This window comes from Mesoplodon bidens (assembly GCF_964165515.1).
Source record: "Mesoplodon bidens genome assembly, chromosome: 13".
NCBI lineage: Eukaryota > Metazoa > Chordata > Mammalia > Artiodactyla > Ziphiidae > Mesoplodon > Mesoplodon bidens.
The window spans coordinates 44,257,768-44,546,125 of NC_138169.1; the positions used below are offsets into that span (position 1 = coordinate 44,257,768).

The window sequence follows — 288,358 nt, forward strand, 5'->3', positions numbered from 1 at the left end:
AGTTCCCTGTTGCGGAGCACAGGCTCCGGACACGCAGGCTCAGCGGCCATGGCTCACGGGCCCAGCCGCTCCGCGGCATGTGGGATCTTCCCGGACCGGGGCACGAACCTGTGTCCCCTGCATCGGCAGGTGGACTCTCAACCACTGCGCCACCAGGGAAGCTCTGAACCTGAGTTTGATAACAGAACTATAGTGCTGTACCACCAGGCTGGGATTCACTCAATAATTGTATGATGCTTTCTGATCTTAGAACTATTACATTGTGGGGGAAAAAATGATAAGTCTATTAGAAGTGATGAAGTAGGTAATTACTGTAAGCATTAAATGAGCCAATATGCCGAGTGAATAAATCAGTATCTCTGCACATAAAAAGAACTCAGTATGGTTAATTTTTTTCCATGTAGTTGAGTGTGTATGTGTTTTGGGGGTATATGTGAGCAACAGGTTTAGTTCAATAGAGTCTATGAGGCCATATTTTCTCCAAACACAAGAGTCAACTTCAATTTATAAGTTCATAGGGGGACTGGGAAGATAAGGCATTGATTCAGTTTGACTTACTCTGAAGGCCGTAGAGATCCTAGTGCAGTAATATGAACTAAGTAAGTACAGAAGGTGAAAAAACCCTGGGGCAAAGGAAGAAGTTTCTTTCAGCCTGTGGTTGTTGATGCCTTTATTTATACTAATGATCAAAAGGGATTTAAACAGGAAGGTAAAAAATAATCTCATGAAACAAGAATAACATTATTAAAATACAGTCTCAAGTAACCCTCCAAATACAGAAGCCATTTAAAATTAAAATAAACTAAATTAGAAAATATTTTCATACAAACCAGTCATATTTCTCTTCTGACTTGGATGTTACCACAGTAAATGTTTTTACCACACACAATCAAAAACCCTATTAGAAAAAAGCAGCAAACTCTAAAATTGTACTATGCAAACTGTATTTCCCACAAAGTAGAAACTGAAAAAATAAACTGTCGCTGATATATGTGTATTAACATACAAGATAAAGGTACCATTGTAAAACTTGAAGCTTCTTACTCAAAGTACATTAGTTGCAGAAAAAGATCAAAAAACAAATTACTGTAGCAGCTGAATGGTATCCATGCAGTAATTAAGTTCATCATGCATTTCTGAACAAATAAATACTTTTAAGAATTATCCTTGAGGTCAAAATGTTGAAACTTTAAAAATTGAATAAATGAATCCAATATATTAAATATATATATTGATTTAGAGTAATAGAATACCTGAAAAATATCAGCCCACCATCATGTTTCTGATTCATAAAAGCATTTCTAGTCAAGAGACCCACTCCACCCCAGCCCATTCTCCATCTATGAGTAGGCACTTAAAATAATCAGTATCACAGTCCTTACATGGACATATATTTTGTTAAAACAAAAGAATAAATATATTCTCACACTTTCAAGTTGCACCTATATTCAGCACAACCATTTGTTGTAAGAGAAATTAAGGGAATCTGAATTACTTTAAATCTATAGATAATCTCCCACAAACTTATTTTAGCTGCTAATTTCCACCCACTGAACTCTTAATTAGACTGGCTAACAAACAGAGAAAAATGGTGATATATGAACTTTCATTACCAACCTTATAGAAATGCTCACAATCAATCAAAAAGTAGTATCTATAGTAAGACTGAATTTGCTGCCTCAAGAAAAAGAGTTTTGTTGCTTTCCTCCTCCAAATGCCTTCTTTTAAAAAAAATATTTATTTATTTTTGGCTGCATCGGGTCTTAGCTGCGACAGGTGGGATCTTTCATTGTGGCGTGCAGGCTTCTCTCTAGTTGTGGCACTGGGCTTCAGAGTGCATGGGCTCTGTAGTTGTGGCGCGAGGGCTTAGTTGCCCCGAGGCATGTGGGCTCTTAGTTCCCCGACCAGGTATCGAACCCGTGTCCCCCGTATTGGAAGGCTGATTCTTAACCACTGGACCACCAGGGAAGTCCCCCAAATGCCTTCTTAAAGGGGGTTAATCAACTGATATTTTCCAAGAAGAAGGGTTTTTGTTTGTTGTTGAACACACGGTAGTAATACACCTGTCAGGTATTTTATATTTGTATCGTCTCACTAGCATCTCCTATGAGTTAAAAAAAGTGACAGTTCAGGGTAGTATGGCTTTCTTCAGGTCTTCCAGTTTTTCCTTTGAATACGAAAATGATACATTTTCCTCTCCCAATGAGGAAAAAATATGTAAATGAACAACTGTAAAGCTGCAAGGTAAAAATGAGAGTGGAAAGAGACCTATTTTTTTCATGCCTTTACTGTTTTCATACCATAAGGGTCAATCAGTTCACATGCCATTGGTCTGGAGATACCATGAAAAGCAGCGTGAACTCTTAGTGGGAGGGTCACCTCATATGCCCAGTTCACTGAGGTCACCTCTGAAAATACATGATTGGAGGTTACTGGTTGCAGAGATGGTGAATTATAAAAACCAAATCAAGACCAAATTGTAAAAACCATTATCAAGACTGATGTTTTGACCCATCCTCTTTTATAGTGCCTGTTTGGAAATGGCAGTAAAACAAATTTAAATTTGTATGTTGGTTGCAAGGATATAAAAGGCAAAATTATTCAAAAATCCTTAACAATAAAGAGATGGACCAAGCTATATCAGGCAAATGCTAAAACAAAACCAATAGAAAAAGAAAGACAGGTATGGCTACATGAAGGACAGACAAAATGGAATTTAGGGCCAAAAGCACCAGAAGTTGTCAAGCAAGATGTTTCCCACTGATAAAAGCTAAAAACCAAACTAGAGGATAGAACAGTTTTAAGCACACATCAATATAGCCTGATATACAGAAATCCAAAATGCTACAGAAACTGATAAGTCAAAAGTAAGTAAAATACTAAATACTTGAAGAATAAAAGAAACAGGTTTAGAAAAATGTGTACCCTGTAATCAAGTGAATAAATATTCTATATGAATAAATCAAAAAGCTAGCTATTTGAACAGAAAAATAGACACTTTAAACTCTGCTGAAGGAAAAAGGAAAAAAAAGTAAAAGACAGAAAAAAAAGGATACATAACCTCAGATATGAAACAGATTTTTAAAATCCTATATGGAACTTTCTATCAATAAATTTTTAGAATGTTAGATAGACACTTTTTCAGGAAGATGTAAATTGTGAAAATTGGTCAGAAAGAAGCATGTCTAATACACCAGTTTTTACTGGGAAAAGCCTATCCCCACAATGGTAAAACAGTAGAATTCTAACAAATTTTTATGAATAGATAATCCCAGTTTATATAAATTATCTCAGAGCACAGAAAAAATGGCAGTCTTCCTAATTCTTTATTGAGGCCAGAATAAATCTAGGATTAATATTGAGCAAGAATAGTGGAAAAACATAAAAGTACAAAAAATTACATGTAATTTAAAAGTCCTAAGTAAAATGGCAGCAAATCAAATACGTCAGTCTGTTAAAAGAATAACATTATGACCAAGTAGGGTTTATTTCAAAAAAGTTTGATTCAATATTAGAAAACCTAATGGCATATTTCACTATATTAATGGATTAATATTTTAGTATCTCTGTGGATGAAGGAAATGCATTTTATAAAATTCAACACGTACACATAAAATCTCAAAGTAAGCTAGCTATACCATGAAATATACCTATACCTATAGTAAATGTTATACATAATGATGAAATATACAAAACTGTCCTATAGATAGAAACAATAAAAGCTATGATTGACATTACTACTAACTCTACAGGAAATAAACTTAGTATTGATTTTGGAATAAGGAAAAAACCTCATTGTATGCAATAATGATTATCTATCAGAAAAATCCAAGAGAATCACTAAAAAGCTATTAGAAATAACATAAGAGTAAAATGACAGAAACAAGAAAAATAAATAAAAGTGGATAAATTTCCAATACAGCAGTAAAAGAATCATTTGAAAAAAATGCTGCAAAAGTAGATTGCACTAATGAAGCAAAAATTATAAAACAGTGTAATAAAATGAGATGTTTAATAAAACTCTATATATAATTGGAAAAGCGAGAGAGATTGTAGTATTGGATGGGAGAATAGATGAAGCTATTAACTCTTCACAGCTCTATAAAATTTCCAAGAAAATTTGTTATGGAACTTGACAAAAAGTTTCTAAAATTAATGCACAAAAGAAAGATTAAGAATATAGAAAATTTTGATTAGAAGAAAGAACTGTGTAGACTGGCTTGTCAAATGATATTCTAGTATAAAGATCTAGTAATGTGCAGGGATTAAGTAAATGATCAGAATAAATGGTCTAGAAATAATCATACACTTCTATGGGAATTGTGTATATGATAAAGGTGGGTTATAATTGGGTTAACAAATGGTGTTTGGAAAACAGACCATGTTATCTAGAAAGTTATTTATTTATTTATTTATTTATTTATGGCTGCATTGGGTCTTCATTAATGCACTCAGGCTTTCTCTAGTTGCGGTGAGCAGGGGCTACTCTTGGTTGTGGTGCGCGGGCTTCTCATTACGGTGGCTTCGCTTGTTGCGGAGTCCGGGCTCTAGAGCGCAGGCTCAGTAGTTGTGGCACACGGGCTTAGTTGCTCTGCAGCGTGTGGGATCTTCCCGGACCAGGGCTCGAACCCATGTCCCCTGCATTGGCAGGTGGATTCTTAACCACTATGCCACCAGGGAAGCCCCTAGAGAGGATTTTAAAAGTTAGATTTCTACCTCATACAAAATAATTATCAGGTAAATTAAAGAGCTAAATAAGTGCAAAACCACAAAAAACAGAAAACAACATAGGATAATAATTTTATAATTTGGAAGTGAGAAGACCCTCTCAAAAATCTACGGTTGAAAATACTGACAGAGTAAACCACATAAATCAAGTGTTTGTCAGTAAAACACCATAGACGAATTTACAAGACTAGCAAAAGACCGGGAAAAAAATGCAGGTAACAAGTTCTTACTAATCAATTGGAAAAAGCCAAGTAATTCAATAGGGAAATAAAAATAGGCAATTCAGAGAAACACAAATGGCTAATAAATGTAAGAAAAAAATCACCAACCCATCTCATTGGTAATCAGGAAAGTCATAATTAGCATGAGTTTATCTTATGTTGTGTATCATATTGGCAAAATTTTAAACACGTGTAATGTCCCAGATTGTTGAAGATGAGGATCTGTATTTTATATACAGTGTTGTCGGGAGTGTCAATTGGTATAGTGTTTATTAGGGCAATTTGGTCATGTCTCATTAAAATTTTAAATGCAGACATTTTTGTCATGGAAAATAACCCACTTCACAGAGCTTCTAGCACTTTGTATGCAAGTTTTTTATTGGCAATGTTGCAGAAGTGATCTAAATCACTAGAAATGACCTAGAAAAACATGTTTCTTGATGGGGTCCATAAACCACGTTCATAAATATAGTCTTCAAGGTTTTATTACATTACACGGTTACAGTCATTTTACAGAGTATTTTGAAACTAGCACTGTGGCCTGACTCAAAGGCTACCTTCCAAAGAAAAAAGAAAAAGGCCTTGGCTAGATTGTCTTACATTTTGTGGTTACTATTTTGAGCAGCATAAAATCCTTTTGCCAAAGAAGGAAGTTGCTGGCTTTTAGAAAGCCTCATCATCTTTTAGCTAAAAGGCACTTTGAAGTAACATTAAAACACTTATAATTTTAGCCATATTTAATTAACTACTGTTCACATTCTTTAGCAATTTCACCTCCAAGCATCTAACATACAAAGAGACAGGCAGAAGGATGTTAACTGATTGCAGCATTGTTTGTAGTAGTGAAAAAGTTGGAAACACCCAATTACTTAGAACAGGGGTCCCCAACCCTTGGGCCGAGGAGTGGTACTGGTCCATGGCCTGTTAGGAACCGGGCCACACAGCAGGAGGTGAGCGGCGGGTGAGCAAGTGACTCTTCCTCTGTATTTACAGCTGATTCCCATCGCTCGCATTACCACCTGAGTTCCACCGGCATTAGATTCTCCTAGGAGCGCGAACCCTAGTGTGAACTGCACATGCGAGGAATCTAGGCTGTGCGCTCCTTATGAGAATCTAATGCCTGATGATCTGAGGTGGAGCTGAGGCAGTGATGCTAGGGCTGGGGAGCGGCTGCAAATACAGATTATCATTAGCAGAGAGGTTTGACTGCACAGAGACCTTAATAAGTCAATTGCTTGCAGGCTCATCAAAAGCCTATCAGTGAGTGGCAAGTGAAAACCAGCTCAGGGCTCCCACTGATTCTGCATTATGGTGAGTTGTATAATGATTTCATTATATATTACAATGTAATAATAATAGAAATAAAGTGCACAATAAATGTAATGTGCTTGAATCATCCCCAAACCATCCTCCACCCCATTCGTGGAAAAACGGTCTCCCATGAAACTGGTCCCTGGTGCCAAAAAGGTTGGGGACCGCTGACTTGGGAAAATGTTAAACTCTATGTGCAATATTAAGGTATACTATATGTAGCAATTAAAAAGAATGAAGTAGATATGTACACTAATATGGAAAAATTTCCAAGATTCATTCCTAGTGAAAAAGACAAATTACAGAAAATACATAATGTACAATCCCACTTTCATGAAAACAAAACAAAATAAAATCTTTATGGAAATGTATGTGTAAAAATGCTTTTTTGGAAAAGACTAGAAATTACATATTAAATAGCTAAACAGATGTTCCTCCTGTATCAGGGCAGGGGGCTTCTACTTTGTTTCCTGTTTTTTTTTTAATTTGAAAAAGTATTTTCACAAAGGAAATATAATCATGAATTACTCCTGCAAAAAAAGCGAACTTTTGAAAAATACTATTTACATTTACTGATTGTGTATATACAAAATGCTTATTAGTGCTTAAAATTTATATATATATATGTGTGTGTGTGTATACATATATATATATACACAAGCATACCTCAGAGATATTGAGGGTTCAGTTATAGACCACTACAATAAAGTGAATATTGCTATAGAGTCACACAAATTTTTTCTGGTTTCCTGGTGCATATAAAAGTTATGTTTAGGGCTTCCCTGGTGGTGCAGTGGTTGAGAATCTGCCTGCCAATGCAGGGGACACGGGTTCGAGCCCTGGTCTGGGAAAATCCCACATGCCGCGGAGCAACTAGGCCCGTGAGCCACAACTGCTGAGCCTGCGCGTCTGGAGCCTGTGCTCCGCAACAAGAGAGGCCGCGATAGTGAGAGGCCCGCGCACCGCGGTGAAGAGTGGCCCCCACTTGCCACAACTAGAGAAAGCCCTCGCACACAAACGAAGACCCAACACAGCAAAAATAAATAAATAAAAAATTTTTAAAAAATCTTTAAAAAAAAAGTTACGTTTATACCATACTGTAGTCTACTAAGTAGGCATCAGCATTATGTCTAAAAACATGCACCTACCTTAATTAAAAAATACTTTATTGGTAAAAAAAATGCTAACCATCATCTGAGGCTTCAGTGAGCAATAATCTTTTTTGTTGGTGGAGGGTTTATAATATTGCAAGAATTACCAAAATGTGACACAGAAACAAGCAGTTACACAAATGCTGTTGTAAAAATGGCATGATAGATGTGCTCCACGCAGGGTTGCCACAAACCTTCATTTTGTAAAAAATGCAGTTCTGTGAAGAGCAATAAAGCAAAGGGCAATAGAACAATGTATGCCTGTGTTAAGAGATAGTCTGTGACTGAACATCGACCATAAGAAAGTAATTGGGGGACTTCCCTTGTGGCACAGTGGTTAAGAATCCACCTGCCAATGCAGGCGACACGAGTTTGATCCCTGGTCTGGGAAGATGCCACATGCCGTTGAGCAACTAAGCCTGTGCGCCACAACTACTGAAGCCCGCACGCCTAGAGCCCATGCTCTGCAACAAGAGAAGCCTCTGCAATGACAAGCCTGCTTACTGCAACGAAGAGTAGTCCCCGCTCACTGCAACTAGAGAAAGTCCAAGAGCATTAAGGAAGATCCAACACAGCCAAAAATAAATAAAATTTTAAAAAAGAAAGTAATTATATTTGTTTACCTGAGTGCTGCGAAGTTTAAATGTTGCAACATTTGAATTTAAGAAGATAGTTCAGTTTTCATTTGGATGTACATCAGCACAGAGGCACAGTCTAAACTCCATTTAAAAAAAGAGACTATTCCAATTAGCAAATTTAGTAAGTTTCATTATGAAAATTCCCAGAGGCAAAGTCTGGCATTTAATGATTAGAAAAGTAACAAGAAAATATTGCTTACAGAGTGAACCAATAGAAAAGTAAATTTCACTAATATAAAGTTATCTTTAAATTAAGCAAAAAACCACATGGAGTTAATTAGAGGAGGTATATTGTGTAAGTTTTTTTCAAAGTGTACAACATAAGCATATGTAGTGAGAGAACGATCATGAGGGATACAGGAAAATAGAGTGAGAATTTTTTCAAGTCTCTTAAAATCCATTTATGAGTCATAGTATGACACTGAACAGCTTTACAAAACTGAGGAAGGTGGTTTCGCCTTTCTGTCCTCTGTGACTACATCAGGCTACTACTGTACTATATGTTTGAAATTTGTTAAGAGAGTAGATCTAAGTGTTCTCACCACACATACACAAAAAGGGTAACTATGTGAGGTGATATTCATTAAATAACATGATTGTGGAAATCATTTCACAATGTATATGTATATCAAGTCATCACATTGTACACTTCAAATATACAAAATTTTGTCAGTTATACCTCTTTAATAAAGCTGGGGGGAAAAAAAGGTCCAGTCAGTGAACAGAAGTCAAACCAAAGTGTATTTCACTAGATACATCAAACAATGGCTTCAACAGATTGCCTGGGAATTCCTGGCATCCACTGCAGTTTCCAGGGCCAGCTCTATCCCTTTTTAGTGAGCTTTTCTTTAAATCGGTGCTCTAGTGGGAAAGGCCCGTTGGAGTCAGTTGTAACCGCAAGCACGAGCAGAAGGGCATGAAGGATGTTAAGAATGACACAACGTTCACTGAACTTAAGGATGCGATTTGTATACCACCTTCAGTGTGGTCTATTCTTGTGTGACTCGATGTTTTTCTTCTACGATGAGAAGATCCACAGTGGTTCTCTCTGCTGCCCACTGGACACGGCTGCCACGCTAATAAGGGTTTCAGTGGTGAACAGTGCAAGAACTAATACACGCTTTTGTACTACGGTTCTCAACGCAACTCCAGGACCTGGATCTTTGCAACATTCAAAGCAGCTCAAGTAGAAAAGAAAAAGTTCAAACCAGTCACCAGATCCAAAATTAGCATTTTATTCAGAACGCTGGGGTCAGAGGTGTATCATTTATATTCTGGTACACAATACAGAGGCAAAGCTGTTGTCATAAGTCTCTCCAGTTTAAAAGCTTTTTTTTTCATTTTTTTTTTAAAAAACACACACTTTAGTAGTGCCACCAGTGTCAGGCCACCCCTTTCATTTCTTATGTTTCCTTTTTTTTTTTTTTGGTACAAATTATGTAAAACATTTGTGCTAAGAACTTTTCTCCCTCCCCAAACAAAAATGAAAATAAAAAATAAAAAAAATTAAAAAATTAAAAATTGAGTATTCTAACTACAGCTCAACAACTGAATCAAATGTCACTGTTTTGTAAATACTTTATCCATAACGAAAGATATAAACATGCAAAAAACCTGAATCCAGTCCAAATAATACATACACGTGTTCTGAAGTTTCTGCACTTCTCCATAGACTATGCCAATAAAACATTATGTACACATACCATTTTTACAGTGAAGTGGAAAAAATACAGTAAATAAAAAAGTGTACATGGATTAAGACCAAAATGTGTCTAACATTCTAGTTTATGAAAAAATTCAATTTTGCTACAAATTGGTGATATGAAAACTCCCTTTATTTGCAACCAGCTGCATAAGTTTTAAGATTTTAGTGGAAAAAAAAAACAAACTAAAGTCTAAATCTAGAAGTAATGTACATTTTCCAATCTCATGGTCTCATCCCCCAAGATAATAAAATTGCTCCATGAGTGGTTTTGTCTCTTTAATTCCGTATTTTTAATAAAAGCAAATGCATTGTAACAAAAGCGTGTCGAAGCGTATCATGGTTTAACTTACTGCTCCCACCACAAAATATTTTGTCTTTTACTTATCGTTTCAGAAATCAGTACCATTAAAGCCTTAAACATAAAACTAATTCCAATCTGAAAAAGGTACAAAAAGGCACATAAAATCCCAGTGCTTCTGTACTGTAAAATTCAAGTGTAACTGAGCTCAGTGTCTTTCCAAACGGTATTGGATCACTGATATTCCCTCTGAGCCCAAACTGGTTTACAGCCTCTGCCAAAGCCTCCAGCAAGCACTGTGCTAGTAGACTACAAAGTTCAAGCCTAGCTTCTGAATGCTTTTTGGGAATATCAGTTGAAATTGTTTGTACTTGTCCAAAAGCGAAGTTCACCCTGAAGTTCAGTCATCACCTCCACCGTACATGTCGGCGAGTTTCTTGAAGCGGGGCCCCCAGTCGTTCAGGTAGTCATAGTCCTGGTCGCCTCCACTACTGGAGGAGTTAAGGGAGCTCAAGGACCCGGCTGTGGAACCACTGCCTTCATAGTCAAACACTAAGAGGGAGTCATATGGCGGAGCTGTGGGATCGTTGTCAGCAGCTTTAAGGCCCTGCAGTTTGGAAGACAAGAAAAGGATGAAGAGAGGGTTACAATTAGCAAATCCACAAGCAGACGCTAGTGGTCCCGTGGCATCAAACACTTGTTTTTAAGTTTCCACCTGCAGACCACCGCATGTGCAACCCAGAGAGACTGGGGTTATCACCATGTTCGAAAGTTAGACAAAAACTAACTGTTGCCTTTCCTCTGCAAAGAAAGAACCCTAAGGAGTCTAGCTCAGTGAGGCTGAAACATACCATGGGACAGGGTTCATTGGAGAATGCGTTTGACAGGTGACAGAAATGAATGGCCAACTGCCTGAAGCTGTGAGGGGAAGATCTTAAATGAAGTCTGGTAATGCATTCCTGTAACAGTACATCGGTCAAGACCAGTTTTGAATAATTACTGGAAGAGTAAGTTACATGAAATAATACAGAAGGCTATGAAATCATGTGGTATGTGGACCCTAATCTATGTAGGGTCAGTCAGAGGATTCTGACAACAAACTGGCTTAAAAGGAATTATAGGCAAGGCAAAAAGAGAGGGACATAGAAATGAGTGCCATATGATCCTTGCCCTCTCTGTAAGCTTACAGTCTAGCGTAACAGACATTATTGTAGGGTGAAATAAATGATAAATAAGTACCAAAACTATGAAGTCTAGACAAAAATCATCAGAATGCTGAAAACAAACTTCGACCGGCAATGAGAGCTACGCGTCCAAGGAGGAAGTGGCATTCTATCTGACATAAATTTGGAAGGATGTCAAAGGAAGAAGAAGACGGGCCAGATGTGATTACAATACAAGGAAAGTTATTCACTAAATCATTTATGTTCTCAACAGAACATAAAATGTGAACTTAATTGATAAATTGTGATCAGGTATTATTTTTTAAGAACGGAGTGACTTCTAGCTCCCACAGGCTTTAGAAACGTCATGATCCAATATCAATACATAGTATAAACATTGGGGAAGAGGATCCTGCCAATGTAAAATAATAGTATATACATGGCTCTTAAAAAGAACTGGAAAAATAAGAATCAATGAAATGCTTATCAATACACTTAACTCCTGCAAAAAGATGCTTTCTTTATACATAACTCATGTATCTGAAACTATTGTAATTCATAATTATGCTCTACAAAACTTTAAAGATTTAATGCTATGTCTTTTTTTTTTTTTTTTTTTTTGCAGTACGCGGGCCTCTCACCGTTGCGGCCTCTCCCCTGCAGAGCACAGGCTCCGGACGCGCAGGCTCAGCGGGCATGGCTCACGGGCCCAGCCGCTCCGCGGCACGCGGGATCCTCCCGGACCGGGGCACGAACCCGTGTCCCCCGCATCGGCAGGCAGACTCCCAACCACTGCGCCACCAGGGAAGCCCAATGCTATGTCTTTTTGCCACATACTATTTTTTTATACTAAAAATACTAAGTATTTTTTCTCTAATTTTTTCCCACTTCCATTCTAGTAAGTCCAAGATATACCAATGTTAGTCTCCAAACAATCATTCTCTTTTCCCACAACTCTTAGATGTAGACATAGAGAATGGACTTGAGGACACAGTGGGGGAGGGGGAAGCTGGGACGAAGTGAGTAGCACGGACATATACACACGACCGAATGCAAAACAGATAGTGGGAAGCGGCTGCATAACACAGGGAGATCAGCTCGGTGCTTTGCGATGACCGAGAGGGGTGGGATAGGGAGGGTGGGAGGGAGGCTCATGAGGGAGGGAATATAGGGACATATGTATGCATATGGCTGATTCACTTTGGTGTACAACAGAAACTAACACAGTATTGTGAAGCAATTATACTCCAGTAAAGATCTATTAAAAAAAAAAATGCCGGTGGGCTTATGGTGGCTTCACTCAACCAACACGTGATGAACTGTCCATCTTTAGATCAGTCCTTCCAATCCACATGTGTTTTATGAGTACATATATGTTTTTTTTATCAGTAGAAAGGAGGAGGAAGAGGGAAAAGAGCATGAAAATTAAGGTCAGAGTCAGCACACGTAGTGGTTAAGAGCTCAGACTCTGGGGCGACGCTTCGGCTCCGCACAGCACTAGCTGTGGGACCTGGGCTAAGTTCTACCAGCTTCATTTCCTCATCTGCAACTGTAATCACAGTAATACGATCATTACGGAGACCAAATAAAATAAAGGGACCCAAGGGCTCACCACAGTGTCTGGCACTTGTTAGAGCTCAAGGAATATTAGTGAATTTTTTTTTTTAACTTTTAAGGTTAGAGAAAAAAAAATTCTTGCTTTGGAATTTGAAAAAAAAAAGAAAAATAGATGTGAAGACATAGCATTTTACAAACAAAATGGCAGCTGCTTGACTTCAATCAAAAACCAGAAAGAAAAGTACACCCTACTGCTTCCCCATCCCAAAGTCTGTCTCACCAGCAATCCTAACCTTTAATTAAACACCATTGTTCCTCTTCTCAGGTAGACTATTTACAACCCAGACATGCCTGTGTAAAGTAAAATAAAACAAGTTTTCCTTGAACTACTTCAGTATATAAAACACAAATAATTTTAGATAGGAGTTTCTTGATCATATTTACAGAATAAGCTACAGGGCAATTCTGTTAAGATGGAGAACTGCAAACTCCCAATTTCTCAAAATTCCTAATTCCTTTTTGTGGTAGATTGTGTTACTGTCCTCAATGATTCACCATCCTCTCCCTGTGGGTGGATCACACGCCCGCAGCACCACAAGTGCCACTCCGGAGCCAGCTGACTTCCCTAACCCACTGTCAGGCTTGGCTCCCCGACTGGTGTTGGCCAATGAATGGAAGCAGCTGCGTGGAGGAGACTCAAAGAGTCTAACATGCTTCCACCAGTCCCCTCGCCTTTCCCCCTCTGCCAGGAGAAGAGCCTGCTCCAGAGGAAAGTTTTCCTTCTGCTTGGATCCTGAAATACAGAAGATATGTGAATCATGGCATCAGCACCAAACTGGAAATACGGAAAGGTGAAGACTAAGATGAACTTGAAAGGGTCAATGGCAGGGCATCATGTGTGCCTGGATTCCCTGGAGATGAAAGCCATGGCCTGTGTTTCCTGTGACTTAAAATAAATGCTAGAAGCTCCCTCGTCTTCACCGGTGTGTTAAAGGGCCCAAGACTCTTCATCAAATGTCTACGCCACCTAATTAATTTCCTTAAAACAATTAAAACACTGGTGATAATCCAGTTCCATACTCACCACCGAGGTTCTCAAAAATATTTCTTAAAAAATTTTTTTATCTCCTGCCCTGACTTTCTGGTCATTCTGATAGTTGTTGAATCTCTGTTTTACTTCTTTTTTAAAAAAGGGTTAAGGCTATAAAACCCCTGAGAGGTCACTGTGCTAGCCAGAACATCAAACACTGCCTCAGGTTTTCATGATTACAAAAGAGCAAAAACCCAGTGAATTTTTCAAGAATTCTTAGGCAAGAGACATCATTCTAGGCTGAAGGTTAAGAACTTTAAGTCCCCTCCACTTGGAGAGCACTGATTTTTATCCGAGAATAAAATATGACTGTTCCGGCTGAGGCATTATATAAATTCCGGGTACTATTTTGGTAATTCTAAAAAGATCATAGTCAAGTCCTGAGAAACTGATGGTGACAGGCCGGCAACCAGGGTGAACGTACCGATAAATTTGGGAGTGGGAGGCGGGGCACAGGAGCTCTGGTCCTCCCTTATGGGATTCCTTTATTTGCACGTGTGGACACCACTTCACATGATGTGTGACACACTGTTGCCAAATTTACAGACTAACTGCATGTGTTTCTCTCTCCCTACCTGGGTTTGACTAAATCTAGAAGAGGATGTGCTTGTTTCACCTTTCCTGGAGAGGCAGAGCTTGAACTCTGGATAAATCTGAACTAGTCTCCATAGTGAACTGCCTCTGTCAAATCAAAGAGCTGTGGCTCTGGCTGAATTCTTGCTGAGCTTATATTTATAGACTTCTGATCCCATGCTTTAGGGATGGAGACATGCTTTTATAGGGACTATAAAAAACCCACATTCTTGGGTGAGAAACACATGAAGGATGTAAGAGGAAAGAGGTCCTATCGATCCCTTACATTCAGTCCTCTATTGTCTCAAATCCACTGCCTTAGTTCAGGCCATCATTATATACTGCCTGGACCACAGCAAAGGCCCGACTGGTCTCTCTGTCCCCAGGACTATTCCTGCTTTTTTTGGGGGGGGGGCAGTGTGCAGCTTGTGGGATCTTAGTTCCCAGACTAGGGATAGAACCCAGGCCCTTGGTAGTGAAAGCGCAGAGCCTTAATCACTGGACTGCCAGGGAATTCCCTATTCCTGCTTCTTACTTACAAACTACTATTGGTTCCTTTCTCAGAAGTTATTTGATTATTTGATGTCACATCCTCCCCACCCCAAGTAAAACTTTCTGATTGCTACTCCCTACAGCAGTGTTTCCAAAATAAGGGAGGAGTCCCCCTAGGTGTATGCAAGGTGATTTTTAATTGGTGCACAGGCACTTTAAAACAATTATTTTTATTAAAAAATAAGTTACAATTGATTAAAAGTTTAATAAGTACATCATAGATGAAGTTTGCAGACATGGAAAAAACTAGGTGTTACTCAAATGCCTGATGCCTGATGTTAGGGTAAGCTATAGGATGAAGTCAAAACCCTCTGAGGAGCATTCAGTGAACCTAATCTGTTCACCCACCTTTTCTGTTGCAACTCTTCTCAATTCCAGCAACCATAACCGAATTATTCAATAAATTATCCACCAAAATCTCCAAAAACCTAAAAAAGTCATGTTCTTAGTGTACCTCCATGTTATTTATGCATTCATTTCCTGCTAGCTGAAATGGGATTCCTTTTGTTTAAAATGTCTCATCTCATTTTTTCATTTAATTTCCATCCATCCATCCATCCATCCATCCACTGTTTAAAGCCCATTAAAAAGGTCACTTCTGGGCTTTCCTGGTGGCGCAGTGGTTGAGAGTCCACCTGCCGATGCAGGGGACACGGGTTCGTGCCCCGGTCTGGGAAGATCCCACGTGCCGCGGAGCGGCTGGGCCCGTGAGCCATGGCCGCTGAGCCTGCGCGTCCGGAGCCTGTGCTCCGCAACGGGAGAGGCCACAACAGTGAGAGGCCCGCGTACCGCAAAAAAAAAAATCACTTCTGCTGCCTGGAATTTTTCCCCTAACCATGACCGAGAGTAATTCCTGTGGTCTCTCTGGTCCTCTTTACTTTTATTGCCATGTTTTGGTTACACTAGATTGTGACATCCCTTTCTGCTGAGGTGGTGGTGTATTCATTTCATATCTGCTGTCCAAAACACTGCTTGACATCCAGTAAGTATTCTAGATGGTAGCTTTGTACTGTTGTCCTGGGCTTAATTTTTTCTCCTCAGCACCTCGTTCATGTTTATATCTATACCTTTCAGAAGAAGCTAGGATTTAGGTTTAAAATATCTGCGGACATAAAAGTATACCATGACATGGAATTCTGTGACTTATCAACACCAACATTACTATGTCTCCTTCTGGGAAATTCATTTTACTGAAAGCATTCTTTTTTTTTTTGGAAAGGAGAGGTTTCTGTTTTATTTACAGTTATAGGGCAGTAGAAAGTTTTTACTGCTGAATAGTAACTTGTAATGATAATATAATACTAATAATAATTAAGAGATTTCATTACGCAACAGTCACTATACCAAGCACTTTACGTCGATTTTATTATTCATTTCTCACTGCAATCTTAATAGAAGGGTCTATTATCATCCCCATTTTATGAATAAGAAAACTAGAAATCCAAGTGGTTACATCCAAGGACCTTGACCTTGTACAAGGTAACAGAGCTGTTAAATGAGGCACCTGGATTTGAACTAAAACACCTAACTCTTGTAGGAGGGGACAAAGATATTTTTAAAAGAATATGTTAAATTTAATTAATAGGAGAAAAAAGGCAAAAATTTTAAACTTCAGGAGTTTTAAACAAAGTATTCCAGGAGCACCTTCCATACGTTTTTTAATAATATTAATCAAAAGTCGGTCCTTTAATAGAAATATGTCCTTGGTTTTTAGATTCCTGAGATAAAGACATATACAGAATTAGTATCATTATCGGAGGTATGCTAATATCTACTGTCAGGCTGAGATTAAATGACATTGTTTCAACTTTTCGCCATCTGAAGGTCTTGTTTAAAAACCTCAAAATAGAATGAAATTCTGTGTTTAAAATTCAAAAATGTGTGATTTGTTTTACCCTACCTACCATCTGGAAATGTTATCATTTTTGAGATTTATTATTTAAATAAACAAACTAGAAAAATTTCTCATGCGTTTACCTATTCCTTACACCTATAAACACACTCCACTTATAATCACCATATATTCTTCTTCCTTTGGAACATTCGGTACTATGCTAAACCAAATAAAACCTGGAGATAAAGAAATCTGTTTGTATTTTAAATGTATTTATAACATGTGCTTGAGGTCTTTCTAGGTGACTTCAACCACTTTTAAAACTTTACCTGTATTTATTTTTATCTGTCCAAGTATAGAAAGATACTGTACAAGTCTTTTTTTTTTTTTGTGGTATGTGGGCCTCTCACTGTTGTGGCCTCTCCCATTGTGGAGCACAGGCTCTGGACGCGCAGGCTCAGTGGCCATGGCTCACGGGCCTAGCTGCTCCGTGGCGTGTGGGATCTTCCCGGACCAGGGCACGAACCCGTGTCCCCTGCATCAGCAGGCGGACTCTCAACCACTGCGCCACCAGGGAAGCCCTGTACAAGTCTTAATGTATGTCTTAGGTGGAAGAATCTACACAGTGAGTCTGAATGTAATCTCTGATTTAGGCCTTTGAACAGTTTGATCTCTTTGGACTTTTCCACAGACCTGACCATCACATCCCTTGACCCTCTTTTCAGTTGTTTTCTGACACCTTAAACACCTTAGACTTTCTTTTTCCTGTGTCCAAAAGTAGGGCATTTCTAGGTATAGATTTTGGGTTCCCCTTTCTACTCCATATTCCTCTGCCTTACAATCACATTCAATTTCAAGGATTCAGTAGCCATTTGGGGAATCATTTCCAAATGTGATCCTTTTGTCCATTCGTGTACTCACCAAACCAGTGTGCCCCACAATGATTCCTCAGGGATACACCTCTTCCCCTGGACCACAGGAGGGCCCTGAGGGGAGGTAGAAGGGATGCTTGGGATAGGAGTCATGGAGGGATGCGAGTTCTAGGTACATTGGGATGTCGCAGGATGGCGCCCACCCATACTCTGTGTCCCTGACCCTTCTTGGTCTGGTAAAGACTTAACTAATATCTAGAAAAAGGGCAAAGGACACTCCAGGCAGGAAAAACACTGTGGGAACTGGTGCTGGCATGGAATCACAAGCCGAGAAGAAATTACAAGTAGAGATCTCTGTTGCTGGCCTGTAGGATGCAGGTAGGGGAGGGGCCTGAGATGAAGCCAGACCACCTAATAAGAACCAGATCTAATGGGTGTCCTGTGCCTGGCAAAGTAAGAGTTCAGATACTGGAATGTTTGCCTCTTACAGCGATCATGCTAGCAGCAGCGCAGGGAACTCACACAGAGAATCTATGTCTAATGTCTTATCTACGTATCACTGGCACAGGATGTACACACCATAGATATTCGGTAGTTATCTGGTAAATGAATAATCCTTAACCAAGCTCAAGATGATTTCCAAATGAGCCATTTCTAACAAATGCAGACAATTTTCAAATTATGCATGGGTTGTATTCTGGAAGTTAATCTGCAAGTCAGTTGTTCAGAACAAACTTCATATATGTATTCACGCATGCTTGCTACGACCTCCAGCCACTTTATAGACTGTGTACCTGGGCGCTGTTTTAGGAAAAGGCGATTCCAAATGGAAATTCCTACTGTGTACCTTTTCCTACTGTGGCATTAGAAGGGTTGGGTAACTGAACCATACTAACTAGATACTCTCCTCTCTCTACTGAAGAAAATCCAGTCATGTTAAAAAAAAAAAAAATGAGTGAACACACCAGACACAAACACAAGGTACACACAAAACACACAACTTGGAACAGCCAATATCCTCATTTCCTGAATGTAATCAGCACCAGTGAGAGTGAAAGCCTCCAGACATGGGTCCCAGTGAATCCCAGCCAAATGCAGATGGGTGGTGCTCATGGCTGCATGCCCTACACACCTGCCACAGTCCTTGAATTCCTTGAAACAACAGAATCTAAGAGTTACACAACATAGTATATGCTTAGGTTACACAAAGAAGAACGGGAAATAGCCCCCATTTCAGAGAGAATGGACGCACTCATAAGGAAGAAATAAATACTAACAGTGACACCCCATGGTGAGGGCTACTACCCAGGGAGAGTCTTGTAAACTTCCCAGGGGTATCAAAGGGGCTTCACAGAGAAGGGGTGCTTGAGTTGAATCTGAAGGCTAAATGAGTGTCTCACTGAAGGTCAAGAAGGAAGGGCTTTGCAAAAGTTATAGTTAAATCTGTGATGCTTTTGAGGAACTACAAATAGTTCAGGGGGCTGCAGCACAGAAAGGGAATGTGGAGGGAAGAGAGGGCAGGAATCAGATTACAAACAGCCTTAGAAATGACCCTTAGTGCTCGAATTTTATCACGAGAAAAGCAGAGTGTCCTGGATGGGATGGAAGCCCACAGAACAGTGACACTTCAGGGACTGGCAGAAACATTCAGGTAAGTATTTGCTGAATTACACCAAAGCCAGAATTCTTGCTTGAAAAAAGTCCAGTGCCTACACCTACAGTCAAAGGTTCACTATATCTTGAAACCTGACAACCACAGGAATAAAATAAACAATTTCTTGTAATGATGAAAGCTAAATTAGAAGTAAAATCATCAGGCACTCTTACATATTCAAAAATATCTAGTTATATATATATATATATAATATATATATATATATAATATATATTTATTTTATATAATATATATATTATATTTATATCATATATATTCCTGCTAATTCCCAGGCCTATATGTATATAAGTAATCTGGAAAAGTCGGGGCATATTTTTGTACATAAAGGAGTTACCAGCATTCTGTTTTTGCCTTCTATCAGCTTTTAAATCGTGTCTACTACAAATTAACCTATTACCAATTTAACAGAAGTGAACAGATAAGTTCAAAAAGTAGCATGTATTTTAGGAATAGATAGTAATGAATATTGTAAAGACAGATGAGCTAATTTTGTTTCAAAACTTTTCCTACAAACTAGAAGAGCATCTAAAAATCTAAGGTAGATTGATTATGTAGATGTAATATACAACTATTTCAAGGAAGCCCAGGAAATGAGTCTTATCTGCACGGGACTGAAGGCAATACATACAACAGATGCTTTCCACTTTGTAAGGCACTGAGACCAATTCTAGGAGATTCTGAGTGGGAGGATCTGGCCAGAGAACACGGGCCCTGACATATATGTGCGATCAATATCAATATGTATCATTCTCTTATACTAACAATAAAAATTCAAAAGAAGAATTGCAGTAAAACTGTAGACATGATCAAAAGAAGCTGTATAAATCATCTGACTTCAAAACTTAAGGATTAAGTGTAGCAGAACTCTTGGTCAGTAATGAAATAAGAGAATGCTGTAATAATTTTGACAGTGGAAATCATATCTGTTATATTCAACAGAGAATTAGCTGCCTCTTGCAGAAGCTCTTAAAACTCCTCAACTAGACAAGTATTTAAATCACTTACATAATATTTAATTTAGCTGCTCTTCCTGCTAATCTCATTTGATGGATCTCTCGTTGTTGGGTAGGCACTGAATTCTCACCATTTGTGGCATTCAAAGGGTACAGTGTGAGGAAAATAAAAGTGAACTCTTATTACATGTATCAGTGCTAATAAGTGAAATTAGAATTCACTATAATTCGTTAGCCTATTTATTACTTGTAATCTAGGGAAAAAATCCTTTGGAGAGAGTGTGACTAATACTGATAATATATACGGATGTCATTTACAAATGCAGAATATTAGTTGATCCGTCTCTTTTGGGCTGACCAAAGCCATCTCATCTGTTCTGTTACTGAAGCCACATTTCCTTTTGCATAAAGATAAAGTTAGGAAAAAGAATTGTGTTTTAATGAACTACATAGCTGTATTCCCAGCAAGCTGTGGTCTCCACAGTACTAACTGTTAGCATAAAATAAACACCCTTATAAAAAAAGTGAGTCTCTCTTTGCACCTCATTAATAAAGTCACCGATGTCCCCAGGGTGCGGGGCTGCAGATCGAACTGGGTACTGGGGCTCAGCGTGGATGGGTCTCTCATCCAACCGTCGGATTCCGACCGGCTTGATGGCATCCGGCTCCACGGTATCAGGCTGCTGGAGCTGGCTCAAATCATAGTCCTGCAAGAGACAAAACCAACACCCCATGGGAGATGGGCATTAAGATGGAAAGTTACAACCTCTGTTTTTAAACTCATACCCAGAATGCGTAGAAATGAATGAAATTTAACATAATGGAAAAGTTGCCACTAGGAGCTTTTCATGTTATGATTAAATATTTCTTTCACGCAGCTCTTTCTTCTGTGTTTTTCATTTCGACAGTCTGTGCGCCATCTGCTTTCCTATGTTCCTCATCAGTTTCCAATGGGAAACAGCAGTGAGATGAGGTCCCACTACAAAGTGACTAAAAAACCGACTAGAAAATATAGTCGTACCATAGAAGTAAAAGTACTAGCTTAATGTTGATGGGGTTCAGGACAGGCTACCCCAAACTATGGCATCGTGGCATATTAAATATCTGAAGCTCAAGCACTCTTTTTAAAAATGGCAGAAACAGGAACGTCACTGACTCTTCCCACCTCACCCTTCTTCCCTGAAACAGGTCATAACGTTCCCATGTGAAAAGCCCCCTCCTGAACCAGGAGGAGGAAAGTCCTCTTCATCATCAGAGACTAGGATTTGGGACCTAGAACTCTGCACAAACAAACCTTTCTTTAATGATAAAAGAATTACATGTTTATGATATAAAACTCAGAAAATAAAAAAAATTATGAAGAAAGCAATCTCATCTGTAATTCTGCAATGCAGCAGTCATATTTGGGTGTATTTTATTACTATAATGAAATGTTATTTTTAAAAAAATTTTTTTATTGGAGTATAGTTGATTTATAATGTTGTGTTAGTTTCCAAGTGAATCAGTTATACATATACCTATATCCACTCTTTTCTAGATTCTTTTCCCATATAGGCCATTACAGAGTATTGAGTAGAGTTCCTTGTTCTATACAGTAGGTCCTTATTAGCTATCTATTTTATTATATACAGTAGTGTGTATATGTCAATCCCAATCTCCCAATTTATCCCTCCCCCCCTTACCCCTGATAGCCATAAGTTTGTTTTCTACATCTGTAACTCTATTTCTGTTTTGTAGATAAGTTCATTTGTACCCTTTTTTTAGATTCCACATATAAATGATATCATATGATATTTGTCTTTCTCTGTCTGACTTACTTCACTCAATATGGTAATCTCTCGGTCCATCCATGTTGCTGCAAATGGCATTATTTCTTTTTTTCTTTCTTTCTTTTTTATGGCAAACCTTCTTAAACTAACCCTTAACTTCCTAGTTACTTCACCATTTACTACTCTTAGCCCAAACCCTTTGTCTTGTCAATTCTTTACAAATTTACTGTTTCTTTGTCTAAAGGGTATAAACTCTTCATGCTCTGGTCACTTCTTCAGGTCTTCATTCTGTCTCTTTTTTTTTTTTTTTTTTTTTTTTGCAGTACGCGGGCCTCTCACTGTTGTGGCCTCTCCAGTTGCGGAGCACAGGCTCCGGACGCGCAGGCTCAGTGGCCATGCTGCTCCGCGGCATGTGGGATCTTCCCGGACCGGGGCATGAACCCGCGTCCCCTGCATCGGCAGGCGGACTCTCAACCACTGCGCCACCAGGGAAGCCCAGGTCTTCATTCTCTTGTGAAGGCCCCCATGTACAGGTAAAAGTTCCATCAAATGTGTGTGCTCTTCTCTTGTTAATCTGCCTTTGTTGGTTTAATTTTCAGACCCAGCCAGGGACCTGAGGGTCGAGAAAACTTTTTCCTCCCCTACAATGTTATATTGCTTTCATACTAAAAAAAATTGTTGCAAGCGTATTTTCCTTTACTTAGAGGAAGGTATTAGTTCATCAAGGTTTCAAAACCACTTCACTCCTCCCTCCCTTCAGTGGTCTAGAGCAGGGGTCCCCAACCCCCAGGGCACAGACCAGGCTGCACAGCAGGAGGTGGGTGGCGGGTGAGAGAGTGAAGCTTCATCTGTATTTACAGCCACTCCCCATCGCTCGCATTACCACCTGAGCTCCGCCTCCTGTCAGCGTTATGGTGAGTTGTATAATCATTTCATTATATATTACAATGTAATAATAATAGAAATAAAGTGCACAATGAATATAATGCACTTGAATCATCCCCAAACCATCACCCCACCCCACCCCACCCCGGTCCGTGGAAAAATTGTCTTCCACAAAACCGGTCCCTGGTGCCAAAAAGGTTGGGGACCGCTGGTCTAGAGTCTGCAAACTATTGTTGGTGGGTCCAGTCTGATCTGTGGCCTGTTTTTCTTGAAGAATAGCTTTTACATTTTTAAAGGATTATTTAAAACAATGGTAACAATAAAGAAGACAAAGAATATTCTACGGAGACTATATGTGGCCCCCAAAGCCTTGCTATCTAGCCCTTTAAAGAAAAAGTTTTCCAACCTCTGGCCCAGAGGTAAGAAGCCAGGGAGTGTGGATTCTCTTCTGGTGCAGTCCTGTGGGAATGTCTTGGAAATACAGCCTGTCCACTTTGAGGGGCAGAGAAGAACTCGGGAAGAAGGATGCTCTGGGCATTGGTTGGACCTTCAGAACTATTTTCAGCTTTAGCACCAGCCAGCTGGACAGGAAAGTCCAAAGACACTAACTATAATGTGGAAATGCATCAACATTTTCGGTTTGGGCAAATACTTGATAGTTTTCAAACCTCTAAATTCTGGTGATATAAAACGTCACATCCCCAGCTTAACTGAAATTCTCTAATTCACTGTTGATATTTACAGAAAGTACAGATTTTCTGGTACTCTTTAGTTCAGGCTTCATCTCTGTCTGCAACCAGCTCAAAACTGTTTACAGTTATCTCTGTAGTGGTTTTGATTCATTCGACGCTTGAATATTTACTATGTTCTGAAAATGCTCGAGATCCTTTACATATGTTTCCTCACTTAATGGTCTGAACAACACTGTGTGATGTTAAGTTTTATTATCCTCATTTAAGAATTGAGGAAACTGAGTCTCAAATCACCCAAGTCATCTGTCGATGGCTCCAGATCTACTGAGACACAGAGACAGGCTCTGACTTCAGATGGATTAGACTCTAAAGCCTAGCTCCTGGCACAGGCCATCTGGGAGGGCGAGTCAAGTCCCAGCTACAAGGTTGGATGGATGAGAGAAAAGGGACAGGAATGTGAAGAATGATTAAAACAACAAAGGAGTCACTGACATTCAACCCACTATGTACCAGGAGCTATACCAGCCTCCTGTAAGTGTCCTCTCACTGATATTTTCTCCTTTCTTCTTTCTGAAGAATGCTTTATTACCATAATTTTAGATGAAGAAACAGACTCGGAAAGGTTGAGTAACTTGTCCAAGGTCACACAGCTGGTATTCGATTGACATGAGAATCAAAACCAGGTGTGTCTGACTTCCAACTGTCAATCTAAAACTGAGCTCTGTTCGTTGAGACGCCTTAGTTGTTCTGACAACCCTCCCCTAAACAACTCTTAACCAAGGGCTTCAACTAAGCTAACGAGCGAAGGCACTCAGGAAAAGCTCCTCCTCTGAGGGATGGACAAGGTGATACGGGAGGGGAGGCAGGCACACAGAGTAGGACAGGCCAGAGTGGGATGTACGGCTGGTACATCGCCAAGTATAAAACGCTCAGAGAGGGAAAGAGCGCGTTAGGTTCCAACCTTGAATGACACGTGGGTTTGGGAGAAAGGACCATTCTGGGGGAATCAACAGCATGAGCAAAGGCATGGGGATGCTGTGTCCTTTCGTGAGGGCAGAGTATTTCACAGCACCCATACAAAACTTGAGCGAAAACACCGTGATCTTGCACACATGGGCTCCATTTAAAATTTTACAGGACGTGTGAGTTATTTATAGACTATCTTACAGCAGAGGCACATAATGGTATGACAGACGGGAGAGCCTTTGAAATGTTAAACAAAATAAAGAAGAGGGATTCATTTAGAGAATTCTGAATGCTTACACACGAAGAAGCATCGTTTTCCAGGCGATGTTTAATTACGTAACTACCAAGCTTAATAGAGGGGCTTAACCATGAGTAAGCGTGTCTTCTGACAATGATGGAAGCTTTTTGTAGAAAGGGGAAAGCAGACTAAGTACAGGGATGATGACAGTTAATAAATATTTTTACACTGAGGGTGAAAAATGGTCTATCAGAGGTCTCAATCACATGAAATTAAGTAATTGAATCTTATGCTTGAGGACTGTCTTTAACCTGGTGACACATTCCTTGACCGGCCTCAGTATATCACGACAACTCCATATAAGAATACAGAGTGATTTCTTTGGCGTAACTGGAGCCACGAGAGGCAGTGGGATGTTTCTTACGTGGAAAGGACTTGTCCACCCTGATTTCTTATACAGCTCCCACTCTATCCAAAGGTTACAAGCAGAAATGCATTATGTTTGGTTGACAGTGTTGAAAAAATTTTCTAATAAGTTGTCAACACAGACCTTGGGATATTTTACCTGAAAATAGGAAGATGTGGTGCAAAACCAGGCTTAACTTCTGACACAGCAATCTGTTACAGCTGAGAGCATCTATCTCCTTTGGACAAGGACAGTCTGTCCACCTGGCCTGCTTCACTTATTAGTGTATACATGCATCAGCATATACATTTACAGATTCTTACCTTTCTTTCGATAGCCCTTTCCTACTATCTTAAGAACCAGAGCCGGAAATCTAAAGATGTCTGTGGTCAATATGTCAGGCCCATAGAAAGTGCTCACTAAAAATGTGTTGAAGAAAATTCTCAGGGATGATATTATGCCAGATGTGCACAAGAGCAAGAAATGTGCTTTTGGATCGCATGACACACCATGGCAGTAATTCACAATGGGGAGGAAGGGAAAAAGACCCCGGGTCCCATTGCTGAGACTCTTTGCCATGGTGAGTACGTTCCCCTCCATGATGCAAACGTGTCCTGTTCCTCAGATACACTGACATCTAAAAAAGAGGCACAAAACCACTGATTTACAGGAAACTAGAATTTGGGTTAAAGCACGTGGCTTAACTTTTCTCTGTGATGGTTTCCCTTGTCTATTGCAAATACGGGATATGAAAATCTGATGGTGGTATGAAGTGGGCAGAAGTGTCTTCAGATCACAGAGACGGGTTTTTCTGTCCACATCCATCTGTGCTCTATGGCAGAGTCCTGACCCGAGGATCCAATTTTAAGCCTTTTGATAAGGGGTCATTCTATGTGAAATTATACATCCTAAATTATATATCTTTATAATCCCATGATGCTTTACTTAAACACACAAATTACAGCATGTAGGATAAGAATTCTAAAGAGAATTACAGAGACTGAAAACATTCTCAGGGTCACTGGGTTCATGGCCTTACTTCTGAAGATTAGAAAGAACCCCAGAAGAAATCTTATTTGGTTCCTAAAACTCTCTAGAGAAAAAGTGGATCTAAAAATTCTCTTAACGATTGTCAACCTTACTTTGTCAACATTAACTTCCCAGAGAAATCCAGCTTTCAAACGAAGGCCATGGAAAATCTTATTTTAACTAACGTTTGGAATATGTGTTATTTGGCAGTGATCATGAGAAGCAGGCACAGAATTAGGGTTTTTAAATATTAACATTGCAAGTAACTGAAAACACTTCTTTTTGGGTCTATGATTTAAAATGTCTTAAAGGTGACACAATTTTGGGAGAGTTAGTAAGAGTTAGTCAGCAGCTTTAACTCTGGTTCTGCCTTTTCTTATTAAATTCCCCGACTTGCAATGATTTATAATTGGTTCAGAAAATGATACCACGAATCGACCTGAAGGCATTTGGTTACGTTTAAATAAAATAAAATGCTGCTTCAGTATAAAGTGAAATTCTAGATTCCCAGGCAAAAATTTCCGAAAGCTCTGTGGCTGGTAGAATCTACAGAATCGTGCAATTATGTCTGTTTTTTATTTATTTTTATTTATGTATTTTTGCGGTACGCGGGTCTCTCACTGTTGCGGCCTCTCCCATTGCGGGGCACAGGCTCCGGACGCGCAGGCTCAGCGGCCATGGCTCACGGGCCCAGCCGCTCCGCGGCATGTGGGATCTTCCCAGACCAGGGCACGAACCTGTGTCCCCTGCATCAGCAGGCAGACTCTCAACCACTGCGCCACCAGGGAAGCCCTAATTACGTCTGTTTTAGAGAGCGATGAAAATATTCATTTACCGTATCATGAGTATCTAAAGAGAGCTTACTGGGTGCCTGATGCCATTTTTAGCTCTGAGGGTGTGAAAGAAGGAAACCAACCTTTACCTGGTGCCCATAATCTGTCAGGAGGTACCTTAGGTGCCTCCTTATGTGATATCTCAGACGCTCCAAGCAAAATCCTGCCAAGAGAGTGTTGTTCTATCCCACTGATTCCCGTAACTCGGAGAGGTTAATGATTTGCCCAAGATCATGGACTCAGTTAAACAGTGTGGAAGGAGCAAACAGAGACCACCAGGCAAGCAAAATAACAACTAAAAAAAGCTGCATCTTCATATATAGAGATCAGACCTGTGGTTGTCAAGGGCGGGGCGGGGTGAGGGAGGGAAGGACTGGGAGTTTGGGATTAGCAGATGCAAACTTACATATAAGACGGAAAAACAACAAGGTCCCACTATATAGCACAGGGAACTACATTCAATATCCTGTGATAAACCATCATGGAAAAGAATATGGAAAACAATATATATTTGTATACCTGAGTCACTTTGCTGTACAGGAGAAATTAAACACAACACTGTAAATCAACTATACTTAAAAAAAAAAAAGGCTGTACCTTGTTGCCTGGGCCAGTGAAGAAAGGGACAGAATTTGCTGAAGGGGGGAAAATGAGGGGCTTTAGGAGCCAGAAGGGAAGTTCAAGGTGGTTATGCTAACTAGGCACTGGAATCCAGGACTCCGGTCTGTGCACAGCTGGTTAAAGCCTCACTGCCTTTTAGTCAGAAGGGAGTCTTCACTTGGGTCCAACAACAGTCTGTCACGTGAGGGAGGGGGAGGGCTCTCAAAGTTCCTGGTCCTTTCTCAGCCTCCACCAGTGAGAACCAGGGATGGAACACAAGAGCAAGTTTGGCTGGTTGGTGCAAGTGGAAAATGTTCCTTTTATAGTAGCAAAGGCAAGTAACTTTCAAATTCCCATATAGATAAGGTAAATATTTTTAATGTTTCAAGACTGAGTGAGAGAAATAAAAATACTAACATGAAAGTAAGTGGACAAAATTCTCAAGGGGAAAAAAAAAGGTACCCGATACTTTTTTCTTTTTCTTGCCTGTGGCACAGGTAAGAAACCCTTCAGTCAGACACAAAAAGGAATGGAAGATGGAAAAGGAAAACATTTTTACCTCACCCTATATAGCTCCTGGCATTAAAATAATTGAATAAAATAGCGACGAGGTGTCAACACATTACTACACAGCTGCTGATGGGTAAGTTGAATACACTTGCAAGCTTTATGTAAATTACATTACAACCGGATTTTCTTCCCCAGTGAGGTATAGTTATGATGGTAACTATTTACACAGGGGAACTGATGTAGAAAACGAGGTTGATTCTAGGGATTACAAAAGCCCCCAAAACAAAAGATTTGCTAACAGCTTTTCTGGTTTAAATCATAAGCCTAATAGAAATAAAATAACTTGGAGACTTAATATATAGATGAAGGTCCCCCATTCTCTGTTTTCATCCACGTTTTCATCTCACTGGAGAGCCGCTTTACCACTCCCCACAGTGGGAGGGAGGTGAGTCTCGATTAAACACATTCACTGCTTCTGCTTCCGTGGTTTACCGTTCATGCTGCCCCGTCACAGCTTCTTTTAAAATTGTTTTCGAGAATGAGCACATTCTTTGGTGCAAAATTGTGGTTCTGCTTCAGAAACTGGCACTGTTGAAATTTTATCACAACTTATTTCCCATTGTAAAATTATGGCACGTTCTTTTGGAAACAAATGCAGCAAATACAGTGCAATTCAATTTGATTCAACAAAGACTTTCTGAAGAGTCTCTTGGGCCACAGACTTGGTTACTGACCTCATAGAGCTTTTAGTCTAGTGTCTTTTAAAAGGACACATTTAGGGCTTCCCTGGTGGCGCAGTGGTTGAGAGTCTGCCTGCTGATGTAGGGGACATGGGTTCGTTCCCCGGTCCGGGAGGATCCCATATGCCGTGGAGTGGCTAGGCCCGTGAGCCATGGCCGCTGAGCCTGCGCGTCCGGAGCCTGTGCTCCGCAACGGGAGAGGCCACAACAGTGAGAGGCCCATGTACCGCAAAAAAAAAAAAAAAGAAAAAAAAAAGGACACATTTAAAGCTAATATAAATTTAACATAATAGATAAAACTATTACAAAAATATGGAAAATGAAGGTGTAAGGAGCTGTGAAAGAGGTGCTGCTGAAAGAAATAAGGATATGGATACACAAATCATTTCTAGCAGAGTAACAGGGGCTTCAGAAAATGATGCTCCTCTCAAAATGTGAGATTTATTTTTTATCCTAATGTTTGTAATTTCCCATTCTTTCTATGTAATTCAGTTACAGCCCTATAAACATGGACATGTTTTCTTAACCCTTTCAAGCACCGTCTTGGGAGACAAAAAGTATAGCTTTCCGAATGCATCTTCAGTAATACATTCTCACCCCAAGCCCCAACTTCTCCTTACGTAAAACAAAAATGTCACCACTCTGAAAAGGTCAAAGTCATTCTATCTTAGCGTGACCTATTTTTCTATCTTGGAGGAAATCTAAAGATAGGTAATAAAGTAATGGCAGTATTTGGTTGGGAATATGGTGACGGCATCAAAATCCTTCACTCATTTATGTCACGTTGTTTTGGAATTTCCTAAAGAGATATAGTCTTTGTTTTAAGATAAATCTACAAATGAAATCAATACAGAAAAGGGAGTATAGTGTTGTGATTTTAAAAAATGGATTCTGAAATCAGAGCATCTGGATTCAAATCCTGGCTCTACCCTATCTATCTGGGTGACCTTGGGCAGATTACATAAATTTCCTGTGCTAACCTTCAGAGTATTCAACCTTGGGACAAAAGAGTGAATGAAGACTTCATTAATGGAAAGAAGTCTATAGCAGGGATCAACTTTTCCTGTAAGACCTAATAGTAAATATTTCAGGCTTTTTGGGCCATCGAGTCTCCGTCAAAATACCTCAACTCTGCTGCTGCTGTGTAATAGTAGCTATAGGCAATACGTAAGCTGTGGACATGGCGCAAGGCCACACAAAATGGAATTTTTATAAAGTTCCAATACAACTTTATGAAAATAGGCAACTGGTAGATTTGGCCAACTGGCAGAAGTCTGGCATATACCACTTAGTATCTTAGCTTTTTTTTTACATCCTGGTAACACATACTTGGCATACAAATCTTTATCTCTGTATTGCTGGGTAACTTTCCATTCCTCTAAAACTAAATGTAATAAACTTAAAATCAGTCAGGAAGAATAAACATTAAGATGAATTACATAAAATATTGTGTTAATTTACGTGAAGTGATCAGGATAGTAAATAAAAAAGTCACGTGCAAATCAACTGCACATTAAAAATACTGAATGCCCAGTAGGTAATGGGTACCAACCAGTTCAGACCATATGTTGTCTGTAGCCTACCAGTGAGTCACCTGGCCATGAGGGTTTTTGAAAACAGCATGAAAAAAGGGATGGCAGTGTGCTAACCCAAATTCCTGGTGAAATTTTCCTCTTGTGAAATCAGTGTCACTCTTTCAATAGCTAATATATACTGGAGTTTGCAGGTGGGTATAAATGCATGAATAACTTGGGAACATATTTAAAACAGTGTGCTTTGGCCAACAATGAAAATGTTGAAAGTGGTCTCCACAGCTATGTCCAGAGTCAGCCATCTGTTAGCTTGTTTATAAAGCAGAATGATTTTGTAAAGCAGTTATTTCGAAGAATCAAATATACCAGTTTCATTCTCTGCTTGAGTCAGAGGGTCAGGCTTGGTTGCCCACACTGGGGCTGGTTCCTGAGATTGGTGAGTAATCTTTAAAGACCGTCTTGGCTCAAGCAGAGATCCCTGGTCTCAGGGAAGTGGCTGGTTTGGTCTCCAGGTGCTTTCTTGTACCTGTGCCTCATCCTTCTGTCTAGGTATCCAGCGTGGACTTTAGATTTTAGTACCTGTTGCCCAGATTGTATCTCAGGTCTTTTAATAACTTGGCTCCTCAAATTGCTTTTCCAGATTCTACATTTGTCAGTGTCAAAATGTGCTCAATTTTGCAAGCCATGCTTAATGAATTAATTGGGTCTTACCCTTTGCCTGTTCTAAAGCCAGATTACCAGTGGTCATCTAATAAGCTGAGGGTAAGTGCCCAGCCTCACTGTTTCTACCAAGTAACACCTGCCTGCCATAGACAAGCAAGAGTAAATAAAACGTCTTTCATGTGACCTCCATCCCGGCGCATAAGAGCTGGGCCTCTCAAGTCACATGGACCTGGGTTTGAAAACTGGACTAATGGCAATATCTACTGCATAGGGTTGTTGGGATTATAAAAGATTATAAAAGACACGTGAACTGAGAGCAGAGCCCAGTGCCTGACATAGGATAAGTATGTAATGAAACACTGGCATTTATGAATCTGATCATCATTTCCTGAAGCCATCATAGATTTCAAAAAATGAAAGTGAAGTTATCAGGCGGTAATGGTTCAATTAACCCTGTAGAAAGACTTGCAAACTAAGAGATTCTGGAAGAGGGCCCAATGTACAAACATTCTATGAGTGCCTGCGAGGTGTCAATTGTCCTAGATACTGGAATAAAAAAATGAATGTGACAAGTTCCTGCTCTCAGGGCCTCTAAGGTCAGGACCAGGGCTGCACACAAGATCTCAAAATAGAGGCAGACACGGGATATGCTGCGGGAGCACGCAGCAGAGACACTCGATTCAGCCTGCGACCCTGAGAGATGTATTGAGATGGAATCTTGGGGGCTGAATAGAGTTAGGTAGGGCAAGACTGTGGACTAAGCCATAGAAGTGTGAAATAGCGTGGGCTTCCCTGGTGGCGCAGTGGTTGAGAGTCTGCCTGCCAGTGCAGGGGACGCGGTTTCGAGCCCTGGTCTGGGAGGATCCCACATGCCGCGGAGCAACTGGGCCCGTGAGCCACAATTGCTGAGCCTGCACATCTGGAGCCTGTGCTCCGCAACAACAGAGGCCGCGATGGTGAGAGGCTTGCGCACCATGATGAGGAGTGGCCCCCGCTTGCCACAACTAGAGAAAGCCCTCGCACAGAAACGAAGACCCAACACAGTCATAAATAAATACATTTAAAAAAAAAGTGTGAAATAGCATGAGACAGGTTAGATGTATAGGAAGTTCAATTCTACTGCAGTTTAAAATGCAAGGGGGAGGATCAATGAGAGGTAAAACTGAGTCATCAACCCGCAGAGTCCCCCTTTCTCAAAGCCAAACCCTGAGTCACAGGAACTGTGGGTTCTTTCCCCATCTCAGGCACTTCAACTCTGTTAAATGTGCTTTCTGTGTCACAGAGATGCTGGGGATCTGATCTACTGAAATACTGAGACTAATTTCTAGAGATCACATAAGACATAATTTCATTGGAAAAAAAAAAAAAAGCCAGTTGACACTCGTACAGCAATCACGTCTGGATCTTTTGGGTTTTGGAATCCCTGCCCACTAAAAAGAGCTCCTGGCATGACTCCCTTTATCCTTAAATATGTGATTCCTTTCACGTGCAAGTGCTGGGCCTCCATCAAGAAGACTTTAGTATCCCCGGGGCGCAGGGGCAGTGCTCCCCAGGTGGGGGACACCTGCTCTTCCTGGATTTGGGTGAGCCTGACACACAGTGTCCCATTTTCCTGCTGGACCTCCTGTGTCTCCTCTGTGTCCAGGGACCCACTTCTTTCTGACACATCTGGATGGGTCAGATCGATGCTCTTTTTTTTTTTGCGGTGCGCGGGCCTCTCACTGTTGTGGCCTCTCCCGTTGCGGAGCACAGGCTCCGGACGTGCAGACCCAGCGGCCATGGCTCACGGGCCCAGCCGCTCCGTGGCATGTGGGATCTTCCTGGACCGGGGCACGAACCCGCGTCCCCTGCATTGGCAGGCGGACTCTCAACCACTGCGCCACCAGGGAAGCCCCAGATTGATGCTCTTGATCTAGCTGTGGGTAGTTACTGTGAGAAAGCATGTTCTCACAGAACCTCAGGAAGATTCTCTAAACTCAGGTACCTAACCAGGGTGGCTAGAGTCTTCCAGCTGGTCACCAAACCCATTTATTCTTCTCAAGGCAGGAGTGGAAGTGATGTGTCTCTTTTCCAGGCCTGGCCCAGGAAAATCTCCCACAAATCATCCTTCCTGCCCTTCTGTCACCCAGTGACACATGTATGTATGGCTATGACACATGTATGAAGACCTTGGAAGCCACATGTGGAAGATGGGGGAGTCACTGGCGCTCTTAGTGACCGCGTGGAATGGCACAAACTTTCTCTCTCCATTCCAAACTCCCATGACTCGAAACCCAATTACGGCCAAGTAAGCAAGAAATAAACTTCAATGAGGCTTAGGTCACTGAAATCTTAGAGCTTGTTATAGCAGCTAGCCTATTTTAACTAAGAGATCTGCCTAAATATATTTGTGGCTAATTCCCTTTCTTTCTTTCTCTTTTTAAAAAACCAGTACTACGGGAAACTATCCTATGGTTTCAAAGCACTGTAGTTCCTCCTTCCCATAGGAATTTGTTTTTGTTCATCCAAAGCATAATAATTATTATATAATTGAATCAGAGTCTGCAAAAAGGGGTATCTACAAAGGATAGGCTGATAACATAAATCCATAAAGCTGGCCTGGTATGGAAAAAAGGAAACCAACAATTACTGGAACGCACTTGCTGCTTCAAGAAGTCTCTGTTTAGTTTCCAACAATCACTGCCATGTCAGAATGCAGGCCATCTTTCCATTTCTTGAGAGGACAGGAGACTTTCAACTGATCCAGAATCCAGCTTTCTGACATGGCCCCAAACCATCAGGGCTGGTAGCAGGTACCTACTCAGAGAGCTCAGAACCATCTCTAGTGCAAAAGAAACTAGCCCAGAGCATGTCTCTTAAGACTTCAGAAACCAAATTTGGGCATTCCCAGAGTCCCCATCGGCCTGGAATGTGAAGCCTGCTGAGCCCAAGAGGTGCTGGGCCTTGGGGCAAGAGACTGAGAGCAAACAGCTTATTAGCCAATTGTGAGGCTATGCTCAACAGCAGCAGTAGGTATGGGAATTCAGAGTGGTACCCAGTGGATAACAAGGGCTGAGAATCCAAGAGTGACCCAGAGAAAACCAATGTGGCGTCATCACGCAGCTCTTCACACTTTTGGTCAGGATCAGCTCTGACCAGCGTCAGCGTTAATCTCAAATGAGTTGACTCTGCTTGTGCAGATGCCAAGCCTGCTCCCTTACTGCTAACCTTGTTCCCCTGAACCACCAGCTGTGGTCCTAAGGCTCCCAGCGTCCACTGACTCTCACTGGAGAAACTTCGGAACGTGCATAGCAGCACCTTCTTTCATAGACCCAGAGCCCCCAAACAGCCCAAGGCCTCGGGAACGGAAAATCTTCCCAAGTTAAAATTTAAGAGCAGAGAAAACTACTCTAGATCCTGGAGCCTACTTCAAGGAGGGGACAGCCTTCTTCTGATAAATTCAGATGACATTCTGAAAGGCACTGTTTTCACTGCCAGGCTGAGCTTGAGCTTTGCCAAGGAAGGTACCATCTTCTTTGGGCTCAGGCCTACTGGGATTTAATCCCCACCTTCACTACTTTCTAACAGTGGGGACCTTCTTTGCTGGACTGGGGGAGGGTCAAATGAAATTATGGATATAAAGCACTTAGTACAGGTATTCAGTACAGTGCCTAATACATAGGTTACCACACACACCCCACCCCACAACAATAGCTTCTGCTGTTATTATGGAGAATGAAGCTGTATAATGTCAAGAGATTTAGGCAGAGGTTGTTTAAAGACAGCACTAGTGAGTATTATAAACATAATATACATTCAGTATATGTCTGTTTAATGTAACAGTAATCGTAATTAAGTCTAAGCTTTAAAGAGCAGGAAGCTAACAGTTTCTGTTTCCCATCCTGGGGCTAAAAGGGGACGGTTCCAGGAGAAGTGAACTACCAGGTGGTTACACTGTACATTCACCCGTATTTTATTAGTGATGCTAATATGGAAGGAACCAGATACAAAGATCCTGAAAAGGGATACAGTGTCTGCAACCAGCTCCACTGACCAAAAGGGCACTGAAGGACATCTACTAATGAGGATAATTAAACGTGACTTGATAACCACCCAAAGACCCCCTGATCACGGCAGCGAAGCAGATAAAGAAGGGACCTCACCCTCTGAAAAGAGACTGGGCATTATACTGAGTCTGTCCAACTGCCAACAGCACTGTGAGGAAATAATGGTTGTGTTCAGAACACATCTAATGCCAGTTTCAAAGACGGGCCCAACCTAGTCACGTGACAATGGAAACCAGAGCAGAATATCCACACACACCAAGAAAAGTCTACTGTACACAAGACAAGAGAAAAGATATGGAGGTGTTTTTTTTGGTTTGTTTGTTTTGTTTTTCTTTTCTTAGGCTCTATATTTTTAGCTATTTTGTTAAAGAAACTAGCAACCTGTGTTTTGGCACAGAACTTAAACAGAGATGCTAATCAACAGCAGGGAAGATAAAGGCTCCCTTGTAAAGGACTGTTTTGCTTTGTTTTCTTTCTAATCAGTGAGCTCCTGAAGGATACTTCCTCTGGGCAGGAAGAATAAGAATTCTGGCTAAGCCAGCTTTAGGCTAGGCATCATAGCCTCCTGGCGACAGCTGCTGCAGACCTGCCTTTGCCTGTAGCCACAAGCCTCCACCGAGATCTACCCATCTTTGAAAGCTGATGATTCTGAAAGACTGTCTGGCGGAGACGTCCAGCAGACCACAGCCTGATCATGACAAGCTGTCTGCTTCCTATGGCACAGTCTCCAACCACATCTGGAGGTAACACCCATGCTCTGTAAAATACCAGCTACGTGTAATAAAAATCGACCAAAACTTGTCTAGAATGTAACATGGCACCAATTCCATTTCCGAGGCTCACTCTTGTAAAAACATAATGTCTTCTAAAAAAAAAACAATAAAAAATATGAGCCAAAGTCTGTTGCCAAAAAGGCTTAATGCATGCTTCAAAGAAATAGAATTTCTAACAGGGAGCCACATGTGAATTATGGACAGTAGTATACAGTGTACTTCACAAAACTGAACTTCTCAGGAACCGGCTATGATTTTAAGATTAAAAAGCAACGGTATCTTGTTTAGAACATGGAGAAGCATTTGGCATAAATTCACTTAGAAAGTAAGAGTATTAAATAAAGTGTTCTTTTTCTTAAGGAAAAAAAAGTAAATGATAAAATCCATCCAAAACTTTAAAATAGAAATCTTGATGAATTCTATTGGAGAAAATATCCTAACAGATAGGGAGATATATTAGAAAGCTCTAGTAATGAAAACAGCATGGTATTGGCCTAAGAATAGACAAATAGGACAACTAGTACAGCACAGAGCACCTGGAAGCCATGCCACAGGTCCACGCATATATAACCACCTGCTTTATGACAAACGAACCCCTTCAATGCAGTGGAGATGGGTTATCTTTTTAGTAAACAGTGCTGGATAGCCAGCTAGGAAGAAAACAAAAAAGACCCCTGATCTATATCTTTTTTTTTTTATTGGAGTATAATTGCTTTATAATGCTGTGTTAGTTTCTGCTGTACAATGAAGTGAAACAGCTATATGTATATCTATACCCCCTCCCTCTTGGACCTCCCTCCACCCCCATCCTACCCAACTAGGTCGTCACAGAGCACCGAGCTGAGCTCCCTGTGCTATACAGCAGGTTCCCACTAGCTAGCTATTTCACACATGGTAGTGTATTTATGTCAAACCTAATCTCCCAATTTGTCCCACCCCCCCTTCCCCCTCTGTGTCCATACGTCCGTTCTCTACGTATGCTTCTCTATTCCTGCCCTGCAAATAGGTTCATCTGTACCATTTTTCTAGATTCCACAAATATGCGTTAATATACAATACTTGTTTTTCTCCTTCTGGCTTACTTATACTACATGAATAATCCATTACAGATGGATCACAGACTTAATATAATAGGTAAAACCATAAAGCTTCAAGAAGGCAAGATTTTTTGGGGGGGGGCATTCATTAACTCAGGGAGACAAAGTTTTCTTAAATAGGTATAAATGTACTAACCATAATGGAAAAAACTGATAAATTAGACTTCATTAAAATTAAAAACTTCTTTTCATCATAAGGTACCACTAAGAGAATAAAAAAGCAAGCTACAGAATAGAAGGTATTTATAATACATTTATCCAACAAAGAACTGATATCCATAGTATATAAGGCCCTCCTACAAATCAATAAGAAAAAGACAATCAACCCAATAGAAAAGTAAACAAATAAGCTGAACAGACACTTCACAGAGAAGATATCAAAATGGCAAGTAAGTCAGTAGGAACATCCCAATTAAATCATAATGAGGCATATACTACCAGAGTGGCTAAAATTTTGAAAGACTGAAAAAACCCAAGGGCTAGTGAGGATGTAGGGCAATTGGAAGTCTCATATGCCGCTGTGGCCGGGGGAGTGTGAACTGGTACAATCGGAAAACTGGCAGGATTGTACTGAGGGCTGCGCATATATGCATATTCTAGGACCTAAAAATTCAATCCCTGAGCATATACCAGCAGAAATGCGCCAAAACACAGGCATAAGAACATTCATAGCAGTTTTATTCATAATAACTCAGCTGGATCAACTCAAATGCCAAGTGTAGTAGGATGGATAAATAAAATGTGGTCAATTCTCACAACACAACAGTATTTGGCAATGACAAGAAATGAACTACTTCTAAATGTAGCATGGATGAATCTTCCAGATAAAATATTGAGTAAAGGAAGCCAGGCAGGAAAAGTACCTACTGTATGACATCCATTTTTATAATAAAATCGAAAACCAGGTAATGCCCATCTATGGTGATAGAAATAAAAAATACTAGTTACTTTTGACACAGGGCATACTGCCTGACAGGGGGGTACACAGTAAGTTTCTGGGGGTAATGGAAACACGCTTTGTTGACATGAGTGATGATTACACTCTTAAACAGGGAGGAAGCCTTCTGCTTCTGGTTGGGATAGAGAAAAGCATGAGATTATCATTTACACTCTAATGCTAAGAACAAGCCAGCTATGTTACTAAATCACAGATTTCTGAGAACATAAGATAGCTAAAAACATAATGAGATCTAACTGAATGAAAATAAAGAAACCAGCAAGCCCTTTCTAGGAGAAAGAAGACCCATAACTGTTCTTATTTGGAGGAAGAGTGAGAAGAGTCATTCAATGGTAAAAGGACAGATCACCCTAACTCTGAAGGAAACTTTAGAGGCCATGAGTGGATATAGGCTTGATGGAGTCACATCCTTGGGGAGCCTGTACCTACCACCAGCTCCTTCCCATAGGCCTTTACCTAGTGTACAAAGTGGGGGTCCACCAAAGGGTGGGTGCAGGGCCACAGATCTGTCATACTAAGGAGGGAGTTTAGATTTGATAATTTCCAAAGAGCAGATGGGGTGTGCATCCAGAGACCGGACACTCATGAGGAGGCTGCCGCAGGTCAGTGATGTTTCTGACCTAAGTGAAGGCAGTGTCCTGGATGATGGTGAAAGTGAATGGATTTCATGAACCACTTTAGCGGCAGAGGAGACAGAACCTTCGGTGTAGGCTTCCTATACTGCATATTTTATTCCGCTATTATGAGGTAAAAGTTAGAGTGAATAAAAAACCCGTCATCTAATTTTGTCACAATTTTCTATAATGAGAACTGCAAATGGGAATTGTAACAGGATCAGAGAATGGGTGGAGGCTCTTGATCTAGACTAAACTGCCATCAAAGAACCAAGAGGCAACAGAAAGACGCCACAGGAAGACCAGCACTATTTCAATAAAGAAATGAGCCACTGAGGTCAATCCAGAGCAAGTTCCAGAAGAGTCTTTGGACTATCAAGAAAGTGGGTAGGAAGCGACACATTCGTGCCCAAGAGTTGATCTGGGAGCAGAGAAAATTTCCTGGGTCAGGTAAAGAAGAGGTTGAAGATTGATGATAACAATTTTAATAAATCTTGCAATAGGTAAGTTTTACCATTTGATCTCAAGCATCAATCTAAGTGGACACAGTCAGTAATGGAAGTAAGTCTTTCCTAAAATAACTACAACAATAAAATTTCATTAAATAATTTCTTAAAGGAATTGGAAGGGAGGAGAAAAAGCCAGATCAGTTGACATCAAGTACCCTGGTCCAGACCCTCGGATGCTGTGAAATATCTTGGTTCTTGATTCTACGCAGCATCCGGTCATGACTGGTATCCTTCTAGTTGTTACTATTTTTACCGAAGCTTCACTGAGTTGGGTTTAGGTTTATGCCTAGAAAATTATGCATATGACATGAAAAATAAAATGCTGAAAGAAGAAGATTTATGAGATAATGTGATCAGTATAACGTTTGCTCTTCTTGAACATAGCTCAGGAAAGTGAAAGGACAGATTAATGAGGGATTAAGCCAAACATAAATTTTAATATCCAAAGACATTATTTATAAGCAAGAAACCCTGGGGTATATTTATAGAGCCACTTTAATTAGTCAGTATTCAAAACAGCTTTACACATGAGTCAAGTTTTCAACAGATTTAAAATACACATCTCTTCTAAATGAGAGAATTGAGGTATTGTAAACCAAGCATGGAATCAGGATTCGGAAGATGCGGGCTTGAGTTCTGACTCTGCCAGTTACAGACTTGGAGAGCAAATCACAAAACCTGTTCAAATGGAAAATGGAAAACTCTGATGGACTGCCACAAAGATGAAACACAACAATGGGTGTGAATGTGCTTTGTAAAACAAAGAGCGATATATTATTTCCTCAAAGGAGTAAAGAAGAGAAAGAGAACATATGTTCAGAAATTTGCTTGAATTAATTTTTCAAGTTAACAGTCCTATCACTAATGTCTACGTATATACTCTGCAGACAGAGTATTTTCAATTTACTGATAATGATCCAAGACCCAAGGATTCTGGGTTCTTTACCTGACTACTACCCCCAACACTTGCATTAGTATATGGAAGGGAGAGCTATCCAATGTATCTAAGAAATACCTCTCACAGTGATTGCTCATGGATTATACTCATACCTTCCAGATAATTTCTAAAGGAACTATATATTGATAACTATATAGTTAGTTTAGGCTGTATCATCAGACAGAGCTGGATTCAAATCCTACCTCTATCACTTCCTAGTTGTGTGAATTTATAGACTCCAACAATCCCTAGGATCTGTTTGCTAACACAAAAGTGGAGGTAGTCACAATACAGTACACAGCTTTCAAAGATTTAAGAGGTAACAGCATTTAATGTACTTAGCAGAATGCCTGGTATGTAGTACAGACCTTGAAAGTGTTAGTTATAATGATATCTAAAATGTTGCTTCCCAGCAGATAAAATCCTTCATTTTCGACCTACTGGTCATTCCCATCCTTGAACAGGGATGCAGTTCCTTATGTACACACAGAAGCTCATGTTATTCTATAACCAGTCAGGAGCTCAACATTTATTAAGCAACTACTATAAGCCAGGCACCATGACAGACATCACGGGTACAGAGGTGAACTAGATACTGTCTCCATCTGCAAATATTTCTCAAGAATGTAAGACTCTTGGGAATTCCCTAGCGGTCCAGTGGTTAGGACTCTGCACTCTCCCTGCCAGGGCCCGGGTTCAGTCCTTGGTTGGGGAACTAAGATCCCACAAGCCGTATGCGGAGTGGCCAAAAAGAAACAAAAGTAAGACTCTTGAGGGCAAATCTTTGTTGGCTCTGCCCACCTCTGTTTCCCCAGTGATTAAAATGGTGCCTGGATTATTGAATGTGCTTGGTAAATGTTTATGAAATGAATAGCCTGTGCTTTTTCTGCCATACTGATAAAAATCCAAATTCCAACATAGAAACTACTTTTACTTTTATTTTGGATATGCAATGAAGAAAAACTGTAAAGAAAAACATTTTTTTTTTTTTTTTGCGGTACGCGGGCCTCCCACTGCCGTGGCCTCTCCCGTTGCGGAGCACAGGCTCCAGACGTGCAGGCTCAGCGGCCATGGCTCACGGGCCCAGCCGCTCCGCGGCATGTGGGGTCCTCCCGGACCGGGGCACGAACCCGCATCCCCTGCATCGGTAGGCAGACTCCCAACCACTGCGCCACCGGGGAAGCCCCAAGAAAAACATTTTTATCAGTATGGATATAATTCGTATTAGGTGTAAATCCTGGGGTCCTTGAATCAATGTTAATGATCTTCTCACAAAATAAATACAATGACATTTGGCACTTTGGAAAAAAAAATCAATAAGCAGCACAGGTTGGAAAGAATTCACCAAGTGTTTGATAATGTGATAAAGGAAAAGAAACTTGATCCCATTCTTTTACTCTATGTATTAATATTTTCCCCATCAGTTTAAGTTTAAGATGATAGAATTTCACTGAGAGATTTAAAGATTTAAAACATGGCTCACCTGGTCTTCTTCTCCTCCACCTTCTTCATCATATTTTAAAATATTATCTCTTACATCGTCTTCTGGATCAATTAAAAGTTGCTTGGCCTGGCGTTCCTTATCCCGACGTTTCATCCATACCACGAACATCAGAACGAGGACTAGGCGGAAAGAGAGTAAAGACATACAGTATTGTAATTTTAAAAACTTGACCTGTCTAATCACAGTCTTCAACATTAAAAATTTATACTTATATGGCTGGAAAACTTGTAATGCATCTTCTACTCTGTTACCTATTTCTGGCCTCACATGACCAGAGACAAGACAAAGCAGAGGCCCTGAGCGTTAGGTTTAGAGTGTGAGGACCTGGGTTCTGCAAACTGGTGCCCTGTGAACTCACTGAGTGGACGTCTGTCCTCAGTTTTACCATCTACAAGTGGGGACAAAAACTATTTCTGTCTTTTACTTTGTCTTGCCAGAGGATAAGATACACTTAATATAATGGCTTGTAAATTTTAGAACAGCAAACAACAGTAAGTGAAATAGTCACTCATTATTTAATTGCTGTTTCATTCCAGTTGATCCGTCATCATTCTACTCCCCAAATCAGAGAGAAGGGCACTTGTCAAGGACAGGACGTGCTTGCCAAGATGCCTTTGGTAGTACACTAGACCTGGATCAGTGACTTGATCTTGAGGATTTTTGACTCCCAAGGGCCTGGGTCTTACTACTGCACTATTGTGCTTTTCCCTTTCCTATTCAACTGCATGTTTCAGGTAAGAAGGCCAGGGGATTAGTTTGAGCACTGAAATAACATTAGGCGTTCATGCTTTACATTTCTGTGCCAGGATTAGAATCATAAATTTTCCAGTGCGTTGATGTTAAAATCAGCATTGATTCATTTTCCTTCAAAATGGCTTGAGTCACTTCTTCATGCCACAATCCATCAGCTCTAAGTCTTTCTTGATAAGGTTGGTGTATATGCCCCATGTTAGTTGAAACTGAAACATATCCTTAAGTGTACATCTAGTGCACATTCCTTCTAAAATCTGGGGCTATCAGTTTACATCCTGAAGCAAAAGATTTAATGACTCTATTTGAGCACATTTTTATTATTGGCCATAAAAGTAAATATCCTCCTTTTAAAGCCAGATACATGATCTCATTTGCCATTGTTCCAGGGCTAAATCTAGCAAGTGGATTATTAGTATAGCATGTAGGTTTCAAATTATAGTCAAAGTAGTCTCCACATAGGAAGTAAAAAATGCTTAGCCTTCTACAGTAATTGCTTAGAAAAAAAAGGGACAGGATTCTAAATTACTAGAACACTTGCAAATGGAGAAAACATAAAAGAAATGGCCAACATTTTCAAGAAAGTGATTGGTGCATAGCCTGATCGCACAGTAAACTAAGTCCTGCTGCTATTCAACAATACAACACAGGGTCCAGGCAATTTATTCTTTTAACCTGCATGCTTACAAGTGGTTCCGAAAGTAATTTCCAGTGGTTAATTCCCTGCATTCCACTGAACCAAAGACTGCAAAGTATTTTAAAAAGAAGCAATTCCTTAATCTAGACTTGCTGTAAAGACAGTTTATTGAGCTGTGCAATCATTTCTATTATCCAATGTGCTGTATGAAGTACAATCTCTCACTATTTTATGCAGCCCGTCGAAAACAAATACCTTGATCCTTGCATGACTGGAGCAGGTTGCTGACTGCACTTTACATGAAGGAAAGCAAAGGAAAGCAATATACTTATTTTCCTAAATCACCAACTACGTGCCATGAATTCAGACTCGAATCCTAAGAGAAGGGCTCCAACTGAGCACTGTCTAATATTTTTCTATGAAAAGAGTTTGCTACAGCTCCCCAGGCAATCAGCATCAGAAAACTGCAACAGGGCACGAAAGAGGTGGGCTGGCTGGGTTTGCTGCAAACATGTAAGTGCTTGCAAGGATGCTCAGGGCTTCTCTCATTCTGAAGTGGGCGTGGCTGCAAGAAAATGCTCAGAGGTGGAAGAGAGTTGTTAGATTACGATGAAAGGCGACAATAAAAAGTTACTTTGCTAAACATCCTAGAAGCAACAAGAATTACACCTAAGAGATGAGGAAAGTACTCACTGAGCAGAATGATGATGCAAAGCAGGATTGCAATGATGGCGCCCGTGCCCAGCCCTGCTCCCACAATTCTATCCACATCTGTGCAGTCCCCGTTGGAGTCACACTGGCAAACCTTCACGCGAAGGATGGAAATGTTTGACTTGGGAGGATTACCCGAATCTGTGATTATGATTGGAACTTCATATATCCCGGCTTCAAGAAATTTGATCTTTAAATTGAGCTGAGCAAAATCACCTATACAAAAAAGGGAAAAATACAGTCTGATAGTTCATACATTATACGATTCAAAAACACATGGCATTTTCCAGAACGTATTACTCCTGAATGGTACATATAAAGCAGTTTTCAACTATCGTGCACTGTAAAGTTTTTTTTTTTTTTTTTGTCTTTAAGGGCTCCTAATATCTTATTTAAACTTTAGCTTTTAAAATACATTTAAGGGGAAGATAATAAAGCACTTAAAATTAACTTTTCATGCCAGGTCAAAGCCTCTCAACTGCACATATATTCAAATAATGAACCTGTTCTCACCATTAAGCCGAGTGATGGTCCAATTTCTCTTAATAGTCACTGGAGACAAAGGAAGATCAAAAGCAAATGGTCCAGCGTTTGGATCAATGTCATAGTCGAGTGCTGTGATGTTAATTGAATTGGGGTCCGGAGTTTCGCAAGTCTCTGCCTCTTGAGGTAGCACTTGAGGGGCATTGTCATTAATATCAAGTAAATAGATCTGCAGTGTTCCCGTTCCACTCATAGGAGGGATTCCTTAAAAGGGAGAAAAAAACCACAAACCGATGCTGAACAATTCTTTCCCTTGAGACTCACTTACGGTGAAACTAAGTTTCCAGCCTTCTTGCCCCTATCACTGCGTAACCTTGGAAGAATGTAGTTGCCACAGCATCTCTCGGCAGACTGTTTTTGGTACAAGGCCACTTCATGCCTCTTTTTCAGGATGACCCTGTGCTGCCCCCGCTGGGGCTGCGGGCGCTGAGGGGGCGGTAACAAGGCGCATGCGCACGCCCCTGGCGGGGCCAAGGGTGATCCGGCGCCCTCGCCGTCCTTACCCTGGGCCCTGTGCACATCGCGCTCCTATAGGCACCGGGGGATGTAAGAGAAGCAGAACCCTGGGCTCATGGTCTCCTGGGCCCTACTCTTTGAGGGAGAACCAAGCCGTGTGCACAAAAGTACCCGAGAATGCTTTTCAAGCTCAGACACTGCTCTGAAATATCGAAACAGTCTACAGAGAAGTGATATGGACCCACAGACCTCATCCTGGGGAGGAGCCCATGGAGAAGAGACATGGTATTTACTGATCAACCAACTACCTCCTTGAGAAAGTATTAGGTTGCTCCCTAGACGTTATTTCATTGTCATCCTACGAAGTAGGTTTAAACAGATAGGCACCGAAGTTTCTGTAAACTGGTCACGGTCGCACCCTCTTAGAAGTGGTAGGGTTGCTAGTAAAGACTGGTCTGCATGACCCCAAATCCATTCTCATTCCACTATAAAATGCGGTCTCTGTACTTATCACTTGTGAAAATTTAGACTGGTGATTTGGACTCTGCTGTGTTATAAATATTTAGAAATAAATCTATAACAAATATATAAAATGTAATGAAAACATTATTATATAAACATAATATTAAATATATAAGACAATTACATTTAATTATATAATTTATCTATATTATATAAATCTAATATAATAGAAATATAGGAATTTTCTAAATAAGGCTGAATATTGAAACCCAGAGGTTTAAGTGACCTGCCCAAGGTCATGAAACTAGGAAGGTGCACACATACACTCCTCAGGAGGGGACCAGGAGAAATCTCCACGGACCTCTCTAAGGAGTACGGGTGGCTCTGAGAGCAGGGAGTTTAAGGTGGAGCGGTAGGATGGCTGTTCACCAGATTCTAATAGCACAAGAACCACTATGATTCTTTGTAGTTTGAGTTAGTTTCACATTTATTATCACATTTAATATTATTTGACTGCCATAACAACTTCATAGAATAGCAAGCAGCAAAAACAACAATCAATAATGAAACAAAGGCACAGAGATTATAACAGCTTGTCCAATTATTAAGGAGCAGAACTGGGGCTCTAAATCCAGTTTTGTGATTTAAAGTCAAGTGCATTTGCAAAGCATCACAGCTACACAGATTTAACTGCTCACTTCTCTCTTGTATCAAACACCCTTTCAAGTAGAAAACAATCCACCTTGGTGAATGAAAAAATCTGGTTGTAACTCACAACCAACATATATACATATAATTTTATAGCTCTTTAAATCTCAACATAATGGTGCAAGATATATTACTTTAAGTTTCACTGTGGAGAAAGCTACCACTTACATACGGCGAGACAATATACAACAGACACGAATGCTGTGCTTTGATGTGAAATGGCAGAAGGGGTTCCTGCCAAGTTTCAATTCTAAATATTTGAACAGTAGGTCTCATATTAGAAAGGATAAGAAATATTGCTTTGGCCCTGTCACCTTGTAGATTTCTGACAGATAATGATCTCATTGAATCTTATTATATAGGATTTGGAAAGGTTCTTTGAAACTGTTCTTATCAAAAATGTTGATATGCGACGTTTTTCAAACTGCGTATCTCGGCCACCAAATAGAAAAGCCTACTATTTTTATTAGATGCTAACGTTCATAGTCAAACATTAAAATGATTTTAAAAGATGGTCATGATTCAGTTTTAAAACTATTAACACATATAGAAATGTTTTTTTGAGTGTTTAGTTTGTGCCAGGCACTGTTTTAAAACCTTTACATGGACAAGCCTTGTTATCTTCCCCTGTACACTATGAGTTATATACTGCTACCATGATCCCTATTTAACAGAAGAAGGAAATGGACAGATTTAAAACCTTGTTGCCAGTCCTGCAGTTAGAAAATGATAGAACTGGAGTCTGGACCCTGGGGGTCAGGTGGAACTTCAAAGCTTCACTCTTAAAGCATGTCATATTGAGAGCTGAAACAAGTCTGACTCCAGTTTAACGTGAGTCATTTTCATCTTACATATCTAAAAAAAAGTGCTCTATTAATATCAGCCATTTAGAATCCAGCAGAGACCCAGAAATAAAAAAGATGCTAAACTATATGTTTATGTTTTTCAAAACCAACACACTAAGCTCAAGTACTCAATTATTTCAATTTAGGCATGAAATTTAGAGTTTCCTAGCCTATGGCAGACTAGAGGTAGAGAATTAGCAAGAGGAAAAATGCTAGATACAGACAAACTGATGGCAACAAACACATTGACTAGAAGAAATATAAAAAGACCATCTCAAAAACCACTGTGTCTGGGCCACTGAGGCATCAAGGTGCAGCAGGGCAGAAAAACCACAAAGGCTTGTGATCACAATACTAGGCGACCATGGAGGGTATAAGGACATTGGGAACATTCATTACAGAAGACAGGGAATGTATCACAGAAAGCCCAGTGGAAATGGAAAATAGAAATTGGGGCCTTAGAAGAATGAAGGTCAGTTTTCTAGACAATTGGGTTTTGTAGAAAACTTCATTTCCTGATGATGCATTTGTGATAAGGCTCTATGCTCTTAACAACATCCAGGATAATACAGTGACTATATTTAATTACGTACCATTGTCAGAAGCAAGGAAAGTAGCGTTATATATATTATTTTTCACATTGGGAGATTCTCTGTCCAAAACAGCAATTGTAGTTATCTGCCCATTCACAGGATCTATTTTTAGCCAGTTGGCAGGATCAGATAATTTTGTGTATCTACAAAATGAAAGCACAATACATTTAATATTTTTGACATGACACTTAAAAAATAAAGCCTATTTTTCAGGTTTGGTCCCAGATGAAACCAGTGCGTTAACTTGCATTTTTGTAGATGATGGTTGGACATGCAGCCGTAACGCGGGAAAGAATTTCTGTGGCAGTGGTTTGGGGAGGTACATGAAGGCTGTGTGCTGCGTGGGCAGGCACGCAGGAAACACTGCATAGGTGTCCCAGGGGAAAGACCAGGAGCCCAGTCTCCCTACTGCAGGTTGGGGTTAAGGGGGATTTGACAGATCTGATTTTAAGCTGTTATCTAGTTCATAGGATAGCAACGGTGCAGAAAAAAATGGCTCAAATATATCTTCTAAGTGAGCAGGAGCCCTAATGTATAGGGCTTAAGAGAAATTTTAATAGAAGTTGAATTTTCTATCACAGAACACTCCTAAAACGTTTACCATCTTATCATGGTGGAGATGTGGTCACAGTGGGGAGGACCCCTCCCCCCCCAAATTCCCATTCCTCGTAGGATCTCCCCACCTGGGCCAAGCCTCAGAATTACACCCTTCAAGGCAAGTCCCATGGTCTGAGCAGATTTATCTGTATCAGCTTAACCTCCTTTTTTATTTGGCGTGGGGATAAGCTTTTCAAGCTTGGGAAACCAATAGACAAATTGGAAAACATATCCTATGTTTTGAAAGGTAAAAATTTGCAGGAGTCCAGTATACCTATTCACTAGCTATTTCTCTATCTTGATTCCAATGTATAGAGAAATGAAGAAGATATGCAGTTATTTATCTGTTAGCAAGAGTTCTAAAAGAAGTTAAATAAAATATCAGCTAATTTTAAAAATTACCATCACCAGTGATGGATAATAGTCATGTGGAGTATGCTCTGCCAACCATCTACTCCCTCAGTAGGAAGGATAAGTTAGACTTTGCGGAGGCTGAAAATCTTTACAGATATGTTTTGTAAGTCCTATAACCACTGTACAGGTGAGGGATGAAAATAATTAGCTCTTATATCTTGGTGTTGGCATGAGTTTTCTTTTCTTCCTGATGTGTGGGGAAGAGATAAATGTTATAAGCTTCTGAGACTCCCCTGTTTACTCACAGGAGAAACTTTATGTGATGGTTGGCATAAAAGCACAGGCTAAATTATTACTAAAGATTTAAAAAAAGGAAAGAGGACAGAAGAAAAGAGGCTGAAAACTTATTTCTTTAAATAATACATGAGTAGATCCATCTTATATTTCTGATATAATATACTCATGGATCCACTGAAGAAACTTCATCAAATAATTAAAAATAATCTTGTAGGCTTCCCTGGTGGCGCAGTGGTTGAGAGTCCGCCTGCCGATCAGGGGACACAGATTCGTGCCCCAATCCAGGAAGATCCCACATGCCTTGGAGCGGCTGGGCCCGTGAGCCATGGCCGCTGAGCCTGCGCGTCCGGAGCCTGTGCTCCGCAACGGGAGAGGCCACAACAGTGAGAGGCCCGCGTACCGCAAAAAAAAAAAAAAAAAAAAAAAAAAATCTTGTAATAAGGAGTTTGGGTGCTAGTGAAAATTTCTCACTCAAATGGTGAATAGATTTTGTGCACAGCATAGAACAGAACGTAAATTACAAAATTGCATTTGATACCTAATATTTTGCTGCATATATCGATCTGGGTCCTGAGCAGTGAACGTTGTTAACATGGTACCGGCGTGAAGACCTTCTTCTTGGCGAATGATCTTAGGATTTGGGGCAAAATAAGGGTTTTCATTCACATCAATAACTGTGACAGACACAGTTGCAGTTGACTGAGGTGGGTGCTGAATACCCTTGGCTAATGGCACTTGATTTTCTGCAGCGACAGTAAGGACATACATCCTATTTGTTTCAAAGTCGATTGGCTGGAAAAATAAAAAAAATTTTTTTAAAGGAGAAACCATATTTTTGCAGGAAATAAGAATATTTGCATTCTGCAGTTTATCCTTCTAGCAACTCCATTTCTAAAACATTAATTTTTCATTCACTACAACATAGGTTCCTCTCAAATTTCTGGAAAATATGCATTAGCATGGCCATTGACTGAAACATTTATTGCAATTTAACCTACTTATATAAGATATTTATATATCTTGGGCATTTCAAAGATTTATGTTCACAAAATAATGCTTATTACTATTGCATGCTGTATTTATTTAGCTACATCTAACAACTTAGTTATTCTTAAGAACAGCACTGTTGACCCAAAATAAAAAATACTAAATAATCTGGAATCAAGTGAGAACATGATGGTGTAGATTGTACTCTCAAACATTGGTACAAAGACCACTCCTCATCCAGGAAAGCTTTTACCAGGCTGTGATGAAGTGGACAAAACAAAAACTAGAAAATGTGATTTTTTTCCTCTTAAAGCTAAACTTACTCTATTTAAAAGTATCATTCATAATTTGAAGTATACATTTTAGAGTACACATACATATACACCTTAAACAGTAGTGTATAGGTAGAAGGACTTTTATTTTTTCCTTTGTTAGCAAACTAAAAACTTAATTTTTTCTGGCTGTTTTCCAGAATAATTTTGGGGATTTTACTGGTCTGTACAAATCCCAAATCCAAGAATGCCACTCTAGATAAAGGCAATGAGCAAATAATCTTAATGTAAATATTAACTTCCAGAGTTCCACTGAATCCCATTGTCAATAGAAAAGTTACCAGGAGTCAAGGGACCAGACTGGACTTCCCTCTTAATTTCCCTGATCATCTTCTAGCTGAGGTGCAGATAAGCATTACTGTGCATAACAGTATGAAAAAAAGAGCTTGGAGAGCTCTCATGCCATCCTGGAGGGTCTAAGAAGGACCAAGGGCAGCAGCTATGAGAAAGCCACAATATTAGCACAGACCACACCGGTTTCTTCACCTAGACCACCTCCTCAACTCTTCAGAGTTTCTTCTTCTCACTCTACAATCCCCAGTTCAACTTCCCTTTCTGAATTATTTTCAACAAGATGGCAAAGAAGCCAGGAAAGAAGACAATTCTTTTGAGTAAGCGCATTAGCTCCATGAAACATACCTGACAACACTTACTTATGCCAAGACCTTTAATGGGTATTAAGCTTATTTATCCCACAGAACAACATTGAGACTTAGGTACCAGGTATCTCCTCGCTGTCTGTGTAAGAACCTGAGGTTTAAAAAACCTGCCATGTTGTCTCCACTACAAAGGGCAGAGCTGGGGTTCGAACACAGAGGGGTGGTGCTGTCACTCACTATGCTGTGTTCAGAGAACTTCCCACTCCCACCTCAAGGGGGAGATTACCATTCTACTCACGCACATATAACATTCTTGGCAATGGAGCCCTTGGTACACCTTTCCCTATAAGACCAACATTCAGGTTCCCTTACGAATCAAGAATGTTGGGATGCGAGGCAAAGTAGCAACTCTCTTCCCTGGGTGGCTAAAAAGAGATGATCGCTTCAAAGAGCTCTTCCATCCGTTAGTACCATCTATTTGTTCCCCTTGAAGTTAACATCCCTTTTTCTTCCGGCGCTCAGCTTTGTTTTATTTATTTTTTTGACAATTAAGGATCAGAAGAACCAATTTCTTAAAGTCTTGAAAATAGCACTTAAAAACAGCAATGTAGGGACTTCCCTGGTGACACAGTGGTTGACCTCCGCCTGCCAATGCAGGGGATGCAGGCTCGAGCCCTGGTCCGGAAAGATCCCACGTGCCGCAGAGCAACTAAGCCCGTGCGCCACAACTACTGAGCCTGTGCTCTAGAGCCTGTGAGCCACAACTGCTGGGGCCAGTGCGCCTGGGGCCTGTGCTCCACGATGGGGGAGGCCACCGTAATGAGAAGCCCGCGCTCCATGGCAACTGGAGAAAGCCTACGTGCAGCAACAAAGACCCAACACAGCCAAAATTAAATAAAAAATTTAAAAAATTTAAAAAACAAAAAAACAGCAATGTAAATTCAAAACCTTTTAAGAGCGTAGGCCCTCTCCTTGCCTACATTCACCCTGTATTATGTCTGTGATATTTTCTGGTTTGTTCCCTGAGCCAATACTCTAATAGCAACCTGTAGACATAAGAATAGTACGTGTGGGGCATCCTTCTTAACAGCTATCAATCGGCCATCAAAAATCCATGATGTGACATATCATGAACACATCCATGGCACTGACAGAACTGTTGAGGGCTGTCCTGTCTTCACTGTTAAAACTCCCCGATGACTGAAAAACAACCATATTCCAGGGATAAAGTGAGACTATCTATGTTGGCCTCGGCATAAGTGAAAAATAACAAAGGTGACTCCTACAAATACATTAACCCAGATTCAGAGATGTCCAAAAGAAAAAAGTCCTGAGATTCAATAACAAACTAAGGGGTAGGTGGCATATATGGGTTGCTGCAGAGTGGCCATCAGAGAGACCATCGCACTTACTTTTACTACGGTGACTAAGCCATCGTTACTGTTGGGGTCGGTTTGAATGGCAAAGCGCCCGGCGGGGTCCCCACCGCTGATTCTGTAGATGGCGTTCCAGGCTGGCGTGTGGGGCTGATCCTTGTCCGTCACAGTTAGATTAGCAACTGTGATATCTACCCTGTTTTCAGGGACTTCGCCATAGAACTATAAGAAAAGACAAAGCTCAGTCAGAGAAGCGACAGGCACCGCTGAAGGACAGTGTGTCTTGATGACCACACTGCCCTGATTTTACCACCCCATTAAATCTTTATTATCCACACTAAACGAGGAGATTGGTCATGCAGGTAATCACAGCATTTATGTTTGACTTTAAAAATACTATAGCTTTTTTCAGCCCTCAAATTTTTTTTTTTAATTATGTTACAGTTTCATTAATATTAAAATTAGTGTCCTTCTGTGAGTATCTGGGTGATTAATGGTGGGGGGCAGTGGGCAGGAGGAAAGGACTTGTCTGAAGGAAATCATTTTACTCAAGAGATCACAATTATATGCTGACAAAGTAGCATCTATCAGTCACGTGGTTCGTGCACCTGAAGATATTTATAAATATTTTGTTATAACAGTATAAAGTCTTTTTAGGGCATTTCTTCCAGGCAGCATGTTTTAACAATTTTATCAGTGGACTTGGAGAGAACGAAAAAACAAATTACTTCGGTGCCTTATTTAAAACCCTGGTGTAAGTGACAGGAAACTTAGGAGCCAGTAGCCATTCTACCAAGAGAAGAATGAAGCAAGTTCTAGCTCTGTTTAACGCATTTATTATTCATGACAAAACTTCTCAGTAATGGACCACAGGCCTAGACTTCTGTGAGTGACAGTCTGTACTTACTGTCATGGCAGTAAACTCTGGAGGATTGTCATTGACATCTGTCACCGTGATGACAGCCGTGGCTGTGTTTGAAAGGCCATATGTGGGATTGCCTTCCATGTCTGTAGCTTGAATTATTAATGTATACTGTTGCACTTTCTAAAAAGACATAAAGATAACAACTTAAATGAAACGAATTCCTCAAGAAGACGTAACAGTTGTTCTGTAAATGGCTTTGATTACACACGGAAAGCACAGCATTTTTCACTCTGATTAACAGGACTCAAAATTTCCCAAGTGGAGTTTACTTTAACTTGTGAAGCACAGGTCTGGTCCTTGTCTAGAGAGATTTAACTATACGTTTTCGCCTCTACTGGTGGAAAGGAAAACATGGCAGATGTGTGAAATTCACTGCGAAGCTGAAACTTCCATCTGGTCTCAACCTTTCTTTTTCTTCTGAACTTCACAGCATTGTCATCAAGCATTCAAGTCATGTGGTTTGTATTTACTTTCTCATACGTTAATTTCTACTCCGTTTAGGATACTGAAAACAATAAAGAAACTTGAGAGAGAAGAAAGCATATATAATTCATAAAGTATATATGCTTTCCTTTTATGTATCCTTACAGATGTTCTTTCTATTATAACAAGGTTGATACAGTAATTTTCTCCTAATTTCCATTAGTGTATATTATTTACAACTATAGAGGAGAGAGACGTTAAATGAAGTCAAAACCAGAATAAAGGGTTTATGTCTATATCCTTCATTTTGTAACACAGTAGATATTTAATAGTTGCATACTCAGTGGACTGCTATTTGGGCATAACACTCATTGGGTCCACAGACCTATAATGAATACGGATACATTTCATATAGATGGTTAATATCAAATAGGCATCAGTGCTTTCAAATTCCAGACTGAAGTTTTTAAAGGGGAGCCATATGCAGCTGTAATGTATCTAAGAGAAAAATCTTGAGATTGTCTGAAATGTCTACAGCACTAGTTGATGAAGTTCTGTATTAGGAAAACCTAAACAAAACAAATACCTGAAATCATTAGAAATCTCTGTGGAAATTGGCACAGATAAGAAATATAGATCATTGAAAAATGTTAAAACATCCTGAACAACAAAACTCACTTCTTCATACAAAGATAAACAATCACTGCAAAGAGTAGTTTTCTCTAATTCTAAATATAGCCAACATTATGAATGGCTACTCTTGAGGGATTTCTGGAGCTTAGAGAGACAGACACAAATTGTAGCTTTTGCTTTAGTTGTTAGTGGGAAAGGCAAGGCAAAGAAAGGGGTAGGAGGGAAAGTCAAACCTCACACATTCAATTTTTAGTGTCTGTCCACCAAGATGCCAATCTCTAGCAGTTATTTCAGTTCCTTTTCCTTTGTCTTCAAAAAAAAAAACACCCAATTTTTTGATTGGAAAAAAAAAAGAAACAAAGGAATAGTGTTGGTTGAGCCATTTTAATTTTTCTTAACCTATAACCCCTCACCATAATGCTTACATAGGCTAAAATATTTCTCAATGATTTCCATTCCCAATCAAGAGTGTCATTTCAGCTTAATGCTCTCACAGTTAACAAGAGAATTTTGTAGGGCATTCAATTCAGCCTCCCAGCTGAAAATCATAAAAAATAAAAATTTGTTATGACTTTGAAATGCCATTTTTGTTGGCTGCTATTTGCAGAAACAGATGAACATTATCGAAAAAGAAAAAAATGGAATTTTTTACAGAAGATAAAAAATGTACATAGGTATTATCTGGAGATATGGTTCTTTGTTAATGTCTACTTTACAGTGATCTTTAGAATTATATAAGCATAATATGTACAATTTTCCACTGAGCTGAAAGATTGGGATCAGTAGCTAATACTTGAAATTTCCTGTTGCTTCAAGCTAGTCTTCAGATATCTAAGTTACAAAAGAACATTGTTATTTCTAAAATGCAGTGTTTCCTCGAGTAAAGAAAAATACCAACTTGGTAAATAATATAATCTCCAATTTTAAGTGCCTGATTGGTACAATGCTTTTACATTTAGTAAGGAAGTCATCACGGTCTGTGTTTTAGACAACCAAACTATTTAGAGCTTCCTGCCTAATTTAGTCACTTGGCATCTGGTTCTGAATGACATTTAGATTTCATAAGAATTTGACTCCCACCCTCATAGTTTCGCATCTGATCAAGGGGACTTTGCTTAAAAACATTTCCTTGCTCTCTGTTCTAGAAAGGACAGAGTCTCAACCCCTCTGCTTGCTGTCAATCCTTCCATGTCTGTGACTCACCTTTCCCACCAAAGCTCTCACCTTCCATTCACTGACCCCACACCTTGAGCTGTTTGTATTTACCTTCAAATGCCTATCGCATCCCTGCCCACTGCATTTGGCATTTTCCTCTGCCTGAATCAGTGGTTCTTAACTGGAGCGATTTGGCCCTACATCTCCCCCAGGGGATATTTGTCAATAACCTGAGACATTTCTGGTTGTCACAACTGGGCAGTGCTACTGACGTCTAATGGGTAGAGACCACAGATGCTACTAAACACCTATGATGCACAGGACAGGCTCCCACAACAGAGACTTATCCTGTCCAAAATGTCAACAGAGCCGAGGTTGAGAAACCCTGGCCCAGAATACCCTTCCCCCTTTATCTGAGCCTAGCAAACGCGAAGCTTAAAGTCACCTCAGAGGTGACTTCTGAAAGTCCTTGAGGAAGAGCTGTTTACCTACTCAGAACACACCTCTATCACTGTTTCTAGTTTCTGAGACTGTTATCAGTCCATCTTTCTGTCCTCCCTGGCTACATACACGCATACCCACACCCCTCCCCAGGGTCATTGCTTTGCAGATGTTTATGTCCCTGGCATACAGCGTAATGCCTGACACAGCATAAGCAAGGGACAAATGCTTTTGAATCTGTAGCTGGTGGATGAATGTACAGGAAACCTTGGGCCTTGCATTATAGTATAAAAATCATTTCAGGTTTGGGAAAAACCATCTCCTTATTTACATGGCTAGCTATCATTTATTCATTAAAACATACATACTGGGAGCATAAACTAGCTCACTGTTTCCCAAACCGCTAAACTGATTCATATACCATCTTCCCAATTCTGCTATATCCTCATATTTCTACACCATGAGTCACTTACTATTTATCCTGACGTGAACTCCCTTTTAAAAAACAATTTATTGTAAAAGTACTATAAATGGAAAACTAGCATCACTTGCCATAAATATAACTCTAAAACTAAACACAATACAATGCTTGTGCTCTGGCAGTCTCTACTTGATGGAGTAGCATCTAAAAGACTTGTGGTCTCTGGTTTTCCCTAGAGGCTTCCCTACGTGTATCAGTTAAAATCATTATACTTGTGTGCCACACTTTTGAAACTAGAGCACTGAACTGGAGTGCTCTAAGTGAACGAAGAGGTGAGAACATTCAGTCATCCATTTGGCACACATTTAATGAATGTCTACTAGATGCCAGGCAGTGTAGTGTTTACCTGGACAAAATAATGAACAAAACCAGAGATGGTTGTGCTGCCATTAAGTGGAAGAGACAAATATGAATGGGTCACAGGGCCAAATGTGCAATGCAACCATAGTGAGAGGAGGAAGAAGTGATGGGAGGAAGCTTTCATAGGGTGCCTGCAACCAGTCCTCCAAGCCTGGAGGGAGGAGTGAATGCAAGACGCATTTTGGGGGTAGACGGAGAGGAACTTGACGGCCAAATCAATCAGTGGATGGAAGGCAGGGCACAGGAAAGGGAGGTATAGACCATGATCTTGGGAAACTGGGGAGGTGGCACACTGATCACATGAAATAGAAAATTCCTCAGGAAGCACAGATTTAGGGAGATGATAGGTTTGCTCTTGAAAAGATGCATTGAGCTCAAGGATGGACAAGTAAGTAATAATGTCTGAGAACTTGGGAGGGAGGTGCAGGTTTGTGACCCTGTTCAAATTCTTAAATGCAAAGCCCCAGTTCCCTCATCTGTGAAATGGGGCTGACAGTGCTATCTACCTTATAAGTTTGTGGGCTAAAAAAATTTTTTTGAATGGTTACTGTATACCGGGGCATTGTTCTAAGGGCCTTGAAAATAAAAAAATAACATTTATTGCGAAGGAGCACTAACCATGAGCCACACTATACACTGTGTCTCATTTAGTCCTCAAAATAAACCTATAAGGCAGGTGGACTGTTTTCATCCCCATTTTACAGAGGAGGAAACCAAGGCTTAGGGAGCCAGGGAAGCTTGCCCATTGACACTGAGTCATAAGCAGTTGAGAAAAGATTTGAATCCAGGTCTCTCTGAGTCCAGAGTCTGTACCATTAATTGTTGCGTCATATGAGTGCCCTCCAAGCAAGTGGGAATATATGCACGGCCTGAGTGAATCCTGAGTGGGGGAAGGAGGCGGAAAGCCAGGTTCCAAGGACACCAGGAAACGGTAGGAGTGAGAGGTGAGTATGGGCTGCGCTTCTTAGGAGTCTGGTGTTGACAAGAAGAAAATTGAATAACTTGAACTTTTCTTCCACGTTCCCGTTCAAGGTGAAAAGAAGAGGAGCACGTGGACCTCAATGAATATCGGGAGCTAGCAGGCAGATATGATGTCCATGTAACACGGTCTCCGTGTATCTGGAGGAACACACGCCACTGTGTGTGCCCTGGGGAGGGGCTGAGGACCGGCTCTTGGAGAGTGAGGATTAGCCTGCTCTATAGAGAGATGGGACAGAAATCTTCAGGCAGGGGAAACAAAAGACAGAGAAGAATAGAAAAGTTCAGATCTGTACAAGGACTGACATGTGGCTGTATGGGCGGAGGGCATCACTGGCTCCTTAGCAGGACGTAAGGAATTCTAGGAGCTTGGACTAAAGAAGGCTTTGGGACCAGTGTCCTAGAGGGTCTGGAGCACCACGTTAAAGAGCTCTGACTTCATGCTGTGGGTTGTGGATTATGAAGGAACCAGTGGGGTCTGTAGGAGGGAACCTGCAGAGGAGGGAAGACCAAGACCACAGAAAACAGGAGAACATTCCTTCAGGAGAGAACACAGAATTCAGGGCACGAGTAAACGTATTATTTGGTGTGGAAAATAGGAAGCATAATTCTTTCTTCATCGTGAGAAAAACTATGATGAGGAGTCAAAGTGATGGTGATCATCCACTGGATGCTGGGAATGGATTTATGATGGCAGCAGGGAAAATGAGAGTTAATATGTATTGGACACTGTCCTGAACACTTTCTGCCTTGTGTTACGTCATCCTTACAACCGTCCCATGGAGTAGATGTGATATTATCACCCCCATTTACAGATGGGGGAGCTGAGGTTTCAGGTTAACACACTGAAGGTCCAATAGCCCATCACAGGCAAAGCCATAATTATTCAAACCTAGTGAAGCAGAGGGTAACTCATCAGTAGTCCTGACCGAAAAGGGCAGGAGATGGACATATAAAAGCTGGAGAAAAGAAAATGCCAGGAATGGGTACCACCAAATCAGGCAACAAGAAGTCAGGTGGATAAACAACAAGGTCCTACTGTATAGTACAGGGAACTATATTCAATATCCTGTAATCAACCATAACGGAAAAGAACATGAAAAAGAATATTTTATAAAACTGATAAAAAGGATATATGTAAAACTGAATCACTTTGCAGTACAGCAGAAATTAACATAACATTGTAAATCAACTATACTTCAATAAAATAAAAATTTTTTTAATGTATTTAGAAAACCAAAAAAAAAAAGAAATCAGGTGGAGGTTAAAAAATTGAAGGCTGGCAAGTATGGTGGGTACAGCTTTAGGCCTGGAAAACCCCAAGAATTGGAATTTTTTTAAACCTGGAGATGAAAGGTAAATAAAAAGCTGAATCTCAGTAAGCATTTCAGTGATTAGGAATCACTTAAAAGTATCATCCATCCTGGGAGGATGACAAGGGAAATGACTCAACATAAAGAAAATTGTGAATTCTAATAGAAATAAAAGCATCTCCAGCCCGCACGGAGGCCCGGAGAAGTCAGAATAAGGTACCCCTGGCCTTAGGCATAATTACCATAAACCGTCCAAGATAGATACATTTTCCCCATGTTAAATGACTTTTAGGAAAGGAAGGTTTTCTATAATTTTCCCTAGTAACTCGTTGTTGTGTTTAATAATTTCACTGTCAAGGAGCAATTTCTCATACTGTATCTAACCCGTGATTCACCAGTTTTGAATTCACGTCCACATTCATTTCATCAGGTCGTGGATAGCTGCTTCCATTCACTGCAAGACATACTTACCCAAAGTACAGCCTGACTTCTGACTTTCACCCTCTAAACTAAATACAGTCTCTTTGATTTTTTTTTTTTTTTTTTTTTTGCGGTATGCGGGCCTCTCACTGTTGTGGCCTCTCCCGTTGCGGAGCACAGGCTTCGGACGCGCAGGCTCAGCGGCCATGGCTCACGGGCCCAGCCGCTCCATGGCATGTGGGATCCTCCCGGACCGGGACACGAACCCGCGTCCCCTGCATCGGCAGGCGGACTCTCAACCACTGCGCCACCAGGGAAGCCCAGTCTCTTTGATTTTTAAATACAGTTGGTTTGCTTTGGCAAAACTATCTTTCATTCTCTATGCCTCTTGCTTTTCATAAAACAGTGAGGATAAATGTGATAGGAATATTACCGTATGAAAACAAGACGAAGTCCCATTTCTGTATCTCACAATGAGAGTGTGAAATGAAAGAGAAATATTAGCTTTGGGAGATGAGCTATACCTACCTAGTATGTGAGCAGCCTGGCACTCAAGAGACAATATAAAAAATATACCATATTCTTGTATAAAATATAGCATTCATGCTGAATTTACTGACATTTAAGAATAGTATTTCATACAGTAATGGAAGAGATGTAAAGACATACATGTTCCAAATATCACTGAACTAAAGGTACTACTGCAAAAACTAAATTTCAACAATCTCTGGTGCAAAACATTCCTAGAGGAAGAACTGTTGACACGTGGGAATTAATAAGCACAATGTAATAGCCATACATCTAACTCCTAAGTAAGGTCTCAGCTCAGTTGTGAATTAAGTAATCTTGATTGGCTCATATTACTTTATTAAAGTGTTGCTAGCACTATCTTGCGTATATAATGAATTGCAATAGTAATGTTTTATTCAATCCAATTCAAGTGGATGCTACTTACGAAGGCAAATAAAGCGTCATAAAAACCAACTCCTAAAATCCTTGTCAATAATATTTATTATGGTAGGTCTAATGGTTGGTTCCTTTTGACACACATAATATGAGATCTTATCACTATAAAAGTTGGCTCAGCCAGAAATCTACAAGCATGGATCTCTATGAGTTGGCACCTGGATAATTCACTCACACAGTGATTACCGATGGTTGCTAATGACCTTGAGAATCTCTAAGGGAATGGTCAGAACAGAATAGAGAAAGGGTGTAAAACATTTGTAAGGGCTAGAGTCTTCAGGAAAGGATATAAGCAGGGCTTGAATGGCAGCATGAAGAATTGGAAGGTTCAAGATCAAGAAAAATGGGCAAGACATTCCTGGCAGAAGGAATCACGTGACCAAAACACAGCAGGGTGCCGGAGCATGGTGGGCTCAGGTCTGTCACAGCGAGATGACCCATCTGGAATGACTGAAATACCTATTCCCTCTCAGCCTGTGATACTACATAATAGTTCAATACTGTCAAGATTTTATGCCTTTGCAACAAAATATTAGGCCAGAAATGTGTTTCTCTGCATTTATAACTTTAAAGGCTTGTCAGCAGAATGAATGCCATTCTTGGTGTTCAAACCTGTTAAATAAGTTAATCTTAGAGTTAAAGGGAAGGAGATCATCTCTTCCGCACTAAATCAGGAGGCCACAAAAAAAACACATCATGTTATTTGTAGCCTCTTAGAAATACGAATGTTAAAAATTATCCTAAATTTATGTGTACTTTATTTGGGCATGATTTTTCACTTAATTCCTCACCAAAACCTTTGAATATGAGGGAAAAGAGAAAATGCCCCAAGAACTGTAAAAATTAGATGCCAAAGGGTTATTGGCATAACTTAGTCAATGATCACATTAAGTATTACATGGACCAGCAATGATTTATCCAGTATACCTAGATCATGTGACCAACTTGAAGTTCTGTAGAAAGGAGTACAACAGATTTCTTCGTGACCGTGAGCATTGTGAAAAATCTTGTGGAGATGTTATTACCTGGAGACAAACTGTATGTGACCCTGTGCACTTTTAAGATTACAAACAAATTCAAATACAGATGTCAATTGGCTTACCTCTCTGTCTAGTCCAGCTGCCACTGTGATAATGTCCCCAGTCTCATTGTTGATTGTAAACATGTTGGGCGAAGGGCTGCTTGGTGCCTGGGACAGGATTCTGTACCTCAACATCCCATTAAGGGCATTTGGATCATCAGCATCAATCGCAGTGACCGTCATCACATATGTTCCTAGACATAGCAGACATGGAAAATGAATGGTCACACTTCATGTCAGGGTCTCCCAAACGGAAGGTATATTTACCTTCTCCATCAATCTTCATTCCACTTTTTCAAAGCAACATGTAATCATTTAGACTTGATTAAAAACACTACTGATAAGAACAGTACTCAATTCAAAAAATACTGAACATGGCTGAGATGCTTGAAAGGAAAATTATTTTTTTTTAATTTACATGTATAAAGACTCAATGTTTCCATATACTTAGAAGACAAATTCACTGTATGATTCAAAGAATCCCTTTAGACCTTCACTGATATAAAATGCAAATAATAAGTAACATAGATGTCATCTGAAACTTCTTTTATGGCCACCAATGCCTTCCCTCTGCCGTATTTTTTCCGTTATGCAGTAACATCTAAAATGACATGCTGGGCATGATTCTCCCCAATGCCTAAGTCACTTTCTGAAAGTAAGCCAGCTGCGTAAGGACACACACTCCATTTACTGAGGTCGTGAGGAATCATTCCATGCATGACTGTTTCGGTACATTGAATAGGGAGTTTTGCATTGTGGTTCATTATTTCCTAGGAGATTAAAAGAACATTGTAACAAACTCAGGGACTTCAATTTACTAGATATTGTGGAAAGGAAGTCTACAAAGCACCAGGATCAAATAAATTCCAACTAGCTAGACAAACTGCGCAATTGAGAAGTAGAGAGAAAAGTAGTTACTATTAAAGATGGTTTGTTCTTTGTGATCTTTATAAGAACTGGATTATAAAATGTTCCATCTCCAGCCTACCATCTTTGTAAGTACCCTATGGTCAGTTCTTGTTTAGAGCCTTTACCATTGCTGTTCCCTCTACAGGGTACATTTTTTCACCCCAGAATTAACTAAGGCTTGTTCACATAATTCAAATCTCTTTTCAGGGGCTTCCCTGGTGGCGCAGTGGTTGAGAGTCTGCCTGCCGATGCAGGGGACACGGGTTCGAGCCCCGGTCCGGGAAGACTCCACATGCCACGGAGTGGCTGGGCCCGTGAGCCATGGCCGCTGAGCCTGCGCGTCCGGAGCCTGTGCTCCGCAACGGGAGAGGCCACAACAGTGAGAGGCCTGCGTACTGCAAAAAAAAAAAAAAAAAAAAAAAAAAATCTCTTTTCAGAGCTTGTCCCTCTAAACAAGACACCCTATTTGATTATGTGCCAACTTTGATTGTTTTTTTTTTTTTTTTTTTGAGTGCCTAAAACTGGAACTTCAGTTAGTGATGAACAGGATTTAAATCTTGGGTTGATTACAGTAATAATATCACATGAATGATAGTCGTGATGACATTAGGAGATCAATTTGATTGGGACATATAAGGGAGATAATATGTTTGTATATTAAAACAATACTGTCATGGAAATTGCTCTTGTTTTTTCTTTTTAGTTACTTTTAAGATAGTTCATATGACCAGTGCATATGAACACATGACTAGTGAAGCAGTTGAATTATATCAGTACAAAAATTTGATTCTTTTGGAACTGAATATATTTGGCAGAGGATGGGGCTAGGGTAGGAGATGTTTATACTAAGGAATATTTCTAAATTTTAAAATTGTATTTAACTATAGTTATGAATAATTTAACTATCAACTTAATTTTTTTTAAATTTGTTCATAAGATGAAGATACATACTTGTTCTGATTTTTATCATAATGATATATGGGTTCTTCATATTTCAAAACAGCAAGTATGAATTTTAATATGTTGATAAACAGTAACTTTGATTGTTTTTTCCCAAAATTTTACTGCACATTTCCTTGCTTGTTTGCCTTTTACATTTCTCCTCTACTGGATTTTAAGCTCCAATAGGGCACGACTAACTTGTCACTGCTGTATCCACAGTGCCAGAACACTGCCTGGCACACAGCATGTGCTCTATAAACATTTGTTGAATGAATGAATTGTTAAAACAACAAAAAATATGTTTTGGAATCTTGAACCAAATACTGCTTACAATATTGCATCTTAGTCTAACTCAAGATTCATGGCATTATCAAACCTTGCCTAGAAGGATGTTTTCAAACTTACAGAACACTGCAGGAAATCGACTCATGAAATGTCTTTATGTCTCCTGATCACTGAGAGTCATTTATTTATGGGAGGGATTTATGGCAATTCATGGTCAGATGCGTAATAAATATATCTGTAATGGTTTATTTTTGACAATTTTTATGAAACAATACTTTTGATAAAATTAGAAATAATAAAGGAAAAAAGAGAATGAATGATTTTAAAAGACCAAAACCCTTCCCCAGGCAAAAAGGCACAACGTTTATTTATCCTTAGAATATATATAAAAGCCTTGTGTTTTAGTAAGGATATGTTTAACATGCTTTGATTTTTTTTTCCTGTATTTTAAAATACTGACGAATGCGACTCTGAAATGTGACTCAGAGCCACAGATGGTTGAACTTCCGGCACAGCCCCTGTCTTCCCACCCAGCTGCCTGCACACCCCACTCTTCTGAGGATACAGACAAGTGTATTTGGACCAGGAAAAGTGCCAGTTTAAGGCATAGTTGGCTATATCTATAAATTGGCTTATGCAAATCCGGTATAGATGACGAAGGAAACGCATAGCGTAAGTTTAAATGTTGAGGCTTTCTTACATACAAAATATTAAACTATAATTAATTAAGTCTCTCTAAATACCCAAACATCTCAGGAAAGCTGGCAAAATGTTTCCTTTTACCATCTCTATCCCAACTGATTTTCTTGTCCACAAGTTTTCCAAACTCAAGAGACCTTTCTGGCCTTGGTATTCCACTGTGACTGAAGTTTACAGGGTTTTCAGTACAAGAATCTAAAATCTTGGTCAAATATCACTTCACAATGGCGAGAGGCTTTCTGGCAACTGCTCTTTCTAGGCTAGGTCACTTTCCATGACACTAGTTTAAATGCAAGGGCTGCAGAAGACATTAGGGTCACCCTAAAAGTAAGTATCTTGTGTAGCTAGAGAACAGCAATCTCAGCTGTCACCAAGCCCCCCCACCTCTGCTTTTGGTTTTGCCCCACTGCCTGGTCCTAGGAACGCCACGTGTTTTAAGACACTCCAGTTGTTTTAGGTGCTGCTACGACTAATAAGATAAAATCTACACTTTACAAACAGAAAGCCCCTGGTCTTCCAGTGCTCACTTACTAGCTGCATGGCCTTTATCAACCATAGCAGAATCAAAGGATTGTATAGATTTTACAGTCTAGAGTCAGATACTGTAGCATATATTTTTTCAAAGGTGGAAAAAGTTATTGTGGGCAGTAGAGGTGTATTTTTCTGTTTTCTCTCTTCAATCTGTTTTTTCCTAAGTTACCTTCCTTTTTGCCTAAAAGCAGCATGAAAGAAAGAAAATGGCACAAAAGGCTCACGTGATTTCTCCTTATCCTGCTTATATATGTGTTGGATTACATTGCATTTCCTCAAGCAATCTCCAAATTATGATCTTTGAACTTACCAGGCTTTGATCCCTCAGGAACCGTCCCATTCCAAACCTGGTGTAAGAACTCAGGTCTGTTATCATTCATGTCAATAACATTGATGACAATGTCAATCGGGTTCTCCACTTGGTTTCCATTAATATCCACTGCATGTGCCCTCAACTGCAAGAGTAATTAGAAAACAAAACAATTTAACAGATTTAGGTCTCGAGTGAGAAGATAAAAGACAACATACCCATGCTACCAAAACAGCACAGATGGACCGAAAACCAAAAGCTATTCGTCCCATCAAAAAAAAAAAAAAAAAAAAAAAGGTGGAATTCCCTGGTGGTCCAGTGGTTAGGGCTCCGAGCTTTCACTGCTGAGGGCACGGGTTCGATCCCTGGTTGGGGAACTAAGGTCCCACAGGCAGCGTGGTATGGCCAAAGGGGGGAAAAAAAAAGCTACTTGTCCCATCAAAATTTAAGTTAGCCAAACTCTATATAATTAGGGGAGATGGAGCAGCAAAAGGTCACCACTTGCTATCTGCTAGGCACCCTGCTCAGAGCTCTATGGATTTTACTTCATTTAATATATATACAAAAGAGTGAGGTAGAAACAAATCCACATTTGAAGGTAAGGAAATGGAGCTTCAGGAAAGCTAAGGAACTTTACTCTGTTTATTGACAGAGCCCCTGTCCAAAGCCGGTTCTGTCCAGCTCCCAAATCCTTTTGCTAAGTCCGTACAAGAGTCAGGGTAACTAAAAATGTGGTACTGGCCTAGAATAGTCATAGAGAACAAGAGAAAAGGAGAGAATCTGGAAAGAATTAAGTGTGTACAAGGAATTTTGAGTCTTTTTTAATTGTAAAAGTCACTCACTCATAAATATTAAAAGTACATAAGACAGTTGTTCCTCTCCCAAGGTTGAGTTTTCAGTATTATAGGTATTTTTCTAGAAATTTTATCTTTTTCTTCCTTTTTAAACAAATATAATCACTCAGTTACTCTTGGCAAAATATCTTCAAAATCTTTTCATCCAGAATATAGAAAACCATTTCAATCTTTTCAAAAGCTATGTAGTGTTCCACTGAATTGTTTCTTTTAAAGAGAATGCTTCTATGATCTTTCTGTTAAGTATGATGCTGGCTGCTGGTTTCTGTCGGATATGCTTTATCAACCTAAAGAATCATCAACATATCCTTTTTTTATTTAGAGGTTAACACATGAAACAATGTAAATTTTATTACACTGGCCTTTTCAACACCTACAGAAAGAATCCCTTTTTCCCTTGACTTATTTAATGCATTACATTACATTAAGAGATTCTTAATAATGAACTATCCTGGCCATTCTATAATTAATTCTATTTTGTTATGGATATTGCTCATGTATGTGCAAGTACTGAGAATCTGGAGATCAAGAATTTACCCTGAAATTGACCTGAAAATATTTATTTCCTGAGTTTTAACCACAAAAGTTCAGATAGTGAGAATTCGCACAGAAGAGATGTTTAGAATTTTTGATATTGATATTATTTGTATTCATAAATTAGAAACTAGTCTAATTAAGGACTGGTCTATTGTGTGCTGCCTTTATTAAGTCTTCCTATTAATGTGATGTTGTTTTTGTGAAAGGCTTGCAAGTTTTACTTCTTTCTTTATGTTTTAGAACAATATAAAAAGCATTAGAATTACATGTTCCTTAAGGATTTTAGAAGAATTGGTTGATAGAACAATCAAGGCCTTTGGGAGGAGGGAGCTGAGTGATACTCCGGATTTAAAACATTTTTAGTTTTTTATATGCTTATTTGCCTGTTTATATCTAGGGGAGTCTTGCTCTACCACATATCAATATCTTAATAATTTTCAAAACTTCAATAATCTTAAAAGTTTGTACAAGTGCAAAAATTCAACAAATATATTAATGAGAAAAATAAGAGTCTAAAAACAAACACATGCATAGGTGGAGTAAAAAGTATGGAATGACATGCTAAATCAATGGGAATACTAATTCAATATATGGTGTTGGGATAACTGTGCTGGCCGTAAAGGAAAAACAAAGTGGATCTATATCCCTTTCTTCTTTTACTAAACTAAACTCCACAGAGGTTGAACATTTAGAGGCAAAAGTAAATAAATAAACAAAACAGATAAAATGGAGGAGATTAGCATCTTGGAGCAGGAAAAACCTTTATAAATATCTCTGGAAAGCCAGAATGCCTGATAAAATTAAAACAACAACAACAAACATCACCATGTAAAAACTATAAGTTATAGTAAGGTAAAAACTATAAACAAAGTTTAAAAACAAACAACAAAAGGGGAAATATATGACAAATCATGTATTAACAATGCTAGTAGATAAAAGGTTCTTAAAAGTACAGAAAAAGATAAACAACCCCCTGCCCAAATTCAACATAAGACAGGAGTAAGGATATCATAATATGCAACATATGCAACTTAAAACGTCAAGATAATTCTTTTACCAATAGTACTGGCAATAAATAAATAATGCCTGGAATTGATAATGGAGTGGAAAGTATCTACTATATAGTGGGAACGTAATGCAACACAATACAACTATTCTAGAGAACAATTTTACTACATTTATCAAAATAATTCCAATTTTAGGAAATTTTTCCAAGGATATAATGCGAAATGTACAGAGAGATGTTCATTATCACATTATTTATACAGTAGTTGTAAAATAAAACTGAAAGAACTAAATTACCCAAATATCTACCAGTAGGTAATTACTTAAAATTATGTTAGAGCAATCAAAAATGATGATATAAATAGTGATTTACTGACATGGAAAGATGCTAAATCTTATGATTGCTAAGTGACAAAAGCTGGTTTCAGAGAATGATCCCAATTTCAAAACAATACATTTATGAATCTATGCACAGAGAAATATCTTACAGAATATCACCAAAGTTAGGGAAAAAAAAAATGAAAATGGTTAGTTTTATGTACTGGGATTTCAAATTCTTTTCACTTTCTTATTAATACTGTATTATTTGAAAATTTTCATTTCTGTATTATTTGAAAAGTTTTTACAATGTGCCAATATTCTTTTCTAAGAGAAAATGATACCTTCATTAAAAGTTTTAGTAATTCATATAGAAATTGGAGAAGTAATAAAGATCAATTTAGGTTTCTATATGAAATGCATGACAAAACTGTTGAAATCCTGCTCCAGAAAAATGTGCAAGCATGGCTAGAAAAAAATGAAAGAAAAATGCTTTCTGGAATTTAGACTTTAATACTAGGTAATTCTTGAGTTTTAAAATACTCATTACAATATTATTTTTAAATCAGTTTCAAACAAATATGTATATTAAAAATATGAACATATAACTATATACAAAAGCTGTTATAACTTAATAGGAAAATGAATAAAATAGAAAAGTAACACAAAAATGAGCATAAGAAATATAACCAGATAATGTATCTAAGAAAAGATTGCTCACATTGGCAGATTGATGAAACCAAGTATTGGCAGGGTTATGTGGAAAAGGGAAATCTTAATTCCCAGTAGGCAGATCAAAATGGCACATCTTTCTGGAGTTAATATGACCAACAAATAACAAAATAAAAATGTGCTATCCATTTTCTACGACTCTAATGGTAATAATAATACCACCAGGAACAGATAAAATGACAAACATAAATGTATATTAATAAGACACTGCTATTAAAATGATAGTTTATATATTCAATGAATACTATACAGCCATTAAAAATGTTGTGATTTTTATATAATTTATATGAAAACAGTTTTGACCCCTTTCATGTAAATTTGTTCTTATAAATTCTTAGCCACATATCTGAAGGCAAGTATCAGCATGTCAACAGTAATATGATTTTAAACAGTTTTAGTATTTTCTTTGGCATTGTTTGTTTTTTACCATGAGCATTCAGCAATTTTATGAAAACAGTAAACTTATTAAAAATAAATTGAAAAGGCTACAAGTACATTTCTGGTGTCAGAATGCTCAGGATCAAAGTTTTAAGACTGATGTGAGAGGCAAATGTTAAACCCTGCACATATTTGGAAGAGTATTAATACAGAGAATTATCAGCTGTTTGAAATCTTACATGAAACCGGGCTATGAGCTCTCGATCCAGAGGCTTGGTCACTGACAGCTGACCTGAGATGGGGTTGATAATGAAGATACCAGTTGGAGGCTGGTCGGCTCCTGGCCCAGTTACGCTGTACCGTAGAGAGAGGTTTTTATCTCTATCGGACCTGATCTGAGGGTCAAGAAGACAATCATATTAAACAAGGGACTAAATAAGCTTATTATCAGAGACAGGGCATGCCACACCTCATGGTCTCTTCCAGTTACAAACGTATACCATCTCTTCCCAGAAAACCCTTGAAGCTCTGCCTGTCCTGCTCCTTTTCCTTGCTTCTGGGTGATGGGCTTCAAAACGAGCTGTCACCTATCACCAGAAAGACTGGGGGCAATGTTAACATCTAAAAGAACACACACTAGGAGTAGTGCAAAAGTCAAAATTAAGGAGCATCAGTTTTTAAACAGAATCAAAGTCTCTCCTGGGAATCCAGAGGTTAGAATATTTAACCCAGTAACAGGTGTCCAATTTAATGAAGATAAAAATTGTTTACTTTTTGCATGAGTTAGGATAAGAAATAATCGTCTCACCATAGTGTGAAAGAGCCTCACATGGGAACTCTAAGATTATGGGTGAGCCTGGAAGTGAGATTCCTGTACTTGCATCGTGCTGATGTTTTTCACTGCAACCAAAGCTTCCCATGTTATTTTAAGGTGGCACCTAATACCCCCAATTCTTTATTAATAACAAAGCATGCAAGAAATGATTTTATAATATATTTCTATTACTCTTACAAATTATACCCATTATAGGCTCACTGCCTTCTCCTCCAAATACAACAATTCCCGGAAAAATAAGTTTACAGATGAGTGGTCATAGGAACAAGCTAGAAAAAGGGAGGAAGGAAAACAGTACAGAGAAAGGGCCAGTTGAGCAATACTGTGTGGAGGTGATGATACGAGATATTTGTGTATTAGGTAAATACCTTTAATCCAGTAACAGAATCCAGTTTTTGTTTTGTTTTGTTTTTTTAGCTAAGGCAAAATTCTTTTCTTTTCTCATTCTCCATTAAAGTAGAAACACAGAACATACCTCGATTTGGGGGCTACGTCTTTCATTGTTAAACTGAATTATAATGCACATTACCATAGACTATACAACACAAATAAATGACTTATTAAAAAATACAGCTTTCTGTATGTATCTATTGGAATGTTAAATTAATCCTATACAGAAACATTTACTTTCTACTAGATTGGAATACAATGACTTTGTTTTATATTCTTTTTGTAATAAATAAAAGGTTGCTCATTTTACTAAACATGTAGAGATATCTGTCATTTTGTTCTCTTGGTCTGATGGTATGCATTTAGAGTAACTGGAGAAAAATCTCACTCTTCAGCTCTGAAAGCCTATGTTTTTGCACAGCCCCAGGGAGTCTGTTAATGGTATCAGAGGTCATTTTTTATTTCTTTAGAAAACTCTCAAACGCACTTGGTACTGGCATTTTTAGCAATGATTGCCCCTTTATTTTTTTCTTTGGCTCAAAAGCTATTTGTAGAGGGCAAAGATCATCACGGGGAGTGCAGATTTCAGACAGGGAATCTAAGGTGTGTGGGAAAGGGTATGGTGTGGGTGTGAAGCATGTTGGAGCTAAGGCGTATGTATTCAGACACTGAACAAACTTTATCATCCATGAAATATACGACCGACCCACAGAGTGCTCTATCTATAAATAATCTGAGGTAATGAAAAAATGGAGAAGAGACTGTTTACAACACTACAGACGTTTCGTCAATACAAAACAAAATATGTTTTAGTACATACATGTCGTAAACTCTACCTTGTGAAAAAAGAGACAAAAGCACTTCTAACATACACTTGACACATGCCATGGAGATCAATGAAATTGTGTCACCCTACCCTGACAAGTTCTTGAGGAAAAGGCCCTCTGGAGTTTTCTGGCAAGTTGATTGGAGGGATAACCCAGTCTCTCTTCTGCCTTTGTAGGTAGCCATGGTGCTTAGTCAATTGTCTTGGGAATACTATTTCTTCAATTTCTTGTGATTCCTTTGCATTAAAATACAAGAAGACATTCCTGAGTACTAGGAAAACATTTTCTGAAAGTACATCAATATCAATGGATACCTGTAAGCGTAGGAATCACAGTTTATTATGAACAAGAAAATAGGTCTGGAGGCCCTCTCCTCGTCCCCCTATTAAAATAATAGAAAACACTATAAAATTGTGGGTGACAGTGTTCACTGAAAAATTGAATTCCAAAAAATTTATTATGTGGCACAGCTGTGTAAACTATCTGCAGTTTCTATAAGCCATCTTAGATAGTAGTTAATATTGAGCAAAATTTAATAGTACCCTCTTATACATTTCTCATTAGTTTAAACCACAGTTCAGGTAAGGTGCTACTGTGTACGTTAAATTTAGATCTTGATGTGCTAAAATATAATTTGGATTTCAAAAGAAGTTTAATACATACTGCTAAGGAACGTCTCAAATATTTATGACCCTATTAAATCCCACAGAATTAATGCTGTACTTATTCTAAACCTATGTCAGCCACGATGGATGCTGTAGATGACCCACTTTGCACATGGGGTATTAATCTCTGCTGGGTGTCAACATTTTCTTCTGTTTCTCCCTATGTCTGTAGACATTTTAGCCATTAGCCCTTGCTGCTTCAATGCAAAGATCCAAGCTAGTTTTCTGGAACACAGCGAATCATCAACAACAACCAAAGCATCTTTTCACTCAGTTACCAGTTCCTTACTTTATAGTACCCAGATGACAGGATTCCCCCTAACAGTTAATAGATTAACAAATTACATTTCACATAATGAAAGTCCAACATTGGTATAAGAGAAAAAATATCTTTTTCTCTAATATTTATTCATATTTGATTATGGCTGTGTATTTCACATTTACAATTAAATACCAGAAAAGAATGTATATATTCTTATCTCTCACAGTACAACAAATATACAAAATGTAATAGTCATAGTTCATAAAATCATGGACTTGAGATTATATTAATCAACTCAAAGGACTAGAATATTCAGAACTAATAATGTTATCATAACTTTACTGAAGAAGTTAACGTTTCTATTTAAAATTCTTAAAATAGTGCCTTACACAAAGTGCTCAATAAATATTGAACTGAATTGAACTTTACTCTGGTAGAAATGTATCTTATTTATTTTATCTTGGCTTATAGCAGCTTCCACCAGAGGGAGTATATTATTCCTAAAAGTCATGTCGGTAGTATAAATAATTCATACTCCCCAATTTAATTATTAAGAGACAAGACAAAAACCCAATACTCCTTGACAGAAATGCTTTCCTTCTACTACTATAAATCTGTATTTCCCATCTAATAAATTTGGCTGGTGACATCTTACAAACAATTGTTTATTTTGTGGTTAAATTTAATACCTTATAAAGCTTCTAAGAAATTTAAAACAAACAACTACTTCTAATTTAAATTAAGTTATAAATCTCAAAGTATAAACAAACCTTTCAAATACAGTTTAGGATTGCTGATAATACATTTTGTCTAAGCATCTTATAAGGTTAAAAACAGCAAAATACTATTGTAGCAAATGAAGTTGATACAAAGTCAAATATTGGCCACCCATTAATGTGATGCAAAGTATGTATTTAGTTCAAACTGCACATTTCTGATCTGCAAACATAACTCCATCCAAAGCCATACTTGGATACTCTACCTTCACTGAATCCTCAGGTAGGGTTGGTTTGAGGCTCAATTTTACTGCCACTTGCCACTTTTCCTGAGTCTCTTTGTCTTGAGCATATATCAGGAACTTTGAGTGCTCAGAGGAGAGGGGAAAGCTTCTCACGGCATACACCATGCCATCTTCATCCACCTTAAAATCTGCTGGTTCACTGCTTTCATACTGTACTTTTCTTTTCCCGTTGCAGTTGCTAAACTTCACTGCAAAAGATAATAAATACATAAGACTAATTATACCACAAAGGCAAAAACAACTGTTCATCTAAAGCTATATCCTGATTAGGTTAAAAATAAAATGTAGCAACATGAAACACAAAAATTTTATTTTTACATTATTAAATTTTCATTAAAAATTTTGTTTAAAGTTACACCACTCCATTTACAGTTATTCCAAATATTAGCTATATTCCCCGTGTTGTACAGGACACCCCTATAGTCTACATTACACCCAATCATTTGTAACTCCCACCCTCACCCCTGTATTGCCCCTCCCCCCACTGGTAACCACTAGTTTGTTCTCTATATCTGTGTGTCTGCTTCTTTTTTGTTTCACTCACTAGTTTGTGGTATTTTTTAGATTCCACATATAAGTGATATCATACAGTATTTGTCTTCCTCTGTCTGACTTATTTCACTTAGCATAGTCCTCTCCAAGTCCATCCATGTTGCTGCAAGTGGTAAAACTTCATTCTTTTTTATGGCTGAGTAGTATTCCATTGTGTGTGTGTGTGTGTGTGTGTGTGTGTGTGTGTGTATACCACATCTTTAGCCATTCATATGATGATGAACACTTAGGTTGTTGGGTTGTGAAAGAAAATGAATTAACATTTGTTGAATGCTAGGCACTGAACAAGACACTTAAGGTTATTTGCTTTAACCTTAAGAATAACCACCCAAAGTAGGAATCATTTTATCCGTTCTACAGGTGGGGAAGAAAATGCAGAAAGCCACCAGTGCTCCATGCTGTTTGACTCGTAGTGGTTGTCTGCCCTACAAGAGCACAAAGGGATCTAACTCAACTTATGACTCAAGTCTTAAACCTTTAATAGACAATGAAAGTAAAGTAAAAGAGGCTTGATAGATGCTTGGGAAGAGAGTAATGCCACATTTAGATCTCTGAAAGTACCAAAGTAACTAGCATATTAAAAAGGAGTTCTTCATTTGGAGCATAGCTTGAATGTCCCACAGAGGGGAGGAGCTGAGCCCCTCACGGGCTAATGAGAGTGTGTGGCAAATGAGAAAAATTCACACTCACTGTTACTGCCACTGACTTTGGCTAATTTGGTACTCAGCTTACCTATTTGGATTCAGGTGTCAGAAAGATGCAGGCCAGGAAAGATAGAGGCCTTTGAAAAAATGTATTCGCAAAGAAGGAAAAAATGTGCCTTTTTCTACAAAGGGTCACTGCACATCCTATGAATGAGAAGTGGGTGATCCCAGAGAGTCTGACATCAGAGAAAACACGTGGGAGGAAATTGCATAATGGTCAGTTACTTAAAATTGTTTCGCTTTTCTAATACCCCTTCCCCCATTGGTTTAATATTTCTGTTATTAAATTGTTCTGGTTTTTTTAAACAATTGGTAATTTTCATTTGCTTTAATATTAAAATAAGCAGCATTTGGGGCATTACTCAGTTTTAAAGAAAGGTCTTGTATTATTACATAATTCCCTTTGTACATTCAACCAGTGGAATCAATACCTCAACTCAAGGTCCATTGCCAAATGAAAAAGTTCTCCTTAGTGAAGTATCAATCCTGACTTCATCCTGTGGTTATGATTTAATGCACAAAATATGCCTGGTTCACATGCTTAATCAATAATTACCAGGTTTTACTGTTTTCAAGTCATGCAAATTAAAAAGCTTATTAATTTCAATGAGTGTTATGGACTGAATTCTGTTCCCCAAAATTTATGGGCTGAAGCCCTAATTCCCAGTACCTTAGAATATAAGTATATTTGGAGATACAGTTTTTAAAAAGAGGTATAATTGAACTCATACGGCTGGGCCCTGAACCAATATGACTGATGTCTTATAAGAAGAGGAAATTTGGACATAGATGCACATATACATAAAGACCATTGTACGAACAGAGGAAAAGATGGCCATCTGCAAGCCAAAGAGAAAGGTCTCAAGAAAACCCAAACTGGCTGGCCCCTTGATCTCAGACTTCCAGCCTCCAGAACTGTGAGAAAATAAATTTCTGTCATTTAAACCACCCACTCTGTAGTCTAGTAAATGGATAATACACGAATTCCATTTGTTAACCATTGGTCAGTGTTTATTGTGTGTTGTTTTGTTCATTTACGACTTAGATGCACCATGAATATTTTCTCAAAATTGACCAGATTCACTTCTGCCCTAGCACCAAGCGCTGAAACTTACTTAGGAGAAAGTTCTTACAGAAACATAGAAATTAATAGAAAAAAGTGGAAAACCGCTATATTATAGAATCTTAGTTACAGCACTAATACATATTTATAATTTATATAATATATTTATTTACCATTTATGGACTTTCAAAACGGTTTTCAGGAGGACTATGGCAAAATATGTTTACCAAAAAACCTGGTTAAAAATAAAAAGGAGAGTGGACAGAAGCCCCTTGAAAGGGAGAAAGAGATATTCAAGGGACATGGTAAAATTAAAATTAAATTTAAATTTTAACTTTGAAGATGAGGAAGGCAAACATCATAGTTATATGACTTGTGAGGAGAAATATATAGTTCACTGGAATCAAGCTGTTTCTGTTATTAACATATTTTCCTAATGGATAGTAGGTAAAGAATTCTGAGTAATATAATAAGATTTTCAACCTTTATTTTCCAAAATATGAAGCAGTTTGATCTTTTTTTTTTTTTTTTTTTTTTTTTTTTTGCGGTACGCGGGCCTCTCACTGTTGTGGCCTCTCCCGTTGCAGAGCACAGGCTCCGGACACGCAGGCTCAGCGGCCATGGCTCACGGGCCCAGCCGCTCCATGGCATGTGGGATCTTCCCGGACCAGGGCACGAACCCGTGTCCCCTGCATCGGCAGGTGGACTCTCAACGACTGCGCCACCAGGGAAGCCCTTGATCATTTTTTAATGCATAGGTTTTTAAGAAAAGGTGATGATACATTTATTTTAAATTAAAATGCATCCTTAGCAGTGAAACTATTCTGTATGATACTGTGACGGCAGATACATGACAGTACGCGTTTGTCAAAACTCATGGACTGAGCAACACAAAGGGCGAATCCTAAAGTAAAATTAAGGACTTTACAGTAATGTATCATTATTGGTTGTAACAAATGTGCCACATTAATGCAAGACGTTAATAATAGGTAAAACTATGGGGTGGGGTGGATATGGAACTCTTCACTTGGTGCTCAATTTTTCTGTAAACTTAGAATTGTTCTAAAAAATAAAGTCTATTAATAATTTAAAAAATACTTCCTTTAGGGGAACTAGCTATATTATTAGATATTTAAAAGGAGTAGACAGTTGTCAATATCCTGTCTCTCCCAAACATGAGTTCCAGTGAATTGCCCCAACGTGGTATTAGCTGGAGCTGGAGAATATAACTGAATCAATAACTTTACATAAACACCCTATGTACAGAGATACTGAATGTAGTTTCATGAAAGTCATAATATTTTACCAGACATGTAATAAAGTTGAAATTCTGTTATTTTAAAAACAATCGAACTCAACTTGAAATATTTTTTTCTGACAATCTTCTTTACATTAAAACATTAATTTTGCTTAAGTGCTCAAATAACTTAGAGTAGAAGCTGCAGAATTTCAAAACATAGGAGAAAAGGAAATAAATTGCCTTAGACAACTGAAAAGACAAACTTGATCCACTGGACCATTCAAATTTAAAACAACTCTAACACAATTAAATGTTTGTGCCTAAAAACATCATCATATTAAACAAGAAATTTATTATCAGAGCCACTGCATAGTTTACATATAATACGTAGTTACTGTGTTCTAGCCTACATAAAACTTTGTTAACATGATTAATATGAAATTAAACACCAGTGAAATAATTATTTTAAAGTACTTTTGACTCTTAAAGCAATACCTAAAATTAATGTTGACCATAAAACCATAATATCCGTATAAAATATTAATGGCAAACCACAGATCTTATATATTAAATGTATTAGCAGTTACATAAACCACAGAACTGAAAAGGTGCAAATACACAAATACAGTTTATAATTTTTGCCTAAGTAAAACATCACCCATATTTAGAAACAATTATAAGAGAACACTGTAAAATAGTTTTGTGCCTAAATATCCCTTTGACTTTTTTATTGTATTTTTTTCCCACATTAATTGCTATTTCTGAAGGCATATTAGGAAAACAAATAGTTTCACAGTGTTAACAGACGTTCTCCTTCTATGGGGACAGGGCAATATTTATTAAGGAGCTAGCTATCTATTAGTGAAGAAGTGATAGGGAGGAAGGTAGAGAACTGTCTCAATATTAAGGACTTCATGGTGTTTTTACTTACAGATTCCAATGGAGAAAGGTTACCAAGTGCAGGTTTGTTCATAAATCTGCTTAGATATTCTTCGCTTACTCTAGGCCCTTTCTGAGTTTCAATTTGAGGAACAATTTTTCCTAGAACCATTTAGGGTCTACCAATCCTTTTCACATATGCACAGTAGGATACACTAGAGACAGTTTGGAAATTTCCATATGGACCTTGGTGGAAAAAGTCATTACATTTTCTTTATAGCATATAATTATGATAAGAAAAATGAAATACAGAGTTTTGGGAAACATACTATTAAATACACATAAAACTTCTATACAAAAAATTTTTTTTAATCTTTAATAAGAAATTTAAGCTTATTTGCATGAAATGCCTTTTTAATAACAAGTTTATGATGGAGACATCAAATGCTTGATAATTACCACCAAGGCAAACTTTATTCATAAAAGTTGGTGGTAGCAAATGGGTAGCACAGAGTTCATCACTTTTTCTCCAATTGACAGAAAGTTCTTTCTTGTCATGAACCATGAGGGATATACTGATTATATTTCCTGGTCCTTCTTTTTCTTAATTGAAAAATACAATGTTGAAATTCCTTGTGGAAATGCAAAAGTTTTCATATTTTTTTTCATCTTAAGTATTTTAAAATAATGATAAAACTTGACTTCAAGTATATATAGGTATTGCTCTAACAGTCAATAACTTTTCCTTAGGATTTAAAATGTAAGACCAACTAAATATCACAAATGAATCATTTTTATCCTTTTTCCAAAGTTGAACTTTGCTTCAAATCCATAAGCTTGGTGAGTATGTGTAATATTATTTACATGGCCTTTGCGATTTTCAATTAAGTTCATTCAGGTGCTCCAAAATGTCAGTTAAATAGGTTATTTTTTTCAAGCGAATAACTCTCCTTCAACAAATCTGCAGTTAACAACATTCAAACACACTCACCATCCATTTTTCTATTAGCTAATAAACTCTTGCAAAAAAAGTGTCCTTTGGACAGCTTGGGCACTTTGGTATATATCAGCAAATATGGTTTTCTAATCCCTGATCTTTGCATAAAGCTGTTGACATTTATTTTCATAATATCAGTTTATGTGGTTTTAAGATTTATCAGCAAACCTTTATATACAAGACTTTCTAGGTGAGTAAAACTAACAGAATCATGGGGCTCTGAGATTAAATTCCTGATGTTTATATCTTCATACCATTTATAGCCATTATACCTTCATGCCATTATGGCCAGAGCATCAGCTTCATGTAATATTTGCTTAAAATCTTGCTTTCAAGTGTTCATTTGGGTCTTTGAATATATGATTTACAAAAGTTTGTCATCCTTTTTTTTTTTCAAAATGAATAATGCTCGTCAAGGATTCTCACAACTGCTATTAACCAACATATTTATTAATTCCTTAAAGTCATCAACATGCAATGATCACTCTTTTGATCGAATAACCTTTTTGATTAGTGCTGTCACCATGATGTGTGACATGCCAACAGTACCTCTCCTGAGTGTATTACTCAAAAGTGGCTCCTTTTCTATTTCCTCTCCTTCCTTGGTTTCCAGTATAGCACTGATGATACATATATAGGCTGGTAAACTAAGAAATTCTGCCTTTGTGTGAGGCATTTTGGCCTAAGGCATTAAGTGTAAAATCCCATAAATGGCTTTTAGAGCTTGATCATGTAGTGCTATACTCAATCTCATAAAGGAATTTCTTTACTTTCTGCTTAAGAGAATCCAAAATTTCTTCTGCCTAAATTGGTGGTTTTGGGGTACAATGACCACAAAATTAGTCCTGCATGGAGCTTCACTGGCTCACTTTTGCATCAAATAAAACCTTTAGACCAAGTGTGAGAATAATTATAAGCACTCATGAATTCCAATTTGAGGGAAAACATTTGAAGGGGTTTTTGTAACTGAAGTCTTTTCATTTTTCACTGGGTTGGGAAAGTAAACCTACTTTAAAATGAAATCTAAAGACAAAAGAGACTGCAGGCATGTATAGCTTCAGAAAATCTATGTGTAAATAATATATAATATACATAATATATAAATAATAAACTATAAGTAATATTGTCCTATAATATACTAATGAATATTGTAAATATTACAACTATAAAATAAATATATTTCAGGTCTTCTGCATTGTTAAAACATTTAAATATAAGGCATATGAAAAGCTTGGAAAATTAAACATACTGTAATCTAAATTGGAATAGTGAATATTAATTTTCACTTAATTTAATAATTGAAAGTCTTAAAAATGTACAAAATATAATCATTATTTACAGTTCTGGATAATCAAAAAATATTTTGAAAGCAATTCATTTCTGCAACTTACAGTCCTGTTTAGTAATTTAGTAAATTTTATATCCAGAAAAACCAATCAGTTTAATTCTAAGGAATATGTTTCCAAAAACCTTTATAAATTTAACATAATAGAGACATTTTAATTTTAAAAAACACACAAAAATTAACTATTGGTTTCCATCGAGAAAAGATTTTGACTGTTAACTTTAAAATCCAACAGGAATAAAGGAAAAAAAGCAAAAGAAGAAAGTGGAAAAAAGAAAAAGGAGGGAAGAAATAAACAACTGAGAAATCTAACAAAGTTAATAATTCTCTGGTACCTGACAAAAACATAAAAAGATAAAATTGATATATACCTTCTCTTTTAGAATTAAATGGAGAAAAGTATGAGCAAAAGATGCAAGCAAATTAAATTGAAAGAATAATAAAAGTAACATTTGCATAAATTTTCACTTAGGATAAACACACTGATATAAAAACAATGATCAGGTGACTGGGGGGCTTCAGTGGGAAAGGGGACATTTTGGTGCTCACTCCATGTGCGGCGAGTACTTGGTCAATGAAAAGATCTGGGGAGATGCTATGTGGAGACTTGGGTCTATGCAAGTGTTAGTAAAAGAGAAAAATAATAAAAATAATAAAAACTTTCAGGAAGTTTTTACAGAAAGCCATGAAAGAGCATTCAAATGTAATTTTCACTATTGTGAGTTAATTTACTGACCTGTTTTATAATAAAAATGCCTTCACATTTTTAACACTATAAAAAAGTTCAACCATGAGTATCTACAGTATACTTATATCCCATTCTTGGCAATCTGGTTGGGAAACACTGATCTATTTTGCCATACTGCTGAAATATTAATGCTTCGGTTGGCATTGCAAATAATGACCAATAATTTCAGTTTTTCTCCTCTTTCTAAACATTCAGAAAGATGACACTTCTCATCTCCTTGGCCTTCAGCATGACCATGTGGCTTACTTTGGCCAATAAAATCTGGGGATTGAAGTCACACATATCGCTTCCCAGCAGTAGCATTTAAAACTTGATACCCTCTACAGCCAGACAAAACTATAATTCAAAAACATACACGTACCCCTATGTCCACAGCAGCACAATTCACAATAACCAGGACACGGAAACAGCCTAAATGTCCATTGAGAGGTAATGGATAAAGAAGATGTGGTACATATATGCAATGGAATACTACTCGGCCATAAAAAAGAATGAAATAATGCCATTTGCAGCAGCATGCATGCAACTAGAGATTATCATACTAAGTGAAGTAAGTCAAAAAGAGAAAGACAAATACCTTACGATATCACTTACATGTGGAATCTAAAATATGACACAAATGAACTTCTTTACAAAACTCGCAGACATAGAGAACAGACTTGTGATTGCCAGGGGCAGCAGGGTGGGGGGTGTTGGGAAGGGATGGACTGGGAGTCTGGGGTTAGTAGATGCATAGAGAATGGATGGACAACAAGGTCCTACTGTATAGCACAGGGAACTATACTGAATGTTCTGGGATAAACCATAATGGAAAAGAATATATAAAAGAATATATATATATATATATATATATATATATATATATATATAGAGAGAGAGAGAGAGAGAGAGAGAGAGAGAGAGAGAGAGCCACCTGAGTCACTTTGCTGAACAGGAGAAATTAAAAAAAAAAAAAAGTTGATGCCCTCTTTCCCTGCAGTGGCAATTAAGAAAGGACATGTTAAACACAGATAATAACAGGATCAAACCCCCAAGGGTGAATGAGCCCAGCCATGGAGAACTGCCCTGGAGAGTCCCCTGCTTCCACCAAGGACTTCTTCGCAGGAAGGGGAAATTGACATTTTTTATGTTAAGCACAGAAGAATGGGGGTAATTGTTACTGCAGCACATCCTAGCCTATCATGATAAGGTCTCAACTTGAGTGACCTAAATCCCTCTCACTACAGCAGAATTAGGATGAAGTGTCTATGAAATGAAATAAATCAGAATCAAACTTATTGTAGATCAAATTAATACAACTAAAATATTTCTTACTACTAAAAGCGTTGGTATTTCCCCACCAAAAGCAAGAGGTTTTATTATAATGTTCTCTAAAATGTTATAAAATCTAGAGAAGCTGTTATTTCATTTTCTTTCCAGGGCAAGTCATGTAGTATTTAACCAACATCTATATACAAGTTGCCACAAATAAAAGAAAGGAATAAAGAGCTATGATATTCTTTGTGAAACTGAAAAAAAATCAAAACAAGCAGTAGGGATGATAATGATATGACATTCAAAATATGAAATTTAGATTTTCAATTGTCCAATAATGCTATGCATACAATTTCATATGTTAAACCTTTGGAAAAGCAGCAAGATTATTACATTCTCCCTTATATGCAATTCTAGTAACTCAAAAAATTTAAACTGTTCTTCTGTTCTTCACTTCATTGATATTCTTCCTCCAGGCATCTCTGTTTCATGAAATTCAGTGAAAACCCTTTCTTTTGACAGAATCCAGCTAAAAATATATAAAATGATCAGCGTTCAGGCAGAATTACCCTTTTTTTTTTTTTCAGAATGTGCCCATTAACAAATTACATTGAAATATCACTACCTCTAATTAAATTACTCTGACAAAACACAGGTTGTGTGGAAGCTCTTTTTCCCAAATGTATGATTATTAGTCTCTGAAATCTGATGCAATTTAGTTAGCTTTATGTTTCAGGCTACTTATGTCAACAAAGAAGGATCCTAATTCCTAAGTTTTGTGACAGGTTTTTGTTAATTTTTAAAGAAAATAGAGTTCTCCTAATAAACTTTGCTGAAAAAAGAAATTCTTGCTAATTGGAGTTTTCAAGTACACCGCTAGAAAGGAAAAAACAAAACAAAACTAATCTTGTGTTTAAATCAATTTCAACAATGTGGCTTAAAAATGTGCCACAGAGACCAGAAAGAGTGAATGTCTCCCCAGAATGCCCAACTTACTAAGACATGGGTATACCAAGGAACAAAAGGATGTTGTACATTTTATAAAATTTGAATAAAAGAAAGAGGTACATAGAACATAATGCTCATTAAGCAACTCAGTCCTACAGTATGACATGATATCACATGAATGGAAATTAAAGTCCATTGAACTATTGAACTATTAAATCCCAAATTATTTGCTGATAGTAAAGTTACAAAACAGAAAGGATAAGATTTTCATCCTAAACACTTAAAACAATTTAAGAAATATTTATTCCTTTACTCGATTTTAGAGAAAAATATCCTTGTCATATATGACGAAATGACAATGTACTGATATATAAAACAGCTCTTGAAAATCTGCCATAATACATAACTCATAATTTAAAAGCTGAATTCCCAATTATTACTGCGAAATTCCCCCAAAAGAAATACTGGCTCACTAGCTACTGGAAAGAACTTTGCAAAGAGCAAAGTTGCACTTTCTACAGAAAACAAACTAAAAATTTAACAAAAGCAACACCAAAACCCACAATATTACATGCGTTATTTGTAAAGGCTGTCTACATTTTTCTGAACGTGAGCAACATGATGTGTATTAAGTATTTAATGTATGTCGGATTCCATAAAAATGTCATCAATGTTATTATGTCTTTCACAGAGCCAATTAAGTTGCTCAAAGTAATTATATGAAGTCCCTAAGTTGCCAATGAAATTTAAGTAGTAAAAGCAATGAACAAATTCTAATGTAAATTCAATTAATGGGTTGTTAGTTGGTAAACATCACCGTATAACCTGGGGAAAAACATGGCCTCCATCTTTTTATTGTCTCAGTAGACCAGTTTCCAACTTTTTGAAGAATTATTGTATAAACCCTAGAAAGCTGCTCTAGTAGCATGAAAGTATTCTTCTAACAACCTAACCAGACAGTATTTCTTAGTACTTACTCTGATCTACTGCAGATAGTCACAAGAAAAACAAGGGTAAGTAATCTACGACATAATAAAAAAAAATGGGCTATGATTTTAGTGCATCAATATAATAGTAGTAAAGGGCTATTTCAAGATTTATTTGGTTTTACACAAATGCATAAATACTTGAGTAATACTCTTTTAAATGTCTTTACTTATTTATATTTAGAAATTATATTTTATGCTTATTAAATTTTTATTATAATGCCCAGAATTGCAGTCATTCCAAAATGCTGTCATTGGTTTAAAAGAACCAACCAAACAAAAAATCCTCTTCAAAAGTGTTCCCCTCCCTTCTATCACAGCCTGAAATGAACATCTACCTCTGTGAACACACCAACTCAGCAATCCAAATTGCTGGGCAAAAATCTGCTGCTTCAACTGACAATAATAAGCCTTCTACTCATTAATGGGTTGACATTCCCTCTTGGAGAAATGATTACACTTCTATTTCACCATTCTCCTTAATTATAACAAAGTGCATGGAATGAATGGTCACACACTGTAATATTATGGCCAGCTCATGTATGCTCCACACTGTGATTTATCTGAAAACATCTTAGGTGCATGAGTGTTCTGCCCAGGGACATTATTCTTACCCCCGCTTTTCCAAATGACACTATGGCACTTAGTCCAGCTCTTAGGTAAACTTATGAAGGGGTCAGGGTATCTCTAAGTTTTACAGAGATAAAGATTTTGCATGTCTGATTTACCCCATGAATACACAGGCATGTATTAAAGGATTTTCACTACATTAACCAAGAGGATGTCAAGGCAAGTATCCTGTGTACACACTATTTACTCCCAACTTAACCAATTCTCAGTCGGCATGTGTTAGCCACAATAAATTGAGTTAGGCTAAAACAATATCCTTATCCCATCCTGATAAGTAGATGCATTAAGCAGACCAGTTGGAATTACATCTTTTTGCCTAAAAGCCCCAACAATACTAATGTTTTAGGATAATATACTAAAAGCCCTATTTTTAAAAAAGTAACTTAGACATTTGACTTCCAGTCATTAAAATGAATTAAAACAACAGACGTAAATAATTGAGACAAAGACAGAAAAACATACACCTAAACAGGAATGATGAAAGATCTATCAAATGTGAGTTTTTCATCTTAAAAAATCCCATTTTAATAAAAAGAGGGATATAAAAACCAAGAACAAATAGAAATGCAAGGTATGAAGGAGACTTCTGGATAGCATGGCATGGCACAGTCGGGTCATGTTTTCGATGGACCACCTTGCTCCAAACAGGCAGCCATGATGAAGTATAAAGTTTTTAAAAAGAGAGAGACAAAACCTAGCCACACTCAGAAGCAAAATAAACATCTCTGTGGACCAGAAATGAACTTAATGTAAACTGCCACCTGGAGAGGAAGCAGGCAGGGACAACTGGAAGTTCAGCTTCTGTTGGGTTAAGGGGCTTGAAGGTCAGAAGACGTAAGGCACAGCATCTAGGTTGCCATTTGACGCCAGGGAACGGGGCTGGGACTGGGCTCAGGGTGGTTTTGTGCAAGGGCAGAATGAGAGATGAAAACAAAAATTCCACAATCCCAAGTCATCATACATCAAACAATCTAATACTAAGGACAGTCAACGAAATCAACCATCAGAACCTAACACACTCCAAATGAATTTAATTTCAGGGAACATTCCTCTGGTTCACTCTATCCCACTGGCCACTCCTTCTCCAATTCTGTAAGATGCCTCAAGCTTCAGCCCGGGATCTTCACTTCTTTCCATTCTCACCCTAGGTGATTTCAACCAGCCCCAAGGTTTTAAAAACCACCTACACAAAGAAGATTGTTGAGAAAGTCTATATAAACCTTGACTGTTCCCTCGAGCTCTAGACTCCTATATCCAATTGCCTACTTGCCACCTCCATTTGGACATCGAATAGGCAACTCAAGCTGAACAGGTTCCAAAGCCAACTCTTGATTCACTTCTGCCCCCAATCCCTCAACAAACGCCAGGGTGAACAGTTTCACCCTTCACCCAAATGCTCTGACTACGAGACTAGGAGTTGAGCTTGACTCCTGTCTTATTCCAAAAGGAATCTATTTGAAAGTTCTGTCAGCTCTGCTTTCAAAATATATCCCCAATATGGCCATTTCTCATCACCCCCACGGCACCAGCCATTATCTGGGTTGAATTACAGCTGGGGCCTCCGACTTGCCTATCACTCCCACTCTCTGTGACACCTAGAGTGGCCTTTTAAAAAACATAAATTAAATCATGCTCCAAGGCTTCCTATCACACCACGTAGAACAAAATCCTTAACAGAAGCCCTTGGCCCTGCAACCTCTTCCTCCTTTCCTCTTGGAGCTCATTGGGCAGCCACGGTCACGTAGGCGGTCTGGTGATTCCTCTAACAAGCCACACTGATTCCTGCCCCAGGCCCTTTTCCGTATATTTGAAATATTACACAACGCAGGAGAGAGGAGAGGAAAGAATAAGAGAGGAAGTAAGAAACTTGGACAACAGGCAGGCAGGAGATTGATTAATAAATTGATAATTAATCAATTAATTGATTAATCAATTGCCCAGGTAAAAGACCACTAGGTTAATTTTAGTCTTTTTAGCCTTTATAGATAAAGTTACCTTTCCTAAATTTTTCCAACTTGCTTCTTTTTTTTTCCATGTCACTGATAGCAATACATGATTAGAGTTGACTTTTTCCAATCAAACCAGATAATGAATAAAAGGAATGCAAGACCCTCTTTTTATTTATTACCTGGGTTGACTAGGGATGAGTAATAGGAATCATAGAACACATAGGGGAGGAGCACAGCATATCATGCATCTTAATAAGAGCTAAGCAAATAGAGAGGCAGCAAACAAAAGTGTTTTGATGTTTGCAGCCTTGTCATTGGCCTAATGAGCAAAACGTGTAGCCATGGCTGGGATGCCACAGACCACCCAGAGTCTGTGCTCTACTGTACTACATGACCTCTCAAACAATGGTGGTTTGAAAACTCGCAGGAGGAATGAACAAATTCCAACCAGTTCCTCAACAGTGAAGAATAAGGCAAACAACAACAGTCTAGTGCTGAGCTAGTGATCATTCACGGATGCATGAAGTCTCCTCAGAATTGGGGACCACTAAGAATGAGCATAAAGCAACTTATGGGTTTCAGCATCTTAACCACCAACTATAACCTGCTTCAATGAGAAGGTGGATAGGATGACTTTTTTTTTTTTTAACTTTTTAAAAAATTGAAGTATAGCTGATTTACAATGTTGTGTTAATTTCTGCTGTACAGCAAAATGACTCAGTTGTACATATATATACACATTCTTTTTTATATTCCTTGGATGACCTGATATAAAGAAACAAAAGACAAAGGTGGGGATTTCACCCTCTTCCTCAGATCCAAAAGTACTAGTTAATAACATCACATGAACTTATTTTGTATGTATGTGTGAATCCATCTATCTGTCTACTTAGTGCTGTACTCTGAATAAGTAGTATCTACAGAGTAGGTGGTCAACTTACAGAGTAACTCAGCATGTACAGAGTAAGCAGTCAACTAATACTCTCACTACTACTGTTTCCAAGTCCAGAGTTCAGAGTTTAGAATGTTTGTGATATGTCTCATTTAAATATCACCTACAATGATATAAATACTTTCATGTACTTATTTTTTCCTATTCTTTCTTTAGTTGCCCATCTTTATATACAGGGAAACAGAAGGCCACAGAGTATAAGTTCCCTCATCACATGGAGAGTGTGGCCACTGCTGCCCGAAATTCTTTGGGGGGCATCCTAAGAAGCACCCATTACATCTCAGGACGAAGGGTGATTTCCATTTCTCCCCGAACAGCCCACTCTCAATGAAAATTAACCGAAGGATTCCTTGTCTGCCATTTAAGATGAATACTGAAATGAAGATAACAAGATCCCTAATCTCTAGGAGCTTAAAATTAGGAGGAAAGGGCTTCAATAACTAGCAGTAAAGTAGAACAATATATAACAAGATGGGCTAAACCAAAGCTTTTGACAATTACAACCAAAGGGAAAAAAGGGATCAGTAAAGATGTAGTGAAATGGCAGCCGACTTTTGATCTGAGCAGAGAAGAATGAACAGGACTCCGATAGGCTGCGTGGCGACAGGCGAGAGGTGGTGGCTTCAACATGACCGAGGCATGGCAGTCTGGCAGTGATGGTGCCTTCACAGAGGCATCAGTGTTTATGGAAAGAGCAGTGTCTGGATCAGCTCAACTGCTCCTCGCTCAATGCCTTTGTTAAGGATGAGTATCTGTAAAGGATCTTTTTCTAGGGCAAATTTGTTTGGCAAGGAGTTTTGGGGACATATTATCTTTGTGGGGGAGGAAGTTTTATGGGCTAAAGGCTTTACCGAGAGAAGCAGTCTCCAGGTAGACTGAAATCCATTCAGCTAAAAGAAGAAATGTCAACAGAGGTACAAGCAAACAATCTAATCACTGATGCACATGAAATTGGTTCATAGAATTCAGGGGCAGTGCGAGTGTATACCATGTCTATGTGACAGTAGGATTCAGTGTTAAAATTTAAATGCCATTCTAGTTTTTAAAATAGGCTTAGCATTTCCCCTTTTCCGGAGCCCGTGGGTGACCTCTTAACATGAGGAAGACCATGAGTGGCATTTTTTCAACGTGGGAATTATTAAAAAATACACAATATCATATGCAAGATGTGATTATAAAGAAATAGGATTGATTCCGCAAGTCACACAGAAAAATCAGACTCATTATATAACAAGCACGCCTTGAATAAATTATAGTCCAAACAACAGGGGCACTAAATATGCACTTTAATTTGAAGTATAGTACAGAGGTAACTTCAGTTTCTAATCAGATGAATTATTCATAAAGCTAAAAGATACTAAAAAAAAAACCACTGCTTGTATAAAGGCCAACTCTAATCTCATGTATTTTATAAGTAATCTCCACTAAAACACTATTGTTTTATACTCAATTGAACCACACCCTCAACTAGTCTGATGTAGTGTACTTTTCTCTGAATAAGAAGGAACTGCACTGATGATGAGATTTTTTTTCTTATCATTCTGTTCTTGTTTGCAAAAAATAAAGAGAAGAGAGGACCACAAGTCAGTAAATTCAGTTCTGGTTGCGGTCCCACTGATGCCCAATAATCCTCTAAACAGCTTTGGATCTTCATTTCTTATGGGAAAGCCTCACTGGAAGACTGCTAATATCTTTTACAGCACTAAAAATATGCATACACATATTCTAAAATTCAATATCATAACAAATCCCTGAGTGAATATTACCACCGAACGTGACACTCGTTTTTGTTTTTTGTTTTTTTTTGGTTGTTTTGTTTTAATTGTTGTTGAGTAAGTTTTAAGTAAAAGACAATGGCTTCTCCGAGACAAAAAGCAAAGGACTACTCCTACAGGAATAAAATCATTTTAAATGTATCGTTCTCTAGTTATTAAAAGCTATCCAATCCCAGAGCAAAGTTAAAATCTAAGTATCACATTCCATGTAACGATGGATGAAAGGGCAGCAACAGCTAGAGTGATCGAAATCATGACAATGATTCAATGGTCACTCCTCCTTTCAAGAGGTTAACAAATTACATGGGCATTAATGAATTGTACTTTATAATCTGGTTGCTTTCCTTTTACTAGAATTTGTATGTCATCAAGAAAAGTAAAAGAAGCTTAAGATATTCTGTTTGAAACACAACTCTTCCTCTGATAGACCAATCACCTTCTTTGCATGAACAGATTTCAGTCATTTCTGTACTAGGGTGTCACAATGAGTACAAATCTTTGAAGGCAAAAGATAGGACCAGTTTCAAGTTCCAAATTCTATTCCTCACTCCCTTTAAAAATAATGTCGGGGTTCCCTGGTGGCGCAGTGGTTGAGAGTCCGCCTGCCGATGCAGGGGACACGGGTTTGTGCCCCGGTCCGGGAAGATCCCACATGCCGCGGAGCAGCTGGGCCCGTGAGCCATGGCCGCTGAGCCTGCGTGTCCGGAGCCTGTGCCCCGCAACGGGAGAGGCCGCAACAGTGAGAGGCCCGCGTACAGCAAAAAAAAAAAAAAAAAAAAAGATGACTCATAGCCAAGGACTTTTAAATTTGACTTTATTTTCAGGAAGATCTACTAAACTCAAAGTAGATCTTAAGTAAGAGAAGTATGCGACACATTCTTAATCTTAAACACATTTAGGCAACTAAATACAAGTTAATCACGCTTCAAATAAATTAGATTTGTAAAAATATAGACATATGAACTAAAATGTAAAGGGACATTAATAATGTTTTCTATTTATAAGATTCCTTTTCATAGCTGCCTGATATTCTATTTTCTTACTCCTTTTCCCATGTCTGAACGTGTCTGTCCTCCTGTAAGGAAGGAGCTGAAATCTAAACGTAAACACGGCAAGTGTTCTACCATCAAGGAAGTCACAGTCTCATCTAAATATTTCTCTAGCAAATTATGTGATTTAAGATGAAGATCTACATAGTGGGGATTAGGGAAATTAGGCCACGAAATCAAAAAGCTGAAGGTGACATTTAAAAACATGTTTAAATAGAGTATCGCAAAAGGGATAAAGTTTGCCACAAAAACATGTGGCTTGTAAACTTTTCATTTATTTGCAGTTTGCAGGAAAATGTCTACTACATACAGAAAGGGACCAACAGAGTCTGTTGCCAAGTATCAGCAGCTGGATTTGAAGATGTGCAATTCTCTATACTTACAGCGCTAAGGAAGGCAAAGGAGAAATACGGCTTTTAAGCATTCCCTCCTTAAATCACCACCCCTGCCCCACAGAATACATGTGCACAGGTTTTTTTGTGATTATGTTTTTTTTTTTTTTTTGGCTGCGTTGGGTCTTTGTTGTTGCTCTCAGGCTTTCTCTAGTTGTGGCGAGCGGGGGCTACTCTTCGTTGTGGCGCAGGGGCTTCTTATTGCAGTGGCTTCTCTTGTTGCAGAGGACGGGCTCTAGGTGCACGGGCTTCAGTAGTTGTGGCTCACGGGCTCAGCAGTTGTGGCTCATGGGCTTAGCTGCTCCCCGGCATGTGGGATCTTCCTGGACCAGGGCTTGAACCCCTGTCCTGTGCATTGGCAAGTGGATTCTTACCCACTGCACCACCAAGGAAGTCCCTGTGATTATGTTTTAATTTGATTTTTAGAATCACAGAAATTCAGAGCATCACTGACTTCTTTTTTTTTTTAAATATAAAATATGCTTTGTATATAAGCCTTCTCATTTTATGCTACTTTGTTTTCTGGTTCAAACAAATCACTGTTAGTGAGAATGAATAAGGCAATTTCTGTTACCTGAAAGGAAAACGTAGGATTCTGCTCGGTTCTTTAATTTCTCCATGAAGATACACACATAGCTCTTTAATAAAAACATGCCATTGAATTTCCATTTCCCATAATTCCTTCTGCTTAGTGAACAAAGTCATAATAGGTATGTCAGAATAAAAACAGGGATAAAGTTCTTTCGAGCGGGCGGAAATGCCTCGGCAGCTTTTTATAACTGGAATACTGACCGTCAGCAAAAAAGAGAGATTGCGTGGCTCAACAGGGTCCACATTACATCTGATTCACTGATCCCTTTCAAATTCTTGCCCCCAACCTCGGTGCAACACAAAACCCTCCTGAGCTCTGCCGGTCCTTTTGTCTGTTTGCAAAACAAAATACAACAGAATAAATTCTTGGGGGTGGGGGTAGGGGTCCGGGGAAACAGCTTTTCTCTTTGGACAAATCTCCCCCTTTGGGTTCTCTTAAGATGAGTGTTCTACCTAGTTTTGTCAGCTAGTCACTCTCCATCACCTGTTACTTAGCAATTCGTTAAGTAAAAAATATCTGTAGTTCTCGTAGCTTTCTCCAAAGAAGCAACTTGAATGAGAGGTCAATAATGAACGTGCTTTGTGTACCCAGCAGCACTCAAAGTGCTTCTGAGATCATTAAGGCTGGTAAGGACTCGTTGGTTTTGTACCCAGAATTGGGTATGAATCCAAGATTAAATGTCAAAGTGAGTGTGTCGGAGAATACTTGTTAAAATACAAAATTTCGTAATTAGAGAAATGCACTCTATGCTCTAAATGCACCTAAAAGGAAAGAGGCTCAAAGTGTAAAACATGCCTACAAATAATTTCGCTAATGGGTAGACACAAGATTCTTGAGTGCTTTTTCTCTCAGATTGCTACAGACGTTAAACGTTCCAAAAAACTTTATAAGGTTTTCAGATAGGGTTCTCGTGTGAAGGCAGAATTACTTTTAACAATGGCTAGTCAGATGTTGTCTTGTTCTGAAACATCCCCCTTTCAACAATTAACTTTCCAGTTGATACCATATGCTAAATAGTTGAGTATAGCATGAGAGTACTGTGGGAACCAGTGAGGAAGTCTACAGAAGTATTTTGGGACAATTGTGAACCTTGGAGGATTTGGGAAGATGAGACTAGGAAGAAAGGGAATTCTGGTAGGTAACTGGAATAACCCAGAGCAGAGGAAAGAAGACTTACAACATACCCAAGGAAAGGCAAAAGCTAACCACTGCTTGAAATATCAAGTTAATATAGGGATAGAGTGGAAGATACACCTACAGATTTAGTACAGACAAACTGTAGAGCTCTTGTAAAAATTTGGGAGACAGATGCTGAAGATTTTTGGGCAGGGAAAGCGCAAGTAGCGTTTTGGGACAAATGACCTGACTTAAACACACAGGCTGGGATTAGAGTGAAAAGCCAAAGACATTTTACTGAAGAGATCAGTGGTTGAGCATGAACTAGGGACCCGAGCCAGTAGTGGCAACAGGAATCCCAAAGAAGAAATACAGATTCAAAGAAGCGGTGAAAAAAGAATCCATAGGAACAGAAGACTAATTAGATGTGAGGAGGAGAAACGGCTAGGAAGGAAACGTAAGGAGTCCAAAAGGATTCCAGTGTTTTGAGTCTAGCTGACTGTTTAAAAAGAGGAGTGGAAATGGGCTACATTTGAGGGAGGAAATAGTTTTAGGAAAGACTCCTTTCCAGAACTGCTGATTTAATTTAGCATTAAAAACAATATACGAATCGTGCATCTTCTGAATGCCTGACATGGGGCTAGGTGGAAGGAATTCATAAATTACTCTACAGACCTTATCTGGAGGAGCTCTTAGTTTGATTAGAGAGACAGACACACAAATCGTGCGCTCAGCCGAAGTCACAGGGATGGGGTGAAATCTTTCAGGGAGAGTCATGTCTAATCTAAAATTTTCCTGCTGAGGTGATCTTGTTTAGTTGTCTAATTGACAGAAAACACCTGATGGCCATCTCATCCGCAGACATCTCTTCAAAAAGATAAAAACTTATTGAGTCAAGCTTTTGTCTTTTTTTCCTCCTTATAAAATCTATTCCCTTCTTTACTCCTGGACCTTCGGTAATTTGTGTTTTTTTCCTCTGCACCACATTCTAACTTGCTACTACCTTTTTCAAACATAAAACTCACAAAATTAAATTCTTAAGAGCTCCAATGCTGGTGCGAATTATTGCCAACAACACTTGAGTACCTACTGAATGTAAAATAGTTTTCAGCTTTTGTAACTCTTAGGCAGGCTTGGCAACTTCTTCCGAGCCTGAAAATCTTTGGAAGGATTAATGATCATGGAGCCATGCATGCTCCATCTCTGGTGTTGTATACAGGGCGGCAGCAGCCTCTAAGAGTCATTCTTTAAGTTCTTGGTCCCTTGCTTAATGCTCTACCAGATTTATGGCTTGGGTCTCATGTCACAAAGAATCCCTTCATTTCTCTCCTTTCCACAGTCACTGAAAGTTATCTCTGGTGAGGCCACAACCTATACTGCATGAATCCAGTTCTGACATCTGAGGATTCTGAGGCTCAGGGGAGGGCAGGGACATATGATGCATGGGATGGCAGGTGTCTGAGGTCAGGGCACATGGGCACAGTGGTCCCCTTCACTTGGCTGCATTCTTCTAGTGTTCCTTCCAATCTGCTCTGGGATGGGGGAGACTGGTGGAGACTGGCGCTGACATTTCAGTGATTCCCAGACATGACCCTAATGGTACCTGACGACTCACTCCAGCCTGAGTAGGGAGCAACTCATATTTCCATTTTACAAATGAATTCATTAAAGCTCAGGGAGATGAAGCAACCTGCCGGAGGTCCCACGACTGTCAAAGAGAACAAACTGCCATTATTCGGGACCAAATGAACTACAAATAATGGTAGGTTTCTAGCTCACATTTAGCTGATGGCTTGTTAAATGACCTATTTTCTGCTCTATCAGTGCCAAGTCAGGATTCACAGTATGCACCATGTGTTTTTTTTGGTCAAATCGAGGTTTTTCTCACGACTAATTTGTAAGGATAATTTCCCTCCAATTCTCCTAGTTGTAGGGATAAGCAATCCCCCAAATTTAGTCTTGTGTGACTATAAAACAGATCTTGGTATTTTACAGTGACACCATAAACACAAAGGAAGCAAAGTTAAAGTAAGTCAACATTCATGGTGCAAGAAAAGGAGCGTATTAGGCAACCAACAGTGAGTCAATGTCTTTTAAACTATATTCTGATGATGACGCAGGCTTTACTATTGTCATGGCTGACCAGCAATGCCAAAAATAGAAGCAAAGCCTTTTTTGATAATTGAGCACAAATAAAAGTTGCAAATAGTTTTTATTATGATAATACCTTACGATGGTGTCACCAAAGAACAAATATCTATTTTCTTACTTGGAGCCGGTGATGCTTATTGAACGTTGACTAAGCATTTGTGCCCAGGGCCTTGGAGTTAAGTGTCCAAGCAAGTGTGTGTCATGCTGTGGTCCTTTCTGCTTGCTCTGCTTTACAGCTAAGACACTGCTCTTTAGCAAAGGGAATTATATCAGCTGTACCGTCTGATTAAGATAATAATAGGCCCACTATCCTACCGCTATATAGCGCTTGAAGAGCTACAAAACTGCCTTCATATAAGCAGAGGGTAAATTATGATTTCTGCTAAGGCAGTCCTCCAAAAATGTGACGCCAATGGCAAAATAATTAACTCATTTCCCAGTAGCTAAAATTCCGGGAGGAACAGAGCATGGTAATTTTCCTAGGTCAGTGCCCTGATAAACACTGCATTCCTAAGATCTGCACTCAACACAAAAATTCTTAGTCTTACCTCCTGTTAACATAAGTGTCAGAAACAAGGTCATCCATAGGTTGCAAAATTGATAACTGCTTGAAAAACATCAGATGCAGAAAGCAGAGGAAACAGTATAAAGGAGAAGTTGAACTGACATAGTCCAGCTGAGCTTTGAAGTGGAATTCTGCAAACCCTCACTATAGTGAATACCCTACTAAGTGCAGCACTATTAAACACAGAACACCAAGATGGGGAACTCCAGTCCTGGCCTCCAGAGACTCACAGGATAGTGAAAGAAAAACAAAGACCAAGGATTCTAGCTCATCATTCTCATATTGAAAGATCTTTGGTCCATTGATTCAGTGATTATGCCAGACACACTACATACACTATCTCATTTAATCCTAAAAACAACTCTAAAAGGTAGATGCTATTTTAGAGATGAAAAGAAAAAGAAGAAAGAAAACAAGTTACAGGGAGATAAAGTACCAGGTCCAAGGTCACACGGTGGTGGAACTAGTACTTGAACATGGCTGTGTGATTCCAAAGCCTGGTATGTACGCTTTTTCAAAAATACCTCACTGCCTTTCAGTTTGGGGAGAGGAGTCCATAGCAAGCACAAGGGGAGAGTAAAAACATAAGCCTTGCCATGAATCAGTATATCAATATATTTATGAATAAAACTATCTTTCCCTTAGAAACCACACTAGATTACACATTTATAAAATAATGAAATCCTATCGTTTGATACATTCGTGAAACAATCTCTCTTAATTGGCATGTTTGTAAAAGTGGTTTCCTGCTGTGAAAATCTGTTAAAATAACGTATCCACAGGCACCTGGGCTTCATAAATCTTTTTGACTTTTCTTAAAAAAAAATCACAATTCATTTAATTTCTCACTGGAATCACACATCGAGTTTTACATGAAATAAGAAGAATGGATTTCTACTTCTTGCTTTAATCAAAGCCTGAATCAGACCCAAGACTCACTAGGCAAAGTGAAGAAAATGGACAGTCAGCAGGCATCTGTGTGTTTTCAATGGATAAGTGTCCATGACAACAGGAAAAAAATGCCACAGCAGTGCAAGCAACACTGTTAGCAGGCTCAAAGAGATTAGGAATAGAATTAGCCTAGAGATCAATCCACCTCTTTCCTTTCCTTCTTAGAGATGAATCATTCTCAGCAGAATTAAGAAGCACTGCAGAAACAAGAACCTGCCTCCTCATCACTTTTATACCTGTTCCTGAACTGACAGAGAGCTTGTGTGCTAAGTGCTGTCCATCTGGCACTTTTTAACAATCCTACACTTTACATATTTCCTTGTAATTCATAAGCAAATTATAAAGTTCCCAATAACCGTAAGAATGGATGAAATGAAAATGTGTTTATTTTCTAAAAATGAATACACAAAGGTATACCATTTTATCAAAATGTTTCCAATTACCTTAAGTATGTAACCCTGATTTCACTTAAATACAATTTTTTCATTCATTGGCCTTATTGAGGTATAACTGATGAATAAAACTGTAAGATATTTAAAGCATACATTGTGATGATTTGATATACGTGTACATTGTGAAGATTCCTCTCATCTAGTTAATTAACACATCTATCACCTCACATATTTTATATGTGTGTATATATATTTATATTTATTTTTTGGTGAGGACCTTTAAGTTCTACTGTTTAAGTAAAACTCAAATATACAATATAGTGTTATCAACTATAGTCACCATGTTACACATTAAATCCTCAGACTTTATTCATCTTATAGCTGAAAGCTTTTTAAAATATAATTTATTGATGAAACAAATGAATTAATACCAAGAAACGATTTTCTCTTTAAATAGTTGTTCTTAGGTTTTGTTACACCCTTTGTAGTTACAACTGAGAAACAGCTGTATACTAGGAGGGCAATCATCATCTTAAAAACAGGAAATATGAAAGCCGTAGCTGGTATATTTGAAACACCAAATTGTTAATAAGCACTTTTTATTAACAATATATGTGCTTTTATATTTTACTAATACATTTTGTTAAATTTTTTTGACTGTATGTATAAAGGAAACAAAATTCTGAACATTGTATTTAGACCAATTGATTTTTTTTTCTGTTGATTCACAGACAAGATTTTCTGTTTTTATAATAGCCAATAATATAGCATTGGAATTACTGAAATAGTGCTTTATTATTTTACTTTAAGTGTACTCTAAGTTAGAGGTTCTTTGGTAATTCCATGATTAACCTGCCTCAGATGACATCTAAGGTGATCTGTTTGATACTAAAATCCACTCTTTATAAAATGGTATTATAGTTGGTGTATCTCCAATGATGGCCTGACATAACACACCCAAAGCATATACACATCTTAAACTTTGATAAATTCTGTTGTATTCTTCATGTTGAAAATAAGTAGACAAATCACCTCACTTTAACATGCCATAAAATCATTCATTCATTTAACAATTACTTATTTTTCATTGAGGTATAGTTGACTTACAATGTTGTGTTAGTTTCAGGTATACGGCAAAGTGATTCAGATATATATATATATATATATATGCCTTTTCAGATTCTTTTCCCTTATGGGTTATTACAAAATATTGAGTGGAGTTCCCTGTGCTATACAGTAGGTCCTTGTTGGTTATCTATATTATATAGAGTAGTGTGTATATGTCAATCCCAAACTCCTAGTTTATCCCTCTCCCCTTTGGTAACCCTAAGTTTGTTTCCTGTGTCTGTGGGTCTACTTCTGTTTTGTATATAAGTTCAGTTGGATCATTGTTTTTCAGATTCCACATATAAGTGGTATCATATGATATGTGTCTTTCTCTGTCCGGCTTACTTTACCTAGCATGATAATCGCTAGGTCCATCTATGTTGCTGCAAACGGCATTATTTCATCCTTTTTTACCGCTGAGTAACAATTACTTATTGAACACCTACTATGTGCAAGGCACTGTTATGAGCCTTAGGAATACAGCAGTGAACAAAACATCCCCCACTCCCACCACACAAGTTTTTAAATGAATGAAGGCCATGTTTACACGGATAAGTTATTAAAGGAAAATAAGGTTTTAAAAATACACTTTTAGCCTTATTTCTGCTTGAAGTCTACAAAATGAAGGAATTTCATCATTTTCCACTAAAGAAGAAGAAGAAAACACAGAGTAACTAGAACTAGTGACTTCTAGCAGGAATCATGACCTGGCACAGGAGTGAAAGGAGGGACCTCCTTCCTACTGTGGAGATAAAATGTGGATATCTGAAAAACAGGTTTGATTTGGAGAAGTTGCTGGAGATTTGTGATTTTTAAGGGCACTTGAATCAGTTCTTTAGTGCCAGTGAGTTTTCATTACATTTCATTTCACTTACTAACTTTATGACTTTTCCTTATGAAATAAATATCCCACTAGCACTGTTCTTATGGCCCACACCTTCGAAAAATGTCATTTTCATTTCAAGTTAAGAAATAAAGTAAAGATAGAAGAAATGATTTCCCTAAGATCAAAAGTTGGACAAGAGATGGAAAGGAGCTTAAGAGGCCAGGTTTCCAAGTGAATGATCTCAAGTGACAGGATCAGCACTGAGGAACCACCCCCGGCTAGACTGTGCATCTCTTTTTCAGCTTCTTGAAATTTTGAACAGAGATGCAGAAACCCAGGGCCCTGCAGATAGCATGTTAATTTTCGGCTGAACCCTGGAGGGGAAATTCCACAAACTGCTCCACTTCTTGGCTGTTAACCTCTTACTTTGTTTCTGGGAGACTTTCTTGGGATTCTTCCAATAAACAATCCTTTTGCTTAAGTTGGTTTCTGTTACTTGTAACCAAAAGAACATTAATATTATCAGGTTGGACACAAAGTTTGTTCGGGTTTTCCCATAACGTCTTACAGAAAAAACCCAGATGAACCTTTTGGCCAACCCAATATATCCCTTCTCACTGGTTCATTTTGTATCCTTATTTGAATTCATTTCCTTTTTTTCTAATTACCCTGCTAAAGACTTTCACTGTTCCCTACTGCCAATAAGATAAAATCAAATCTGCCAACATTCTGATATTCTCTGTATGGCTCTCCAATAAGCTTTCAAATCCAGGTCCAAGTGCACACATAGCCTGTCACCACTTCCATCCCTGGCTTCCCATTCTTCCTAAAACAAAATAATGGAAAAGACAGTGAACATAATTTTTTTTTAAATAAATTTATTTATTTATTTTTATTTTTGGCTGCCTTGGGTCTTTGTTGCTGCGCGAGGGCTTTTCTCTAGTTGCGGTGAGCGGGGGTTACTCTTCATTGCAGTGCGCAGGCTTCTCATTGGGTGGCTTCTCTTGTTGCAGAGCACGGGCTCTAGGTGCACGGGCTTCAGTAGTTGCAGCACGCGGGCTTCAGTAGTTGCAGCATGCGGGCTTCAGTAGTTGTGGCACTTGGGCAGTGAACATAGTTTTAACGACATATGTTTGGCTTCAATGCTGGACCTGCTAATTATTAGATGTGGAAGTTCACACAAGTTTTCTCACCTCTCTAAAACATAGTTACCCTTTAATAAAGTGAGGATAATCATATCTTGTTCCTAGAGTTATACTAAAGATGAAAAAGAATATATATATATATAAATAAGTAGCACAGGGTCTAGCATATAGAATGTTTTCCATAAATGACAGCCATTTAATTTCATTATGACTTAAATCTATATCTTTAACCCCAAGCCCTTTCTTGAGATCCAGAGCCACAGATTTAAGGGTCTCTATGACCTTTCCATGTAGACAGACCTCAAATTTCAAATTCAATCTATCCAAAAGAAAAATTAACATCTGCATTCCTTTCAATCTGGGTTCTCGTACATCCCTTACTTTGAACAATGAAGGATACCATCATCCATCAGTCACCTAGCCACAAGTCTAATCATCTTAAAACTCTTTCCTCATCCCACTCGAACCCCACCCTGTAAAATTTACCCCCTTAACATCTCTCAAATCCATCCTCTCCCCTTCTCCGGGCACAAAGATCTTCTATGCCTCTCACCAGGCTTCCAACAATAGCTTCCTATCTGATATGCTTGGCCTTTGCAGAGCTCACCAAATTTACCCTCCCAACGGCTAATGAAGATGTCTTTCTAAAACTCAAAGCAGATCAAGTTTAAATCTATTAATAACTCTCCATTGATTAGAGAATAAAGATGTGCTCTTTGGACTGTTACACATGTCCTTGACAATGTGGCCATGGCCTAGAGTTAATTCTCTCATTCTCTCATCATGCCTTGTTAGTGAACTCTGCTCCAATCACATCTACTTGCTTACAGTTTCTGGACCACAGCAGCCTGTTCCTGCTGGTCCATCTGAGTGGAACGTCCTTCCTTCAGCACCCTGGCAAGTGGCTATGCATCTTTCGAGGGTCATTTCCTTTATGAAGCCTCAGCAGATATAGCTCTCCCACACATTTGTGCTCCAACTGTAACCAGTTGCAAATGTAACCTTAAATACCTCCATCACACTTGTATTTAATGTGTTTGTGTACCTATTTTTCCAAACTGATAGGGCAGAGCTGTGCCTTTTTCCTTTAGGGTCACTGATGATCAGCTCAGATCTGGCCCATAACAGGCCCTTAATATATGCTCCCTGAATGAAGGTAACAAACAGAAAGAGACAGCTAAGGGAATTTAAAATTTGAATTTCAAGAATGAAAAGCAAAGTTCAGAGTATGTTTCGGAGTTTGAAGACATTCAGAATCTCACAGGACCCACAATAATACAGAATATCATAACTGTTCATAATTATGATTTCTACTAATTAAGAAGACATTCCATCATAGCTATTCAGAATACCCTATTTAAGGTAACCACGTGTGTGATGAAGCTGACATGTTATTCCAAAAGGGGCTGAGTCAAGCGTGCATTTTTGTAAGATGGCTACTGCCCCTTAAATGACAATTTGAGAGACTTCTGGTCTAAAGAATTTCAATGTGGTGCATTACTGAGCAACACCAGAAAACAGCTTACTTGTGTCTAGTAATCTGAGATCATCTCCTATATTATTAGGAAATTTGGGCAACTTTAGTGTAAAGTTGCATAACTTCCTTAATGGGTACTGAAAATTTTAGAAGAAAACAAGAAGATAAAAATGCACTGGGGGAAACTGTTTGACAGCTGATTAAAATAGAGAATTACTTCTTTAAAAAATGTTGATAAATATGCAATAATAAAACATTAAGAAAATATGCAAAGATGTGGTCAGAAACCAAAAAAAAAAAAATCAGTAGTTTTTGACATAAGGTGATTCAAGGAAGGGAAGTAAAGAGAACTAACAATTTAGAAGAAAATCTTACATTGCTGAATCAAATTATGTTGTAATATAAGACTCGGTGCTGAGAAAAACACTCTGCAAGTTTACAGAATGCATCCTAGATAACAGATCTTTTACATATTGTCACAGACCAGAATAAAATTGACATAATTTATCCATCAGTTTCAACCTACTCAATCAAAAAATCTAAAGGAAATGAGTGGACATTTTAATAGACTTTAAGAGCACTATCCATTCTAAGTTTAATAAACAGTTGAAAAAAATTGTTTAGACTTTTCCAATGAACATCTCTGGAAGCAAAACATCATAATTTTTTTTTTTTTTTTTTTTTTTTTTTTGTGGTACGCGGGCCTCTCACTGCTGTGGCCTCTCCCATTGCGGAGCACAGGCTCCGGACGCGCAGGCTCAGCGGCCATGGCTCACGGGCCTAGCCTCTCTGCAGCATGTGGGATCTTCCCGGACCGGGGCACGAACCCGCGTCCCCTGCACCGGCAGGCGGACTCTCAACCACTGCGCCACCAGGGAAGCCCAAAACATCATAATTTTGCATTTAAGATTTCACTTCTGTTGAACTGGAATAATGGATGAAAGTGACAGGAGCCATGACTGATTAAGCAGAAGTAAATTTCTCCTTTTAAAGCTGCCTTAAAGGCAGGTACACGATATTACCTTTGTGAAATCTAGTGGAAAGTTGGGAAAGGAAGACGACCAATTTCAAGAAGCAGGCATTACTGGGATGTGTGAGAAACCAAATGATTGTATTTGATGGGATTCCTAGAGGGATTCCTTCACCCTTCAGATCTTCTATGGCTTGTGATCTATCTGCCATGCTCCAGGGAGTTCGCAAACGAATTACCATCACTTCCAGAAGAAGTGGATTCTGAACTGTAGGAAAGGCAGCTGAGTAGAAAAGCACTAAGAGATTTAAATACCTAGAAGCTTGCTAGAAGCCAAGAAGAAATGAGATACTGATAAAGGTTAAACATCTGTCCATAGAAAGCCTTGACTCTCTATATTCATTGCTGAGCAAGGAAACATGTCAAAATACTCTTCATTTTACATCCCAAGATGTTTTAAGACCAGAGGGTAAGATTGGCCTCCCAAGCACTCAGCCAATAAACTGTAATACTTATGATCATCCTTTTAAAATAAAAAAAATAAAACATTAAAACTTGCCTTCTAAAGCCAGGCTAGCCATAACTATCAGTTAAGGTAAAATCAGTTAATGTAAAATCGAGTTTTCATCTGATTATTTAAGTTCTCATTACAAAACACTTTATTTATTTATTTATTTATTTATTTATTTATTTATTTTTAATTATTTTTGGCTGCATTGGGTCTTCGTTGTTGCATGTGGGCTTTCTCTAGTTGCAGCGAATGGGGGCTACTCTTCCTTGTGGTGCATGGATTTCTCATTGTGGTGGCTTCTCCTGTTGCAGAGCACAGGCTCTAGCTGCACGGGCTTCAGTAGTTGCAGCACACGGGCTCAGTAGTTGTGGCGTATGGGCTTAGTTGCTCCGCAGCATGTGGGATCTTCCTGGACCAGGGATTGAACCCATGTCCCCTGCACTGGCAGGCAGATTCTTAACCACTGTGCCACCATGAAGTCCCACAAAAGATTTCAGATTGACTAACCAGCTCATTTCCATATGCAGAATAATGCTTTGGTGAGTTTGAAATGTGGTATTTTTTTTTTACCTTTATTTAGTGTCAAATGCCAAAAAATAAAAGGGGAGGGGAGCTGAAATAAAATTTCCTGTTACACTTTTGCTCCACCTCTCTGCTTCTCACTTGACATGATGGTCAAAGATTTTATCATGTTAAACGTATACACAGAAACAACCCTGCCAAAATATGCGTCACGTGGTGATAAATAATTCCAGTTGTTATAAAGAGTAACTGAATTTGATATGTAATGTGGGTCCAGTGTCCCCAAAGCATACAAAGTGGGAAACAGGAGATTGACGTTAAAGTTTTTCTGGCATTTCTTCAAAACTACAGTGTTATTCATGATGCTATTTCCCAGCCTACGTGGGGGTGTTTCTATTTAATAAATCGGAAGCACGATACTCAGGGACACGAATTTGAATGGAAGGAAAGAACGCTGAACCCCTAACTAAATGCAGCAGCCTCTCTACTTCAGAAGAGGCAAACACTGCCAGCAAAAGCAACAAACTGAATTTCTGTTGAAACAGAAACGGCAGAGCGTGAAAGAGCAGCCTGCCATCAGACATTGGGAGTTTGATTTTCATCAATGGCAGGTGGAACAGCCCTCTCCTCCCACTTGTGTATGGGGAGAAAGAGAAGACAGACAACACTATCTGCATGCAAGCAGAAAGACAAACCTTGCAGTCCACTTGCTCACTCCAGCATGAAATCCCTAGCAGCCTCTGACGCCCCTTTAGGCACTGTTTTTTTCCCTGAACCCATCTGATGCTCCTAGTTATTGTACATTTAGAGGGAAACACAGTTCTCTTTAAAAAGATTCTGCTGGAGTCACATCATATATGGGAAAAGTTTTCAACCGGAGGGCTTATGATTGATTTGTTCGGGGTCATGTGGAGGTACAAGGAAAAGTCTGAAAGAAGCAGCATGCATTTTACAAGTCCCCTCTGTGATGTCTACACAAAAACGTGCCGTGGGCACGTGGTACTTGTGCCAAAACAACAGTCACTAGTTGCTTTACAGCTATTTCCAATTCACCTGTTACAATGCTAAACAAGCTCCTGAAACTCTACCTTCAGTGAGAGATGAAACTCTTCACACAGAGATGAATGAACAGTACAAATACACACTGCGGTAGGACTGAAGGGCAAGTTAGATGGAATAATGCAGACTGATAAAACAGAAAACATCCTCAGCTAGATGCAGTCATTAATGATACCACAGAAGCACCCATGTGCTTTACAATTTTTATATGCATTTGTTCATTGGGCAGAGTGTACTGACCAGCAGGATGCTGAGGGACTAGATTAACTCATCCCTGAATAACGTCCATGACAAGGCCACATGCACATTCAGTGTCAAAAAGTAAACAACCAACAACAAAAAACCTTTTCAGCCATATCCTGCAGACCTGTTCACTGCTTTTAGAAACTTTCAATACAATGTAACCAGATGCAATGAATAATAATGACAGATGATGAGAATCATTTTAATCGTTTGCATTACTAGACAGGAAATATTCACTCGCTTCTTCCCCCGCTATGGGCAGAATATTACTTTCCCGTTCCATTGATGTTGGGCTTGAATCTCTCTTGCTTTGGCCATGGGGATGTTAACAGACGTGACGCAAGCCAATGCTTGAAACGCGCTTCCACTGAGGGGCCTGCCTTCTTGGTGGATGCCATCACGGTGCAAAGGAACATGATCTGGCTCTACCACTCTACCACTGAGTTCAGGAGGATGAAGGGAATGTGGAGCAGATAGACACTCAGTCTGCAGCTTGTATCCAAGCCCAGCCTGGAGCAGCTGAGCCTTACCCAGTCCACAAATGCATGAGCAGGAATAATGATTGCTGTGCCTGCCACTGACTTTTGCAGTGGTCTGTTATGCAGCATTATTTTGGCAAGAGCTCACTACGGTAATAGTACTAATAATGATAGGATTAACGTATCATCATAAATAGTGTCTATACGTTGAATAATGGTATAGGGTGAAATAAAAACATAGAGATTTCGTTATTGCTGACAGAATATAGTTAAAAGCCTCAATCAAATTGGACCTTCTTAGTTTTAACCCCCTCCAAGTTCAGGTAAGTAGCTGCTGCCATTTCTTAAATATGATGTTTCAGCCTAAGCGTCTCAGGCACTAAAGCAGTCACTTTCTATTCATTTGACTCTTAAAACAATTCCTGTAATGTAACTTTATTCCCCTTCTGATAAGGGAATCAAAACTCAGAGGTTAAGTAACTTAGACCACAAAGCTAATAGGCTGCAGTTCTCGATTTCAAGTAGGTGCATCCTTAATACTTACCATATTTCAGTAAAGGTTTTTTCTATTTAAGAATGTTTAAAGGAGGAACAAGCTGACTCCACAGAGGAGATATAATGTCTTTTTCATTTTTGTTGCTCTGTAGGGACTCATCTGGCACTGAAATAGCTCTCCCATTCCCACCCCCAGATGGTCCACTTGACAAGGAGAGGCCTCTGGGGAGGCCTGAAAGCTCTCTTCTTGTAAAGGAGAAGTACAACCTAGAAAATTCCTAAGATAGCCATAAGTTTTAGCTCAAGAGGATACTTAAGTTTACTTCTTTTCATCTATGATCATTAAGTTAGCTCAGTCTTGATAAGGGCTATTTATACATACATACTAAGAACTGAAAAGCAAACAATTCTTTCAAACAATTTTCCTTCCCCATTTCTAAATCTTATGCATATTATCAAAAAACAGATAACTGTGAATATTATCCTATGAATGGTAGCTTTTAAAAGATTCTGAGGTAGCTTTTAAAAGATTCTGATGCAGAGACTCAGTCCTTCTAAGCATTATACTAAATTATCATTAAATTCCTGTTGCTCATAAAATTCCTGTTTTATCAGATATATTTCCTAATATTTCAGGGTGGTCAGGCTATTTCATAGTAGTGGAAACTAAAGGATAGCTAACATGACACTGGGTAAAGATCTTTCAAAACTTTAAGATGTAGGAAAACTAGATATTATGTTAGGAGTAAAAATGACCTTGCGAAGATACCAAATGCACTAAAAATAACACTTGCATAATTGATAGGATGACATTATCTCTACAGTCAGTAATATCAGGCTTGCAACCAAAAATGTCTGCTCATCCTAAGAAATGAAGTCTATAAAGTAAACGGAGGTAATTGCATGTAAGATGACAGATTCTATGTCAGAATCATTCTAATACCTATCAGGAATGCTTGACTTTTAAAAATTAAGATTTTAGTGCTCAAGATTTTTAATAAAAAAAATAATTTAATCCTTTGCTGCAAATGAACCATACTCAAAAATGCTTCCTACTAACTGTAGAATTGCCCTTCCCCTGGTACAAGATTCTTTATGACTACGTTTCCTAGCACAGTGTCTGTATCAGGCCTGCTAGGAATGCCTGTGTCTCTAGGAAAACAAACTGTATGAAATACTTACTGGTATATATTTTTCTATGGACTCACTATGTAATGATGATAATTATGTCATGACATTAATTTTAATTGGGAATAACTGTAAAATACACAAAAAGAGAGAATGCACAATGAACTCATACCAATCATCCAGAGTGGACAATTATCAGAATTTTGCCGTATGTGTCTCTTCTGTCTCTTTTGTTGTCACTGCTTAAGTATTTTAAAGCAAATCCTTGATCCCATTGGTATCTGTCTCAAAAAATGTGAACACTTTCTTACAGGATCACAATGCCATGACAGCCCTAATACAATCAATGACAACTGTTTGGCATCATGGAATAACCAGTCTACGAAGTTTAAAGCAAGTTTGTTTTCCCATCATAGTCTATTTCACAAGGAAAATTACTTGTATTTCCCAGCACTACAATACTTTTCCAAAAGGAACAATGGAAAAATGAAAAAGTAATTAGACAAGTCATAATTTCCATTTTCAATTTATAACACATGGAAAGTAATTTGTGTAAGAGATGTATGACTAAGAGAAGACATGGTATCAATATGTATATCAAACTTGTAATTAAACAGACAAAGGGGGAGAAATCATTACTTGAATGTTAGTTTATATTTAGGCTGTAACAACAGCGAATGAAAAATTGTATTTAAACTTCTCAGAGTTCATTGTCATTAAAAGTGAACTCTGAAGAACATCCTTTCTTAAGTTAATTTAAATAAAAAACTAACATCATATTTAAGGGTTTGCTTCTCTATAGAGTCTTACTCGTATTTGTTTGGAAAGGGAGGGAAATTCCAAAAACTGTAGAGAGGTGGTTTCAAGTGATTAGACAGTGCCCTAACTTCAGTGTTGCACATGCATCAAAAGAAAAGAAAAGGAAACCAGCATGGGAACAAAGCAGAAACTGACAAAGGACAGAAAGTGAAAATATCTGCCATGACCAGGTGGCCAGGTGCTCTCCAAGGGCTTCTGCTTGTTGGACACCAAGAAATAGATCATTGAAACAATAAATGCTGAAGAGAGTGTGGAGAAAAAGGAACCCCCCTACACTGTTGGTGGGAATGTAATTTGGTACAGCCACTATGGAGAACAGTATGGAGGTTCCTTAAAACACTAAAAATAGAGCTGCCATACGATCCAGCAATCCCACTCCTGGGCATATATCTGGAGAAAACTCTAATTCGAAAAGATACATGCACCCCAATGTTCACAGCAGTATTATTTACAACAGCCAAGACATGGAAGCAACTGAAGTGTCCATCAACAGATACCTGGATAAAGAAGATGTGGTACATATATACAACAGAATACTACTCAGTCATAAAAAAGAATGAAATAATGCCATTTGCAGCAACATGGATGGACCTAGAGAGTATCATACTAAGTGAAATAAGCCAGACAGAGAAAGACAAACATCATATGATATCACTTATACGTGGAATCTAAAATATGATACAAATGAACTTATTTACAAAACAGAAATAGACTCACAGACATAGAAAACAAATTTATGGTCACCAAAGGGGAAAGGCGGTGGGGGAGGGATAAATTAGGAGTTTGGGATTAGCAGATACAAACTTCTAATATATATAACATAGATAAACAACAAGGTCCTACTGTATAGCACAGGGAACTATAGTCAATATCCTGTAATAAACCATAATAGAAAAGACAATGAAAAATAATATATATACAGGCTAGATCACTGAAACTAGCTAACTTGTTTTTTGAACAAGAAAAGAAATCATTCTCTCTCCTCAGATCACTAAAACATTATATTCTGTGTGTTATGGGCTGAATTTTGTCCCTACCCCCCAAATTGATAAGTTGAAGCTCTAACCCTCAGTACCTTAGAATATAAGGAATTTAAAGAAGTAATGAAGGTAAAATGAAGTCACATGGGCAGGTTCTAACCCGGTATGACTGGAGTCCTTATAAGTAGAGGAAATTTGGACACAGATAGGCACATACACTGAGAAAAGATCACACGAGGACATGGTAGGAAGGTGGCCACCTGTAAGCCAAGGAGAGAGGCCTCAGCAGAAACTAAACCTGCCAACAACTTGATCTTGGACTTTTTAGCCTCCAGAACTGTGAGAAAGTAAGTTTCTGTTGTTTAAGCCCCCCAGCCTGTGGTATTTTGTTATGACAACTCAAGCAAACGAATACACTATGTAATGCCGAAAACTCTAAAACTTAAGTCACTGACTTCATTCATAATCAGGCAAGTCAGTATTACTTTAATTTTTTAATAAGTATTAAACATTTCGTAAAGATATTAATACATATCATATCTCAAAGTGAACTATAATTCATTACAGTTACCAAATATTCAGTCAGGAATCGAATTTCCCTGACTGTCATGTATATACATACATATGCATATATACATACACATTTGCATGTAGATGTGTTTCTTTCACGTATAGACTTTATGTGTATCTGTATGTCTATTATAAACCTGCACACACACATACACATTTGTTTGAATCAGATTCCGGTGAGACTGGTTCCTTTAATTTATAAGTTTTCCATCCCCTTTTTCCTTTTAAGTTTTTTGCTGTTGCTGAAGAAACCAGATCATTTGGGCTACAGCATTTCCCCACAATCTAGATCTTGGCTGATTGTAATTCTATAATGTCATGTAACATGATCCTCTGCCCTCTGTGTTTCTTACAAGCTGACAGATCTAGAAGCTCGATCAAATCCAGGCTTATTAATTATTTTTTTTGTCAGGGGAGGCTAGTCCACAGATGATGTTGTGTATTCTTATAAGAAGGAAACAACAGAGTCTCTTTCTTTTAGTCATTGGTGATCATTGCCTAGAAACACTATTTCAATAAGAGATGCAAAATGGTGATGACTGATTTCTGTAGCTTCTTCTTCATGTATTAGCTGCAATACTTCTATAAAAAGGAACTTACTCTCACCATCTATTCATATATAGGGCTACCATGAAATCAAGCATTATAGAAAAAAACAAGATAAATACTTTATTATTTCCCATTATTTAACAATTTTCAAATCAGTGACCAAAATGGGTTAGTTTTTTTTCCACTGCAGTCATTAACCTTGTTCATGCCAAAGCTGACCCAACTTGGGGAAACTTTTTGATAAGACTAGTAATCGTTGATAGTTGTGTTGCTGTGTGGTAGGGCAACAAGATATTCCAGGTCATCCCATATACTTGTGGACAAAGAATGTCACCTGCCATATCAGTAAACAAAGGATGTTGCGGCCATGGAGCCATCAGCCCCTGCAGCCTCAGCTGTGCAACCTGAGGGGATTCAGGATGGAGAAAAAGAGGATACTGGCCTTAGGTAATCAAGGTGCAAATCAAAGAAATGATTTCATTGAGCCTAGATCCTTGCATCTTCCCATACATAGAAAAGCACTAAATTCATTAACTTGAGATGTCTGGTTTTCTTTAATTAACAGTAATCTTTTGATGTTCCGACTACTGGTTTTTGGTGCGAAACATCCTATATCCTGGCTTCTCCCTTACCTCTTTGGAACAGTCCCTCAGAGCTATCTGAGAGGCTGACTCTCGGGCTTAAGTCCTCAGTATGTCCACTGAATAACACATAATTCTCAACTAAGGTTGTGCATTTTTTCAGTCGACACACTTCTTGCCATTCACTTGGAATCAGCCATTGCTTCAAAGAGGCTCCTTCTGGTGAATCTCGGTGTGGACCCCAGGGGAACTCATGGCTACTAGAAGGATGATCATTGTTTTCAAGTATTTTAAAGGACACATTTAAGAAATAAACATTTTAAAGATGAATTCATTTTGATACCTCTGACTTGATACAGGGTATCAGGATTTTTACTCAGTCACACTAATCTTACATCTTCCTTCTCCTAATCAAAAACATGGTCACTTACTTGCTTTACCCCACAATTACACACACAACAGTTTCCAAAACGAACACTGCTACCAAATATGATTGTGAGAACATTTAAAATTTCTTTGCCTCTTTTTTTAGATCTTAGAGTATAAACCACTGGAGATATACAGTCAAACTTCTGTGTCTTAGTATCATTTGAAATGATTTGTCTCTGACTGGTTAGACCAGAAACTAGATATACAGTGAGGTTTCTTTATTTCATCTTTAATGGTTGTCTTCATTTTATTGATTTTGTTTTATACTTATGTAAAATATGGACACATTTCCAGAGTCAAAACACCCCCCTTAAATAAGCAGTAGCACTGTTTATTTAAGTACACTTTCCTGGGCAGTGCTGTTTTCACTTAACATTTTATCTAAGAGATCTCTCCCCAGCAGTTTATAGATAGCCTGCATTCCTTTTATAGCCGCATAGTACTTGCTCAGATGGATGTACTATAATCTATTCAACCAGTACCCAACTCAGAGTCATTCGGTTTGTTCCTGTCTTTAAATTTTACAAACAGCTGCAATGAACAGACTTATTTTTTTGCAATAAACTTGTGAGATATTTAATCTTTTTTCTAGCCACTTATGTCTCTTTTAACTTTAAAAAGTAGCTAACATTGTTTCAAAAGGAAGGGAATATAATGGAATAGGATAGACTCCTGGCAACTTTTCATGCACCTGTCCACTAAATGAAAGGATCTAGCGATGTTTCCAACAGAAACTATAGAACATTCAACTAACTGACAGCGATTTATAATCTAATATACTCAACTTGAGTCAATAATAGAGTCTCAGTTTTGGGTGTTTTCATTATTTTTACAGCATACTATAGATGAAAACTTTTATAATTCCTAGGCTTTTCTTTTTTTTTGCGGTACGCGGGCCTCTCACTGTTGTGGCCTCTCCCGTTGCGGAGCACAGGCTCCGGACGCGCAGGCTCAGCGGCCATGGCTCACGGGCCCAGGCGCTCCGCGGCATGTGGCATCTTCCCGAACCTGGGCACAAACCCCTGTCCCCTGCATCGGCAGGCGGACTCTCAACCACTGCGCCACCAGGGAAGCCCCCTAGGCTTTTTTAAAAACATCTCCTGATACTGCCAATCAGGTAATCCACACTATGCAGTTGAGAAATGCAAATAGGAACCACATTAACATGAAATCAGGCGGCTGCCTATATGAAAACTTTCCAAATTTTAATGGTACAACATTAAGGAAAAAAAATGGAATGAAACATCACAAATTGTGAAATGCATGTTTTATAAAAGCCTAACAGGCTCCCAAATTGTTCAGACTATGTTATAATATCATAGAAAAACAAGCAGGGCTTTAAAAAGCAGCTACTCCCTCTTAAGCCAGTCATTTTAAGGGTGATTTTCTAAAAAAATAAAAGTAGATAGCTTTGTAAAATTCTATTTATTTCATGAAAAAGGACTTGGACAAAAATCACACCCCCCTCAATTATTATAAGGCGACAGCAACGTTAATACCGTTTTCTTGCATTTCAAATCTCAACCATTTTACTGGACATCTCATTACTACTATAACACAGTCACTATCTAGTGTCAAAGAAAAAAAGAAAAGAAAGGTGGGCAGGGAGTCAAGAACCAGCAACAGAGGAAGAGTACACGGACCAAAGGCAGAAGAACACCCCATTGTTTGGGGGGATGGGAGGAGAAGCAGTCTTTCTCATCTGGATGAAAGAGAAATGGGGACCCCTGGCAAGTTATTTATGGGGGCACACACCCAGCACAACAGCAGATCCCTCTCACCCACCGTATGGAGCAGGAAAGCATCATTAACGCACCCTAATAAAAACTTTGCACAAGGGTTCCTTTCTCATCTGCATGCAAAACTAAATGTCAGCAGGAGGCCTATAGCTTCAGGAAGCCGTAAAGGGAAGCTTGAACCCAGTAATGATCTGTAGCGGGGTGTCTATGGAGACAAATTCCCCTGGCTGGGGCAGATCTGACAGCGGAACTGTGTATATGTAAAACTTCACATCATTTAAGCCACACGTCCCTGGGATTTGTAGACAAAGTATCCTCTTTCATGCTTCAAAAAGCATTAATAGGCTTTTCTACATTTTTTTTCCCTAAAGGAGCTTCCTATTATTACTGGTAACCATCTATATTCTCCAATCTTCAAAAATCGCTAGCAGCACATTATACTGCATACATCCAGCCCCAATTTAGTCTATCGTTAAGGTCGACTTAAGCAAAGGAAAAAGTAATACAATATTTATTGCCTGCCTGAGAGGTGTTAACAGCCAAAACAAGTTAAAATATATGCTGTCCTTCATTTATTTCTCCAGACGTGTCTGGATGAGAAACATCTGGAAATCTCTTAAAACTATGAATTCCTCAGAGCGGGAAGGGAGCGGGGGAGAGGGAGCGTTTCTTTCTCCTGTCTCGAAAGGAGCCTCACCTCTGAATCTAGTATTTGTACGGAAGTGATCCCTGGGAATTAGAACAGTTTTCCCTATTCTTTTTCTCTTACTGGCTTCCTAAAGTAGAAATTTTTCCATGAAGTACCAGCCAGAGTTTATGGGGATACACCAGAGTGTACTGAGGTAGAGAATGGGAGGAGAGGGAGGAAAGGGGAGGGAGAGAGAGACACAGAGGGAGGGGGTGAGGAAGACGGGAAGAAAAAAAGAGAAAGGAAGAAAGAAGGACTGAAATAGAGACGAAAATAGAAAAACAGGGATGAATGTAACTAGCCACCTCTCCCAGTGTTCTGAACTTCCCAAAGAGATCTCAGAAGAAAGAGACCTGAATCTCTCAAGGCTCCAGTACTTTTGGTGATTCATTTCTCTCATTTTAAGCAAATGTTCACTCCATTTTATATTTTGTACTTTTGTTAAACAGGGCTTCAGGTTTCTGAATGCGTCTGGCTTGGTTTCCACATTCATTTATTCTTTTTCTTTTCTTCAAACCATTTACTAGAAATGTTTTCAGATTACAACCTGGCTTCTCGTCCCCTTGGAGGAGACTCTGGAATAAACCCCAACAAATCCCATCACTCGGGGCCTGCAAATGAGGGGCCTTGAACTTCCAGTTTCCTTAGCTTCCTGATAAACCTGCCTCTGCTCTTTCCTACTCCTCCTTTGGCTTGTCCTGTTCAAGAACCATGCATTTTCAGGTCCCTTCCTTCCCAGCAGCTGCCTCCCAGCATCAGATTTCTCAGACCCAAGCACGTCACAAATGGTGTTTTGCTACAACTCAAGTGCTGTGCTCGGTGGCCACTAAAAAACTATAAATTACTGTGACCAGCCCCATTTGTAGCTCATTTCAACATGCCTCAGTCCCTCTTGTAAAGGGAGCTCTTGGGAGGAGAGTCAGAAACTCAGTCATCAAGGGGTTTATCTCATGTTAATACTTCACTGTTCAGAGAGGTAATAAGATATAAGCCAAGATCCAAACCAGGGCCCCAATTCTATTAGGCATCACAATTGATCATCTATGCAACGTAACACCCAGATATCAGGATGCAGGTAATAGGCTGATTAAGGAGAATCCAAAACAATGCTTTAATTACAGAAGATGTATTACTCAAAAAGGCACTCAAATTGTATGTTAAGAAGAATCCCTCCCAGAGCAAATGTCATAGAGAAATCTTCTGAAAGGACTGCTATTTTCAACTATAAATGCTTCCATCTCCTAATATGGAAGAGGGATTACTGTTCTACATTCTCAGACGCTGGCTCAAGTGCTAAGAATGCTGGCTACACTGATAATCCCGTTATTGTCAACTTCCAAGGAAATCCATGGTCACTTGCTATAGAATTGGTTCCTTGTTTTCCCAGAGTGCTGACGTGATAAGAGATATTACATCGACATCTTCTCCATGGTAGTCATTGTCATTGTCATCGTCATCAGCAGCAGCAGCATCATCCTATCCAATTCTACAATATTAAATTCTGCAGGAGACCATAAGCAAGGGTATCTTAGAGGAAGACCTAGTCAGTCCCCTGGGTAATGAGGTGATTAATGACTCAGAAAAGCAGGACAACCACCAGCATTCATTTCTTGTAGGCAACACCAGACTTGAATGCTGGGGGTTTGAAAAAGATCGCAAAATTCAATTTCACTCTCCCTAGGCTCTGATGATTATTCCTTAAGATACACAGTAAATCTGAGGAAGAAGGCATCTTGGGGCTTTCTGTGTAAAGTGGGGGTGGAAGGTGATAGGGTTTGGGGCTACATCCCCCCACCTTCCCTATTTGTTCATCAAATATCTGAGAGCCTGCTAGTTTCAAGATGTGCACGTCAGTTTCTGCCACAACTCTCTATGATAACTGTTTGAAGAGTACTTAATCACTGTCTTTAAAAGAATTATTCTTAAATTCAAAATGTTTACCTGAAAAGCTAGAACTCAACTGGATTGAACTGGACGGCCTATTTCAACTGCACACAGGAAAAAGAAAAGACTTAGCCAAAGCAGATAATTACGAAATATAAAATAATTCTATTTTCAAAACTAGTTACAGATGAACTTCAAAATTGCAGATATTTCATGAAGAGAAACACTGCTTTTACATGATTGAAAGTAAAACTTGGATTCCTAATCAGAGTATTTTTAGATTTGAAGGTTGCCACCTTTAGAGCGAGAGTTCGAACAAAGGCTCTTATGTTTAATGCATCAACAGTTTTCAGAATAATTCTTGATAGCAGTGCATGGGATTGTATTGACAACCCCCTTTTCCAAATAGACCCCTTTCACTTTTCAAAGGCTAAACTCTCCTTTTCTTACTGCCTATCAAACAGACAAGCATGTAATTAAAACCGTTTTACTAATTCTCTTTTCAGTTTAGGTGCCACTGAAAGGCTGGTACTACTCTACTCTTTGAATAATGATTTCTATTATAGTCAAGTTGAATCTGAATGGTGCAAAGGATAAGTTTTACCACTGGATCAGATGGAAAAAAAATTTAACCTGTAAGTTACAAAAATGTGTATTGTCAGAATCTGAAATCCACAATATGAGCACATTGAGCATTCCAAAGACTCAACTCTTGCAGCATTTGTATACATGCTCCTCCAAAATGGAAGAACTGACAAAGCCCAAAAATGTAAAAGGCCAAAGTAAATTTCAAGCAACACTTGAAATAAAAGCCCTAACATAAAAGTATTATAGAAATTTAGTTTTCTACTCAAATCTTTCTTCTCATAAACAAACAAACCTACAAAAACAAAACCTCATAAACTGGAAGGGAAAACAAACTCTATAAATGTACTAACAAATAAATTGCATGGATTTATATACTTCATGGTAAAGGCAATAACTAGAAATTTATTTTAAAAATTCACAGAATCTGAAAGCAAATATTAGTAAACTCATACTGAATATGCAGTATATATATTCCTGTGTTTGTGTTTTTGGTTTTGTTTGTTCTTTGTTTATTTCCAGCGACACTGACTAATTTTTTCATACCTTTATTGAGATATAATTCACATATTATACAATTTACCCATTTAAAGTATACAATTCAATGGCCTTTAGTATATTCACAGAGTTGTACTTCCATTACCACAATTTTTTTTAATCCAAAAAGAAACTCTGCCCCTCTTAGCTATCACCTCCCTTACCACCCCCCATCTCAACTCCCTACTACCGAACCCTGGGCAACCAATGATCTACTCTCTGCCTCTATAGATCTACCTATTTTTTAGATATACATGGAACATATGGCCCTTCCTGACTGGCTTCTTTCACTTAGTATAATGTTCTCAAGATTCATCCAGGTTGTAGAATGTAATAGAACCTCATTTCTTTTTATGGCTGAAAAATATTATTTTAGACAGCTATGCCATATTTTATGTACCCATTCACCAGCTGATGGACATTTGGGTTACTTCCAATTGACTACTTTTAAAAATAGTAACTCTTATCTAGTTTTACTTTCTTGACTAAATATACTCATCCTATCAAGCTCTACAAAGCATCCTCTCCTCAAAGTAAAATAATTTACTTTCCGTTCAAGATTATGGTCAAAAGTACTAAATGTCCCTGAGAGTCCAGTTGTAATAGTTAAAAGCAAGGCTCACCACCTCACATGGGCCTCAATTTTCTCATTTATGAAATGATGGATTGTCTAGTTATGGTGAAATAAAAATTATTTCTGAATTTCAAGTATAAGGAATCTAGAAATTGATTCTATGCCAAGGATTTCATTGGCTAAATCCATCCAGAAACAGAGGGCAAAGGAGCCCAATGGTGTAGCCCATACAGGCCAGCCTCCTGGGGCAGAGAACCGACCTGGAGGAACAAAGAAAAGATCCCTGGTCCCCAAGCACTTCACACAGTGTTTCAAATTTTGAAAGCTAAGAGCAAAAGAGGCAAAAAAAATATCAGAGTTAGTTGCTCTAAATTGTCAACATTATGAGCAAGTATGGTGGTTATTTATAAACACAAAGAATGTTCCAGAGAGTCCAAATGATAAGTCGTCAGTGTGCATTTCTGCAGCGCCAAGTAAGCGAAATTAACAAACGCACACACACAAACACTCATAATGTCACTATCAAGACCACTTTGAACAATCTGAGAAGGAACACTCAGATAAAGCACAAAACTTATCAACAAATTAAAAATAAACCGAATTTACTCATACAGCCGATAATGCAGACACTTGGTATTAAAAGCAGAAGAAGTGTCAACAGCATGACCAAAATAGCTTCAGTAAGCCTTGTGGCAAGGTTATGACACCTAATGTTCATACATGAAGATAATGACATTAGCCACTATCACTCAGTAGCAGCAGCTTTAAGACTAAACTTGGTCTTAAAAAGGCTGACAAGAAATGCCCTCCAGCTAAAGAAGAGCTGTAGAGCCAACTCATCATGGTGAACTAGATCCTGGGCTGTTCCATTAACTAGTGACTAATTTGACACAACCTGATAGGCACCATGCTATCAACAGTGAAAAGCTATTCAATCCGAAATCTGTTTAATAACCTGAGAAACTGAGGTTAAATAAGAAGAGGACAAGTCATTCCCTACCATATAATAAACCATCTTTATTCTTTCTCTCTCTCTCCCTCTCTCTCTCTTGCTATTTTTGGAGAACAGTCATATATTACTCAAGGAGCATAGTCCTGGATTCTCCCTTAACCAAGACTATGCCTGGTAAATGACTGAGCTATTTCTGTTTACCATATGAAATAGAACCACCATGAAAACTCATTCAGCTCAACCATTTTGAAATTGTAGTAATCTTGACACATTTTTTACTTGGGGAGATGCACATTATTTCAGAACTTATGCAAAGAATTTTCTACATGTCTTTATATTACAGTCAGTATTTTCAATTTTGGAAATTCGATAACACTGGCACTGTAATGCTACCCTTTGCTTGTCTTGTTAATCTAGAATCTGACATGCTTCTTCAAAATTTTTCGAGGTAACAATCTGAAAATATCTATATGATTATTCTCTAAGTGGTAAAAAGAGTCATTTTTTTCTGAACCTCCAATATTGCTCTCAGGCAATGGAAACTGAATTTCATTCTTCCCGAAGGAACTGCCCTCCTCATTTTGGCCTCTGTGCCATGTTTTTTCACTCCAAGTTTCAAGTGTCCGGAACCAAGAGACCCAGTGACAACCAACTCATCTTAACGCTACTTTCCAGGACACCTTCCAGGTGGACTGCCTTGAGCACTCCTCTCTGAAATCTTGAGAATAAAAGACAACATTTGATATCTCACCTGAAGATGAGCAGTACCCAGTCCCTGGGCTTCCACAAGCTTATTTGATGCTTGTTAGTACAGCACACACACACAAGGAATAAGATGCCCCACCAGAATGTGAGATACATGAAGGCATGGACCCTGTTTCATGTGATGGTGGAGTTGCCCCCATAATGAGCCTGAGCTGTGTTCAGTGCTGACCATCCAACTTATCTGGATGCATCTGGGGGAATGACTTACCTTGCCCTCCACCTCACTTTGAAAAACCCTGAAGGTTCCACTTCCCTGGAGAGTCTGTTAAAAAAATGTGATACACAAGCAGCCTCCCAATCGAGAATAATGCAAAAAGTGAAGGTCTACTTTCAGGCCTCCAGTGCATCCACAGCCACGAGAAGCCCAGGAGGCAAGATGGGCTCAGGAGGATAAGAAACACGGTGACTAGCCAGACAGCTAACCCGATCTGCACAGGACCAGAGATGGGAAAATTGGGGTGTGGTTGGGGGATACAGCTTTGAATTAGGCAAGAACTCTGAAAGGTCAAGAAAATTTACACACGCACTCTCTCTATTACCTATCTATTTGTCTGTCTATCTATCTATCACCTTCTCTGTATAGGGCACCTTGCCAAGAGTAAACGTTGCTTAGGAAGTATAGTATCTGCAGCTATTGCTCTGCCCTCTTAACAACCCTAACTACAACTACTGCCTTCATAATTTACAAAGTGCTGTCATAGTAATTACCTTTTTTGAGTCCTATTACCAGCCAAGGAGGTAGGTATAATTACCCTCCTTATTGCTAAGGCTGGGAAAAGTGCGTAGAAGTTGCTAAGGTTCTTGCGGGGTGGAGTAGAGGTGGACTGCAGTGGAGGGTCATTCCATCCTGCAGCAGGAGACGAACTCCACAAGCCCAGGGAGCAGCCAGGGCCGAAATGCAGAGGGCAAAGTGCGGAGCCAGTGCATCCGGGAAGAGAACACCACTAGTCCAGCCTCTCTTCTGAAGCTGGACACCTCACTAGATCAATCTCTACAAAATGAAAACCGCTTGACTTTCTCTGATGCACGCAAGAGCCTTCTGGAACATCTATTGTGGGTGGATCACTGAGAAGGCAGTATGCCTGGTCCCAGCTCCCACGGAGGCCCCTGGCCTAACTGGAGACAACCAAGAGTAAACAAGTAAGTAAACATCCTAAGATAAATGTTTCAGCATTTATCAGACAGCATAGGTAGAGAGGCGAAATTTCAGGAAATGGTAAAAAAGCATGCCACACCGTTAATTACAAGCAATACATTAGTGGTAAGATTCGGATTAAATTACAACTAGATTTAACGTATTTATTATTCATGAGACATTCTGTTTTTCAATTATTTTTTTTTTCCTCCTCCACATTAGCCCACCCATTTTTAAGCCTCCAGCATTAATTTGATTTCCCACCAATAATTCAAAGATAATGACTTGTGTCTTGGTTCTGTCTGCATGGATCTTCCTCTGATAATCTGGAGAGAAAATGATGTGTATCTCCCCTCTTTTCAGACAGTGGCCTTAGGGATTTTATTCATCGTGGGGGCAGGGCCTTACCTTTTCTGACAGATTTAAGGAACTGGAAGACAGAAATCCAGAACTGAACAAATACGTTAAACTCATTTCCTTGCAGGGTATTCTGCCAATTTTTGCTCCCTCCCTCCCCCCACCCCACTTTTTTTCCCTTTCTTTAAGTAGGAGGAAGAAGCTGGGAAAATATGTATTTCCCAGCTCCTAAAGGGACAGAAAAAAAAGTGCTAGTGAGCAAAAAAGCAGGTGTGTACAAGCTGGAAGGACGTCTCTGCTCTGAGCAAAAATTCAGGTGTGTACAAGTTGGAAGGTCATCTCTGCTCCCTGGAGAATGAAGCAGGAAGTTCACAAGGGCAAGTGAGTGAGTGAAAGAAACAGAGATGGGGAGGACAGAGGGACATCTGTCCATAACTGTGACTCCATCATCAATGCCTTCACAGCAGAACACTGGGGACAGGAGGCCACCTCAGCCTTCCTGGGACTGCAGGACCCTGACCCACCCTACCCTTCTCACCCCTTATCTTCCCATTAGTTCAAAAGCAGGCAAATAATTAAAACTCTTTTATTGCTAAATAAGAAACCGCCGGCATTCTGAAAAGCCGACATGCATTTTCTTAATCAGCAACCAACCCAAGTAATTTTGTTTATAAGCTACTTAAGATAAATCCCGCCACTTAAAAATTCGAGATGAGCCTATGTACACTGTCCATTTCCTTGAAGTAGCTTGAGGAAGCCTTTCTCCCCTCACTCCTCCTTCTCACCTTGGGGACTTCACTAATAACCCTAAGGGTGGCAACAATGCTGCCTATGGTAGTTCCACCATCATTAGAAAAAGGGATGGGACTTCCTTGGTGGTACAGTGGTTAGGAATCCGCCTGCCAATGCAGGGGACATGGGTTCGAGCCCTGGTCCGGGAAGATCCCACATGCCGCGGAGCAACTAAGCCCATGCACCACAACTACTGAGCCTGCACTCTAGAGCCTGCAAGCCGCAACTACTGAGCCGGAGTGCTGCAACTACCGAAGCCCACGCGCCTAGAGCCCGTGCTCCGCAACAAGAGAAGCCACCGCGATGAGAAGCCCGTGCAACGCAATAAAGAGTAGCCCCCACTGGCCGCAACTAGAGAAAGCCCGCACACAGCAATGAAGACCCAACGCAGCCAAAAAAAGTAATTAAAAAAAAAAAAGAAAAAGGGACTAGTTTTATGAGACTTTCTCTTTTTTTTTTTTAACTTTTTATTTTGTATTGGAGTATAGCCGATTAACAATGTTTGTGATAGTTGCAGGTGCACAGCAAAGTGACTCAGCCATACATATACATGTATCTATTCTCCACAAGACTCCCCTCCCATCCAGGCTGCCACATAACATTGAGCGGAGTTCCCTGTGCTATACAGTAGGTCCTTGTTGGTTATCCTTTTTAAATATAGCAGTGTGTACATGTATGGGACTTTCTTATACAATTCCTCTTCTAAGATCCTAGAAATTCAATAGACAATAGGGATAATGATAACTGCTTTTGATAAGGCCACCAATGACTGCTTAGTTGCCCAAGTCAACGACTCTGTAGAGAGCTCGTCTTGAAAGATACAGTCAGATTTGACACCGTCAATCCCTTATACCCTCTACCCTGAACCTTCACCCTCCCACCCCTAACCTAGCTCTTGGTTATCATTTTCTCCTGTTCCTCTCCTACTTTTGTGCCTTTTTCTTATCTCTTTCTTTGTCCTCTCTCTTGAGTGTGACAGTGCCCCATGGCCCCCTGGTTGAATCTTCTTTAAATGGTATAAAGAGCACTTTGGCCTGTCCAAGCTAATGACCCACCTATCCCCAGGCTAGCCTTATATGACTGCCATACTGCATGCTTTCCAGCTTCTGAGCAGCGTCCGCATCCACGGGGCTCTCTCTTTCCTTTGCTCAACCTTGGAGACTCAACCTGGCATGGATCTTCTCCATCCTCAACACAATTTGGGATCATGACTTGTTAGCTGTCTGTCTGACTCACTAGTTCCACCAGGTCAGGGACTCCATCCCTCTAGTTACCCATACTACTGTTCCAGAACTTAGCAAGTAACCAATCAAGAGTTCTGAGTAACAGAACAGATGAGAAGGTCATATCTAAATGACAGAGACCAAAACCAAAACAAAAATTTTCTATGAAACTTTTACATGTAACATGGGGAGACTTTCTGAACTTTAGGATATATTCATCATTACAATGTTTTATCCTTCAAACAGAAGTAATCTATTAAAAGACCTTAAATACCACATCTTCTCTATCCATTCCTCTGTCGATGGACATTTAGGTTGCTTCCACGGCTTGGCTATTGTAAATAGTGCTGCAATGAACACTGGGATGCATGTATGTTTTTGAATTAGAGTTTACAATGGAATACTACTCAGCCATTAAAAAAGAATGAAATAATGCCATTTGTAGCCACATGGATGGACCTAGAGAGTATCATACTAAGTGAAGTAAGTCAGACAGAGAAAGACATATTATATGATATCACTTATATGTGGAATCTAAAATATGATACAAATGAACTTATTTACAGACAGACTCACAGACAAGGTTACCAAAGGGGAAAGGGGGTGGAGGGAGGGATAAATTAGGAGTTTGGGATTAGCAGATACAAACTGCTATATACAAAATAGATAAACAACAAAGTCCTACCGTATAGCACAAACTATATTCAATATCTTGTAATCACCTATAATGGAAAAAATATGAAAAAGAATACATACATACGTGTAACTGAATCACTTTGCTGTACACCAGAAACTAACACAACATTGTAAATTAACTATACTTCATTTTTTTAAAAAGTCCTTAATTGTTTGCACCCAAGGCAATAATTTCTGCTCTATGCAAAGTAATATTTGAACATGAGTGGTATCGTAAATTCAAAATAAAAAATCCATCAATGTTCAAAAGCATATGAACTCTAGTTAGATTCATGGGTTACACAGTTACGTGTGTGTGTGTGCCTATACACACCTACATGCATACTCACACATACACACACCTAGAGTTCCTATTACTGAGCTACCAGTATACTAATTGTCAATAATCTCACATAAATTATATAGATGGTGACAGAGAGTGTTTTTTTTTTTTAATGATCACTTTACAGATGCATATAAGCCAGAGGGTACTGCAAGAATATCAATGAGAATCATTATGCCCTGTAATTTGGATTACATTTCCTTCAGTTCTCTAGTGTTAACAAGTCTTCTTCCAAATAGCCCTAGAAGTAAATGAAATATTTACCACACTGATAAATTTGCCACAAAATTTGCTGACCAAAAATGTTTCTAATGTTGAGAGTTTCATTTCACAAGGCATTTATTTCATATCCTTTGTCAAGGTTTACATACAACAGAGGCCTTTAAAAAGCTTACTAGGCCTGTTTTCTAGTGACGTTTTTTAAGTTTTTATTTTTTTAAAAATCAATATAAATATAAGATCTCTTAGTTGATTGTTTTTCTTTGAAAAATATAAATCAAGCTCCTGAAGCACTAGAAAATGAAGACATTACTTTAAAACTCTGCTTTTAAAGCTGACTCAGACAATGAGTCTTTAAATCTTTACATTTTTTTAAGGTGGGGGGTTGACTGTTACTAAATGGGTGACCTTGAGCCTTCTCAGCTTACCAAAGGCAGATGACAGTGCCACTCTGCTGAGATTCTTGTAAAGATTATAATGCATGGGAAGCATCTGACTTGGTACCTGGTACATTAGAAAGTACACCATATATATTTATAGAATTAGTAAAGAAATGAAGCTACTGTGGGAGTATTACAGGCTCTAGAATGAAAGTCCCTGGGTACAAAATCATTTGCTACTAGTCATGTGACCTTGGGAGGCCTTTACTCAATATGTCCAAGATTCAGTGTCCTTATCTACAGAAAAGGGTTAACAAGATGACCTGGCTCCCAGGGTTGCTGCACGATTCAGTAAGATGGTGCCTATAAAGAGCTTAGCACAGCACCTAGCCATTCATCCTCTTATTATTTCCACCGTATTAATTTCATTTAGCAGGGGCAGCAGATGTGCCCAAAGAATTCTGGGAAGCTAAAAATTCTCAATCTACAAGGATTTTTTAAATTAGATTTTGGTTTTTATTCACCAAGTTAGCAAGAGTATTTGATGCCCACTTGTGTCCACATGTACAAAGAGGTACAAAGCAGTCATGGGAAGGTGGACTTGATATGTATATGATACTGTCTTGTCAAGCAAAGGTCAAATGATGCCATGTAATGCTGTACGAAGCTTTGAAATCATCTGAACGAGGAAAGCAGTGAGGGAAGTTGGTTGCCATATGATACATGCATATATGAGAACACTGAACCCATCAGCGTAACACAGACACATTTTGTGTAATGCTTGTTTCAACAAAACATCATCATCCATGACACTGAATTAACACTCTATCTCCAATTTTAATGACTTTTTAGTTTGCTAGTGTGGTTTAAAACTACCTTGCCTTTATGAGAGATGTATTATAAGAAAGGCTTAACTAGTTTCATAGTTTGCATGTTATAACTAACATGATAGAATTTAAATCGTCTGTGAAAGAGGCCCTTTTTTAAATTCCAAGCTTGAGAAACACTGTTTTTAGGGAATGCACTGATTAGTTCATCAGATCTCTCACAAAATTATACCCAAACATCTTTGCCAATCTCTGATAGGTGAAAAAGCAAAGAGCTGTGAAAATTAAACGAGATGATACATGAGAAGTACTCTATACGGTACCTATCTCCTGTTCTTAATAAAGTTTTGTCATTATCATTACCATCATTATCGTAATCATCAGTCATCATTATCTATAGACGCATCTATTCATCTTTCACTTTAAGAAGGAAACCTGGGTGCTATTTGTATTAAGTAGCCAAATTGGCAATAAATGTTCATTTTATCTTTCCTATTTTAGATAGTTACTGTTTTCTGGTACATTGGCCACACTGTTGTTCTAAGTATGTTCAAACTGGGAAAAACCAACAACTGAGTAACAACATTTTATTCTGCTTGTGAAAAGCAGAAGTCATAATCTTGGAATAAATATTAAATGAATAAATTACATCAGAGATTTCAGAATCTTCAAACTGACTAAAATGTAAATTTATAAAGGAAGATGTTATCAAACTAGAAATTAAAACAAGATTGATATGTCCTCTAGTAAAGGAAATCATCAGTACAAGGACATCCAAAAATTCCTGCTTCTGTTACACTAAAGCCTTCTAATAGAGTGCTGTCTGAAAACCCAGAAAGGTCATCATCTTTTAACTTCCTCTAAAAATCAACAGAAAAAAATTAAAAGAAATTGCAAACTTCTATCGTGTTTTAAAAGAAAAGGAACAGTGGTTATCACTAACATTTATTCTCCTATAAAGTGGAAGCTTTGTAAAATTCTAGATGCTAAATCAAATCTGTGGTCATTGCAAGGGAGGCACTACTTGGTTATCAAGTTCAAAACTGATTAGGCTCTGTTCAGAGAACACAAAGTTGGATGTAAGCTTTGTACCAGGAGACATCCACGCCATGGCATATATACTTAACTACTTGCAAAATGTCCTTGCATACAGAATACATTACATTCCTTTTGCATTTCCACTTGACATGAAAACATAGTTTTCAAAAGATCTTGGAATGTGCTTTCCAAGACCTCCTCTGTGCCCCAGAACCCTCCAGATTAACTCAAAGGATTCTCCAGAGCTGAAAGAACTTTCCAGGTCATCTTAAGCTCCCTGTCTTGGGCAAACACTACACTTATTCAATTCGTACAAGCAAAGTAGTGATGTTCACATATAAATCAGATGGAGAATTATTAATGAATTTCTTGATTCACTAATATCTTGAAAAAAAAAAGGAGTGGGCTTCCCTGGTGGCACAGTGGTTAAGAATCCACCTGCCAATGCAGGGGACAAGGGTTCAAGCCCTGGTCAGGGAAGTTCACACATGCCGCGGAGCAACTAAGCCTGTGTGCCACAACTACAGAGCCTGCGCTCTAGAGCCCACAAGCCACAACTACTGAAGCCCACGTGCCTAGAGCTCATGCTCTGCAACAAGAAAAGCCACCGCAATGAGAAGCCCGCGCAACGCAACGAAGAGTAGCCCCCACTCGCCGCAACTAGAGAAAGCCTGCACACAGCAAGGAAGACCCAATGCAGCCAAAAATAAATAAATAAACTAAATACATAAATTAAAAAAAAAAAGAGGAGTATCTATATTTCAGCAACAGGAAAGGTAGAGTGTTGAGGAAGAACTTAAGTAAAGGTAGGTTGAGGTGGTAGGGGCAATCGCTGGTGACTAACTGGGAAACTGGGGTAAGGGAGTGGAATGATATCTCCAACATCAGAACCAAGTGCTTCCTGATCTTACCAGCCTGCCTCACCTCCTGAGCCTCCCCTTCCTCACATCTAATACCCAAGCTACACTAAATTCTCCCTTCCAGTACAGTAAGTCCCCTACATATGAATGAGTTCCATTCCGAGAGCGTGTTCGTTAAGTCCAATTTGTTCGTATGTCCAACAAAGTTAGCCTAGGTACCCAACTAACACAATCGGCTATATAGTACTGTACTGTAATAGGTTTATAATATTCTTTACACAAATAATACATAAAAAACAAACATAAAAAATAAAGAAAATATTTTTAATCTTACAGTACAGTACCTTGAAAAGTACAGTAGTACAATACAACAGCTAGTGCTTCTTAGCAGTACTGGCTACGTCACCGCTGCTTTTACACTTGCTTCCAGACATCCTGGGCTTGAAATAAAGACACTGTACTATTGTACTCTATACAGTACTTACAGTAAAGTACACAAAAGCACAGCCACTTGTAGAGGATGCACACACGTGACAATGTACTTCAGACACGTGAATTAACTCACGTGATTGGACTTGTGAATGCACGTTCACATCTTTGAAAGTTCACAACTTGAAGGTCTGCATGTAGGGTACTTACTATACTGTGTTCTTTCAAGCACTCATGCATTTGCACATGGAGTCTTTCTGCCTGAAATACCTTTCTCCAGCAGAAAAACTCCTACTTATCTTTCCAGGCTCTAGGAAAACATTTCCACACATCCACAGCTTTCTGTGCCCTTTCCCCAGCAGTTTTTCATCCCTGTCTTTTATGCCTCCAAAGCCCACTGCTCACTCTTCCATTGTGAGCGTGCTTATTTCACACAGGGCTGAGCAACCAAATATGGGATAACTTAGAATGGGAATTTCCTCTGGACACTCATAACATCAGTCTGCCACATACGAATCAAGAGTAGAGCCTACCTTGAACTGTAATTGTTTACCTGGTTTTACTAGTGGACTTTCAGCTCCTCAAGCCTATAAGAATGTTTCTTATTTATCTTTGCATCTAGCAAGATGGTAAGTGCTCAACAAATACCTGATAAATAAATAATGAAAATAATCTAACATTTAGCTATTTAAATTAAGATTCCTTCTTACACATAATTTTCAACTTTTAGGTTTTTTTTTTCAGTAGACACTTGGCTTAATTTCTCAAACTAAAGCTCTGTAGTTAAAAAGTAATTCACCTCCTCTCCTCCTCCATAGGTGGGGATGGGCCATATTTCTCATCCACTGAATATATTATAAAATCCCTTGTTCTCTAATCATTCTTTCTATTTCTTTCTTTAATTTCTCCATTAATTCTTAAAATATGGCAACCTGGCAAGAAAATAAATATTATTTACAAGAGAGCCATAGTGAAAGGTTTACATTGTTTCCAATCTTGTGTGGGTCTTGTCTGTATACAATCAAATACATATTCAGCTGTATTTGGGTCTCTCCAATTATTTGCTGTTCTATAGCTCTGTGCTTTCCCTTGATGCAAATTATCCTACTTTTTAAGAGATCATGGCTTTAAATTCCATAATCCCAATGAATATTTTTCCTTTGTAGGATCAGTTTACTTAAAAAAAAGAATGCTCTGGTCAATGGTTTAAAGTGGTAAAGATTCCCAATTCCAGTTCTGTTATCAGGTCAGAGGCAAGATGACACATACTTGAGAAAGGGAGAGCTCTGTCAACAGGACACTGTCCTCAAAACCACAGCCCTGCATTGTTAGAGCAAGGCCCTATGACCGAGACTTTAATTCTAGCAGATACAGTGGGTAACATTTATAAAATGTGAATTATTTTTTCCAGAGAAAATGTGTCATATGATCATACAGACTTAACTGATTTTTAAAAACTGGCCCGTTATTTTCTACATTAAGGGAAACATGAGGTCAGAAAAACATCTTCCTACATCTAACGTGTAAACTGAAATTCTCTAGAATGAATTTACCTAGAGTCTGATTCAGGGACCCTGAGGAGTTTTCAGTGACTAATGACAGATTCCTCAGGGCTGATAATCAAAAGACAAAGAATATTCTGGTAATTAATTTACCAGAAGGTGGAGAAAAGACAAGGCCCTGAAGGCAAAGAAAAAAAACTAAAAAGACAGCTGCTGTAAGGCCAAAGAGAAATTAGCCATGAATATTGAAGGTCACTACCTGAAATCTAACACAAGCCCAGAGGCCTCTCAGGGATATTCTAAAAACCATGAATAACACCAGAATACAGAAATCTCTGTTTTCATTTCCTATTTAATAAGGCAACTTGAAATAGCCCGTTCCTATTCAAAAAGAAATTAAAATTCCACAGAAGTTACACTAAGACACAAGTTTACAATGCAAACTGGTTGATTTTTGCTGTAAAGATGCCTCACTTTCTAAATTTTGAAGTTGTCAGACAATACCGCATAAATTTAATAACCAGGTCTTTCAAAAATTAACAGCACAAGACAACAAAGGAAAAGGAAGTACTTTAAAAAAAATCTGACACCTTTGATTATCAAAGAATGGGGAAACAAATTACCACAAGTTTTAATACAGTTTAAAAAGTTATTTTGTTCGTATAATACTTATGGCTCATTTGTGAAATCATGGTCATGCTAACTTTTAACCCAATGACCAACCTAATTTAAGTATTATACAGTAAATTGAGAAAGATGCATTTCTCCTGCACACTGTCAACTAAGATACCTGAGCACCTAAGATATTCCACACCTTGTAATAAATACCAAGAAAGATATTTAACGATAATCCAAAGGGTCGTGGCTCGTATGTGAATCATTTTTCCAGTAATGCAGATTTCCTATAAGCTCAGCAGCCACTAACTCCTGGAAAGCACAGCTGAGCCTACCTCAGTGCCTTTTTTAAGCATTCCTTCCACTTTGAATGTCTTCTTATCCCAAAGTAGCTTTGTGATCAAGGGTAAGTGACGAAGCTCTGAGACTTGGGCTCCTGGTTGAGAAAAGCCTGTTAATGAGGCTTACCATCCACAAAGGGCCTAGCAGGACCTCTTATAGACCACTGGAGTCACTCACACTTCCCCTCGTCATTCTAGATCTAGCCCTAGATGCTATTCGTCCATCTAGGTCAGGATAATATCTCCTTTAACTCTAACAATTTACATTTAATTGCTTTTAAATTATTTACTCAAATTAGTAATTCTCCCCAGGTATATTTTATGCCATTAGGACAGGTCCCTTTTATATCCTGAAGTACTTCATAAAGTACTAGTCAAGATAAATATTCACTGAAGCCCAGAGTGGAGCCATTTAAAATATTTTTTAGGCAAACAGCTTATACCTAGATATTAAAATTAACTTCTAGGGAGCGTTTTAAAATTACAAAGAATCCCTCACAAACAGGCTATTTTTAAAGTTTTTTATAAACCAGCTGTAATATTTTATCTGCTAAGGTGTTCTTTGCAAGTTGCAGTATTATAAATCTTACTTCTTAGACCATCCTACAGAAGTAATTTACTCTCTATTATATGAGTAAAGCACAACATTCATTGTATTATTTCACCTATCATGTGTAACAATGCTTCCTGGATGGTTCATAAGGCTTCAATCGGATGGTTCATAAGACTTTGCTGAATAATGATTACGTCGCATCTGTAAAATTATTTTCTACGCTACAAGCATCAGCCCATGTCAGCATGGTTAAATGGTTAGCTTAGTGGCTGTGGAACCTTACCTATAATTTCACATTAAGGTAATGAAATATATGTGAATGTCTGCCAAAGGTGAAACATTTTAGAACCGGGTATTTCATCTGATCGAAATGCACAGCATATGCAGGTCAGAAAGCGAGAGGTTCATATTTTCTTCATTGCCATCTCTTAAACAGTACCTTTTTCTGTAACAGCGCCTCACATAACATATTCAAGTTCAAAATTAAGTTTATAGTTTGGTAAGAAAAATCTTGCTGTGAACTATTTGCAAGCTTATTGTTACCAAATGGCTGATCCAAATATTTTCTATGTATTACTATAAGGAACACAGCTACCTCAGGGTTTTTTTTTTTTTTTTTTTTTTTTTTTAAGTTTTAAAAATGGCAACCAATCCTTTTAGGCTTGGTTACATTTCTTCTCTGGAGACTTCTTCATAACCTAAGTCGATTCGAACTAGCCACAGTGGATCAAATTCCTATGAAGTATCTTTGTCACATTAAAGATTTTAAGAGGCACCCCCATCTAGAAATTAATTTCCTTTTTTCCCTACAAACTGTTCAAAGACTCACAAAGCAATTCCTATCATTTCATTAATCCTATTTTATATTAGATTATGAAATGGGTGCATCACATGTTGTTTTATGACCACACAGCTGTTCCTTAAATGATTGTTTTCTTAATCGTACTTCAGCTTTAGTTTCTTGAATCTAATGCAAACACACTTTAAATTTTTTTCATTATTTAGGACTCAAGGAAGAAGAACAGGAAAAACACTGTTAATACCCACAGGCGAGAGTGAGGGTCTTCTCTGAAGGGGAGGATTTCAGCACTGGCGGAGGACTGGTCTGAATCACCTCGAAGGTCTTTCCCACAGGTTCTTTCCCACCCTGGTCTATGACCACAGGAGTAGGGTTTGTTCTTCTTCACACTGGACTAAACTAAAAGGCGCTAAAAATACTTTGGAGCAGCCTAAAAGCAAGTAACAATTTATGCCAACTCAAGCAGAAAAGAATGCTGATATGAAATTTCCTGCCCATGAACTTCCTAGGGGAGAAGGCCTAGAAAAGATGTGTACTGTTGTTGATCTGTTTGTAAAGCCATTCCTTCTATTAGCTCCTGGAGACATAGAGAGTATAATTAAGTAACTAAAGATAACATCCCCCAAGAAACTCATTATCAACATCAGGACAAAGCCTACAGCAGTATCTTGCCTAAATCTTATATTTTATCATCCCTGTCCACCTCTGCCTGAGGTGGTAATGAATAGACAAATAGTCAAAAGTCATGAGACACATAGAAGACTAAGAATTTGAAAAGAAACGGCTTTGATCCAACAGAAACCTGAGTAATCTATAGTTTAAGCACAAGCGCTGTTGTATCAGGAAAAAAAAATGTGGATCACATTTACCCGAGTAGGAAACAGCAAGAAAAAAAACAACTGTTGTAAAACTCTTTCAAACACAACTGAAAGAATCATGAATTATTAAGAGCTGGAAAAGACCTTAAAGATCATTTTATGGCAGAGGAAATTAAGACCCCAGAGATAAGTGACTCACTCAAGGTTACGAAGCTGGTTAGTTGCTGAACAAGAACCAGAGCCCAGATTTCCTTATTTTCAGGCCTAGGTTTACTCACCAAGTCCCCAGCCCCCTGAAGCTTGATTTCAATATGTTCTCTCATACCTCAAAGGTATGACAAATTTAAGGCCGACTGAAAATATACATACACACACTATAGTCAAATGAATTAAAACCATGATTTTCCTTAAGGCAAATGGAAACAGGCACAGATATTACAACGTCAGGGTGGGCAATAATCACTGTCCTAAATTCAGTGTTTGGAGAACACATTAGGTTGGTTCTATGACCAACTCCTCAAATTCACATTTTTACATGGGGATGAGAAGGTACATATTTTGGTTTAGTTAGCTCCCCAGCTGCCTTGCAGAGAGCAATTCTGCAGAATTTAGAGAGCTGTCTCCAGCTGGGTTCACATACAATCTGCAGCCTGTCCTGGGTAGCCAGTAAACAAATCAGCCATGAAGACTTTTGTCTGACAAATTCAAATTACCAAATACCAACGGTACATGACTCAGGGCTGGCAGCTAGCATAAATGAATCCTATTTATTTAATTCTCTGTATACCTCTTAGTCTCTGAGCTTTTACAAATATCAAAGGCAGTACCCATAGTTTCTTTGTTGCCTGAAAACTAGCAAGCAATATTGAAGACAGAATTCAACCCCTTACTCAGAATTCTAAGGACATCAATGGGGTGGATTCAGCAAAAGAGTCACTGAGCTCAAACACACCAGGGAAAGGACTTTTATGTTCCCTCCTTTGTTGTTTCTTCATTATTTTGCTTTCCCAGAAGACTCAAGAGTACCAAATGATGACAGGAAGAATCACCAGCACTTCAGGGCTTGCTTTTTGTGTCTTCATCTGTGGTCAAGCATCTGAGAAATGGCCAGAGAATCTCCCTGTTTACCTGGTTTCTCCAAGCCACTATCAACACATTTCACAGAGAAGGAAGGGTACTGAGAAGCCATGGCGTGTGCACGCAGGCACGCGCACACAAACACACACACACGCATACACACAGACATCATGGTCCACATATCTAAGCCCCAGGCCACCCTTACTAGGTTACTGATCAGCTAAATGACTGTTTGTTCCATTTTGGCCTGATCTTTCAACCTCATCCACCCAGCAAAACTTGAAAACTGGGATCAATATAGCAAAGCACCATCTCACCCAGATGCAGGAAGCTGAGAGTTTCTGGAAAAAAATCTTGCAGCTCTGCATTTCCTCCAATGCACGCCTTGAGTCCTAATTGGGTAACCAGTAGGCATGAAGTTTTGTTTTTTTTTTTAAGAAGATGTTGGGGGTAGAAGCTTATTAATTAATTTATTTATTTTTGCTGTGTTGGGTCTTCGTTTCTGTGTGAGGGCTTCCTCTAGTTGTGGCAAGCGGGGTCCACTCTTCATCGCGGTGCACGGGCCTCTCACCATCGCGGCCTCTCTTGTTGCGGAGCACAGGCTTCAGACGCGCAGGCTCAGTACGTGTGGCTCACGGGCCTAGTTGCTCTGAGGCATGTGGGATCCTCCCAGACCAGGGCTCGAACCCATGTCCCCCGCATTAGCAGGCAGATTCTCAACCACTGCGCCACCAGGGAAGCCCGGCATGAAGTTTTTGATAACACTTTTTTCTCCCCCTCCTTCAGGGACCATACTGAACCTTCACTAGACTCCCGCCCAACCAATGGGTGACTTTACCTCCTACTCTCCTGGGAAGATGGAGGCCACCAGCCATGGTCAAAGTTCAATTCCTCACTCTTCTACCTATAAAGCTATCAGCATTCACACCCATTCCCAACTCCAGGATTACAGTTGGAAGTTCTCTTCCTATTGGTGACTAGCCTTCCAACTTTGTCCTTGACCCTGATTTCACTTAGAGACATAGGTCACCCCCCTTTCCTTTTTTCAACCACTCTTTTTACACTTTCCTGTATGCAGGCCATAAGCTTGTTCCAAAATGACCATTTTTCTCTCCAGGCTAATCACTACACTTTTCAGGCTCTACTTGGCAGTCCCTTTCTTCCGTGCCACCCATCTCCCACGACAACTCATGCAAACGGACAGACACACACGCACCCCACAACTCAAGCATACTGAGAAAAGGAACTGTGCTGCCCGGCAATCACAGCATGGCCTCTACTTGTTTCACCCTGCTTCTCTGAACAAGCTTGATTTTCCATCTCAGGTGCCTCAATTTCCCACCCGCCCCTTGAATCTTAGTACCCTGGGGGCATCATTCCCAAGTCACTGCTCTTCTCACTCATCCTGAATGATTCCATCCACTACAGTATGGTATCAACAACCAGCTCCCTCCTGGGGACTCCTAGATCTGGATCTATTTGCCCGGACTTAACTGCCGTCTTCAGAAAACCATGTTCAGTGAGGTACTTGGCACTGACTGACATTACCATGTTCATGGGCAACTTGATCTGAGAGAACTTTCTTCCAAGTTTGGTCCTGTGCTCACTATCCTTGGGTCATAGTAATCCTTGAATCCCTCCTTCATAACACTGTGTTTGGGACTTAATATGTACTTAATGTGCTGAATGAATGAACTAATTCCTTCTAACATTATAACTTCCTATAAAATTAGCATTAGAGTCATGTGAACTCAGAGCATGATAGTCAACAGTGTAGGACACAGGATATAAACTCCTACTGTGCCCATCTTCTCAAAGGGGAATGAAAATATTATCCACCAGGAAGCATGCTTACCACTTGTTTCAGAAACTAATGACATTTAGTGACCAGACCATAGGACCTTTGAGACCCTGTTAATTTCTGCCCAACACAAGGGAGAAGTTCAACTTTCTAGCAGGCAGAAACAGTGAGGCTAAGTTTGCTCTGGAACAACCTGGGTCGCCATTGAGAAGTTGATGCAATTAAGAACGGTGTTTATACATTTCTAAAGAAAGGATTAATGGGGTTACTATTTTCTTAGCCTAATGAAGTAGCTTTTCAGTTCCAGAATTACCCTACAGTCCTTTCCAACAGCAGAATTTTGTACTTCTCCAGTTATTGTTAAGCTTAAACAATTTCTCTCCTTCTGTTTAACTCCTTAAGTCTCCTGGTCAAAGTTTGCTAATTTCCTTGATTTATTAAGCCTTCATTGTTTTTAAGTTAAAAGGTCCATTTACTTATCATTCAATCACGGTTGAGGCCTTTCATTTCCCACTGAGAACAGACTGTGTACACAACAAAAATCTTCAGAGTGGAATCAGGAATGGATAAGAAGAGCAAATTTCCTGGGTCAGCCTCACATCCTGTCAAAATCAGGACCCTATGAGCTCTGTGGGAGCACTGACCACGGCTCTAAATAGTATATGAATCTGGACAATTACAAATGTATGTTTTTGCTTTTTGCTCATACACAAGCCCTACTAGGGGCTCGCCTCAAGTTGAATGGCTCCTGTGTTCAGTCCGGGTTTCCCAGACCATGCCCTCATCTCATTAGAATTTCTGTATCCTCTGGTCTTGCAGAGTTCCCTTTACCTTCTTTTGTATCAGACAAAAGATGGTAATTTACGTCTAATTAACGGAACTGAGTCATAATGAGTTCTCTTCTCTTAGACAGCATTTGAATGTCCAAAATAAACAGCGAGATTGGGCTTTTTAGACTCCCTCCAGCTTAAGGTTTTCTAACACAATACTCTTATTCAGGCCTTCTACTTTGCATACAGTCAGAGGGCTGGAGGTTATCCACATTGTGAAATTCTTTGGCTAGTGATGCCCTGAGTGATTTCATGGCATGAAGGCCGATTTCATATTTTCTGCTGAGCAGCTCTGTTGAAACAGTCAAGCTTACGATTGCATTCTTTTTATGCCTCTTCCTTATACTCTGAAATGCTAGCTTTTGCCTGTGATGAATTTGATAGCATTCTTTATGAGATCAATTTCCTTGCATAAGATACAAAAGACAGGATGAAAGAGAAGTTTGATGCAAAGCACACAAAGGGCTGTGCATCTGTGTGAAGAGAAGCGCAGGGAAGCATAAAGTGTTTCTCCCCATGCCATGAGGAGAGACAAAGATGGAATGGTGTAAACACAACAAGCCTGCCTGAAGAAAGCAGAGCACATGTTCTAACAGAAACAGTAATCGGGTTAAAGGACTAAAAGCATCTTCTTGCTCTCTCACATGCCAGGGTATTTTATACCACCCTCTATACATGCCTGCATGCCAACACAAACAAACCACAAACTGATGCTCTCCTGCAAAGACACCATTTGGACACAATGAGTTTTTACTCCTGGGACTGTCTTCATCCAATCTATTTACTACATTGGGTTAAAAAGTAAAAAAAAAATAAAATAACAATCTTTCTTTCTTTCTACACCTCAAATACCTCAATACCCAAATATACACTCCTTGGATATAATATTGTTATATTTTGAAAAGTGTGGCAAGGCCACTTAGCTGTCATCATCTCCTGCTGAAATACATATTTTTCCACTGTTCCAGTTGTAAAAACAGCAAGAAAACAGAACAAAAAATAATGCTGACCAGACTTTTACCATGGGAGCCCTGGGACAGGGAAATTATAGCTGTGTTACAATACAAGGACAGGGAAATCCAGGCTAGTGATTTGTATTGTTTGTCTCCTCATCTTTTTTTCCCCCTCAGAGGGCGTAGAATATAAAATTTACAAACACAGGCTCCTCAATGGACATGCTTAGTTTGTCAAAATGAAAAGATGACTCTTTGGTAACTAGGCTCCTTAGTGAAAATGTTAAACCAGACAGTCAGAGAAAATGAAATACTACTTTGATCAATTAGGCTTAATGGATGAGAAGCAACTAAGTTATATGGCTAAATTGACAAAAATAGGTTAAAGAAAAAAGAGACTGTTTCACATCAAATTAAAGTATAATTTTTTTTCTTTTTTATGGGGTGGGGGGTGTAGACTGGTACTCAAAAAGTGAATTGCATTTTTGAGTAGATAAGCAAAAATCGCTCTGGGCACTTTTAAGCAACTGCCCTTACCCAGTGAGACTGACAATCTAGTATCAGAAATAAGACATGTGAGTCCTGAACATACACATGGGTTTGAAAGTTAATTTACAAATCTGACTCTTGAACCACAGTTTTTATTTCAAACTAAATTGGGAATCATAGGGATGTCTCCAAGATAGCTCAGAGAAGACTTTCTAACCTAGAATCCTTTCTAAAATAGTGCATTACCAGCACAAGGAACCTCACGTACTTGAATGCACGCAGACCCTGACAGTGATGGGGCAGGAAATGTCCTTTCTGGGTGTAGGTCTGTCCTAGAGGGGTCTAGTCAGCTGGGTACCTCCTAAAGTAGTAGATAGAGAGAGTAAAGCTCCCAGATCTAGCAGCGCCCCCAGTGGTGGGGAAGGGTTCCTAGGGGGTTGAGGGAGGTTTCCATGGCAGCCACCTTCCCAGCAGGTCAAGTGTTTCTAAACTGGGGGCTCTCTGTACATACCAAAAGATAACAAGGATACAAAACAGTGTAAGTGCGAACCGAGTGGAAGCAGAGCCTGAGTAGTGTGAGAGAAAGCAAGAGGTTTATGCTGGGTGTCAGGTAAAGACTACAGTGCAGATTCAAAGGGAAACCCACGGAAAAATCAAACAATAATATTCAGTCACCACTTAGAAAGAATAACCAATTGCGCACATTTCTTCACATTATAATTATATAATCTTCACATCACAATTATTCTCATTGTCAACAGCATTTCCTAAAATGTGAGAAAAAGTTTAAATGGTTGTACCTCTCTGTATAGAAGAATATCTGTTTTTTCACAATCTTCTTCCTAAAAAGCCTATAAATTGATGGTCTGTAAAGAGAGTCATGCTTCAATTATTTAATTATTATTATTTATAAAGTTAATTATTTAAAAATTTTAAATGATGTAAAACAAGTTCCACTGCAATTTCGTTCAGGCCCAATAATCTTTCTAAAGCAAATGGTTAGATCTAATTTATCAGTTTCCTATTTGGTTATATCTATAACTGTTTTTTAAAAGAAAAACTGGGGGAAGTAAGGTTAGCTGAAACCAGGTCTTTTTCCGAGAGATACAGTCAGCAACAAATATTTTTGTCACATACCACCTAACAGTGTATGACAGGTGCCAGGAACACAGGCAGGAAACAAGACAGAGCCCCATGCCTGTCCCACTGGAGCTGTCCACACTTCGGATCCGTGTTTGGCAGACAGAGACCCTTCAAACCCACTGTAAATTGTGTTTTTATAAACTTTTTGATTTTATCCTTTTAGTAAACCTTTGAGGTTTCAGTGATCAGAAACTAAAGTGTAGATAGCAACTTTCAAAAAATTATTGGCTGCCACAGCTATAAGGGTCTTAAGAGGTCAATGAGGCTGTTCCTTTCCTTTTGGAATATAAGTTCTAATGTTTAATTTATAAACAAAAGTACACAAAACACAGAACTGACTTCCTCCCACATATTAGTAATGTTCTTTTTAGCATCTGTGGACTAAGATAATGGTAATGAAAGAACTATTTTGAATTCAATATGCTTTTAAATGGATGCATATTGCAATTATCTCAATCACATCTAAATTCATTTGAAGAATAGTGGCAAATGTGTGGTATTAATATGGCTTTGTGTATTGGGCAATGATTCTGAGGTCCCTAAAAGGAAAGAGCCAAAATCTCATCCACCTCCCTCATGTCACCACTGAAGGACAACTGAGGGCCAGAAATGATGGAACCATCTTGCCAAGGTCACACTCCCATGAGCAGGATAGTTAACTTGACAACACTGAGGTCTACTACCTTCCACCCAGGTAAAGATCTATAAACCCTGCTCCGGTGCTACCCACAATCTTCCTTCCAAAGAGGACATTTCTCCCTTACCTTTACAGAATTCAGAAGTCAGCACTGTGTATATATTCTACTGCATTCCAGTACACTCTTGGAAATGCTCTACAAGATCTTCTCCTTCCAATCTTATGGTAGATAAGAACTTAACGAAACCTATATAACTATATAAGTTATATAAATATAACTTCAGGGCAAAAGACAAATTTTCTTTTACTGTACTGTAGAATGTTGCACCTATCATGGCCTAAAATCACCCAGAAGCCAGTATAATATTTCTAATGCAACTTTCTGGATTGGGGAAGAAAAGAAAAGTCTTTTTATTCCTTTTCACTCTGCCTACAACTAGAACATTGAGATAATAGAGATTAAGCCTTAAATTTCTACATCCAATAGTGGTAGAACCACAAGAGGACTGAAAAAGCATTTGTCTCTACAAGCTAATACGCAATGTTAGTCCTTTGGGCAGTTTACATTGATTTTGCATTTAATTGCATAGGTCGACTTTCCCATATTTTCCAGGATAAAGCTGTAAAAATGATAGAATCTAGATATACTCTGATATGAAGCCACAAGAAGAAAGTAAACTTAAGAGTACTGATTTCTGTAATACCTACATGATTGCAAAAAGGTTGTTTTCGTTTTTGTTTTTCCTACTAGAAACCAACAATTAGGGATCATAAACCAAATTGAGAGCAGAGGTAATAACATTGTACTTTCTTCCCCTTCCTTCTTTTTTCTCCCATTATTCTTAAATTACTTTGAGAATATGGCAAATGAAAAATGCCCCCTGACACTTAGCTGCCTTTTACCTACTCTGTAACTAAGTAGGTTTAATTCCCTCTAGTTCAGTTAGCCAGAGACTTTGTCTTTCAGTCTGTCTGGCAGATATTTCACAATTCTTTCAATGTGTTTTTGTAAATTGGGGAAGAAAAAAGCAACTTATTAATTTAAACCATCAAAGAAGATAAAATAATATTGTGATGGGAATGCAGCAATTAATCCTAATGATTAACACAAATTATTTTTCAAAGTATATGTTTCCTGAAGCTTCACAGAAAAAGATACTTTAAAGACAACCTATTGATCAGCTCCCTGAAGGAGCTGCCATTGGAAAATTAACAAAATACTGATGGTTTTAGGACACTCTCAAAGGGACTGTGAGGAAGGGACATTAAATAAAAACTTTGTTTCCAAAGGAAAATGATAGATTTATTTTTGTCAGTTGATTAACTGAGCTTGAAACAAGGCCCCCTGTATCAGTTTGCTAGGGCTGTCTAGCAAAGTACCACAGACTTGGTGGCTAACAACAGATACTTATTTTCTCACAATTCTGGAGGCTGGAAGTCTGAGATCAAGTTGCAGGCAGGGTTTGATTTCTAATGAGGCCTCTCTGCTTGGCTTATGGATGCCCATCTTCTCCCTGTGTCTTTACATGGTCTTCCCTCTGGGTATGTCTGTGTCCTGATCTCCTCTTGTAAGGACTCAGGTCACATCGGATTAGGGCTCACCCTGATGACCTCATTTTGACTTGATGACCTTATTTTGCCTTAATTACCTCTGGAAAGACCTTCTCTCCAAATACAGTCATTTTTAGAGGTACCGTAGGTTCAATATATGAATTTGGAGGGGGACAAATTCAGCCTGTAACATCCCCACTAACCAAAACTTAACCCTCTTCATTTCTGTCTAATTTTCTCAGCCCAGCATTGTTTATCTCCAAGGCCAAGGAAAGAAGACTGTGGGAAAGTCAGGAAAATCACTGACCATGACGCCAAACCAACAACGGTCAGTGCTAGTCGTGGCCTAACCTTAGCCTTTTTATAACTGAAGAAGTGATTTTTTGTGTATAAATTTGGAATGGTTATGACCAAACCAACATAAATAAGTTAGAGGAAGAGTTGGACACACAAATTTTATTTGTTAGTGCTCAGAAGTCCAAGGTGAGGCATTCAATCCAATTGTCAAAATTCTTTCAACAGCCCTATCTCAAGAAATAGGAATAAAATATTGATCAGAGGAGAACAAAACAAAACAAAACAAAATACCAAAAGCATGAAAATTGTAAAAGCCTTACAAAAACTAAGCAGTTGAAAATCCTAATACAGAAATATTATTTTTGTCAGAGACCATATCTTTAAGGAAACCACAGCAAGGCAAAATCTATAACCCAGGTGGCACCAAATCACACTTCTAGTATTTATTTCTAATTTTATTTACATTCCATAGAATGCATGAAATTATAGGAGAAAGACAGAATCACAGAAATCTTCACATCTTTCCCCTCATTTTAACAGTAAAGGATGAGGTCCATCAAAAAGAAGTTTTCTCAACAACCAAGTAGACTCATTCAATACTCAAGCCAAGGCCACCGCCCTACATCTAAGTTACATCTCTTTCCAAAGACAACCAATGAATCTGAATACTTTTTTTTTAAAAATAAATTAATTATTTATTTATTTATTTATTTATTTATTTATGGCTGTGTTGGGTCTTCGTTTCTGTGCGAGAGCTTTCTCTAGTTGCGGCGAGCGGCGGCGACTCTTCATCGTGGTGCGCGGGCCTCTCACTGTCGCGGCCTCTCCTGTTGCGGAGCGCAGGCTCCAGATGCGCAGGCTCAGTAGTTGTGACGCACGGGCTTAGTTGCTCCGCGGCATGTGGGATCTTTCCAGACCAGGGCTCGAACCCGTGTCCCCTGCATTGGCAGGCAGATTCTTAACCACTGCGCCACCAGGGAAGCCCCCTGAATACTTTTCATACTGTTGAACAAATCACAAATGTAGGTAACACTGAACTGTCACCTCTGTCATTCTGAAGGACTTGTTCAAAAAGATAGTGACTACAGAGTTGTTTGCCTTTTCTTAAGTCACCACTTTCACCTTTGAAAATACTGTTGATGATGTTATAAATCCCATTTTCCAGAAAAAAAAATATATAAACATATAAAATTTGGCATTTCAGAAAAATCAAATACTCCCCTAAAAAGTACTCAAGAAGTAAAACTTCTGACATGGATCAGAAACAGAGCCCAAGTTAGAAGATTTTAACTGGAGTTTTTTGCCCCTGAGCCCTTATCTTTTTTTTTTTTTTTTAATAAATTTATTTATTTATTTTTGGCTGTGTTGGGTCTTCGTTGCTGTGCGCAGGCTTCCTCTAGTTGCGGTGAGTGGGGGCTACTCTTCGTTGCAGTGCATGGACTTTTCATTGTCGTGGCTTCTTGTTGTGGAGCACGGGCTCTAGGCGTGCAGGCTTCAGTAGTTGTGGCATGTGGGCTCAGTAGTTGTGGCTTGCGGGCTCTAGAGCACAGGCTCAGTAGTTGTGGTGCACGGGTTTAGTTGCTCGGCGGCACGTGGGATCTTCCCGGGCCAGGGCACAAACCTGTGTCCCTTGCATTGGCAGGCGGCTTTTTAACCACTGCACCACCAGGGAAGCCCCTGAGCCCTTATCTTAAGTGAAAGAGTCTCCATGTAATAAAGTAATAAGGTGGGAGTTCTAAGTTTTTGGAACTCAGTAAAGAGATACTATAGAGTTTTAAAGGTTTCTTTCTGCCCTTTACTCCATTCTAATCCCATATGGAGGCCACTGTTAGCTGTGTCTGGTGTGATTAAGAAAAATATGTCTTTATCTTTTAAAGTCTAAGCAAAGTTAAAAAAAAACAAAAAAGACAAAACAAAACATTCGATTGTTCTCGAAAACAAAAAAAGCACTTGACAAAGTTCAGACAAAACACTGTGAAAAACACTAATACTGCCAGCTGGTTGCATGACTAATACAATTTCCTTGACATAAGTCTGTTTCATTCTTTTACATATTATAGAGAATACTGAAAAACTAAAACTCAAACCCCAGTAGTAATTTGTTCATGTCCTTGTCACAAAGAGAACTATAAGTAAAGTCCCAAAACTTCAATCCCACTTTTTAAAAAGCAGACAGCATGCACAGGAAGCATTTCTGGAGGAACACATAGGATGATGAGAGATGGGGTAGCATGAGCACAGACTGCCCTAAAGGCCAATTGGACACACTGTCACAGCCCACGAATGAGCAAACCTAAGTTATTCTTGCATCTGATTAAAAACTCTTAGGCTCAAATACGCAAAGAGGTGCCTAAAGTTCTTCATTATATTTCTTAAGAAATATATCCTTCTACATTTTTGAAATATTTTCTATTTGAAATAAAAACCTCAGCTAGCCTGAGGAAAGTCACAAACGCTTTGCAGTTCGGCTTCCCCAACTGTAAAAAGGAGTTTTAAACAGATGATTTCTAAGATTTCTCCCAGCTCTAAATGCTACATTTCTAGGACTTGAAGTTCTTAATGAATGAGTGTGGGGATTTATAGCTGGCCAGGCCAATTTAATTAAAAGTTGATCAAGTTTGGGAAAATAACCTTTGACGGATTTATAGCATGTTATTACATAATTTTTCCAATAATTCCTGATCATTGCTGCTTTAAAAAAGTGTCTCAACTCATATTTTCTAGTGCTTCAGACCCTTTTAAGCTCTAAAATCAGACTTGTAAATTACCTAGGGACCCAGGTTTTCCCTCCATAAATAGTCTGGCCAGACTTCAGGCACCAGGGCTTTCTCATCTTTATATACTCTGTGCCCAATAAATCTTAGGACAGCACTCAGACATCCAATAAATACTTGCTGAATTAATGAACAAACTTAGGAGGAACTGCATCGTTATGTGTTAGGCGTGAGGAATTAAAAAAAAAAGAAAAAAAGAAGAATCTGACTATGGGTTTCCACCTCCCAGGAAGCATCCGGAAGAGGGAACACAGACACATAAAAAAGAATTACGATGTACTGAGATTAAGTCCCACAAATGGAGCGTGTACATGAGGTATAATAACAACAGAAAAGGGATGAACGAATTGGTATGAGGCCTAAGAGGTGATTACTGTGAATAACTGGGTGCATTCCAATGTCAGAAAATAAACTATATGGGAAATATGCCCTTTGTACTAGCGCTGCTTCTTTTAGGGGTTATTATGAGGGTGGTTCAGACATGTATTTATTCCTTAGTCTAGATCCAAATGAAAACCCAATAACATGAGGTACAGTTCCCTCTGTACCACTAGGTCTATGAACGTACACATTAGAGACTTTAAATTGTACGTACATAAAAAGTATATGGAATAACTCCATAAAAAATGGAAAGACCTTAATTGTGGCAAAGAAAAGGCTCCACTGGGCAAGTATTTGGGTAAAAATTATGAATAATGATTTCACACAAGACAAAATTCCAACAGTAAATTCTATTAGAAAAAGGTCTATCCTTGCTAGAAATCAAAGATACATAAATTAAAGCAAACTTGAGATGACATTTTATGGCCGCTAAGGAAGCAAGACTCTTTTTTTTTTAAAATAACACACATAACACACGATGATGGGGTAACTATTGTAAAGAATACTATTAATTAACAACACGTTTTGGGAAAGCAGTATGAAAATACACGACAAAAGCAATGAAACAACTCCAAGTAATTCCACTCCTAGGAATATATGCTCTAAAAATATCCCACAAGAAATAAAAAAGATGTGAGCATTAAGTTGTTCATTTGGCATTATCTGTAATAATCAAAAAGTGGAACAAAATCCAAAATGATCAAATTAGGGGAAAATGTTAACAAATTAAAATATAGCAACACAATCTAATATTACTTATTCAATAATTTATGATCTCAAAGGCACTGCAGAAACAAACCGAAAAATCTGATATGAGGAAATGTGCAAACTATGAAATGCCACATGTACTTTGTAAATAAGAAGTAAATGGCATAAATCAACATTTGTTCTCTTGTAGCAGCAACGCTTAAAATAAATGATAAGCTAGACACGCTCACTACTCAAGAAAAATCATATGCAAAATTAAACATCTGCCAATGTAGTAGAGGCATGCAAATTTATAGCATTAGATAATTTTTCCCATTAACATAAGTCATCTTTCAATGTCTAGTGCACATGTCACCTCTTTCAGCTGCCAATTCTCACAGCAGAAAGTAACATTTACTCCAACCTCTGTATTTCCAGTGTATTCAGTTCAGATTCCTCCTAAGGCGTTAATCAGGATCTCCCTTGCAGCAGAGGGTCTATGTGTACTTGTTCTGACTTGTGGGGCTGGGGAGGGAGTGATACCCCTTCTGCGCTTACACACCTGCATCTACAAAGAACAGATGTGTGATTCTTGCTTCCTGAATTTAGAGATCTCTAACAGAGCTAGAAAAAAGAAATCAAAGAGGGGTTGTAAATGGAGGTAAAGAGTCTGAGTTCTCCTCCATACCTATGGGTTATAACATTCAGAAGAAAATAAAGCTATGTAGTTTGGTTCTTTTTTGGAAAGGAACTTATTTATTATTTATTTATTTATTTATATTGATGTATTGTAGATTTACAATGTTGTGTTCGTTTCTGGTGTACAGCAAAGTGACTCGGTTATACATATACATTCTTTTCCATTATGGTTTATTACAGGATATTGACTATAATTCCCTGTGCTATACAGTAGGACCTTGTTGTTTATCTATCCTATGTATAATAGTTTTTATCTGCTAATCCCAAACTCCCAATCCATCCCTCCCCCATTCCCCAGTTTGGTTCTTTTTAAAATCTTGAATTCACATTAAAATATTCAAACCAGTCTCCAACTGTATCAATACAAAGAGAAGTTTGGACTAAAAAACCCTAAGGGCTCCTGCAAGTGCATTCTTATCTAATCTGCAATTCTCTCCCTGTCTAAATACACTGCACTGCAACTTAAATATATTAGAAAACAGTTGCTATAAATGGCCACTGAAATGAAAGATAAAAATAACTTTTATAATTTTTTCAAAATCCCATAAAAGTTTTCAAAATTTGATAAAAATGGATGTTTTTTTGTTAATTTCTTTTTTTTTTTAGAAAAGAATACATTAGAAAGATCACAAAGGAATTTTACAAACAGCAAAATTCTCAATGTGCATACCCCGTGTTCCAAAATTTCATTTGCAGAAAATTTATCCTGAGGGAATAATCATGTACATGATAAAGATTAAGCTACAAGGATGTTTATTCCAGAATTGCATACAACAGCAAAAAGTTGGGGGGGAGGGTTAGTTACTGCTCTATAAAAAGACTTTTATTAAATAAACTGACAGAGCATCTGCATACTGTATTGCTACAGAGACACTAAAAAGACACTGAAGAATATTTAATAACACAGGAAAATATTCAAAATACACCATTAAGGAAAAACACACAAATGTATAGTGGAAGTCAATTTTTGAAAAGTGAAAAAAAAAAGTTGATTCTTGTTATTCTCTGTAGTTACGTTCTATAAAATCGCTTCAAACACTGATTTAGTGAATATTTAATTATTGCTCCTAAGAGAAATTCGGAGTTAGGGTCCTGCACACCTCTGGTCACAACATTCATGTCAACTAATCAATACATAACTTTGTGGTATGTGTATTTCTGCTTCAAGACACTTATTAAACATATTTTGATAATTCATTAACGTTGAGCACACGGCTAATGGCACTACAGCACATGCCTGAGTGAAGCTTATCTGACACACCTATTTTCTCCAAAAGGCATATCACAGTCTTCTTGCACTTAGGAACACTAGATAGCACTTCAGTACTACACCTGTGAATACAAGAAAATCACCAACATAAAGTGCAACTAAACAGACTGTAAGAAGGACACCTGTTTACAGGATGAACACTGAAACAAAGCAGAGTGTTGCTTTGCTCAGTATCAGCAGGGAAAGTGTGTGTTAGGTGACAAATTTTTGCCACGCTGCACTTGGCTGTGAATGACCTTGAGAGGGCTGCGAGTACTGATTAGGGGGTTACAAATAAACTTTAGGGAGGAGGTGAGTTCACAAGTACGGAATCCATGAATAACAAGGATTTACTGTCCACATATAGTGTCATAGGGGAGAACTAGATGGATAAACTAGGAACAGAAGTCTCTCCATGTCACAGCCAACAAGGTCTGTCACGAGGGATATTTATTTTCTTCTCTTTGCTCATCTGCTGTTTCAAAGTAAACTTACCATACTTCAATTGTTTTTAGAAAGTACATGATTATCAATTCAAACTTTCTAGAGCAAATGTTAACTTTTCGATTAGGGGAAGAAAACGATTACTAACAAAATCCTCTAAATTATGGTGTTTCCATAATATTTTCAGAACTCCCTTTACACCATTAAACATTTTATAATATTGAGTTACTTAACATTAATGATGTCCCCTAAACATTGACAGTGTCTGTTCTGTAGGAATTAAAAGGAATGCAGGTCAAGAAAATGTTATGATCCTATGGTGAAAATACCAGATTAAGAGAAAATGAACTCAAGTTATTTATATATAATAAATAAGTTTTAAAATATTGATGTTGTATCTCATTTTTTGTGTTTGTAGTCATACTAATAAGTTTATTATCAGTTGGAAGATTTCACTGAACAATTTTTCATCAATTAAAATCTGAAAAGTTATTATCAACACAGTGAAAATAAAGGCAATTGGCAAGAATCCATTAGAAAGAAGCTCATTAAGGGCAGAACTCACCAAACCAAAATGACTTAGAGTGATGAGAAGATAAATATTAAGTATAAATAAAGATAAATAAAAACATATTAAATACCATGAGGATAGGGGAAAAAAGAGGCCATGGAAATTTAAGAAAAACTGAGAGGCAATGAGATATTAAGGGAAGCAAATAGCAAGTAAAATGAATGGTGTACAATTTCAGAGAAGAGACAGGTTTAGATCCTTTTGATTATCTTTGAGTACCCTCAAAGGTAGAAACCTTTGGCTTGGCCCATATGTTAAACGCAAGGTTCAAAGAATATTATATTTCAACAAACATCTGTGAAATTATGGCTTTTCAACCAGCAAAAACAGAAGTATTTCCAGATTTACAAAATGGAAACTTATGATTCTTTAACTTCCATAATGAACAGTCATTCATTTATCCATCCATCATCCAACCATCCATCAATATTTATTGAGCACTGGTGTTTGTATTGCTCTGGGCACTGTACAGACACCATGTGTGATGTGGAAATTTTGTGTCAACTTGACTGGGCCACAGGTTGCCCAGGTATTTGGTAAAACATTACTCTGGGTGCTTCTGTGAGGGTGTTTTTGGATGAAATTGAATTAATCTGAGTAAAGCAGATTGCCCTGCCTAATGTGGGTAGACCTCATCTAATCAGTTAAAGCCTGAATAGAACAAAAACCGCTAATCCTCCCCTCCAGTAAAAGAGAATCCCTCCTGCCTGACTGTCTTCGAACTTGGACATCAGTTTTTTCCTGCTTTGGGACTTGGAACTGAAACATCGACTTTTCCTGGGCCTTGAGCCTATGGCCTTCAGGCCAGAACTACACCACCAGCTCTCCTGGGTCTCCAGCTTGTAGACCTCGGGACTTAGCCTCCATAACCACTTGAGCCAATTCCTTATAATAAATCATATATAAGGGTTTATACAGTAAAACATATATAAGGGTTTCTCTGGAAGACCCTTAGTAATACAGTAGCATACCGTGCTAGACTACCATGGTATATACGAGCAAGACAGAGGGCCTGAGCTTCTCCAAATCTGGAATATGCCACAATGTCTCTGGTCTTCAGTCTAGCTTGGCAGACTCTTCAACCATGAGACAATCCGACGTTATGCATATTTAAGACTATGCATCATGTAAGCATATTTTTTTTTTTTTTTTTTTTTTTTTTGCGGTACGCGGGCCTCTCACTGTTGTGGGCTCTCCCGTTGCGGAGCACAGGCTCCGGACGCGCAGGCTCAGCGGCCATGGCTCACGGGCCCAGCCGCTCCGCGGCATGTGGGATCTTCCCGGACTGGGGCACGAGCCCGTGTCCCCTGCATCGGCAGGCGGACTCTCAACCACTGCGCCACCAGGGAAGCCCAATGTAAGCATATTTTAAAAACTTCTAAAAAACCTAAAAACTTTTTGTTGGAACTTAAAGGACTACAATTATTAGACTCTCTACAGTTATTACGGTAAATTTGAGACGCTAGCTCAGGACAGACCACCGCATGGCAATGACATGTGCTTCACCTAGCTGACACTTTACCCTTGTCTGTCCCACTGAGCAAGGTCTGAATGCAAGTGAGTAAGACAAACTCCACTAAGAGGGGTAAACTGGAATTCACTCAGACACATGTTTTAAAAAAGGGAAATTCTGTAAAATTTGTTAACAAGTATTACTATCATATTACTTATGGTACTTCATATCTGATTCTAGGACCTCCGAGTGGAGGACTCACCATGGTGATTTGGATGATAAAACATAATATTTCACCTCTAACACAGCTGTTGCTAATGACTAGAATTCATGTGAATGATTTAAATAACTCTCTAGTTACACTATACCTAGAAAACCTCAGTAGGTTGCTTCCCACTTAACATTTTTTATGTCCAAACTTCTGTTCGAGAATATTCGAGAGCTTCCCATGTTCCCATTTTCAGCTACACACATAGCTGCTACCTCCCTGGCAGTGTCATCTGAGCCCTGGAGCTATTTATACGACCCTCCTGACTACACACAACTTATTTTCATCTCCTATAATGAAGTTAGTCGTGAATTTTCCCGCCTCTCAAAGCCATCTGCAGCTGTATGCATTTCTTGAACAGCACCCTCTTAACTTAAATTTCTCCAAAAGCCACCTGGAGACTTGACTGTACCCACACCTGTGATGTATAAACAAATACACCACAACACATTTCAGAATTTAATCTCACCCAGCTTATTTAATACCTACGTGCAATTTTGAGTACAACATTATGTTTGCCAGAAATAGCAGTTCTTGGGGACTCAGTTTTAAAAAAGAGAAAGAATTGATTAAAGGACAGGAATAAACTTCTCTGGAAACCAGGAAACCAAACACAATAGATCACAAAATCTGCCCTAAGTATCAAAGTGATTCTAATTTCCTTGATTGCTTAAGAAGGCTTCCAAATACGCAAAAGTAAAAAATAAAATTACTTCACCCTACCAAGACTCCCTACTTTGGTCTTAATGAATATCCTATCAAAGCCAAACTTAGCCACTTGCGCACCTGTTTCAGGTTTTCTCTGCCCTCTCCATTTCCACCTACTTCTCTTCCTGTTTCTCAAACTGCTCAAGAGGGAGCCAGCGATGGACATGCAGTGTGAGAAGCTGACGCATGTTCCCCCTTCCCTCGGCCATCTGTACAGAAAGGCCCCCCAGTCTTAGCAACTCCATGGGAGGGGCTGAAACCACTTCTACTATGAAATTGGCCTGTGTCTTCGTTCCCCAGTTAGAAGAGAAAGTAAAAGTGAGTGGTTCCTCCCTCTCTTTGGGGGAAACTGTGATGTTTTCCATAAACCAAGAAATCATGAGTTAATTTTCGTAGAAAAAAAATTATTTTTTTTTAACTTTATTAAATGGAGAAATGAAACCCCAAGCGTTTGGAATTGATGGACTGCACAATGCCTAAAGAATTAAGAAATGAAAAATTTCAAGCATAGCCTAGGTATTCTGATACATCTCTGCAGAATCATTTCTTGAAACGTTTTCTTTGGTTTTGTTCTGTTTGAACTAGAAATACTGGGTACATTACCATAGACCCAAATCTCTGCTTTCTGGTTCTATATATCCAGCCCGGCAGTCAAGGCTGTGGAACTTTATGCAGGACAAGAGGCCCATTCCCACACTGAGTATCCATTAGTGAGTGACAGTAGCTGGTACCTTGGGGAAGGGCGGTGGCAGAGCAGATTATTATTTATTTTTTAATGAATATGCAAATTACTCTCTTGCCTGTTTAAATCAAGAGTTTGGGCACTTAATGTAAAGTAAACACAGAAAATCCTAAAACTTATCTTGTGGTTTGAAGCCAAGTTTTGTCATTAGAGGCCTTATTTATTTGGCTTATTTGTGGGAGAGGTGGCAGGGGGTTAGGGTTGTGGCCCAAAACTACTTACCTGAGAAATGGAAATTAGAAGGAACTGTAAAGTATACAAAGAGGCTATTAATAACTACTGAGCTATGCTAATTACCTAAGAATGCCTAACACTGCAATTTGAAACTGGCTTTCAGATTATAAAAAAATTTAGAGTGTAAATGTGAAGTCAGGAAAAATACATAAATACGTACAACGGAGCTGATTACAATTATCAAAACATGATTTGCCTAGAAAGAGCACCCTGTTTTCACTAGTTACTTAACAGGTACTTGTAGGTAGGTAATCAATGAACAGCCAGTTAAGAAATAAATGAAGTAACATAAGTAAGCATCTTAAGCCCAACTGATAAACTCTTACATATTTATAAATGCCAAAAAAAATTAACAGGATTTTAAAATGCAATTAAAAGAAAAGTTTTGGCTCTATAATATGAAAAAAGGCTGCACATGTGAATATCAATGGCCCGATAGAAGTTGGAGTAGCACTTTTTTGGCAAACTCCACCAGCTGTGGCCAGTGGCACTAAACTCTTTCTATACTTTGATGCCAACTGGCTGTGCCTTTTTTCTGTCTGCCCCTCTAAGAAAACAATCACTGTTAACTCCAGTTGGTTATATTATTGATTTTGGTTATTTAAACAGATTTATAATGAAAGAATACTATAAATAATGTTATCAACGGTTTCTGTTAGTTCTGTACCAAATATTATGACCATGAAAATATTGGATGGATTGGCCAAAAAGTTCATTCGGATTTTTCTGTACGATCTTACGGAAAAACCCAAACGACCTTTTCGGCCAACCCAATATTTACCACAAATCTATGCACTAAAAGATTCCTCACGCATTTGCATCTGAAGAAATTAACTAAAACAAAAGTAATTAAAAGTGCACAGGTAGCTGTTCTATAGAATAAAATTCAGTTACCTCGAAGTTGAAATTATAACTCTTGGTATACTGAAACTAAGGGTCATAAACAGATGATAATTAATTCTCATCTTTCTTCAAACATTTTTGTAAAAACCAGGAAGTAATCCAAGAATTTAAACTAGTTGTTTTACACAGTATCCCTATTCCTCCCCACTATCTTATGGACGTTTTATTAAGGACCAAAAGTCCTAAAACTGGGTCATGAAAATAAATAAAATTATCCTCACCCAAAAAAACTTATTCTTATTCTTGCAATTAATTCACAAATTGAATTAAACATACTTTAATACAAATAAAGGCATTTAACTACCTAAACATATATGTGGATACAAAAACTAATTCACCATAATGAAGTAAACTGAAAATAAAATTCAACACCCTCCAGCTTCACACCATAATTTTTTGAAGTTATAGTACATTTATTGGAAAGAATTTTTCATGGTAAAAATACCTGACCTGCAGCCAAGAGTTCAGGGTTACAGTCCTTTTTATACAGCTCTTCAGCTGTGTGTCCTTGGGCAAGTCATTTAATCTCTCTGGACCTCATTTCCTTCCACTGTAAATTGAGAAGGCTGTGGTTGAAAAGCTCTAAAGTTCCATCCTGTTCTAATAACCTATGAATCTGTGAGAGAGACAGTTCATAAATATTCCATAATCTTCCTTTTACCAAAATGTTACTTCCAAATATAGGTAACCTTTCATGACACAAAGCAAATGTTATGACAAGGTACTGTTCAATTAATGCAAATTTTTCAGTTACTATTTAAAACAATTCAAAAATAGAGAAGACTCTATCAAGATGTTGTGATTTCGGATATTTCAGAACACAACATAGGGATCACATGCCAATCAAAATAAATCTGAATGAAGCAAACTATTAAGTATGAATTTTATTCATACTATTAAGTATGAATACTTCCAGATTCCTTCTATCCTTTTCAAAGTAAGACTTTCAGAAGAAGAAATACAGTAAGCCTCAATTAAACGGAAACCATCAATTTTATACATTTAAAGTTAAAAAAAAAACCTCTTTTTACTCTAATCTTAGAGGAAAAGTTCAATTTGACATCAGAACAAATTCGTATCTGTCATTCAATAAACCTTTTACTCTTTCCTCTAACTTCTGGGACATGGCCGTGTCACAGAACTCTAAAATGAAAATTCAAATTCACAAAAATATTCACCCAGGTCAATGCACAGTCCTTAATTAAAAATATAATCACATTCATTATTGGTGTTATAATAAATAGCCAAAGTCTTCTAATGCGTTTCATAAAAATGTTTAAAAGTAAAGCTTGGGGCTTCCCTGGTGGCGCAGTGGTTGGGAGTCCACCTGCCGATGCAGGGGACACGGGTTTGTGCCCCAGTCTGGGAAGATCCCACATGCCGCGGAGCGACTGGGCCCGTGAGCCATGGCCGCTGAGCCTGCGCGTCCGGAGCCTGTGCTCCGCAATGGGAGAGGCCACGGCAGTGAGAGGCCCGCGTACCGACAAAAAAAAAAAAAAAAAAAGTAAAGCTTGAATAGAACTAGGTGCCTGGTTAACCCCTACATGACTATAATCAACCAGGAAAACAAAACAAAACAAAACTGTGTGGATTAGTTAATTGAGGACCTACCATAAAAGCAGTAACTGGATGTTGTAATAAATGGGAAATGAGTAGAATGCATTCTCTTGAGTAATATCCTCATGCTATTACCTCCCTCAAAGGGCTTATTCACAAGTTCTCTGCTCTGAGATTATGAATGTGAGATTCTTGAAAATGTTTATTTCCTGCCAGCACTCAGTCACCATGAGCAAACATGGGGTTGGAAAGTGTTATCTGTATCTTATGAGCATCAACCTACTGGGTTTTTTCTTCTTCCCTGATAGGTGGCTTGAATTTAATTTTTCATCTGAGAAAGAAAAAACTATCTATAGAAATTGTCCACTACAGTTATACAATTATAGATATGATTTTTAAAAAATCATGTAACTTATAAGTACTCAACAGTGAGGAAGTCCACAAGATGAGCTAGTCATCTGTTTCTGAGATTCAGAGCATCTGTCTCATTTCATAGACTCTTGTTTCTGGCTTAACTAAACTATTCTTTATAAACTATTTTCCTATAGAATAAGTATCTTATATATCAGCTTTTTAAAAAATCAAATTCAAGTCCTTAAAATAGTTTATAATTTAGATTTAGCACATCTAACTGTATTAATTATATTCTAGGTCGCATGAGGCAATTATTTTTTTTACAGTTCATTTAGCTACACAAATGTTTAGTGAAAATTATTTTGCATGTAAATAGAAAAATCAAAATTACATACAAAGAGGGACTAATTAGAAATGTGCACACACACACAAAACTAAGCATTCACTACCAATTCCTTGCCAAATATTTTCTGAGATGGTGAAAAACTTGGACAGTAAAATTGGAAAACCCCACAAGTTTGACAATTAAAAGTAGACAAAACTAGAATATTCGACTACAGTACATTTGCAGGAGTTAATGTCTCATAAAAATCTAGCACCATTTTAACCCTAAAATCAAAGCTCATCAGGAATAATATATTATCTGAAGCAAGACACCTAAAACTTAAAAATGAACCTAGACACATATCTACAACACTCCAATACCTACATATGTTATGTTTAAAATGTTGAAAAACTAGTTGGTTCTTGGTGTGACAGTAAAGTCTAGAATGAGAGCTGGAATGCCTGTTAACGCAGAAACCGTGGAATCCATGATATATTATAATATCTAAGAGTGTAGGGACACTATTTTCTGAAGCCTTAAGATGACACAAGACTAAGAAAAAGCCCCATGTAAAGAACTAGGAGAAGAACTGAATAAATGACTTCATAGGAGTATAATATTGTTACAAGCCTTGCATTTACAAGTGGAACTCATTCCCCTAACATTTAAGAGTTACAAATAAGCATATTAGAGTTCTTCTCTACTGTATATAAGAATCAGTCAATAAAACAAAGAGGGTTGCAGAGAAGAGGGCAGAAGGTCAGAAAGGCAGTTGTCAAAAGAAGTATGTTTCCCTTTGGGAAACAAAGGAAGTAAAAGTTTTTATGCATTTTAATTAGCTTGCAAAAAACCCCAAAACCCCAAAAACAAACAAACAAAAAAACAGGTGAAGACTACTAATTATCACCTTCCAGCCCCGTAACACTTTGGAGTCTAGCAAAAAGGAAGGAAAGGGGGTGAAAAAAAAAAAAGAAAGAAAAGCAGCCTCTCACTCAAGGCCATTAAAAAAAAAATATATATATATATATATATATATATATATATATATATATATATATATATATATATATATATATATATATATATCTCAAGGCTTCCTCCAGCTACTAACGAGATTTATCTTCAAAGAACTTTCTTGTTTACAATACAAATCTTCCCCTCTGTTTCAAATTAAACCCAATTATCTGGTGAACAGTTTCCATAATAAAACCTGGTAGACAGAGGAAGCATTTCCATTTTTTCCCCCTCCATTTGATAGCCTGCAGGTTCCAAGAAGTGAAAACCATTCTTCCTTATCCCATTAGTACATAGGTGTTGAGAGGGCATGGAAACCCTGGAAAGATAAAAAGTGAAATCATTTTCCTTGGATCAGGCTTTTGAGACAACTTCCAAAGACCTGAAAAAGTACTGAAAACTCCCAGTTGCTTATTTGATCCGTAAATTTAAAAACTACTATGGGAAACATAACATTCTACTGAAAAGCATCATTAACTCTTTGTGGTCCATGGCATCTACAGTCAGTGGTGTATCTAGTCATTGCTGAAGGACGAACTACAAATTCTCAAAGAAACAGATCCATCCGTTGAGATAGCAAACTGATGAAATGCAATCATAGACCCTTGAATCCTGACCAATTCTCACTCATCCCAATAGACTGGGGCTCAACTTTTAACCAAGCAGCTGCTCAAAGACACATTTGTGTCCCTTTACCAGTCAAACACAACATCCATCCAACGAGGAATTTCAGAGAAATGAAGTTTATTCTACGTCCTCAAAATCCATTTGTGCATGCCTGATACACACAAACCTCAATTATAAAATTACAAACTCTGGTTTATTCTATGGTAATATTTTGCATTAGGCAGATGACATATCAGAAGGTTTTAGCTAGCCATTTTCTATTGATGTGAACTCTGCTTTGCAAAAACATAAAGGGGTACTTTAAAAAAAAAAACAGGTCGCGGTTAGAACAGAACAGCTTTTCCCAAATTTTCTTGACCTTAACTAGAAGCAAGAGAAATGTCTAAACAAATTTGAAACGCTTCCCTCTCTTCGTAGTCTATAGAATTCCATTTACCTGATCTGTGAAGAAATGCAGAAAAATGAAACCCAAGTCCAGTCATCCCTCAACAGTCTCTGTCCGTGTTGAACATTAAATAATACTTTGACAACAGGGCAGCGCCTTCTCCAGTACTAAAAGCAGTCTGACTAATCTTATTCAACCAGCATCTGAACCATGGCCACCATGCAGTGGGAAAATAATTAGACTGCTAATGACATAAATACTGTATCTACAAACTCCTATGATTGGAGCTAATAAGGGTCAAAAGAGAAAGTCTGTTCTTGAAATGCCCAGTTAAGAAAACTTCCCATAGAAACAAGATTCCTAGGCCGCAAAATAAATAAATTTTGGTAGATAAGCTTGTGACCTTAAGTAACCTTTAGTGTAAGTTTTAACACTTATGACAGAAGGAAGTTTTGCCAGTTTACAGAGAACTGATAAATATATAATGGAGTGCCATCTAAGTTTAACTGGGGGGAATTCCTTTTTCTGTACATATTTAGAAATAAAGAGTCATGCTTTCTTCCCCCTTACAGTTCATGAAAGATTTAAGGAGAAAGGTTTACTGAGCATAATGAAAACTTAAAGTGGAACTCTTTGGCCGTGTCTCCTGCTATTTTAGTTATTTATTTTTTAATTGAAGTAGAGTTGATTTACAATGCTGTGTTAGTTTCCATGTCTCCTTCTAAGTATTATCATAAAAATAATATGAGACGCTTACTATGGAACGATCATACAAATAAGACATTTTGCAATGTTAGTCCCCCAAACTGGGGAATGATTTATTATTGCAGATTTCAATATCATGCAAGACAGAACTAAGTCTTCCTTCAAGGTGATTTCACAAATAGCTGGTGTCAAAATCTCTTTGACACTTTCCCCTACTACTCTGCAATATGAAACTCTAAAAACCAAAACCAAAAAAAAAACAAAACCCCAAACTTTCATGTCTAGAGAAGCAGATCAGAAAGAAAACTTTCTTTACTGTTTATAAAATTATGTATTCTTATTATCATTAAAAGTACATAAATAGTGTCAACACTTACAGGGGGTTGTTACTTCCTCTTTCATACGTCAAAGCCGTATTTTCAAAAATGCTGGTTAACACACACTATTCCCTTCCTTTTTTGAATGATCAGCCAAGAATTTACATACTATCCTTCTGGAGAAAATCCTTTTTGACAGAAGGAATTGTCACGGCAGGAGTATACAAAAACAGGGCCATGTGCTGTCCTTTCTTGAGATAAGAGGTGAAAGGCAATCAACCTTTTGGAGTTGACTGTCTTTCTGAATTATGAACTTGGTGTTGCCCATGCGAGCGTATGAAATGAAAACACTCTCAAGCTGGACTAGTTACACGCGGGACCTCTGCTGTTATCACCACTGCGATGCACTGTCCTCTGGTAAATCCTGCTTTGTTTTCCTTTCTGTTTTTTAATTTTTAAAGAAAAAGAACTTTTTTTGATGTGGACCATTTTTAAAGTCTTTATTGAATTTGTTACAATATCGCTTCCGCTTTATGTTTTGTTTCTTTGGCCCCAAAGCATGTGGGATCTTAGCTCCCCGACCAGGGATCAAACCCGCACCCCTTGCACTGGAAGGTGAAGTCTTAACCACTGGACCGCCAGGGAAGTCCCCCCTGCTTTGTTTTAGTTCCAGCCAAAGACTAACAGAAAACAGCGTCTCCCTACATGGGACCCTCTATCAGCCACATTCCTTCACTGCATCAATTGCTTCTTGAAAATAAATCTTTGCCTCTGTTCCCCAATATTTAAATTAAAAGTCTGCACTGCCAGCTAGTGGGCTGACCCCCTAAGCAATAGCAGGGGTTATCTGGAGACGGTGAGCTTACATGCTATTCAGGAGCCAAAGGTATACAGAGGATGACTTTCTGCTACCAAATACGGCAGTAATGACCACAAAGTAAGTGTGGGACATAAATGCTAAAGTGAACCTGTTACTACTGCATCAGGAGTCCAGAAGAGAAAGATGCCCAGGCCTCTGTAGGCTGCAGCTGAAACTGAAGCCAGAGAGAGGTGGCCAGGCTTGGCCAAGGGCACCCAGCTGGCTGCAGAACGCAAATCTCTATTCTCCAAATCGTGGGTTCTCTTCACCCAGCCACACTGCCTCCACGGTCCAATTCAGAGACGCAGCAGGACTGAAGGTAAATCAAGCTGAACTGGGTTGGTAGAAAATTAAAGAGGATGAAGAAAGAACACGCCCATCTGACAGTCGGCACCGAATCAGGTGCCTTCTTGCTCAGCGTTGTAACAGAGTTCTTATCAGTTCTTCTATCAACTCCCAAGGCTGACCTTCAGTGGCTCGCCTGACCTACTTACAGGCCTTGGAAACAGGCAGGACAGATAGGGCCAGGGAAGAAAATAACAGAGCGGGACTTCTATTACCAGATCTCAAAGCCCAGCAGCCTGGCCTCGGCTTCAGTGCCCCCTCCCCACCCTGACCGAGATGAAGATGCTCAGAGAGCATGAGGCACGAACACAGCGTGTACACTAGTCTCTCCTCCCCACCCAGGCGAGGGAATCTCACGTTCCTTCTTTTCTCTTCGGTTTCAGCTGTAATTTGAATGTTACTTAACATAACCTTGAAATAGAAGTGGCTTTTTTAAAGATTGGAAACATATGCAGTTGAGGTAATGACACTGTCCACATTAAAAAAAGAAATAACTCGTGTGCTGTAATTTGTGGGAGCACAAAAACATCTTAGGAATCATCTAACCAAGACCTATCATTTTATAAATGAAGTAACTGAGGATCAGAGAGGCAGGTGTTGCTTCTTTGAAATTAAAAACACAGATGTCTGGATCTGCCTGAAACTTTCTGGGTGAGAAGAGTCAAATGCTGGCAGAAAGAGCACTAAACGGAAGTATCAGAAATTCAAAGTTTGGTTTAACCTATGCTAATCATTAGCATGGAGACTTGAAAGAAGACATTTACCTTCTTCAAACCGGGTTTACTAATATGCAACTTGGAAAGATTAACAGCTTGAAACAGACAATCTCTAAAGTATTTCCACCCCCCCAGATCTAAAGTTCTATGATTCAGTTCCAAACTCAACAAGAGTAGATAACAAGAATAAAGTAAACAACAAGAATAACAATAGTAAATAGCTTAAGGGCATTCCAGTGATTGCTTTCAAAATTTTAAGCTAACCAGGTTATCCAAGGGTACACTTATTTTTGTATATATGTTCTTTCCTAGCTTCTGTCACAGAGAGAGTTTTATATCTGCAAAACTAGAAAGACAGTTTGACCTTAGCATTTAAGGGCAGCAGACAATGACCCTGACAGTTAGTGGATAAGAGTTAGATATATTTAGCATTTAAGAAATGCACTATCAGTACACTGAACGTATTTGGAGTCTTTCGTCATCAGGAGATAGAGCATGAATCATGTCTGTGTTACTACCCGACCACTCATTAAATCTCTTCCACTACAAATGCAAGACGCTATGTCTCCAGGGCTGGTTTGTTTCATGTTTCAGCTCTACAGCCACAGACAAATTCACTGATCCAAAATAAAACCTTCTGACTTGCCGCGCCCCTGTCCTCAGATGGGTTAGTGATGTCTCTGCCCGCAGAATTCCACACCAGGCTCTTAATGAGCAGAAGAGCATTCCAGGCTGCTCTCAGTAGAGAGGACACCAAATGGCCAGTGAAAAGGCCAGACACAAATTCCTCTGAAGGAGGCACCGAGGTGACAGATTCAACAAAAGGCTATGAAGTTCATGTAGAATTTCACGAAAGCTTCAAAGGCTCTTAAAAGAAATCACCAGGCTGGTTTGAAAAAAAAAAAAAAAAAAAAAAAAGGAAGTTTCTTAAGACTACATTGTATTGCTTACTTGGTCATTTTTATAAGAAATAATGTATGTGACTTCTTATAAATGTCCTCTAATTGGTCACTCAAAATTTATTTAATTTAATTTATCTATTTTATAAATTTATTTATTTATTTATTTATTTTTGGCTGCCTTGGGTCTTCGTTGCTGCGCGTGGGCTTTCTCTAGTTCCGGCGAGCAGGGGCTGCTCTACGTTGCGGTGCGAGTGCTTCTCACTGCAGTGGCTTCTCTTGTTGCAGAGCATGGGCTCTAGGCACACGGGTTTCAGTAGTTGAGGCACATAGTCTCAGCAGTTGTGGCTCGTGGGCTCTAGAGCGCAGTCTCAGTAGTTGTGGCACACAGGCTTAGTTGCTCCATGGCATGTGGGATCTTCCCAGACCAGGGCTTGAACCCATGTCCCCTGCACGGGCAGACAGATTCCTAACCACTGCGCAACCAGGGAAATCCCTCAAAATTTATTTTAAAAGAAGAACCAAAAAACTTCCTAAGGATCTCAGCCCACATTCAAGTAGCAGATTTACAAACAAGCAGATCAAAGCACAGTCTATGACCCCTTATCTCTGCAGGCTGGCAAGCAAACAAGGCCCAGCCATTGAAAGGGTGTCCACTAATTCTTTTAAGGAAGAAAGTCAAAGGCATAGAGACAACACAGGGAAAGAAATCAAGGGGGCCAAATCTGTGGAACAACAAAAAAATTTTTTTAAATATATTTGTCTGTTTTGCTAAAATTTAAGAATACTAGAGGAGTGGTTAAAAGTACAGGGAAGCATTCATAGAATATGAAGACAGTAAATATTCTTTCCACACCATCTACATTTATCAGGCCCTGAGTAAAATATTGAATCTGGGTTCTAAGATGCAAATAAACTAAATAGATTCTGGAGCAGCACTGCCCAGTGGGAATATTATACGAGTTGCATGTGTAATTTTACAGCTTCCGATAGTCAGTTTAAAAAAAAAGAAGGTATAGGGGGCTTCCCTGGTGTCGCAGTGGTTAAGAGTGTGCCTGCCAATGCAGGGGACACGGGTTCGTGCCCCGGTCCGGGAGGATCCCACATGCCGCGGAGCAGCTAGGCCCGTGAGCCATGGCTGCTGGGCCTGCGCGTCAGGAGCCTGTGCTCTGCAACGGGAGAGGCCACAACAGTGAGAGGCCCGTGTACCGCAAAAAAAAAAGGTAAAAAAGAAGCAAGTGAAATTAATTTTAATAGTAGATTTTATTTAACCCAGCATATCCAAAATACTATCATTTTAATATGTAATCAAAAAGGAAACGTTTTATATTCCTTTTTTTGTACTCAGTCTTCAAAAAAGTAGCCACATTACAATGTCCAGTAGCCACATCTGGGCTGCTGGCCACCATATTAAACAGAACGTTTAAATACACACATAGTTGATTGTCTGAAATTCAGAAGTGTCAAAATACTGTTGTAAGCCAGGAGGAGAAAAAAAAACAAGATGAAAAAAAGGCATATGTTCACCAAAGATGTGGCACAAAATTGTCTGCTGCCTGAGAAGGGAAGGCAAGATAGAGATAGATTAGGCATACATGAAATATGAACGATTTAAACTTAGACATCAGAGAGAACTTCATAGCAATTGGGACTGAAACATCCCTACTGTAGGCATTTATACAGATCTTCTTTCTCAGAATACTGTATAAAATGAGCATGATTTTTAAAAATAACTTAGGATTAGCTTGGAAAAAAAGGACAGGGAATATGGAATACTACTGCTATACATTCCATCAAGCTTTTCATGATGATTCCTAGTGTATATAAAGTTACCTTCCATAAAAGACTGAGTAATTTATACAAACTCTAAGGAAGCATAATGAAGATATGCATTTACCTTTTAAAAAAACTAAGGAAAAATGACAGTATCTTGAAAAGGACAAAGGAAAAAGGCAATGTAAAACATGAGCAGTCATTTGGAAAGAAATCAGGTTCCATGGTATTTGGTAGTGTCATCCTCCACTCCAACAATTAAGATGTTAAGTGGGACAAGAGAACTGGTCCTGGGCTTCCCTGGTGGTGCAGTGGTTGAGAGTCCGCCTGCTGACGCAGGGGACACGGGTTCGTGCCCTGGTCCGGGAAGATCCCACATGCCGCGGAGTGGCTGGGCCCGTGAGCCATGGCCGCTGAGCCTGCACTCCGCCACGGGAGAGGCCACAACAGTGAGAGGCCCGTGTACCGCAAAAAAAAAAAAGAAGAGAACCGGTCCTAAAATATTTCCAATTTAACCCAGGCCTATATGCACACACTACTAATTATTTTTCTCACTGATCCTCCAACATACAATTAGTACAAAAACATGTGATGAATAAGAAAAAAAAGAGCAATTAAGTTCTTCATATCTGGATTACTTAAGTTTTTATTTGAATTTATTTCTAAATTTAACTGACAACTGATGAGCAATAAAATCAGCTTTAGTTTCATTTAAATTGTATTCTTTTCCTCTTCTTTCTATGCCATGTAGCTGTCAAAGATGGTTTTGAAAAATGACTCATATTAAAGCTGTAGATCAATGTTTTCATCATCTAAATCTGATGTCAGTAAAATACTTAGGTTACTATGTCATGAGAGGTTTTAGTTATGGGGCATCTAAAATTGTGAGGCCTTGAATCAGTTATTAATATGCCATAACCTCAGACACATTGTAAACTTTGGCTCAACCTGTCCATCTTCTAAAAAAAAAAAATTGTAATACCCTCTATCTAAATTGTAGGCTGCCTTCATAATGGAAACAAATATTGGAAAAATATTTTACAAGAAACAGTATTAATGTTTAGGTTCCATCTGTCAAAAATTTTTTAGGCTCCCCCAGTTCTCAATCATTTTCCTGCCCAACCCACCAGAGGGGTGTGACAAATCCCTAATAATACCAGGAGGTCCTAAGCGATGACTCGGTGATGTCAAAGGAGTAGGTCCGTTCTCATTGCTGGAAGATGTATCTTGCCTATTGAAACTCAATGAGTTAAGAACCCTGGAGTGCCAGGTGTCTTCAGCCTGTACTTGAAGACTGGGAACCAAAGCGATACCCTGGAAAGAACTGGGTTTACCTAGAGTGCTGACTCCTGGCTGTAGCAGTGGCTGAAGGATTTTATGGGAGATATTCCTGACAAAGAGCCCCCTACCCACAGGTGCCACAGTGATGACTTCCACAAGACCTGCCATGTGGGAAGGGGGCATGAGTCATATCACTTTCATTCCTGCCTCATTCTTCAAACCTTCCAAACTGGAAGATGCAGGAATGTCCCCAGCATGAATCACCATGCTCTTCGGGGTCTGACCACTTCAGCACCCATTTGTGACTGGAAGAGGAAATCAAATGAGTCAACCCCTAAGGATTCTCAAACACAGGCCAGTGTTTCCTACTGGCTGGTGACAAAACTTCCCACTGGTCCTCATATCTTTCTCAGGGAATTTCCTGATGTCAGGGCCCCTGGCTACCCAATCATGAAGATCAACAGGGCCCTCATCAGAACCACACCAGAACCACCACAACAACTGTACTGGCCATTTCCAGTTTGCCTAGAATACTCCAAAATCACGTAACAGATGTTAAAATTATTACCTTCATTTATACAAACATGCCTATGTGAGTTAGAATTTTTACAATGATTTTTTTCAGTGACGGAATAAGTGGTGCATCTGAACTCCACTTCACCTTCTATGATCTGGTCCAGATCTGTCAAACATGTATCCGGAAAACAAGTAAACTCCATAAATCTCATAAAATTTTAATACTGCATTTTTATTAGGTCAGCTTAAGTTTCCCACACTATCCTTCCTTGAGAAGCCTTATCCTTCATTCCGACATTTCGGGTGTTAGATGATGGTAATACTTGTTTAATGCAGTGCCTCTCAACTCTGGGTGATTCTGCCCTCCAGGTAACATTGGCCGGTTTTAGAGGTATTTTTGATTGTCACCAAAATACTGAGGCATCTAATGGGTAGAGGTCACGGATGCTGCAAAACACGGTACAATGCCCAGGACAGTTGCACACATAAAAGAATTATTTGGTCCAAAATGTAAACAGTGCCGAGGTTGAGAAACTGGGGTGAAAGCCTTCACTAGGCAATTTTGTTTTTGGAAATTTTACTTATTTTTTAATCCAAATGACCTGGAATTGCTATGCTAAAATGGACAACTTGTCAGGGAGAGACCACTGGTTGACAGAGTTTAATAATCAAAGAATTTTCAGACCAGATAACTTTGAAGCCTGAGCATCTATAAGAATGAAGGTGATAACAGATGATACATTTGCATAATGTTTTTTTTAATATGGTGGTTTTACTTTTTATTTATTTATTTATTTATTTATTTATGTGTTTATTTATGGCTGCAGTGGGTCTTCACTGCTGTACGTTGGCTTCTCATTGCGGTGGCTTCTCTTGTTGTGGAGCACGGGCTCTAGGCTCGTGACCTTCAGTAGTTGTGGCACATGGGCTCAGTAGCTGTGGCTTGCAGGCTCTAGAGCACAGGCTTAGCAGTTGGGGCCACAGGCTTAGCTGCTCCGCGGCATGTGGGATCTTCCTGGACCAGGGATTGAACCTGTGTCCCCTGCCATGGCAGGAGGATTTGTAACCACTACGCATCAGGGAAATCCTGCATAATGTTTTAAATTTTACTAATTGCTTTAACTTGTTTTCTGATCAAACTCTATGTACATTTCGAACACCCTTTTATGAACCATTTCGGATCACACCACACGGATTTTAGCTTAATACAAAGCAAAGTTTCTCAGAAAAATAACTATTTCAGTAGGAAGTGGGTTCCTTATCACTGTAAGATTTTACATGGAGAGTGAATGACCATGCATGTGCCTATTTTAGAAAGAACTCCCAAAAGGCCAGAGGATTAAATAAGATGATACCAAAGGTCATTGACATTCAAGGTTTCTCTCTAAGACCAGTCAAGAGCAAAGACTATGTGTTTCACACTTTTCCAAACAACTCTTTCATTTGTTAACAGTTTTCAAGCTATTTCCCTATTGGCCTTTGATCCTGAGCTCAGAATCAGTGTGACACAATAGACACTCAATGTTTGAACCACTAGAAGTCTGAACTCCTGACTTCCTGAAACCGAACCAGTCCTTACTAAAGGGTACTGAAAAAGTTCATACAGGCATACTCCAAAGGAATAGCTCCTTGTTTTATGTAATAAGTACTGTCTTAGGAATGAAGTGGGAAGAATCAGTATTTCATCTTTTTAAAAGCTAGATTACTTAAATATGGTAGGTGGGGTAGGGTTCATCTCCCACAACTGTGTCTGCAATCTGGTTTTCGTACTCTCCCTCCCTCACAAATTACAATATGTTTGAAACAAATCTTCTAACTTTTGAAGTTTGAAGAGTAGCTTGTTTATCTTACTCATTTTTCTTCATACTGATATTGAATATTCCCTTCAAATTAAAATTGACTCTTACTACACAAAGGGGAAGCAATGACACATGAAGAGAAAGCCACACCTACTTGTGAAAACCAAACTGTTCTAAATAAGATTGAGACTGGAGATACCAACCTCAAATTAAGTGAACTAAATCCATATGGCCAGACATGTGATCCAAGGGGAATACGGATAAAGGAAAAAATATACAACAGGGACAAATGTTCACAACCAGCAGATCAGACAACCAGCAGGCTGGGTTGCACAACTGGCACGGCTGCCCACACCAGATGCACACCCACAGCTTCACTTGTGAACTAGTTCAAAGAGATTTTATGTAAGTGCTCCTCGATCACAGTAGGAAGAGGCTGCATGCTATCACCCAGGGACCAGAGCTTAACATCACTAGGTCACAAATTTTATTAAGGAAGAATTTAAGCTGTCAAGAAAAGTGTGTATCTTTAAGGTAAGATGAATTGCACAGATCTATGCACAAATCCTGCTTTGCAGAAAGTGGCTTTAAAAACTGCTGACTTTTTATTTTATTTTATGTTAATTTTAAGATAAAAGTAACCAGTAAAATGAAAATCACAGACCTGAGAGAAATCTTAGTGATCACATAGTGCAAGCCCTGCAGTTTACAAATAAGAAAACAGGCTGACCCTGAAGCCCAAATTTCCTGACTCCTAGACTGTTGCTCTAGCTAATAGCTTAGGCTGCCTGTCATCTAAATACTATGTACAGTCCTGGGGAAAAATTAAGAGTTTTCACGTACCCCAACCTAAGTGCTTGACCTGACTTAATTTATTAAAAATCAAAACAAAGATTAGTGATGTGATATCTCCATCTTTATTTAAATCTTCTCTGCCCTCCGCCAAGTGTAGGGCAATAGAGACATTTTCCTTTTCTGTTTGCCCCCGTTGAGTTTTGTTTTTTCCCCATCATATGATTCTATCTATACCGTAAAACAGAAACTTTCAAGATTTGTCTATATGATAATTAATATCCATTTATATCTACATAAAAGGACAGAGAATAGACTGAGTTTGAAAGAAGAGTGAGAAATGAAAGGACAGAAGTGCAAATAGGAAAAGAAGAATTAGGAACAAATGCTGATTTTGCCACAAATGTACTGATGCATTTTTACAGCCAAGCAAAGTGTTCCATGTTCTACTATATACGACTTTTAGTAACATCACTATTGGTCCTCACTGTTCTAATATAATCGAAGAAAATAATCAAACAATTTCAAAAGAATACTGCTAAAAACAACAAGGTCCAAAGTTCTCATAAAAGAGAATAACAAAAACAAAGATAAAACTAGGTGACCAGTTCTTTGTTACTTTTTTTAAACATAAATTATCCCTTCCCTCCTCCCCCTATGGTAACCATAAGTTTGTTTTCTATGTCTGTGAGTCTATTTCTGTTTTGTAAGTAAGTTCACTTGTATCATTTTTTAGATTCCACATATAACTAACATCATATGATACTTGTCTTTCTTTGACTTCCTTCACTTACCTCTAGGTCCATCCGTATTGCTGCAAATGGCATTATTTAGTTCTTTTTATGGCTGAGTATGTTATTGTTTCATAATACATTTAGGGTCTGATGAGTGTGTGTGTGCTAATTTCAGGATGCAAGCAATATGAAGGTCATTCCAGGTTTTGCTGTGTATGGGATTTTAAGAATCAAACCCAGTGCACCTAAGAGAGGCTTAGCCAGTATACCTTAATGGTTATTGATGCATTCCATCAATTTGTATTAAAATTAGCCTCTAATTGCTTAAGATTGTTCATTCTAAAACATCCAGAAGTTATAGTGTGATTAAATGGGAAATTTTAATATCTGAATTGCTTAAGAAAGGAGAAGAATATGCATAACTACTAGCTAAAAGTATATTTGTTATGCTAAAAAAAAAGAACTTTTCGAATCCTGAAAATTCACTAATTAAACAGACATAAATTAAGTGATTTTCCTTGCTCCCTGACATGACCAATTGACTACAGTGGGGGCAACTTTGTAATATATTAGAAAATTCAAAACCAAAAACAAATCCAAGGAACAGAAAGAACCTGAACCTTCAAAAAATATTTCCCATGATAGCAACCAGGTCTAAAGTAGATTGTGTTCAGGGAATATGGTACAGAGCAGACTCTGAGTGAATGGAATGAGGAAGAAGAGACTTTTGGGGCAATTATGCCTGTGACTTTCACCAGATACAGCCATGATCGTCAAGGCCAGTTTTTCACAGGGATGTGGAGACAACTGTAAACACCTTAATGCTAAAGCCTATGTCCCATTCATTTTCTATCTCATGCAGTACCTGGTAGAGGACATCCACTTAGGAGAGCTTAACAAAGAACCGAAATAAATGAATGAACAGAACAGCATTCAAGAAGTCATCAGACACAGGCCAACCTTAACCTGCTGGGAAACAAATGGGCCTCCAGCAGCAATTCAGTGCCACCCACCACACAACCAAATTCCGCAGGTCAAAGTTCTGGAATTTGAGATCATCACGTCTTCCAGTTGAAGGAGATGTCTTATGCATAATTCATAAAGCCTTCAATAATGCCTTAATATTGACCAATATTGAGCAGACATTCAATAAATGATCTATAATAATGCAAATATAGAGAATGACATTACTACAATTTAGATACACAAACTCTATTGTGCCCTAGGACAGAAACTGTAATCCGATATTTATTCTTACCTTCTTCCAAAGTAAAAGAACTTTTAGCTGGGCGCACAGCAGCTCAGAATAAAGTTATTTCCCTGCCTTCCTTCAGGTGGTTGTGCTTCCTATGAAACCTCTGGCCAACAGGATGTGAGGGTCAGTGATGTGTGCAACTCCCAGACCATGCCTTGAAACAAAAGGGGTATTCTCTCCCTTTCTGCTGCTTGGCCTGTAAACTTGACTATGAGCCATCTTGGACTGTGCAAATGAGGGCGACACTTCGGAAGGCAAAACAGTGACAAAGGAGCCAGGATCTCTGGGTGACTTTATGAAGCAAAGTCACCCTACCTCCCCTGAATGTCCAGTGGCAACTTCCAAATGGCTACATGTGAGGGAAATAAACTTCCTTCCTTTTAAGTTATTGTTATTTCTAGCTCCTGTTTCACACAGCCAAATTTGTATCTTACATCATTCATAAACCAAGTGAACAAAACCCACACTTTTTAATTATCCCTAAGTATTCTGTCTAAATTATATTACACACACACACACACGATTGAAACGATACACACAGACACACATATATGTATGTATCATACATCTGTGTCTTACATATATATGTGTGTATGGGCCCCAGTCATTTTTGGATGGAATATTTTGCTGACAGCCCTAACATATTTCTTAAACTTCCTCTCCCTAATGCTTTTGTCTGGATTAGATGCTTTCAAATATGACTAGTCAAGAACTTGAGCAAAGAAATGCCAGGATATTCCATCACAGAAAAGATACAGATTTTGATACATAAGTTGTATACATTACTTAGTTTTCTCCAGAAAGTTTTTGCTGTTACCTAGTCATAGGTATAAAACAAATACATGCTTGTCTATGACCAAAATTGATATTGCATCCAACAGGACATAGCTAGACAGCCTGTGTGTACTGAAAAGACATGACCGTAAGAAAGAAGACGGATGAGCAGTACTATAAAAGTGGTAGATATAAAAGGAAGGCATGATTTATGCCCGAGTCAGACAGAAAACCTATGGTACTCCATCGACCCCATCTATCCTGTCCTAAATTGTAAACCTAAGAGTGAAACAACAGTGCTGAAGAAATACAGACACAACATAGAGCGGTCATCCCTAGACACAGACATCACCCATCCTATCAAATGCTGTCTTCTTGTTTTTATTTCCTTTGATAACAATTTCCTGATTCGAAAATCAAATTGTTTGGCAAGGGTTTCAGCCCTTCTCAAGAGAAAGTCCCTTTGGCCACAGGTGTAAGCTGTTACTCATGGAATTTGACTATCCACAGGCACTGGGACAGCTTACCGTTAACAGGCTCATTACAAGTCAAGGACAAACAGAGAAATCCATGGAAACCACGGTGAAACACTAATGTTATTCTTCTGTGCAGTTTCACAAAAGTATCCAGTACTTAGAATATGTTTTACTCAGTAACCAGCTCTCAATCAACTAAAATGACCACAAGAAATCCTCAGCCTGCTGGTTGCCCAGGGGTGAAGGGTCAATAGAAAACACTTAAGTAAACTAAATTGTCCAGCACATTACAAATAACATGTGAAAGCATGGGAATGTTTTCTTAAAGAAACACATATTTTCATCTTAACCGCTCAATTTAAACTACTCTCAAGGGCCTCAAAGGCTGCCCATTCACCGAATGCAACCTTTTCATTATGTCTCATTTTTCTTGGCCTCCCTGCAGTACTTTAACTCCTTGGTCATTCCTTCATTCTTGAGAGTTTCTTTGTCCTTCGTTTACACTGTACTGGTTTCTCTCCTAACCTGCTTCTGCTCCACGTTTGGATCCCACGATGCAGTCCAAGGCATACTCTTCTTTTCTCTAGATTCTAGGCTTTAAAGCACCAACTGTAACTAACTGGATAGATTAGGTTCTCGAACCTCTCCCCCAGCTCCAAGTAAACCCAAGCCACACTATTGGATGTCCTCCCCTCAGTTATCTTTCCAATGATCAGAATTCTTTATCCTCTCTCATGAATCCAACAGAAATCTACTGAGTATTGACTGTGTGCCCAGGATTAGGGTTACCAAGAAAAACAAGGTCACTGTTGTGCCATAAAATAAAACCACACTCACACTGCTGTGATGAACCATGAAAGGTTCAACGGAACCACACATCCTCTGCTCAGCAGAACCACAGGTGTTAGAAGAGGGGGGTGGTCTTCCCTAGTCACCCTTGAAATTTGGTCTTGGTGCTTCCTTATTTTCGTCAGAGGTACCGGCAGTCTTCTAGTTACTCATACTTATTCACACATCTTGAAAAGCCTTAGGCTAGGCTCCCTTCTCCTCCCGGAACCCCCTACCCAACAAATGCCAAGCAGAAAATCCCAGTCGGTTTCATCAGATTCATGTTTCTGTTTTAAGGCCAAGCTCCAAGGCCATGCCTGCAGGAAGCCTTTCCCAACCACCACAGACACAAGGAATCACTCCTTCATGGATCCCCTAACATTTCAACTGTCTGCCATTGTGCTCAGCTCCACTATTTGATGAAAAGCTCAGACAAAGCAAAACTGTTTCTGTCCACATATGCGCGACAGCAGCGGTCCCCAACCTTCTGGCACCAGGGACCAGTTTCGTGGAAGACAAGTTTTCCACAGACGGGTTGTGTTCAGGCGGTAGAGCGAGCGATGGGGAGCGGCAGGTGAAGCTTTGCCCGCCACTCACCTCCTGCTGTGCGGCCCGGTTCCTAATAGGCCACGGACCGGTAGTGGTCCGCGGCCCGGGGGTTGGGCCCCTGCGCTACAGTATTCGTGCACAGCAGGTGCTCAAAGGTGCTGCCTTTTCTCCAAGTAGGTTTTTTATTTCCTATTCATCCTCACCCTGGCTCTTATTCTTGAGTATGTTCACAGTCTCATTTTACTCTGTGAGCAAAGTCAGCATAAATTAAGTTAGCTAAATTGTGGTTTACTGTTTTAATTCACGGACCCCATGGAAGGGGGGCAGGGCTCGCCTAGGCCATGTGCAAAATTCCTTGCGAGTCTCAAATTCTAGTCTTTTCTTCGATCGTATAAAATACGGTTAAGGAGAAATTGTCAATATGAAGATTTCTAATTATAAAACACTGAAGGGACTTCCCTGGCGGTCCAGTGGTAAGGACTCCGTGCTTTCACTCCTGAGGGCCCAGGGGACTAAGATCCCAGAGAAGAGGCTGATCTGATCGGCAGGGCCAAAAAAAAAAAAAAAAAAACACTGAGAAATAAACAGTTTTAATTCAACACCCTATAAGGTGATTCCTCCAACCATCCTTACACAACTCTCTTTTAGCATGCTCGAAGTCATGTACTTCATTCCTGCCTAAGAATATAAACATTAGCTTACAACATTTCGTAGAATAGAAACTAGAAAATAAAAAAATCTCCAGTGGGTCTCATATTAATGACTTAGCTGCCATATGAAAAACAAGTAATTTCTAATAAATAGGACCACCTTTATTGAGATAGACTATGCCAAGCAAGAACAATCTCAGAACATTTTTAGGTCATGCTGAAAGTTTGTAAAAAAATATATGAAGATATAAGCAGCCAACAAGATGACAAATTGTGTTTTAGCGCTTTATATAAGGGATCAATGTCCAGGCTTCAGTTCTGCCTGCATATCTTGATGCAAAAGTTAAAAAATGGATATCCCAAATGCCCTAAAACACTGTTCCAAATATAAAAATATTTTTAAAGTTAAGATGAAAACTGCTTAAAAGTCTCACTAAGAGCAAATACTGAACAAACCATAGAAACTCAAAAGAAAGTATGATAGATTCCAAGTTGTTGTATTCCTGCTGCAAGTGAATCTATACAAAAATTACAGTTGACAGATCACCTCTCTGATAATCCACAGACTTTTCACAAGCACGCAGCTAATCTGTGGGCATACTTTCATAAAAAGAAGTATTTTATTCCAAACCATTTAGCAGCAGTCATCTTACGTGATTAAGTCATAGATATTACTGAAGCAGTATTTTGCTGACACTAATTTTTCTCTCTGGAATCACATGATTTCTCTTGACGCCTTCATTATTATAGGAGACACGTCTTTGGATGGACTGGGGAGTGCGCTTGGTGGAGCTTGTCCGGAGGGCGCTCAAAAGCGCTGCCCAGCCCAGAATAATAAGAAAAAACCTCTACCCATAATTTTGATTGTGCTTTAGAACAGAAAAACAGACACCTCCCTGGCCCGGCCGGAATGCTTGGAAAGAAGCTGGAACGCAGACTTCATTACCCTGTATTGATCTCACTAAATAAAGGGTTCGGAATGTATTGATCAGCTCGGATTAAAGCCCTGACTGTTCTGCACCATGTGAAGGCCGGTTCACTGAATAAGGAGAAACAGAAAGCACTTTTGTTCTCCGCAGCCACAGAGCAGCGTTTTCCACTAAGTAGTAGATTAACGTGATTAAAATAATAGACAGCATTCAGTTAGAGAAGAGGCAGGGAGATACAACTTGTATTCAATTCAAAGATTTCTCAGTTTTAAAAAGGATGTCATAATAAGTTAAAGGTAAAACGACTTTAAAAAGAGGAATGTCTTCTTTGCAGACTTCAAGCAGAAAGGCAACTGTCTCCTCAAGACACTAGTTCAATACAGTGGAAACCCCCCAATTATGTCTGTAGTGATTTTTTTAAACTTTAAATCTGCAGCAGCTTTCCCTTCACCCTTGTCATTTTCAACATGACTGTGAACTGACGCATTCACAAGATCACGTACATCACAAGGAAGAGTAAATCCGAGATTAAATTTAAGGTTCGTTTTGTACATCTGCTCATTTTCATTTGGAAGGACATGATTTTCTTTAGTCAAACTCAATTTTCATTCAAAATGCCTGAATATGCTGCAAACTGATCTTATTACAATAAAAAATCGCTGTCAAGGGGTAAATATACACCCCTTTATCCTGGTTTTCAGAACCCAGGCCAAGCATGTGTTTCCGAATTTCATTAGTGTCTGTCTTTACATTTTCAAATTCTCGATTTTAAAACAAATAAGCGAAAAGCCTGTTTTTCTAAACTTCAGCTAAAGGAATATTTCTGAAAAGTTCTTCCACCTTCTCTTCCAAATTCAACGGGTTAAGTACTTTGATCCACTACCATATTTACTCATTATTATCATCTATATTTACTACTCCAATATTACCATATTTAAAAGACAGGAAGACAGTGATTTAGGATTAAATCACTGCATTCATCTCCTTATCTCTTAGGTCTTTTCAACCTCACTGACCAATAATGATTAAAGGATGACTCATTGAAAAAATAAAGTAATTGATTGTAGTTCAGAGGAGGGCAGTAACGGTGGGGAAATCTAGCCCCGGAACTGGATTCAGACTTGAATGCAATCCAAATCCCGGTTCAGCCACTAAAGGGCTGTGCAGTGCAGTACCTTAGGCGAGTTGCTATGCTTTTCAGTTTCAGTATTATGGAGTATACACTGCCTACTCACTGGGTTGGTTCTGAAATTTTTAAGACAGTTATTTGAAAACAGTATTAGATACAAATATGAGTTATTTTAAAAATTGCCTGGGGTTTAGATTCTAATATCTTTATGTCCACTTTATCAGGAGAACACCATAGGTGTGACGCAGAAAATAAGGACTTTTCTATTTGGGGAAGCAGGAGGGAGAGACTTCTACTTTCATATTTATGTTTCAGACTACAAAGTATGAGAAAACTGACCTCTGAAGGTCGAGAAGCCAGAAACCCAGCACACTACTGCCCAGCCATTGATTCATTTAACCAATATTTACAAAGTACCTAGAATGAATAAAGTAGCTGCCCCTGCTCAATTAATACACTGAATACAAAAACTAATATCAGCCAGCAGAGACTCCAAGAAGACAAGAGGTGGAAGAGAGTAAGACTCAAAATTAAAATTAATTTTCTTCTTCAGAAGGGGGTCAAGATTAAGTGGAAATACACTGAGGAGAGAGAGGAATGAGGAACTCAACCCAAATACTTGTTTAATAAGAATGGACTTATCTACCCTAACATATTAAATGCAAATTAACTTGATTTCTGAAAATCAAGGATGAAAAGGAAGGTGTAGACGATAAAGAACCTTCAATCGTCATAATGAACATTTATGTAGCATTTACTATGGGCGGGCATTGTTCTAAGCAGTTTATAAATATTAACTCATTTAGTCATCCTAACAGGTTTGCAAAATAAGGACCGTTATTATCTTCTGTATTTGAAGGAAGCTGAAGGGGCTACATCTCAGATACAGTTTATGACCTACAACTCACAGCTCCTGATTACAAAATACACATGTTTACCATTTCAGAAATATTTGGGAGTGTAGAAAATACGCAAGATGGTGTCATCATTCTCCTTAAGTTGAACTGAAAATAGTATGGAAAATGAAAAACATGAAAATTTACCTTAAGTAAAGTATTTTTACAGGAAAAGAGATGAAGTCTACAGTTAACTGCGTTGCTTAAACACTTAGAACTGCTCAGACCGACAGCACAAGGGTTCACATTTAAAGAAAAACAGGGAAACGTTTAATAAGATGAGATTGTTAAAAGGTCATACATTGTTATTCTAGAGGAAATATCCAGATGCTACGCTTTTAAAACTGTACAATTGTTTTTTTTTATTTATTTTGAAGACTGCTATCATTCAGAGAAAAATGGACCGTGATATCCACGACTGTTTGCTTAATTATACACTGTCCTCAAGTGGATATATGAGATAAAACTTAAACAGAATAATAGGGAGAGATAATATGACTATATAATAAACTTTTAAAAATAAAAATGAATCATTTCTTTAAAATATAGAACAGTGTATACATACGCTAGCCTTAGAGAGATGGCACGTAGCCTCTTGATAAAATATGGAATCTTTCAAATACTAGCTAGGTGCTTGTGCAAACTCTTTAGCTTTTTCTGTATCTGTTTACTCAATCCCTTTCAAATATATATAAAATTTACCCCACTGGTTGATAAGATAATTAAGCTAAACAACACATCTAAGCCCCTAACACGTACATAAATATAAAACACAGAGGGCTTCTTATCTCTCGTCTACAAATAATTACCTTTGAAAAAAATTTTAATATTGGGTAAATCGCTCCAATTTTCTAATCTCCTGAATAAAGAGAATGAGTGAGTGAAATCCATCATTGATTTCAAATATTACTGAGTGTGCTGTGCTTGGCACAGGAGATAAAGATGTGAATAAGACACAGGCCAGCCTGGCAGAACTGCAAAGCTAGCATGGAAAAGTGACTTACTTCCAACTTCCTAGAATTGCAAGGTGGACGGAGGGGGCTAGTAGGTTCTGGAGAGACAGATCAGCACCTGCAAAGATATGGCAACGTGACCCAATCTGCAACCAGGATGCATCAATAATAGTTCCCTATGATGGGGCCCAGAATGTCCACAAGGGCCGTGGGGCGAAGTAACTGCAGAGGCGAGTTTGAGGGCCAGATCCTGCAGGTGAAGGCCTTGCATGGTACACGAGGCAGCTACACTTTGCCCTCACAGCACTGCTGGCCCATGTAGACCCGTGGTGAGTTCTTAGGCAGGCGACAGACACAATACCCATTCTGTATACAGAATTCCAGCAGCAGTATGGAATATAACTTGGAGAGGAATTTTTATTATAAAAAAAGATAAACATTGTGTTACTTATTAAATCATCTTCTTTTGTATAGAAAAAGAATGACTGTCAAGTCATCCAATCCGCCAAGCTGATACAGAAGAAATAAGATGAAAATCTGTAGGGCTTTCCCCCCAGTTCCCATGGCAGCAGTTTTGGATTTGGCTGATGGATTCAAATTTTGAATGGCTTGGAACTTTATAAGCTTCCCCCTAATAATAGCCAATTCAAGTTTTGGTAGCCAGAGGGACAGGTTCTTCGAGCCCTATCTGAAATCTGGGAAGCAGCCATCAGTACAAGGTCCTGAGGTGAAGGAAAGATACTTTTTAGTGAGCAATGGTCAAACCAATTTACCTATTCACACACACATATAAGATTTTATTTCATGTTATTAAAATAATGCTGATTCCACTTTTTAATAAGGAAACTAATCTTTTAAAAAAGCAGAGCACTAAGGCTGACTACAATACAGTAATTTAAGCCACGCCAAAACAAACAAAAAAAAAACCTCTACAAACATATATAATTAGGTCTGAAAAAAGTGGGGTTTATTATGGTTGGAAGCAGAGTTGCCCTAATGTATACAAGACCTTCAAGGCATGTATTTTAGTACGAACTTAATTAGAAAATTCTTTCATAAAGGAACAAAAACGTGTGTCATTTCCTCTTTCATTTCATATAAACACATGAACTCAGCGAACTGTATGGTTAACATATTGTGAAGCTCTATGTGCTTAGGCATCAAAGGGCATGGGTATCGCTGGCCAAAGGTGATGGTGGTCAAATATTTTGCAAAGCCGAACTATTACCTATTAACTTGTAACCTTAAAAATATGCGCAGTGATGGGCTTCCCTGGTGGCGCAGTGGTTGAGAGTCCGCCTGCCAATACAGGGGACACGGGTTCGTGACCCGGTCTGGGAAGATCCCACATGCCGCAGAGCGGCTGGGCCCGTGAGCTATGGCCGCTGAGCCTGTGCGTCCAGAGCCTGTGCTCCGCAACGGGAGAGGCCACAGCAGTGAGAGGCTCGCGTACCGCAAAAAAAAAAAAAAAGCACAGTGACAAATATTTGAGTTAACGATTGAAAAGATGAAGAAGTGACCAACGACGAGTTGGCTGCCATCCTGGGACACTGCTGATGCTCCCAGGACATGTGACTAAAGGAAACAGTGAAACAGTGTGGTCAGTAGGCCATGAACAAGTACGAGGAGTTCATGGTAACTCGTTATCACACTTTTGATGTACTTTAATAATGTTATCATGAAATTCCTTGTCAGTTTTTCATTTGGTTTTTCTGTAATCAAATGTAAAATTAAAACTAATTAATAGGTGCTGAAAAACTTCTAAAATTATAAGTTTTATAATTTTATCACTTATGTAATTTCCTAAATTATGCATCAAGAACTCTGTGAGTATGAAATAAGTGTGTACCCAAAATATCAGATGTATGTATATTTATTTCTCATATATTTAGCTACCCTCCAAAGAACCTTGATAGTTAACCTACAGTATTCAAAGTTTTATTCTAATATGTTTCAATGGCATGAGTTAAGGAACTCACTGAACACTGGGTTTAGCATTAACTCCGTTATTAATGAGGCTACCTCCCAAAGAAGGACACAAAAACACAATAAATAGAAGGAGCTTTACCACATGTTCAATACACTCCCTATTTATTTGGTTCTTGCAGATACACCAGTGTAAGCCAAAGCCTATCTGAATTGCTGTTTTGCTTATATTTGAAAGTAAATTTGTAAACTAATTTCAGATGCAGCCAACAATGGACAGGTCACACTCATTACCTCTAATAACATCAGACCTTCATATACAGGTTTCAGGACCCTAGGGTTCAGTTGGTATCCTAGCCAACTCAAAACAATTAGGAATCACATATTATGTGATTTTTGCCCCTTCTATACACAAACAGAACTTAGAACTGCCTTTGTGTGATCTGTTTATTAGCTACTCCACTGAAAATTGTAATTTGCCTTTCAAAACATCAAGTCCAAAGTTGACACATTCCTAAGGCTAAGTTATTTTCCTCTGAAAACGAATTTGCTTCCATCACTTTAACATTTTAAAATTATAGCTGTAAACATTTTAAATTCACAAACAAAACATAACTACCTGTGTATAAAAATCTATCCATGATTTAAGCAAATATGCTTTAATTATCAAAAAATATGTGAAAGAAGATGGCCTTGATTCCTTTGGTAAACATAAACCAAAGATAAACTATCAAAACTTTCTTGTTCTTAATGAAAGTTCAGCTTATGATTTGCAAATCAGATGAATACCAGTGAGACTCTAGTCCTGGCCACAACTTGGAAAATAAAATTTATTAACTTATAGAAAATGAATGAGGAAGGACTTCCCTGGTGCTCCAGTGGTGAAGAATCCACCTTCCAATGCAGGGGACGTTGGTTCGATCCCTGGTCGGGGAACTAAGATCCCACGTGCCGCAGGGTGACTAAGCCCATGCGCCACAACTATTGAGTTTGCCCGCCTCAACTAGAGCCGGTGTGCCACAAACTACAGAGTCCACGCTTCTGGACCCCACATGCCACAACTAGAGAGCAGCCTGTACGCCACAAGGAGGAGCCCGTGCCACAATGAAAGATCCCACATGCCTCAATGAAGGTCCCGCGTGCCACAACTAAGACCTGATGCAGCCCCCCAATTTTTTTTTAAATAAAATAAATACAAGAAAAAAGAATGACGACTCTATATGTCAGCAGTCATAATTTATATAACTTTATTACCTATTTTTAGGAAATCTAGAACTACATAAGAGAGGTGTTATTAGGTTAAAAAGCCTTACTTTTGGAATAATTCAGCTTTTTTTTTTTTTTTTGGAATAATTCAGCTTTAAGCATAGTGTCCCTTCTCTGCTACATCCTTTGCAGGATAAGGAACCTCTCTTTTCATTTGTAAAATAAATATACAATCACAGCGCTCACACCTAACAGATGATTGTAAAGCAAATGGGTGGTAATTCAAACACACAAAAAAACCTTTCGTATCTAGCACACAGTGTTCAATAAATAAATACTAGTTAGAAGCATTATGACCACTTTGGAATGGCATTAGCACTAACAGAGTGACCGTGGGCATGGGTAAGTCATGGCAGGTCATCGGAGGACCACTTCTGCTGGAGAACAGACAGAAACCCTCTGGAGACTCTGGGGCTGAGTACTCCCTCCACGCTAGAAAGCAGGGCGAATACACTGCTTTTCAAAGTACAGATAACAACAGATTATTAGTATAATTTGGAGTGGAATGGAAAATGGAGTACATCACAGTCAAGGCTAAGTGTACTGTCTTGTGAAATACATATATACAGGATCATAAAATGTATTTCTGACATCTCCCAGTCATAGCAATTTGAAAACTAGTGCCCTAAAAGACACAGGTATACACCCACCCCACACAGGGCATCTGTGAAGTAATGACAGCAAGCTGGTGTCTGTATGGCAGAATTAATCGGCAAAAGTCCTGAGAAAACAGAGAGCATCACAGCAGCTGAGCAGGCCTCTTCCAGCGAGCCCTGCAGGAGAAGATTTGGGCTCCGTCTCCAGGGACTAAAGTCTAAAATTATGTTACCTCCATTGGGGCCCTGAGAGCTGTAATTCTGCCAAGACTTTCCAAAGTGGAGCTCCACTGTGAGGGCAATAAGCCCTCTTTAAAGCAGTTGAGAAGAGTGAAAGGATTAAATTTCCATGGGAGGCTGAGACTTCAGTAATCCCCAATTTTGATGAACCCCCTTTAAGAGTTAATTAAAAATTTAGAATCAGGCACATAACTGAGCACACATACTCATTTATTCAGTGGAATCTTTATTTTTAAAAACATCTCTTTACACCATGTCCTCAGCTAACCAGACATATAACCAAAAAAATAGTTCCAAAAATCTGAGAAAGCAAATGTCCTTTTGGACCCACAGATACCATACAACTACCCAAAAAAGCTCAAATAAGATATTCTAAGTTCTACAGTGTTTGAAAGTGATGATTTCCTTTCAAGTTTCTTCTGTCCTTTTCACAAATCTAGAATTATATATCTTTTCTTTTTCAAAAATACTAAAACTTATGTTTAGTAAATACTAAATTTTATGCTAGGAACTTGCTATAGACTGAATATTTGTGGCTCCCCCCAAATTCATATGTTGAAATCTATTCCCTGATATGATGGCATTTGGAGGTGGGACTTTTGGAGGTGATCAGGTTATGAGGGGGGAGCCCCCATGATGGGATTAGTGTCCTTATGGAAAAAAAAAAACAAATAACAGTGAGCTCCCCTGCCCTTTCCACCATGTGAGGACCCCATGAGAAGACAGCTGTCTGTGAACCAGGAAGCAGGCCCTCAATGTATCAGCCAGAGTCTAGACCTTGGACTTCCCAGCCTCCAGAGCAGTGAGAAATAAATTTCTGTTGTGTGTAAGTCTACAGTACTCTGTTACAGCAGCCCAGAAGGACTCAGACAGAAACCAAAGGAAAAAGTTTCTTGGATAGTGAATTTCCTTCAATTTTTAAAAATCCAACCCTCTGAATGACATTTGCATCCTTACTTTGTAAGAAAAGAGGCCACAGGGTGAAGACGACCATAGCAAGGTCCCTACGACCATAGCAAGGTTCCTATGCAAGCACCCTGAGGATTTTTAATGACAATCCCTTACTTCACTTCTAGGCAAGTTACAGGAATACTTTGATAGAATCTTCACATAGCACATCAATCACTGGCATGGTGATTTTCTATTAAGATCTGACCTAGAAAAAGCCCTTAATTTTTCTTCCTGCACTTTTCTATCTTACAATATATTCTTAAGAAAATCAAAATATTTTGGAAGAGATTTAGAAAAAAAAAATGGTCCATTTAGAGAGAGAGAGAAAAAAAAATAAGGATACAGTAGAGAAGAAATTGTTCCCAAAACAGTTTTTTTGTGTCCTAAAACAGTGAGACCCTACAGCTTAGGCCAAATTTCCTTTTACCCAAATACTTTTCATCAATTCACAAGCTACCATCCCATTTACATCTTTCAAAATTACTAAAGACTTCATTTTTCTTTTAATTTCCATACTATTCCCTGCAACAGATGATACTCTCCTTGACCTCATTTCCTATTTCTCGTAAATCTCCAAACTTTTGTTCACACTCATTTAATCTATCAGCTAGAGCTACAGCCAGGATTTGTGAGGTATTGGGTGAGGCCCTGAGGATAATGGGTAAATAAGTGACCAGTCCCACCACATAGAGCTGACCACCATCTCAAGTCCTTAGCAGAAAAGCACAGACCCCGGATCAAAGCAGCACCTTTCTTACCTCTGTCTTGATAATTCCCCTTCCTGGCCATAACCCCGTAAACCAGTTTCTCCTGCCCCTGCAGGTGGAGAAGGAGCAAAATTTCCCTAAACTTGACATCACTGGTCCAAAGGTTTCCACTGTGGTCCTCGGAATAAGGCTATGCTGCCTCTTCCCTAAAACTGGAGGCGGGTTAAGCTTCTCCTAAAGCTAAGAACTGCACAGTAATTGAGGAATGAATTTCAGGGAAGGCTGCCATGATGTCCACCATGCCGCTGATTCACCACAAATCATTATTCACGTACTGTTTATAGCTTTTAAAGTCAGCTTCATCCATATAGTCCTCTCCAGAATCCATAATTACCTAATTCTCCTTCCCATCTCTGGATGACTCCCACCTCAACAGCCAACTCAGTCCCTCACTCTGGAACTCAAGGATCTTTAAGGCTTTGTCCCATCAGTCCACATTTTGGGGGCGTGTTCTCCAATAAAAATCTTCCTCCCATGTCCATCTGATCTCAGACACACACCCCTTATTCTATGTCACCTCCTTATCTATCCAAACTGCCCCTCTCCAAAGTGTTGCTCAATCACCTCCTCCAATACCTCTTCCCTGCTGGATCTGGTCCCTCACTGACCTGACTTTTCAGCACACCCTATGGAGGCAGCACAGTCCATCAGGAAGAGCACAGGAGTAGACATCCCACAGACCCAGACTCAACCCCGAGTTCCACCACTTGCTAATGGTATTCCTCAGGGAAGTCACTTTAAAACTGTTTACATCTGTATTTCCTTATATGGAAACACAGGTAAAGATGAAACTTAACTTCTATAAGGACCTGGAACATACAGTCACTTGATAAATAAAAAATCTATTATCATTATTGGACCATGAAATCTCTTGTTTTTACACAGTCTTCTGTTGCTGCCTAGAGCTCTCATATGCTAGATCTTCAATTAACAACAAGTATTCTGGGCAAACAAGAGGATTCATCTCTCTATCTATGCCCAACGAGCTGTATCTGGCAAAACCAAGATGCTGCTTCATGAGGGCTACCTGTGTCTTCTATCATCTTCCATAGAAATGAATTTCTATTTCTTAAGTAGAAAACATTCAGGGCGTAGAGTATGCTGAGTAGACAGTGATGACACACCACAAAAACAAACAAATAAGCAAACAACAACAACAAAACCCTAAAACACACCTAGGCTGCTGAGAACCTATTAGAGTTCAGAAAGGTGGGGCAATTGGACCAAATGACTGAGAAGAACTCAGATGATCTCACTAGGGAACTGAGCAAGGTTTTGTGGTCATTCTTTTTTTTTTTTTTTTTTTTTCTCTTTTGCGGTACGCGGGCCTCTCACTGCTGCAGCCTCTCCCGTCGCAGAGCACAGGCTCCGGACGCACAGGCTCAGCAGCCATGGCTCACGGGCCCAGCCGCTCCACGGAATGTGGGATCTTCCCAGACCGGGGCACGAACCCGTGTCCCCTGCATCGGCAGGCGGACTCTCAACAACTGCGCCACCAGGGAAGCCCTGTGGTCATTCTTATAAAAGAACGGATGAGAAAATGAACTTGCACCTTGTCTGGCAACACAGATTTTAAAACCCCAGACAAGCAAGTGAGTACTGGCACGTGGGGGGTGAGAGCGTCGAAGGGGCACAAAATGTTCCACCCGAAGCAGCCTTTCTGAGCAGCACTGCCCTCATGAGCTGGAGGGGAAGGACTGTATAAGGGACAGAAATCAGACGACAACATCCAGACCACATCCAGCCACTCATTACTCATGATTCCAAGTGAATCACCTCACTTCCATGAACTCATTTTCATCACGTAAGCATAGAAATGTTCCCCTCTCCGCACCCCCAGGCCCCATCCTAGCTGTCCCTCAGAGTTTGGGGCAGCCAAAATAACATTTATGAAATTTCTCAAGAAGTATAAGATGCTATGCAAATATAATACACTTATAAATAACTAATCTGAACGTGGAAGGTAAGGCGATTCTTACAAATTTCAACGTAACATTGCCCAAATGTGCATGCTGCAACCACCAGACATTATATATCAATAATCAGCAAAACAAAGGATGCATCCTGTTCTTAATTGCTTAGTTTATTTAAATGGTTGCTTGGAAAATAATAAATTATGATTATTATTTGAGATAGGTTAAGCAATTAGGGCACTTAAATATAAAACTACTAAACTTCTGAGAATGTGGCACTAATAGGGATTGAGAATTCACGCTATCTACTAATTTGCTAATCATTCATTAGTAAAGTGACAATACCATACTGGGGCTTTATCAATTTGAGTAGTTAGTATGAGATTACCTCATAAGGGAACATTTTCCTACAGTATAAATGCAACAAGATGCTTTAATAAACGTCTTCTACATCGACAGAACAGATGACAAGTCAACAAAAGATGCTACAGCGAATCAAAGTGACTGAACTGAAGGAATAATTACATATATGCATAATGTGAAAACCTGCAGGGTTTAATTTCACAAAGGAATTAGGAGAACAAATATTCAGCTCTGTCGAATTTTTTCGCCGATCATTTCATTAAGGTGGCCCATTATTTTTGCCCTTTAAAACCACACAGAAATGCTCCTAAGAAACATTTATAATTTAAATAATTACCACAAATTGGGACTATATTCCCCGCTACCACAACTAATAAGTGTGAGCTGGGCACTGGCATTTTCCAAAGCAATGCAGAGTGACTTCCTTACCCAGAAGAAAAAACAAATATTTGTTGAATAAATGTTGGGAACACAAATACTCCCCAGGCTCTGAGAATTTCCAAATCAACATTTTGTAAATTCATAATACCTTAATCTGAGGACACTTAATTTAAAGTGAAATTCTGAAATAAAAGACAAAAGTAATAATGAACTAGCCCTTGTTTGTAGGGTATGAAAATGCCATTCAACAAACTGCTCAATAAAGTCAAGGGCTAACAGGAAAGGAGAACTTCCGGAAAGCCAGTTGATGTCAGAGGAAAATCAAATGTAGTCTATCGGGTGCTTCCCCTTCGATAGAAATGCCCCGGGTTAGACCACAACATCAGCAAGTGAATGAAGGGGCCAGGAAAGAGGAGATTTCAACCCTAGGAATTAGAATTTATGGGCCATTTCCTTTGATGTAACTCTTTTTCTACCAGGTAAGTGAAGAATCTTAGTCTCGATTTATTAGCACTTTTTTAGAACTTAATAGTCTCCTCATCTGGTAAAATAAATATTCAGATGTTTAAAAAAAACAAAAATATAATAATAGTGGACACAGATATGTTTGGATTGTAAACATGAACAAAGGTTTCATCAATATCTATTTTAGATGCTGATCCAAAGCTGTCCAAACAAAGACAAGAAAGTAGGCTTCTTCATAAAAAAGCACTCGAGAAGAGGTAATGTACAACCTTCAAAGTATAACACCTCTAAAGATCCATCTAATCTGTGTTTCTGTCATGTAAATACACACTAAGGGCCAACTGTGTAAGTCAGGCGGAAGACCACCTTTATTAGAATCACTTGGATTTCATCGGTAAAAACTGGAATGTCTAAAAACCAATCGTATTGGTTAAAAAAAAAAAGTTAAGAGAACTCTGGAAGAGTAATTTCTTGTACTTTTTAATACAGACACTACAAACAAAAGTTACACTCGAAAGAATAAAAGCATATAAAGAGTGCAGAGCCATGTAACAGTCATTACAAGGCAGTGCAATTAAAATTTGATGGATTTGTATGTTACAGGGATACCTCCTCATAGACTGGAAACCTTACACAGAGGAGAGACGATGCACCATCACAAAGACTGACTGGCTGCTACAGTGAGGCTCAGAGAAGGCACGTGCCAGTGCAAAGACACACGTCTTCAACAGTGGTTGGCATTCACAATTTCACTCTTGAAACAACAGCGTATGATGATGATTCCCTTTGGGGGAAAAAAACAAACCTAAAAGACATTTTTTCCCTCCAAATAACAGCAAGCTAATATATCCACAAAAGGAAACTAGTCCACGTTGAAGAAAGAAAAATAATAGAATGAGGTATCAGGACTTTCCCCTTAAAAGTGAGCAAACCCCTACTAGGGTGCTCTATAAAAGATTCAATGAGGAACAATTAAAAAAGCAAACTTTAGAATCCTGCAGAGACAGGGTTCAAAACACAAAGTTACTGAAGGCCAAAAAAAAGCCCCCAAAACACCAAAAAAAACCAGTGCTCACATCTCCAAATGCAATAAAAGGTTCATCTCTGTTCTATGTTCTGTCAACTTAGGGGATAACCATCTACTGAGGTAAAAGTCCTCAAGATGAAATGGAGACTTTGTAACACCTACAGATGTGCTTTAATAAGATATGTGCATTCTTGAAAATAGATGATTTTTATTTTCTGTTAAAATGAAGGAAATTCATTTTTCAGCAGTAGTAACTGGGGTGATCTAAATCCCCTCTTATTTATACCTACACATATCTGCAATGGGCCTTTTCTCCACTGCCTGACATGGAGAAATCCTATTTTAAGAAAATCATAAACCATGAATTCAAATAAAATCTTAACATGTGTCTCCAAGTTGCTATAGGCTGAAACTCATCCACCACTTTTTGGTCATTTAACAATTTAAAGAGTGTGTGAGTGTGTGTCTGTTGTATGTGTGTGTGTATGCTTTACTCCACCAATTCGGCATCTTATGTCATCTAAAACATATAGATGTTATCATATGGCCCTTCGTTCAAATGAGGATTTAAAAGAAATACTGGCATTGATTCCTGGGGCTTCTATGTGTCTAGGTTGCCAGTTGGGGTCTCCAGATGGTGTTGAAGCTAGGGCCTTTTTGGAAAAAAAAAATCTACGTATAGGTTTAACATTTGAGTTCAAAAATCACTTTTTTAAAGTGCAAGACAGTAAGCAGATCGAGTTCAAAAATCATTTTTTTAAAGTGCAAGATGGTAAGCAGTTCATCTGAAAAACACCCATGAGTGTTCGTTAACCACAGTCTTAACAAGAGCCAACAGAAGGATGCAGCAGTGCACAATGCTAAGTCCACCCTGGGCTGCACCAGTGCGGCATCCGCATCAAAGGCGAGAAGGACACCTTGGCTGCACAGGCAGGACCCAGAAGGTACGCATTCAGTCCTGGAGGGAAGCTCAGTTTCCTCTGTTTGAAAGGAAAGAGTAAACCAGAATGTTCAAACACCACGGCAGAAACTGTTTGATGTTCAGCCTGCTGCAGAGATTGAAGGAGCCAAGGTGATTATGCTCAGGTATTTGAAGGATCTCTCAGTGTAAGTTTCCACTGCAAGGATTCTGCCCATCTTGTTGACCAGAATTGCCCTGTTCCTTGAAAAGGACCTGATATGTGATGAATGATCAAAAATACTCATTGAACAAAAAATGATGAAGTGCATTACCTCAGAGCATAAGAGAACACACTCGCTGCTCCGTGTGGTGCTAAATGACGAAACAGGCACCAGTGGGTAAAATCTTTAGGAACATATGCTTCAGTTAAACTTTTTCAGAAATCACTTTTTAACAGTAAGAGCTCTCCAACGATGGAGCAGATTCTGGAAAGGAGTGATCTCCTCCTCCTGTGGGGGGAGGGGGGAGCAGTGGTATTCTTGCAGAAACTGGATAACCATCTGTCAAGGATGCTACAACGATGAAAACACTGTTTACATCATTGAACACCACAAGGGTTTCATTTTTATCCTAGCTGCCATTTCTGTACAGCAAACCTTCTGCTGACATAAAATCATCAAGCTGAAAGGGAGGATTTTAAAACCCTTTTAGGAGTAACTCAACAAAATGGGCTAGAGTGGTGCCCAAATGCAGGTACATAAGAACATCTGCGGAGCGCATCACAAGTACAGATTTCTAAGTCCCACATGATCTCATTTTTTTAGTCCACTCCATGATATTGCCCTGGTAATTGTCTCCTCTCTTCTGCACCATCACTTTCCCTCCCTACTGGAGTCTTTGCCATCAACATGCAAACATGTTACTCCCATCCTTAAAAACTATCCTCGGGACTTCCCTGGGGGTGCAGTGGTTAAGAATCTGCCTGCCAATGCAGGGGACATGGGTACGAGCCCTGGTCCGGGAAGATCCCACATGCCGCGGAGCAACTAAGCTCGTGCGCCACAACTACTGAGCCTGCTCTCTAGAACCCACGAGCCACAACTACTGAGCCCATGTGCCACAACTACTGAAGCCCGAGTGCCTAGAGCCCGTGCTCCGCAACAAGAGAAGCCACCGCAATGAGAAGGCCGCGCACCACAACAGAGTAGCCCCTGCTCGCCACAACTAGAGAACGCCCACGTGCAGCAACAAAGACCCAAAAAACAGCCAAAAATAAAGAATAAATAAATTTTAAAATAAATAAATAAAGTATACAATTCAATTTAAAAAACAAACAAAAAACATCCTTGGGTGGGAGAGGGTAGGAGTGGAAGTTTGGTATTAGCAGATGCAAACTATTAACATATAGGATGGGTAAACAACAAGGTCCTACTGTAAAGCTCAGGGAACTATATTCAATATCCTGTGATAAACCATAATGGAAAAGAATATGAAAAAGAATGTATATATGTATAACTGAGTCACTTTGCTGTACAGCAGTAATTAACACAACATTGTAATTCAACTTTACTTCAATTAAAAAAAAATTTAAAAAAACCCAACATCCTTGGTTGACCCTCCTTCCCTCTCCAACCTCCACCCAATTTCTCTCCTTCCTTCTAAAGGAAAACTCAACCTGTAGCCAGCTTCCTTCCTCCACCTGACTGTGGAATACACCTGAGTCAAAGACGTCCAGCTACCACCATGCTGCGAAATCCATGGTGAATTCTCAGTCCTCATCTGAGCTGACCCGTCAGTAGCATTTGGCACAGGTGGTCACTCCCTCCCTGTGAAACACTCCTTCATTTGCCTTTGAAGACACCACATCCTACTGATTTTTCCCCTAACTCTCTGGTCACTCTTTCTCGGTCTCCATTCCTCCTCTTTTTTTCCTTTTGAGTCATATCTTTAAAATAAGAAATCATAACTGTAAAGGGATGAAAAAGCTCCTGCATAAAATTTTAACAGCCATATATCCCAAATATTTGAGACCCTAGTCAAAAACTACCTAAATTTTAGAGGAAATGCCCATTATCACGTTGATAAAGGCATAAAACCAATCTTTTGGGGTTTTTTAAAATTTTATTTTATTCAAGTAGAGTTGATTTACAATGTAAACTTATTTTTTAATTTTTTAAGTTTTTTTATTGTAGTATAATTGCTTTACAATGTTGTGTTAGTTTCTGCTGTACAATGAAGTGAATCAGCTATATGTATACTTATGTCCCCTCCCTCTTGGACCTCCCTCCCCACCCCATCCCACCCATCTAGGTCATCAAAGAGCAAGATGAACCTATCTTCAGGGCAGGAATAGAAACGCAGACATAGAGAACGGACGGGTGGACACAGGGGGCAAGGGGAGGGTGGGATGAATTGGAAGATTAGGTTTGACATAAATACGCTACCATGTGTAAAACAGATAGTTAGTGGGAACCTGCTGTTGTGTTCATTTCTACTGTACAGCAAAGTGATTCAGTTATACATATATGTACCTCTCTATATACATTCTTTTTCATATTCTTTTCCATTATGGTTTATCGTAAGATATTGCATATAGTTCCCTGTGCTATAAAGTAGGACCTTGTTGTTTATCTCCATACCACCTCTTAATCCTGACTTCCTAACCCTGGAGTGCTCAAAGGCGCCATATGAAACCATTTCTTTCTCTCTTCGGTTTTCTCCTCCTCACACTTAGTGAAAATCCTCTTATGATTTCACCCTGGGTCATGGCTTTCCTTCATACACTTAGGACTCACCATTCTAGAGCCCAGCCCACTTCACTAAACCCCAAACCCACAACTCAGTGTCTTCTTACCTATCTTTGATACTCATCTCCACACACTCAAACCAAGTTCCCGATCGTTCCCATCTCAGTGACTAATGTCCTACCCAGGGTTCAGACCAAATATCACAGAGTCATCCTTGACCCCTCTTTTCTCACAACCAATCCATCAAATCCTGTCAGCTCTACTGCCAAAACATATTCCGAGAACAAAGTTGGACATCTATCTCACACTACATTCAAAAATTAACTCAAAATGGGTCAGTGATCTAAATAGAAGAGCTAAAATCATAAAAACCTTAGAAGAAAACACAGGAATAAATCTTTATGACCTTGGATTTTACAATGGATTCTTAGATGTGACACCAAAAGCAAGAGCAATAAGAGGAAAAACAGGCAAGTTGTACCTCGTCAAAGTTAGAAACTTTTTGCATAAAAGAATGTTATCAAGAAAATGAAAAAGACAGCCTAGAGAAGGAGAAATACTTACAAATCATCTATCTGATAAGGGTCTAGTATCCAGAATACATAAAAACTTTTACAACTCAGAAATGAAAAGCAAACAATTAAAAAATGGGCAAAGGACCTTTCTTTAAAGAAGATATACTAGTGATACACATGAGAAGATTCTCAACATTATTAGTCGTTCGGGAAATGCGAATCACAACCACAAAGAGGTACCACTTCACACTCACTAGGATGGTTACTATCAAAATAAACAGAAAACAACAAGTTTTGGTGAGAATGCTGAACAATTGGAACGCTTGCATAGTGCTGGTGGGAATGCAAAATGATTCAGCTGCTGTGGAGAACGGTTTGTCAGTTCCTCAAAAAGTTAAACACAGAATTACCATACGACCTCTTAATTCCATTCCCAGGTATATACCCAAAAGAACTGAAAAAAGGTACTCAAAAAAGTCTATGTATACCCATGTTCAAACCAGCGCTATTCACAATAGCCAAAAGGTGATAAGATCCCAGATGTCCATCCATTAACGATGGGTAAACAAATTGTAAACTATATACACATATACATACGTACAATGGAATACTATCAATCGTAAGATGGAATGATGTACTGATACATGCTACCATCTGGATGAACCTCCAAAACATGCTAAAGTGAAAGAAGCCAGACACAAAAGATCTGTGGAACTGAAGAGGATTTTGGAGAAAATGCTTAATGGATAAGGAGTTTTACTTAGAAGTGGTAAAAATTATTTGGAACTAGATAGAGGCGGTGCTTACAAAACACCGAAAGGCACTAAATTCCATTGAAGGGTTCACTTTTAAATGGTTAATTTTATGTTACGTAAATTTCACTTCAATAAATTATTTTTTTACTATTCAGAGTCCACCCCCTTTTCTTACCTCTACAACTACTACCTTGGTTCAAGTCACTGTCTTCTCTCACCTAGATTATCACTAGCCTCCTACTTTGTCTCCTCTTCCCCTCATATCCCCTTTGGGGTTTTTCTCAACACAATAGCGAGAATAATACTATTTTGTCAGTCAGATCATGTCTTTCCTCTGCTGAAAGCCTTGTGATAGCTTTTTACCTCCTAGTAGTTAAAGCCTATGTCCTCACGGTGGTCTACAGGACCCCACACAACGTGGCCCGCCACTGCTCCAGCCTCATCTGACTTCACCCCCTACTACTCTGCCCCTTCCGCTCTCCATGTCTTGTCACATGGAGGCTCTTTGCTGCCCCTTCAACATTTCAGACACAATCCTGCCTCAGGGCCTTTGCACTTGCTGTTTGCTGTTATTTCAAATGTTCCTCTCCCAGTTATCTATAGCTCTTGGACCATGTGCAACATCAATACTTATTCAAATGTCTCCTATGCAATGACACCTCCCCGACCAACCTATTTAAACAACAAAACCACACATTCTCCCTATTTCCCTTCTCTGCATTAGTTTTCACCATAGCATCTAGCATAAAGTAAATTTTGCTTACTTATTGTGTTTATTTTCTGCCCTCCACCAGATGCTTACTAGACAGGCTAAAAGGACAGACCGAGAGGGGCTCCCTGATCTTAGGAGGACAGATTTTTAAACCGTTCAGTGCCTGCTTGCTGATACGTTTGCACAGGTGAGGTGTGACTTACTTTCTTTATCACAGATCTGGCTGCTAGTTTGTGAGACGGCAGACCTCAGCTACTCCAGATTACTGAAGGCTATGTATAACTGCAAAAGGACTTCGAAAAAAAAAAAGAGAGACCAACCAAACTGGCTTATCTTGGTTTGCAGCAGTGCATTAAGAAACCTGGACCTAAAATACATCACATTGAAAGGGATATAAAAAATTCCAAGTCTTAAATAAAGTCTCAATGATTACGATGAAAACAAGGATGAAATTTCTTAGTTCTTATGTTGATCTTATTACATCCTTAATAGTTCTTTAAAAAATAAATGTCACAAGGTATTAAAAAAAAGTTCTCCACCCCTGAGAATCTCTATTTCATTTGTAACTCCTAAGAGCCTATCATCAATATCCAAGAGAACAATTTCAGTCCTTAACACCTTTTCCCACAATCAACTGGGAATCAGTAAAGTGTAAAGGGCTGCCCAACAGTATAAACAAGATGCTTAGAAACCTACCTTTTAAATATCTTAAAACATTTACACATTCAATAACAACAAAAAAAGATTTATCAAAATGTAAAAAAAAAACACACTAATTTAAACAAAAGCCAAGGTTTCCTAACATATTCATACAAGCCTGGAACACAGCAGAACTGCTTAAAATATAGATGGCTTCCCAATTCAGTAACGTGTAACATACACAAGCACTTATATTACTAAAAAAGTAGTGCAGTTGTATAGTCCTACTAGATAATAAAAAAATTTCAGTACTGGTATCTAAAGATACCATATGACAGCTTCCTCTCAGCATGTTAATGCAGACGAGCCTCAATCAGTAAGTAAACTAATCTAAATCAAATTCCATCTAGTTGAAAATAATCATCATGGGCTGCCCAGAGTTGGTGAGTCTGAATGCATTACTGAAGAGCTTCTTGGTAATTGCAGGTTGCTATTTATGTTGACCGGAGTTGGAGGAGTTTACTTAGCGAGATGTCTAAGCATGCGGACCACCAATGCAAAACACACAGGAAAATCACTCTTCACATCCAGCCTAAAAACAGCTTAGATGCTCTCTGCTGATATTGCAGCATGGTTGTTATTTCCTAGTGTCAGATACACTGCTGGTGACAGAATGAAAATTTATGATTGCAGTTATTTTATTTCAAGTAATGTGCTCCCATAAGAGATTTTTTCTAGTTCAGTGGAGTGTAAGTTAAATATTCAAGACTAAATATTATTTTCTAAAGCCCTAAATGTTTCTGCTTGTAAACAGGTATGCACAAAATACTCATAGTGACAATCACTGAGAGATATTTTTTAATCATAGGGGGGTTTGTTTGCCTTAGCGTCACCAATTCCCAAATACGTCTAGTAACACAGAAACCATGGTGTTAAGTGGGAAATAAAGAAGACCAACTCTAAGATAAACTTGTCACGAGACACATGGACAGGTAGGCTAGCTCTCACTCTTCCCTGTGTTATTGCATAATGGCTTTTTATCATCATCATCATCATCACTAAATTAGGTATCAGAAACCTGGGTTCTAACTCCGGATCTATAGTTAACAATCTAAGGAACTGTACAGTCATGGGAAAAGCCTATTATGTCTCTGAGATACAATTTGCTTACCTGTAAAATGAGGGGGTTGGCAAGAAATGCTTTTAAAACAGAATAGAAAAATGCAAGGTAAAAATGACTACCTAAACATATTAAAATTGATCCTAATTTACAAAAGGCAAACAAAGAATACCACAGGATAAAAAAGGAATGTTTTTCACCTGAGGGGAAGTAGGAAAATGAAAAACACTGTAAAATTCAATGGTAATGAGGTTGGAGAAAAGAACTAACATACTTGCAGCCCTGAAGAGTTCTACAAAAATGCAAAAAAAAAAAAAAATACACTCTCCATTCCCTTTGGCCTAGTAATTTTACTTTTGAACACAAATCCCCAAAGAAAATATCCCTAAAGAAAAATCAGGGTTTGCTAAAAACGAATCTCCACAGCAGCACAATATGTAAGAGAAAAACTGGAAACCACCTGTAAGTGCAAAAATAGAGGCACAGTTAAGTAAGATCTGGTTTTGCTAACAAAATGGAACAGAGAGAGGCCTAGATAACCATTTTTTTGAAGTACTGACCTCTTTTCAAAAGAGTGGAAATATTCAGCATGATATAATGTGAAACGTGAAGGTTTATCACAAAATACATTTGCCCTCTTTATGATTTTACCAAAAACTCACTGATGAAAACCGTAAGAGAAAGTGGAGGGATAGCACTAGCTCATTGGGTCCAGTCTTTCTATGAAATTCATTACAACAGCAGAAAATAGAAGGGGAGGATGGGGAGAAGAGGACGCTCTTCAGACTAGAGCCCGCTGTTCTAACATGACTATAACACTGTCTCTCTCTATCCAATGCTTGATGTTTCTCAAGCACCTTCACAAAGATTGTGACTTCACTGTTTGAAAAAGAATCAGCTTTCATGGCACTTATACACCCAAATGTTAAACTTTTGTACAAGTCTAGTGCACCAGGAACGTACACTATGAAACCATCCTATACATATGGTTGGACTACTGTCCTCCTTTCCCCAAATGTCATCAGTGGGAAATTAAAGGAAGCATCAAGAGTTAGGAGTCATGACTTCAACAGGTTTTTAGACTCTAATGCCAACCTTAATATGGTAGAACCTGCCATGAGGCAAATGCCTTGGAAAACTGTTGCATATTCATTATGCACAATTACTTCTTTCCTTGAACACTGTAAATCATAAAACCATGGCAAGAGTGATCACTCTGGTTGGCCTTGCAATAGATTCCTCTCAGCTTTAGAATATACACGGTGAATGGACTTAGCGCAGAACGTAGAATTCGTGAATATAATTATGGTATGGTATTTATTTGGGTTCAGTGGACACACCCAACTTTGGATTATCATCTCACTAAAAACTCCAAAAAGACAGAAAAGGTAATAAATAAATAAGTAAATAGAATTCTTCTAAGTAACAATTCCCCCAAATAAATATAACCGGTGACAACACTCTTGTAAAAAGGAATGTTGATGTTTCACAAAAGCCTTCCTCCTTCCAAAGAAAAAAGTTTTTTCTACGAATCAATACTATGAACTTTATGTTTCACACATTGAGATGCTGGTGTTCTTTAACATATTCTATGAATGATAAAGAAAAAAAATAATGGTGTGTCGGGAGAGAAACAGTTTTATCAAAAAGGCTAAAAGATAAAAATGGTAATAACTGGGCATACGGAAAGCGCAGAAATTTTACCAGACACTGTCATACACACTCCCCTCAGAGATGGCTAGAGCACAAAGTCAGAAGTATTTTCAATCTTTTATATTTACAAGTCTAGCGAAGTCCCAAGTTTCTAGGTTATACTAAAATGACACTGGCAATCAGCTGTGTCCGGTTTCTACTGTCACCAGCATTATCTAATAACTAAAAAACAGGCTTTCATTTTCAAAACTATTCGGCATGCCAATGTATTTCATCTTAAGTCAATGGCTTCTAGAGACAGACCATGTGTTTATTTGTAACCAGCAAATTTCAACAAGCTTTTAGAAGGAGAAAGTAGGAGAAGGAATTATCCATTTAAAAATGTATCTCAAAAATAAAATGCAAAAATGCAACAAATTCCACTGACATTTTTGCTCTGCCTGAATTATTCTTTAGAATCATATCAATAAATTTTTTCAGCATTCAAATAATATTTAAGGTCACATAGGTCCTAGGATGCCGCATAATAATTTACAGATTTAAAGAAAATGTCAAATGTGCAGAACTCTGAGACTTGCATTAAGTAAAAAAAAATCTACACACTTTGATTTGAATTAAACCTCTGTCGCATCAACCATTAACCACTAGATGAGATAGCGATTCAGCATTGAGACAGACTGATTTAACATTTACTCATTAAAATAGCACGTGATGAGGCAGGGACGGGAGGATGTCTTTAAATAAAAAATCAGCTTCAGAAAGATCACATAGGTGTTAAGCAAATCACAATCAGAACAGAAATGAAAATAAAAGATAACCTGCACCACAGATGCTTAGTAGGGTCCATTTACATTTCAAAGTCCTCTGTCTATGGTATTCTTAAGTATGGTACCACTAAGGTTTGTCAGAGCTACAGAGACACTTCAATTAAGGCTGTGTGGTAGAGCCCTGTGTAAATTAATTAGTTGAGGTCGCTCAGATTTTCTAAAAGCGACTGTCTAAAACAGGCTCAGAGAGATGCATGATTTGTGGGAAATTAGAACCTAAATACAAGTTCTTAATCAATTCTTCTTGCTTTCCTATTTCAATGACATTTTCTGTAATGATAAGTAAGTCCATGAAAATATTACTACCAAAAATTTTACTTGCTTTCAATTAGAGGTAACAGAAGGGACTTTGAATTTTGCTTTTGATTTCAAGTTTTATTTCAGATTTAATCTAGACTTATTGGCAAGAGTTTTCATATGATAACTATGATGACCTTGATCCATATTGACAGGAGATGAGTCTATATTGGAAATTCACATATATTACGACTAAAGCAGCTATCTAGTAATTTCTATATACAATGGCATAATAAAAATATGGATTTCATGCTCCTGTCTTGAAACTCTACCTGCTAAATCTGTTCATTATAATTTTGCTAAATATTAAAGTTTGACATGTCTCAGCAGAGATAATATTATAGCCATTTCTTTGATTCAAAATACTAAGTAGATGATAGCTGTAAATAATTTTTAAAAGCAGTAGAATCAGATATTTGGTAAATATGATTTTTCAACATAAGTAAAATGTAGGCAGAAAATTGTAAAAATTAATTGTGTGATGGTTTCCACTGTAAGTGAAAAATGAAAGCTCTCTGATGTTTTCAAGAGATCGGGAGCCTTCCAATTATGTACATAAGAGATTCGTGAGCTCTTCTGTAATCCTAAAATAAAGTCCCTACAGTTTCATTATAGGGACAGTGAAAAATTCATACTTATTGTACAGTAGAGATCATTTAGAGACTTTTTCAACTGCAGCGTGGAACAGTGTTTCAAGAGCACAGACGCTGTGTGTACAAATGTATCTTTTGAGATCCTACCATTGAGAAGAGGCTGTCCTTCGAGCACATCCTGGGACAAGACTGCACTGTAAACATCTTCAGGAAATCCAGTCTTGCATAATGCGATCTCACCAGAAGCCTCCACAGACGCCTGCAACACAAGGACAAAAATGTGTGCGGTGATTGCCACCTCCTTCAACCGAGAAACATCCCACTTGGCATAAAGCCTTGCTTTTCCCACCATTTTGTACAAATAACCCCTTTGTTTTCAGAGTGGTTGCGATTAGAGTGTAGAGGTCAAAGGGTTAATCTTTTTGATAACTACGGTAGAAGAAACAAATCCCACTTGTCCAGTAAAATCTAAATAATACACATTCCAGGTTCTTCTAAGGACTGAACATTTCCATTAAAATGGTCATTGTGAATGAAAAACTCAAGTGAAGCAGGAGGTGGGGGGACAGCCCAAGAGTTTTGAGGCTCCACAAATCACCGTCACTAACTTAACTTCGCAAGAAACATGTATACGTTTGAGTATACTGATTTTTATATTCTCGTCTAATTCTCTATGAAGTTTGTTTCAATATACCCTTGAATTAAAAAACAAAATTTCAATATACTTACTGCAGGATATAGAGTGTCTTATACCAAGTAAAACCAGTCAATCGAAAGTATATATTTCTCTAGACTCACAGACACAGATAAAAAACAAACTTATGGTCACCAAAGGGGAAAGGCAGGGGAAGGATAAATTAGGAGTTTGGGATTAACAGATACACACCACTATATACAAATTAGATAAAAAACAAGGACCTACTGTATGGCACAGGGAACTATATTCAATATCTTCTAATAACCTATAAGGGAAAAGAATCTGAAAAAAATATATATATACATATAAAACTGATCACTTTGCTGTACACCTGAAACTAACACAACATTGTAAGTCAACTATACTTCAATTTTTTTAAAAAGGTGTATCTTTCTCTAATTTGATCAAGGGCAAGAACACATTAAAAATGTAAATAAAAATTAATATAATTATGTTTCCTTTTTATACTTAAAAATGAGAAAGTCACTCTCTCTTGCCGTGTTCTTCTGTCTCATCACATACACAGCTAACTACCCAGTGGGCTGAAATCTCCATCATACCAAGTGCTATCCACCTGCCGCCACCGTCCCCACCCCAAGTTAATTTCCCTACTTCCTACTGACATCATCACAGGATGATTAAGCCTCAGTAGAACTCATGCAGCATTTACGTTAATTATAAAAATCTTTACCCGGCCCTGATGGGGATCCAAATACAGGAGCAAGAGAGTGGACAGAAGCTGCCTGAAGGAGGGATTTCAAAAGCTCCAGGGCCAGCCTTAGGAGCAGTCTGCACTGGGGAGGAGAACCAGAAATTGGGACGAAGGAGAAAGGGAGGTCCCAGAAATAGGGAGACCTCAAAACAGTTGTCTGAATGAAGCCATACAGCACAGCTTCACAACTGAAGGACTTCCTGGATGATGCATGGGAAGTATTGCAAATACTGAAGTTGCAAGAATCCAGACTAATCTAGTATTTAAAGGATTCTTTTCAGATCCGAGAAAATCAAGAGAAAAGGACATTTGGACTTTGTTAAATCTCACACAGTATCTAATCTCAAAAACGTATTTGGAGCAACAGTGAGATATTAGGTCACACCCATCAAATTAGCAAACAATATTGAGTCTGTTAAGGGCAAGAGAAGATTGTCTCAAGTCAAGGATACAGAGCAATCAACCCCCTTACACAGGTATCACCTTGGAGTGCAATTTGGAAAATCCTAGTAAAGGTAAAAGTAGACATATCCTACATGGCAGGTATATTCCCTGGGAAACTCTCCCATGGGCGCCCCTGTCAACATGTGCAGCAATGTTCACTGCAGCATGGTTGTAACTGCAGGACCTAGAAACTGCCTAAACGCCCATCAATAGGAGAAATGGACCAATAAATTTTCACTTAGTCAAAAAAAAAACCATTAAAGTGGAAGAATTGGAGCTACATCTATCCACAAGGTTCCATCTCAAAACAAATACTCAGTTTCTTTAACTTTCATGTAAGGTTGAAAGAAAAATTTAATTATAAATCAACCCAGAAACGACTATTATCTTTAGTAAGTTCAGAAATCTATTCATACGACATCCCACATCCAGACTGGCAACAAGGTGCACTGCAGTCTAAATCGTGCAAACAAAAACCAAAAATCCAAATCATGATTGATGACTGTTTTTATATATAAGGTATGAATTCAAAGGCTAATGTACAACATACATATGTAGTAAGAATATAAAAATATACAAAGTAGCGATAAGCACCAAATTTAGGAGAGTCGCTACCCCGGGGGGAAGGTGAGTCAGGAAAAGCATCAGGAAGAATCCTACAGGCAGCTTTGATTTTATTTGTCATAATTCATTTCTTTCTAAAAGAACCTAAAGCAAACAGGGTAAAATGTGAAGGTGTGCACAGACATGTGGGTGCAAAGTATATCATTCCCTGTATACCCTGCCTGCTCTACATATTTCAAAGTGAGAAAGAGAAAATCGCTAGGACTCTCTGAGAAGTAAGAACTTGGGCCTCCAACAGCCATCGAGTTTGGGACACAGGGTGATATTTTGCTACTTGCCAGCTGCAAACATCCAGGCATTTATACTGGCCCTGGCAAAGAGCAAGCTCTTCTAGTTAACTTTTAGCTAACTTTTAAAACAAACAAAGGGAAGTCCCAAGTTCGCCATATAAGTTGGACCAATGTGTTCTACATCTGTGTCCCAGTGACAGGTTAGGGGTTAAGGGGCCTTTTTACCTCCAGCCTTCCCGCTACAGAGGGGAGCCGTGGTGGGGATCCAACCCCAAGAGGTAGATGGGAACAGAGCTCGGAGGGGGCAGCTGGCCAGAGACAAACAAGGGTCACATTCCATCCTGTGGGTGGTAGGGTTAGGGCAGCGTGTGGTTTTCTAGGTGAACTCTCAGAGGGCAATGAAGTCTACAGACTAGAGGGAAACTGTCATCTCTTCTTTAACTCCATTCCTAGTGTCTTGTTTTCTCGTGGATCTGCCCTAAGGGAGAGGAATAAGCAGCAACGTGCTCCCCATCCGAACCCACAGGAATGGGATTTCAAGGCCACATCAAGTCCATCCGTAACACCGTGAATGTTCATCTCTGAGCTTCCGTCTCCGCCTTATCCCAGAAAAGGGAACTCCTGTCCCCCTTCTCCTTATCAAGGAAAAGAGCATCTACTACCCGCATAGGGTGGCTATGAGAATTCCTGAAACCGTGTTTGTAAAGCACATCTCTAACAAATGCTGGCTACCAATATTAAACAGCCATGGGCGTCCTGTATTACTTTATGAGATTTTCATATTTTTAAACAACTGAAACTTTTCTGAAGTCTTCTTCCCCAAGACAAAATGGACCCACAAAATAACATGCTATTATTATTCTATAATGTGTTTTCTTTTTTTTTTTTTTTTTTTGCGGTACGCTGGCCTCTCACTGCTGTGGCCTCTCCCGATGCGGAGCACAGGCTCCGGACGCACAGGCTCAGTGGCCATGGCTCACGGGCCCAGCCACTCCGTGGCACGCGGGATCCTCCCGGACTGGGGCACGAACCCGTGTCCCCTGCGTCGGCAGGCGGACTCTCAACCACTGCGCCACTAGGGAAGCCCCTATAATGTGTTTTCTTAAAAACAAGCTCCATAAAATTATTCAAGTATATATTTCTCCCTATTAATTTATTATTAATTTCCCCTCTTAATATTCAGTCCAGGAATAACAAAATTAACATGTTCCTAAAGCAGACAGGAAGCACTGAAATGAATACAATCTCCAAACAGGTCTTTTGTAGATGCGTGGATATCTCATCTAATGCTCACAGCAACCTTACAAAACAGGGGCTGGGACTAAGTCTGGGATCATGCGAGACCCCGGAGCTGGTGACACAACCCATCCAGGGAAGCCAACTCCAACTCATGAAGCCTCTAGTGCCAACAGCTTTTTGGACATTGAAAGTTTTGTAGTCTCACCCATAATGCTTCAACATTCTCCAACATTCATTCTCAACCCGGGGTAGTACTGCCCCCTCAGGGGACATCTGGCAACATCTGGACACATCTGTCATTGAAACTGGAAGAGGGGATGCCACTGGCTTTTAGTGGCCAGAGGCCAGGGATGCTGCCAACCATTACACAATGCCCAGGACAGCCCCTACCACAGAGAATTAACCAGCCCCAGATGTCAATAGGGCCAATGGTGTGACACCCTGCTCCACAGCGACCCAGAAAACCAGTGACCATTACTCTTAACACCCCCAGCAGTGCGGAGCTCTCTATCTATCCCAACAGCCCAAGAAACTCTTACTGGAACGTTCTCCTTTTCCAAAAGCCCAAAGCCAGCTCCTGTGGCTTCCCCCCGACACTAACTCATCCTCCTGCGGGGACCAGGAGGAGGGCTCCAGAAGTTCAAAGAGAGGAAGCCTCCTCTCAGAAAGTTCCGTGGGGCTTCCCTGGTGGCGCAGTGGTTGAGAGTCCGCCTGCCGATGCAGGGGACACGGGTTCATGCCCGGGTCCGGGAGGATCCCACATGCCGCGGAGTGGCTGGGCCCGTGAGCCATGGCCGCTGAGCCTGCGCGTCTGGAGCCTGTGCAACGGGAGAGGCCACAGCAGTGAGAGGCCCGCGTACCGCAATAAAAAAAAAAAAAAATTCCGTGTACAAGGAGGGGGCAGTGAATCGCATGCATTTTCCTAACTTGAATAACGTAGGCCTCAGCACCCGGGTTCTGTAAAGGGCCAGAGAGTGAATATTTGAGGCTTTTCAGGTCACAGGGTCTCCACTGAACCTACTCGGCTCTGCTGCCGAAGTGCAAAAGTGGACAATCAGTAGATGAATAAACATGGTTCTGGTCATTCACATAAAACTTCATTCATGGACATCAAAATTGAAATTTCATATAATTTTCAAGGGTCAAAAGTTATTATTATTCTTACGATTTTTTTAAAAAAGCATTTAAAAATGTGAAAAAGATTCTTGGCCATACAAACTCAGGCACCAGGACTGAAGTTTGTGGATCCCTGGAATAGGACGCTAAGTTTTATAAAACACCACCATCTCGCTTAATTCTCACAATAGCCCCCGAGGGGACTGTAATTATCCGAATTTTACAAATAAGCAAACAGATTCTCCCTCAGAGGTGAATACCCAGGACCTCACCTCCAGGAAGAGGAAAAGGCAAGATTCTAATCCTCTAGTCTTGCCAAGTAGGACAAATAGTTACCATTCTTTGCAGAAACATGTATTGAGTGTCTACTTGCCACGGGAAACAGGAGGAAACACAGCCCTGCACTTAGGAAGTTCAAGGCTTCAAGTGAGAGCAAAATAGAGATAATTGCAATAGAAAGTGGCAGTGAGGTAGAGGGATGCAGAGGGCACGGGGAGAGCCCGGGGCAGGGACCTGGGGGCCTCCCAAGCCGAGCCCAGGAGGAGTCAGGCAGTGGGGGGCAGGGAAGCCATCCCAGGCAGTCACTGCTTGAGCCAGAACAAGGCAGCAAGAAACAGCACACTGCCTGGGGAATTACAATGAGTTCAGTGTCACGGGAGTCCAAGAAGCAAGGCAGGGAGTCAAAAGTTGAGGCTGGAGAGTTAGACAGTGTTAGATCATAGACGGCTGGGGGCTTGGGGTTATCCTGTTGGCTGTGGGGAGCCAGGCACACATTTTCAGCACAGGCAGATCGTGTTTGATAGAGAATTCTCTGATGCTTCGTGGGAAGTGTGTGTGTCTTGTTGGGGGGCAACAAGTGACAGGTTGGCGACAGTTAGGGCACAGACTTGAATCAGGCAGGGGCTGCGGGAATGAGAAAGGGGCGATTGTATCAATATGCAGACAGTTAAAATTGATTCCTCTGCAGGGACTCGAGTGGAAGGGAGGGAGGGGAGGGAGGGAGGAAGGAGGTTTTGCCCTCCTCCTCCGTGTTTCCAGCTGAGTGACCGTGGACATGAGTGGCACAAGCTAAGAAAGATAATCGCAAAATTATAACGTCAGGAACAAAGTGCTAAAGCAGCAGAATGGGATGATAAATCTGCCTGTAGAAATCAAAGAAGACTCCATAGCTACAGTGACATTTAGGCTCTGCCTTTAAAGATGATTAAAATTTTGCCAGGAGAAAGAGGAGGAAGTGGAAAAGGGCATCCCAGGCAAAAGGTACAGCACAGACAAAGGCCTTGTTGATTTATATTGAGCGCGCAGTCAACCCAAACAACCCAGGTCTTTTTTACCAGGCAACTGTTAATTACTGGCTTCCAGTATCTTTGCTCTGACTTGGGGCCCTGAGGGGTAGCAATTACATTTAACCCTCCAAGACTTGATCTCGATAAATTAATAATCCCATCCAGATTTAGTCATTCCTCCCGGCTGTCTGGATCACCCCAATGTCTTCATAATGATGCTACTCAGATGCTAAAGACAGGGCATGACACATGCCCAGACATGACCCTTCCCACTGACCCAGAGCCATAAACCAGGCTCTGAAGAGGGACAGCCCAGACTTTCAACACACCAGACTGCCTGAGTTTGAATCCTGCCCATCACTTACTACCTGGGAGACCTAAGAAGTCCCAGTTCCCCCATGTGTACAATATGGATATTGAGACAGCCCCCACGCACAGGGCAGGTGTGAGGATCAAACGAGATCATGTGTAAAGCACTTAGAATAGTGTCTGGCACATGGTTATTCAGGGTATTAGCCCTGAGTAATATCAGTATTGATACTATGATGACAACATGGTCCTACCTCGTACATCTGTCCTAAAGCCCAGTCATTCCCAACTTACTCGGCATAGCAAGTAATCTGGGACATTCACCAAAAATTCTGATTCCTGGGTCCCAACCCAAGACTCACTAACACAGAATCTTAAGAGCTGTGGTGGATAAATCAGTATGTTTAACAAGTGCCCGTGCAGCACTGGGCAGCCACACATCCAACCCAATACCTCCATCTCCCCAAACCTTTCTGAACTCCAGATATGGGCATGCCTACCTTTCCACCCTAGTCTCCAAGTTGAATAACTTTGCAACAAAAGGGAATAAAGAAACAATTATTTTTTTCTGTTCTGAACAAGTCCATGCTGTCTTCTAGTTACTGCGTACATCTGAAAATGAAAATGGCAAGCCAACTTTTCCTCATTACTGGCTGGAGAATTCTGCCCCAGGTCAGCATGGGGCCCTCTATTCTTTTGTTTGAACACCACATTTTCTGGATTTGGCTTTTCTTTTTTTTTTTTTTTTTTTTTTTGCGGTACGCGGGTCTCTCACTGCTGTGGCCTCTCCCGTTGCGGAGCACAGGCTCCGGACGCACAGGCTCAGCGGCCATGGCTCACGGGCCCAGCCACTCCGCGGCATGTGGGATCTTCCCGGACCGGGGCACGAACCCACGTCCCCTGCATCGGCAGGCGGACTCTCAACCACTGCGCCATCAGGGAAGCCCTGGCTTTTCTTTTAATTGGGACATTAACCCATCCCCAGTCCCTTAGTAATTCCCCTGTTCTCCACGATTTTTCCAAGATGAAAGCAGTGGGCAAGTCCTCCTGGCCCACCAGGATGAAATTCACGCTGGCCAGAGGATCCCCACTCATTTAGTGCTGCTCTGCGTGTTCATACAACCAGCTCACCTGTCCTGAGTTTCAATTTCCTCTTACAAGTATTTGCTCTACTCTTCCCAGGCTGAAGATCGACCTCCTTGTCTAAAAAGGACAAGCATAAGTGGGGCGGAGAAGTTCTGCGGGCCTGTTAGGATTGGTCTGTCTGTTCCGGTTCTGAACCCACAGTGACATCGCTTTTTATTCTCATTATGATTTTTCCCATAGTCTCAGTACCACGAGCTTTCAAGCTGAGTCCACTACTCTTTGAGGTTCCTATTACCGTGTTTCTTTTTTAGTCTTCCTTGGTCACTGGCTCTGCTTTCCAATTTCCTCCAAGTCACTCCTGAATCCAAGCTCTTAAAATAGTCCACCGAAGCCAGAGTGGACCTTTCCATCCCCCTCTTCTTCCTGATCAAGATCAGTCATGGTGACTGGCTCAACGTTTCACAGCTGAAAGCAGCCCAAACCTAATGGAACCTTTCTCTACCCTTTCTGGCTCTGAAGACAGCCTACCTAAAACCTAGGCTCTGCTGATTATCATAAACTCTTTAAGTTTAATCAATTGAATGTTTGGGCTCCCTCCACCCCCCCACCAAACATCGATTTCTTCCTTTTTTCCCTTTCAGATGGTCAGAATCTACTAACAAGTAAAGTACTGAGAAGGTAGATGACCAAATGCAGGCCACAAAGCTGGAAAACTCTTTTTGCTTTATATGTCTGGTTCCCCTTATTCTTTACGGAAACAAAGGCAGGAATGTGTGTAGTAGTTAAGACTGGGCCTCCAAGCAAACCTGATTAGGTTTAAATCCTGGCTCCCCTCTGGCTACCTATGTGACCTTGACAAGCATTATAAATTTATCTGTGCCTCCACCTCTTGCATAATAATAATAATATGGAGAAGAAGAAGGGGGGAGGGGAAGGGGGGAGGAGAAGAAGAAGAATAGTAGTACTGGTCTCATAGGATTGCTATGAAGCATAGCAACAATACCCGATTCACCATAAGACAAGGGTTAGCTATTGTCATGATATTGTTGGGGTTTTTTTGTGAAGACTTTTATCTCTTTGCTACATAAATACCCGAGAAATATTTTTAAAGAATTTTGTGAAGTAGGAATACTGAAAAGAAACCAAGGTGATGCACTGTTGGTGGGTATGTAAATAGATACAGCCACTATGGAGAACAGTATGGAGGTTCCTTAAAAAACTAAAAATAGAATTACCATATGACCCAGCAAGCCCACTACTGGGCATATACCCAGAGAAAACCATAATTCAAAAAGACATGCACCCCCAATATTCACTGCAGCACTATTTACAATAGTCAGGTCATGGAAGCAACCTAAATGCCCATCGACAGACAAATGGATAAAGATGTGGTATACATATACAATGGAATATTACTCAGCCATAAAAAGGAACGAAATTGGGTCAGTTGTAGAGACGTGGATGGATCTAGAGACTGTCATATGGAGTGAAATAAGTCAGAAAGAGAAAAACAAATATCATATATTAACACATATACGTGGAATCTAGAAAAATGGTACAGATGAACCGGTTTGCAGGGCAGAAATAGAGACACAGAAGTACAGAACAAACGTATGGACACCAAGGGTGGGAAGTGGTGGGGGGGGGTGTGCTGGTGTGATGAATTGGGAGATTGGGATTGACATGTATACAGTGATACGTATAAAACAGATAACTAATAAGAACCTGCTGTATAAAAAATTAAAAAAAAAAGAAACCAAGGTGACAAAGAATAAAACTTCATTCACAAACATGTACAAAAGAAAACAAGTGAAATTCCTTTCATAACAGGTGATGTGTGGGTGTGGGTGGGTAGCGGTGGTGGGGGGGGCAGCTCTGATGATGCTTTTATTATGCCTGTATGTCTTCCAAACAATATAAGCAAATATAAGCAATTAGTGAAGACACTTTTAAAGCAGTTAGTGGGGTACATGGTAATAGAATAATGGAACCCTTCAAGACCAATTCTGCATGACTAATTTTTTTTCAATGCTTAAATCCAATTTATCACCATACATTTGCCAGATTCTCTACATTTCACAGGATTCCATCCATGACGTGGGAGGCTATGTTAAGAAGATTATTCAAGAGCTAGTGCCACTCTTTAAAGATCTTTCTCTGCATAAGTCATGCCACTGACAACACTTTGAATTTCATACCCCTGGAAATATGCAGAAGTTTAACCCTGGACTTTGATATTTTTGTTTTGTCACATACTGTCCTGGAGAGAGAGCACAGCGTTTTGAACAGGTTAACTCTTTCTTGCCTTCATAATACAACCTAGACCACCTTAGGTGCAGGGGTCACACTGCCCCCTGTGACCCACCTCGTGTCCATCTTTATTTCAATTCTGTTATTAGTACAGGTCCTTGAATATCTCTGGTATCAGTACTTTTATTTTTTTCTGATTTTCATTTCTTTTAATCAAGTAAGGACAAAGAGAGTCAAACAGCGGTGTTGATGCTGGTCCAGGAACCTGACAACCGTGCTGACCTTGAACTCTGAGCTGGAAGACAGCACTGCAGTACAAACGCTTGACAGGCAAAAATCAGAGTGCCTCATCGGAGATGCAGTTTAGAGTGTGGACTTCTCAGGAGTTGAACCTATCAGACCTTAGGACCACATACAAACATGCAGCAAGTCAAGTCCACAGAGGTCTGTGCGGTCGCTGATCTCTTCAGCCCCTGTGAGGGGAGGCTTCCTAGGCATCAAGACTTTGTGGAATGGAGTCTCAAAAGACAGACAGGAGTTTACAATAAGCATCTGGATGTTTAATGTCAGGGGTAGCAACACTACACCTACAGATTAACTTGGCTTATAAAAGTATAACATAATCATGAGACAGTGGCTCCGGCAGTTATGCAATTAAACTGCCACTGAAAGTTCCAGAAGTGCCTACAGCAATTCCAGTAGACGTGGCCAATCCTGCCTTTGATTGATTTTGCCCCATCAGTTCATTACACTCAGCAGAGACTGCAACATGCTTTTACACAAGGTTCAAAATATCATCAAGTAGTAGAGTATGTAGCATCAGACTGTGGTTATAATCAACTTGGAAATTAACTAAATACACTGAATATTGGTGGTTGCTAATATTTACTGAGTGCCTAGGAACGGTGCTACAATGCTTTCCATGAATATATCTCAACAATCTTTACAACAACCCTACAAGGTAGGTACTATTACTACTGCTGTTTCGCAGGCAAGGAAGCAAACTGAAGGGAAATCGCCATGGGTCATTTAGCTAGTCAATTTAGGGATGATATTCAAACCTACACCAAAAGGCTTTGGGGACCACTGTTAGCCACTGCCCCATCTCACACACACACACATGCACGCACACACTCACACAAACAAACCATCAGGAAGCATCCTAAGACATTGGCTAAAGGCTGGAAATTGTCCTATAACAATTAAGACCAAGTGACAAATCTACCTGCTGCCACTGTGAATTTTTTCCTAAAATATGATTCTCAAATATGATTGTGATATACGTTAACAGAATAATTACAGTGTTTCTGTTCATCATGTGAAAAAAACGGAGAGAAGACATCAGGTCAAACTTTTATAAACATCTTGTTTTTTAAGTCATCCCACTCCCCACCCTACTCGGCCTCCACCATAATCAACCCCAAACTCTTCTAAAAGCACACATGGAAAATTATCAGTAAATACCCACCATGGTGAGTATATTCATTTTCAGTAGGCGATATATCGATGAGGGCATAATTACAGCCTGTGATAGACTCTTTGTACACTTTCTGTACCCCACACTCCTTGGTCTTCATGTACAATTATGTCCGTTTCATAAAACCTGGAACATGATTTCACTTTTTAAAAATGGTTACCAGTGCTTCTAGTCCCTGTAACTCTGATTTAATTTGAATAGCTGGCCATGGTGATGATTTATCTAATTCTGAGTCCTTGATGAGATAATTATCAAGACAATTATACCATTATTCTTGTGAGAAAATCACATTCACAGCACAGCCTCCAGAAATGTGCTGCCATGAAGAGGGCTCTGTCAATAACGTCAGAGTTCCAAGCCATTCCTGAACCTGCTCCCAAAGCAGCACCCTGCCCGGCGGTGTTCTAGGTTAAGCCATGAAGAAGCCAGTGCACCAGCCCTGCATGCTAACCCACAGGTTACAGGGCTAATATCACCAGTTCCAGGTTCAACTTGGGGGGACTGAAGACTAGCATTTCTTCCACCTATGGTTATCTTGAGTAGTTTAAGTCTGGCATTTGGACAATTGCACTGTATAACCTGTAGAGGGGGAGTGCATCTTCCCTTCTCGAAGCTTCTTTCCGTGTGGAAGGAACTCTGCTTTTCTAATACTCTCATCTGTTTCTACTCCACCTGTCAGTCAGGCTCTGAACAGCAGTTCTCAAAGTGTGGTCTCGGGATCCCTATGGGTCCCCAAGATCCTTCCAGGGAAACTGAAAAGGCAAAACTACTTCCATAATATAACAATATTCTTACCCTTTCCACTCGCATTCTCTCACGAGTGTCAAGTGGAGTTTTCCAAAGGGTGAGTGATGTGTCGTACCTTCACAGAGTAAACGCAGAAGCAGATACAGGAAACCCACTGTCTTCTATTAAGTCAGACATGGAGATGTGCAAAAATACAAAAGCACAATGCTACTCTTCCTACTAATTTCGTTGTTCTGCTTTGGAAAATATAGTTATTTTTCATAAAAATTGGTATTTGTGTTACATAATGGGTTTAATACTTTTAAATGAATTAAATCAATACCATACAATTTCCTCAGTTTAATTTCTAATATGCTAAACAACGGTAGATATTACCCACATTATAGAAGCTCATTGGGGCACTTAATGATTTTTAAGAGTATAAAAGGGCCCTGAGACCAAGAAATGTGTGAACTGCTACCCTAGAGAGAAGAGGGACGAACTGAACTTATCTAAAAGCTGAATTCGAAATAACAATCTCGGCACCTGGTGCCCGGCTCTGCCCCCTACTCCTCCCACCTGGGAGTCGCAGGTCCACAGAGAACAAGCGTGGTGATCTCATTTTCCACGCTGGAAGCTCACAGATCCCCTGCAGCACTTATAGATGGGGGGCAGCACCACCTGCAACTGAGTGAGCTTCTCTATGGAATTCTGGGGTTCCATATTGGCAATAGACAAGCCCACGGATAAAGGCCATGCCTTCCAGCCCAGATCTCACCAGAACCATGGTGAGATTCTCCTTTCCTAACTGTTGACTCTTATGGCTTCTATTTCACTCTGTTCAGAACCTGGTTCAGGGAGGAGAGGTCCCATTTATTGGGCCCCTTCAAAGACTTAGGCATTTGGTGTACTCTCTGGAGACTTTGAGAAATAATAAAAAAAGGAATCCAGTGCTGGGGAAGAAAACAGTCCCGGAGGCACTGGGGTTCTGGGCAGGGGAGAAAGGGTGCTTTCCTAGGGCCCTGCCTGTTTTTCAACTTGGTGGTTTGTAGTCTTGATTGTGCAGTGTGGTGGGTTTTTATAGTTGGGCAGGTAGCTTTTAACATCAAGAGGCTTTAGTTCCTAAACCACAGGGTATTTTGATCGTGATGTGTGACCACAACTTACGGTGGTTATTCTCTAGGAAAGTGCTTGTTTACAGAGGTAGGGCCCAGAGCAAAGACAGTGGGCTTCAGGGAAGGCCATGGACCAAGGAGACAGGCCACGCGGTGACCTTAGCCAAATGGCAAAGGCCTTTGGGTAAGGGCTGTAGCAGCATGGCCTTGATAAAGGTCTGAGGCAGCTCAGGACTGCTGGGGGTGCCCGTGAATGAGCAGAGACAGCTGAGGCACAGAAAAAGGGGATTATTTCAACATCTCCTGCCTAAAGACTAGTGAGCAGAACAATATTTGCTATTTTTAAATGGCAGTGAACTCAAGAGCCTTGTGGAGGTTCTCACTTCAAATTATGAATGACAGGTCTAGGAGGGCAGCACTGGATTGTCTGCCTCTAATTCTGCTCTGCATTCGGAGGCCAAAGAAGGCACATCTTGGCTTCTTGTAACCTGACCACAGGCTCAAGGGCCAGCCTCCACCAAGCAGTCTGGACTGATCTTTATAAACTGAGCAATCTTCCCCTGCAGATGGCCTTTTTTGGCCAAAGCAACCCCACAGCAAGTGGTGAGAGACAGAAAACACCTGCTCCCAAGACAGTGCATCCCCCAGTCATCTACCCAACAGAGCCCACACTGGGGACAGCGGCGGGCTGACAGCCTCAAGGGGCTCACAGGGGAAGGCCAGGTAGAAGGTTTGAATGTGCTGGTTGCAAATCAAAATTCATCTGGGAGAGGCTCCCTGTGGGAGGTTAAATTAAGCATTCTCTATTTATCTGGGGGGAGGGGACCCACCTATGCCTTCTGTGTTTTCTTTCAGGAAGCTGGCATTTGAGATACTGCCACCTATGTGCAAGGTTCAGAAATACCCCCGGTGGCGATCCCCATCTTTTCGGAGGTGCCCTTCCTTCTCGTCTAGCATATTCTGTCTCTGTAAGTCTCCATTTCCCCTTTGACCTCTGTGTTTAGTTCAAAGGTCACGACTTACAGACAAGAGGCTTAGCCCCATTAGCATTGAGGAAAGACTCAACCAGGGAAGGTTCTTGCCACCCATGGTGGGTCCTTCCCTCAGATGTCACCCGCTTCCTATCATGGTCTTTGGGACATTTAAGAACAGGCTCTGGGGTCATAATGTCGCCTAGAAAAACTTTCCTAGGATCAGGATTGGTTTGCTTTCCAACTTTGTAGGCTGCACAACTACAGGCATACGCAGCTTTATTGCACTCTGCAGTTACTGATTTTCTTTTTTACAAATGGAAGGTTTGTGGCAACCGTGCATTGTCAGATGACGGTTAGCATTTTTTAGCAATAAAGTCTTTTTTTTTTTTTTTGCTGTACGCGGGCCTCTCACTGTTGTGGCCTCTCCCGTTGCAGAGCACAGGCTCCGGACGCGCAGGCTCAGCGGCCATGGCTCACGGGGCCCAGCCGCTCCGCGGCACGTGGGATCTTCCCAGACCAGGGCACGAACCCACATCCCTTGCATCGGCCGGCGGACTCTCAACCACTGCGCCACCAGGGAAGCCCTAAAGTCTTTTATGATGAAGGCATGTACATTGCGTTTGTAGACATAATGCTATTGCACGCTTAAAAGACCACAGTATAGTGTACACATAACTTTTATATGCACTAGGAAACCAAAAAATTTGTGACTCCATTTACTACGGTATTTGCTTTATCACACTGCTCTGGAATCTAACACACAGTATCTCCGAGATGTGCCCACGCTGCTGTGACCATCTTGCGTGCCGCATTAGGTTTGAGGACTCTTTATAAAGTAAAGCTATTGATCGTCCAAGACTTCATGAAGTTGGGAGCAAGACTGTCCTGAGAGAGTCCATCTCTCCCTCTGAGGGTGACTGCCACTCTTTGGGATGAGCACACACTTGATGGGTAAGAACATAATAAACTCAATGGTTAATTCAAACTCTGCAGAAGGTTTAGTGGAACCCTTACTCCCTCCTTCCATATAGAGCTACACGAGCAACGTCCCACCTCCACCCACCCCCCAACCTCTGTCAATCTTTCTGATCAGTTTGGATGAAACGACTGGGCACACAGAGCCTGGTCCCTTCCTCACCTCTTTTCTGTTGGGAGCCCAGCCTCCTTCCACACCGCAAATGTTGCTATGCTGTAGATGACCTTAAAACAGCAGGATCCCTAGGTGGGAAGCTGGCTCTCATCCAGCACCACTAAAGATGGGAGGTGGGTACAGGGGGAGGGGAATTAATTCAGCGACCCTATGTATGTTCTACCCTCGTCTTTCTCAGTAATAAAGGTTGTATTGTGGTTCTCTATCTGCTGACTCTTTTGTCTTATTTATCCAGAACTTAGATGGATAAGAAGCACTATTTATTAGGTCTCTTCAAAGACACCAAAATTACCAACAAGGTCTCAACATTACTGAATAGTCAAAGGCCAAGGCTGAAGATCAAAAAGAAGCCAGGCCAAATAACATCCTTAGACCGCCAGCAGGGCCACAAGACCACTAGGATGGCTGGACACTGAGGGCCTGAGAGTAGACAACCAAGTCTCTTCAAGTGCTCGGGGAAGCCCAAGTCCTGGGAACAGAGAATCAAATGTGCCTCTGCATTGCTGGGTGTCTACAGTTCAGGGCCAAGCCGGCTTAAGGTCGGGGGGGGGGGGGGGGGGGAAAGGGCATTCACAGCACTGTCAACCAATCAGTTACCTGCATCTCTTAAAATCACCACTAGGGGTTGTTTGGCCAGAGACAGAAATCACCTACTTCCACAGCAGCCTAGCCTAATACTGGCTCAGTGTTAGATTTTCCCATTCATAAGGCCAAAGGTTGCTCCCTGGAATTGAGATCCTTGAAGTCTTCATTCTAGAGTCCAAATTCTTCTCCTGGTTGCAATCCTACAAAATCTTGAATAGAAAGACTTATCTTGCTCCCCCTGGGTCAGCTCTTGGAGACTTCCAAGGACCTGATTGTTACCAAGGAGAAAGAAATACTCAAACCCTGGGAGGTTCCTAGAGGTGTGCCTTTGGGTTAAGCCAGGCTGCATTTCAGACTTTTGTAAAATGGATGATGATAATGATGCTGACTTATCTCAGGAGCCTGAGGTGAGGATTACATAAGACAATGCAGGCAGCCTGCTTGGCCTGGCACATAGTAAGCACTCCACAAATAACAGATTTAGTCATGAGTCAGCTTTCCAGAAGGCTCACACTCCTTGGAAAGATACTATACAAACCATGACTGAAAACGTTAGGCAAAGAGAATGGGCAACAAATAGCAAGGACAAGCTACAGACGAGTTACAAACTTCATTCCATGGACTAGGGCTCTGCAGACACCGCAAGGAAGACAAAAGGCCAGAACATATATAAAAACACAATCTCCATCGTGTTAGTAACCAAAAGAATACAAATTGAAACCAAAAAGAGATATCATTATGCAGTCCACCAGGTCGTTAAAAATGTTAAAGCTTAACTAGAGTATGTATACTAAGATTATGGAAAAAGAAAAGTATGTACATGGTGCTGGTGGACCAGTTTGAGAACAACTCTTGCAGTAGCTGGTAAAGAAGAACAGGCACGGGCTTCCCTGGTGGTGCAGTGGTTGAGAGTCCGCCTGCTGATGCAGGGGACATGGGTTCGTGCCCCGGTCTGGGAAGATCCCACATGCCGCGGAGCCGGTAGGCCCGTGAGCCATGGCCGCTGAGCCTGCGCGTCCGGAGCCTGTGCTCCGCAACGGGAGAGGCCACAACAGTGAGAGGCCCGCGTACTGCAAAAAAAAAAAAAAAAGAAGAAGAAGAACAGGCACATAACTTGTAACCCAGCAATCCTACTCCTTGGGACATACCCCAGAGCAGACCAGCATTCCATCACTGGGAGCTTGCTGGAGATGTACTGAATCAGGAACTCAGGGGATCGGACCAGGAATCTATGTTTAACAAGCTTTAGGTGATTTTTATATAAGCTAAAATTTGGGAAATGCAGCCCTAGAGTAGCCCTGGCACTTATGACCAGGTGGCATGTACAGGAATGTCTGCAGCAGCAAAATTCTGAAACCAGACACACAGTCCATCAGCAATAAACTGAGTAAGTAAATTGTACCATATTTATAGCATGCAGTGCTCTAGAGCAGTGAAAATGCATACATTATAGCTACACGACTCAGTTGAATGAATCTTACGGACATAATACTGAGAAGAAGGAATCACAAAACATATATTATATATATACACATCTGTGTATATACACACACATATACATACATACACACATATACATGGTACATTTACACATATATGCATGATATATACACGTTTATATAAACATCTCTCTATATATACATTTACACATATATAAAAGGAATGTATACATAGATGATAAAACTATAAAGAAAATCGATGAATAATTATCACAAAAATGAAGATAACAGTTACGTCTGGGAGGAAGGAGGGAAATGGGAACAGTACTCTGGAGACTTTCAAGGCACTGGTAATATTCTATTTCTCAAGCTGTCTGGTAGTTGTATGGACATATTTTGTAAACTTTAATTATTGTTTAAACTGCATATATGCTTTATATACTCCTCTACATGTACCACATTTTACAATGGAAAAAGCTGTTTTAAAAAGTCTATCCTGCCTTAATTTTTTTACCTGCATTCAAATAAATATCAAACCTAGGAACACAGGCTCCGACATCAGGCTACTGGCCTTTGAATTCCAGCTCCATCACTTAACAAAATAACTTTGGGTACATCAGTTTAACCTATCTGTACTTTGGTATCCTCATACTTAATGGAGTACAATTTTTTTGCGAATTAAATGAGTTAATACATGTAAAGTACTTTGAACAGTGCCTGCACATAGTAATTACTCAAAAATAATGCAATATTATTAAGATAGAATGAAACTAAGTTAGATGTAACATTTCCTGCATCTAATCATCAATAAATCATCAACATCTACAAGAACAATGAATCTACCTTCACTCTGTTTTTGCAGATTCTGTACTGGCATCAACCAGTATGATAAGACTACCCTTAACCTTCTCCTCTCTGCTGGGTCCTCATGATCATGTTAAAAACATTCAGAGACTAAGTAACCTACTCTGGTTCCAGGCTAGTCTCAAACACACACACACACACACACACACACACACATACACACACGCATGCTTGTGTCCATAAAAGAACATTAAAGAATTAAATCACAGAAGCAAAGAGACAGACCTAGGAAGACACCAGAATAGCTCCTGTTTGATTACCTGTAATTCCCAAATCAAATTGCTGACAGAATGACACTCCATATATATTCATCCCTTTCCCTAATTGTATCAGCCTAGACAACATCTGTTAGAATTGAAGGAGGAATGTTAAAATATGCGCCCTTCAATTGTGGCTTCCGCATGCCGTCTAAGGGGCACTGGCAGCATTCCATGCAGAGGGACAAGTTATCCCCCGGAACACTGAACACAGAACAGAGCTTCGAACGTATCAAGTACTCAAACTTATTCAAATAATTAAATTACCCCTTGATTATGATTGTGTAAAACGAGGGTAATGATTATACCCCCCAAATCTTCAGTTAAAGATCTTATGTCTTGTTTACCATATGAAAGCACTTTTCTAAATGATGTATATAAATTAACCCACCTACTCTTCCTAACAACCTTATGACAGATACTACTTATTACCCCCATTTTACAAACGGACATCCTGCGGCATAGAAATGCCACACATGCTGTCCAAGTTCACACAACAGCCAAGTGTCAAAACCAGGGCCCCAAACAGGTCGTCCTGCTCCAGAGCCAACATTCTTAACCATTGTACACACCGCCTCGCTAGGCAATCAGCACAATTGGAGAGAGAAAAAAGGACATCCAAAAGCCTATGGCAATCTGTACTTAATAGAGGAAGCATTTGTTTAGAAAAACCAGAAGTTTTCTTTGACAAATGACAGCTACCCACATGTTAAGACCTCCTACTTCATACCAAATACAAAAGTAAATTTCAGATAAGCAAAATATCTCAATGTGGAAATATAAAGAGGTAAGTACAATTTGATACAGCATGATGTTTGAGAAGACTGTGTTTCGAGGTGGAAAGTCTCAATTTATATCTGGGCGTACTCACCAAATTAGTAATCCAGAACCACACCATATGTATATATATTTAATTTATTATATATAATTTACTCCAATATATACAACTTATATATAATATATAATACATATTACATGTTATTATGTATATTATTATATATTATTTATTTTAATTATGAAGAACCAAGACTTCAGAAAATAAGATATCAGAGTCTTGACGATTCTTAACAAATCCATTACATACACAAACATTAGAAAAAGTAACCTCACTGTTTTCCAAAATGCTTTTATTCTAGGCCATAAAATGTTATAAGCTATCTACACATAATCCGTTGTTATCTACACTCAAATATACCACTATCCCCCTTTTAAACAAAGCTCCATTGAGACAGCCTCAAATAAAGGGAAAGACCATAAACCAAATCATGGATTTAATTCGGTTTCATTTACAAGGCACTTAGCTATAAATCAGTTGGTAAATTAAATCAATGGTTATGCGATTCTCCCCAAATGTTCTTAGCTATCTGTCAAACAAAAAAGACAGAACTGTAAATAAAATTTAATGCTGAAAACACAAACACTGTATGTAAACAATTGCTTTTATGGTAGAAAACTATAAGGGCGAAACACAAGTGAAATACCAATTAGATATCAATAAGATAAAGCCACACAAGAGTACAATCTTTCTAAATATTGTAAAGTCCACTCATGTACAAACATAAATAAATTAGAGCTGCCTTGAAAAAAAACAGACCCTGGTGGGCCATTACCTCTGGATATGGATTCCTTAGTCCTCATCCTTATGCACGGCATCCTCCACCTGGATTCTAGCTCTACTCAACACGTATTATAAATGGAGAGAAAAGGCCCTCAGAAAGAAAGCTTGGGACAAGGATGGCGCTCTGCATCCTTCAAGGCAACCTCTCAGATATTTAAAAAAGCTACACAAACATAAAAGAGGATCAACTCTACCCAAAGATGCACTGACCAGCCAGAAAACTAGCAGTCTGTGGTATTGTAACCCCCAACTTAACCTTTTTTAAATTAAAAACAAATCTTGATACTATGTATAAAACAGATAATTAATGAGAACATACTGTATAGCACAGGGAACTCTACTTAATGCACTGTGGTGACCTAGATGGGAAAGAAATCCAAAAAGGGGATAAATATATATCTATGGCTGATTCATTTTGCTGTACAGCAGAAACTAACACAACATTGCAAAGCAACTATACTCCAATAAAAATTAATTAAAAACAAATCTGGGTAGGGCCTCATTGAGAAGTGGGTCGCTAGGAAGCTCAGAGAAGGTATTAAGAAGCATCACTGAGAAGATTAGTCTTAACATCCAAACCTTCTGCTTTAAGACTTCAAGTCAAAAAGATATTTAGTGCTTTGTCTCCATCCTCCTTCTGATATAGGGAAGGGCAAGAAAAGCTATACCTTACTAAATTCCAAATGTCTTTGGTTTTTGGTGAAACAATATTGCCAATTTACCAGAACTAAAGAAGAAGATATCTAGGTAGGAAAATCCACAAAAGGTGTTTCGTGGTTTGACACCATAAACACTGAAGTGACCTTTAGCTGCAATGAAACAGCCTGTTTTTATTTTTGTTTTTAACTCCGTTTTCACCTTCCTTAATCCCCCAGATCCTTCTACAGAGTCCATGAGCCTTTCCAAATTTTGTGACTATTAAAAAATGTATAAGATACAAATATACAGATGATTCTACAAATTGAGTGAAAGATGCCAGCTACAAAACGGCATACAGTGTATGACTTCATAAAGTACGGGAATAAGCTAAACTGATATATGCTATTAGAAGTCAAGTAAATAGTTACCATTGAAGAGATGGCTAAAATTGGAGAGGGTACCCCTGGGATGCTGGAAATGCTGTGTCTTGACTGGGTGCTGATTAAATACTATGATCAATTAATGAACACTCAGCAGGCTATCCACTTATACGTGCACTGTCCCGTATACATTTGATACTTTCATAAAGAGTGAGTGTGTGTGTGTGAAATTTAAATTTTGAATTTCCTGAAATATAATATGAGAAGCAAGACATGAGAACCCAATCTTGGAGTTGCTCTTGTGGGGGTGTATACCAAAGGAGCTGTGAAAGACTAATATTTTGGTTGCACAAAACACACTTTTCTTTACTAACTGGACCAGAAAGCCATAAAGAACGAACTACAGACTTTGAACTGTTGTGTTAACCAATTAAGACAACAAAAGAAAAAAAATTAAAGTAGTCACAGCCTCTGATTTATTAAAGATTTGTGTTAAGCATAGGGATTAAATCATAGCCTTTAACTTAATAAGTTTAATGTTTTTTAAGTGATTTATTTCAGAGTTCACTTAACAGCTCCCCAACCAACTAAGAGACATTTTGTTTGCTATTATAGTCAAGCCAAGTGTATCCACCCACCAACGATAGGTCAAGTTACAAACAAAATAGTTCTAGGCTTTCTGGGCAGCAAGCAAATCAGCGTGTACTCAGTCACGCCACAAAACAGTCACACAAAAACCTGTTGTAGATGTAGACGTATATATTTTTAAAAGATGTCAACTGATTCCATTTGTGGGAGAAGTAATTCAAATTATTCAAACATGGAAAATGTGCCATTAAACATTAAAATACTTTAACACAATGATAGAATCTCTTGAATTTACTTTTACAGAAAAGAACACTGAAAAAACACAGTTTCAAAAAAAAAAAAAAAAAACCCAAAAAACAAAAACAACCATGCGTAGCCTGAGGCTTTCTTGGCTCTTAGAAAGTATTTTAAATTCCAGGATTCACACACAAAAAATTATTTTTTGAGTACTTAACAACACATTATTTGTTGATAAAGACAATTTGAAGAACATCATAAAACTGATTATGAATCATTTACCTAAGATTTTTTTCTTCTTTCTCTAAGGGAACATATTAAAAAAAAAAAAATGAAAATCTTAACCAAGCATTAAATTTTGGTTTCAGATGCCAAAACAAATCAAACTATTTAAGGTCAAAATTAAATAGAGAATGTAACTCAAAAGTTAACTACTTTACAAAAACCTTATAAACTCAGTAGTGAGGAATTGAAATTTCCCTCTAATTCGATATTCATTCCCTGAATATCATATTAAAAGGGTCTCAACCTGGTGGAGGGAAAACACCTTGGGCCTTGCAGTCAGGCTTAACTCTGCTATAATCAGATATGGTTCTACTATGGATTCTCACAATAAATACTCAGACTGTCTGACTCCCTCTTTGATAGTCTCTAAAATGGAAATAAAACCACCTATGTTACAAGGATATAGAAATAATTAACTGAGGTAACATGTTAGTTTCCTTCCCTGCAATTAAACTTATTTCATTTTTAAGGTTTAGTACTACCAGACGTTGGTTTTAAAAAAAATATTTGAAGAGATGACAGCAAATATCTAAAGTTTCAAATAGTTTTATCTGGCATGTGTGCTCTTCTGACTTATATGAATGACCTACTGATTATTACTAAAAACAAAATAAATTGTGAAATGTCTTAGAACTGCATATGGGAAAAAAAAACACTGAAAGGGCATTCCTTAGAATCCTTACTGGAAGCAGTAATACGAAATTCGATACTTTTTTTTTTAATATGTGAACTGTCATTTATATTTTAACCAATTTTATTGTGGTATAATTTACATACAATAAAATGCATCCATTTTAAGAGTATAGTTCAATGAGTTCCAAAAATTATACATTCACCTAACCACCACCATCAAGATCTAGAGCATTCCTGTCACCCCCAAAATTCCCTCATGCCCCTTTGTAACCAATCTCTTGTCTCCATCCATATCTAGCCCCAGAAACCACTAAACTATTTCCTGTCCCTACAATTTAGATTTCCCTTTGCCAAAATTTTACAAATTTTGATATTTAATGCAACAGAAGAAAGTTGAATAAACTCAAAATTTATTTTAATAATGAGGATAAAGAGAGCCATTTCACATTTCTAGTTCCAATAATTTCTGGAATAATAAAGATTCCAAATTATGATCCTTTAATTTTTTTTTTTTTTTTTTTACTAATTCCTTAATCCACCAAAACACTAAATTATATACAGAATGGGGGTGGGGAAACTCCACATGAATGTTTTAAATTATGATGGTCAAGTACAATTTTTTAAAAAACACAAAAACCAACATTAAAACTAAGACCATAAAAATATAAAACTATATGGTCGTACATAAGTATGCTATGGTCAAGTTAATTTTTTAAATTAATATAAAAAACAATATTAAAATAACAATATATAGTAGTACAGAAGTACACTATTACTCCAGGATTTACTTACTTATTTTTAGTATAGGTAGGTATATTTTGCAAAAGAAAATCTAAGAACAGATCATGGATCAAATACTTCTCCAAGTTACTCGATTATGAATGCCATATTATATTTATAATAACACCTCCTTTTAAATGACTCAAGCTGTTTTAAAAGCATTACACCAATAATTCTCCCAATGCTACCTGAGAAAGTTAAATATCTTACTTAATTGAGGCTGTAGACCAAAACATCCGATTCTAATACTAAACATTCTTCTGCATCTCAAGTTCTAGGTACTAGGTAAGGTCCACTTTAGACTACATTTTCACTATCAGAACAGGTGAAAAATTAAATATTCAATCAGTCAAGGGAATGTAAGAAATATCTTAATAGTTTAACCAACTAGTATAATCTCTTGGGCACAGATAACTCAGCACAGTGTGGTCATTCCATGATACAACATGGAAACTATCTATTACATAACTACCCATTAAATTTAGCCAATCTTCCTTGGACTTACTTATAAGCTCAGCCTGCTACAGGTTGTTCTCAACCCAACTTTAGGATGTTCTAGTGTTAGTGTAGGTCATCTTCATCTTATTTCTACTCTCCTTGATTTTCTGTTCTTCAGTTATAGCCTCTCTCTGTGGTCTATGTCCAATTCCTCTTCATTCAGAGGCCTTGCAATCCCACTGATGATTTTGGCTGTCCTTCTCTGAAGCTTTTCTAGGTAGATACCTAGTGATTATGCTAAAACATTAGGTAGTTTAACAATAATTTTCTTGAACTGTAAGTAGAACTAAAATGTTTTGTTCCACACAGTAGGGGTTCTCAAATCTGACTGCCCATTACTCCATAATTTATTAAATCAGTCCCTACTGGACTTTCAGAGACCATCTAATCTGATCTTTTGTAATTATAAACAATGCTTCAATGCATGTCCCTGTATGTGTAAATATATATATCATGCATACATCATGAATACAGACATATCTGTAAAAATGACTAGAGAAGAACTTGCTAGGTCAAGAGGCCATATTCTTTTTTTAAAAAGAATTATATTTTATTGTTAATTTTCAATGTTGTGTTAGTTTCAGGTATACAGCAAGGTGATTCAGTTAAACATACATACATATATATATATGTATATAAGTTCTTCTTCAGATTCTTTTCCTTAATAGGTTACTACAAGCTACTGAATATAGTTCCCTGTGCTATATATTAGGTCCTTGTTGTTCATCTATTTTATACATAGTAGTGTGTATATGTTAATCCCAAACTCCTAATTTATCTCTCCCCCCTTTTGCCTTTGGTAACCATAAGTTTGTTTTCTATGTCTGTGAGTCTATTTCTGTTTTGCAAATAAGTTCATTTGCATTTTTTTTTAGATTCCACATATAAGTGATATCATATGATATTTGTCTTTCTCTGTCTGACTTATTTCACTTAATATGATAATCTCTAGGTCCATCCAAAAGAGCTATATTCTTAATTCTGAATGATATGCTATCATATATGATAAACTATTGTCAATAGCCCTCAAAAATCATACTCTATCACCCTGAATACCTGAAAATCTCTGCATTTCAGGTTAGTTATTAAAGTCATTCCAAAGTCTTTGAAAAGGAATCATTTTGGGATATTTTAAGCAGCCCCAAGAGTCACAGACTAGAAAGTCCCTTAGAGATCAACTAATCCAACCAGGCCCGAGGTTTTATTATTGAGGAAAATGAGGTCAGCAGAGTTTAAGAGACTAAACTACATCTGGACAGGATTAGAACCCCAGGCTTTCTGCCCTTGACACTAGCTCTTGACCTTGACACTGTGTCAGGGCAGCTCACTTGCACAGAACAAAGTTATTATACTCTTTGTGCCCAAACCACCTTGGATGACACACACAAAGTTATCAATTAACTATCAATTGACAGTTCATGCCAAATTGTGGTAAATGTTGCAGATGACACATGTAGATAGCAGTCCTCAACATATGTACTGCGTATATATATGCAACCCAAGAGCCTGGGTGCTGTAAGTATAGTTGGAAGCTCAGACAAGGAAGTACACTGGGTCCTAAAGAGAGTAAGATGGAAAAACTGAGCAGTATTTACGCATAATCTAAAATAGAGCTTAAAAACTCGATTATAACACAAATCATAATCTTTAAGTTCAAATTTTTCAAAAGGTCCCATTTAGATCCTGAATTCACCTTCTGCCTACTTTAAACTCATCACTTGGTATATGCAGAAGATGTAGCTCTTACTACAATATTTATCTGTATATACTTCCTCCCTGGCATGAATAGGTTTGCTTAATTTAAAACTTATCTACATTTAGTTAAATACACAAAGACTAGCATCCGCTCAAATTAACTGGCATAATTTACTGAAAAATTCAAACAAAAATAAATTTGTAGAAGGAAAAAACAGAAATGTGAGGCGTAGTGATTTGTTGGTACAAATTATGTTTCAGCTTTAAGTTCTTAACCCAACTTGAAAATAGATTCTAGAAGGTGTACTCATGGCAGATGTGAAATAATTACTCAATTAACAAAACCCAAATTCCAAATCTATCATATTTTTTAAATGGCTGATGAAATTCACCACAAGTCTGTGCAGTGCTTAAACTTGATTAATTTTTGTATTTGAGCCAAAAGAGCAAATATGAATAATGTTAACTTGGGCAAAACCATAGAAAGTACATACAAACACTACACTTCTTAAATAACAGCTGATTTTTTTTAATCACTCTTCTAATTTGAGACTATCCCTTTGAAAACACGATGGGGATGAAGATTTTTTTGAAGGCGTTTTAAAGCAAGATTAACTGTTGCTTTAAGTCTTGACATTTCACAATTAATAACCCTAAAGCTTAATGAGGCACAACAGATTTAAGAATTGAAGATTTTTAATGAAAACGGAAATTAAGGACAGTTTGGTGCAATACATTGTCACCAAAATAATCTGTTCCAAGAAGAATTGAGTCTCTACATGTAAAAAATACAAACTATCTAAAAGAATTTCCCCTTAAAATCTCAGTTCAAACTTTTAGAAGAAGGTCAGGGTAGACTCTGATGAAGGTATGAAAGTCCACTTTTTAAGTAAATTTTGAACTTGCAATTAAGGCCTAAAAATATATATATAATTTTAATTTATGTATATGTATATATATATATAATTTTAAAATATGCTTATGATATTTTAGGATACACAAATTATTTTTCAAATCACACCTAGAACATGTGCAATGCACCACCTGTTAGTAATGGCCACATGCCACAAGTTTAAAAAAGGGCAGAGACGCATAAGTGGAATAAACTGTGAACACCAACTATGTTAATTCTCCTTACTTTCATAGGAACTTGTTACAAAGTTGTTGAAAATCAAATAAACATGGTGAATACATATATGGTCTATACTTAAAATGATTATTGTATCCTAGATTTTCCACATTCTAAAACAAAGCTTTTTACATTTCACGTGTTGAATATTAATGCCTTGAAAGTCTATATTTAATAGGTGAAAATCACATATGGTTTGTGCATCTTTTTTCATACATCCTCATCCAGGGTTGAAAGCAGAGCCAAGGCAATAAGACTAAGAATCTAGAATATCTGTGAACCTTAAGGAGGTGTCCTTGATGCTTCATAACCCATACAAACATATTTAAATTAGAACAATGCAGCTATGCAATTAAAATGTGAAGTAGAAAAACAAAGCAGGCTTCTAATCTATTCATTACTGGATGGGTAGTAAAAGTAAAATTGGTTTTTATTCCTGATAATAAATCTATTTAAGGATTTGAAAGTCACTTGTATAATTTAAAAGGAAAGCTTGTCATAACTTTGTTATATCCCTTGATATCACATTGAAGTTTAATGCTCAAATTCTGCTTTTTTTAAAAATAGGACGATGCTAATGCTTCAAGCTAAAATGAGGAAGAATAGAGAAAATCTTAAAGCTGAATATCATAATACGCAAAATTGACTAGAATTATGTAAATCTAGGTAACAGAATAACGCAACTAGTAAAGATTCTCTCAAAGTGAAAAAAGTGTTCCAAGTAAAAGAACACTTCAGTTAATTAAAGGCATAAAGTCCTTTTGAATATTCAATTATTCTTCTTTAACTGTTCTGAAAAAATAAGGCGGCTCCGTATCTACACTAATAACCTACTCATTCTCTTTTCTAAAACTCATGACTCCTTAGTCTGGCCTGAAAACAAATGAACAAACAAACAAACAAAAACCTAGACTTTTAATAGCAGATGACTGCAGAGGGGCCATTTTCACCTTGCAGATAGATCTGTGTTATTCTGGTGTGTAAAGCAGACCATTAGCACAAAGTCATTTCCAGTCTCAGTGTGTACAATCCACAAGGTGCACTTAACCCTAAAACTCATGTTGCATAAACTGCTCTGCTTCCACTTCTAATGACCTTGCAAATCACTCAGTGTTATTGCTTGACTCGAACCCGTGAATAAGCCAAACAACTTGATGACAAAGTTTTAAACTCCCCTTTCCTCGAGGTTTATAAAAGTCAACATGACATTGGCTTGGAAGAAACTGAGAAAGAACATTCAATGGAAAAGGGAAGGGCGTGATTTGACGTTTATAAATGATATATTTTAAAAATGCTTAAGGAAATAAAAGAAAATGACTTACAAAATCTACACCTGGTTTCAAGGCAGATGACTCAAAGAGGAAATGAGATTGCTCCAGTGGTACACACTTTAGTCCCATGTTATTAGCGACCAACAAACGTTTCCTCCTGTCCTAACTTCACTGCACAGTATTCAATTAAAACTTACTTTCAAAAAGTTGGTGAGCATACCATCCACTGCTGGACTCACACTCTTAGAACTTATTATAAGTTGCCTGTAAGTAAGTCAGACCATGCCATGATATCCAAAACATGTTTTTCAAAGTGACATTTGTTTAATCTATGACATATTTTTTTTTTAAATCTGATGTCCACAGGGTTAAGTTTATCTTGCTTTCCCCTGAACTTCAAACACGTGAAGTAGCACTTTTCTCCTTCTTCCCCATTCAGTCTAACCTCTTCAATAAACCCCATTTTAAAAGAAGAAACAATAAATGAAGTGACAGGAGGTGAAAGAATGAGTGTGCGCTCCAAGAATAAAGGGCGGTTTTATAACAGGAGGTACTTTTGTTAGCAAGTGACTGGCAGGTCTCCTCCCCCAAGTTAGGAGAAATTTCATCCACTCCCCAAAAGTGCAGAGGCCAAAATGTCTAACAGTTTTGAAACCCCCGAGTCAGGAGAGAGAATGGGGGCGGGGGAGGGGGGGCGGACTGGCGAATGGGGGAAGGGGAAAGAAAAAGACCAGCTGGAGATGATAAGAACAAAAGGAGAAACCCAAGAAAGGAGAAAGGAACGGCGGGACCCGGGCGGCCCGGGAGCCAGTGGGAGGGAGAAAGCCGGAAAGTAGGAGAGCTGGACCCGGGGGAGGAGAGCGCGGAGCCGGCGCACCATGGACAGGGCTCGGCGCAGCCGCGGCCCACACCCCTCTAGGGGGTGGCGGGAGGGCGTGTGAGAGACCGCGGGCGCCAGCCCGATCCAGCCCCCGGCGCCCGCGGCCGGAGCGCGCCAGGCCCTGACTCACGCAGACCACAGAGAGGGGCGATCCGCACCATCTGTCCCTGCCCCGGTCGCCCCGGTCGCAGAGGCACTTGCAAGCCGCGCCCGCACTTTTTGGAGCGGCCACCGGCCGGCCACCCCTAGCCGTCGGCGGTGCGCTGGGGGCCCTTCGGGCGGATTCCCCTGAAGATCCTGCCCTAAAGTGAAGGCGGACACGCCCCTCTCCCGCAGCTGCTTGGGGCCCCCGCCGCCCGCGGGGGCAGACTCGCGACCCCCGCCCGGACCCCGCCCAGCGCGGGTGTCGCAGCCGCGGCGCGTGGCGTCGCTCCACAAGACCCGACTGGCCAGCCGGGAGGGGCCTCGGTACATCCTCCGGGCGGACGCCGCGGGAAAGTTGGGCGCTCGGCCGGGCTGGGGATCCGCGGCGCGGAGTGGGGAGGGAGGCTGCGAGCAGCCTGGAGCAGGTGCTTCCTGCCGCGGAGGAGCCTCCCGGCACCGACTGCAGGGAAAGGCTGTCTGGCGCTCTCCCGAAGGCGTGAAAAGTGCGGAAGCTCCCGGTAAAGGCGCCCCCAGGACGCACGCAGGGCAGAGGCAGCCGGACAGGAGAAGAAGAATAGCCGAGTAACGGAACTTCTCCCCGCCCGGCGGGATAAGGGGCGTGCGGGGCCAGGGGCTGGGTGCGGAGGCGCCGACCCGCGTAGACTCTTCGGGGCTAGGGGGCGAGGTTTTCTTTTCAGGTAGGACCGACACAAAAAAAAAATTGTGAGGGCAGGAAAACAAAAATAAGAAGCAACTCTAAGCTGCGGTAAAGACAATAGGACGCTGGAGCCCTCGGGCACCGGGAGGCGCGCGGGTGCCAGGGTGAGGTGGGGTGGAAGCAAGTCCCGTAACTAAGATACCAGAGTGAGAATTCCTACTGCAAACTCGCGACCCATCCCTGCAGAAATAAACAAACAAACAAAAAATGGAGCAAAGTTCAATGCTAAGGGCGAGAAGCGCAGAAAACTGCAAAACCGGAGTGTTATCCTACCTCACCTTTCTTCTGCTAAGGGACACCCCCCGCCCCGCGAGCTCGCCTGACCCCGCAGGAGCAGAGGGGGCCCACGACCGGCCCCTTCGGGACCCGCCAAGAGAGGCGCGGGAGACCGGCTGGCTCCGGCAGCCCTGCCCTTGCACCCTGCCCAAGCCTAGTGTCTGCGCAGCTCTCGGCCGCGCGGTGCGGCAACTCCCTTCCCGGGTGCGCAGCCGGGCCCCGCAGCGGCGCGGGGAACAAAGGGACCCGGCGCCGCCCGCCCCACCCCACCCGCGGCCCGGCCCGCGGGGACCGCCGCGTACCTGAAGCAGGGCCGCCAGCAGCGGCAGCAGGGTCCGCGGCGCTCCCACTATCCGGCACATGGAGGCGGAGAGGGGCCGAGCGAGGAGCCGGAGGCGGCGGCGGCGGCGGCGGCGGCAGCAGCGGCGGCAGCACCAACAGCGGCGCGGAGAGACGGCTCCAGGCAGTTTCCACCCCCTTCCCTTCCCTCCCCACCCCACCCCCTTCGCCGCTGCTCCCCGCTCCCCGCCAATGGAGAGAGAGCTGATGACAAATAGCGGGCCGCGGAGTCCGCGGGACTCGCAACGCGAGTAATAAAACAGACCGAGAGATCAAGGAGCTGGGGAGGGGGCGGGGTAAAAGGCGGGCGTGCGCGTGAGGGTGTCAGTGTGAGTGTGAGTGTGTGTGTGGGGGAGAGGGCCGCGGTGGCAGCGCCGGCTGCTTTGCTCTGCCCAAAGCGCAGCGGAAGCCAAGAGGGATGCAGGCGGCGGGGACCTTGGCCGGTGGAGGATGCGGAGGTGGAAGAAGAGCGGCTGGCGCTCCCCAGGAGCTCCGCAACGCGAGGTTTCGGTCTCGGGGTTTTGCTTCGTCCGGGTCCCCTCTCCAGGGCCGCTCGGCACGACGAAGACGGCGGCGAGAGCGCCGCGGGGAGAGCGCTTCGGGCCGTGAGCGCAGCGCCCACAAAGGGCAGCTGTCCCGCCGCCCCCGCTGCGTGTGGGCTGAGGACCCCTTCTGGGCTCCCCTTTCCGGCCCCTGGGAGAGTTGGAGACTGTTCTCTGGCCTCGACCCGCAAGGGTGAGGCCAGGGGCCCGCGCGGCCGCTCCCGCTGCGGCTCCGTCCCGCGTAGCTGCCGCCGCGGCTGCCCCTGATGGTTCCCGCCCGCCGGGAACCCGCCCGCCCGCCGGTTCTCGCCTCGCGCCGCTCACTCGCGCGCGCCGCCCCAGCCCCCGCCGCCGCCGCCGCCGCCGCCGCCTGCGCGCCCCGCTCGTCCTCCGCGAGCGCGACTAGGGCAAGCTGCCGCCGCCGCTCTCCCCGCGCTCGCCCGCCCGCGCGAGCTGCCTGGCTGCGCAGCCCGCTCCCCGCTCGGATCTCCTCCCGCCGCCGCCGCCCTCGCCCCCGCCTCCCTCCTCCGCCGAGCTTCCCCGCCCGCGTCGTGACCAATCGGAGGCCACCAAGCTGCAGCGGTAGCCGGCCGGATCCGCGGCAGCCGCCCGCCCCCGCCCAGCCGAAGCGCCCCATTTTTGCTGCAGCCAGCGGGGGGTCGCCGGAGGGAGGCCTGGGGTGCGCAGAGCACCGCCCCGGCAGGTGGAGGGGCTGCGGGAAAGAAAAGAACTTGCGCAGGAACTTGATTGGTGGCAGGTTCATTTGTGGACCGCGAAGGGGAATCAGAGATTAGGCTTTGGAGAGGGAATGCGTTCTCCGTCACCTCACGCACGTTTCTCTTTCTGTTCTGGCTGTTTTTCTGGGCAGGGGCCCACACAGCAAACTGGCGACGCAGGCAAAGCCCATCCTGGCCATTGTTGTCTGCCGCGAGCCACCTGCGGGCCTGGAGGGGGGGAGGCCCCGTGGCTTCTCTCGGGCGCACGCACCTCTCCCTCCTTTGCGGATGTGCTGGAACAGCCCAAGTTTGTGTGTGCTTGTTTTGTTGTTTTTCCATCTGGGGGGTTGAGAGTGCGTGTTATTTTATTTGAAATCTCCCGTTGTCTGTTTCTACTCGTTAGTGATACTGTTCACAATTTTTAGCAAACGGTCTAAGGGACTTTGCCTCCCTCCGTACACCACCCCCAATAGCAACAAAAGAAAGTAAAGAAAGAAAGAAAGAGAAAGGGGAAAACGACCTAAAACCAGAACTTGCCGTGAACATAGGATTATCTGAGACATGAATGACTGATTCAGAGTTCGCACCAAGTAAAGGATATTTGCTTCCTCCTTTTAAGGCATGAACTTGGAGTGGTTCACAAAAAGTGAGAGACTTTACAAGTTTGGGTCACAAGCATTTGTGGAATGGAGGGAAGGGTGAGGAGCAATTGATTTTGGCGAGGTATTAAGTTTTTGTCAGAACTTTTTTTTTTAAGGTTTTTCAGGTAAATAAAAATACGGGTTTTTTTTTTTTTTTCTAAGCGTTTCAGCACTTCGGAGGTCATCGAACTTCGTTGCGGTTGATGTACATTACTCTTCTTTTGGGTAACTGAAGTATTAAGATTATTTGAATTTGAGTTTCAGGATACTGATCATTTAAGGACTTGATAATGAATCTCTAAAAATCAAGTACTAATTTCTTTGACATAAGTGATGCAGCTTTTAATAATGTACCGTCGCTGGCTAGGCTTTTCAAAATTCAATATTCATAGGGAAGTTTATGCAGTTTTAATTAAAACATAATATTGTAGGCCTTTTAAAAATGAAACTCAAAATTTTTTCCTGGATTTTCTTTTCAAAAGAATAAGGAAGGTCATGTTAATTAAATTTAAAGACAAAAGGCCCCACTTGTTCTTTCTCTTCCTTCTTTGCTAGATATTATTGTCATACTATGGCTGATTGGCCTAAAATTACTCCTCGCAATAGGGTATTTATAAATGCCACTTTCAAGGAGTCATGCATAATAGTAAAACACTTAGTAGTAATATGGGGATATCCTTTGTTGTATTCCAAAGTGGAATTTATAGATCCCATCTCTATGCCTAAGAATTAAGCTGTGATCCTGGACTTGAGGCTTTAGTTACATCCTCACCACTCCCAGCAATAGCCACTGATGTTTATTGCCATTCTGATTAACGGAAAGATAGAAGAGATTTCAGCATGAATAACTATTGCTTGTTAGTATTATTTGCTTGAAGCTTTAAATACCATGCCCCTTATAAATTAAACTCTTGTTATGACTTCAAAATCTGCTTTGGAATGCCTGTCAGTCAACTAATTCTCTGATTCCAGTAGTTTTCAATCAGACAGGTAAGCATTGGCAGCATTTTATTTTTTTACTTTTTTATTTTATGTCCAACTTCCATGCCTCTCACTCTTCAGTGGTTATGGACTGCTTTGGAATCTTGCCTGAGTTTAACCTGATCACGTGGTCAGCCAAACCTTGCTAATCAGCCTTTGATCACAAGAAGGGATAGCCTAGTCTCAAATCAACTTATTGGAGACTTGTGCATCCATTTGATGCTAATGAAAGTAGATCTAGTCTTGACTTTGACACCCAACACAAATGGTACTTTCATTGCACCATTCTAAAGGTAATCTAATGGGGCCTTTCATTTCTCTGGGCAAGTGGTGACCCAACTGTCAGGATTTCAGCTTCTCCTCAAGGCATTGCCAGTCTGAAGACTTCCTATCAACTTGTGCAGCTCCAGGGCTGCAGGGGCTTAGGCAGTGACCCAGAGAAACAGCTTGATTTTGAGGGAAGGGGGGAAAGAGGGGGGAAACAAGAAAAATAATAATTAAAACTAAGGCTGGACTCATAACACTGAAAATCAGCTTAATCCCTTGATTTCTGACCTAGGCGCTGCTGCCGATTTACTACAAGAGGTCTGCAAATGAATACCTGCATCAAACATTACAGACAGACTGAATAAATGACGCCTCTTGCATGCATGGCAAGTTTTCATATGCATGTAAATGCCATGATGATTCCTTTTTAAACGTTCATTTCAAAGAAAAGTCATAATAACTTTTTGTTCTGGTGTGTATTCTCAAACAGGAGATGCTAAACATACATTACGTGAATGTTTTTCTAAAAGGATCCTGACATTGGAAAGAAATGCAAACAGTAGTTGTCAAGTCTGCGCACACACCTCTCCCAGATACACACACCCCTCCCAGACACGCACACCTCTGGGGCAGGACACACACTAGTTTTGGCCTCTGACACCCAGCTGAGTGTCCTTCCCAAATGTTAACTCAAGGCCCCTCCACGCTTCCCCCTTTCTCTCCCCGTCTCCAGGGCAAGCTGGGATTATCCCTTGTCCCTTAGGAAGTAGCCGTCACATTTGCAGGTTTCTCCCCAGCCAGCTTTAGTCTGTTAAAACTGACCTTCCCTGGGTTCATAGGCCTTTTAGAGTCATGGACTCTAAATGAAACGTAAAGGTGGTCTGTGCAACTCCCTCATTTTACAGGAACACCGAAGCTTAAAGACGTACAGAAGGCTACTAGCTGGAAAGTAGAGAACCCTGGCTGGGACTCAGTCTTACTCCCAGTCTCCCCTACGGAGTCTCTTTTAACTTTAGAAAAGTTCACCTATGTGGAATGAGGATGGTTTAAAAACAAGAAAAGGAAAATTTAATAATGCTGGGGATTTGTCTAGTATTTCTCTCAGGTATTTTGTTCTTCAAAGTATGTGTGATTGGAGATGTAAGTCTGAGTTTCCTTTCACTGGTCTCTGTTCTCAGGTGCCTTTCTCAGTGTGATCATCTCATGGGATGATCTTAGTGTGATTCTGGCATTTCAAGAGTCATATCTCTGATATAACCTGTAACCAAGTGCAAGCCAGCCGTTCCTCTGATCCTCACCGAGAGAAGTCATGACCTGTTCCAATACTAGAAGAAAACCCTGGCTTAAAAAAAAAATCCACTCTAGTTTGGAAATATTATTTACCTTTCTTTTTTTTAGTATTTGAAAACGAAACTCAAAGTTTTTATGGAAAATATCACCAAATTTATCACTTGAAGTATATACAGTCAAGGAAGTGAGAAAATGAGTTAGTTATACATTTGCATGACGAGGGAAGTTATTCACAAGCGGCCCCTGTATTAAGAGGAGCACCACCAAATCCCTTTCTGGAAGGTAGAAGGGTGTAATAAACAGATTATGGATTTGAATTCAGGTAGACTTAGCTCCATGAACTTGGGTGAGTTTCTGAGGCTCTTTTTCCCTCTCTCCCAAATGTGGATAATATACCAGAATTTCTTAAGAAAGCTTGATATGAACACGGAGCAACACAGTAGGAGCTTAGCTTTCTTTTTTGCGGCACGCGGGCCTCTCACTGTTGTGGCCTCTCCCGTTGCGGAGCACAGGCTCCGGACGCGCAGGCTCAGCGGCCATGGCTCACGGGCCCAGCCACTCCGCGGCATGTGGGATCTTCCCGGACCGGGGCACGAACCCGTGTCCGCTGCATCGGCAGGCGGACTCTCAACCACTGAGCCACCAGGCAAGCCCAGGAGCTTAGCTTTTTATCTGTACGTGTATGAAGTATGATTATTTCCACTAAGGATTTGGAGCGGAGTTACTCAGGAATCTCAGTGAATGTTCCTCTCACCTCCTCCAGTTCTGTCTGCAATTGAAAAAAAAAAAAAGCCGAGACTTTTAATCAGAGTTTTATTCGGGAGGCTCAAATTTTACAGAATAGCCCGAAATCCCTAATGTAGATCGTAATGGCTCTGTAAGTAACACACAGGCTGATAAAGGTAATAAAAAATTTGGTGGCTTTATAAAATGCATAAAAACAAATCTGAGAATATGGAAGTATTCATAGGAACAGTATAGTCAATGTTAATATATTGATTTCATACAGGAAAACTAATTCATTTTTGAATTATCTCAGAAGTTGATAATAGCAAGACCAGGACTATAACGCATTTTGCTCAGAGCCTTTCTCCTGTGAACCTGGCTCTTGAAAGTTCTCGAACCACTTTCTGTCTACTCATTTCCAGAGTCCAGGTTTCCTAGTTGATTTCATGAGTCCTGCTTGAAGATCACCTGTATTTGAGAAAATATGATTTGTATGCTATTCAAGAAATCTACCTTCTACAGCAGAAGTGTGAGTATTTATGGGGCACCACTTTGGATTATTTAAAAGTCAGACGGCCTGTTTCTCAAGCTAAACGTCTCTTCAGAAAATAAAACAAATCATACTGAAGACTTTGGTAACGTTTAGTGGTGCCAAGCTTTTGCCCTCATGTCCTTTTAAAAGCAAAGTTCTGCTTTCTGGAAAATTCTGAAATACAACTGTCAGTGTTTGGACGATAGTAAGACATCTTTAGTATCTAAACTTATATTGACTGTACCCTTTCCTCCAGTGAAAATAGAGGCAGTTGATAAAGTATTTATTAAGCTATGGATACCTGTGTTCTCTTCCCAGGTCAGTGGCTGGCTGAATAATCTTAAACATGCCACTTCATTTCTTTACATGTTTTTTCATCTGTAGAAGAGAAATAATTCCACTTTCCTCAAAAAATGCTGAGAGGACTAAGAAAAGGATGTCAGTAAAGCCTATTTAGTTCTTTAGAGAGAAGTTCTAGAGAAATACATGGAATTCTTTAAGGCTGTGGATTCAGCTATCACAAGAGGAATGATTAATTGGTTCCAAAAGTTAAGTCACATTTTAATGATATGGCATAACCAACAAGCCACCAAGTGCTTATTAAATCTTTCTCCTTTTTAATTTTCATTTATCCAGAAAATTTAAAAATAACATATTTAGCTTTCTATTACAAAAGCAACACATGTTCATGCATAGATACTTGAGAAAATTATATTGTTATGTGCACCATGATCATTCACAGATGATTCAGAGTTGATTATATTACAGCACTCTCTGGAAAGATACAATCTGAGTTTTCCTTTTAAACAGTGAACGCAAAAAATCAACCATAGTCCCATTTATCACAGAATTTATAATGTATGTCACTGTGCTTCATTCTTTACACAGCTCAAAAGAGCTGAGTGATATCACAAATAAGCATTATCCTTCTGAGAGGTCTATTATTTTGAGTCATCCCTGAGAAAGGTTTTTCAAAAACGAGTTTGCAGGAGATGGGAATGTTCTCACTTCTGAAGTTGTTAGGATGGCCAATAAAAAACACGTATTTGCATTTCAAAATGAATTTATCCAAGCCATATGAAATTTCAGACGCTTTGAGGATCCCTAGGACACCTGATGTCTCCAGTTGAGGGAAGAGTTCTTTAAGGAGTCTGATCATCAGGGCTCTGAGGGAAGGGGTGAGAAGAGGCAGGGACAAATGGACACAAGTGAACATCAGAAGAAGGCAGGGGCTAAAGAAAGCACCTGAGGTTTGTGCTCTCTGATGAGGTAAGGGGCTTGTATGTGGATAGAATGTGGACTATGGCCAAACTACAGCATAGGGACAAGGTCATAATCCTAGTAATTGTTCAGTAAACATTTGCTCAGTTTTTGCAACAAAACAAAACACAGGACATGGAATTTGGACAAGAGCGTGCGGACAGCCCTTTGGCATCTAGAATAGATAGGAAGGGCCACACAACAGGGCAATTGATAAGTAACAGTCCATCCATGGTAGTGCAGTCTGTCCTCTCCCAGAATTTGCACATCTCTTGATAAGGGCAAATCGTCACCGCTGCCAGTTAGAAAGTTTCACTCAAGAAAGTTTCACTCAGATGCTTGCTAGTGGGGTTGTGAGCTGCTAACTCTCAACTCTTAAATTGTTTACTTCAACAAATATTAAAACCCTGTTTATACTTCAAAAATTCTCCTCTTGAGTTATTTTTGTAAAGGTGGAAATGATGTACAATGACTTTTTGGGTTTTTTGTTTGTTTTTAAGTCAAAAATAAGCCCTATTCATTTGTTACTGAGGTAGTATAAGCTTTAACTAAGGAAGACATGTTGGCTTCTTTTATTTTTTTTTCCTTCGTTTTCTGGAACTCCTGTTTTTTAGAACTTCACAGATTAATCCTTAATTTTCTTATCTCTCTCACCTCCCCCACCCTGCAATTTCTTTCTCTCTTTTAAATAAATTTCCCGGAAGATTTCTTTAGCTCTCTCTTCCAGCCTTTCTGTTGAAAAGTTGATCGTGTTTTTAATTTCCAAGAGCTTTTGGTTCTCTGATAGTTTCTTTCCTAGAAACTTGCTCTTGTTTCATGGATATGAGAGTTTTTCTTATCTCTTCACATAGTGTTTAAAAGTTGTTTTCTGCTCACTGGATTACCTTGGTTTCCTCTCTGTTGCTTTTCTTGCAGGGTGTATTGTTGTCTCTGTCTTTGATGTTAGAGAGACTTTCTTGGGGATAATTGTTCAGTATGCAGAATTTCACTTAATCCTCCCAGATTTTGATAAGCCACCTTACACTGCCTCAGTTTTCCCTGGGTCATGAGTTCAGAGTTTTCTAATGTCTGCCCCGCACAAGTGTATAAAGAGTCTCCCCAGCTGGGACAGGCTTATGCCACACTGCACTCTGCTGCTGGCTTGACCTTACTTATCTCTGTCCAGATTTAATCTGTGACTTATTGCTTGACAGAGGAAAGAAGAAGCCCTTGGTGATTTTCTGGAGGTTGGATGATTGCTCATATTTTCCCCTGTCTAAGTTGGTCATCTATCCCATCCCAAGGATGAGATACACATCAGTCTCAAGGGAGGCCCATGTCCATGGCAGCAGCTTAGAACTCCCACTGGGACCCAGCCCCTCCTCCAATTAATTAAGGATGCCCCCATTCTCCATGTTTTAAGAGAAATAGTGTCACCTCCACAGATTACCTAGTCCCAAATCATAGTTTTAGCCCCTATAGTTTTCAACTTAAAAAATGTAAGTGCTCTATCCTCAATGTACATAATAGTTACGAAAACTATTTTTAAGGTTTTACCACATGCTGTTGAAGCAATTCATGGGTGTGTATTCACCTAATGTGTTCACTTGCTTCTCACTAGCTAAAACAAAGCAGGATGAAGTATTTATCTATATAATATGGCTAGATTCATGATTCCAATAGACAATAATAAGATATAAATGTACAGCATTGGTAATCCAAACCTGAAATTTAGAGTAGATGAGAAAGAAGTATCTCATTAACTAATGCATATATATATATATATATATATATATATTTATATATATTTATATATATTTATGTATATATATATATATATATTAGTACAATTGTCTTCAACTATTTTTTTTTCTGGTGTTGTCATACTATATGTGAGTGCTAAAATGTCCTAGAAAAAAAATCTTTCATTGGGGGAGGTGAACCCAAATACATGTATGTGAATCAATAGGTGCTTTTACCTTAACTTGCCCCCCAAAATATTGTGACATGTTCCTGGTGGGGACGGTCATTACTGCTTTCCCCACTAACACGCCTGGTGCTGAGAATCACGGACTGAATATTTAATTGCTCTCCACTCTCACTTAGTATAAACCTTCTATTGGGTTGGCCAACAAGTTCATTTGGGTTTTTCTGTAACATCTTTCGGAAAACCTGAATGAAACTTTTGGTCAACCCAATATTTGTTCGAAGCCTTATGAGGTTGAATTTCGTCATCTTGCTATTCAACAGGGTACCATCACTTCACCTTATAGGGATTTATAAAGGTTTTAGCCACATGATGATTGCAAGCTTGGAATTCAGAGGGGTATTAGCATCCATTTAACAGATGCATAGAAATCATTCGCCATTTCACCAGAAGATTTTTAGTTCCAGATAATCAGTTCTAAGAAATGTATCTCTCCTGCTGAGAGTATCCAGTTTACCTTTCATTAGAATTGGGTAGGAAACCACTTATTAGTAATAACAAATTTATTAACAATGGGAGGAAAAAGCCGGTTTTTAATAATAAGGGAAATAATTACTCTTAAAACTGACTTTTTAAAAGACTGTGTGCAGATTGGAGAACTTCTCTGAGTGAGAACAAACTACAAGACCAAAACTGCCAAGCAATTTCTTTTACCCTTAGCTCTAAGGAGGACAGGTCAACTTAGAGAAGCTCTGTACAGACTATAGAGTTTATGGGGAAAGAAACAGTGGGGCGGGGCTTCCCTGGTGGTGCAGTGGTTGAGAGTCTGCCTGTCGATGTAGGGGACGCGGGTTCGTGCCCCGGTCCGGGAGGATCCCACATGCCACAGAGCGGCTGGGCCTGTGAGCCATGGCCGCTGGGCCTGCATGTCCGGAGCCTGTGCTCCGCAACGGGAGAGGCCACAGCAGTGAGAGGACCACGTACCGCAAAAAAAAAAAGAAAAGAAAAGAAACAGTGGGGTAAGGAACACGCTGGCGGGGAGGGAGAACCATGGTGAGCAGGAACATGGACAATGAAAACTCTAGAGAGATTTTTCTATTCCATGTGCCTGACAAAAGCTAGTGATGAATAGATGATGAGTTCATATAGCTCCTGCCTGAGGAAATCAGGATCAGAATAAGGAGGAAATTCTTTAGTTTGGTCAGTGGAGCCTAGAAAAACTAACCCAAGACCCTGACTAAAACCTTAAAGGCGTTCCCCTATGGTACATATTTTTTTCCTGTTTTTTTTGTTTGTCTATTTTTAAAACTCACAAAATCAATCCAGTTGCTTGCACATGATATACACCTTTAAGGAATCCTTTTGCATTCCTCTATGTCCTGCAGTTCAGACTACTGACAGCATCTCCTATAATCAATATAGCAAAATCAGATTATTATGAAAGTTAAATTAAAAATATATTTGCTATTTTAAGTTTCCCAAAGTTAATGTTAAAAATCTTCACTAACAGTAAAACAGACGTGATCCTCCACAACATTGCATTTATTGTAAACACCAGTATCATAATTAATATTCTTCCAGAACGAAAATTCTTAACTCTTTGTGCAAAATTTTGAACATAAAAATAAACAAGATGAAAAGACAGCCCTCAGAATGTAAGAAAATATTTGCAAGTGAAGCAACTGACAAAGGATTAATCTCCAAAACATACAAGAGCTCATGCAGCTCAATATCCAAAAAACAAGCAACCGAATCCAAAAATGGGCAGAAGATCTAAACAGACATTTCTCCAAAGAAGATATACAGATTACCAGCAAACCCATGAAAGGATGCTCAACATCACTAACCATTAGAGAAATGCAAATCAAAACTACAATGAGATATCACCTCACACCGGTCAGAATGGACATCATCAAAAAATCTACAAACAATAAATGCTGGAGAGAGTGTGGAGAAAAGGGAACACTCTTGCACTGTTGGTGGGAATGTAAATTGATTCAGCCACTATGGAGAACAGTATGGAGGTTCCTAAAAAAAACTAAAAATAGAACTACCATATGACCCAGCAATCCCACTACTGGGCATATACCCTGAGAAAACCATAATTCAAAGAGACATGTACCACAATGTTCACTGCAGCACTATTTACAATATCCAGGACATGGAAGCAACCTAAGTGTCCATCGACAGATGACTGGATAAAGAGGATGTGGCACATGTATACAATGGAATATTACTCAACCATACGAAGAAACGAAACTGAGCTATTTGTAGTGAGGTGGATGGACCTAGAGTCTGTCATACACAGCGAAGTAAGTCAGAAAGAGAAAAATACCATATGCTAACACATATATATGGAATATATAAAAAAAAAAAGGTTCTGATGAACCTAGGGGCAGGACAGGAATAAAGACATAGACATAGAGAATGGAATTGAGGACATGGGGAGGGGGAAGGGTAAGCTGGGACGAAGTGAGAGAGTGGCACAGACATATATACACTACCAAATGTAAAAGAGATAGCTAGTGGGAAGCAGCCTCATAGCACAGGGAGATCAGCTCAGTGCTTTGTGACCACCTAGAGGGGTGGGATAGGGAGGGTGGGAAGGAGATGCTAGAGGGAGGGGATATGGAGATATATGTATACATATAGCTGATTCACTTTATTATACAGCAGAAACTAACACAACATTGTAAAGCAATTATACTCCAATAAAGATGTTAATAAATAAATAAATAAATACTTTGTACTCTTAGTTACCATTTTCCCAACTTCTGTTTTAAAAATATTTGCTTTTGACCACATTTGTCTTCACTAAACATTGCTCCACCTTTGTTCTCCTTTGAATCAAAACCTATAGCTAATATAATTTCTTAGCTCTCTGTGATCGATGCTATGTTTAAAAATCTGTATTTCTTCTGAGTCAGCTTACAATATCTTAAAAACAAGCAAGCAAGATAAAACAAATAAGGAGGGGGTAAGTGGGGAGGAAAGAACAAAAGGGTGGTTAGCTATCACACTGTTGACTTTTTTTTTCTTTTTTTTTTGCGGTACGTGGGCCTCTCACTGTTGTGGCCTCTGCCGTTGCGGAGTACAGGCTCCAGACGCGCAGGCTCAGCGGCCATGGCTCACAGGCCTAGCCGCTCCGCGGCATGTGGGATTTTCCCAGACCGGGGCACGAACCCGTGTCCCCTGAATTGACAGGCGGACTCTCAACCACTGCACCACCAGGGAAGCTCCTACACTGTTGATTTTTTTAATGCTTTGTTTAAATGTCTAACTCTAAAAATGGAAGTGGAGTGGCCTTGCTCTTTGAACCAGCCATTAGGAGGTGCTCATACTTTAGAGCAGACTCTTCCAAACCTTTAAGGCTAGTATAGTTTTTATGTTTTGTAGAACGGATCTTTAACTTTAGAAATTTTCTTTCCCTTGAACTTACCACTTGTAAAAATTGTCAAGCGGACAGCTCTGGAAACTGAAATTATCCGACTAGTCCAAAAAGCAAATGTTTTTGTGGCATCTCTCACCACAGAATACCAGATAAATCCATCAGGTTCAAAGAAAAACATGTATTTGAGAAAGAACAACTTCTCAGCTACTTTACCTTCAGAGGGATGTAGTTGATGTTGACTGGTGTAGAGCAGGGGTCTTCAGGAAGTCTTCCCTCAGACTGTGTCTACTTTTGTAAAATAGAAGGGTATATTCGTATCCTGAATATGCCTCCAGAGTAGATTCTACTTTCCTAATGCAGTTTCACAGCTGTTTATTATGGACACCATTCAGACTGTTAACTACCCATTTTGTTTCCATCATTGCTGCTTTTTATTTGCTGTTACAGACCCAAACTGGCTACTTGACAAGCGTTAGGTGCAAACATGAACATGCATGGAACAAAGAAGACTAAAGAACAAGTAAAGCCACCAGAAAACCGGCAAGGTTTCCATTGCCTCTGAGGCAGTGTTTGGAGGAGAATAAAGGATTTTAGGACGGGTATTTGTAATAGAGATTCTTGTTAAGGGGTTACAGGTGTCGGTACAAGTACTAAAATTTTACAGTGCTGTGAATTACTTAACTGGTTGAACAATGGCTTCAGTAATTTTGTATCAATTATGAAGTTCCATGTGACAAACATTGATACTAAACATTATTATTTTTTACATTTCCACATTGAAGAAAACCAGTGCACAAAATTTTAAAATTGTACAACTGATAAGATAGAGAGCTAATTTTTTTTTTCTTGCCCATGCCAAGTGGCCTATGGGATCTTAGTTCCCGGATCAGGGCTTGAACCTGTGCCCTCAGCAGTGAAAACACAGTGTCCTAAACACTGGACTGCCAGGAAATTCCCATAGAAAGCTAATTTTTAAAAATTATTATTATTATTACTAGGAGTTAACGCCTGGCAAATAGGACTATGTATCTTACTTTCATACCTTTGGCACTCAACTCATAAATGAGTCTAATGAGTCTGAAGCTCAGGCTTTTTTTTTTTTTTTAAAGCCAGCATCGCATAATGTAGATCATGACACCTACTGGCAGCTTAGGGTTCTGCACCCTAGTTCCATAAGACACTCAAGCCCTTGTTACTTAAGATAAAGATATTTTAAATGTGTGCTTATGTTATGAGTCAACGTTAAACTTTACTGGGAAAAATTATATCCTGGAGCATGACTATCAGTTTGGATAGGCTAAATTATGCTGTTCTAACAAACTACCTAAAACTCAGTGGCTTAAATTAACAAAGATTTAATTCTTGCACACACTATGTCTCTTGCAGATTATTAATGATGCAAAGTGCAAAGTGAAGATTGAAAGTAAATGCCACCTCCAACCCCACAGTTAATTACTAGTCTGCTGTCCCAAGGATAGTCACTAAAGACTTGAGACATATATATTTTTTATATTCATTGATCAGGGTCTTTCTGATTTGCATCATTTCTACACCACTTTAATTGATGTAGCTTTATAATAAATTAACTATTTGAGAAGACTTATCTTTCCCTCTTATTATTCTTTTTTAAAAAAATTACTGGTTATTCTCACCTGATTGTTTTCCATAAAGTTTAGTATTATTTTAAATTACTCCAAGTCATATTTGATTTTTATTTGAACAGCATTAGCTACCAATTAATTTGACAATAATTTTATCTGTGAAATAGTCTTGCCATAAGTTATTTATATCTCTCAAAAATATTTGTAATGTTCTTCATATGTTAAATATGTGTTTATTGAAGTAGATTCTTGGGATTTTATATTTTTGTTGCAACAAGGAGTGAAATTTCTTTATATGCTTTTTTTTTTAAAGAAGATGTTGGGAGTAGTTTATTAATTAATTTATTTATTTTTGCTGTGTTGGGTCTTCATTTCTGTGCGAGGGCTTTCTCTAGTTGTGGCAAGCGGGGTCCACTCTTTATCGTGGTGCACGGGCCTCTCACTATCGTGGCCTCCCCTGTTGCGGAGCACAGGCTCCAGACGCACAGGCTCAGTAGTTGTGGCTCACGGGCCTAGTTGCTCCACGGCATGTGGGATCCTCCCAGACCAGGGCTCAAACCTGTGTGCCCTGCATTAGCAGGCAGATTCTCAACCACTGCGCCACCAGGGAAGCCCCTCTTTATGTACTTTTATTTCCACATTTTCTATTACCTGCATATGGACATGCTATTGTTTTTTTGTATTTTTCCCTTGTAATAAATGAAATAATTGTATAGATTTTCCATAGGATATCATTTTGGATTTTCTTTAAATGAATCATTGTTCTTTATGTCTTTTATTTATCTCTTAGCTCTGGGTCATGTCTTCTAGCATTGACCAAAACCTTCTGATAAGGATGTTAGACATCATTATTGTTTTTTTCCACATTTAATGCAAATCTTCCTTGGGTTTAACTGTTAGAAATGTATGAAAGCAACTATTTTTAATCATGTTGATGGCATACTGTATGCTATGGGTGTTCTCAATAATTGTGATCATTGAATTTTTTCAATGCCTTGCTCAAAAATTATGATGTTTATGTTTTTCTTAATTGACCTAATACTTTAATGATTTATAATGATAAAGTAAGTAATACTGATTCTTTTTGCATTCCTGAGATAAATTCTACTTGATGACTTTTTATGTAGTGTCAAGTTCTAAGATTTTATTTGTGATTTTTAAAATTCATATTCATTTGGAGATATGTTGGCTTTTTTCTTATATTGATATCCTCAGCAAAATTTGGTATTTATTTCTAAAAGTATTGTTATGTTGTGTTTATTACATAATTTTATTTAACATTTGCTAATAATGTTATTAGACATTTGCTTTTATTCTATTTTTTAAAAAAATTTTGGATCTATTTATTTTTTATTTCCTATTAATTAATTTTGTCACCCGATTCTTCCTTTTTAAAAGTTGATCTTATTTTCTTTTTCTAAAATTTTGTTTGTTTGGGTTCTTCACAACACACAGAAAAATATTTATATTTATGAATTCACTTTTGCACACCACCTCTGCTTTAACAGATTTGTATATTACTCTTTATCTCTTCCTTGGTTCAGTAGTTTTTAGAAAGGTGTGTGTTCATTTCTAAGTGGTTGAACCTTGTTTTCAGTAACAGAAAAGTTTATATTTTATTCCATTGTTGTCAGTTAATGTGGTGCATTGTTTTGGTTTCTTTGGATTACTGACTTTGCTTTTGGTGTGGTATCAATTGCCATAGATGCTTTTTGCATCTTTTACATGAAGAAAGTTACCAGCAATGTCAAGAACTGTGAAAGGTGGGGATGTTGCCCTACTTGATAGCTAACAAGTTAGCTTCCAGTCCTGTATGAATGTTTGGAGAAGACATGCCATTCCTGTGTCAGAGAGAAAGGATTTTATTACTCGCAGCAATAGCAGTAGCTAGAATGTTATCATTTTTGTGTCAGTTCCCCACACTGTCATTTCCATAGGAGCAGGTGAAGAGGGTCAGGTGACACCTCCACACACAGTGGATATTTACAGGAGAGGAACCCTGAGCTTAGAGAACCTGATTTTTTAATAAAAGGCAGTAAGCATGCCTCTCCTTTGTTCTGTAAGGACACTGTCTCTATCTTACAAGACTTGAAGCAAGCCAACACTTTGATTCAGTGGGAGATATTCTCTCTCTCTTCCAAGGTTATTTCCTATAAGAGCAGCCTTGGAAAGTCTGGAACAAAGGCATCCAGTGCCTCTGCTCACAGGATGTGCAGAAATGCAAGACTACCATGGAGAATTATCTCCCAACAGAAAAGCAGAGGATAAATGTTATTCTATAAATCAATTCTACCTTGTTCAGATGTCTTAAATTTTCATAAAATAGACACTGATATAAAAATAGAGATATTTCATATGTCTATCTATCTATCTATAGTCCTTTGATGTATAACAGGATAGATAGATAAGGTTGTGTGTTTAAAACATCGTTTCCTATATTTTTAATACTTTTATGTGTTTTAAGCTATTAAGCTTTAGGTACTCAGTATTTTTATTTTTTACTGTTTGTGGTTTTGTCAATATATAACAACCCTTTTAAGTCCCATTTGTGTAAGTTGCCACCACGGCTGTAATTTGAATTATTATTTAAATCTCTCTTAAAAGTAATAAATCACTGGATTATTCAATCAGATACCTTTTGCCTTTTAAGAGGGAAGTTTATACTATACTCATTAATTTTGTTGGTCTGACTTAGATAATTTTGTTATCTGGATTCTGTTTGCTTACCATTTGGCCTCTGTTCTACAGGCTATTTTGTTTATTTTTATATTCTTGGTGTTTTAGAAAGCAGACTTCCTGTGCTTAATTCTGTTAGTGGCTATCTCATAATAATTAACGTATATTCATAACTATTTGTTTATTCAAAATAGCAACAAAGAGGCTCTTGTTTATTAATTGTTTCCTTTATCCATATCTTCTCCCTTCCCAGTCTTCAATAATTAAGCCAGTTATGTAAACTTTGTCATCAATATAGCTACATAGAGCTTCCCTGGTGACACAGTGGTTGAGAGTCCGCCTGCCGATGCAAGGGACATGGGTTCGTGCCCCGGTCTGGGAAGATCCCACATGCCGCGGAACGGCTGGGCCCATGGCCGCTGAGCCTGCGCGTCCGGAGCCTGTGCTCCGCAATGGGAGAGGCCACAGCAGTGAGAGGCCCACGTACCGCAAAAAAAAAAAAAAATATATATATATATATATATATATATACAGCTACATAGTCCTCTTTTGGAGAAATTGGAATTTCTAAGCTGTTGCATTTTATTACCCTAATAATGCGAATGATTTTGTGTTTTCAGCATTAGCTTTATTCTCTATAGTCATATTTTGCAACAGCTGCTGGAACACTACCGTCACAGGTCAAAGGCCAAAAGAAATGTCCCTAAACTCTCCAGTTTCTCTGTGCTGTGGAGCCAAGGCGGAAGTGAACCAGAATTCCAGTGGGTCTAGGCAGCCAGCTCAAGGGAATGAAGTTGACCCCTTTGCAAACAGGGGCAGAATGATGAGGAAGAAAGGGAAGCTAAGAGTTCCCCTCTGCGGATGCCAGAATTCATGACATGCTTCCCAGAGCCCTAGGAATGATCTTCTCCTTTTCCCTTATCCAAAGTTTCTCTGGGGAGTTATGTCCTTATCTGTTCCCCATTCCTTTCTTTTCACCTCTCTGCTTCTTCTTTATATTTCCAGTATCATTTCACTCACTACCCATCTCAAACTTCATTGTCTAATAAGTGTACATTTTAAAGTAACCCAAATGTATGGGAGTACTTGTCTTATTCTGCTCTAGCTGCCATAACAAAATACTATAGACTGGGTGGCTTAAACAACAGAAATCTATTTCCTCACAGTTCTAGCGGGTGGAAGAGAGCAAGGTGCAAGCCTGGCTGGGTTCTGGGGAGAGCTCTTTTCCCGGTTTGCAGTGGTCTTCTTGCTGTGTGCTCTCATGGCCTTTCCTTGGTGTGTGTACTTGGAGAAAAAGCGACAGCTCTCTCTTCTTGTAAGGCCACCAATCTTATTGGGTAAGGATCCCCCCCCTTATGACTTTATTTAACCATAATTATTTAAAAGTCCTATCATTTTAGGCGTTAGAGTTTCAACATATGAATTTAAGGGGAGACACGTAACAGCATTATAAACCCTCAGGACCTTCATTTATGCTATAATCTGGGCTTAAAAGTCCTCCCCATTTTTTCTTAAAGGACCAAGTTGCCTTCTTCTTTCAAGACTAGTTCAGGATCATCCCCTCAGGGAAGCCCTGATAGAATCCCTAGGTGGAGCTACAAGCTCTGATGCTATATGTTCCTTCCCTGTGAATAGCTCTGCCTTGTTTGTTAGTGTTGGACTAGCCCCTTTTACCATAAGCTCTTCAAGGCCAGGAATGATTTCTTATTTGCCTTGGTGCATTGGGCAGTGTCTAGCTCAGTGTAAGCCTGTAATCAATACTGGATAAACTTAAAGCACAGATACTAGACCATCTGTGTTGAATGAGGCATGTGGAAATCTTAGGAGAGACAAAGAGGAGGAATGGTTGGTGAGGAGGGAGGGCGTGGTACCCTGTGGGGGCAGGACCCCAGCCCTGGGTGACTGAGCACTGCATCTTACTGCTTGACCACTGGGACGTCTTGGGTGCTGGTAAGGGACCCACAAGTTTTCCACCTGGTGATGACATTCCAAGCCCCTTTCAGAAATGAACATTTTGTGAATTAGTAAAAATTTGCCACAAAGGGTACTAGTCTGCAGTCTAGCATCTGGGAAAATCAGCTGCATAGCTAAGTTGCCCAGAGGACATATACTTCATAAAGTGGTAGAAATCAGTATAGCAAAACCGTCAGAGATCTTTAGGGAATAATATTAATCTCCCCATGCAGTCTTTTTTTCATAAAATCGCTTTGCAGTAAAGAAGGTCTTGTGATAAGCATGTCCTTTATAGGTTAAATGGGGATCAGTGACCCTTAAATTTAGCTAGAAAATAATAATACATTTTTAACTCTAGTCTGATCAAAAAGATTTAATGTGCCTTTTAAGAATATAAAGATGGAAAAATTATCACCAGCCAAATTATTTCCAGCATCATTTTGCATGCTATACATATGCATCACAGGAAAAGGGAAAGTTTGGGGGTCAAATGTTTTAGCCAGAGTATTTTCTGTCTCTCAGAAACATACTGTACCCAAACTACATTCTCTTTTCCAATTTAAAAATAATATGAGACCTCTGTTCAACAGATTTTTCACAAGATGCTAAACATTTGGGGTGAAAGGAAATGTTCTTACATTCACTTAACAGAACTGCTCTCTTAGTTGTTGGCATAGATTTATTTTTGAAGCTTAATCTGCTTGCTAAGTTCCCAATTAGAAGCTTGTGTAATTGCCATATTAGCACTGTCTTCTCTTCCTTCTCTGGATGCTCTCCTGTTACCTGGCTTCTGGGGCATCCTCCCTGAGAACCCTGCGCCATGCTCCTGGGATGTGACCCAAGCCACCTTCACCAGAAAGGGTCAGTACCGGCAACAGGAACCCTCGCGAACCCCCCCAGCACTCTCCTCCTCTGTCTCTCTTTCCTAATCGATTCCAGCTCCATTCGTGAGCAATGGGAGCTAACAACTGTGAAGCTCTTTTTCACCAGTCTTTATACTGGCAAGGCCTAGTATCTTTTTGATTTCACTGAGGACTTAAATTGTTTTAATATAAAATACTATAATTTCTTTAAAGTATACTTTAGTGCTTTTATATTTCATTTTACTGTCATAAATATCTCATCTTGATTCATTTTTTAAAGCCGATTACCTAAAGAAAATAACTATCTTTAAGAAAGGGCGGGAGAAACAGACTCACAGGCTTAGAGAACGAACTTATGGTTACTAGGAGGGCAGGGCTGCGGAGGAGGGATAGATAGGGAGTTTGGGATTGACATGTACACATTGCTATATTGAAAAGAGATAACCAACAAGGACCTACTGTATAGCACAGGGAAGTCTGCTCAATATTCTGTACTAACCTAAGTGGGAAAAGAATTTGAAAAAGAATAGATATATGTATAACTGAATCACTTTGCTGTACACCTGAAACTAACACAACATTGTTAATCAACTATACTCCCAATATAAAATAAAAATTTAAAAAAATAAATAAATAAATAGTGGTGATGATTGCACAACTCTCCGGAGAGACTAAAAACTACTGAATTACACACTTTAAAAGGTGAACTCTATAGCGTGTGAATTAAATCTCAATAAAGCTGTTACTTTAAAAAATTTTTTTAAAAACAAAAAAAGAAAGGGGGGATACATTTGTTTACATTATAGAGAAATTTTTAAAAATCAACTATTAGTCTATGCTTTGTTAAATAAACCTGTATATAGTTTATGATTAACATCATTAAGGGTTTTTCTACAGCTGGTGAGTCTTCTGACTGTGTTGATTGCTACTTGTTTTTTTTTCCTTTTTTTTTTTTTGTGGTACGCGGGCCTCTCACTGCTGTGGCCTCTCCCATTGCGGAGCACAGGCTCCGGACGCGCAGGCTCAGCGGCCATGGCTCACGGGCCCAGCCGCTCCGCGGCATGTGGGATCTTCCCAGACCGGGGCACGAACCCGTGTTCCCTGCTTCGGCAGGCGGACTCTCAACCACTGCACCACCAGGGAAGCCCGACTGCTACTTTTGAATTTAAGTAACTTCTTTTGCTTTAGTTCTTTTTTCTTGAAATTGAAATACTAAATAAATGTAAAGGCCTGTGGGTCAGAAGACTGCTCTCAGCTCAGGCAACAATTTAAGCCAGAGAGTGAATTGGATTTTGTTGACATAAGAAGAGTTGCAATTGTGGTTTTCATTTTGCAAATGAAAAGCACCAACTTCTCCAAAAGTTCTTGTCATAATATTAGTTACATTGACGCTACATTCTTGTAATGCATCTGAGAGATGATTTTAATCATTTACTAAATAGAGGATTAAGAAAAAAAGATTCAGGTGCAGCTAGGCATTCTTTTCTGAAGTGCTATAGTAATGACAAAAGGCTAGGGTATTTAGAAATATTTCAGACTATGAATGGATGCCCTGGAAAAATTGCCTTCATTGACAACTGAGTTAATTATAATAGTTCTGTTATTCAAAGCCCTATTATTTGGCTGTAAAAAAAATCATTGTAGGTTAAAAATGGACTCACATTAGCTTCTCTATAGGTGTAGTATTTTATATAGTTTTTTACAAAAAGGCTTGATTCTTTTCAAAATCCACTAAATACAAACACTCTAAAAATATGTACACTCAAAATAGTATTCTGTGACAAAATCATAGAATTATTTTAGATACCATAATATATTTATTTCAGATTTTTAAAGCAACTTTTGTAAGAATGAGCATGACCATAGTAGAAATGCATGAGTTATACACATTTGAATTTGCATTTTGTAAGTTACGTTTATGAGAGTATTAGCGGATCTATGTCTTTAGTTTTCCACACAGCTCTCCGGGAGACCAGAATGTGGCTATCATGGAGTCCTTCGATTTTAACAGAGATCCTTTCTCTATAACTAATTCGACGCATGGCTATATGGGTAATTTTGAACAAGTGGATCTTTCTCCAACCTGAAAGGCTGCCAGGAGGGAGAGTGAGTGAGAAAAAGAGGGTTTCAAAGGAGTCACAGAGAACCACAAAGTAATCACGAAGCACCACTGTATTGCCACAATCTCCTTACAGAAGTGCATTGAGAGGTGGTGATATAGAAAAGGAGAGGACGCATCATTATAATAAAATACTCTATAATACCTGGGACAACAGTTGGAGATGATTTTGTCATCAAACAGAGTGCCTGAAATTGTAGAAACTTTGCCTATGTTTCCCGTGAGGAATTTTTAAAAAACTATTAGAGTACCACCCCCATTATTTTACAGAATTTCACAGAGCAGTGAAATATGAAATACAGAGGACTAGAAATGTGAAATAGGAACTGCAACTGTAACCTTTATATATCACATTTAATGGGGAAAAAAAAAACCTTTTAGCCAAAGATTACATTATACAAGTGTATAAATTATGATTAGTTACTCTAAATTTAGATATGACTTTTATTGAATCCAAAGTGTGGGATAAATCATTAAAGAGGATTTAGTCCTCCAGCCCTGTGATGTCCTGACAAATGGAATATATTTTGGGTCATATCATAGTTCTAGTACCATAGTAAATGGAGGAAAACTTGATTTTGCAAATGTCAGTGGAAACATTTTAATAGTACTGATAAAATGAACAATTCCAATGAATTAAAACAATATCATTGAATACTTAATGGTGCTATTGTTGTTGAATGCAGAAAGAAAGAGAGTGGAGTAGAAAGAGAGCTATGCAAATAATGATGGGGAATAGGGTAAGAATTGATTGTTGAGAGTAAAGCAAAAGTTCTATTATAAAAGGGCTTTTAGGCCATAAGAGTGACTTGTTTCTAAGTCTAGAGCCTTATGCTGCTTAAATATTTCTTGCCAAAGATAAGGAATGATGCCAGATCTCAGACCAGGCTGAGCCCACAAATGGGGACTGCATTTTTAATATGAATCTCGTTATGATGTAAATTAGGTTGAGTGTAAGTGATAGGCTAGAAACAAAGTCTAATACAAGAGTCAAAACCAGGTCAGGGATGGCTTGGAATTCACTCATTCATTATCAAGCATTGTACATGTACATGGAAATATGAATTTTAGAGTAAAGACTTGTCTAAAATTATGTTAAAAAGGGATCTGTTGAAAGAACCCAGGGAAGGAAATGACGTGTTAAAAGGAGTATTTTATGTAGTTTAGTAGCAGGAGGATTTTAGTGTGAAATGATTAGAATCAGGTAGTACACTTAGGAAGTTATTACAGTGTTTCAAATTAAGGTGTGCTGTGCTAATATCTTAAAATTTTAATTAGTGAGTTTGCTTTTCTACACATCCGTATACTTCCTCTATTCAGTCAGAGGTATTGATTGTCTAAAGGAAAAGGAGGAGTATTAAGGCAGAGATGCAAAGAACCAATCAGTGCTAAGGCTTTGAGACAGAAAACAGATTTTGAAACTTTTTAAGGGCCAATAGAATTGCAAGTTAAGGTTTTCAATGATAAGAGTGGACATTATTAGAGAAAACAGTGATTTATATAAAGAGGATGGATCCTATCAAAGATGGTCAGTTTGGAAGTCTCTGTGTCTGACCAGGATTTTTTTTTTCTCTCCATAAGAAGCACAGATAAAAAACAAAAAACTTCCTGACTGTGGAGGAGAAAGAACAATGAGATAAAGAAAAAGCAGAATAAACTATGACTTAGGGGCCTGAGAATTGGGTCTTCCCCCATCCCCTCTCCTAAGATCAATCCCTAATGAGTAAGGATGATGGAAACCCCACTGATGTTTGGGAGATTCCAGGGAAGAGATGCATGGCCCAGTTTTCAGATAGAGTAGGAAGGTCTCAAGTTTTAGAGAAGCTCTGTGTTGAGCATGGAACCCAAGCTATAAAGTAGAAATGGCTGGAGAAGAGCACGTAAGAATATTGTGAGGTCTGAGTAGGCACAGAAGTAGAGAGGAGCAGACCAGGCGAGTCTAAGGGGGAAGCAGAATGAACACAGAAGTGGCCCATAAGCAGAGAAAGGCATTTCAGTTATGCATGCAGTGAGCTGGGTGCCACAAAACCAAAGACCAGTAATGATCATACATCTCATCAGAGGCCAAGGTGGATGGCTGCTGATGAATTTGGACCAGTGCTTCTCAAAGGTGAGTGCACATCAGAATCACCTGGAGGCCTGTTAGAATGCAGATTCCTGGGTCCCTCATCTAGAGTTTCTGATTCAGTAGGTCCATGTGGGATGAACCCCAGCGATTGGCATTTCTAACAAGTCCCTGGGTGGCACTGATGTTGCTGGTTGAGAACCTCACTTTGAAAAGCACTATTCTAGATCAAATGTCTTCCCCCCCAAGCTTAAGATGGTATATACACCCCTGAACACACACATGCATACTCAGAATTTAGATGGCCCCTGGAGAGATGTGTAAAAGAGAAGGGGACACATTCTGATAGCCTGAGAAATTACCCAAAAGAGCATGAGTTTACACCCAAAAGACAAAGTAGTCACAAATTTGAGTGTGCCTTGATTTCCACATAAAATTCACAGTCATTAGCAGAAATCAGAGCTTGGGTGCTAAATTCATTGCAGATGTAGAGAAATAAAGAAATTTACCATTTGCACACCTAAATTTTGCTACCGTGAAAATTAGTGCCCAGTCTCCTAGCATTTAGTACAAACTTTGGACTGAGATTTAAATACAAATTCAAGACTCCTGGAGAGGAAACATTCAGAAAGGATGTTTGGGTCCTTGGTTAGAGTGAAGCTTTTTTAGACAACATTTTGCTTTTTAACCCACCTAGAAATCAGATGTTTCCGTAGCCCCGGTACCACCTACCACTGTTCTGCTACTCATCCTCTGGGCCTCGTCAGAGAACAGAGAAAATAGGAGCTATGTCTGAGAGGACAGCCCCTCTGAGAGCTACAAGAAGGCAGAACATCTGTGTGCTCAGGAACACTGCTCCCACAGTCACCGTCCTCCATCTGGGCCCCTGCACACGCAGACTTAGTGCTCCATTAGTGACTTGTTCTGTTCAGCCTCCAGTGGAGGGAGATCCTCTCCTTTCAAGGGTCCAGGGGAACATGTAAGAGCTGGTCAGATGGCAATTACACGGAGTTCAGCCAGCTGGTAGGACTTGTCTCTTCAATTGCACACTGGTTTAGTTTACAGTCTGACTGTACACCTTTGCTTTTTTGCATTTTCCCTTTTCAGACAAGAGCTGGGTCAGTGATTTAGGACTCAGCAAGCTGAGTGCACATTTATGAGATTTAGCTGAAATGAATCTATTCTGTGTTACCTAATATCTCCAAGTCCCTCAGCCTAAGGAAGTCAACCTTCTCTTTGATACTTTCATACAATCACATGAGCCTCCATTTCAAGTCATTGATGGAAAACCAGTGCCTTCCCCAGTATCTCTAAGGATTCTTCAATAGGTGCAGGGTATATGTGCCTGAATACATGGTGTTGTCTACACCACCTACTCTGATCTCTGTATCGCTGTTTTGTTTTCACCTATAGTTGTTTTGTTTTATCTGTATACTGAGCAGTCTTCACTTCTCATGTTTTATCCCAAACACAGACAAAACATCATGTAGACATTTCCAAAAGCACCACTAATCCAGTCATTTATACTTTTTTTTTAACTGAACAACTACTGCGTGCCAGGTGATGTTCTTGTCCTTGGATACAGCACTGAAAAAAAAAAACAGAGGAGTGTCCCACGGTGATTTCTACAGTGTATTTAGATTTTCCTGAATGTAGGAGGTTAATGGATGACAGTAGCAGCAGGGAACAGTAACAGCTAAGCCCTGCATATCAGTATCAGGTGTCATGATTTCTAAGCCACAGCAATTCCCTTTATGAAGACCCTCGCCTGTGCCTTATGCCATGTGGTTGACTCATGCCCTCACTCTCTGTAGAAGTCTTTCTTCATCATCTCTTTCCCTCATGTCCAAGGGCTCCTGTAAAACTTTTCTCTCTTGAGCTACCAAAAGAAAATGGAAAATCAATGTTAAAAAATAGAACAAAGTCATTTAGCTTCCTCTGGTCATTTTGGTAAATTTTCATAACCAAAAGTCCCAGGACAGTGTTTGCTCAAACAAAAGAGCGAAGTATCTTGGATTGGATTCATCAGAGGTTAAGAGAAGCCTTCTATCCATCTTGAAAAATGCAACCCATCACATCAATGTAGTGGATCCATGAGACGTCCTATACAACAGCAGACTGATTAAGCTCTGTGGGTTAGATTATGACAGAGGGCAGATTGTTGGCCTAGTCCTGAGTCCAAGTAGACTGAAGATATACTGCTGCCCTATTAGGGGAAATCAAATCTCTTTGCTGTGTTTTTTTTTTCCCCCTGATAACATGTTGAAAAAGCATTTGCCTGATCAATAGCCACCTACCAAAGCTCAGTGATGTGTTGATTTACTCCAAAAAAGACACTATATATGGAAAAGCAGCTGCAGTTGGAGTTACTTCCTGATTATGTTTGCGATAATCCACTGACTTTCCCTAAGGCCATCTATTTCCAGCCCTGGTCAAATAGATCAATTAAATATAAGTATGATAGGAATCCTACATCCGCATTGTTCTAGTCTTGTTTTGATGGCATGGATCTGTGCCATCCTTCAATTTAGTTTACCATTTGGAAGGGATAAGCAGTTCCAGGGGCTAATAATCATTGCTTCCTAATATCCCATGCCTCACAGAACCAGTGTGGATGTTGTGGCATTGGCAGAGTATATCTTTGTCATACATTCAAAAAGTGAGGCAATTACCTCATTTTATATAATGCACAGTCACTCTGGTTGATGACTATTGGTTCCTCTGAGGAATCTCTAGGAAAGTTTACAGTTTATTATTTTGGCAAAAACACAGGGTACTTCTTCAAAAGAACCTGGTGTACTTTTCATTTCAGGGACTCTGAGTTTAGAAATTGAGGGAGAGGCCATGACTCTCTGTTGTGCCAAAAACCTGAAAATGAGATCTAGCATGTTTTAAATCAGAAAAATCAAGTAGTTCTATTTCAGTCCAGGGGACACTAAGATCTATTGAATCGGCCAAAAAGTTCATTCGGGTTTTTCCGTAAGATGTTACGGAAAACGTACATACTTTTTGGCCAACCCAATATTTGCCTCCACCTGTGATTCCTGTGGCTTAAGGCATTCTGATCACTGTTTAGCCTGCTGCCCACTTGGGAATCATGTCCACTTGTCTCTGGCTTTCAAGCCTCAGCACAGCCTCTTGGACTCTGCCTCTCTCTGGAATCCCATTATCCTGCACTGAACTTAGGAAGCCCATTTGAATGGAGTTCCTTCCTATAGTCATGCATGGCCTCATTTGATGTTTCTTCGTGCTCTGATGGAGGAATGTCCTTAGAATTCATCTAAGTAGCACAGTGACGGGGTGAGTAGCAGGTCATACTTGATGAATCAGCACTAGCATTTCTATCTTTCTTTGTATAACTTCATCTGTGTTATACCCTGGGAATCCTTGTACCTCAATTTCATTTAGCCTTGGCCACTACGGAGCCAGGTTTCAGTCTACTGACCAAGTAATCTGATGAGCCACAATTGTGCATCCAAACATCAAACACCTTTCATCTATTATATCTACGAAAATGTAATTATGTTAATAAATGTGGCTTAATCCAATTGTTTCTGTCTCCCTGTACTAGGACTCTCAGAATCCATTTGTAGCATTTCTCCCCAGCTTTCCACCAATATAAATTAGCAAAATGGATAAGCTACCCCCTCCCAAGTCAGACTTTGTTCCAATTCTCCTGTGATCTCATTGTAGCGATGGGTCTGGAAGCAATGCAAGGTAATGAGACACATCTTGTGGAGAATCAGCAACTCCAAGCAAAATATTGGGTGGGCCAAAAAGTTCCTTCGGTTTTTAAGTAAAAATAAAAGACACATTTTTCATTTTCACCAAGAACTTTATTGAACAATGTATTCACCGCTTTGTTCCACTACCTTCTGACATTTTTCAGGCAACTTCATAATTTCATCTTCCCAAAACTTTTTATCTTTTTGAGTAAAGAACTGTTCCAGGTGCATTTTACAGTCTTCCAGGGAATTGAAATTAGTTCCATTAAGAGAATTTTGTAAAGACCGAAATAAATGGAAATCTGAAGGTGAAATGTCTGGCGAATACGGCAGATGAATCACAACTTCCCAGCCAAGCTGTAACAGTTTTTGCCTGGTCGTCAAAGAAACATGCGATCTTGCATTATCCTGATGGAAGATTATGTGTTTTCTGTTGACTAATTCCGGATGCTTTTCTTCGAGTGCTGCTTTCAGTTGGTTTAATTGGGAGCAGTACTTGTTGAAATTAATCGTTTGGTTTTCCGGAAGGAGCTCATCATAGAGGACTCCCTTCCAATCCCACCATATACACAACATCACCTTCTTTGGATGAAGACTGGCCTGTGGTGTGGTTGGTGGTGGTTCATTTCACTTGCCCCACGATCTCTTCTGTTCCACATTATTGTACAGTGTCCACTTTTCATCGCTTGTCACAATTTGTTTTAAAAACGGAACTTTGTTACGTTTCAGTAGAGAATCGCATGCGGAAATATGGTCAAGAAGGTTTTTTTCGCTTAACTTTTGTGGAATCCAAACATCAAAGCGATTAACATGACCAAGCTGGTGCAGATGATTTTCAACACTTGATTTGGATATTTTGAGTATGTTGGCTATCTCCCACATGGTATAACGTTGATTGTTCTTGATTAATGTCTCAATTTGATCGCTGTCAACTTCAACTAGTCTACCTGACCCCATGGAGCATTCGTTCAGCAAGGAACCTCTGGCATGAAACTTCGCAAACCACATTTGATATGTTCAATCAGTCACAGAACCTTCTCCATACACTGCACAAATGTTTTTCTACGTTTCAGTTGCATTTTTACCTTTCTTGAAATAATAAAGCATAATATGCTGAAAATGTTGCTTTTGTTCTTCCATCTTCAATATTAAAATGGCTACACAAAAATTCACCAATTTTGATAAGTTTTTTTTTAAAATGCATGCTGATATGACAGCTGTCACAATACAATCTAACAAAATCATTTTGAATGAAGTTAAAGACAACTAAGCGCTACTAGAGCCAGCTTATGCAAAAAAAACAACTTTTTAACCAAGCCAGTAACTGCCTCAAATGCAGCCCTGTAGGTTCTTCAGATGGGGATGAGGGCTCCTTCTACTTTCAAGGTGGTTCAGTGGAATTTGGAGGCTCAAATCCATCAGAATCCACCCAAAATCTCCACTTTTCCCCAATATGTACCCTAACTTTCACATAAGATACCAAGCAAGACGTGAGTTCAATGTGCTTTGTAATTCTGCCATATTCATCATAGGACTATGAACCTAGTTTTCCAAATACATTAGTCCAGCATTTGGCTACAAGGACAAGACAAACTTTAGGAAGCTCTTTTGTTTTCTGATCATGCTTTGAGCTAAAAATGTAAAACCCTGAGCTTGTCAGTTTCTCTTTGTAGAAAGAAGTATTGCAATGTCCATCGACAGATGAATGGATAAAGAAATGTGGTATATATATATATATATATATATATATATATATATATATATACACACACACACATTGGAATATTACTCAGCCATAAAAAGAATGAAATAATGTCATTTGCAGCAACATGGATGGACCTAGAGATTATCATACTAAATGAAGTAAGTCAGAAAGAGAAAGGCAAATATCATATGATATTGTTTATATGTTGAATCTAAAATATGACACAAATGAACTTATCTATGAAACAGAAACAGACTCACAGACATAGAGAATAGACTTGTGATTGCCAAGGGAATGGGTAGTGGAGGGAAGGATTGAGAGTTTGGGATTAGCAGAGGCAAACTATTATATATAGAATGGATAAACAGTAAGGTCCTACTACTGGGAACTATATTCAATATCCTGTGATAAACCATAATGGAAAGGAATATGAAAAAAAGTATATATATATATATATATATATATATATAACAGAATCACTTTGCTGTACAGCAGAAATCAACACATTGTAAATCAACTATACTTCACTAAAATAAATTTTAAAAAATAAAGAAATATTGCAGTCAGAAGTAGATAGGTTGCCCCATAGTCCTGGTCATCACCTGCAACAGAATGCTTTATTATAGTGACCACTTTGCATCCCAAATCCTTGTCTTCAGTAGGCACTTCATTTCAGGGAACTACAGTGATATGTTAATGATTATTTAAAAATCTTTGAATATAACGGATCATGGCAATGAGGTTATTTTATCTCCTAACTTAACCAGGAACTTTTCATTTTCAAAGTCTATTTTTGAGACCACCTCCAGAACCAAATATTTTCTCAGAAAGTCCAACCTGGATAAGGGCAGCTCCTTGAATTATTTCAAGCAGGAGAGAATTTAGTGGAGGGCATTAGAAGCTTTCCTAATTGCTAGAATGCCTGGGGAACCCAAGGTCGTGGAAGATCTCTCTTAACTCTCAGTTTACTACTGCCTTACAGAGGGGCAGGGGATTTCAAAAGCCGTGGAAAACTATTAGTAATGAACACAGTTTCCTATAATACCAAAGTATGCGATTCACTAGGAAATACCTGGAGGTCACTGCAAAACCTTCAAATCTGCTGAAGACCAAGTTCTGCTCATAACTGACATAGAGTAATTATATGAATACTGCTTTCTCTTTTGCACCTTTCAGATCTCTCACAAATGCTGCTTATTGGTAAAATGCAACCTGGGATCCAACTGGCAAGGGATTCTGAGAAATTCCTTAATGGCCAGGCTCCTAGCCACTGAAAATAGGGGGTGGTCTAGATGGGAGGGGCAGTGCTGGGTTGCACACACACCACAGACAACATAATGAGCCTTTCTGACACTGTCTATAAATTTGATTTTTTTATGACTTAGTACACAAGGAGATAAAGGTATTTATGTATTTATGTCTTTACTTACATGCTACACTATGGATGTTGATTAAAATGTTCATGGTTCAACTAACACAGAGCAAGCACCATTGGCGCCTACACGCATTAATTCTAAGGTTGATTTTAGCGAACATTATTTTGTGGTTGGGGGAAGAAAAACACAGAAAGAATCACATCTTGTCTGATTACAGTGATGTAAAAAAAACAGTTTCATGTATAGCAAACAATAACAAAAAGCAAGAACAATGTAATACAACTACAATTTTTTTCAAAGTTTAATTATATCCTTTAAAAATGAAAACCATATAACAGAATAAAGAAATAAATATTTGAATAAAAACAGAATAAGTCCTCAGCATCCCCAAATAAAATCTTTTTTGTTGTTGTTGTTTATATCAGTGAGATAGGGTATATGTTGGCTGAATATAACCTGAAAGTGAATTAGTCAAGATGGGTCATGGCTCCCTATTCCATTCTTCCCTCCCTAGGAAACGTAAGATTGAAATATTTATATTAGTAACAAAATTAAATCATTTAATGATATTGTCACAATCCCTAGTATACTTAATATGTATGGCTGTTTTTATAGTTTATAATCTTTAAATCTGTATGATATCATCTAACACAGTGCCTAGACAGAGTAGGTACCAAATAAATATTTGTTGAATTAATGAAAAAGAATTCACACTGTACATTTTAAAGATTATACAAACAATGGTAAACAGGCATCCTAACGCTCTTAAACACTGAGGTAGAAATCAAGAAAGAGGCAGTTAATTTTAGCTGCCACGAGTCAATTCATTGTGTGAACTTGGGAAAATCATTTCAAAACTGTGTTTCTTATTTATTTTCATTATAAGGTGCTCTCCTGCCTACTCTACAGAAACACCTGAGATAATTGCTTTGAGCTCTTTGGAGGAAACGCGAACTATAGAGTTACAATGTATATTGATGACAATGCTAGACTTTTGTAGTAGTAAACAAACATGCATTTCTTTATATATTAATGAGGTTGCATTGTTAACTAAATCTGATTAACTTAATATAAGAAAACATTTAGATTATAACAAAATTTCAAAGGTATTAAGTCTAGATTTAGGAGATTGTTCATGTATTCAACAAAGTCTCACTAAGTAGACATGAAGTCTGTTTATTTTGGCTTTTGCTTTCACAGTTCTATGTGTCTTGCCCAGACCCAAATTCTGCTGTGGGCTGTAAGAATAATGTTGCTGTTCCAAAATAGGCAGCCTTTTAACCCATCAGATAAAGAACAACTCTTGCCCCAAAGGGCCTTTACTTCTGCAACCTCTCAACCTCTTGGTAGTGCTGAGATGTTCTAACAGAGATCTTTCCTCCTCCCCAAGGATCTTATCATATAAATATTATTAAAAAATACTCAATGTTTAAAAATTATTAAATAACTTTTTATATTGACTTCCATCATCATCCCCTTTAAACTTATGTTCAGTGAGAAAAATTCTTACCTCCTTAATGGTCCAGTTGAAAACTTGGTCACTTCCATGACTTTTACAATCAATCTTAGGCTCAAAAAAAAAAAAAAAAAAAAGATCCACAAGTTCCTCTTAATTACTAAAGTCTGAAATTAGAATTCATACCACACATAAAATTCAAAACTCTCAAACTCAAAATGTCCCCTTTCTCCCAGCGAGGACCTGTTACAGCTGGTACCCTGTTGATGAAGGAAGACATGGTCAGCATTTTCTTTCTTTCCAACATCCTCCTCTTCCACTTTTCTGACTTGGTTTCTGATCAGTCAGGGCGTTGATCAAAGAGTGGCTGGGAAATTCTGACTTTATTCTCTCTTCTCTGGCTCTTTCCGCAGTTGGTAGGAATCTGGCTCAGCTTCTCTGTCCTAAGGATTGTTCATCCTTTAGGGGACCCTTCTTTGCTGGGCTGAGTAGGACCTACCCCCTGCTCTCGTCTGTGTATACGGTCTGCTTTTTGCCCAAGGAAAATATATCTCATTTGCTCAACGTAGCAGGAAACTATCCTTCTCTCCCACTGGGGAAGAAACTTTTGTGTGGGCACAAGAATCAGACACAGCTTACCGTGCCCCTCAATTGCAGGGTACACATATCAGGATTTCCCAGTGATTTGTTTGAAGCCCCTTTTACTAAGATTGAGATGAGCAGTCAATTCCCCCACCCCAAACCCTGCCAACCTCTCTCTGGGGAGAAATGGGACTCATGACACTTCAACAACTCTCTCCTTTTATTCCCTCTCTGTTATTGAGTTTGAGTTATACTACAAGTTTCAAGTATTTATTTAAATGTTTACTGAAAATATGTATCTTTGTCTGACGCCTCATTGTAGAGACGTCATTCATATCTGCTAATTTTGATGTCACAGTAAAATTCTGGTTTAACGTTCTGTTGTATTTCTGTGCACTAGCACAGAGGGATCCCTTTCTCTTAATGTTTTACAGATACATGGAGGACTAAGGAAAGTTTTGGATGCTTAAAGGAGAGGCTGTTTATGTATCCATGTGTATCTTTGTCCCTGAAGATAAAGTCACACATTTTTGGTTGTTGACTGTCTTTTTGGAATTAGTGACTCTATCTGGGACCATTAGAAGATTCTTACAGCTTTCCTGTCTGCCAAGATTGAGGGGATGGAAGAAAGCCTCTGTCCGCTGGTTTGGAATTCCAGGGTTGGGGATGGCATCAGCCACTGTCAAGGTCCTGAAGGAGGGAGAATTCCATGTGCTTCTTCCCTTTGCTCTTCCTGGCTTCATCCTTTACTGTTTGAAAATCTGGTTAAGCCTAGACTTTCTTTGAAACCTGGTGAGTGGCTGAATGCACAAAATCTCAGGTGCTTTATTTATTCTCTGTAGTGGGATCAAAAAGGAATGAAGCTATTTATTCTTAGTTATTTTCTGGAATGCTCACCTTTTGGCACAAAGCTGTTCATTGGTGGGGGAGAGCAGTGTAAGGAGTAGGTGAGGCCACCTCCAAATTGACAGTCGTGGCTGTTTTTTTTTTTTTTTTTTTTGCGGTACACGGGCCTGTCACTGTTGTGGCCTCTCCTGTTGCGGAGCACAGGCTCCGAACGTGCAGGCTCAGCGGCCATGGCTCACGGGCCCAGCCGCCCCGCGGCATGTGGGATCCTCCTGGACCGGGGCACAAACCCGTGTCCCCTGCATCGGCAGGCAGACTCTCAACCACTGCGCCACCAGGGAAGCCCGGTCGTGGCTGTTTGAAGGGACTCTATCTAGATCTGCTCAGATATGAAGGAACTTTGCTTCACTGTAACAATTTTGTGGGATGATCTAAAGCAGGCTGTCGGCTTAGGTGACAGAAGCTGGGAGGACACACAACAGTTAGCTCAATATGTCCCCATTTCCCAGTGGGATGATAAATCAGAGGATGAACTGATCTCAGGACACACCATGTGCTGGGTCAGTAATTCTTCTCTCTTGCCTTAGGAAATAGAAAACACACCTACTGATTTCAGCCAGGTTCTGGATGAATGGGTCAGCCCACCCCCCTGCTTCAGTTAGGATGCTTTCGGTTGCAACTAACTGGCTTAAATACGAAAGGGGATTTATTGTGCCATGTAACTAAAATGTTTGGGTGTGGAGGAGAATTCAGGAAAGGTCTTGCTTCTCTCTGACCCTTTTGGATCTCCCCTCTGCCATGAGTTGGCATGATTGAAAAGACTACTAGCACCAACTAGGGCTTCACGTTTCCTTATTTGTGTCTACAGAAGAAAATCACCGATTGGATCACCTTAGACCACATGTCCACCCATCCTGTATGACTGTTGCAAGAGATATGTATTATCCTAATTAGTGAAGACCAGTTTCGGGTCTGTTCCAAGTTGTACTCTCAGCCAAAATTCATGGCTACTTCTCAGTGAAGGAGAGAGACAACTGCCTTGCTTGATAATTCCCAATCAATGGGAGATATTTTTTTAATAGAGTAAGGAACTATACCCTAGATTTCCTCAAAGTCTCTGAGACTCCCCTCTCAGACACTCAGGTTATCTCCTGTTTAAGATGTCCCAATAACTGATCTTTATTTCCTCATGTACCTGGGGGCATGGAGCTCAGATACACTGCAATTTGGCCCGGCAAGGCTTGGACTGGAATAATTTTCCCTGTGGTTTTATAATAATTCTTTATTCCTTTCAAGAACATTGATTTGATCCAAGATTCAGAGTTAATAGAGATTTTATATCAGTTTTATGTCTACATGTCAATTATTTAATGATTATGACAAAAATCCTAAGCAATAGAATCTTTAGCTGGTTTTTTTGCCTGATTGTAGTTACTTTATTTTAACTCAGCACACTTCTTACGAAGCCTGTGGATGTGGCTACATGAAATTGTTTCTTAGACCATATTTCCTATAAGTACAAGTAACCTATTTTGTTTGGCTTAGATTAATTTGGTTTTAATTAATTGTTTGCTTTAAACAGGTACCTGAGGGAGCTATTAGGCCTGGTATTGACCTGGCTTTATATAAATGAAATTATTATTATGATTTCTTTTTTTTTAATTTTTATTTTTTGCTTTATAACAAATTTAATCAGTTATACATACATATGTTCCCATATCCCCTCCCTTTTGCACCTCCCTCCCACCCTCCCTATCCCACCCCTCCAGGCGGTCACAAAGCACTGAGCTGATCTCCCTGTGCTATGCGGCTGCTTCCCACTAGCTATCTACCTTACGTTTGGTAGTGTATATATGTCCATGCCGCTCTTCCACTTTGTCACAGCTTACCCTTCCCCCTCCCCATATCCTCAAGTCCATTCTCTGGTAGGTCTGTGTCTTTATTCCTGTCTTACCCCTATGTTCTTCATGACATTTTTTTTTCTTAAATTCCGTATATATGTGTCAGCATACAGTATTTGTCTTTCTCTTTCTGACTTACTTCACTCTGTATGACAGACTCTAGGTCCATCCACCTCATTACAAATAGCTCAATTTCATTTCTTTTTATGGCTGAGTAATATTCCATTGTATATATGTGCCACACCTTCTTTACCCATTCATCCGATGATGGACACTTAGGTTGTTTCCACCTCTGGGCTATTGTAAATAGGGCTGCTATGAACATTTTGGTACATGTCTCTTTTTGAATTATGGTTTTCTCAGGGTATATGCCCAGTAGTGGGATTGCTGGGTCATATGATAGTTCTATTTGTAGTTTTTTAAGGAACCTCCATACCGTTCTCCATAGTGGCTGTACCAATTCACATTCCCACCAGCAGTGCAAGAGTGTTCCCCTTTTTCCACACCCTCTCCAGCATTTATTGTTTCTAGATTTTTTGATGATGGCCATTCTGACTGGTGTGAGATGATATCTCATTGTAGTTTTGATTTGCATTTCTCTAATGAGTAAAGATGTTGAGCATCCTTTCATGTGTTTGTTGGCAGTCTGTATATCTTCTGTGGAGAAATGTCTATTTAGGTCTTCTGCCCATTTTTGGATTGGGTTGTTTGTTTTTTTGTTATTGAGCTGCATGAGCTGCTTATAAATTTTGGAGATTAATCCTTTGTCAGTTGCTTCATTTGCAAATATTTTCTCCCATTCTGAGGGTTGTCTTTTGGTCTTGTTTATGGTTTCCTTTGCTGTGCAAAAGCTTTTAAGTTTCATTAGGTCCCATGTGTTTATTTTTGTCTTTATTTCCATTTCTCTAGGAGGTGGGTCAAAAAGGATCTTGCTGTGATTTATGTCATAGAGTGTTCTGCCTATGTTTTCCTCTAAGAGTTTGATAGTGTCTGGCCTTACATTTAGGTCTTTAATCCATTTTGAGCTTATTTTTGTGTATGGTGTTAGGGAGTGATCTAATCTCATACTTTTACATGTCCCTATCCAGTTTTCCCAGCACCACTTATTGAAGAGACTGTCCTTTCTCCACTGTACATTCCTGCCTCCTTTATCAAAGATAAGGTGACCATATGTCTGTGGGTTTATCTCTGGGCTTTCTATCCTGTTCCATCGATCTATCTTTCTGTTTTTGTGCCAGTACCATACTGTCTTGATTACTGTAGCTTTGTAGTATAGTCTGAAGTCAGGGAGCCTGATTCCTCCAGCTCCATTTTTCGTTCTCAAGATTGCTTTGGCTATTCGGGGTCTTTTGTGTTTCCATACAAATTGTGAAATTTTTTGTTCTAGTTCTGTGAAAAATGCCAGTGGTAGTTTGATAGGGATTGCATTGAATCTGTAGATTGCTTTGGGTAGTAGAGTCATTTTCACAATGTTGATTCTTCCAATCCAAGAACATGGTACATCTCTCCATCTATTTGTATCATCTTTAATTTCTTTCATCAGTGTCTTATAATTTTCTGCATACAGGTCTTTTGTCTCCTTAGGTAGGTTTATTCCTAGATATTTTATTCTTTTTGTTGCAGTGGTAAATGGGAGTGTTTCCTTGATTTCACTTTCAGATTTTTCACCATTAGTATATAGGAATGGCAGAGATTTCTGTGCATTAATTTTGTATCCTGCAACTTTACCAAATTCATTGATTAGCTCTAGTAGTTTTCTGGTAGCATCTTTAGGATTCTCTATGTATAGTATCATGTCATCTGCAAACAGTGACAGCTTTACTTCTTCTTTTCCAATTTGGATTCCTTTTATTTCCTTTTCTTCTCTGATTGCTGTGGCTAAAACTTCCAAAACTATGTTGAATAAGAGTGGTGAGAGTGGGCAACCTTGTCTTGTTCCTGATCTTAGTGGAAATGGTTTCAGTTTTTCACCATTGAGGACGATGCTGGCTGTGGGTTTGTCATATATGGCCTTTATTATGTTGAGGAAAGTTCCCTCTATGCCTACTTTCTGCAGGGTTTTTATCATAAATGGGTGTTGAATTTTGTCAAAAGCTTTCTCTGCATCTATTGAGATGATCATATGGTTTTTCTCCTTCAATTTGTTAATATGGTGTATCACGTTGATTGATTTGCGTATATTGAAGAATCCTTGCATTCCTGGGATAAACCCTACTTGATCATGGTGTATGATCCTTTTAATGTGCTGTTGGATTCTGTTTGCTAGTATTTTGTTGAGGATTTTTGCATCTATGTTCATCAGTGATATTGGCCTGTAGTTTTCTTTCTTTGTGACATCCTTGTCTGGTTTTGGTATCAAGGTGATGGTGGCCTCGTAGAATGAGTTTGGGAGTGTTCCTCCCTCTGCTATATTTTGGAAGAGTTTGAGGATAGGTGTTAGCTCTTCTCTAAATGTTTGATAGAATTCGCCTGTGAAGCCATCTGGTCCTGGGCTTTTGTTTGTTGGAAGATTTTTAATTACAGTCTCAATTTCAGTGCTTGTGATTGGTCTGTTTATATTTTCCATTTCTTCCTGGTTCAGTCTTGGAAGGTTGTGCTTTTCTAAGAATTTCTCCATTTCTTCCAGGTTGTCCATTTTATTGGCATAGAGTTGCTTGTAGTAATCTCTCATGATCTTTTGTATTTCTGCAGTGTCAGTTGTTACTTCTCCTTTTTCATTTCTAATTCTATTGATTTGAGTCTTCTCCCTTTTTCTCTTGATGAGCCTGGCTAATGGTTTATCAATTTTGTATATCTTCTCAAAGAACCAGCTTTTAGTTTTATTGATCTTTGCTATCATTTCCTTCATTTCTTTTTCATTTATTTCTGATCTGATTTTTATGATTTCTTTCCTTCTGCTAACTTTGGGATGTTTTGTTCTTCTTTCTCTAATTGCTTTAGGTGCAAGGTTAGGTTGTTTATTCGAGATGTTTCCTGTTTCTTAAGGTGGGATTGTATTGCTATAAACTTCCCTCTTAGAACTGCTTTTGCTGCATCCCATAGGTTTTGGGTCGTCGTGTCTCCATTGTCATTTGTTTCTAGGTATTTTTTAATTTCCCCTTTGATTTCTTCAGTGATCACTTTGTTATTAAGTAGTGTATTGTTTAGCCTCCATGTGTTTGTATTTTTTACAGCTCTTTTCCTGTAATTGATATCTAGTCTCATAGCATTGTGTTCGGAAAAGATACTTGATACCATTTCAATTTTCTTAAATTTACCAAGGCTTCATTTGTGACCCAAGATATGATCTATCCTGGGGAATGTTCCATGAGCACTTGAGAAAAATGTGTATTCTGTTGTTTTTGGGTGGAATGTCCTATAAATATCAATTAGGTCCATCTTGTTTAATGTATCATTTAAAGCTTGTGTTTCCTTATTTATTTTCATTTTGGATGATCTGTCCATTGGTGAAAGTGGGGTGTTAAAGTCCCCTACTATGATTGTGTTACTGTCGATTTCTCCTTTTATGGCTGTTAGTATTTGCTTTATGTATTGAGGTGCTCCTATGTTTGGTGCATAAACATTTACAATTGTTATATCTTCTTCTTGGATCGATCCCTTGATCATTATGTAGTGTCCTCCTTTGTCTCTTCTAGTAGTCTTTATTTTAAAGTCTATTTTGTCTGATATGAGAATTGCTACTCCAGCTTTCTTTTGGTTTCCATTTGCATGGAATATCTTTTTCCATCCCCCTACTTTCAGTCTGTATGTGTCTCTAGGTCTGAAGTGGGTCTCTTGTAGACAGCATATATATGGGTCTTGTTTTTGTATCCATTCAGCCAATCTGTGTCTTTTGGTGGGAGCATTTAGTCCATTTACATTTAAGGTAATTATCGATATGTATGTTCCTATTCCCATTTTCTTAATTGTTTTGGGTTCGTTATTGTAGGTCTTTTCCTTCTGTTGTGTTTCCTGCCTAGAGAAGTTCCTTTAGCATTTGTTGTAAAGCTGGTTTGGTGGTGCTGAACTCTCTCAGCTTTTGCTTGTCTGTAAACGTTTTAATTTCTCCATCAAATCTGAATGAGATCCTTGATGGGTAGAGTAATCATGGTTGCAGGTTTTTCTCCTTCATCACTTTAATTATGTCCTGCCACTCCCTTCTGGCTTGTAGAGTTTCTGCTGAGAGATCAGCTGTTATCCTGATGGGGATTCCCTTGTGTGTTATCTGTTGTTTTTGCCTTGCTGCTTTTAATATGATTTCTTTGTGTTTAATTTTTGACAGTTTGATTAATATGTGTCTTGGCATATTTCTCCTTGGATTTATTCTGTATGGGACTCTCTGTGCCTCCTGGACTTGATTAACTATTTCCTTTCCCATATTAGGGAAGTTTTCAACTATAATCTCTTCAAATATTTTCTCAGTCCCTTTCTTTTTCTCTTCTTCTTCTGGAACCCCTATAATTCGAATGTTGGTGCGTTTAATGTTGTCCCAGAGGTCTCTGAGACTGTCCTCTGTTCTTTTCATTCTTTTTTCTTTATTTTGCTCTGCAGCAGTTATTTCCACTATTTTATCTTCCACCTCACTTATCCGTTCTTCTGCCTCAGTTATTCTGCTATTGATCCCATCTAGAGTATATTTTATTTCATTTATTGTGTTTTTAATTGATGCTTGATTCATCTTTAGTTCTTCTAGGTCCTTGTTAACTGTTTCTTGCATTTTGTCTATTCTATTTCCAAGATTTTGGATGTTGGAAATAGAATCTTGGATCATCTTTACCATCATTATTCTGAATTCTTTTTCAGGTAGACTGCCTATTACCTCTTCATTTGTTAGGTCTGGTGGGTTTTTATCTTGCTCCTTCTCCTGCTGTGTGTTTTTCTGTCTTCTCATTTTGCTTATGTTACTGTGTTTGGGGTCTCCTTTTTGCAGGCTGCAGGTTCGTAGTTCCCGTTGTTTTTGGTGTCTGTCCCCAGTGGCTAAGGTTGGTTTAGTGGGTTGTGTAGGCTTCCTGGTGGAGGGGACTAGTGCCTGTGTTCTGGTGGATGAGGCTGGATCTTGTCTTTCTGGTGGGCAGGTCCGTATCTGGTGGTGTGTTTTGGGGTGTCTGTGGACTTTTTATGATTTTAGGCCACCTCTCTGCTAATGGGTGGCGTTGTGTTCCTGTCTTGCTAGTTGTTTGGCATAGGGTGTCCAGCACTGTATGTAGCTTGCTGGTCGTTGAGTGAAGCTGGGTGCTGGTGTTGAGATGGAGATCTCTGGAAGATTTTCGCCGTTTGATATTATGTGGAGCTGGGAGGTCTCTTGTGGACCAGTGTCCTGAAGTTGGCTCTCCCACCTCAGAGGCACAGCACTGACTCCTGGCTCCTCAATTTGGGATGATTTGTTGTCTATTCCTGTATTCCACAGATGCAGCGTACATCAAGTTGATTGTGGAGCTTTAATCCGCTGCTTCTGAGGCTGCTGGGAGAGGTTTCCCTTTCTCTTCTTTGTTCTCACAGCTCCTGGGTCTCAGCTTTGGATTTGGCCCCGCCTCTGCGTGTAGGTCGCCGGAGGGTGTCTGTTCTTCGCTCAGACAGGACAGGGTTAAAGGAGCAGCCTCTTCGGGGACTCTGGCTCACTCAGGCTGGGCGGGAGGGAGGGGCACGGAGTGCGGGGCGAGCCTGCAGCGGCAGAGGTCGGCGTGACGTTGCACCAGCCCGAGGCGCGCCGTGCGTTCTCCCAGGGAAGCCGCCCCTGGATCCCGGGACCCCGGCAGTGGCGGGCTGCACAGGCTCCCGGAAGGGCGGTGTGGGCAGTGACCTGCGCTCGCACACAGGCTTCTTGGCGGCGGCAGCAGCAGCCCCAGCGTCCCACGCCCGTCACTGGGCTCCGCGCTTTCAGTCGCTACTCGCGCCCGTCTGTGGAGTCCCTTCAAGCAGCGCTCTTAATCCCCTCTCCTCGCGCACTAGGAAACCAAGAGGGAAGAAAAAGTCTCTTGCCTCTTCGGCAGCTCCAGAGTTTTCCCGGACTCCCTCCCGGCTAGCTGTGGCACATTAGCCCCCTTCAGGCTGAGTTCTCGCCGCCAGCCCCAGTCCTCTCCCTGCGCTCTGACCGAAGCCCGAGCCTCAGCTTCCAGCGCTGCGCGCCCCGGCAGGCGAGCAGACAAGCCTCTCGGGCTGGTGAGTGCCGCTCGGCACCGATCCTCTGTGTGGGGATCTCTTCGCTTTGCCCTACCCAGGTATGTGGGGAGTTTCTTGCCTTTTGGGAGGTCTGGGGTCTTCTGCCAGCGTTCAGTAGGTGTTCTGTAGGAGTTGTTCCACGTGTAGCTGTATTTCTGGTGTATCTGTGGGGAGGAAGGTGATCTCCGCGTCTTGCTCTTCCGCCATCTTACCCGGCTATTATGATTTCTAACCACGTCAATGTGTGCTTTATTCTAAGAATACTAGAAACTGAAATATGTATTCATGTTTCCAGCTAGCTATTAATTTTAATGCTAGCTATTAATTTTAATGATATAAAATATAATAATTGAACCTTGTTCCAATGATATAATTGAAAATAAAGCATTTCTTTAAAATTGTCAGGGTTCTTGTTTTTTAAGGCTGGGTTCTCCAAAAAATGACCCTCATTATTTTCATAAAGACATTTTCTTTAGAAAATCAGGGAAATTCGCTTGTTTAATTTTTTGACATTCCAGAATTTTGTTGAGCTGATTTTCCTAAACTTTTCTTATTTTTCATATTGGCTACAAGTCAACATGACAGCACATATTACTGAAGGAAAAAGAAAACAAAGATTAATTCCACCAGAGCATTTCTAAGCTACAATGGAGTACAACAGAGACCGAGTGAATTTAATGTAGGCAAATGTAATCAGCCACAGTATAAGAAAGCTTAATTTATTATATCCTTAGTGAGAAACAAAATCTAAGTCTAAAGATCATTATAACTGTGACATGAAGAACACACTAAAACAAGCAAACAAACAAAACCCATTTTACAACAGATTATTCCTCAGAAAAACCCAATAGATTAAAATTTGTGGCCATCAATAGTCCTTTTCCCCTTGAATGTGACACCACGTATTACTCATGAATCTTGAACTCAAGTTAAATCCTGTACACTCCACTTTTGCATTCATTTGTGGTGTCATCAATGCATTTCTACCAGTTCATCTAGAAGTTAGATTTATTCATTATTTTGTTCAATATTTATTTCCATTGGTTCCATACTGTGGCCCATTGTCACTAGAGAAATATATGGTGATATCTGTGAGGAAGGAAGGGACAATTAATTAATCTGGGATTGGAGAGAACCTTGTGCCTTTAATATTAATATTGAAAACTCACCTGATGTCATAATTTAATAGCCTGTCAATCCTCATATATTCTACTGTGGTTCTGTTAGTGAACAGTTCCTTGGGCCAGAAATTGTGGTAGGTCCTGCACATAAATGACTTTGTTCAACCCTCACAAGAACCCTGATGGCTCAGTAGGTATTTATTTTATAGATTAGACAATGGAAGTTTAAAAGATTAAACAAATTTTTTCATCATATATATGTAGGGTGGGACTGGAGTTAAAAGCCAAGTACCTTTAATTACAAAATCTATACTTTTTCTGTGATACTTTGCTATTTCTTTCTAGTTATATTATTCTTTTAAAGTAGATTATCAGTTAGACTCTTCCATCCTTAGTTTATGCGTGGTCATACAATCAGATTTTCCATAACCCAGAATAGATTTGCAGACTAGCTGAGGTTAAGACCTAGCTGAGAATTGGATTGTCTAATATTTCGTTGATTGGAATATGCTCATTTGTTCACATTTTAGCATCTTTGAAATCAGGATGGCCTTATAATTGATGATAAGGGAGTATTTGTCATGGTTTGATTATGATAGTTTAATTTTTCTTTCTTAGTGGCATTTAAATTAATGGTGTGCTTTCAATTGACAGTTCCTTAGATTAGATGAAATATGGTACTTAGCTCTTCAATGAAGAGAAATTAGGCAAAACAGGGTAGTCCTGATTCATGCCCAGGTCCACTCCATGCCGTTCCCTCAACAAGCCTGGGGGAAAAAGGTGCTCTGTTGAGAGGTGGGGTAAATTCTGTAGTCTTACCTCTCACTGCCATTGTTATCCATTTACTTCCCACATGGGCTGGTTCTACCAATGGAATTTCTTTTTAAAAATTTTTTAATTTTATTGAAGTATAGTTGATTTACAATGTTGTGTTAATTTCTGCAGTACAACAAAGTGACTAAGTTATACATACATATATTCTTTTCCATTGTGGTTTATCACAGGATATTGAATATAGTGCCCTGTGCTATACAGTAGGACCTTGTTGCTTATCCATCCTATATATAACAGTTTGCATCCCAAACTGATCCCAAACTCCCAATCCTTCTCTTCCCCACCCCCTCTCCCCCTTGGTAACCAAAATCTGTCCTCCATGTCTGTGAGCCTGTTTCTGTTTCGTAGATATGTTCATTTGTGTCATATTTTAGATTCCACACATAAGTGATATCATATGGCATTTGTCTTTCTCTTTCTGAGTTACTTCACTTAGTATGGTAATCTCTAGGCCCATCCATGTTGCTGCAAATGGAATTATTTCATTCTTTTTAATGGCTGGGTAATATTCCATTGACAATGGAATTTCTGCTCCTTCAAAATTTCCCTGGATAATTGGAAAAATGATGTTAATTCTATAATTATTTCAAGTTATCTATATTCTTTTCCTTGTTCTTTTTTTAGTCATGTTAACTAAGAATCCTTTTATTAAGAGTTCTTTCCATAATTTCTTTAAAATATAAATAAAAATAGAATTTTTTGGCTATGCACTATATTTGTAGGATTTTATATGCATAGGTAGGATTTTAAGTGATTATTATATAAACTGTTTATTCTTGTTGCTTCTTGGTTACTGTCCATTTGTATATAAAGATATCAGAATTTTTCCATTATGTACATTTTCACTCTTACTAAAGGGCTTAGCGAGCTGTTGAAATGGAAACAATTTTTGTTGTTGTGTGAAGCATGATCCATTTTGAAGCCTCTCCAAAGCCCTGTCCCCTTCCATTACCACTTCCAAAACCCTTTCACTAATGCCCCTAGGAGAAATTGATCTTTCCATCCTCAGAACATCTTCATAGCTTATGTTTTAGAGAAGTCTCTCTTATGTAAAATGGGGAATAATGACATTACCTACCCGTCTTCCTTATAGGATAAGTTAGTTAATACATACAAAGCTTAAAACAAATGTCTGGCACCAAAGAAGCTTAATAACTATTTGCTATTATTAGAAGTCATTTGATCTATATCATAAACTGCCACTTTTGTCTTTCTTTCTGGGTATTTTACAGATCATAAATTCCTAGAAGGCAAAGTCTATGTTGTATGCCTCTTGGTACCCCTTTTAATGCCTAAAATTGTGCCTTGTGTATTCTGAAAAACCCATTTTTTAAAATTGTTGGACAAAACTCTCCATTCAGCACCCTCCCTGATTGGATCTGTAAGGCTTACCCAATACTTGTGGGAGCCAGGTTGTGTAGATCTCCCCATTTAAAGTTGGTATAGTGGAAATAAAGTAAGCTTTGGACTCAGACTAACTTGAATTAAATCCCAGTTGCCTCTTACTTTGACACTGGCAATCACTTAGAACTCTGAGCCCCAGTCTGCTTTTGTAAAAAATGAGTAATATTTACCCTATGTGATGGAATTTAAGTTATATAATGTATGTAAAGTTCCTAGCCCAATGCCTGAAATATAGCAGGCGTTCCATAAATAGTAACTATTGCTAATTATTATTGTTGCTATTAAAATTATTACCTTTAACAGATTACTTAATACCATTAAATCTCAATTTCTTCATTTATAAATGGAACTAACATTGCATTGTTTATAGAACTAAAAAGAGAATTAAGTTATATACATAAAGTTCTTAGTAAAATGTCTTCACAGAGTAGGTGCTCCATGAATGATTTTTATCCCACATTCTCCCACTCGCCTTCTCACATCTTATTCCTTGATACAAGGAAGGAGCGATTTCCTCGTTCTTTTAAAAGACATATTTCCAAAAGTTCCCTACTCTTGAGCCTGTGGTGCTGTTGTGGAAACTAGCAAAATGAAAGCCTAAGGACTTTGGATTCTTTAGGTTAGAAAAGTTATGGAAACATTTGGAATAACCTTGACCGATCTGCCATCACTATTACCATGGAGCACTCTGTAATTTCCCATGGGAGTCCGCAGTCTTAGATTTACAATGGTGTAGAGAGAATTGACCCTTCAGCTCTTATATATAGTATTCCTAAGGAGTCCATTATGTAGTTTCTATATTTGTTCCTCAAGGGTTTTATTGTTTTTTTTAGAGTTGTGGTTCCTTTGTCTGAACAAAATGAAAAGATCTGAAAACAAAAACAGAAACAGAGTGATGGACCAATTTCTTAACTTTCTGAAGGAGAAGCTCTAGGAAAAATCCTAGATGCTGTGTTTCTATAAAGTTCCCCAAATAAGATGAGAAAGCTTGTATCAGTCTGCAGTCTGCAGACTTGCACTGGGGCACCACTGTTACAGAGGACGGGATTTTATAGTGATGGCATAATTTGTCAGTAAATCATTATTATTATCTCCTTAGTAAAAGCTCAGAATTCAGAGCACAGTTGTCATGGCTGTCAACTTAGCCATGAAGTCGTTAGCGATACTACAGTCCAGTTACAGTTGTGTTTATTTCTTCACTGATTGGAACATGGCCATTTCAGAGGATGTGAAAGCACTAAGGTACCTGTAAACTGAGTTGGGCTGGTAGGAGTCTCCCACCTTCAGGAACACGATCGTCAGTGTGTCCATTTTAGACCACATGGCAGGATCATTGTAAACTTTTAATATTTTATGTGCCACCCCTGTCCTAAGAAGCACAGTGTGTGATATACCTATACAGTAAAAAGCTCTAACTAGAACCATAACACCAGTGAATTTCTTTTCTGTATTCTGCTTTAGGAAGAAAGAAGCAAAACACAATGAAATAAACCAATTTCTGGTCAGTTCAGATTCAGCGCTCAATATACCACAGCATATTACCTCAGGAACAATTCATACTGACCCCCAGGCACTGCAAAGTCATCAATCATAAAAGAAATATTAAATTAGCCTAAGTATACTGTACTTAGCAAGGCTGTAAAGTGAACTAATGCATTTTTCAAAGATTTTTTCAGCTACTTAGGTTGAAGCAAAACAGGTTTTTCTTTTTAACCCCTTGGTTACCCAGGAAAATTCCGTTCATGAGAAGTTGAGAACTCTATCCATGAGAAGTTAATGGTTCCCTAATCATACACATGATTGCTAAAATGGGTCTTGCTGGGATTTTTAATTTTACCAGCAGGTATAATATACATTATGAAATGTAAAAAATCATGTCCAAGATGGGCTCATCTTGAAGCATTCATTATGATGCCCCTAAGTCACATTTGGATACTGAGGAGAATGTCAAATGTCAAATATCCAACTCCAGCATCAGTGCTGCTATCATCAGGAGAGGGGGCCATCATTAGAGAGAAAGGTAACCCCGGTGCCCTATGAACCCTTGCAGAGAGAATATAATTAATGACTCCCAACCGTCCCAACCTTGCATTTGTAGTTCCTGACTTAAGTGGGATGTACTTATCATTTATCTTCGTTACTGCCCAGCAACATTAATAAAAATCATCTTAAGATCTGAGCATAGAATCACTTCCTATAGATTCCAGTTTAATTTGGGAATGTCTAAATGGAGGGAAACATCCTTTCTCTGTCTTTGAGAAATGAGTTGGTTTTCTGTGATGCCCAGCTATGGCAATAAACAAAGATGATGCAGATGTGAAAGCTCACAGCCATTGATTACCTCCAGACATTAATTTTCCATCTAATTGCTTTGGTTGGCACTTTCACCTCCAGCGGCACTTACATATGCCTACAGATCTGTTTGATCACAACTCTTGGGTTCTGAATTATTTAATACCCAGTTTTAGAAATGTTGTCCTTCATACTCTATCCAGAATTTCTGCACAGGAATAAATATGATGTGATATTTAATAAAGTGAACATCTTAAACCACAGATCTCCTTAATAGGTTACTAACTTTGTAATCCTGAATTATTTTCTTTGTTCATAAAACAAGCGCTTAGGTAAAATCGAAATCACAAAACACTTTGACATTCCATCTGGCTTTAAACACATTATACATAAAATATCATAAAAATGTATTTGTCTCATGAAATTATGGCTTTGCAAAAATTTTATTCTTTCTATTTAGCTGCAATCTTATGATTTTTTAATTCTTATCTGTTACTTTATACATTTTTAAAACAGTCCATACCAGCCTTTTTTTTCTCCTTCAAATAAATGCTGAATTTTATCTCAGACTGAATACATAACACTGGTTAGTTCTTTCAGCATGTGTGGGCATGAGCCTCAGGCGGCTCAAACTTTGCACTTTAGATGTACCAAAACAACATCTTAGCTGGGCAGATGCCATCTCCTTAGCTGCCTTGCTCTCCCTCCAAAGCTACTTAATGTCATTTTAATGGCACAATTAACCATTAGTTTCATGATTTCCTCTACTTGGTTGTGACATGACATTATATTCATTCAGTATTTTCCAAAAGGGAAAGCTCTGAGGAAAGCAATATGGTATTAGTCTCTAGGCCAGTTCTTATGAATCAATTTGCAAAAGCCTTTCCCCTCTTTTCTAATAACTGTTTCTTTTAATGGGGGTATCAACTATCTTATCAAATATTAACTTATCTTTTCTAGCTAATTTTTTTCTAGCTTTCAAAACAATAATCACAACCTTCATCGTCATAAATGCACATCTAATACACACACATTGAATTCTAATATTTGTAAATACATATATGCATATATACACATTAAGCCAGAGCTATCAAAAGTTTAGATATGTTGAGAAAGCCAAGTGGCTTTAGATCTCTAAGTGACTATAATTTGCACAAATATGACCAGTTCTCACATTGATCTAGGCCAGTTCTCACATTGAACTAGCCACTAAAGTGACTGCTTCACAGAGAAATTTAATGGAGATGTATCTAAAGAATTTGTTGAATATTTTCAGATAAACAATTGTCTTATTTGCCTGTTGAAGCTACTTCAGTCTGAGTTCTCAAAATAGTGTTTAAACTCTTTATTCTACTATTCCTTGTAGACAGCCTCGTATATTAATCAGTCTGCTTTGATGGTCCTTTGAGAATGGTATCTTAATGTGTGTTTAAGTACAATAAATAAACCTGACATTTATAGGAATAAAGGAAATGGATATAAGTTGAGCTGGAAAATGTAGTCTGTAGCTTAGCAGCCATGTGTCTAGCTAAAACACAAGGGAAGTTTCTACTGTTAAAAAGAAGAAAGGGAGACTAGTACTTAGAGACAAAGGCTGTGTGCCATGCTCCATGGCTGTACCCCTACCCCCATCTGCCTTGGGCACCCTTCTTCCCACAGATACCACATCATCCTTGTCCCAAGTAAGAATGACCTAAGTCCCATCCAGTAAACTGCATCCAACTCAAAGTCCAGGATCTCTGAGTGATGTGCCAACAGGCTTGGAAGTGGCTCCTAGATGCCCAATGACCTATAAAAAAATCATTTTTCTACCTCCCATGTCACACCCAGTAAAAAATAATGGAATACGATCAGAATAGCCCCAATAAAATTTTTCATTCGGAAAATGGAAGATGGGGAAAAACACAGAACTCACTGGTCCATAGCAATAGTGAAATTCTGTAGGTCAGAAGGCCATGGAGAAAGTTCCTTGTTGAAACCCTGGATCCAGGCTCCATCAGGAACTGCTTTGTTCATTGTCTTCTATGGCTCCCAGATTTGCTTTTTTAGGATGTTTTTTCTGACTTAGATTTTGAAGGAATCACATTGACAAAGGAGAGAAACTATAAGCCAGAGTGGCAAAAGCTTTAGAGGGTAATTTACGGACCCCCACACCCCGCCCAGGCCTCTTAACCTGCCGTGTAAGAAAGCAGGCTGTGAAAGCTGTGTGGCCCCAGAAAGGCATAATTTTGTTTTTGGTCATAGCACGTGGCATGTGGGATCTTAGTTCCCCAACCAGGAATCAAACCTGTGCTCCCTGCAGTGGAAACGTGGATTCTTAACCACTGGACCACCAGGGAAGTCCCAGAAAGGCATAATTTTTAATGCCAACTTCTCTACAACATGCAGACTTTTAGTCAAATGTTTCTAGTCAGAATCACTAAGGTCAAAGATCTCTCCTTCTCTTGTTTCTTGATGTATGCTCATTGATTGATTGATTTCTGTTTATGACCATCCAGTGGTTTCTCTCAAGCTACCACTTGCCACCTGGAGGCCATTTGAAACAACTGACAACCGTCATCTGCTTTTGCCACCACCTGGCTCACCTTTGAGAACACTTAACCCAAGCCTCTGGAGAAAGGCTCTGTGCATCAACCTTATCTCCTGATATTTGGGGAACAGAGACATTGGCTTTTCCAACTCAGCCCTGCCCCCAAATTCCTGGACATTGAGCAAATTGACAGAGAACTTCCTTTAGCAGAACTTTCATTTGGTTCTCTGCTTGTGACATGGGAAGTGGTTAATCCCTGCTGGAATGCTCTCTTTTTCAGTATGTTATCGCCTGGCATTGGCGGTAAGCGCACCAGCACCCTGTTGGTTTCTAAGTATGTTCGTATAGAGCCGCGGTCTTAGTCGACAAAGGGTCTGCTCTCAAGTTCTCATGGGAAACAGTTTTACTACATTTTTACTACGGCATGACAAGGGTCACCAGCTTTCTGATCTGACCATTACACCATTTCCACATATTTGAAGTCGCAGTTAGGGCACCACCAATTGTCCGTATCAAGTTTTGTATTAGAGCATAGACTATGACATTCTAACAGAAACCAAAGTTCTCAGATAAGATGGAATGTTCTCTTTCTCATCTGAACAGTTCAGAGGCAGGAAGATGTAAAGGCAAGGAGGGAGTTTTGTTCCAGAAGATCACCCGCAGCCCACCCCTGCGTGTGGTTACATGGTTTCCATTTCTCTGTCATCCAGCAGAGAGGGGAAAGTAAAGAACAGCTTTGTGATAGAAATGTGATCTGGGAGTTGCCCACGTTGTTTTGCACCTGCTTTGTTGTCTAAGCCCCATGAAAATGCCATGCACTGGTACAAGGGAATTGTAGCCTTTAGCTGATTGGCTATGACTGTGCACTTCTATGGGAGAGGGAGTCCATTATGGAAAGGATGAAGGGGAGAATAGATATGGGGGAAGAATGAACACATAACTAATCATTTTATAGAGGGTATTTAAAAAGTTGACTCGATTCTTAATTTTTCTAATTTCTACATTCTGCATTTAATACGCTTTTGTTAATAATTAAATTAGACCCTAAGATAATAAGCTCTATACTTATTTGAGTGTTTGGGGGATGTATTTACACACAAAAAATATTAACCTAACTCCATTAATGCCTATTTTCAAATCTATATTTCCAGGGAAGGACAGATGGAATGATAAGGAAAGAACCATAAGGTAAAATGTTAAAATGTTATTCTTTAAGCATATATGTAAAAATCTACTAAAAGTTTTCATTATTAACCTATACCCCTCATAATGATTTAAAATATTAAAAACATTAAGAATAGCAACAAATGATGCTGGAACAATTGGAGATATATATATATATATATATATATATCTTGGATATATATATATATATATCAATCAAAAGGAATTGGATATATATATATATATATCTCAAAAGGAACTTTGATCCCATTTTGCATTGTACACACAGTTAACTAAGGATTAACTAAATATAAAAACTAAAAATATAAAAAAGTAAACTTAGGAAAAATCTTCATGATCTTGAGTTAGATATACATTTCTTAGATATAAAACCAAAAGCACAAGTTATAAAAGAAAAAAAAAGATAAATTAGACTTCGTTAAGATGTGATCTTTGAAAGACACTGTTAAAAGAAGAAAAAGACAAGCTACAGATTGGAAGACAATACTTGCAAAACACATCTGATAAAGAATTTCTATCTAGAATATATAAATAACTCTTTAAACTCAATAATAAGAAAACAATGACCCAATAAAATATGGGTAAAAGATTAATACAGACACTTCATTTCACGAAAGGAGATACACAGATGGCAGATAAGCACATAAAGTGATGGTCAGCATCATTAGCCATTAGGGAATTATAAATAAAAACTACAATGAGATACCATTACACACCTATTAGATAAAATTGCTAAGGTTAAGACTGACCATACCAAATGTTAGTGAGGACGTTGGAACAACTGAAATGGTCATGCACTGCTGGTGGGAACATAAAATGGTACAATCATTTTGAAAAACAGTTTGGCAGTTTCTTAAGGTGTTAATAATATATCCATCATATAATTAAGACATTCTACTCCTATATATTTGCCTAAGATAAATAAAAATATATGTCTACACAACGATTTGTCCACGAATGGTCATAGCAGCTTTATTTTTTATAGCCCCAATTTGGAAAAAAAATGCAAATGCCCATCAATAGATAAATGGATAAATAAACTGTAGTATATTAATATAACAGAACACTATCAGCAATTAAAAAATGAACTATTGATAAGCCACAGCATGGATAACACTCAAATTGATTATGATGAGTAAAAGAAGCTAGAACAAAGAGTGCATTATTTCATTTATATTCATTATGTTCGTTTATATTGTTTCATTTATATATAATTCTAGAAGATGCAGGTCAACCTATGGTGACAGAAAGAAGGTAATTGATGGGACTTCCCTGGCTGCCCAGTGGTTAAGATTTTGCCTTCCAGTGCAGGGGGTGCAAGTTCGATGCCTTGTCAGAGAGCTAAGATCCCACATGCCTCGTGGCCAAGGAACCAAGACATAAAACAGAAGCAGTATTGTAACAAATTCAATAAAAGACTTTAAAAAATGGTCCACATCAAAAAAACTTAAAAAAACAATCAAAAAAGAAGGTAATTGATGATAAGAATGAGCAGGAGAGATTGGAAGGGGGGGACTGAGGGATTTCAAGGAGTCTGAGGAAACTTCTGGGTGTAAGAGATATAGTAATTATTTTGAGTGTGGTGATGTTTTCGTAGGTGTATACAGAAGGCAAAATTTGTCAAAATGTACATTTTAAGAATTTGTAGTTTATTGTATGCTTTTATTTCTCAGTATAACTGGTAAAATTAAAATAAACATTTAAATAGTGTCTTTGTTAAGTTCTTATGGTTCATAATCTAAGCAGAAGTCCTATGTATGATAATCTAAATATTAGATTTTAATGAAACTATTAAGAATAGTTTTCTGTTTGTAACTCCTTGTTATAAAGGTTGACCACTGAATTTCTTTTAACATGTTTTACATGTTATCAAGCTAAAAAAGGGCACACAAGCACTCATTTTCAAAAAGTATTTTATGTCTACAAAACGATCCATGTATCATTTAAGATAATTGTTAACTCAAGTGAAAGTATATTTATTCAAAGCTGCCAAGGTCACACAAACAAGTTTAAAATAACAACAAATGGGCTTCCCTGGTGGCGCAGTGGTTGAGAGTCCGCCTGCCGATGCAGGGGACACGGGTTCGTGCCCCGGTCCAGGAAGATCCCACATGCCGCGGAGCCTGCGCGTCTGGAGCCTGTGCTCCGCAGCGGGAGAGGCCACAACAGTGAGAGGCCCGCATACCACAAAAAAAAATAATAATAATAAAATAAAATAAAATAACAACAAAAATTTCTTTTTGCTTTTACAGGTATTATCACCTCTCCCGTTAGATTTGGTGCCATTATACATTCTACCTTAAATTTTTATGTTTCTTTACATTTTAGATTAAATCTTTAAATACTTAACGTCTATATCGCACAGAATGAATTATTTTGATATTACCTCTTAACTTTAAATCTGAGTCTCTTTCACTGATTCTTGCTCCTTAGAAACATTCATTAAAAAATTATATTTAAAACAACTGGTTTAACAATTTAAGATAAATTTTTAATAATATAAATTGTAGCCCGTCCTCCCTCCCTCCCTCCCTTCCTTCCTTCCTTCCCTCCTTCATTTCCTTCTTCCTTCTCCCTTCCCTTCCTCCTCATCTCACTTCTTTCTCTTTGCTTTACTTTTTCTTTCTTTCCTTTTTTTTTTGTTACTTTTTAAAAACTTCTTTATTAGGCACTTGTGATTATGAGTTCTGGGAATATAAGCTGTGAGCCCTAGCCTTACTTTTAGATATTTGTCTTCCTGTTAGCGAGAAAAGGCAATGACACACACCTGAAGGTGGAAGTTAGTGGAGGGGAATGGAGGGTGGATGGCCTGTTGCTGTGGATACTGCAGATGCTGGAAGGTGCAGTGGACTCAGACACTACAGTGGTCGTTTATCAAGAATGTAGTTCATTTTCATCATCCCGAGTCAAACAGTGTTATGTTTACAGTGATCATATCCAATGACTTTATTGATTTTAAAAAGTAACCACTTTACTAGTTTCCTGTCTTCCTAAAACTTATTGTTTGTAAAAAGTCAAAGGGCCTATAATTTGATTTCTCAAAATAGCCATTAGAATAAAAATTAGATTTACAGAGGCCTTTTTCCTAAAGAAACCACCATCTTCGTTTCTGCTGGACTGTACCAGTTTGACCTGCACTCACTTCTTTCAGTAATGATTAAAAAGTCTTGTGCCCTTGGAAAAATTATTTAACCTCTCTGAACCTTACTTTCCTCATAGGGGTAGAGCTTCTTTGAGAAATAAATGAGATAATTGATATACCATAGTGCCCAGTCTATAATAATGGCCAAATTAATAAAAGTAATACTCTTTCCACTATCTTTAATTATCCTGAGTCAAGTAGTTATTGTTTAGTACAATTGAACACCATTTTCTACAATGAAGAAATATTTTAATTGTTAAGGTCATATATTACCATCAGACCAACAGTTTAGTGTATTTACCACTCAATGGTTTTCATTATTACAAATTAAATTAAGCTACTCACAGTGATTGGCTGAGAAGGCCAATCTTTCAGATGTAAATAATGAGTGATAAGGGTTGGATATAATCTTTCTTGATTTCTTGCTTTCTAGAAGGCCTCATTTGGAAGCTGAGACTGATGTATCAGCTCCCCTGAGACAGACAGATTGCAGGCTTTTGCTGATTTAACTTTAGCTTCTGTTATCTTGATATGATGGTTTTATATTTAGGAGCCATATATTTATTTATTTATTTATTTAACCTCTTTACTGGAGTATAATTGCTTTACAATGTTGTGTTAGTTTCTGCTGTACAACAAAGTGAATCAGCTATACATATACATATATCCCCATATCCCGTCCCTCTTGCATCTCCCTCCCACCCTCCCTATCCCACCCCTCTAGGTCATCACAAAGCACTGAGCTGATCTCCCTGTGCTATGCAGCTGCTTCCCACTAGCTATTTCACATTTGGTAGTGTATATATGTCCATGCCACTCTCTCACTTCGTCCCATCTTACACTTCCCCCTCCCTGTGTCCTCAAGTCCATGTCTTTATTCCTGTCCTGCCCCTATGTTCATCAGAACCTTTTTTTTTTTTAGATTCCATATATATGTGTTATCATTCAATATTTGTTTTTCTCTTTCTGACTTACTTCACTTTGTATGACAGACTCTAGGTCCATCCACCTCACTACAAATAACTCAATTTTGTTTCTTTTTATGGCTGAGTAATATTCCATTGTATATATGTGCCACATCTTCTTTATCCATTCACCTGTTGATGGACACTTAGGTTGTTTCCATGTCCTGGATATTGTAAATAGTGTTGCAATGAACATTTTGGTACATGTCTCTTTTTGAATTATGGTTTTCTCAGGGTATATGCCCAGTAGTGGGATTGCTGGGTCATATGGTATTTCTATTTTTAGTTTTTTAAGGAACCTCCATACTGTTCTCCATAGTGGCTGTATCAATTTACATTCCCACCAACAGTGCAAGAGGGTTCCCTTTTAGGAGCCATATATTTAAATCTTTCAGAACAATCTCGGTTTCCAATGTGCTGTCCCATTTTACCCCTCAGGTACACTCGGACTTATTATAGGACATGTTATGCTTTTTGGTTTTGAACGTGTTGACAGAACTCAACTTTTCTGGCTTTATCATTGCTCCATATTATGACCTTGTTCCTGGATTCAAGATCATAATGATACTCTTTGCTTTGAGCCTTGACTTGATTTCCTATTTCAGTTTCTTCATTTAATTTGCTTTCATTAATTTCTTTGGAGTATATTTATTATTACTATTACATTATAGTATGAGCAAGTTCATAACCTATTTTGTGAATAGTGTGTCTTTTTTGGTGAAGATTTGAAAAATATGCCAAAATATCTTGAAGAAACCTCAGGAAGCTCCATGAAAACATAAAGAAGGTACAGTCAAAGATCAAAATAGTCATCTGAATTTCCATGAGAGAGTCAATTATTTTGTGAAACTAGTCACTTAATTTCTTGCAAAAATCCCTAAAGATTTTTAAGCAGGCAGTCCCACCAAAAAAGCATGTCAACCCACACTTTCCTTGAAGTTCACTCATCATTTAATAAAACACCATACCTAAATATTCCATCATGGGGATGAGAAATTAGATCAGGAAATTCTTGGGTTCAGTGAGTTAATGTTTTTAATGATCTAAAATTACCTACCATTTAGGTCTTAACATTTGTGATTAACTAAGAAACAACTAGGTCAGCCCTTGAGTTTTTGTTTTAATTGGTACTAGTGGCTGATTTTATTTATTATATTTATTATTATATTTTATTTATTATAATTGATTGGGTGTACCACATGGCAATATAAACCAGCAATTGGACCTGCATCTAATATGACATTTCATTTATTCAATGCCATTTAATTACTATCTATTATATGCTCCACATTGATCGTAGAGCTGGGACTAAAAAGACACTAGGAATAAGACACTGTTCCTAAATTCAGGAGACTCACATGCCAGATAATAAACTAGTTGACTTGACCTATTTGGAAAAGCAATCATGCTATTCAATGGGAAAAGCCATTATTTAGATTTGCATAACTTCAACAGAATAATTATTTGACTAAATGTTCGTTATTCATTTTTAACTGGTTGCCTTGGCAATGTGACCAGATAACCTAAGAGAGCTGAAAACAATGCAAGTGTTTTGTTTCGGTCCATTCTTTTCCTGTCCTCCAGGTATAGCCTTACTGTTGATGAAGAGAAGTTATTGAAGCAGTTTAGTTAAGAAGTGATGATTGAATGATCCAGAGTGGTAGCACAAAGACAGAGAAGAGCAGGCAAGATTAAAATAAATGTTTGAAGAAGAGATGTTGAAATTTCCTGACTGATGGGCTATGGGGCTGAGGGAAGTTAATTTTGAGATGTTCATTAGACATCCAAAGGAAACTGAGGAGGTAGTTGAATATAGGAATCTTAGCCTCTAGGAGAGAGGTGAGGTCTGGAAATGGATAGGTAATCAGGTTCTTGTTGAGACACTTTTGCTTAATAAGGCTGATGTCCATGCTAAACTTAAGGTGAGTGTGTTTCACTATTTGAAGTTTGTGGGTTAAGCAGACATCCAAGTTGACAGATTGGCTAGGAGGGTGAGCCTCAGAGTCAGACAGTATTGAGACTAAGTTTTGCTTCATATTTTCTGTGTGACCCTGAAGACTTTTTTAAATTAAGTTTTATTGGAGTATAGTTGATTTACAGTGTTCTGTTAATTTCTGCTATACAGCAAAGTGAATCAGCTATACATATACATATATCCACTTTTTTTAAGGTTCTTTTCCTATATAGGCCATTACAGAGTATTAAGTAGAGGTCCCTGTGCTATAAAGTAGGTTCTTATTAGTTATCTATTTTATATATAGCAGTGTGTATAGGTCAATCCCAATCTCCCAATTTATCCCTCCCCCCCACTTTCCCCCTTGGTAACCATAAGTTTGTTTTCTACATCTGTGACTTCTATTTCTGTTTGACCTTGAAGACTTAGTCACTCTAAATCTCAGTATCCTCATCTGGCGGGCGATGAGATATTATCATATTTTGCGGATTAAATGAAATAATGCATGTAAGCATTTAGTACAGTGTTAAGTATATGGTACTCACTCAGTAATTAAAATAACACTAATCTAAGGTGAAAACATAAAGTATGTAGGTCTTTAAAGGGTAATGAATACAAAGAAAAGGACTTGTTTATACTGGTTAAATTAAATGGGATTGTCTTGCATTTAAAAAGTGTCAGGAAAAATTGTGAAAGATTAAGAAATGGGCAAAAACATTATTTCTGGGCACTCTCTACCCTTCTAGGTTAGCTCCACCTTTGTCTATGAGTTATTTTATAGCTGTTAAATTGTAGAAAAATTAATAATACAAAATGATTCTTGTCCATGGAACTGCCAATGAATTTTGCCCCGTGGAGATGTACTCTACATGTAAATTCATTTCAGCATTCGTGATGGCCTTTATATGCGCATCCTTTGAATTCTTCTTTGAACTGGCTGCAACATCTTACTGGTTCCCCTATAAACTAATTTATTATAAACTAATAAATTAAATAAGATCTTGAACATGTGTTCATTTTATATTTGCGTGAGAATTATGACTTTGTTTTTTTAAATCCTTTAACAAAAGTAAAAAGTAATTCTTATCTATCACCCTTTAATTTGATGACAAAAGATTGTTAGTAATATAGATATAAAAAGAGAAGTTACAAAATTATTTAACTAGAAGGAGGGGTGTAGGTACATACTTTGATAAATGTTATTGGATGGACCATATTTCCATTAGGATAAAACATTAGTCACATCTTAAAATGCTTTAAGCAATGTTTCCTATGGAACATGAATATATTATAAAATGTTTATAGATGTTGTGGAAAAAAATAAAAGATCTCAACTTCAAATTAGCTTGGGAAAAGACTAGAATAATCGAAGTTAAATAGATTTCTTTACTACAGATCTTCTCAGAGTCTTTCCTAAGTTAAATGCATTGTTAATTTCTGAGAAAGAGAGGGAGACTTATAAGGCTCTAAAACATTTTCTTCTTTCTATTTTTTATATCTATTGATATTTACATTTCTCAAGACACAAATTTAAACAAATCGATTTGTTTAAAACCTGATTTAAAGAAAGGCTTGTGAAGTTTCCAGTAACGAAAGGATAGGGACAGTCTAACAGCAGAGAAGAGGTGAGGTGGAATTGTTCTCCCAGTCATCTGGTTCCTGAGGTCCTCCTTCCTCTGTCCTGGAAGGGTCGGCTCTCTCTCTCAGTGGGTCTCAGCTGTAGCACAGCAGTGGCAGGAACTGGCCATTGGAATCTTTCTATTTAAGGGGTCACCTGGGTGCAGCCATGACTCTCTTCACAGTGGCAGGGCACAATCAACACCACAGACCTTTTAAAACATGCTGTTAAAGGACCTCATGCTCTTACATTTCTAAACCTAACATTTGTGTCTAAATTCAAATTGCTCTGTTATAGATAAGTTGTAACACTTGCTTAATATTTAAAGCCCCCATGCTGCAAGTAATTTACAGAAGAGTTTGATGACCAAAGAAAGAAAGTGAGACAGTGGTATTTGATATGGGGGCCTAGGCCCTAAAATCTATCCCCAAATCTCTACAGCACATCAGGATTAAAAAAAAAAATCCCATCTCGTGGGGGCTCATATAACTCTCTCGCATTGTACTGTAGTACTTTCAGAGATCTTTATTGAAACCATTCATCTGATAAATCCAAAATGTGTTTTAGTGTTCCGTTTTTTCAATGATTAAAAAAAAACTTTTATCATGGTATTAAAGCAAAAGAGATATATCATTATAAAAGAATAAATGAAGTAGGCATGATTTCCTCGTTAATGCTCAAAATGATATCTCTCTGGGTTTAGCACTAACTGAAGGGGTTGTGGAATGTATAAGAAAAATGTAGGGGAGGCTCTTTTCACTTAGAGAAACATCTAGTCTGAAGATTTAATAATATATGTAACAAAAAAAGAAACACTTGGGCTTCCCTGGTGGTGCAGTGGTTAAGAATCCACCTGCCAATGCAGGAGACATGGGTTCGAGCCCTGGTCCGGGAAGATCCCACACGCCGTGGAGCAACTAAGCCCATGTGCCACAACTACTGAGCCTGTGTGCCACAACTAATGAAGCCCGCGTGCCTAGAGTCCGCGCTCCGCAACAAGAGAAGACACCACAATGAGAAGCCTGCGCACCGCAATGAAGAGTAGCCCCGCTCGCCGCAACTAGAGAAAGCCCGTGCACAACAATGAAGACCCAACACAGCCATAAATAAATAAATAAATAAATAAATAAATAAATAAATTTATATTAAAAAAAGGTCGAAAAACAACACAACAGAGAATGTAAACAGGTGAGAAGTGTGAATATTGTAAGTGTACATGTGAGAAAGACATCTGTGTCGGTCGGAATAGGGAGAACGGAAATGATGAATTTTAAAAGAAGAAAGTTCCAGGGATATCAATCCAGGTAGGTGACTTAACAGGTGTGTGGAGTAGGAGGAGGGAAGCAGAGAACAAAATGAAAAATAAAAGAAGGTGTTTCTGGGCTTCCCTGGTGACGCAGTGGTTGAGAGTCTGCCTGCCGATGCAGGGGACGCGGGTTTGTGCCCTGGTCTGGGAAGATCCCACATGCCGCGAAGTGGCTGGGCCCGTGAGCCATGGCCGCTGAGCCTGCGCGTCCGGAGCCTGTGCTCCGCAACAGGAGAGGCCGCAACAGTGAGAGACCCGCGTACCGCAAAAAAAAAAAAAGAAAAAAAAAAAAGAGGAAGGTGTTTCTGTAACTAAAGGTTCATGCTGAGGCAAAATGGCAAGTAATCAGGATAAGGTGTAGTGAAGTCAAAGAAGAAATTTTGAGGAATTTTGACACATATTCTTATAAGCCACTCAACTTTATGGATCTTTTGATAAATATCAATTAATACTTTGTAAGTTTTCATCAACAATAGGCACATGTAGGACTTCTACTATATGCAGAGTTTGGAGCTTATAGTACCTAAAAACATCATTTCATATTTATTTCATGTTTGAAAGAAAAGCATACTAAAGTCCTAGTTGATAGTTTTAGATCACTTTATATTTATCATACATCATAAAATGTGGGGTTCACAGTCTATGTGGTAGTACAGTGTAACTTGCATAAACACTGATTTATATAGTATATAATAAGGCATAGTGTAGAATGGAAAAGGAGACAAAGATAAAAATAATTAATAAAAACTGAAATTTAGACTGCTCAGGGTATAAGCTTCCCCTTGTCCAAACACTGGAGAAATGTTTGGGTCCTTTTGTGTGGACCCAAAAACTTGCCTCTTTCAGGGTACTAGAATAGCATGTTAATTACAGTTTCACTGAGTTAAATTATAGGAATTGTTTAGATATATATTAAACTCTTTGCACACTTGATCATCATAATATTGTTCCTAATTGAAAGTGACAAATGTATTTAAAGATTCTTTGTTTATTAATTTCTTATTGCATAAATTTGCAAGCTAGAATCCAACGTTTTCAAAAATTACTCCAAATGCCATTTTTTCCTATCTCCTACTTTGAACATTCTCTAGCAAAAGAGGTAAAAAAAAAAAGGTTAAAACAGGTATTTATTTTTAAAAATTTCTAGTAGATCTCTGTTCAATCTTCCATGTAAACAATATGGCTTGTTGGCTTCAATGGACATTGGTTGCACTGATTATATTAGTTAATTGTCAGCTCTACTGATGGAAAGAAAAATAGCTCTGTGATTAGTTTCAAGCTAGACAGTGAGTTAACTTACCCAAACATTTAAAATAAATTACCCACCAAATAATCAGTTTCCTGATTATTTGGTTTCCAGGATTTAGCTCTATTTTGGGATAGTATAAAATAGAGTGAAGTCGTAAGTTTTGCAAATACCTCTTAGTGGAACAGTGAGAATTTTGTTTTCCCTCGTGTAACCTCAGAATTGGAAATGCAGTGGCATTGAAACTTGAAGCTGATGATGACTACATAGTCCTTAATTACAGGTATATTAATGATCGTCACACCATGGCTCTACTTTAAGAGGGCTTAGGGAAGGAAGAGGAAAGAAAATATGGATTCTCAGATCAAGGTCGTCAATCAGTGCTTTGTGACCACCTAGAGGGGTGGGATAGGGAGGGTGGGAGGGAGGGAGACGCAAGAGGGAAGAGATATGGGAACATATGTATATGTATAACTGATTCACTTTGTTATAAAGCAGAAACTAACACACCATTGTAAAGCAATTATACTCCAATAAGATGAAAAAAAAAAAAGATAGTCAATCAGTATGTTCTTGGATTGACAAGAAATGGTTTTAGCAAATGATACATCTGCATTATCCAGCATTCTCATACGTCTTTTCACCATTGAACTACATATAGGTCCCTGTTGTCTGGGAACTCTAAACCTGAAAGGTAATAGGCCTCATTTTCCACAAACACAGATTTAGTGTTAAAAACATCATGGCAATAAGGGCAGAAGAAGGAAACAAATGCAATTAGCAAAGGAAGCATGGGTAAAACAGTTAAACCCATAACTTTTATGCATTAGCAGCTCAATGATTCATTTCAAATTTAGCTTTTCAATGTATGTCTCCAGGTGCCCTCTATCTCCATCTATTTTTTTTTCATGGAATTATGTGTGTCATTGGAACAGCTGAAAAAATAAGATTTCACTCTCCCAAATTGTTTGCAACCTCAAAGAGCATAATACAGTGTTATTTTTATATAGACAGTTCTGTCTTTTTACCTTCAAGAGCAGTTTTTAGATTTTTGACACATTATTACTATTTTGGATCTTACATAAAACCTATCATTTGAGGGGTTTGCAACGTGCTGCCACATTAACTTTATAATAGTATTTTGGGATCACGATCACTGTTATCACTTAACAGAAAGACATAATGCTTGTGATTTCATTGAGAATTAGTGCTCTGTAAATGACCAGATCCTATGGGGTCTGATGATCAATTATTTATTGAAACACCATATTCTCCCAATTTATTATTCTACCAACTAGAACATGGTAGCTTTTCTTAGACAGATAGGTTAGATAACAGTAAAATTAAATAACAATATCCAAGATATTGCTATCTCTACCTACTCTGGAACATACTAAAACAAACAAAATTATTTACCTCTAAACTACTAATCATATCAAGTTATTGTTCTGGATCTCCAAAGGGGCACAGAAATCTTCTCAAATATGTATTCTGAATCCTCAAGATGTCTTTTATGTGTAGATTATTGAATTATAAGTATTTTGAAACTAATTCTTACTTTACATTTCATTTTATTTACTGTATATTTTCAACTTCCTCTTTGTTTAAATTCACTGAGGCAACATCTTCTGTCTCCTGCTTTCCTACTTTTAAGGCTTTATGATATCGTGGGAGCGCTCACATCTTCTCCAGAGATCACTATATAATGAGTACTGTCAAAATTTGTAGCATAATAACTGAAGAAGTACCTCTGTAAAACCCCCCTCCTGTTCTAGGAGTGATGAAGGTCAGCCACCATGTGCCAAATGAGTGTGTGTCTTAGTTTAGCTTCCAAGTAGTTTTTGATCATTTCTTAGGCTATTTTACAGATGTTGGCATTACTCAACATGTCCTGCTGATATCTCAGATCAGTCAATGGCAGCATAAACAAAGAGATTATTAAAATCTCTCATAGAAATATAATAGAAGTATTTCTACTTTAGAAAAAATTGCAAGGTGGATCTAAATACTAGCCATGCTCTTCCTATTTAATTACAAATTTTTGAGAAAAAGAAAAGAGAGATACTTTGGGATTATGTCAAGAGTCATGAAAATAGAATACAATTTTAAACATTATTATTTTTATGTACATCTTTTGAGAATAAATGACACGGTTCCTTTCATAGGTATTTTTTAAAGTACTATCTATGGTGCTGTAAAAGTATTAAAACATATTACTTACCATAGTGTGTTGTAAATAACTTTAAGGTAACTTCTATATTAGATTGCTTGTTAATGGTAAAATAGCAAGAAACTAGTAGAAAACAATGTATAGCAACCCAGCTAACATGATAGAGCATATGCTTAGATATTACCACTTCTACTTATGAGAATTGTTTTTATATTTAAAATTTGATATTGTCCTTTCCCCATTACAATCAAGCAAATACCTTCATGAATACTTTAAGAAAAAATCATAATAGATGTGTTTAAATTCATATTTTCATCTTGTAATTTTTCTTTGTATTATTTGAAAAGAAAACAATCATCAGAGCCA

At 39.0% G+C, this 288,358-nt stretch overlaps 1 protein-coding gene across 1 annotated transcript; it reads right to left on the reverse strand.

The window, feature by feature from the left end:
* Positions 1–9,268: 9,268 nt before the first annotated feature.
* On the reverse strand, positions 9,269–225,104 carry CDH2 (cadherin 2). Its single transcript, XM_081252082.1, has 16 exons — positions 224,931–225,104; positions 194,425–194,536; positions 72,507–72,733; positions 70,687–70,833; positions 68,785–68,940; positions 64,722–64,866; positions 61,067–61,239; positions 52,777–52,914; positions 51,906–52,091; positions 49,114–49,367; positions 47,328–47,470; positions 44,234–44,467; positions 43,703–43,936; positions 41,602–41,741; positions 20,864–21,028; positions 9,269–10,659 (listed from the first exon to the last, which is right to left on the reverse strand). The coding sequence occupies exons 1-16, from the start codon at positions 224,988–224,990 to the stop codon at positions 10,453–10,455; spliced, it is 2,721 nt and encodes a 906-aa protein (XP_081108208.1). The 5' UTR covers positions 224,991–225,104; the 3' UTR covers positions 9,269–10,452.
* Between the last annotated feature and the right edge of the window lie 63,254 nt (positions 225,105–288,358).

What these genes read in the sequence shown, in the direction of transcription:
- CDH2 (XM_081252082.1), bottom strand. Translation starts at nt 224,990, where the DNA reads ATGTGCCGGATAGTGGGAGCGCCGCGGACCCTGCTGCCGCTGCTGGCG. An exon ending in TTCCTCAAGAACTTGTCAGG is followed by an intron (nt 68,941 to 70,686) that starts GTAGGGTGACAC and finishes CTTGACCCTCAG; the next exon opens with ATCAGGTCCGATAGAGATAA. An exon ending in TATATGCAGCAAAATATTAG is followed by an intron (nt 47,471 to 49,113) that starts GTATCAAATGCA and finishes TTCATTTTGTAG; the next exon opens with ATACACAAAATTATCTGATC.